The following is a 233,919-nucleotide window of genomic DNA, read 5'->3' on the forward strand; positions in this document are numbered from 1 at the left end:
TTTCTTAGTCACCCTGTGCCAGGATGGCACAGAGGGACTTAGACATAAGGGGCCAGATTCTCGTAGGAGCGCGTATGATTGACGTTATTGACGTTTTTCACGAACGGCGCATGCGCCGTCCGTGGAAATCTCCCAGTGTGCATTGCTCCTAATACACCGCAAGGACGTATTGGTTTTGACGCGAACGTAAATTACGTCCAGCCCCATTCACGGACGAGTTATGCAAACGACGCAAAACATTTTTCAATTTCGTCGCAGGAACGACGGCCATACTTAACATTGGTACGCCGCACTTACACCACCATATAGCAGGGGTAACTATACGCCGGGAAAAGCCTAACGTAAACGGCGTAAATTTACTGCGTCGGCCGCGCGTAAGTTCGGGAATTCGCGTATCTTGCTGATTTACATATTTCGCCACGTAAATCAGCATACACGCCCCTAGCGGTCAGCTTAAAAATGCAGTTACGATCCGACGACGTAAGAGACTTACGCCTGTCGGATCTAACAGATATCTATGCGTAACTGATTCTAAGAATCAGGCGCATAGATACGACCGGCCGGACGCAGAGATACGACGGCGTATCTGGAGATACGCCGTCGTATCTCCTCTAAGAATCTGGGCCAAGAGGTACATGGGGAGCTGAAACAAGAGTTTCCTAACCTTTTCAAGGGATTCTGGGTTCCACGGGCCCTCCCGTCACACTATCCAATTGAATGCTGCCACCCCATGTGACCCTAGAAGCCATGTTGGGTCAGACAGAGCCTCTGTAAGGCCCTGGTTCCAAGGCATTTTGCAAGTGGGTAGAGTAGGAACAGGTACCCCGTCTGGTAAGGACAGAACTAGCGGCAGGAGAAAGGTTCCTGACAAGGAAGGAAAGTACAGGGCTTGCAACGTCTTTGGACATGTTCCTGCTTGGGCACGGGATGGCCAGGCCGCATTCTTCCCCTCCTAATAGGCGCTGTCAGTTCGGCTGAAACCTGCTTTCTGCACACTATTTGACCTATAATTGTTCCTGGCTGGGTTGTCTTCCCACTGGGTTTATTGTGAACGGCCTTTGCATTATTCGAATTCAAGCTATTTCCTCCCACTTGGACTGTGTATGTTTTTGCCGCCCCCCCACCTACTCATAGGAGGAAACCCTAGCAGATGTATGGCGTGTATTGATCCCAATCTGCACTGTACTTGCAGCAGAATTATTTGAATGTATGGTTCCTACAAGCCTTGAAGTCTGACCGATCAATACTATGTACTTCCAGCAATATCCTTCTGATTTATGTGCTGTGTGATCTTCTTCTGCCCCCAGTTCACATTCTCTAACATATTCTAAGACTCTTCTGAGATCGTGTAATTATATTCCCTGACTGTTTACAAGCAAGACCCCAGGTCAGCCTATTACCTGGAACCATCTACTGAAGACATTCGATTCTTCTAATTTATCATAAAAGTATGAAAACAACAATCTTTACTGCTCTCCTTGGGATTGATATGAATTTTTCAGAAAGTGGAAGGCATGTTTATACTGAGAAAATCTTCTAGGCCATTAGAACTTAAAAGGGAAATCCACCAAAAAATTGAACTTCTGCTTAATCCACTTCTTCCCCCCTTACATGCCACATTTGGCATGTAATTTTTTTGAGGGGGGGAGTGGGGGGGTCAGGAGGAGTGGGACTTCCTGTCTCACTTCCTCCTTCCGCGGGGGGCTGGTAAGGCGAATAGCTTAATCGCCTTATTGCAGCCCCTCCCTGTAGGCGAGCGCCTGTCCAATCGGACAGCGCCGCGCCGCTCGCGCATGGGCAGTGGGTGCCTGGCCGTGAAGCTGAAAGCTGTCACTGCCGGGTGCCCACACTAGGAATGAAGACGGCCGGCGCGTCGCTGGAACCGTGGAGCAGGTAAGTGTATGTTCATTAAAAGCCAGCAGCTACACTTTTTGTAGCTGCTGACTTTTAATAAACTTATAAAAAGGCTGGAACACAACTTTAAAGGGGCCGTCCCTTTGTTTGAAGGGTATGTCCAGCAAATCCCTAAATTTAACTCCAAACCTCCATCTCTAGCGCATCTTTTCCAGTATGGAGACACAGCTTTTTATAAGCCCTGTGATGTCATTACCAGGTTCCTTGAATTCTTGTAAGGGGCAAATGCTGGGAGATTAGTTCCTCTTTGCATGCCCCAGAACTACATCTCCCAATAGCTCTCTCCCTACACACAGTGCATTGTCAGGCTTTTAGGAGTCAGCAATTCTTTGTGGAAAATAGATCAATGTAGGCATGTGGTCTAGGATAGAAGGGGGCAGGGACGGGCAGTGCACTGTAGCACAGCAGGCAGGAATAACAACGATGGTTATAATTCAACACAGGCTGAACGTCACTCAGTCTAGGACACATGTGTCAAACTCTAGGTCCTCGGGCCAAATATGGCCCTTGAGGTCATTTCATGTGGCCCTCACATCTCTCCTGTAGTTGCGGCAACCGCAACTCTCCACCCTCATCTCCAGGTCAAAAACTAACCCCCCCCCCCGTCGCATAAGGAGCGTCACGAGTTGCCGAAAGAAGCCGAACGTCGGTGCGCAGGCGCCGTATAGCGCCGACTCGCAGTTCGGCTTATTTCGGCAACTCGTGACGCTCCTTATGCGACGGGGGGTAGTTTTTGTCATCACGTCAATCACTTACCTGCTGCATAGGAATGCCCAGTTCCGCGGGAGCCACTACCCGGAAGCCGGGGGGGGGGGGGGGGGAATAGCTATACGACGGTATGTACAGAAAAAAAATAACGCATACTGTCAATGTTGCAAGTGAGCACAATGTAATGTTAGAAAAATGTTTTAGGGTGAACCTCCGCTTTAAGGTGCACTATTTTATTATATATTTTTTTTTGGATCACTTGGAACTGCGTTTTTATCGCAGCTGCTCAAGCAAATTAATTCATCTATTTTCACTTAATCGCATTGCTATTTACACATACATTTTGGATATCACCAGCATTTTCCTTTACTTTCCGTACTAGGATTTTAAAATTAGGTTTTATTAAAATGCAGCAATTTACCTGTATTTGATTATATGTCACTAGGTTTTTCACAATTAAGTACAGGCGCCTGTAAGGACCGAAGGTGTTTTTCAGATTCGGCTTTTACAAGACTAAAACAGTTTTTTTTGCTAGAAAATTACTTAAAACCCCCAAAAATTATATATATATTTTTTTCTAACACCCTAGAGAATAAAATGGCGGTCATTGCAATACTTTTTGTCACATCGTAATTGCGCAGCGGTCTTACAAGCGCACTTTTTTTGGAAAAAATTCACTTTTTTTAATAAAAAAATAAGACAACAATAAATTTGGCCCAATTTTTTTATATATTGTGAAAGATAATGTTACGCCGAGTAAAATGATACCCAACATGTCACGCTTAAAAATTGTGCCCCCGCTCGTGGCATGGCGTCAAACTTTTACCCATAAAAATCTCGATAGGCGACGTTTAAAAAATTCTATAGGTTGCATTTTTTGAGCTACAGAGTAGGCCTAGGGCTAGAATTATTGCTCTCGCTCTAACGATCGCGGCGATACCTCACTTGTGTGGTTTGAACACCGTTTTCATATGCGGGCGCTACTCAAGTATGTTTTCGCTTCTGCGAGCGAGCTCGTCGGGACGGGGCGCTTTAAAATGTGTTTTTTTTGTTTTCTTATTTATTATTATTGATTTTATAATTTTTTACACTGAAATAATAAAAAAAAAAATGTATCACTTGTATTCCTATTACAAGGAATGTAAACATCCCTTGTAATAGAAAAAAGCATGACAGGTCCTCTTAAATATGAGATCTGGGGTCAAAAATACCTCACACCTCATATTTAGACTTAAATGCAATAAAAAAAAAAAATTGTCATTTAAAAAAATTACAACAAAAAAATGTCTCTTTAAGACGCTGGGAGGGACTGACGTTTTGACGTCACTTCCGCCCAGCAAAGCTATGAGGACGGGTGGGGACCATCTTGCCCTCACTCAAGTCCTCACACACTGGGCAGCAGCATCCGATCTCCTCCGCCGCTACCGACGGCTCCGGTAAGCGGCGGAGGGCGCGGAAGAGCGGCGGGAGCCCTCTCCCGCCACCGATAACGGCGATCTCGCGGCGAATCCGCCGCGGAGACCGCCGTTATCGTTTACACGTCAGCCCACTGTAAAGATGGATACCTCGGTTGTGGCAGAAGCTGCTGCCGTTACCGAGATATCCATCTTTAAAAACAGGACGGATATATACAGTGGGCGGTCGGTAAGTGGTTAACACATCAGCACTGCACTTTAAAAGCTAGCGCCATTCCTACTTCCATCCTCTCTCTGTACCTAAACTCATACCTCTTGAAAGATATTTTATCTAAGTATTCATTTTTTTATATTATTGTATAACAAAGAGCTTCATTATCTCTATTTCTATTAGTGTAATTGACAATCCTGTTAATTGTTTTGTATTTAACCGCTTGAGGACCGACGCACGACGATATATGTCGACAAAATGGCACGTCCCCTTTAAGATCCCAGCCGTGGGTCCCAAGCATGCCACCGGCGGCGTGCTCGCGACACGGTCCTCTTCTCTGTGACCGTCCCTGCGGGAACACCGCCGGTGTCCCGCGATCGGGTCATAGAGAGGAAGAACAGGGAGAGGTAAGTGTAAACAAACCTCTCCCAGTGCTTCCTACTCAGACTGTCACTGATCGTCTGTTTCCTGTCATAGGGACGTCACACGCCAAGCCACGCCCCCCCCCCCACAGTAAGAATCACACATTAGGGCACACTTAACCCCTACAGCACCCCTCCTGGTTAACCCCTTAACTGTCAGTGTCATTTTTACAGTAGCCAGTGCATTTTTATAACACTGATAAAAATGACAATGGTCCCAAAATAGTGTCAAAAGTGTCCGATGTGTCCGCCACAATGTCGCAGTCACGATAAAAAACGCTGATCGACGACATTACTAGAAAAATAAATTATTAATAAAAATTTTATAAATCTATCCCCTATTTGGTAGACGCTATAAATCAATAAAATGCTTATTGCGATTTTTTTTACCAAAAATAGGTAGAAGAATACGTATCGGCCTAAACTGAGGAAAAAAACATTTTTTTATATCTTTTTTGGGGATATTTATTATAGCAAAAAGTAAAAAATATTGCATTTTTTTCAAAATTGTCGCTCTATTTTTGTTTATAGCGCAAAAACTAAAAACCGCAGAGGTGATCAAATACCACCAAAAGAAAGCTCTATTTGTGGGAAAAAAGGACGTCAATTTTTTTTTGGGAGCCACGTCGCACGACAGCGCAATTGTCAGTTAAAGCGACGCAGTGCCAAATTCGCAAAAAGTGGCCCGGTCTTTAAGCTGGTTAATGGTCCGGGGGGGCTTAAGTGGTTGATAAAATCTTTTGACAAGGAAAAATTCTGCCAAACGAACGATAAATTGGTTAATGTGTTAAAAAAAAAATGGAACTGTGTGCACTGCGCTTACAGTATGTGACAAAACATTTATGCCCATTGAGAGATTTATCGATGTAAATTCGGTCATTACACGATGACACAATATCGTTCGCTCTCACGGCCCAGTGTTTGTTATTCGAAAGCGAGTTTGAATGATTTTTCGCACAGTGTGCGGCCAGCATTAGTTTTGAGTGTCAAAGTGAATTTTGGGAATTCATATGGCAATCCAATGACAAAGTATTGGCACAAAATTGTGTATATTTGAACCCTCTGGGGATTTTTTTTCTTTCTTTTTAATGAAAAGGTCAGTCAAACGTCTTCTCAGTGATGATAAGATCAATATCTCTACTTTCCACTCTACTTGTCATTATGTCATGGGGATTATCTTGCCTTGGAGACATCATTCCCAAAACGCCATGCTCATGTATATATATATATATATAGATATATATAGGGGTAGATCCACGTACATCGGCGCATTAATACGCTGGGCGCAGCGTATGTAAGATACACTACGCGGCTGCAATTTTTTTTCTTCGAATCCTGAAAGAATTCGCGCCGCAAGTTACGGCGGCATAGTGTATCTTTGGCGGCGTAATGGCGCCTAATTCAAATGGATGTAATGGGGGCGTGTTTTATGTTAACCACTTCCTTACTGGGCACATATACCCCTTCCTGACCAGGTGAAATTTCAGCTTGTGGCACTGCGTCACTTTAACTGACAATTGCGCGGTCGTGGGACGTGGCTCCCAAACAAAATTGACGTCCTTTTTTCCCCACAAATAGAGCTTTCTTTTGGTGGTATTTGATCGCCTCTGCGGTTTTTATTTTTTGCGCTATAAACAAAAATAGAGCGACAATTTTGAAAAAAAAACAATATTTTTTACTTGTTGCTATAATAAATAGCCCAATTTTTTTTAAAAAACATTTTTTTTCTCAGTCTAGGCTTTACGTATTCTTCTACATATTTTTGGAAACAAAAAAAAAAATCGCAAGAAGCGTCTGGTTTGCGCAAAAGTTATTGCGCTTGCAAAATAGGAGACAGAATTATTATTATTTTTTACTACTAATGGCGGCATTAGTAGTAATCAGCATTTTTTTCGTGACTGCGACATTATGGCGGACACATCGTACACTTTTGACACATTTTTGGCGCCATTCACATTTATACAGCGATCAGTGCTATAAATATGCACTAATTACTGTATAAATGTGACTAGCATTGAAGGGGTTAACACTAGGGGGTGAGGAAGGGGTTAAATGTGTACCCTAAATTGTGTTCTAACTGTGGGGGAAGGGGAGTGACTGGGGGAGGTGACTGATCTGTGTCCCTATGTACAAGGGACACAGATCGGTCTCCTCTCTCCCCCGACAGGACATGGATCTCTGTGTTTACACACAGAGCTCCACGTCTTGTCCCTGTAGCCGCCGATCCCGAGTCCCTGGCGGACATCACGGCCACCAGGCACTCGCATCGGCATCTCAGCGATGCGGCCAGTACGCTCGCGCGCCCGCGCCGCTGGATGCGCGCGCAGGCCGTGTTTTTACGGCCTGTTAGAGATTCAGAACCACCCCGTGACCGTATAAAGTCGTACGGCCGTCGGGTAGTGGTTAATACGTCGTGACCCGACATAAACAACATTTTTTTTTAACTGCGCATGCGTCCCCCGGGGGGGGTATCCCAATGCGCATGCTCAAAATTAACCCGGAACAAGCCAATGCTCACGACGATGACGTCATTCTACGCAAATCCCTATTCCTGAACGACTTACGCAAACAACGTATAAAATTCAAAATTGTACGCAGGAACGACGGCCATACTTAACATTGAGTACGCCTCATAACAGCAGCTTTATTTATACGCCGGAAAAAGCCGAACGCAAACGACGTAAAAAAATGCGCCGGCCGGACGTACGTTCGTGGATCGCCATAACTAGCTAATTTACATACTCGACGCGGAATTCGACGGAAACGCCACCTAGCGTCCGCCGAAAAATTGCAGCTTAGATCCGACGGCGTACTAAGACGTACGCCTGTCGGATCGATCCGAGATGCCGTCGTATCTTGTTTTGAGGAAACAAAACAAAGATACGACGCGCAAAATTTGAAATTACGCCGCGTATCAATAGATACGCCGGCGTAATTCTTTTGTGGATCTGCCCCATAGTCTGGAAAAATATCTGGCTTTTCCATACCTCAAATAGAGAAGACATTAGGCCTTATGCTAATCTTACACAGTTTTTAGCAGGTTATTTATCCCATACTGAGAGGAGCTCTGATATTTAATGAGAACAGGGGCAGCATGCTCGGCATGTCAAATTATTTATGTTACAAAATATTTTATTGGATTTTTAATTTTGTAAGGTAGTACAAAACTGTTCCTGTTTCTTCGTGCTGGAGGCTGCCGTTTTGCTAAAGTGCAGAGCCCCTGAGCAGCAGTAAATCTTTAGGTTGTCATCAGATCGGCCTCTAGTTGCTATGATTTTCAGCACAGTCCCAAAAAATGTAGAGCAACTAAGTATGTGCAGAGCAGGGTGAGACCTTGTATTACTGGATTTTTAAACAGTATGGGTACTTATTTTTAAAGCGGAGTTCTAGCCACTATTTCACTTTTTAAATATAAATACCCCTGTAATACACAAGCTTAATGTATTCTAGTAAAGTTAGTCTGTAAACTAAGGTCTGTTTTGTTAGGTTGTTACAGCATTTAGACACTTTATAAAATAGAAATTGACTGGGGCCATCTTAAGTGTGGGCATCATGAAGCCAGACTGTATGACTTCCTGGATTTCATCCTTGCAGATCTTGCACATGCTCAGTGCTGCATAAGCAGTGTAATAGGTTTCAGATCAGGTTTCAGCACCTGTACTGTCCAAGTCACATGATTCTTCGAGACTGGGGAGTGCACAGACTCCTGGAAAGTTACACCCAGGAGTCTGTGCGGTGTAGGTTAGGAAGCTTAAAGAGTCACTAAAGGAATTTTTTTTTTTAGCTAAATAGCTTCCTTTACCTTACTGCAGTCCTGGTTTCATGTCCTCTTTGTTCGTTTTTGCTTTCATGTTGCTGTAAATCCTCTCTGTTCTGGACACTTCCTGGTTGCCTGTTTCCTGATAACCACAGTACTGGGAGATTTCCCACGGTGGTCACTAATCAAGGAGGTGTGATTACTGTGTGTAAAACGAAACTGGATTGGTGCTGAGGAGTTTTAGACAAAGTATCACTGCTCTCTATTGGCTGACTGCCCTCTAGTGGCTCTCTGTACATCAGAGAACCAGCAAACAACAGCAAAAACGAAACTACACTGCAGGCACATTATATGATTGTTTTTTTATCTATTTTTAATCATTTTTAAAAGGAATCAGTTAACTATTATGTCTCTATGCCCTGTAAACAGTCATTTTAGCTAAAAAAAATTTTTCCTTTAGTGACCCTTTAAGCACCTAGGTGCAGGAAGAGGGAAGATTAACTATTCTGCCTAGCAACAACACTTTGAAGGCATCTAAAAAAAAAAATTCTTACAGGACTAATGACATTTTTTTAAAACTACTGATTTCATGTTATATTTATGGGTGGAACTCCACTTTAATGTTTTACATAGCTATACCTGCAAAAGGGGCCAGCCTGGGGTGATCTAGGACTTTTAGTTACTTAGTTTTCTAATTAAAGTTCAACTTTAACCACTTGCCACCCGCCGGTGGGTTGACGTCATTTGACGGGGGTGCGCAGTGCGATGACACGGCTCTTTGCCCATGTTATGAACTCTTCTGGTTTGAATATGCTATATTTATCTGTATTTAATCATCTGTAATACATCTTTAATCAAAGCTAAGTTAATATATTTTATCATTATACTACTCATCCATAAATCTGAAAGGGTAAAATATATGAACCTGTCAATAAAGGAATACATGTGACACGGAATTTAACCCTTTGTTACGGAGACTTTACCATCGAAAAAGCCTAGCTAAGGGCCAGATTCACAAATGAGATACGAAGGCGTTTCTCCTGATACTCCGTCGTATCTCTGTTTCTATCTATGCGGCTGATTCATAGAACCAGTTACGCATAGATATCCCTAAGATCCGACAGGTGTAATTGTTTTACACTGTCGGATCTTAGGATGCAGTACCGCGGCCGCCGCTGGGGGGAGTTTGCATCGTAAACCAGCGCCGGGTTTTTCGCGTTCGCTACGTCGCCGCTAGTCTAGTTTCCCGTCGCAAAGTTACACTTTTTTTTTGGTGCCCTAACTTTAGTCGGCAAGTGTATTGCTGTCTAAAGTATGGCCGTCGTTCCCGCGTCGAAATTCAAAATTTAACGTCGTTTGCGTAAGCCGTCCGGGAATACGGAAGTACGCTACGCGCGTCGCCGTTCAAAAAAATGACGTCACGGCGCGCAAAGCACGGCGGGAGTAAAGAAACGGAGCATGCGCAGTAGGTCCGGCGCGGGAGCGCGCCTAATTTAAATGGCACACGCCCATTTAAATTGGCCCGCCTTGCGCCGGAGGCGTAGTTTTCATCGCAAGTGCTTGGTGAATCAGGCACTTGCGATGAAAAATTGCGGCGGTGTAACTTATCTAGGATAAGTTACGCCGCCGCAATTCTACGTGAATCTGGCCCTAAAATCCTAGCTAAAAAGAAAATCACTCTGGGCAACGATTTTATCAACACTGCAAACCAGAACCTTTCCCTATATTGCATTTCTAGACCATTTATTTACTCAAAGCTTTTTAAAATGTGCTTATGGCAAACGGTCATATCCTTAGGTTAGCCTCACATTAGCTTTCAATCTGATCAATAACTGAACTGCCCTTTAAGATGTAATCCATTCTTTAGCAGGTTGGCTCATAAAGAAAAGGGGATTTAAAGATATTCTGCAATTTAGGAAGTAACCTGATATACCGTATTTATCGGGGTATAGCGCGCTCCCGCGTATAGTGCGCACCCCTAAAGTTGCCCGAATTCCTGTGGAAAAAAAGTTTTTTTGTACTTACAGTTTTGGTGTCTTGCGCGGCGGCCTCGTCGGGTCCGGCGTCCGTCTGCGGCTTTGGGTGTCCTCTTCGTCGGGTCCGGCGTCCTCCCCGCTCGTTTCCCGCGCCGAATTTGAATACTGCGCCGACATATACCGAGCGCAGTACACTCGTGTATCTTCGGGCAGGCTCGGCAACTCTCGTGCTGACGTCCTGTACGCTCAGGACGTCAGCGCGAGAGGCGCCGAGACTGCCCGAAGATACACAAGTGTACTGCGCTCGGTATATGCCGGCGCAGTATTCAAACTCGGCGCGGGAAAGCGGGTATCGGCGTATACCGTGCACCCACGATTTTGCCCTGATTTTCAGGGAAAAATAGTGCGCGGTATACGCCGATAAATACGGTAAATGTTATCCTTATGTTTGGCAAAAAAGAAGTTTGCTCTTTTATATTTTACTCCCTTATTGACCATTAGTCATGAACGCCTGGATACCTACACCAAAACCGGGCAACGTTTTTTAACCTCCCTGGCGGTATGATTATTTCAGATTTTAGGGGCTGAAAGCGGTACCAGTATTTTGCATGGAAATTTTTGCGTTTTATATTGTAGGCCTGCAATTCTTAGGAATAACTCACTTAAATCTGTCCAAACAAAAGTCTAGTAGACATCCCGGGTATAATACAATCTGAAAAACAAAATCATAAATTATAATATAATAAATACATATAAATAATTATAACAAATAATGTAATAATAATAAAAATTATTACTTTACATTTTTTGATGACGAATTTCCCCACAAATCGCTATCGCTCAATTCTGCAAGTGATTATAGTTTATTATCACTGTTTTATAGCTGCTCTAAAACCACTTTTGACATAAAGGGACACTTTTGGTTGCTATGGACAATCTACAGTTTCCAGGCAGAAAGAACAGTTTTTATTATATAAAAATGCATGTAGGACACTGGGCAGACCACTAGGGACAAGGGGGGTGTGTATTTTTTTCATACAGTTCTATAAGATTACAGTATACTGTATGTATTGTGTTTATTTACTTTTTTAAATTTGGCGCCGATCTCCGCCCCCCGTGCGTCGTAACGTCGCAGGGAACGGAGCTCGGCTGCACTCGGCACTGTGAATCGAGCGAGGAGGACACAGCTCGATCACACAGCGGGGATGCATCGCAGGATCCAGGGACAAGGTAAGTAACTTGTGCCTGTGGATACTGCGAGGCGATCCCGAGTCTGGCTCGGGGATACCGCTTTTGGTTCTGAAATTCCACCCCGAGCCAGACTCGGAATTACCACTCAGGGGGTTAACAAAGTAGAAGTTCAGCCAAAAACGAACTAACTCTAAATGTACTGTAAGCTATATTCTAATGCCGCGTACACACGATCGGATTTTCCGTTCAAGCTTGGCTTGCATACACACGGGCACACAAAAGTTCTCGGAACTTTCGTCCGTCAAGAACGCGGTGACGTACAACACTACGACGCGCCAAGAAAATTAAGTTCAATGCTTCTGAGCATGCGTCAATTTTTTTCCGAGCATGCGTCGGAATTACAACAGACGATTGGAATATCAAATAGGAATTTTTTTTTTCGTGAAAATTTGAGAACAAGCTCTCAATCTTTTCTTGGCGGAAATTCCAACAGCAAAAGTCCGATGGAGCCTACACATGGCCGGAATTTCCAACCAAAAGCTTTTCCGATCGTGTGTACGGGACATAAGACTAATTTGTCTAAGGCTGGACATACATGGTTGAATTTCGAAAAGAACTTTCTTTTGAAAATCAGAAAATGTGGGCATTTTGTGATTCGATGACGCCACCACTGATTTCGAAATTTGACCAACCAAGCCTTTAATTTCACCTCCTGTTGCTACAGAAAATAATTTTAGTTTCTGGGAAGCTTCTTTTCTTTCCAGGATTTTTCTTTTCTTGCACATTCGCATTTCTTTCTTGATTACATTTCTCGCACTATTCTCCCATCATTGATTAGAAAATCGTTTGTTTTTCAAAAAATTTCCAACATGTCCGATTGTTAATAAGATAAGATTTTCGAAAAGGAAATTCTTTCAAAATTCCACCCATGTAAACCCTAACCCTGTAAAGCAAAAATCTCTATACATACCTTTTCTGCAGCTTCTCCGGTCCCACGCTGAGCTGTCAGCGGCAGCTTCTCTGTGCAGAAGAGACAGCCAACAAAGGAAGCCCCATAGTAAGTCTATGGGTGACATCACTTCCCAGGCATTTCACACCCGCTGTCAGCTGTCTCTTCCACACAGAGCATCCACCGCAGAAGACTGGACCGGATTGGCTACAGAAAAGGTATGTATAGACATTTTTGTGGCTGAAAGTAGATTAAGAGTTAGCTTTATGATGAACTTCTACTTTAATTTTAACTCTGAAGACTTTGCCAGTTTAAAGCAGCGTTCCAGCCTAAATCACAACTATAGCTGGAATAATAGAGGACCCCACTCATTTTTGAATATATATATATATATTAGGGATGCACCGATATATCGGTGGCCGATACATATCGGCCGAAACCAGCTGTTTTGGCGACATGCCGAAACAGCTTTAAAATTGCCGATATGGGCATCGGGTGCCCGTAAAATAAATGGTCGCTGGGCTGTCACGGCTCTGTCCTCTGCACAAGCCAACAAGTGTCACTGCCTCCTGACTTGATCGGCTATTCAAATCGGGCTCGGGAAAGCTCGTATCCGCTCGGCCGGGCGGCGCATAAGCAGATCCGTAATGGCGCCACCTGAGTCAGGACTCAGGAGGGACACTTTGGCAGTGACACTCGTTGGCTCATGCAGTGCACTCGCCATAGGACGGAGCAGTGACAGTCCAGCAGAGCCCAGCACAGAGCCCAGCCATGTCCAGCACAGCCCAGCTTTAAGGTAATAAAGAAGCTGGTGGTGGCAGTAGGTGATGGTGGCAGGAGGTGGCGGGGGCATGAGGTGATGGTGGAAGAAGGTAATGGTGGCACCGTGGCAGGAGGTGGGTGAAGTAATGCTGGCAGGAGGTGGTGGGGCAGGAGGTGATGGTGGCAAGAGCCGATTGTGGCAGGAGGTGGGGGTGGTGGGTGCAGGAGGTGGTGGCGAGAGCAGTAGGTGATGGCGGCAAGAGCTGGCAGGAGGTGATGATGGCAGGGGGTGGTGGGGGGCAGGAGGTGATGGTGGAAGGAGGTGGGGGTGGTGTTTTAACATACAATTATATATAAAAAAAAAAAAAAAAGTCATTTTTGGTTTCGGCCTGACATTTTTTTTTATTTCGGTTTCGGTTCTGAAATTTCTATTTCGGTGCACCTCTACTATATATATATATATATATATATTTTTTGTACCTTTTCTGTAGTCTTGAAGCTGTACTTATGTTTTAACTTGCCAGGGCAAGGTACATACTTTTTGTTATTCCATTGGCTCCTGGGATAGCTGTGTCATCCATCAATAGGGATCCCCCGCAGCTAGCATCACATTATTTCAAAACTGGAAATGACACGATGCTAGGCGGAGATAGGCGCCATTTTTTATTAGAGAATTTGGTCTTTTGTCAGTCTATTGTTTGTATTGATGCTGGGAGGATGTGAAATTATCATCAGTGACTGGTATCTGGAGCGGCAGACACAACAGGAGCAGGAGTGCTAATAATTTAGACACATATATCATTTTACATTGTGAAATGTCTTGCGTGAGAGCTTTTTATTTTTTATAATAATAAAATGAATGTGTACCTTTTTTTCAGTTCAAGTGTACCGGGATTCCTCCTGTGCTTGGCCTTGCTTTTATTACTTCTGGATTTATTGATTGATAGAAGAAGTTTCCATAGCAATGGGGCAGGAACTTTCTTCAATGTCGCCATCACTATGGAAATCTGGCCGTCATACAGTGGGGTGCGCTTCATTCCCACTGCACATGCGCAGGATCTGGAGGTGCATGCTGGGTAGCCAAAATCCCTCCTGAGATGTGTGGAGACCTGATCACCAACTACAAGAAACGTCTGACCTCTGTGTTTCCAAACAAGGGTTTCCCCACCAAGTACTGAGCCACATTTTGCTTGGGGATCAAGGCCCAGATTCACAAAAGAGATACGACGGCGTGTCTCCTGATACGCCGTCGTATCTCTGTTTTAGGGTCTTACTAACTATGCGACTGATTCATAGAATCAGTTACGCATAGTTAGCCCTAAGATCCGACAGGTGTAATTGAATTACACTGTCGGATCTTAGGATGCAATACCTCGGCCGCCGCTGGGGGGAGTTCGCGTCGTAAACCAGCGTCGGGTATGCAAATTAGTAGTTACGGCGATCCACGACGGTTTTTCGCGTTCGCTACGTCGCTGCTAGTCTAGTTTTCCGTCACAAAGTTAGTCGTCGTTTTAGCTGCCCTAACTTTACACAGCCCACGTATGTGCTGTATAAAGTATGGCAGTCGTTCCCGCGTCGAAATTTAAATTTTTTTTGTTCTTGCGTAAGACGTCCGGGAATACGAAAATACGCTACGCACGTCGCCGTTCGAAAAAATGACGTCACTTCGCGCAAAGCACAGCGGGAATTTCAAAACGGAGCATGCGCAGTAGGTCCGGCGCGGGAGCGCGTCTAATTTAAATGGCACACGCCCCTTTGAATTACGCGGGCTTACGCCGGCGTAAGTTTTCATGCAAGTGCTTGGTGAATCAGGCACTTGCGATGAAAACTTGCGGCGGTGTAACGTATCTACGATACGTTACGCCGCCGCAGTTCTATGTGAATCTGGGCCCAAATACTTATTTTACTCAGTGGTTGCAACTCAAATTATAACACTTTTTTTGGGGGGTGGGGGGGGGGGATTTTTGGTTGATATTCGGTCTCTAGCATTTAAAATACACCTATGATAAAAAAATTATAGACCCTAAGGGCCCGATCCTCAAAAGGCATACGACGGCGTATCTACTGATACGCCGTCGTATCCCTGTTTCTATCTTTGGAACTGATCCACAGAATCAGTTTTCCATAGTTAGGCAGAAGATCCGACATGTGTAAGGGACTTACACTGCCGGATCTTAGGATGCAGTACCGCATCCGCCGCTGGGGGCATTTCTCGTCGAAATGCCGCTTCGGGTATGCAAATTAGCACTTACGGAGATCCACGAAGCTTTTACGCTTCGTTTTTTCTCCGTAAGTATTAGTTTGCCGTCGCAATATTAGGGCTACTTTTACAAGGTCTAAACTGTTTAGGCCTTGTAAAAGTAGACCCTTCTATCCCGCGTCGCCGTCTTTTTTTTTTTCAAATTTTTTTTTTTTCCGCCGCAACTCGTAATTTTTTTTTTACGCCCGTCGCGATTCTCAAAACCCGGCGCAACGTAAAACCGCGCAAAGCACGTCGGGAAAATGACGTCGCGAGCATCCGCAGTACGGCCGGCGCGGGAGCGCGCCTAATTTAAATGGGACTCGCCCCATTAAATTAGGAACGCCTTGCGCCGGCCGGATTTAAGTTACACAGCCGAAAATTTCTAGGCAAGTGCTTTGTGGATCGGGCACTTAGGTAGAAATTTTCCGGCGGTGTAACTTAAATTGAAAAAGTTACGTTGCGCCGGGTTTTTGTTGATCTGGCTCTTAATTTCTTTGTAAATGGGCAACGTACAAAATTTGCAGGGGATCAAATTATCATTATTTTTCACTGTAATTGGGTTATATGGAATAGAGAGCTCATTGTCATGGGGGGTTAGATGAGTGATTGTGAGGAGCATCACATTCACAATAGTGTAATTAATATTATTCCCGTACCAAGACAATTTTGTATTTGGCAAATTTTGTGCAGAAAATTGATCAATTTCACAGGAACATTAAGTACTGTAATGAAATAACTGAAAGAGCGAAGTCTATTGTGCGCCGGAGAGTATTTCCGATCTCTCTCTGCACTCCGTAGGGACGCGGTGAAGCTAAACACTTTCTAATAACAGAGTATAAGCGTCACACTGCCGAGACATATAATTTACCGTCTACAGATACGGAAACATTTTACTTACAAGAAAAGGAGTCATTCCAAACAAATTAGCACCGAGTTTAACAAATTTGCCTAGGGAAGGTAAAAAAAAAAGCAATAATTGTTAGCAACACATCCTGCAGGGAAGGGAGTTTTTTTTACATAGGGATTCCATTATTTACTTCCAGGGACAATTGTTGGGAGCTAAACTCACCTGTTTCTTGGCTCTGGTGTACATTCTTCATATATTCTTATTGGATGCATTAACCACTTAAGGACCGCCTAACGCTGATATACGTCGGCAGAATGGCACGGCTGGGCACAATCACGTACCTGTACGTGATTGTTAAATGCCCAGCCGTGGGTCACGGGCACGCGCGCGCGACCCGGTCCGAAGCTCCGTGACCGCGGGACTCGCGGACCCATTCGCCGCTGGAGTCCCCCAATTGGTCCCCGGAGCTGAAGAACGGTGAGAGCTGTGTGTAAACACACCTTCCCCGTTCTTCACTGTGGCGCCGTCATCGATCGTCTGTTCCCTTTTATAGGGAAACACAATCGATGACGTCACACCTACAGCCACACCCCCCTACAGTTAGAAACACAAATTAGGTCACACATAACCCCTTCAGCGCCCCCTTGTGGTTAACTCCCAAACTGCAATTGCCATTTTCACAGTAATCTGTGCATTTTAAATGCATTTTTTGCTGTGAAAATGACAATGGTCCCAAAAATGTGTCAAAATTGTCCAAAGTGTCCGCCATAATGTCGCAGTCACGAAAAAAATCGCTGATCACCGCCATTAGTAGTAAAAAAAATAAAAATAAAAATGCAATAAAACTATCCCCTATTTTGTAAACGCTATAAATTTTGCGCAAACCAATCGATAAACGCTTATTGCGATTTTTTTACCAAATATAGGTAGAAGAATACGTATCGGCCTAAACTGAGGAAAAATTTTATTTTTATATATATATTTTTGGGGGATATTTATTATAGCAACAAGTAAAAAATATTGCATTTTTTTCAAAATTGTCGCTGTATTTTTGTTTATAGCGCAAAAAATAAAAACCGCAGAGGTGATCAAATACCACCTAAAGAAAGCTCTATTTGTGGGGAAAAAAGGACGCCAATTTTGTTTGGGAGCCACGTCGCAATTGTCAGTTAAAGCAACGCAGTGCCGAATCGCAAAAAGGGGCCTGGTCCTTTACCTGCATTTTGGTCCGGGTCTTAAGTGGTTAAGGAGAACCGTTACCATGAATATATGTAGAATGCACGCCATAGATGGGAAACCAGAAGCTCAGCTCATATCAATGTCCCGGTGGTCCACGAGACACAAAGTGAGGGAAAAATCTCGCCAACAGGGACAAGAAACTCCCCAACAGAAAACCTGTCCCTTCCCTCACTCGAAATGAAAAAAAAACTATTGGGACAATTGTCATTTTTACAGCAAACAGAGAAGAGGACCAGGTCGCGAGCGCGCCACACGTCTTACGGCTGGGCTCTTAAAGGGGACGTACATGTACGGCCTTGTGCCCAGCCGTGCCATTATCGTCGTGCGGCGATCCTCAAGTGGTTAAGTGTGGAGAGCCACTTCGACATTACCAAATACGTCAGTTAAATTTCAGTTTTTTACTCCAATCCATAAATCAAGCCAAAGTTCAGAAAAGTTCACAACACACATTAACAAGAATTAAAAAAAGAAAAAAACTTTATTTATCTTTTTCAATGAGAGGAGGCACAAACGTTAACATCTGACAGGTCATCGATATAAACACAGGAGCTCCGGGGTCCCTGGTGTTCTTTGTCAAAACACATCACACTTTATGAAATAGTTTTAAGGTGCTGGTATAGAGATACTAGAAAATAATATTACAAAACCAGATCCACACAAGATATACAATAAGGCTGCTAGAACATGAGTGTCAGAGATGAGATGAAATCACCGGGACAGGGAAATTCATATATGTGGGTCATCAATTCATTTAAATGAAACAAAAATATGCAATTTGGGCAGCAAAGCTTAAAGCGGGGGTTCCACCACATTTTGCATTTTTTAAAAGTACATTAATCGTTTTAGCTGTATACATATAGCTAGATTCACGTAGGGCGGCGTATGTTTGAGCCGGCGTAGCGTATCGTATTTAAGCTACGCCGCCGTAAGTTAGAGAGGCAAGTGCTGTATTCACAAAGCACTTGCGTCCTAAGTTACGGCGGCGTATCGTAAATGTGCCGGCCTAAGCGCGCCTAATTCAAATTGTGAAGAGGTGGGCGTGTTTTAATGCGAATGAATCGTGACCCGACGCGATTGATGTTTTTTACGAACGGCGCATGCGCCGTCCGTGGACATATCCCAGTGCGCATGCTCCAAATTACGCCGCAGAGACTTATTGGTTTCGACGTGAACGTAAATTACGCCCAGCCCCATTCACGGACGACTTACGCAAACGACGTAAAAATTTAAAAATTTGACGAGGGACCGACATCCACACTTAACATTGGCTAGGCCAGCTTTTTGTTGGACTAACTTTACGCCTGAAAACGCCTTACGTAAACGGTGTATCTGTACTGCGACGGGCAAGCGTACGTTCGTGAATAGGCGTATCTTGCCGATTTACGCATTCTAGGCGTAAATCAGCGTTCACGCCCCTAGCGGCCGGCCTAAATAGAAAGCGAAGACCTGCGCCGTCGTATCTTGGCTAGATTTAAGTGTATCTCAATTTGAGAATTCACTTAAATATACAACGGCTTAGATTCAGAGTTACGACGGCGTATCTACTGATACGCCGGCTTAACTCTTTCTGAATCTGGCTAATAGTGTCACTTACTATGTCCAAATGTGCCGCCGTTCCGCAGACTTCTTAGCAAAATACACTTTATATTCCGTTGTTCTCATGGATGTCATTTTTCTTGTGGGCATTGTGAAGCCCACAAGCAATTACTTCCTGGATTTCTCTATAGACGAATAGGAAAGCGCCGCCCGTCCCAATCTGCGCAAGGCAGCATCAGCGCCGCGCCGTCAACCACTTGGGTTGCACAGGGGAGGGCGCACGGCATCATTTGACTTCCTTTCCCAGGAGCATTAGCGACGAGAGGAGCCGAGGGAGCGGACGTCAGGATCCTCGGTGAATAGGAAGGCAGATTTCGTGGGACCGCATAGCAACAGGCATTTCGAGGTGAGTAAAAATGGTATTTTCTTTTTCAGGTCTAAGGTACAATATAAAGCAAAGTTATATTTTTGATGGAACCTCCGCTTTAAGGAGGTTTTCTTTTAATATAAATTAAGCTTTTAATTTCAGGTACAACCAAAATCTTGCAAGGCCTGTACCAGATTCTTGTCCTTGGACCTTGTTCCCAGGGGATTCCGCTTGGATGAGAGCAGTGTATACAGCAACATTGTAAAGGTTTTTTGTTTTTTATATAAAGCTTCAGCTCCAGTTTGTTTCATGTCAAGCTGAGATCTTAATAGGATTGCTGGTTGTTATTGAAACTACTTCAGCAAGTCTTGGAAACTGATTAACGCGGACCTTGTTGTGCAATGCAAGGTCCGCTTACACTTCCCGGGCGCAGCCCCCTCGCGTTTATACTTCCCGGCCCCCCCCCCCCGGTGTGAATTGGCCCCAAGACTCTCTTGCAATGTACTGGAGTGTCTTCCTAAAATATTTGGCGTGCTCTGAAATCCACAGGAATCTACCTGGAAGGAGGGCGACTTCAAAACCAGTAATACAGAAGATGGGGGTAAGGGAAGTACGTCTTGAAGCTATATTTGCTAGTGATTTATACAGGGGGAGAAGGCCCCAATGCTTGCAGGGCACTAAAACCGAGTGGTTATCCAGGTTTTGGTATTACTAGCAGTAGTTACATTCATCTGGACTTTCCTAGCTTCTCCAAGACCCTTCCTCAGTCCTGAAAAACATTGACCAATCAACATCTGCCTTGACATCTTCCATGCCGATTGGATTAAGGCGTTTGTGCTACCTGTGTGGATATAAATGCTGGGGGATGTTATAAAACTGAAGAAGTGGTGGACGGACCGGATCGTTCCCCGTCCATCTGGCTGATCAGATGTAAGTAGACAGGCGGGCTGTGTCGGTGTCTGCTCTGCACAAGTGGAGTGGACACAGACCTGTTCCAACATGACTGGTCACCAGAGCACAAAGCAAGGTCTATAAAAGACATGGATGAGCAAGTTTGGGGTGGAGAAACTTGACAGTCCTGACCTCAACCGGATAAAACACCTTTGGGATGAATTAGAGGGGAGGCTGTGAGCCAGGCCTTCTCACCCAACACCAGTGCCTGACCTCACAAATGCTCTTCTGGAAGAATGGTCAAACATTCCCATAGACTCAAGCCCTGTACACACGGGGAAGAATCCTGGCCAAAAAAAAAAAAACAGTTGTTTTTCTCGACGGGATTCTTGTCCAGCTTTCCTTGCATACGCACCGTCAAGCCAAAATCTCGTCGTTCTAAAACGCGGTGACGTACAACACGTACGACGGCAGTACATAATGACCCCGTCACGGAGGACCCTTCATTGGCTAGCCGTAAAGGATCGGGTCACATTCAAGGCCCTCTGCCTCACTCACAAATGTACACAAGGAATCTCCCCCCAATATTTATGCGAGAAAATAAAACGCCACAACCCCAATCGTGTTCTTCGATCTACCAACCAAAATCTACTTCAAATCCCCAAGTCCCGCTATAAGTCTAAAGGAGAACGAAGATTCGCAGTCCAAGGCCCCCGGCTGTGGAACGCTCTACCGAATGGAAGAAAATAATCAGGCCTTCAGGAAAAAAAAAAACTCAAGACCCACCTCTTCTGAAGGATAAGGATGGAAATGGCTACCAAGCACCTTGAGGCGATTCAGTTCGCATTTGTAGCGCTATACAAGTTATTCACTCACACACTCAGTATAAAGGGGAAGTTCGATTCCAATGGCGCCACCCCTTGGGCTGCTTTTGCTAATCTCGTGTTACTGCGCGCTAGTAAAAGTTTGATGAGAGACGATTTGTGCTTTTCAGTCTGTTACAGCGTAACGAATGTGCTATCTCCATTACGAACGCTACTTTTACCAGAAGGAGCGCTCCCGTCTCATACTTGATTCTGAGCATGCACGTTTTTTTTAAGCATACACACGACCTGTTTTCTCATCGTAAAACAGTCTGGCGAGAATATTGAGAATCCCGACGAGAAAATAGAGAGCAGGTTCTCCATTTTTCTCGTCGAGATTTCAGGCAGTTTTCTCGACGAAAATACATACACACAAACGGTTTTCTCAGCAAAAAGCTCTGCCAGCAGTTTTCTTCCCATTTCTGGCCGAGAAAAACGTGCGCGTGTACAAGGCTACACCCCTAAACCTTGTGGACGGCCCTCCCAGAAGAGTTGAAGCTGTTATAGCTGCAAAGGGTGGGCCAACTCAATATTGAACCCTACAGACCAAGATTGGAATGCCAATAAAGTTCATATGCGTGTAAAGGCAATATTAATTACAGAGGTAAGATTGCCCTTCTGGAGTAACCTGTAAAGTACGAAGTGGCTAGTGCTTTTTGTGCCTAGGGAAATGCCAATATAACTTTCGGCTCACCATCCAAAGGGGGGGATAAAGCCCAGTCGAGTGGATGGCAGCGAGTGTGGGAGAGCCAATCCCATGCTCCAATACTCGGGATACCACCAAACAAGAAGCAGCATTAGACCAACTCTCCTAAAAAAAAATACTCATTCGCACCCTTGTTAGGAAAAGAATGGCCACCTCTGGTCAAATACCATACATAAATGAAAAGTTAAAGTGATACTAAAGGTTCAAATTGTATTACTTAAAAATGACAAACATGTTATACTTCCCTCCACAGCTCGTTTTGCACAGAGTGACTCCAAACGCCGTTTTCTGGGGTCCCTCGGCGGCTCTCGGCTCCTCCCCGCAATAGTTAACCCCCTCTGGGAAGCTCTCTCCTGAGGGGGTTACCTTGCGGGAGCGCTCCCACATCATACACTCGGCGTCCATAGTCACCGAGTGTATGACTCAGTCCCGCCGCCCGCATCACTGGATTTGATTGACAGCAGCGTGAGTCAATGGCTGAGCTGCTATCAATCTATCCAATGAAAAGCTGAGAAGCCCGGGCAAAGATCGAGCGTGTTCGCAACGCGGGACTTTCCAGGGCTCAGGCAAGTAAAACAGGGGAGGCTGGGTGGCCAGTAATCATCAGATGTTTTTTCACCTTAAAGTGGAGTTCCATCCAAAAATTGAACTTCCACTTTTTGGAATCCTTCCCCCCCTCCAATGTCACATTTGGCACCTTTCAGGGGGGAGGAGGGAGCAGATACCTTTGTAATACAGGTATTTGCTCCCACTTCCGGGCATAGGTTGCCTTGGCGATTAAGGTGACCTACACCACTTCCGACTACTACTCTGTCCTCCCACGCTGTCTTCTGGGATACATACAGGTCCCAGAAGACAGCAGGGACCAGTGAGGACGTGCAGCATGACTTGCGCATGCGCAGTAGGGAATCAGGAAGTGAACCCGCAAGACTTCACTTCCTGGATTCCCTTACCGAGGATGGCGGCGACAGCCGAGCAACAGATTGGCTTCAGCTGCCGACATCGCAGGCGGCATGGACAGGTAAATGTCCTAATATTACAAGTCAGCAGCTGCAGTATTTGTAGCTGTTGGCTTTTGAATATATATTTTTTTTAGGCGGACCTCCACTTTAATGCATAAAAACATGAACCTTTACAACCCCTTTAATACAGGCTAAGCAAAAAGCAAAACCTACAACATGACATACATCTGCAAATTTTATAGAACAATTACCATTTATTTGCTGAATGTAGTAAAACATCACAGAAGTATCTTGTGCAAGAAGATCTAAGCATATTTGTGAATTAGAAGTACTCTGCCAAAGCAAAAACATTCTTACAGCAAGAACGGAAAGATTGGTAGCTTGCTTATTAAACATTTGGAATAAATAATAATTGGGCATAACAACTTACAGAATTTTTTTCAATCAGAAATTCAAACAAATATGTTATTTGACCCAGAGTGGTCCACAGCAGGTCAAATGATTTACTTCCAATAGCATGTCAACAGCTGGTGTGAAAACAAAGGCACATGGGGGCACGTCAGAGATCAGCCAGCTGAATTGTCCAGCAGGCTTTGTTATTCACTTCACCTTAGATACCTGCTGCATCATCTAGAAGTAGCTATCAGATAGCGAGGTCCTTTAAGACCTTCCAGACTCCAGAATGTACAACTGTCTTCAATGGGTGTAGAAGCCCCCTCCACAATTAAAAGTGGACTGGTACACTGGAAGCTTTACCCAAAAAAAGTAAAAAAAGGTTTCTTTGTCAGAGACTCTACCAAGATAGCGGCCTCAATGAGAAATGACTAACAAGGTTGCGGCAGTTCAACTGCCCTTGGCAATGGAAGTATGTCTCCTGGGCATTATTGAGAACGTTGTTCCGACCTCCGCTAAACGCACATTAATCAGCCTGCTACTTTTCTATGCACGCAAGAACATTGCCATGCATTGGAAAAAATCCACGCCTCCCTCCCTGGTACAGTGGAGACGTCTGGTGAACACCAGCCTTCCTCTGTATAGGGACACGTATATCAATCGGGGATGCCCGCAGAAGTACGATAAAGTTTGGCGCGCCTGGCTAGCGGAGGCTGAGACTGCTGGCTGATTATCCAATATGAATGTTATGTTTGACTTGGGGCCTGTGTTTTACTACTGATCTATGCCGGGCTGATGCGCCGGCACACTGATGGTGTATAGTGCCTGCGGTTAGATGCACCCCCGCCCCCTATTCCTTTACATTTGCCAACGGAAGCACACTGTTGAAGTCTACGGTGCCATTTATTCTGCTATATGGTGTATGCATTTGAGCTGTGTTTTGTTGTGTCTTGTCTCTTGTCTTATTTTTGTACTATCTGAAAAACTTTAATAAAAATAATTAAAAATATTAAAAAAAAAAAAATATATATATATAGCGGCCTCAATGCAAAGACATGATGCAGAACAAAACATTGTAAGTAATGGGAAAATATCTACTACAGGGATATTAGAGGCAATGCTGGTAATTAGTCCATTGCCCTCTACCTGCCTTTTTTTATATATATATATATATATATATATATATATATATATATATATATATATATATATATATATATACACACATATATACACACACACACACACACACGTTTATTTTAGTTTTCCAAAAACCAAAAGAGAAAAAAGGCACATAAGAGATAAAGTAAATAATGTGTGAACAATAGCTACATTCATTGCAGTAACATCAAGTGTACAAGCACAAGGCTAGTATATTAAAAAAAAAAAAAAAAAAAAAGAAGAAGAAGAAAAGAAAAAAAGGGGGGAAAAAAAATAAAAAAAAAAGAAGAAAAAGGAAATTGATTCTTTTTATGCCTTCATGGATCTTCAATAAAGTGCAAGATTTTACTTCGAGATGACTTGGTGCTGGACATTCACTTTTTGCGTTTTCATAGATGCTACGTCCAGCCTATCTCCAGACACAAGCAACCTGAGCCTTATCCTTTCAAAGTGTGAAATAGGGGTAGTAGCATTGCAATGTATCCTTCTTTTTGGATGCGTACCCAACAAAGGCAGGCAGTGGGCAACAGACTAGTCACCAGTATTGCCTCCAATATCTATGCAGTAGATTTTTTATGATTACTTACACTGCCTTGATATGCATTGTGTCTTTGTGTGGAGGCCACCATCTTGGTAAAGGCAGGGCTTTGCTTCCATAGGTCAGAGCCTCCAGCAAGGAGAACAGTGAGAAGCAAAGTAGTGACATCACCAAATGTCACTCCAAATCTTCTCAGACTAGCAGTGCATTAGATCTCACACTGCAGATATACAGCTAGGAGGCTTTAAAGCACAGGAGATGCGCCATTATTTTTCCAGGAGGAATTACAGACTGGAGCAATTTTTTTTAAGGTACTGCGTAGGCACAATTAACATTTCCAAATATTCCCTGTAATATTCCAAATCTTCACTTTTTGAGGTTACTTCCACGCTTCCCTGAAGATAACGCTTTACAAGGCTTCCCTTATTAAAAACCATCAAATACGTAGAAGTGGAGGTTCTCATGAATATAACAACTAGTAAATGACACAATGGACTTCATTTAGTCAAATAAACAGTTACCCAGGTTCTCCCAGTGCAGTTGGGCAGAATAAAAGAGGAATCGGCATTGAAACGGGCAGAACAGACTGTCTGAGACAGTTATAAACCCAGATACCTTAGGTCAGTGTTTAATCAAATACAAGGAAAAAAAATAAATTATATTTGCCTGTTTGGACAGCCCCTAAAAATGTTATTGAAAGAATGTAGATATTGACATGGCTCCAAATCATAACTCAAGATAGCTCACTGCATTGTGGATGCTGAATGGATAAAAAGGGACAATCTTTTACCAGCCCACCCCCTGACCCCTTGTCCTATTTCCTCTGGGAGTTGCACCTTGTGTAGAGAGTTGGTGTCAATGTTTGGGTTTGGCGACTAGCTGCTCAGGCTGGAGCAATGCATCCTGGAAAGAGGTCACACAATTTCTTCAAAAGCATCGGTTATTTACCAGAGGTGCACCAAATAGAAATTTTGCTGCCGAAACTAAAAATTCAGGATGCAGTTGGCCAAAACCAAAAATGACAGTTATCAAAAAAAAGAAAAATGTTTATATATATATATTTTACATATTGTATTATATTTGACTTTTAATATCATGAATTTAAATAAATATGATTTTTCTTAATCGGCCACTATCTGCACCTTTAGTGCAAGAAAAATGCATCCCTTTAAATTCTAATGCGTCTCTGCACACTGGTCCATTGCGCTTCCATTGTAGTGTTAAAAGTCTTGCTTGCTGCATTTTGTCAGTTTAAAAAAAAAAAAAAACACAAACACACCTCCTCGTTAAAATGCATTAAAAAAGCAGCAAGAATGCATAACGCACCCGTGTTACGTTTTGAGTCATGTGACCTATGAAAAACACACCATAAGCACAGTAAAATTGTGGTGAACTAGTACAATTGTGTTTTTTTCCTGCAGCTTTTTCTCCATCGGCAAAATGCAGAAAACACCATTTTCGGCCACCCACATTTCGGTGTATCTCTAGTATTTACAAAGCATATACAGACTGATTTTACTGTTGTGGGTTTAGTAACACTTTAACAATAGCAGAGAAAACTCAGGTCTCCTGACCCATCAGACATGGCTGTGCTGTGTAAATATCAGAGCCAAAAGCCCAGAAATACGAAGCCCTTAACAAGTTTGGACAGCTCCCTTATAAATATTTTATTAGTGTATATAGCAGTTTGCCTGGAGTTTCAGCATCCAAGGAGTCAGTCAGCCCAGTCTAGGAGCCACAAGGCCATTCTGAGAGAACAAAAGAATAAGCTTTAGGATCTGTTCACACCATTGCGAATTGGATGTGAGGATTCCAACATCCAATTCACAATAGCAGGAGATGGTGAATGGCTCTCTATAGAACCGGTTCACATATCTCCGATGCGGCTCCGGTGTGAATCTGCACAGGAGCCCTGTGCGTCTTTTGGCCCGTTTCAAGTCCGAATTCAGGCTGAAATCTGACCTGAAATGGTGAACCAGGACACACCGGACCCCTGCTGTGAGCTGCATCGTTATTGGGTGTGAACCGAGCCTAATACCGCGTCCACGCGGTCGGAATTTCAGACAGGAAAAGTTCGATGTGAGCTTTTGGTCAGAAATTCCAAACGTGTATAGGCTCCATCTGACTTTTTCTGTCGGAATTTCAAAATTTGAGAGCTGGTTCTCAAACTTTCAGACGGGAAAAGTTCTTGTCGGAAATTCCGACGTGCAAAAAAACCCACACGCATGCTCGGAATCACTGAACTTCATTTTTCTTGGCTCGTTGTAGTGTTGTACGTCACCGCGTTCTTGACGGTCGGAATTGTGTGACCGTGTGTATGCAACACAAGTTTGAGACAAAATTCCATCTGATAAAAAAAAACACGTTTTCTTGTCGAAATTTCTGATGGTGGCGTTGGTATTTTTACAAGCATTTTTGTGCAGGCGTTTTGATTCGACAAATGAAAAAAAAGCAAAAACACCTGTAATCTGCCAAAAAAGATGTACTTTTTTTTGGAGCAATGGACATTTTTCTTAAAGGAGTTGTAAAGGAAATTTTTTTTTTTTTTGCTGAAATGACTGGTTACAGGGTATAAAGACATAGGGCCAGATTCAGAGAACAGTTACGCCGGCGTATCAGTAGATACGCCGGCGTAACTTTGAATCTACGCCGTTGTAAATTTAAGCATATTCTGGAAACCAGATACGCTTAAATTAGGCTAAGATACGAGCGGCGTAAGTCTCCTACGCCGTCGTATCTTAGTTGCATATTTACGCTGGCCGCTAAGTGGCGCTGCCGTCGATTTCAGTGTAGAATATGCAAATGAGCTGGATATGCCGATTTAGAAACGTACGTGCGCCCGGCGGATTTTTTTTTACATCGTTTGCATAAGGCTTTTTCCGGCATAACGTTACTCCTGCTATATGAGGCCTAGCCAATGTTAAGTATGGACGTCGTTCCCGCGCCGAATTTTGAAAATTTTACGTTGTTTGCGTAAGTCGTTCGCGAATGGGGCTTTGCGTAAATTACGTTCACGTCGAAAGCATTGACTATTTGCGACGTGATTAGGAGCATGCACACTGGGATACGTTCACGGCCGGCGCATGCGCCGCTCGTGAGAAACGTCATTTACGTGGGGTCATGTTTTATTTACATAAAACACGCCCACCTCTTGACAATTTGAATTCTGCGCGCTTACGCCGGCACATTTACGCTACGCCGCCGCAACTTACGGATCAAGTGCTTTGTGAATACTGCACTTGCCTCTCTAAATTGCGGCGGCGTAGCGTAAATAACATACGCTACGCCCGCACAAACTTACGTCCCCCTACCTGAATCTAGCCCCTAATAGTTAACTTATTCCTTTAAAAAATGATTAAAAATAGATACAAAAATCAATCATATAATGTACCTGCAGTTTGTTTAGTTTTTGCATGCTGTTTCCTGCTTCTGTGATGTACAGAGACAAAGAGCCAATACAGGGCAGTGATGGTTTGTAAAACGAAACTGATTGGTGCTGAGGGGTTTTAGACACACAGTAATCACACCTCCTTGATTAGTGACCACAGAGAGAAAGCTCCCATGACTTTTTTCATCAGGAAACAGACTGTTCAGAAAAGAGAAGGATTACAGCAACATCAGAGCAAAAACGATCAATGAGGACATGAAACCAGGACTGCAGTAAGGTAAAGGAAGCTATTTTTTTTTCCTTTAGTGACCCTTTAAGGCAGTGGTTCTCAACTCCTGTCCTCAGGACTAGGGATGAGCTTTGGCGTTTGGCATACTCCACACCAGGAAGTCGGCACGGCGCTGCGCTAATCACAGGCAGGGAGACATTTCTCTGCAGTTGAGCATCGTGACAATGTTTCCCTGCCTGTGAATAGCGCAGCGCCGACTTCCTGGCGGGCTCTGCACGTGGAGTATGCGAATACGTCAGAGCTCATCCCTACTCAGGACCCACTAACAGGCCAGGTTTGCAAGATAACTGAAATACATCACAGGTGATATCATTTGCTGCTCAGTGATTGCAGCATTCTAGTCTATCTCCCCAAGGCAGGGTTTGACAAATTTGCTTGGAATCTAGGAGCCAGCTAAAAAAGTTAGGAGCCAGAAAACGCACCCCGTCCCGACGAGCTTGCGCGCAGAAGCAACGTGAGCAGCACCCGCATATGTAAACGGTGTTCAAACCACACATGTGAGGTATCGCCGCGATTGGTAGAGCGAGAGCAATAATTCTAGCCCTAGACCTCCTCTGTAACTCAAAACATGCAACCTGTAGATTTTTTTAAACGTCGCCTATGAAGATTTTAAAGGGTAAAAGTTTGTCGGCATTCCACGAGCGGACGCAATTTTGAAGCGTGACATGTTTGGTATGAATTTACTCTGCGTAACATTATCTTTCATAATATTAAAAAAAAAAAAAATGGGGATAACTTTACTGTTGTCTTATTTAATTAAAAAAAGTGTAATTTTTCCCCCAAAAAATGTGCGCTTGTGAGACCGCTGCGCAAATACGGCGTGACAGAAAGTATTGCAACGATCGCCATTTTATTCTCTAGGGTGTTAGGATAAAAAATATATATAATGTTTGGGGGTTCTAATTAGGAGGGAAGAAGATGGCAGTGAAAATAGTGAAAAATTACATTAAAATTGCTGTTTAACTTGTAATGCCAACGGCCACCACCAGATGGCGCCAGCTCTCACAAGGAAGAGCTGGGGACTTCACAAAAAAAACAAAAACAAAAAAACACACAGGATTTGTCGAGCCCTGCCCCAAGGCAATACTTAAAATCTGGCCTGTTTGTGGGTCCTGAGGACAGGAGTTGAGAACCATTGGCTTAAGGCGACAGAACGCTCAGATGTGAACAGGCGACATTGAAATGAATGGGATTGGTCTTGTTGGGCATTTTTAGAGCTGAGGCTTAGAGCAGAAAATGGCCCAGAAATGCTTAGATGTGAACGAAGCCTTGGGGCCCCATTTACTTCTTTGTGGTGCATTTTATGTTGTGCGATAACCTGCATTCCGTTAAGGCAGTCCATTGCAAAGAATAACCAGAAAATTGGACACAACCCTTTTTTTGTAATGCACTGTGCAGGTGCAATAGGGTGCAGGTTCCTTGTGTTACCACGATGGGTTAATGTAAATGGGCCCTCAGAAGAGTTGGGCAACAGCTAGAGCTTCATAGATGTGGCGGTTTTGACCATTACCACTTGTGAAACGGGAATGCGTACTTATTTACGAACGTTTCTAGAGATAATTTTTTTTATTTGAAGGGTTACAATCCTTTCAAAGTGCATAAGTAAAAAATAAATATTAAGAGAAAGCCAGAGACTGCAACATCTAAGCGTTGGAAATATAAAAGGACTCCTTTAAACTAGAAGCAGCTCTGGAAAGCATGTGTGGGACACGTGTGGTTCTCAAAGTGCGTTTATCATGACAGAAAACAAAAAAAGTCACAGAGCTAAACAAACGTGGAAATGAAAAAAGAGGCGATTCTGCGAAGTTCTTCAGCCTTTCACACGTTTCATATACAAGAGAATTAGGCCCTGATTACTATACAGGGGATGTATATATACACATACACAGGATCAGCCTGGAGCTGTCTGTACAATAAAAGGGAGGGGCACAGCTGGCGTTTTACCACTGCTCCCAACTAAAGTCGTCCCCTCTTCCAAAGACGATGAAAAATCCAAGGATTGTGCAAAAGATCACAGCGTTTCCGGCGAGGACCAGGCCACAGGCTCCCCAGAGGATCTGCAAAAAACAAAAAGTTTTTCTTAAAGCTAAACTCAAGACAGATATAAAAACAAAAATAAAAAAACAGTTCTATAATCATTGATCAAATCAATAAAGTGGTTTATAATGCCTGAAGGTTTACATTCTATGCATGAAGGTAAAAAAAAAACCATAGGTGTGCAAGCCGCCCCCCCAATACTTACCTGAACCCAATCCTGCCATGTGCATGAGAGAGGCTGCTCTCCCCGGGTCTCTGCCTCCTCACTGGCTTAGATACAGCAGTGAGAGCCATTAGCTACCGCTGTTGTCAATCAGAACCCGTGAGGAAGGGGCGGGGCCGAGCCCTGTTCTGGGTGTCTTATGGACACAAAGAGCAGGGCTTGGGAGCGAGCCTGCATGAGTGCCCCCCATAGAAAGCAACTTGCTATTGGGGCACTGGGCAAAAGGAAGGAGCCTTAAAGTGCCTGGCGGGAGATTAGATAAGAGGAGGATTTCTGCTGCTGTTTGCCAAACCCCTTGTACATGACCAAGTTTACCAAGTTTATTTTTCCCAATAAAAAAAATAAAATAAAAGAAGGGGACTTTAAAAGGGGTTTTCCACCCATTTTGTAAGTTTATTAAAAGTCAGCAGCTACAAAAAGTGTAGCTGCTGGCTTTTAATAAACCGACACTTACCTGCTCCACGGCTCCAGCGACGCGCCGGACGGGGCTCCGCTCCTCGCCCCCCCCTCGCCGGCCGGCGTCTTCATGCTCAGTGTGGGAACCCGGCCGTGACAGCTTTCGGCTTCACGGCCGGGCACCCACTGCGCATGCGCGAGCGGCGCGGCCCCGTCTGATTGGACAGGCGATCGCCGAGGACCTGTCACGTGTCCTGGCCGATCGCCTACAGCAGCCCCTTCCTGTAGGTGATAAAGCTTAATCGCCTAGGCAATTAGGCTTAATCGTCTACCCAGAAGGAGGAAGTGGGACAGGAAGTCCCACTCCTCCTGAAGCCCCCACTCCCCCCCCAAAAAAATTACATGCCAAATGTGGCATGTAAGGGGGAGAGGAGTGGGTTAAGAGGAAGTTCCAAATTTGGGTGGAACTCCTCTTTAACGTCACTATTAGTGCAAGTACCCGAATATGACCTTGTACTGGCTTCTTGCAGTCCCTGCACAGCAGGGCTGGAGTGATAGAGGAGGAAGCAGTACAAGGAGCCAATCAGTTCATGTGCAGGCATATGCTGGTCTGTGCTGATAATCAGCACAGCCCCATGAGATGTGCCACCACAGTTACCCAAAAGGTCCCCAACATCTGCCAGTCAGTGCCCCCCTTGGGATTGCCTGTCAGTTCCCATTAAAGTGCCAATTGGTGCACACCAGTGCCCATCATTTTGCCAATCAGTGCCCTACAGTAACACCTGTTAGAACCCCATCAGTACCTCATCATCAGCGCCCCATTACAGCCGCCTGTTAGTGTCAACTCATCAGTGCCCGTCAGTAAAGGAGAAAACAACATTTTATAACCAAAACTAAGAAAAACTTTTTTGTTTTAAAAAATGTTGGTCTTTTTTAGTTTGTTTAGCAAAAATATAAAAACCACAGTGGTGATCAAATACCACCAAAAGAAAGCTCTATTTGTGTGAAGAAAATGCTAAAAATTTCATTTGGGTACAATGTTGGATGACCGCGCAATTGTCATTCAAAGCGCGACAGCGCTGAAAGCTGAAAATTGTCCTGGGCAGGAAGGGGCAAAAGTGCCCGGTATTGTAGTGAAAAAAAAAAAAAAGGGGGCAATTTATTCTTAAATATATCTCTATGCAGTGGTAAATATAAAATACCCAATTATACGATTAGGGAGCAAAATCTCAAATCCACTCTGAGAAGGACAGACAGAAGAGATATACTGGGCCAGATCCACAGTGAGAGTACGCCGGCGTATCTACTGATACGCCGGCGTACTTTCAAATTTCCCGCGTCGTATCTTTTAGTTTGAATCCTCAAAACAAGATACGACGGCATCTGGGTTCGATCCGACAGGCGTAGGGCTTTGTATCTTAGATGCAATACTTCGGCGCCCGCTGGGTGGAGTTTGCGTCGTTTTCCGCGTCGGGTATGCAAATTACCGATTTACGACGATCCACGAACGTACGCGCGGCCGTCGCATTTTCTAACGTGGTCTGTAGTCGGCTTTTTCCGGCGTATAGTTAAAGCTGGTATTTTGCGGCGTATAGATAGACTTGCCATGTTAAGTATGGCCGTCGTTCCCGCGACGAAATTTGATTTTTTTTTTTGTTTTTGCGCAAGTCGTCCGTGAATAGGGATGGACGTAACTCACGTCTAAGTTAAAAAAAATGACGTCCTAGCGACGTCATTTAGCGCAATGCACGGCGGGAAATTTCGGGACGACACATGCGCAGTTCATTCGGCGCGGGGACGCGCTTCATTTAAATTAATCACGCCCCCTCATCGCCGTCTTGAATTCCGCCGCCAGAAATATACTACGCCGCCGTAACTTACGGCGCGAAATCGTTGAGGATTCGAAATTCCGCCAGGTACGGCGGCGTAGTGTATCTCTGATACGCTGCGCAAGTGCAATTGTATGTGGATCTGGCCCATACTGTATATAATATTAGAGGCCGAATCTGGTAAATATCAGACTCCTTTTCAATAAATCATTAAAAAGAAAAAAAGACTGTTTTGCAGATTTTCAGACAGAACTGTAATATTTGATGTCAGACTGCCTCGTCATGGGCAGGTTTTGATAAAAGTTGTTTCAGCCCCAGATAGAGAGATGAGATCATCACTGCGCTGCGTCTCCTTTCACTGTCACCGGGGTGGGAAAGGATGGGGGGGGGGGGGGGCCGGGATGAAGTGGGTTGAATGATGCTGGCCATCAAACTGAACACTCAAAAAAAAAAAAAATACTGGGGGAGAAATCTCTGGAATAAAGCTGAATATTGCAGGAAAAGCTGGTTTGTTATAGTCTTTTTTAATGGACTATTCATTAATATCTATTTCTGGCTGGAGAATGACTGAAAACCTGAATGAAGACTTTTCTTGTAGCTCTACGACACAAAACATTTCTGCAAAATAAGAGAACTTTTCAACTGACGCTTCAGCTGCTCCACCTAGAGGCTAAACTTTATACTACACCTAATCACATCGTAGCAGAAAAACAAAAAAACCTGATCACTGCAAAAAAAATTGTACACCCAAAAAATGATTTAATTACCCATGAAAAATAAACCTTCATTCTCGATTTAACCCCCTAAACCTTTATTTTTATTTAAACTCAAACACATTTCACCATAATGCACCTTACCAATTTGAGATGTGGTGGTTGCATTAGTTTTCCTTATTCAGCCCCCCAACCCTTATTTTCCCTGGTGATCCTGCCACTTGCTGTCCTAGGACACAGCATTGTTGGTATGTTGTCTCCACGTCCCCTGCACATTTTTAGGGGTTCTAGGAGTGCACAGGCCAGGAGTTTCCACTACGCATCCATAAGCAGGTCTCCCCCCCCCCCCCCCTCAGGGAATAGGTGCCGGTACTCCCTCCTTCTGGGTAAACTCTGGTCTCTGCCCCCTTACCCACCTCCGAGCACCATTCCGCCCCCTATCCCACTTCCGAGCACCGGTCATTGGTTTCGCCCTCTACCCACCTCCGAGCACCGTTCCTGGGTTCCCACCACCTCCGAGCACTGGTCCTTGGTTTCGCCCCCTACACACCACCGTTCCTGGGTTCCCACCACCGGTCCTTGGTTTCGCCCCCTACCCACCTCCGAGCACCATTCCTGGGTTCCCACCACCTCCGAGCACCAGTCCTTGGTTTCGCCCCCTACACACCACCGTTCCTGGGTTCCCACCACCGGTCCTTGGTTTCGCCCCCTACCCACCTCCGAGCACCATTCCTGGGTTCCCACCACCTCCGAGCACCAGTCCTTGGTTTCACCCCCTACCCACCACCGTTCCTGGGTTCCCACCACTGAGCACCGGTCCTTGGTTTCGCCCCCTACCCACCACTTAGCACCATTCCTGGGTTCCCACCACCTCCGAGCACCGGTCCTCGGTTTCACCCCCTACCTACCACTGAGCACCGGTCCTGGGTTCCCACTATCTCCGAGCACTGGTCCTTGGTTTCACCCCCTACCCACCACCGAGCACCATTCCTGGGTTCCCACCACCTCCGAGCACTGGTCCTTGGTTTCACCCCCTACCCACCACTTAGCACCATTCCTGGGTTCCCACCACCTCCGAGCACCGGTCCTTGGTTTCACCCCCTACCCACCACTTAGCACCATTCCTGGGTTCCCACCACCTCCGAGCACCAGTCCTTGGTTTCACCCCCTACCCACCACCGTTCCTGGGTTCCCACCACTGAGCACCGGTCCTTGGTTTCGCCCCCTACCCACCACTTAGCACCATTCCTGGGTTCCCACCACCTCCGAGCACCAGTCCTTGGTTTCACCCCCTACCCACCACCGTTCCTGGGTTCCCACCACTGAGCACCGGTCCTTGGTTTCGCCCCCTACCCACCACTTGGCACCATTCCTGGGTTCCCACCACCTCCGAGCACCGGTCCTCGGTTTCGCCCCCTACCTACCACCGAGCACCGGTCCTGGGTTCCCACTATCTCCGAGCACCGGTCCTTGGTTTCACCCCCTACCCACCACCGAGCACCATTCCTGGGTTCCCACCACCTCCGAGCACTGGTCCTTGGTTTCACCCCCTACCCACCTCCGAGCACCGGTCCTGGGTTCCCACCACCTCCGAGCACCGGTCCTTGGTTTCACCCCCTACCCACCACTTAGCACCATTCCTGGGTTCCCACCACCTCCGAGCACCGGTCCTCGGTTTCGCCCCCTACCTACCACTGAGCACCGGTCCTGGGTTCCCACTATCTCCGAGCACTGGTCCTTGGTTTCACCCCCTACCCACCACCGAGCACCATTCCTGGGTTCCCACCACCTCCGAGCACTGGTCCTTGGTTTCACCCCCTACCCACCTCCGAGCACCGGTCCTGGGTTCCCACCACCTCCGAGCACCGGTCCTTGGTTTCACCCCCTACCCACCACTTAGCACCATTCCTGGGTTCCCACCACCTCCGAGCACCAGTCCTTGGTTTCACCCCCTAGCCACCTCCGAGCACCGGTCCTGGGTTCCCACCACCTCCGAGCACCGCTCCTTGGTTTTACCCCCTACCCACGAGCACCGGTCCTTGGTTTCACCCCCTACCCACCACCGGGCCTTGGTTTCACCCCCTACCCACCACCGAGCACCGGTCCTTGGTTTCACCCCCTACCCACCACGAGCACCGGTCCTTGGTTTCACCCCCTACCGACCACCGAGCACCGGGCCTTGGTTTCACCCCCTACCCACCTACGAGCATCGATCCACTGCCAAAACTACCATGAGAATCGCCCCTTTTAGAGAATACAGAATCAAGTATCATTTTGTGGTAATGAGCAATTTGTACTGAATTTGCTTATTATAAACAAGAAAAGGCAGGAAAAATAGATCCCCTGCAGCCAGTAACAACTGACCCACCCCTGCAAAAATACACCCCGCAGAGGAATTGTCCGCCAGCAACAATAGACCCACCCTAGCCACAATAGATCCATCCTACCTCTCCCGAGAGGATTGATCTACCCCTGCAACAAAAGTGGATGTAAAGCCCCTCTCATCCTTTCTAAACTACTGCCATAGTGCTGATCTATAAGGATATAGACGCCTCCTGCATGTATCCTCACCTGTCACATGTCTGTTATAAGAACTGAAAAACTGTGTGGAGCTCTGTGGGTGGAGTCGTGACGTCAGACTCCCCGCCCACCACTACACTCCCCTTGTCAACATGCATTTTCCCCTGTGTATTCCTTCCACTAAATTCTGCTATGATCTCCAACACCCAGTCAAAATCCAGAAAAGTAACCACATGACTTCAGAAAAGGGGGTGGGAATTAAAAAATAATGCCCGTCTCCAGCTAGTGCATGAGATATGTAAATAACCTGTCACTCACAGCAAGGGGGAGGATTTGACAAAGTTTTTCTCTGTTTGTCAAGATTTATCTCACTGAACAATAAAAGAGGATTGCTCAGAGCTGGATTAACTGTGTGGCAAGACTGGACACAGATGATGGGAAATCTTATACTCTACATTGTACCAGCAAAACAAAAATTCGGGTTTACATCCACTCTAATGTCTTTGTTATTTTATGTTCTAATTACTAAATAAAAATTGAATGTTTAAAATATATATATATATATATATATATATATATATATATATATATATATATATATATATATATATATATATATATATATATATATATATATATATATATATATATATTACTTGGAACCCCCAAACCATATATTTTTTTAGAAGAGACACTAGCCACTTAAGGACCGCCTAACGCCGATATACGTCGGCAGAATGTCACGGCTGGGCACAATCACGTATCTGTACGTGATTGTATAATGCCCAGCCGTGGGTCGCGGGCGCGCACCCTCGACCCGGTCCGAAGCACAGCGGGACTCGGACCCGATCGCCGCTGGAGTCCCCCGATCGCTCCCCGGAGCTGAAGAACGGGGAGAGCTGTATGTAAACACGGCTTCCCCGTTCTTCACTGTGGCGCTGTCATTGATCGTGTGTTCCCTGATATAGGGAATCACAATCGATCACGTCACACCTACAGCCACACCCCCTTACAGTTAGAAACACAGATGAGGTCACACATAACCCCTTCAGCGCCCCCTTGTGGTTAACTCCCAAACTGCAATTGTCATTTTCACAATAAACAATTCATTTTAAATGCATTTTTTGCTGTGAAAATGACAATGGTCCCAAAAATTTGTCAAAATTGTCCGAAGTGTCCGCCATAATATCGCAGTCACGTAAAAAAAAAAAAAAAAAAAAAAAAAAAAAGCTGATCGCCGCCATTAGTAGTAAAAAAAAATAAAAAAATTATAAAAATACAATAAAACTAGCCCCTATTTTGTAAACGCTATAAATTTTGCGCAAACCAATCGATAAACGCTTATTGCGATTTTTTTTAACAAAAATAGGTAGAAGAATACGTATCGGCCTAAACTGAGGAAAAAATATGTTTTTATATATTTTTACAAGTAAAAAATATTATATTTTTTTCAAAATTGTCGCTCTATTTTTGTTTATAGCGCAAAAAATAAAAACCGCTGAGGTGATCAAATACCACCAAAAGAAAGTTCTATTTGTGGGGGGAAAAGGACGCCAATTTTGTTTGGGAGCCACGTCGCACGACCGCGCAATTGTCAGTTAAAGCGACGCAGTGTCGAATCGCAAAAAGGGGCCTGATCCTTTAGCTGCATTTTGGTCCGGGTCTTAAGTGGCTAGGGAATAAAATGACAATCGTTGCAATATTTTATATTACATTGTATTTGCGCAGCGGTCCTTCAAACACAAATTTTTGGGGGAAATAAAAACACACTTCAATTAATAATAAAAAATAAAAAAAACAGTAAAGTTAGCCCAATTTTTTTTGTATAATGTGAAAGATGTTACGCTGCGAGAATCGTGATGTTTATTCTAAGCCAAAAAAATCGTGATTCTCATTTTAGCCAGAATCGTGCAGCTCTATAACAAATCGCTTTCAGCTGGATATTTAACGGATGAATAGGGAGCAATTATGACAGGTTCTTGGTTTACATACAATTTTAATCTGCAATAATCACTCAATGCCAATTTAAGAAGAACAGTATAAGTAAACATGTACTATGCTAAAATAAAAAATAAAAAACACAGAAGCCAGATAATCTAACAGAAGCGCGGTTTTGTGCCAGAAAGCGGAGTTCAGAAGGAAATGTCTGGGGGGTTTACACTGACAGATGCACCAATAGCCAGAAGTGGGGCATTCTTCCTCGCAGGCGCAAGAGATACGACCCATTTAGATACTTATCTTAATGATTTCAGGGGTTCAGGCTACCATCTAGGGGCCGGATAACACACACTTCTAATTTGCTCATTTATCAACATCTGCACAGCGAAGGTCACCTCCTAGGGAATACAATCTACAATACAATGCAGAGAACTTTTTCTTATTATTGGGAGGAAAATGGACAAACCGCAGCTGCAACTGTTGTTAAATTTCACCGTTATTAATGTCTGGCCTCTCGGGACGGACAGCCATGACTCCATGACCTGAGGGAACAACAGCTGGACTCTCATTCAACATTCTTTACATGTCCAATAACAGCTGGCCAAAGAATAGAATGATATTATATAATAGTCCACAAGACTGCAAGCATGTCTGGAAATCTTGATGAAGGACAATACAGGGATGATTTATTAAAACTGGAGAGTGAAAAAAAAATAAAAATATATATAATAATTATAATAATAATAATAATAATAATAATAATAATAATAATAATAATAATAATCGGGTGCAGCTGTGTATGGTAGCCAATCATTTTTTGTCAAAGCTTAAATTGAGCAAGCTGAAGTTAGAAGCCGATTGGTTACCATTAGGGATCGACCGATATCGGTATCGTATCGGCACGAAAAACGATCTTTCGGCCACCTCTTAGGGCTCTTTCACACGGGAGGCCCATTCAGGTCTGCCTGCCAGTTTTTTAGGCAGACCTGAACGGGCGCTTCGTGTTCCTCTATGGAGCCGCGGATGTCAGCGGTGACATGCCCGCCGACATCCGACCCCCCAAAGTGTGACGGAGGAAAAACCTACTTTTCCATCCGTCTGGCGGATCGGGTGAACACGAACAGACGGTCCGTGTTCATCCGATCCCCCCATAGGGGAGAGCGGAGAAAAGACAGGGCGGTCCCTGCACAGTGTGCGGGGACCGCCCTGTCATCCGCCGGCTCAGCGGGGATCAATGGAGCGATACCCGCTGAGCAAGCGGAGGTTCACGGGGCAGATCATTACTGATCCGCCCCATGTAAAAGGGGCCTTAGGCTGATATTCTGTACATTTAATATTTTTACACTGTCCTTTTACATTTATTTTTTTATCAGTGTCACAAGGAATATAAACATCCCTTGTCACAGTAATAGGCAGTGACAGGTTTATGAAGGGAATCGGGGGTCCATAAGCTAGTAAAAAAAATATATTAATATACAAGTTTTTTTTATTGATATATATATCTAAAATCATAATCATCAATAAAAAAAAAAAAAAAACCTCCATAAAAATATCCCATAATTTTCAGACGTTATAACTTTTGCGCATGGCATGTTTATACTAAAACTATGTAGCAGAATATATATTGGCCTAAATTGATAAAGAAATTTGATTATTTACATTTATTGGATATGCTTTATAGCAGAAAGTCATTTTTTTCCCTAAACTGTCAGACTTTTTTTGTTTATAGCACAAAAAAAAAAAAAACGCAGAGGTGATCAATTACCACCAAAAGGAAGCTCTATTTGTGAAAACAAAAACAAAAAAAAAACACAACGACAACAATTTGATATAGGTACAGCGTCACACAACCACGCAATTTTCAGTTAACCAGGGCCGAGCCCGTTTTTCAGACTCTGTGTTTACAAGTTTAAAATAGTTTTGCTAGAATGTAAACATCCCTTGTGTAACGGAACTATGTATTTCAGAAGATGGGACATTACTGACAGTTCATTGCAGAAGGTACTGGACACATTACAAGTGGTTAATTTTGTCCTGACTAGGTCAATAGGACAATGACCCTTCAATGCTTAGCTCAGGCTATTGAAATGCTAAGTGGAGCCGGCTTGTGAAATACCTTGTTATTGTGTTCTGCAGGTTAATAGCTGTTGTCAGAGACGGGACGTCTCTAGGAGATAATTACCTCCACTAAATGACTTTTAGAATGTGATTGAAGTTCATTATATGTGTGGGGAATTGCAGACGAGATGCCTAGTCACCTCGTCAGGCTAAATGATAGATAATTGGCTCATGTTAATTATTCTGATGGCAAGGGGGTGGGATGTTCCAAATTCTGTATAAAAGTGTGCTGTGTACTTAAAAATAAAGGGCCAAATCCTCAAAAGGGATACGCAGGCGGAACTGCTGTTCAGCCTGCGTATCCCTGTTTCTATCTTTGGAACTGATCCTCAGAAGCAGTTTTCCAAAGTTAGGCAGAAGATCCGACATCTGTAAGAGACTTACACTGTCGGATCTTAGGATGCAGTACCACATCCGCCGCTGGGGGCATTTCGTGTCGAAATGCCGCCTAGCGTATGCAAATGAGGACTTACGGAGATCCACAAAGCTTTTCAGCTTTGTGTTTTCTGCGTAAGTTTACGTTTGCATACGTAAAATTAGTTCTGCTTTTACAAAGTGTAAACTAGTTACACCTTGTAAAAACAGACCTTTTTTTCGATCGCCGCGTTTTTTTTTTAATTTTTAATTTTTTTTTACGGCGCGTAACTTCTTTTTTTACCCGACGCAACTTTATTGTCCCGTCGCAATCCACAAAGCCCGGCGTAACGTAATTTCGCGCGCTGCCCGTCGGGAAAATGACGTCACGAGCATGCGCAGTACGGCCGGCGCGGGAGCGCGCCTCATTTAAATTGTCATCGCCCCCTGGAGAAGAGGACCGCCTTGCGCCGGGAGAATTTAAGGTAAGTCCTGAAATTTCTAGGTAAGTGCTTTGTGGATCGGGCACTTAGGTAGAAATTTTAAGGCAGTGTAACTTAAATGGGAAAAGATAAGTTAGGCAGGATCTTTGAGGATTTGGCCCAAAGAGTCTACTTGACCCTTCAAAACGTAGCCCCGTCTCGTTCTTGAAAGGGCATTCTATGGGACTATTATTCTGCTCTTTTTACAGCTGCCCCTGACTCTCTGTCTCTGGATCTCGTGGATGGGATATACCGGCTTCACTCGCATACAGCAACTTGCCAGGGAAAAGGACGTCTCCAACGGCTGATACCCTCTCACTACTTGGGTAGCCGTTACACCTTGTAATAGAAAAAAGCATGACAGGTCCTCCTAATATGAGATCTGGGGGTCAAAAAGACCTCACATCTCATATTTAGACAAAAAAAAAAAAAAATGTTGTCATAAAAAACAAAAAAATATGTGCCTTTAAGACACATGGGCGGAAGTGACGTTTCGACGCAGCTTTCGCCGGGTGGGGGCCATCTTGCCGTCACTCGTATCCATGGCAAGCAGGAAGAAGGACCCGACCGCCTCCGCCACTACCGATGGCTCTGGTAAGCGACAGAGGGCGTGGGAGCCCTCCCGCCGCCGATAAACGGTGATCTTGCGCCAAATCCACTGCGGAGACCACCATTATCGTTTACAGAACCGGCCACGGAAAAGATGGATATCTCGGTTGTGGCAGCAGCTGCTGCCGTTACCGAGATATTCATCTTTAAATTGCCGATGTATATGTACGTGAGCCGGTCCTTAAGTGGTTAAAGTAACGTAGTGCCGTATAGGGGAAAAATGGCCTGGTCATGAAGGGGGTAAAACCTTCTGGGGCTGAAGTGGTTATAGTGGTGGTGGTCGCCATTTCTGAAGTGGTTATAGAGTTTTTCCCTTTTCTGCAGCCTTCTGCTTATTCCGGTCTGCTGCCTCCCCTCTAAACTGCAGCACGCCGTGCGATACGGCCACTAAACAAATATACAATTATAGCACAAGGCACTCTTATCATGCAACTGCATCACTTACCAGTTTTATTCTGGCCAGTATGATGGGAAGGCCAAATGCCGAAACTACAATTCCAGTGGTGAAAAAGTATGCCAGTTCCCGACAGGCACTGCTGGCTGCGTCGCTGTCATCGCTGAGTCTCGTGGCGATAAAGTGTGGAATGGGACTGATGACGTAGAATATCAAAACAAACAGAGGCCAGTAAACTCTGCAATGAAAGAAGAGAACGGCATTAGCATGGCAGCCTAGGATGCATCTCCTATCAATCACCAAATAATTTGCACTTAATATTTAAAATAAAAAAAACGTATATGGATTATTTCGTATACCTCATCCCAAGCACTAGTGGCCAAAACTAATGTCATGATGAGAAGGAAGAAAGGCCACGGGATCACATTTCTTTTAAAGCCCAAATTTGCCTTTTTTTTAACCACTCACCCCCCTTTTTTTTTTATTATATATACACTTTTTATACTGTTGTGTTCAGGCTGGTTTTGTCATGGGTTCTCTCAAGCAGTAGCCAGCACCTCGGAGATCAGGGTGCTGAGGACAGATTCCCCAGTCCCTTTCTCTGCAGCCTCAGCTGCAAGTGGCTGGGCTTTCTGACTTTACCAACCCCGGCCTCATCCTGCCACTCTAGGCACCCTTATGCTGGTCCTGGCCCTGTGCAGAGAAGCATCCTCTGCCCCCTCCACATAATGACCTCTGCCCCTTCACATCACACCCCCCACAGGAGTGTCCTCTGCCCCCCCCCCCCCCCATAGCATTGTCCTCTGGCCCCTTTAAACCCCCTTCTTCTTTCCCACAAACACAGCCGTGTCATACAGCTTAACCACTTGAGATCCGCGCTATGGTCGAAAGACGTCCACAGCGCGGCTCTCAAGTGCCGGGTGGACGTCCATAGATGACCTGCTGTTGTTCCCTGTGCGCGCCGCTGGGGGCGCGCAGCGGGGAAACAACGTGCCCGGCGCATCGCTCGGGAGCCGATGCGAGTGCCTGGCGGTCGCGATGTCCGCCAGACACTCGCGATCGTCGGTAACACAGCAGGACGTGGAGCTCTGTGTGTAAACACAGAGCTCCACGTGCTGTGAGGGAGAGAGGAGACCGATCTGTGTCCCTTTACATAGGGACACAGCATCGGTCACCTCCCCCAGTCAGTCCCCTCCCCCCACACAGTAAGAACACAAAGAGGGAATACATTTAACCCCTTCCTCACCCCCTAGTGTTAACCCCTTCACTGCCAGTCACATTTATACAGTAATTAGTGCATTTTTATAGCACTGATCGCTGTATAAATGTGAATGGTCCCAAAATTGTGTCAAAAGTGACAAAATAAATAAATAAATAAAAATAAAACACAATATAAATCTATCCCCCATTTCGTAGGCACTATAACTTTTGCGCAAACCAGTCGCTTATTGCGATTTTTTTTTTTTTTTTTTTTTACAAAAATACGTCGAAAAACACGTATCGGCCTTAACTGAGAAAAAAAATAGTTTTTAAAAAAAAAAAAAATTGGGATATTTATTATAGCAACAAGTAAAAAAAAATATACATTTTTTAAAATTGTCACTCTTTTTTTGTTTATAGCACAAAAAATAAAAACCGCAGAGCTGATCAAATACCACCAAAAGAAAGCTCTATTTGTGGGGAAAAAAGGACGCCAATTTTGTTCGGGAGCCACGTCGCACGAAACCGCGCGATTGTCAGTTAAAGCGACGCAGTGCCGGAAGCTGAAATTTCGCCTGGGAACGAAAGGGGGTTTATGTGCCCAGTAAGCAAGTGGTTAAAGGGGTTGTAAAGGCAGAAGGTTTTTTTATCTTAATGCATTCTATGCATTAGAATTTAAAAAAAACTTTCTGTGTGCAGCAGCCCCCCTAATACTTACCTGAGCCCCATCTCTGTCCAGCGATGTCCACAAGTGTCTTGGCCACCCGGGACTTCACTCCTGATTGGCTGAGACACAGCAGCGGAACCATGGGCTCAGTTAGCCAATCAGGAGGGAGAGGGGGTGGGGCCAAACAGCAGATCTGTGCCTGAATTGACACCGGGAGATACAGCTCGGCTTGTGGTTCCCCCACAGCAAGCAGCTTGCTGTGGGGGGCACTTAACAGGAGAGAGGGGCCAGGAGTGCAGAAGAGGCACCTTAGAAGAGAATTAGGGTTGCTCTGTTCAAATCCACTGCAACAGAGGAGGCAAGTATAACATGTTTGATATTTTAATATATAAAAAAACAAGACTTTGGTATCACGTTAATTCTCCTACCTACATAGGTGTACACAGGAGTATGCCCAGCTCTGGACAGAGGGTGTGAGCTGCTGGAGTTGACTTTCCCTAATACTAAGCTGGTGATTGGTTGCTAGGACTGTCCCATGTCCTAGCAACCAATCATCTGCCGGGTTACCCTTCGTTGTCCAACCAGAGCTGTGTAGCCTCATGCTCTCCTCTGAGGAAGGATGAGCGAGGAGGATGGCGCCAAAGTAGTGGAGGATCGGCAAAGCTGTGAAGTGTTTCCAATCTACCCGACACCCATCTGCGGGCGACGGGTTGCTGATCCCCAGGTTAGAAGCGGTCAGGCTCTTATTCTTGTCTGCGTGTGTGTGTGTGTGTGTGTGTGTGTGTGTGTGTGTGTGTGTGTGTGTGTGTGTGTGTGTGTGTGTGTGTGTGTGTGTGTGTGTGTGTGTGTGTGTGTTAGAGCTGCACGATTAATCTTGAAGAATCGAAACTGATCTTTTTCCCTTCCCGATCTTCAAAACAGCATGTCATGGTTCTCTAACAAGTGCAGAGAGTTCTCACAGCTGGATAAACAAAATCCAGGCAGCCTGCCAAGTTTTTTTAATACAACACACACACACACACACACACACACACACACACAATAAGTGGAAACAAAGTATCTTTTCATTCTTTTAACAAAGGAAAGGACTCCTGTAGATGAAGGAAGTTTAACCATTTAAAGAGGGGGATCACCCAAAAAAAATCTTTTTTGCATGACATTCAGCCAAGTTGTCAGAATGACAATCGGCTGTTTTTTTTGTTTCAGTGCCGTACATCCTGTATTTTCACCGCCGCTTCCGGGTATGTAATCCGGGTATGGGCGTTCCTAATTGATTGACATCCTTCCGACCGGCGCATACAGCGCGTCACGAGTTGCCGAAAGAAGCCGGACTGCGAGTCGGCTCTATACGGCGCCTGCGCACCGACGTTCGGCTTCTTTCTGCAACTCGTGACGCGATGTATGCGCCGGTCGGAAGGATGTCAATCAATTAGGAACGCCCAGTCCCGCACATTACATACCCGGAAGCGGCGGTGAAAATACGGTATGTACGGCACTGAAAAAAAAACAAAAAAAACAGCAGATTGTCATTCTGACAACTCGGCTGAATGTCATGTTAAAACATTTTTTTTTTTGGGTGAACCCCCGCTTTAAAGACCAAACCCTTTTTGACATTTGTTGCTTACAAGTAAAAAATAATTTCCAGCTAGAAAATCACTTGGAACACCCAAACATTAAATATATTTTTTTTTAGCAGAGACCCTAGAGAACAAAATGGTGGTTGTTGCAATATTTTATGTCACACAGTATTTGCGCAGCGGTTCTTCAAACGCATTTTTTTTTTTAAATAAATACACTTTAATGAATTAAAAAAAAACTAAACAGCAAAGTTAGCTCAATGTTTTTGTATATTGTGAAAGAAGATGTTACACCACGAGAATCGTGAGAAAATTGTGATCTTTATCCCAAAAAAACGCTATTCTCATTTTAGCCGGAATCCTGCAGCTCTAGTGTGTATGTATTATACACACACACACACACAGTATAATCTCTCCCTCCCTTCCTCATATACATACATACATATACACATATATAGATATATATATATATATATATATATATCTATATATCTATATATCACACACACACAATCTACATGTACATTGCTGATAAGATACACCTACCACAAGTGACTGAATTTCTTACCTATAACTTTCTAAGGCACATCCAAGCATGAGAAATGTCAGACCAACGGCTCCACTGAAAGATAATGCAACGAGTGCTGGAAGAGGAGAAAGAATATGAAATAAAGAAGAATAAAACAACAAAAAAAAAAAAAAAAAAAAAAAAGGAAAAATACATAGTTGTTTCCAGTGGTTACTAACCAGGTTTCATGTTCCATTCTTTGAAGAAAAAAAAAAAAAAAGGGATCTGACTGGTCACAATGGGCCATAACCAAGTTATTCAAACACTTCCGGTTCTTTTGTTTTCATTTTATAAATAGCCGTACTTGTGTCTCATTTGTATTATATCATTTTCTAACACAAGGACAGTGGGGAGGAATAGGATTTTTTTGGGACTCTCTCTAAAATCATTTCTTTTGGAGGACACAACACTGAGCCCTCTGGTGCCGATGTGTATAAATATTTTGTTTCTGATGCCATTTAACCACTTCAGCTCCGGAATATTTACCCCCGTTCATCATGACAATGCCATTTTTTTGTGATAACCGACACTGTACCCAAATAAAATTGATGCCCCACAAATAGAGCTTTCTTTTGGTGGTATTTGATCACCTCTGCTTTATTTTTTTTGCTATAACAAATAAAGAGGGAAAATTTAAAAAATAAAAAAAAAACAAAAAAAAAAAACACAAGAATTTTTTACTTTCTGCTACAAGGACATTCCAAATAATAATAAACAAATATGTTCATAAATTTAGCCCAATATGTATTCTACTACATATTTTTGGTAAAAAAAAAAAAAAATCCCAATAAGAGTATATTGATTGGTTTGCACAAAAGTTATAGCGTCTACAAGTTATGGGATGTTTTTATGGATTTTTTTGCGGCGGCGGAACTGACATTGCGGCAGACAAATCAGACACTGACATTTTTTTTATTTTTTTTGGAACCTGCGACACCAAGTTAGTGATGTCTACGTCGCAGGAGTGAGTGACATCATCGCGGCTCCAGCCAACCACAGCGCCGGAGCCACGATACCCAGAAGTATCCCCCGGGAGAGATGTCGGCCACCCGAGTGGTGTACGAGGACGGCTGCGGGGGCTTTGATCTGAGGCGAGTATTACATAATGAGCTAGTGTGCTATGCATACTAGCTCATTATGCCTTTGTCTTGCAGGTGTTTTTTTTCCCTTTGTAAAAGTGGGTTTACTTCCTCTTTAAAGCGGAGATTCACCTTAAAAAACATCAATGTACCGTTACATGCAGCATACTTGCGTCAGCTACAGTATGCCGGGTTTTTTTTCCGCTGTACTTACCGTTTAATCGTTAATTTTCTTTTCTTCCTCCCGCGGGGAATAGGCGTTCCTATGAAGAGGCGTAGATGATTGACGTGCGGCTAAGGCCCGTCACGCGTTCCGAAAATACCTGGACTAGGACTCGACTCTTCACGCCGCTATACGGTGCCTGCGCACAGACTAGGAGCTGACTGCGCAGGCGCCGTATATAGCCGAGACCTAGTCCGGCTATTTTAGGAACGCGTGACGGGCCTTAGCCGCACGTCAATCATCTACGCCTCTTCATAGGAACGCAGATTCCCCGTGGGAGTATGAAAAGAAAATGAACGATTAAACGGTAAGTACAGCAAAAAACAAAACAAAAAAACAGCATACTGTAGCTGACGCAAGTATGCTGGATGGGATATAATTGTTTTAGGGGGAACCTCCGCTTTAAACTCCAGGACATCACATGACACCCACCTAAGGTGAAGTGGTAAAAGTATATCCCCCCAAAAAACTGTGTTTGAAAAATTGCTGCACAGATACCATGTGACAAAAAAATTGCATGACCAAGATTTAATGTTGTGTGTGATGTTTGGGGGTTCTGAGTAATTTCTAGCAAAAAAAAATATTGGGCCAGATTCACAGAAGAAATACGCCGGAGTATCTACTGATACTCCGGCGTATTTTCAAATTTGCCGCGTCATATCTTAATTTGTGATTCTTAGCCTAGGTTCACACTGCTGCGAATTCAAAATCGCGGTAAAATGCGCGATTTTACCGCGATTTCGCGGGTGCGATTTTACCGCGATTTCGGCCGCAATTTAATGTAAATTGCGGCCCGAAATCGCAAAAAGTAGTACAGGAACTACTTTTTGAAATCGCAGATGCGGCGTCGCACTGATTAGGACAGTGCCATTGCCGACAATTGCCGCCGATTTGAGATGCGATTTGACATGTCAAATCACATCTCAAATCGTACCCAGTGTGAACCAGGGCACAAACAAGATACGACGGCATTTGGCTAAGATCCGACAGGCTTACGGCTTCGTACGCCTTCGGATCTTAGGCTGCAATACTTCGGCCGCCGCTGGGTGGAGTTTGCGTCGTTTTCCAGTGTCGGGTATGCAAATTAGCTTTTACGGCGATCCACGAAGGTACTCGCGTGCGTTACGTCGTCGCAAGTCGTTTTTTCCCGCCGCAAAGTTAAGCCTGCATTTTCATGGCTTAACTTTAGACCAGCCATGTTAAAGTATGGCCGTCGTTCCCGTGTCGAATTTCAATTTTTTTTTTTTTTCCTATGACGTCCGGGAATACGTTACGCACGTCGCCGTTCAAAAAACACGTCGGGGGGCCATAATTTCGCGCAAAGCACGGTGGGAAATTTCCAAACGGAGCATGCGCAAAACGTTCGGCGCGGACGGCTTTACGTTACACTGCCGTAAGTTTACACGCAAGTGCTTGGTGAATCATGCACTTGCGCTGAAAACTTGCGGCGGTGTAACGTAAAGATGACACGTTACGCTGCCGCAAATGTACCTGAATCTGGCCCATTGTTTTTAAGGAGAGAAATGTCAGAGTAGGTCTGACAGGGAAGTTGTTAATCACTTCCTGTAGGACGGAATTATTACCTCTTGTGGGTTTTCCTCTCTTCTGGAGACTGGAATGCAGAAACAGGAAGTGAGAAGAAATCCTCTGAGCTACACACCTGTTTTTTTTTTTTTTTTTTTGAGAACTTTGAACTATCTCAGGTGTTTACCGGGAAACAGGACACCACCTAGGAAATGTGCACCATGCAAATCCATGCAAGATCATTGTCATGGACATAGAGAGAAGCTAAAGTTTATGCTAATTATAATTTGTCTTTCCTTTTTTTTTTTTTTATTTAACCACTTAAGCCCCGGACCTTTATGCAGGTAAAGGAACTGGCCCCTTTTTGCGATTCGGCACTGCGTCGCTTTAACTGACACTTGCGCGGTCGTGAGACGTGGCTCCCAAACAAAATTGACGTCCTTTTTTCCCCACAAATTGAGCTTTCTTTTGGTGGTATTTGACCACCTCTGCTTTTTTTTTTTTTGCTCTATAAACAAAAATAGATCGATAATTTAAAAAAAAAAAAATAATATTTTTTACTTTTTGCTGTAATAAATATCCCCAAAAAATATATATAAAAAAAAAAGATTTTCTTCCTCAGTTTAGGCCGATACGTATTCATCTACATGTTTTTTGTAAAAAAATCGCAATAAGCATTTATTGATTGGTTTGTGCAAAAGTTACAGCGTCTACAAAATGGGGGGATAGTTTTATGGCATTTTTATTAATATTTTTTTTCTCTTTACTAGTTATCGATTTTTATCGCGACTGCGACATTATGGCGGACACATTTGACACTATTTTGGGACCATTGTCATTTTTACAGCGATCAGTGCTATAAAAATGAACCGATTACTGTGAAAATGACACTGGCAGTGAAGGGGTTAACCAGGAGGGGGCGCTGTAAGGGTTAAGTGTTTCCTAGGGAGTGATTACTACTGTGGGGGCGTGTCTTGGTGTGTGATGTCACTGATCGTCGTTCCCTATTGCAGGGAACAGACGATCAGTGGCAGTCACACTAGGAAGAATGGGGGGGGGAAGGTTTGTTTACACTCACCTCTCCCCGTTCTTCAGCTCTGTGAGCCGATCGCGGGATCGGGTCCCGCGGGCACGGTCACAGGACCAGGTTGCGAGCCCACCTCACGACCCGCGGCTGGGCTCTTAAAGGCCACGTACAGGTACGTGGATGTGCCCAGCCGTGCCCTTCTGCCGACGTTTATCGGCGTGAAGGGGTCCTCAAGCGGTTAATAAAACCTTTTCATTACAGAACTTATTTAGTCATGGTCGGGTCTCTTTGGGTCGCTATGCAATGCAGGCAGATCATGGCTGGTGGGAGGGTCCAGCAGGAGGTGTACAAAGCTTCCTGATATCATCACTGCACCCGGCCTCAGTCCTCCTCAAGAGCTCTCAGTCCTGATGCAGGCAGTGGGAGGAGTTATGCAAATGTCAAAGTGTCCTGACAGGTGGATGTCAGTCTGGAGGGGGGGGGGGTGTTCCCAGGCAGGCTGCGTTTGCCCTAAATAACGCCCACATGTGATGCTGAGTGCCATGCTTGAAACTTTTTTTTTTTTTTACATTTTGGATAGCATGGAGATGGATTGGGCCCCCTGCCAGGTTTTTATTGCTGTCTGTGTCCCCTTTAGGGAGATTTCCCCTCTCTAGTTATCCCGTTTACCATTATAATCAAAAATCCTAAATTTTTGGTTGTCACCAGAACAGGAACAGAGAAGAAATCATTCACTGGGGACACCGGTTCTGTTAATCCCTCACTTTCTGTTTTGGCTCTGGGACAGGAAGTGAAAGGAAATCTCCCCCAAATGGAACAAATCTGACAGGGGTTAGAACCCTCCCTTACTATATCCAAAATGGGAATAGAGGAGACATTTTCCAGTAGGGACACCCACATCTGGGGATTCCATCAGTTTGGAGGGATTTTCTCTCACTTCCTGTTTTGGCTATGGGACAGGAAGTAGAGGGAAGTCTCCACAATGGGACACAGATGACGAATAGAATCTGACGGGGGTTATAACTAGAGGTCGGCCGATATATCGGCCGATATTTGGCCGTTTTGGAGAAATCGGCATCAGCCAATTTTTATCCGAATGAGGCAGATATTTTACATGGCCGCTAGCGGTGCCGCGATCACAGCATCAGGAAAGACCGCGGCTTCGGCCTAGCTCCGGAGCCGCGGCCATCTTGGTACACCCAGCACGGCGGCCCTCCTCTCTATTTACGCCCACAGAGGAGAAGGGGCCCCGCGCTCGTGGGACACACACCACTCTCTGGTGTCTGCAGCAGGGGGGGTGTCTATACTGGAGGGAGAGGGGGTCTGTACTAAGGGGGGGGGGGGGGGTGACACCATTTTTTTTGCGCCAGTGCCAATTAGTGCCACTTGCCATCCAGTGCCATCTGCCAGTGGCAATACCAGTGCCACCATCCAGTGCCAATTAGTGCCACCTTCCATCCAGTGCCATCTGCCAATGCCACCTGCCAGTGCCACCTGCCAGTGCGATCCAGTGCCACCTAAAGCCATCAGTGCCACCTGCCCATGCCAAACAGTGCCACCTGCCAGTGCCAATTAGTGCCACCTGCCAGTGTCACCTGTTAGTGCCACCTGCCAGTGCCAACCAGTGACACCTGCTAGTGTCAATTAGTGCCACCTGCCAGTACCATCTTTCAGTGCCATCCAGTGCAACCTGCCAGTGCCAAAAAGTGCCACTTGCTATCCAGTGCCATCTGACAGTGGCAATACCAGTGCCACCATCCAGTGACAATAAGTGCCACCTTCCATCCAGTGCCACCTACCAGTGCCAACAAAGCCATCAGTGCCACCTGCCCATGCCAACCAGTGCCACCTGCCAGTGCCAATTAGTGACACTTGCCAGTGTCACCTGTTAGTGCCACCTGCCAATCAGTGACACCTAAAAAAGAAAAAAAAAGAAAAAGAAAAAAGAAAAAAACAGTGCAGCGCTAGTGAGTGATATTGTGCTCATATAAATTATAAATTAATAATAAACAAAAAAGTCATTCCGGAATAAACTGAAAATTTAGCCAGAATAAGAAAAAAACATAAAAATGTAGATGGATATATGAAGAAAAAGTCTTAAAAAGCCACGAAACAAAGTTCATATGACTCTATCCAGTGATTTTCCTTGTGAAAGAAAAGTGGATTGTGCAGACAATGTGAAAGACTCTTGATTGATGTGAGGTAAGCTGTCACCAATACACCCGTGAGGAAGGATAAGATTGCCTGCTTACCAGATGAAAAGACTGTTTTGCATCAGTCTAATAGGGCCTGTGGGAAGTCTGGTCTCCCAATACCTTAGCCGTCAAGATAACCACGGTATAGCTCAGCATACAATCCGAAGAGTCATAAACCAAAAAAAGAAGAAGGACCTCTCATAGCGTATAACGTATGAAAATAGAAGAGGGTTTAATAAAAATTGCACTTACAATTAGGCAATATAAATACAGCATGGATAGCAAAACGTCTCCGATCTCTTGTTCCGATGCTTCTCGCTACTCGGTCAGGAAAACACAGCCGGCGTTCAGGACGGAACGCGATGACGTCACGGCACCCTACGATCGTTTCGTCGCTAATGGACTTCAACGGGGGAGTACATCCGGCTTACTCCCCTGTTGAAGTCCATTAGCGACGAAACGATCGTAGGGTGCCGTGACGTCATCGCGTTCCGTCCTGAACGCCGGCTGTGTTTTCCTGACCGAGTAGCGAGAAGCATCGGAACAAGAGATCGGAGACGTTTTGCTATCCATGCTGTATTTATATTGCCTAATTGTAAGTGCAATTTTTATTAAACCCTCTTCTATTTTCAAACGTTATACGCTATGAGAGGTCCTTCTTCTCTTTTTTTTGGTTTATGACTCTTCGGATTGTATGCTGAGCTATACCGTGGTTATCTTGACGGCTAAGGTATTGGGAGACCAGACTTCCCACAGGCCCTATTAGACTGATGCAAAACAGTCTTTTCATCTGGTAAGCAGGCAATCTTATCCTTCCTCACGGGTGTATTGGTGACAGCTTACCTCACATCAATCAAGAGTCTTTCACATTGTCTGCACAATCCACTTTTCTTTCACAAGGAAAATCACTGGATAGAGTCATATGAACTTTGTTTCGTGGCTTTTTAAGACTTTTTCTTCATATATCCATCTACATTTTTATGTTTTTTCTTATTCTGGCTAAATTTTCAGTTTATTCCGGAATGACTTTTTTGTTTATTATTAATTTATATGAGCACAATATCACTCACTAGCGCTGCACTGTTTTTTTCTTTTTTATGTTACCAAGTTGTTGTACACAATTTAGTGCTAGCAGCTATTTACATTTATATTTCAATATTTAATTTAGCGCAGCGTCAACCTTTTGGTTTTTCTTTAAATCAGTGACACCTGCCAGTGCCAATTAGCGCCACTTGCCAGTGTCACCTGTTAGTGCCACCTGCCAATCAGTGACACCTGCCAGTACCATCTTTCAGTGCAACCTGCCAGTGCCAATAAGTGCCTTCTGCTAGTGCCATCTTCCAGTGCCATGAGCCAGTGCCACCAAAAAAAATAAAAATAAAAATCGGCCTAAAATATCGGCATCATATATCGGCCGCCCAGATTTCTAAATATCGGCATCGGCCAGAGGAAAACCCATATTGGTCGACCTCTAGTTATAACCCTCCCTTACTCTATCCAAAAAAAATAAGACAGGAAAAGAGGGGACATTTTCCAATAGGGACACTAACATCTGGGGATTCCATCAGTTTGGAGGGATTTCCTCTCACTTGCTGTTGCGGGTTTGGGACAGGAAGTGAAGAGAAATCTCCCAAATAGGAAACAGATGGCAGAAAAAAAAAGGAATAAAAAGGGGAAATCATCCAATGGGGACACTGGTTCTGGTGACAACTAGGAACACCACCACTTTCAAGGGATTTCCTCTCACTTCCTGTTTTGGCTATGGGACAGGAAGTAAAGGAAAATCTACCTCATGGGACACTGATTGCACAAAAAAAAAACTAAAAAACAAATAAAAATAAAAAGGAGGCAAAAATCATACAATGGGGGACATCGGTTGTGGTGACAACCATGGATTTCCTCACTTTGGAGGGACTTCCTGTTTTGGCTATGGGACAGGAAGTGAAGGGAAATCTTTACCTGCTCATGTCCTGCAGGCACGCATATAAGACATGCAATTTGTTTTTCTGCAGATGATTGCTCAGCGGGCCTGTCATCACCTGGACAGTGTGTGATAACAGAGTGCTGTGTGTGAGGAGTCTCTATGCTGTATGAAGGGGGAGAGCACAATCCTATGTGGAATAATGGAGGCGCTTGTCCTATAGGAGAGTTGTCCTGAGTGGAGGGCAGTGCAGTCTTCCCGGGACACATTACCTTTTATCCCCGCCATGTTGCAGCCGCCTCTCTCTGTTTACACTTCCAGCTTCCTGACACCCAGCGCCAGGCGCCGGAAACAGGAAGAGCCGCCGCCGCTTACCTCAACGCAGCCATCTGATTGGACCGCCAAACCTCTTCCCGTCACGCAGATTGGTCAAGTCACCCTGTCACTTAAGTGCAACCGGCAGCTGATTGGGAAGACTGTCGCTCCGCCCTCCCCCTATGTTGTTGCTGCCACGGCCAGGCAGATTATCAGGGTCTGCAAGCCTACTGGCCAAGTGGGGTGGAGCTGTAGGCGTTCTGATTGGACAGGGCGACCGGTGCTCAGCCGCTATTGGTCGCTTCGCTGTCTGTCAGGAAACACAAAGAGCTTGTGGTGTTTTGTGATATGGATTCACCACATGACTTGTGTGTCACCTCACCTGAGGAATGTGATATGACTGAGAGGAGTGTACCTGTGTGAGAGTCAGAAACTAAAGTGAAAAAATAATAATAAATAATAAAAAAAGAAAATGCCTGTAGTATTATTTATTTGGCTGTATTGTGGCAGCAGAATAACCACTTCTATTCCGGGCCAATTCCAGCACTCCTCTCCTACATGTAAAAACCATCATTTTTTTGCAAGAAAATTACTCAGAACTAAGGATGAGCTCCGGCGTGTTCGCATAGAACACGTGCAGAGCCCGCCAGCAAGTCGGCACCTGCGCTGCGCTAATCACAGCCAGGCAGACATTGTCCCGATGCTCGGCTGCAGAGATCGGGAAATGTCTGCCTGGCTGTGATTAGCGCAGCGCAGGTGCTGACTTCCTGGTGGGCTCTGCACGTGTTCTATGCGAACACGCCGGAGCTCATCCTTACTCAGAACCCCCCCAAACATTATATGAAAGAAACTGTGAGGAAAATTGGTGCCAACCCGGACAGTACGGGATTTGAATGGTGGGATGGTGTGGGATCGTTTTTCAGGGGTTGGGCTTGGCCCCCTTAGTTTCAGTGAAGGGAATTCTTAAGGCGTCATCATAACCAGACATTTTGGACAATTTTATGCTCCCAACTTTGTGGGAACAGTTTGGGGACGGCCCCTTCAATTTTTAAAGGTGATATGTTGGGTATTAAAGTGGAGGTTCACCCGAAAAGTACATTTTTAAACCTTAGATTGATGCTCATTTTGTCAAGGGGAATCGGGTAGTTTTTTTAAAATCGAAGCAGTACTTACCGTTTTAGAGAGCGATCTTCTCCGCCGCTTCCGGGTATGGGCTGCGGGACTGGGCGTTCCTATTTGATTGACAGGCTTCCAACGGTCGCATACATCGCGTCACGATTTTCCGAAAGTAGCCGAACGTCGGTGCGCAGGCGCCGTATAGAGCCGCACCGATGTTAGGCTTCTTTCGGCTACTCGTGACGCGATGTATGCGACAGTCGGAAGCGTGTCCATTCCAGACCCTTTGGGGGCTTCCAGATTCTGATAACCCCCCCTACCTGCATGACACAACATCCACCAGCCAGGGTAAGATGGGGACGTGATGCTTTGGGGTGGCGGAGGGGGGGTAGAACCCGTGGGTGCTGGTATGGACTGAGGGGGGGGGGCACTATTTTTTTTTTCGCTTTTTCTTTTTTTCCAATTGCCGGGTGCCAGCAATTGCAACCGTGAGTTAATTTAAATGTGATTTGACTCTTTTTTTCTTTATAAATTTCATTTTTGCTGCAGAATGTTCTATACATGGTACACATGCCCCACTTTACAGGCAGACTAAGGGGACCCCCCAGTCACTATATTTAGAGGAATTGTTCGTTTTTATTGTTGCACTTTAGGCTCCATTCACATCTAGGCAGACAAATTCGCAGCGTTTTGTCCCGCGAATTGCGGCGGCAAATAGCAGCGTTTTGTACCGCGATTTGCTGCAACAAAACGCCGCGATTGTCCGCCTAGATGTGCCCCTCTATGGAGATGGTTCCCGAACGCCGAAAGCCACCTGAAAAAAAGGTCCGGGACCTTTTTTCAGGCGGCAGGCGTTCGGCGTGGAGATGTGAACCATCTCCATAGAGGGCAATGTCTTTTCATCCCTCTGGCGGCAGCGGCGTCGCACTACAGGCGACAAAACGCCTAGATGTGAATGGGGACTTAGGCATCATTAGAATCACTGCTCCTGAAAAACTTTAAAATTGGCAAATTTTTGTGAAGGAGGGGGGTGTCCCTGAATGGCAGTTTGGAACATGTGGTCACCCTACTCCTTCTCCCTCCTCCTTCCCTCTCCCTCCTCCTTCTCCTTCCCTCTCCCTACTGCGATTTTTTTTTTTTTTTTACGAAAAATATATAGAAGAATACGTATCGGCCTAAACTGAGGGAAAAAATGTTTTTTTATATATTTTTGGGGGATATTTATTATAGCAAAAAGTAAAAAATATATTTTTTTTTTCAAAATTGTCGCTCTATTTTTGTTTATAGCGCAAAAAAAATAAAAACCGCAGAGGGGATCAAATACCACCAAAATAAAGCTCTATTTGTGGGGGAAAAAAGGACGGCAATTTTGAAAGTGGAAGGATTTACATATTTCCCGACCAGGCCATTTTTTGCAATTTAACTGACAATTACGCGGTCGTGCAACGCGGTACACAAACAAAATGATATGCATTCTGCTACAGGGTCACAGTCCTGCTAAAAATCAAAATCGCCACCATTACTAGTAAAAAAATAAATAAAAATTATAACAATGCCATAAATCTATGCCCAATCTATATACGCTTATTGCGATTTTCGGTAAAAAAATCGCAATAAGCATATATTGATTGGTTTGCGCAAAAGTTATAGCATCTACAAAATAGGGGATAGTTTTATGGCATTTTTATTAATATTTTTTCTCTTTTTACTAGTTATCGACTTTTATCGTGACTGCGACATTATGGCGGACACATCGGAAACTTTTGACACTATTTTGGGACCATTGTCATTTTTACAGCGAGCAGTGCTATAAAAAAAGCACCGATTACTGTGAAAATGACACTGGCAGTGAAGGGGTTAACCTGTAGGGGGCACTGTACGGATTAAGTGTTTCCTAGGGAGTGATTACTACTGGGGGGGGGGGGGCGTGTCTTGGTGTGTGATGTCCCTGATCGTCGTTCCCTATGACAGGGAACAGACGATCAGTGGCAGTCACACTAGGAAGAATGGGGGAAGGCTTGTTTATACTTACCTCTCCCCCTTCTTCAGCTCTGTGAGCCGGTCGCGGGACACCTTTTGATGTTATTTTTGGACCATTGTCATTTATACAGCGATCAGTGCTATAAAAATGCGCTGATTACTGTGTAAATGTGACTGTCAGGGAAGGGGTTAAGTGTGTCCTAGGGAGTGATTCTAACTGTGTGGGGGGTTGGGCTACCTGTGACATGACAGTGATCACTGCTCGCGATGACAGGAAGCAGTAGATCTCTGTCCTGTCACAAGTCAGAACAGGGAAATGCCTTGTTTACACAGAGGCATCTCCCTGTTCATCAAGTCAGCGGGTCTCACGGTCACGGAGCTTGCGGCGGGCGCACGCACGTGCCCGCACGGCGAGATTTTTAAAGCACTTATATGTGGTTAAAGTAATGCAGTGCCATATCCCCAAATAATTGAACGATCATGAAGGGGGGGGGGGGTAAAACCTTCCAGGGGCTGAAGTAGTAGATTTATATAAAGTTCAGATCCTAATTTGGATAACCTGGTGGGGGGGGGGGGTAAGTCAGCTGAGGCTCTTTACCACATCATCAGCCGTGTCCAATCACGGGTGATCACAATGTAAATAGGAAGAGCCGTTGATCGGCTCTTCCTCACTCGCGTCTGACAGACACGAGTAGACGAGAGCTGATTGTTTATCAGCGCAGTCCCCCCCCTCGGATGCCCACACTGGACCACCAGGGAAGGGGGCAATAATAAAATAAATACAATAAAAAAAATGAGAATAGATGCCAATCAGTGCCCACAAATGGGCACTGACTGGCACAATATGGGATCAACAAGTGATGCCCAGCAATGCCATCAGTGCCACCCCCCAGTGTCCAACAGTGCCACCCCTCAGTGCCCATCCATGCCCAGTGCCCACCTATTAGTGCCCATCTGTGCCACCCATAAGTACCCATCAGTGCCGCCCATGAGTGCCCATCAGTGCCACCTATGAGTGCCCAGTGCCGCCTATGAGTGCCCATCAGTGCCGCCTATGAGTGCCCATCAGTGCCGCATACCAGTGCCGCCTATCAGTGTCCATCAGTGCCGCCTATTAGTGTCCATCAGTGCCACCTCATCGGTGCCCATCAGTGCCGCCAAATCAGTGCCCATAATCAAAGTAGAAAACTTACTTATTTACAAAAAATTAACAGAAAACCATAAAAACTAAATTTTTTTTCAAAATGTTCTGTGTTTTTTTTAATTGTTGCACAAAAAATAAAAATCGCAGAGATGATCAAATACCACCAAAAGAAAGCTCTATTTGTGGGAAAAACATGATAAAAAAATTGTTTAGGTACAGTGTAGCATGACCGCGTAATTGTCATTCAAATTTCGACAGCGCTGAAAATTGGCTTGGGCAGGAAGGTGCGTAAGTGCCTGGTATGGAACAACCAGCTATAAACAGGTTAAAAAAAATGCAAACCGAGGCTAAAATGATGGATGCGGGTCCATTGAATTATATTACATTAGCGGGGGAAAAAAAGGCACAAAAAAGCATTGATCTGAACATGTTCCATAGGAAGCCATGTTAAAAAATAGGGTTGTCCCGATACCACTTTTTTAGGACTGAGTACAAGTACCGATACTTTTTCATGTACTCGCCGATACCGAATACCGATACTTTTTTTTAAATGTGTCCCCAAATGCAGCCATGTCCCCCCACATATGCAGCCATGTCCCCAAACATATGCAGCCATGTCCCCAAACATATCCAGCCATGTCCCCAAACATATCCAGCCATGTCCCCAAACATATTGCAGCCATGTCCCCAAACATATTGCAGCCATGTCCCCAAACATATTGCAGCCATGTCCCCAAACATATTGCAGCCATGTCCCCAAACATATGCAGCCATGTCCCCAAACGTATTGCAGCCATGTCCCCAAACATATTGCAGCCATGTCCCCAAACATATTGCAGCCATGTCCCCAAACATATGCAGCCATGTCCCCAAACATATGCAGCCATGTCCCCAAACATATTGCGGCCATGTCCCCCCACATGCAGCCATGTCCCCCGTACCTAAATGATGCCGCCGCGTTAATCACCGCGTGGGGAACATTACAGTCAGCTTTCGTTTGAATAAGCTGTTTTCCCTGCCGCGCTGTGTATAGAGACACTCCCCCTTGCTCGCGATTGGACAGATCCGTCCAATCCCGAGCAATGGGGAGTGTCTATGCGCGGCGGGGAAAACAGATATTCAAACGAAAGCTGACTCTAATGTTCCCCGCGCGGTGATTAACGCGGCGGCGGCTTTGCGATATACGACGGCGGCGGCAAGTATTCTATTTAGGCATCGGGGGTATGTGCGGGAGTACAAGTACTCCCGCAAATACTCGGTATCGGTCCCAATACCGATACTGGTATCGGGACAACCCTATTAAAAAATGTCCCTGCCTTTCTGCAAAATGCATCAAAAAAGGCATGAGTGCGAATGGAGCCTGACCGGACGTGTGGCATAAAAATGCATAAAGAGGCTTTTGTAAGAAAAGAAAACGCATGTTTAATTGCTTCAAACCACAAACAAGCATGAAAATAATTTTCTCCTTAAAAATATTAAACAGTTACATTGTTACTTTTTTTTTTTTTTTTTTTTTTGCGTTGATGATGAAATCATTTTATTAAGAGTTCAAATTTGGAAACTTTATTACACAAACGCTAAAGCCGCGGAACCACGGCGAAGAGCCGAAGTGGAGAAAAGGATACAACACACGGATCGTTCTTGTTTTATTATATAGGTCCAGAACACACAAGAAATATCTACAAACAGAAAATGAGAAACTTAACAAATCACAGAATAAGTATTCACAGTCCAAGTAAATATGATAAGCAATGTCTTTTTTGTTTTTTTTTTGTTCAATGCTCATTGGTTGAGCTCTTCATTTGCGTTTATCGAGACGCTCGTATGGTTTTTTTATCTCCTATGTTATATTAGTTGGGGGGCGGGGGGGGTTGCATATGAAAAGTAAAAAATACCTGCCACCTCTTTGAAGGTTTTACAGTTACCTAAATATTAAATAGAATATAAACCCAACAAAAGTCATGATAGGGATCTATTTATAAAAAATCGGAGACATTCACACGGCTGTCACACACACAATCCCCATATTTTGTCCTATTATGTTTCGTCAGCGCCATCTAGTGGCCATAATGCAGTATTTTTCTGAAACTATTAATATTATTATTATTATATAGGATTTATACAGCGCCAACAGTTTGCGCAGCGCTTTACAACGTTAGGGCAAACAGTAGAGATACAATACGATTCGATACAGGAGGGATCAGAGGGCCCTGCTCGTTAGAGCTTACAATCTAGAGGTAGTTCAATTAGGAAAATACCGCATTAGGCCACTAGATGGAGCTGACAATCAAAGGAAATTGTCGTACAGGAATTGTTACTGATGTGTGAATTTTTTTATACATAGACCCCCTTTAAGAGGTACTGTACATATAAATAAAATAAAAAAAAAACACAAGGGAAACAGAGAAAAAAAAAACATTTAAAAAAAGTAAACAAAATGATTGTCTTTGGGACTCGAATTTGTGGATATGTCCCGATAAAAAAAAAAAAAAAACTTTTACTTTCCGGATTAGTTGCAATGGGGCTCATTTAAATGTTGTGCAATAACAAAATATTTATGTTAAGAATAATAAGAGTTAATTTTATCTTGCTCTAAATTGATTTATTGGACTTATACTCAAATGTTAAACAGTTCTATAGATAAATAAAGAGTATTAGAAAAGCTAAAATACCCTCGCCTGGAGAAAATGCTTCTCTGGTCACCCTTTTGTTCCTGTAAGGCAGTGTTTCTCAATTCCAGTCCTCAGGCCCCCCCAACAGGTCAGGTTTTCAGGATTTCCATTATTTTGCACAGGTGATTTGATCAGTTTCACTGCCTTAGTAATCACCACAGCCTTTTCATCTGAGGGTAATCCTGAAAACCTGACCTGTTGGGGGGGCCTGAGGACTGGAATTGAGAAACACTGCTGTAAGGTGAGCCAAAGACTAGGCCTTTGGTCACGTGATCTCGACTCCCGTCCAATGGAAGTCATGTGACTACATGCCTAGGCCTTTGGTCACGTGATCTCGACTCCCGTTCAATGGAAGTCATGTGACTACATGCCTAGGCCTTTGGTCACGTGATCTCGACTCCTGTTCAATGGAAGTCATGTGACTACATGCCTAGGCCTTTGGTCACGTGATCTCGACTCCCGTTCAATGGAAGTCATGTGACTACATGCCTAGGCCTTTGGTCACGTGATCTCGACTCCCGTTCAATGGAAGTCATGTGACTACATGCCTAGGCCTTTGGTCATGTGATCTCTACTCCTATTCAAGGGAAGTCATGTGACTACATGCCTAGGCCTTTGGTCACTTGATCTCGACTCCCGTTCAATGGAAGTCATGTGACTACATGCCTAGGCCTTTGGGCACGTGATCTCGACTCCCGTTCAATGGAAGTCATGTGACTACATGCCTAGGCTTTTGGTCACGTGATCTCTACTCCCGTCCAATGGAAGTCATGTGACTGCATGCCTAGGCCTTTGGTCACGTGATCTCTACTCCCGTTCAATGGAAGTCATGTGACTACATGCCTAGGCCTTTGGTCACTTGATCTCTACTCCCGTTCAATGGAAGTCATGTGACTACATGCCTAGGCCTTTGGTCACGTAATCTCGACTCCCGTTCAATGGAAATCATTTGACTACATGCCTAGGCCTTTGGTCACGTGATCTCTACTCCCGTCCAATGGAAGTCATGTGACTACATGCCTAGGCCTTTGGTCACGTGATCTCTACTCCCGTCCAATGGAAGTCATGTGACTGCATGACTAGGCCTTTGGTCACGTGATCTCTACTCCCGTTCAATGGAAGTCATGTGACTACATGCCTAGGCCTTTGGTCACGTGATCTCTACTCCCGTTCAAGGGAAGTCATTTGACTACATGCCTAGGCCTTTGGTCACGTGTCCTCGACTCCCGTTCAAGGGAAGTCATTTGACTACATGCCTAGGCCTTTGGTCACGTGATCTCGACTCCCGTTCAATGGAAGTCATGTGACTACATGCCTAGGCCTTTGGTCACGTGATCTCTACTCCCGTTAAAGGGAAGTCATTTGACTACATGCCTAGGCCTTTGGTCACGTGATCTCTACTCCCGTTCAATGGAAGTCATGTGACTACATGCCTAGGCCTTTGGTCACGTGATCTCTACTCCCGTTCAATGGAAGTCATGTGACTACATGCCTAGGCCTTTGGTCACGTGATCTCTACTCCCGTTCAATGGAAGTCATGTGACTACATGCCTAGGCCTTTGTTTACATGAGAAGTGGAACGGCGTGAGTGAGGCTTTGTTTGTAAACAAAGTACCTTGGGAATGGAAGCATGCACATGCTTAGAGGCAAAGTTAGGATTCTGTCCGGGAGTGTTCCCGAATGTGAAAGTATATCAGAGCCATGGGTCTGAACTCATTATTGTTCATTGAGCTTACACAAAGAAAATTACCTGCTCTCCCCCCCTACGCGTTACGTCCCAGCGATTGAACAAGCAAGCCTGGGCACTCCATCCTGGAAGGAAGGGAAGAGGGTCACATGATCCTCATATACAGAAGTACAGGGTGTTTCCTGTGGCTCAGACAGACAAATGAAGCATCGGGGGGAGGTGGGTGGAATGTGGACATTCTGTCTCTTTGCCAAAAAACTCAAGAAGGAGATCTTGGATTACTGACTAGAAGGCTGCCAGTGGTCGGTCCCCTTGCTACACAGATATACAATATCCTATATTCATTTTCCATTTAAAAAACAGAGCATGGCGTTTCACTATGTGTCAGCTTATGCCAGGGAACTTCAAACTACGGCCCTCCACCTGTTGCGGAACTACATGTCCAATGAGGCATTATAAAACAAGACCAGTCACCCTGCACAAGAAGAGAGAGCAAAGCTGTGGGAAGGACTCAGCAGGCTCCACCCACTACAGGAACTACATGAGGGGGCAGAGACAAGACCAGTCACCCTGCATAAGGAGAGAGAGCAGAGCTGTGGGAGAGGCTCATCAAGCTCCACCCACTACAGGCTGCCTGCAGGAACTACATGAGGGGGTGGAGAATAGACCAGTCACCCTGCACGAGGAGAGAAAGAGCAGAGCTGTGGGAGCGGCTCAGCAGGCTCCACCCACTACAGGCTGCCTGCAGGAACTACATGAGGGGGCAGAGACAAGACCAGTCACCCTGCACAAGGAGAGAGAGCAGAGCTGTGGGAGGGGCTCATCAGGCTCCACCCACTACAGGCTGCCTGCAGGAACTACATGAGGGGGCAGAGACATGACCAGTTACCCTGCACAAGGAGAGGGAACAGAGCTGTGGGAGGAGTTCAGCAGGCTCAACCCACTACAGGCTGCCTGCAGGAACTACACATCCAATGTGGCATTGCAAAACTCTGAGATTCAAAGGCATGACTCGGCATGATGGAAATTGTAGTTCCTAAACAACTGGAGGGCCACAGTTTTGAAGACCCGTGGCTTATGCAACCTGGCCAAAGATAACGAGGAAAAAAAAAAAAGGAGGCACATATAATCGTTTTGAGATTGGGGTCTATTTATAATTATTCCTCAAGCATTCACACAACCGTCACAAAATATCCATGTATTGTATCTAATATGTTTATTTCTCGTGATGGTGAGCTCCATCTAGTGGCCATGTTTCCAAATTTTACTGAAATACCTCAATCAGAAAAATACAGAATTATGGCCACTAGAGGGAGCTGCCAAGCATATTAGACAGATTATGGGGATTATTTATGAATGCTGTGCAAATGCTTGAGCACATTTTTTTTTCTAGACACCATTGTGTTAGGTTGTGTTTAAAGGCCAAGTCCACCCAAAACTGATATTAATTTTTTTTTTTGTAATTACTGGTCAGTCGAGTCATGTGCTGGCCTCTTTTAGGGACTTTAGCGGTAAAATATTCCCACCGCTAACTAGAAATCTAAATCCCGAAAGGACAACATTTAGTTTTATAAAGCATTGTGTATCAAAAACTACTACTATACTTTCTTTTTTAATTACAAAATACTGTTGCCACCTTCTTTATCCCCTCTTGCAGCTCAGCACTGCGGATCTCCCCCCACCCTATTTTTATCCATTTCCTGTCTACGTGCACTTGCTGCGCTGTTGGTTGCACACCATTGTTTTCGAACGGCTCCCTGAGGCTGCATTCACACCTGAGCGTCTCGTTGTTGAGCGTTTTTTTATTACTTTTTTTTTAGAGCGTTTTTGAGCTTTGGTGTTTATTAAATTAGTCAACAGAGAAAAATATCATCGGTTTCATCATTGGTTGCTATGTTTTTCAGCTTTTTCGTCCGCTTTTATTCATTATTTATTTGTTATTATTTATTTATACTTTTTTTTGTAAGGCTTTAAGGTTGGGTTCACAGGTAGTGCGGACGCAGCTCGCGGCTCACAGCTCAAACCCGCATCCAATTTACATAAGCCTCAAGGATTTAGGGGGTTATTTTTTATTTATTTTATTTGAAAGGTTAGGGGTTAAAGTGTTGCTAAACCCCAGGAGCCTGCACTTACTATGTGCCCGATTCACAAAAGAGATACGACGGCGTATCTCCTGATACGCCGTCGTATCTGTTTCTATCTATGCGACTGATTCATAGAATCAGTTACGCATAGATAGCCCTAAGATCCGACAGGTGTAATTGTTTTACACTGTAGGATCTTAGGATGCAGTACCGCGGCCGCCGCGGTAGGGAAAAGTTTGCGTCGTAAACCAGCGTCGGGTATGCAAATTAGGAGTTACGGCGATCCACGACGGATTTTCGCGTTCGCTACGTCGTCGGTAGTCAAGTTTCCCGTCGCAAAGTTAGTCGTTATTTGACCTGCCTTAACTTTACACAGCAATCGTATTGCTGTATAAAGTATGGCCGTCGTTCCCGCGTCGAAATTTAAAAATGAACGTCGTTTGCGTAAGCCGTCCGGGAATACGGAATTACGCTACGCGCGTCGTCGTTCGAAAAAAATTACATCACTGCGCACAAAGCACGACGGGAATTGCGAAACGGAGCATGCGCAGTAGGTCCGGTGCGGGAGCGCGCCTAATTTAAATGGCACACGCCCATTTAAATTACGCGGGCTTACGCCGGAGGCTGCCAGCGTAGGTTTTCATTGCAAGCGCTCTGTGAATCAGGCACTTGCGATGAAAACTTGCGATACGTTACACCGCCGCAATTCTACGTGAATCTGGCCCTTAATCTGGTCTCCCACAGTACACAGAAAACTGCAATTATTCTAATAAATACAAACTGCGAAATACCTCTTCTCATCAGCAGTATATAGCAGTCTTGTGACTTCTATCAGTGTCTGGTTAAAGCTTGTAGAAGGAGATTTAATTGTCCACTTACTGTCCTATGAGGTGGCAGGAACCCCTGACCCTCTGTCCAGGCAGTGCTGATTGGCCCTGTGCTGATCACATGCACCCTCCCAAGAAAATAAAAAACTCTCTAGCAATACACACCAAACTGAGCATGTGCAGAGTGCCTCCAAGGCTCTGTACTCCAGGAGATGGATTGGGGACAGTAAAAGAAGGGGAGGATCAGAGAGGACAGGATCAAACAGCCTTTTTTACACAACCCCTTAGGTTCCACAGTGAGCATAACAAGCATGCTTTACTGCAGATACAGACTGATTTTACCGTTGAGGGTTTAGTAACACTTTAAGGTTAGGGGTTAAGATTAGTGTTAAGGGTAGGGTTTAAAATTAGGGTTAGGGTTTTTTACTTGAACATTTTCGTTTATTAGGATTTATTTTTAATTATGTATTGCATTTGTGCAGAAAAACATTCAAAAACGCACAAAAAAACGCAGTAAAATGTGTGTGAATGGGGCCCTAGAGTGACAACGGTGGGCCTTGGCTGAGCATTGCATTTATAGTGACAAGGTGACAACACAGGTGCAAACTTGGGTGACAGTTGTCACTCATAACAAACAGTATTTGAACAAAGGCCTGCAAGACCCATCACCCTGCACAAAAGAGAGAGAGAGAGAGAGAGCAGAGCGGTGGGAGGGGCCCAGCAGACTCCACCCTCTACAGGCTGCCTGCAGGAACTACAGGAGGGGGCGGAGACTAGACCAGTCACCCTGCACAAAGAGAGAGCAGAGCTGTGGGAGGGGCCAGCAGGTTCCACCCACTACAGGCTGCCTACAGTGGTGTAGCGTGGGTTGTCAGCGCCTGGGGCGAGGCAAGTAATTTGCGCCCCCCCCCCCCAAACTATGGACTTGCCTATTTTCAGCCAGCTCCAGTCTGGTCACATGATCCACTGTGTGAGACAGCGGTGGCTGTAGGGAAGAGGAGAGTGTGCTTGATAATGACCGTTAAAGCCTGGAGTGGTCACATCATGCATATGTTCCTATGTCCCATCTGTTGTTGGTGCTCCCTCCTATCCACACTCGTGACAGCGCCCCTCTAAATTTTGCGCCTGGGGCGGTGTTCCCCCTTGCACCCCCCACGCTACGCCACTGCCTTCACTGCTCCAAAGATGCGGCTAGCAGGATTTTTTTTACCGATCCAGTGTGAAAGCCCCTCTGGTTTTCACACTGGAGCAGCTGCTTGAGGGCGGATCGCAGGCGCGATTTTTAATGCTATCGCGCCTGCAATACACCCTCAGTGTGAAAGAGGTCCAAGCTTATATGACTTTGAGTCAGACTTATGTGGCCATTTCAATCCCTAATGAAGGTGTCACAGCGCCCTCTGGTGGTGGCATCTCTACAATTTAGAACAATCGATAACAGAGGAGACCAGAATGACACCTTTGCTATGGACTTGTGGAAAGGGCAGAGAGAGACAAACTGCTTGCAGATTTTTTTTAAAAATAAAAGTAAAAAAAAGGAAACACGACCTCTGAGTGGAGTTGCCCTTTAAGGTAAACATTTGAGCTCCAGGACTTTAATTTAAAACCTGTGTTATAAATAAATAAATATATAAATAAAAAATACAGGGTGGGGGAGGGGAGGGATATGAGCCAACCATCATTACTGCTATGAGAAGAGTGCAAAATGCAAAGTCACATCTCCCCCCTCCACGGGGAGGAAACTGAATGAAGACCGTACTCAGGTGTCTAGAAAGAGAAAAAAAAAAAAAAAAACCCCAAGGAGGATATCTGAATTGTTCATGGATGGATCTTATACTAAGACGGAAGCTACGGGCGGGGATTTGCAGATCGATGGTTAATATAACGGTTTCTGTCCTTGGTTATCAAATTCTGACCAGGCGTCGTTTAGCTCCATAAAAATCATCTTTGCATATTGTTCATATGGCTGTCCTGTGGCCTGCGATAGAAACAAATCAACGTTATTATTAAATCAGAAACAGATAATACTGCAGAACTTCACTCAAAAGTGGTTAAAACCCTCAGAAAATTACCGTATATACTCGAGCCGACCCGAATATAAGCCGCGGCACCAAATTTTACCACATAAAACTGGGAACACGTATTGACTCGAGTATGAGCCTGGGTGTAACAGGCACTCTCAGCGCCGTAATGCGTTCCACGCTGGAACGCATACGGTGCCCGCGCGATGACGGCATCTCCCAGCGTCACGTGCGTTCCAGCCTATAAAGGCATTCAGGGTACAGTTATACGGCGTTCTATTATTGTCAGCCGTACCGGCCACGCTCAGGGCCGGATTTGCTCTCCTTGCCGCCCCAAGGCCAGGTTCCACAATGCACCCCCTCCCCACCAACCGACCCCCCCCCCCGAATCAACGGAGAATGTGCGGCACGGTTAGATCAAATATGTTTTGTTTGTTTTTTTACTTTTTTATCACTTTTTTTATTTTTATTTATTTGTAGCTTGTCGCTTACTTTTTAAAATTTTTGTATATTTTTCTTATTATTTTTTTTATTCTTTACTTTTTTATTTTATTAATTTAATTATTATTTCTTATTATTTATTTATTTTTATCAATTTTTTTTCACTTAACTTTTTTGCTATTACACAGGAGAAAACATTTTCCTGTGTGATAGCAATTGGAGGTGACATGTTCTCTTTATTGACCCTGTCACCTCCAAAACAGGAGTCCTAGCACTGTGCTAGAACTCCTGTCACAGCTGAGATGGGAAGAGCTCAGCTCTCCCCTCTCACTGTGTACATCGGCAGCAAGGACAGGAGACAGACTCGGTGGCCAGGGGGGGGGACGGAGTCCCGAAGACAGAGCCAGCAGAGAGAGGTATGTGGGGTGGGGGAGAGGGGAGAACGGACGGGAGCACATATTTTACAAGTGATTTCGGTGACATTGCCGCAATCACTTGTTAACGAGCGAGCGGATTCCCCCATAACTTACCGCCCTAACTGTATGTTCCGGGCGTCGGGGGACTCCATGCCACTGCCGCCCTTTGGAGCCCTGCCGCCCCAAGGCCTGGCCTCAGTGGCCTTGTGGGAAATCCGGGCCTGGCCATGCTACAATACAGGCAACATTATGGGCAGCTAGCAAAGACCTTCACTGCGTCCAGGCTGCCATCGCTGCGGACAACCTAAGAGTCCTTTCTTGCTGACACCCTACACGACGGAATCCCTTGCTGCTAAACTCAAGCCCTGCAAACGGATAAGTAGCAATTGTTTCACTTGTAGTGCCTTGGAAAGACCTGCTACGTATATTGCTTCTAAACATTGCTGTAATTAACTCTGGCTTATTGGATACTAAGATACTGCTTGGGACTGACTGTTGTGCCTGTAGGCTGTGGAGTATGTTAAAGGGACATACAATCCCAAATTAGCTGAGCTATAAGTGCCTCTCCTATGCAACTATTGTTATCACAATTCCTATTTACTACGTGCTTGACATAAGTTCTTACTTGTTTATGGGCCCATGTCCTTGTTGTAATATTAATATAGATATGTAGGTATTTTAAAATATTGTGGTATATGTAAGGCACAGTATATATGTGTGACATACAGGAATTCAAGGTTACACATCAAAAGGTGTTTGCTGACCAAAAGGGTTAGTGGTCAAACACAGATCAAAGGAACAGCTGAGGACCCTTTGATGTGTTAATCTTATCTAAGACTAGTTGTGTGAGATGGCCTGATACTTCCTTACATAAAAGTATTTATTGATGGTAATTAGACTTGGGGAAGTTTCCATTCATTCAGAGACCCCCCCCCCTCCAGTGTGAGACCAATATTTGAGGCAGTCACGCTGGCATTCAGCTAGTGTAGTCTTGTCACTCTATGATGCATATTGCACAGGTCTAGGAAAAGATAGGATTCTGAAATACTCTGTTGGATCTTTGTATCGTCTGTGGACTTTGGACTTTGTATGTTATTGGAAGTTAATTAAATTTGCGTTCTCTGGAGAACCTGTGTTGCTGCGAAACAACTTAATTTATGGTCATCATACTAACATCTAAGATATCAATTATCTAACCGGAGTACTGGACACTACAATATACATTATCACTACAGTCCTAAGTTACTGAACATGTTCGCCTAAACTTTTCTATGCTAAGGGTTAGAGCTGCAAGATTAATCGCGGAGAGAATCGAGATCTCGATTCTCCCTGCCCGCGATCTCCCCGCGATTCTAACCAGCGTGGAACGCAAATGGCGCCGATATCGGAACCGACATCAGCAGCCTGCGCCGCTGGATGGATACCTGGGCTTCTCTTGCAGATCTGTACAACTGTAGTGTGTATCCATGCCCCACCCAGTGGTTGCCGGCGGTACTGCTTCTGATGTGTTAATCTTTCTCACAGTTCTGTACAACTGTGTGTATCTATGCGCCACCCAATGGTTGCTGGCGGTACTGCTTCTGATGTATAAAAAAAAAAAAAACAGTGATATGTCTATAATGTTAAAGACCATATAACTCCTATGAAAAAAGCAGAATCAAAGTTTGATTCTGCTTTTTTCATAGGAGTTATATGGTCTTTAACATTATAGACATATCACTGGTCTGTTTTTTATATATTCATATTTTCAGATAAATCACAGGTTTATTTATTTATTTATTTATTTGGGTTGGGTTATTCTCAGTTTTTGAGAATCGTGATCTTTAGTCTAAGCAAAAGAATCGTGATTCTCATTTTGACCAGAATCGTGCAGCTCTACTAAGGGTTGAAGGTATTTCATACCTATTCCCTTAGTGGCCTAATGCATTTCTTTATGTTGAAGTGATATAATGTAGAGAACCCCCAAACTCCTGTTCCCTGATTGGAGTGACGCCTGGGGTCTCGTACTGGAAATCACTTGCATTCAGAAGTGCATCGGAATCTTCACGTGTATTGTATACTTTTAAGCGCTAGGGGTTGGTCGCATGTTGTAATACGTCCACCCCTAGAAGCTCAACGCATTCCTTTATGTGAAAGAGAGATGAAGTAGAGAACCCCCAAACTCCTGTGTTCTGATTGGAGTGACGCCTGGGGCTCAGTACTGAAATCTCACATAAATCCTTGCTATCCGCAGTTGTGGTTCACTCCCGTTCACCAGAGCTGTTACACTAGGGTGGTAAATGCAACAGCTACTGTAAGCGGAAAAGAGGCTCAACAATGCCCATCTGCAGCCTCACTGTGCCCCTTTGCAGCCTCACTGTGCCCATATGTAGCCTCACTGTGCCCATATGTAGCCTCACTGTGCCCATTTGCAGGCTCACTGTGCCCATATGCATGCCTCACTGTGCCCATATGCATGCCTCACTGTGCCCATTTGCAGCCTGATTGTGCCCATTTGCAGCCTGATTGTGCCCATTTGCAGCCTCACTGTTCCCATATGAAGCCTCACTGTGCCCATATGTATTCCTCACTGTGCCCATATGCATGCCTCACTGTGCCCAAATGTATGCCTCATGTACCTGATCGAGCTGTGACATTGTTGGCGGACGTCCAGTGTAACAAAGTCCCGCCTCCTCCTCGTCCGTGATAAACGGAACACTGATTCAGTTTCCCAGCAGTGAGTCAGTGTTCCGCCTATCACGGATGAGGGGGAGGCGGAGATTTGTTAAACTGGACGGCCGGCAACAATGTCACAGCTCGAGATCAGGTACATGAGGCTGCAGATGGCCACAGTGAGGCAGGGAGACTCGAGTATAAGCTGAGGGGCGGAATTTTCAGCACAAGAAAATGTGCTGAAAAACTCGGCTTATACAGTATTTATTTTTTATTAGAGCAAACAAACACAATATAATACCCAAAGTTTTGGTAAAATTTAAAAGAAGGGGTTGAACAGAGTAAATAGATACCAAACATGTCAAGTCCTAAAATGTTGTGCCCTCGCGATATTGCAAGAAACTACGGTAACTAGAATTTTCCGGAGGCGAAGCTTTAAAAGCCTTTATAGCAGTGGTTCTCAACCTGGGGGTTAGGACCCCCTCGGGGGTCAAATGATGATTTGTCAGGGGTCACCAAAACCTGGGCTGTTCCTGAAGCCTGCACCTCTTTTGCAGCCACCCAGCAGGGCTGTCCCTGGAGCCCACAGCCGCCCACTCGGTCTCTTTGCAGCCGCCCATTCAGTTCACAACATAGCTGGGGGTGGCAGAGACTTTAGGTCAGCTGACTGGTGAGGAAGTGGGAGACATAGTGAGTAACACTACCTGTGATTATAGTTCCCATTAAAAGTCCCCACTACAGTTCTCAGATCAGCAAATGACCTTGATCAAGACCACCTAAGTTGGCTGATCAGAACTCTCCCACCAGCACTGCCACTCATCCCAACTCTCCCACCAGCACTGCCACTCATCCCAACTCTCCCACTCATCCCAACTCTCCCACCAGCACTACCATTCATCCCAACTCTCCCACCAGCACTGCCACTAATCCCAACTCTGCCACCAGCACTGCCACTAATCCCAACTCTCCCACCAGCACTGCCACTCATCCCAACTCTCCCACCAGCACTGCCACTAATCCCAACTCTCCCACCAGCACTGCCACTCGTCCCAACTCTCCCACCAGCACTGCCACTCATCCCAACTCTCCCACCAGCACTGCCACTCATCCCAACTCTCCCACTAATCCCAACTCTCCCACCAGCACTGCCACTCATCCCAACTCTCCCACTCATCCCAACTCTCCCACCAGCACTACCATTCATCCCAACTCTCCCACCAGCACTGCCACTAATCCCAACTCTGCCACCAGCACTGCCACTAATCCCAACTCTCCCACCAGCACTGCCACTCATCCCAACTCTCCCACCAGCACTGCCACTAATCCCAACTCTGCCACCAGCACTGCCACTAATCCCAACTCTCCCACCAGCACTGCCACTCATCCCAACTCTCCCACCAGCACTGCCACTCATCCCAACTCTCCCACCAGCACTGCCACTAATCCCAACTCTGCCACCAGCACTGCCACTAATCCCAACTCTCCCACCAGCACTGCCACTCGTCCCAACTCTCCCACCAGCACTGCCACTCATCCCAACTCTCCCACCAGCACTGCCACTCATCCCAACTCTCCCACTAATCCCAACTCTCCCACCAGCACTGCCACTCATCCCAACTCTCCCACTCATCCCAACTCTCCCACCAGCACTACCATTCATCCCAACTCTCCCACCAGCACTGCCACTAATCCCAACTCTGCCACCAGCACTGCCACTAATCCCAACTCTCCCACCAGCACTGCCACTCATCCCAACTCTCCCACCAGCACTGCCACTCATCCCAACTCTCCCACTAATCTCAACTCTCCCACCAGCACTGCCACTCATCCCAAATCTCCCACCAGCACTGCCACTAATCCCAATTCTCCCACCAGCACTGCCACTCATCCCAAATCTCCCACCAGCACTGCCACTCATCCCAACTCTACCACCAGCACTGCCACTCATCCCAAATCTCCCACCAGCACTGCCACTAATCCCAACTCTCCCACTAATCCCAATTCTCCCACCAGCACTGCCACTCATCCCAAATCTCCCACCAGCACTGCCACTCATCCCAACTCTCCCACCAGCACTGCCCCTCATCCCAACTCTCCCACCAGCACTGCCACTAATCCCAACTCTCCCACCAGCACTAGCACTCATCCCAACTCTCCCACTAATCCCAACTCTCCCACCAGCACTGCCACTAATCCCAACTCTCCCACCAGCACTGCCACTAATCCCAACTCTCCCACCAGCACTAGCACTCATCCCAACTCTCCCACCAGCACTGGTACTAATCCCAACTCTCCCACCAGCACTGCCACTCATCCCAACTCTCCCACCCCCAAGGAGTAAGGGAAGGAATAAAAATAGAGAATACGTGGAAAGGAAAAGAGGGGGAACAACAAATAAAAAGGGAGAGAAAGATTGAGAGAGAGCTAGAAAGACGGCTGGATTGAGGGATGGGGGAGAAGAAATTAGGAAAGAGAGATAAAAGGGAAAGAAAGGAGAACAAAGAGTGGTACATACTAAAATGTACCATAAGGGGTTTTAATACTTCACAAATGTATGGGTTAGGGGCGCAAATTACTTGTTTTGCCTTGGGTGTTGACAACCCACGCTACAAAATTTTTTACTGTTAGGGGTCCCCACAACTTAGGAAATTTTATCAAGGGGTCACGGCACTAGAAAGGTTGAGAACCACTGCTTTATAGCTTATCGGTTTACAGTAAACATCTGGGAGTGTCGGGTGGCCATGGTGCTCGTGGCATCTTCCAAAGGCTTTTAGAGGAACTCTGGTTATGAGACTCCTTCCAATACATCACTTACTGGTAACTATGTGCCATGCTTTCGGCCAAATTATTAATGATCACTCATAGAAAGGATTCTGAATTGTTAAATACAATCTCTTTACAGCAAACCATCCCTCTGAAGAAGACCCTGTTTATACGGGTCGAAACGCGTCAGCTGGTATACAAACAGACATTTGTGATATATAATGCTGTGTACAAATCTATGTTTGCATTTGTGTATTGGAGTATATATTCTTTGTCCCAGAAATCACATTTTAACTGTCATCATTACAACATATGTTCATTTTCAATAAAGAATCCACTTTTAATCAGAAGAACATAAAATAAAATTAAGCAACAGAATACAAATAATGATCAAATACACAAAAAAGGAAAAACACTAAATGAAGTAAACAATTCTAAATTCAAAACAATCACCCCTCGCCCCCCTAAAAAAAAAAAAAAAAACGGTTTTCATTTGAAGAAAATTGTAGACTGTTTGGGGCCCTGTGAGTTCTAACAGCAGCCTGCTTAAGGCATTATTTCATCCACTGACTCCAACAATGGGGTATAATTCCTGCCACGTATACCAACAATAGGGCATAATTCCTGTTACTGACACCAACAATGGGGTATAATTCCTGCCACTTATACCAACAATGGGGCATAATTTCTGCCACTGATACCAACAATAGGGCATAATTCCTGTTACTGACACCAACAATGGGGTATAATTCCTGCCACTTATACCAACAATGGGGCATAATTTCTGCCACTGATACCAACAATAGGGCATAATTCCTGTTACTGACACCAACAATGGGGTATAATTCCTGCCACGTATACCAACAATGGGGCATAATTCCTGTTACTGACACCAACAATGGGGTATAATTCCTGCCACGTATACCAACAATGGGGCATAATTTCTGCCACTGATACCAACAATAGGGCATAATTCCTGTTACTGACACCAACAATGGGGTATAATTCCTGCCACTTATACCAACAATGGGGCATAATTCCTGCCACTGACACCAACAATGGGGTATAATTCCTGCCACTTATACCAACAATGGGGTATAATTCCTGCCACTTATACCAACAATGGGGTATAATTCCTGCCACTTATACCAACAATGGGGTATAATTCCTGCCACGTATACCAACAATGGGGCATAATTCCTGCCACTGACACCAACAATGGGGTATAATTCCTGCCACTTATACCAACAATGGGGCATAATTCCTGCCACTGACACCAACAATGGGACATAATTCCTGTCACTGATACCAACAATGGGGCATAATTCCTGCCACTTATACCAACAATGGGGCATAATTCCTGCCACTGACACCAACAATGGGGTATAATTCCTGCCACTTATACCAACAATGGGGCATAATTCCTGCCACTGACACCAACAATGGGGTATAATTCCTGCCACTTATACCAACAATGGGGCATAATTCCTGCCACTGACACCAACAATGGGGTATAATTCCTGCCACTTATACCAACAATGGGGTATAATTCCTGCCACTTATACCAACAATGGGGTATAATTCCTGCCACTTATACCAACAATGGGGCATAATTCCTGCCACTGACACCAACAATGGGGTATAATTCCTGCCACTTATACCAACAATGGGGTATAATTCCTGCCACTTATACCAACAATGGGGCATAATTCCTGCCACTGATACCAACAATGGGGCATAATTCCTGCCACTTATACCAACAATGGGGCATAATTCCTGCCACTGACACCAACAATGGGGTATAATTCCTGCCACTTATACCAACAATGGGGCATAATTCCTGCCACTGATACCAACAATGGGGTATAATTCCTGCCACTTATACCAACAATGGGGCATAATTCCTGCCACTGATACCAACAATGGGGTATAATTCCTGCCACTTATACCAACAATGGGGTATAATTCCTGCCACTTATACCAACAATGGGGCATAATTCCTGCCACTGATACCAACAATGGGGTATAATTCCTGCCACTTATACCAACAATGGGGCATAATTCCTGCCACTGATACCAACAATGGGGTATAATTCCTGCCACTGATACCAACAATGGGGTATAATTCCTGCCACTTATACCAACAATGGGGTATAATTCCTGCCACTTATACCAACAATGGGGTATAATTCCTGCCACTTATACCAACAATGGGGTATAATTCCTGCCACGTATACCAACAATGGGGCATAATTCCTGCCACTGACACCAACAATGGGGTATAATTCCTGCCACTTATACCAACAATGGGGCATAATTCCTGCCACTGACACCAACAATGGGACATAATTCCTGTCACTGATACCAACAATGGGGTATAATTCCTGCCACTTATACCAACAATGGGGTATAATTCCTGCCACTTATACCAACAATGGGGCATAATTCCTGCCACTGACACCAACAATGGGGTATAATTCCTGCCACTTATACCAACAATGGGGTATAATTCCTGCCACTTATACCAACAATGGGGTATAATTCCTGCCACTTATACCAACAATGGGGCATAATTCCTGCCACTGACACCAACAATGGGGTATAATTCCTGCCACTTATACCAACAATGGGGTATAATTCCTGCCACTTATACCAACAATGGGGCATAATTCCTGCCACTGATACCAACAATGGGGCATAATTCCTGCCACTTATACCAACAATGGGGCATAATTCCTGCCACTGACACCAACAATGGGGTATAATTCCTGCCACTTATACCAACAATGGGGCATAATTCCTGCCACTGATACCAACAATGGGGTATAATTCCTGCCACTTATACCAACAATGGGGCATAATTCCTGCCACTGATACCAACAATGGGGTATAATTCCTGCCACTGATACCAACAATGGGGTATAATTCCTGCCACTTATACCAACAATGGGGCATAATTCCTGCCACTGATACCAACAATGGGGTATAATTCCTGCCACTTATACCAACAATGGGGCATAATTCCTGCCACTGATACCAACAATGGGGTATAATTCCTGCCACTGATACCAACAATGGGGTATAATTCCTGCCACTTATACCAACAATGGGGTATAATTCCTGCCACTTATACCAACAATGGGGTATAATTCCTGCCACTTATACCAACAATGGGGCATAATTCCTGCCACTGACACCAACAATGGGGTATAATTCCTGCCACTTATACCAACAATGGGGCATAATTCCTGCCACTGATACCAACAATGGGGCATAATTCCTGCCACTGATACCAACAATGGGGCATAATTCCTGTTACTGACACCAACAATGGGGTATAATTCCTGCCACGTATACCAACAATGGGGCATAATTTCTGCCACTGATACCAACAATAGGGCATAATTCCTGTTACTGACACCAACAATGGGGTATAATTCCTGCCACTTATACCAACAATAGGGCATAATTCCTGCCACTGACACCAACAATGGGGTATAATTCCTGCCACTTATACCAACAATGGGGTATAATTCCTGCCACTTATACCAACAATGGGGTATAATTCCTGCCACTTATACCAACAATGGGGTATAATTCCTGCCACGTATACCAACAATGGGGCATAATTCCTGCCACTGACACCAACAATGGGGTATAATTCCTGCCACTTATACCAACAATGGGGCATAATTCCTGCCACTGACACCAACAATGGGACATAATTCCTGTCACTGATACCAACAATGGGGCATAATTCCTGCCACTTATACCAACAATGGGGCATAATTCCTGCCACTGACACCAACAATGGGGTATAATTCCTGCCACTTATACCAACAATGGGGCATAATTCCTGCCACTGACACCAACAATGGGGTATAATTCCTGCCACTTATACCAACAATGGGGCATAATTCCTGCCACTGACACCAACAATGGGGTATAATTCCTGCCACTTATACCAACAATGGGGTATAATTCCTGCCACTTATACCAACAATGGGGTATAATTCCTGCCACTTATACCAACAATGGGGCATAATTCCTGCCACTGACACCAACAATGGGGTATAATTCCTGCCACTTATACCAACAATGGGGTATAATTCCTGCCACTGATACCAACAATGGGGCATAATTCCTGCCACTGATACCAACAATGGGGCATAATTCCTGCCACTTATACCAACAATGGGGCATAATTCCTGCCACTGACACCAACAATGGGGTATAATTCCTGCCACTTATACCAACAATGGGGCATAATTCCTGCCACTGATACCAACAATGGGGTATAATTCCTGCCACTTATACCAACAATGGGGCATAATTCCTGCCACTGATACCAACAATGGGGTATAATTCCTGCCACTGATACCAACAATGGGGTATAATTCCTGCCACTTATACCAACAATGGGGCATAATTCCTGCCACTGATACCAACAATGGGGTATAATTCCTGCCACTTATACCAACAATGGGGCATAATTCCTGCCACTGATACCAACAATGGGGTATAATTCCTGCCACTGATACCAACAATGGGGTATAATTCCTGCCACTTATACCAACAATGGGGTATAATTCCTGCCACTTATACCAACAATGGGGTATAATTCCTGCCACTTATACCAACAATGGGGCATAATTCCTGCCACTGACACCAACAATGGGGTATAATTCCTGCCACTTATACCAACAATGGGGCATAATTCCTGCCACTGATACCAACAATGGGGCATAATTCCTGCCACTGATACCAACAATGGGGCATAATTCCTGCCACTGACACCAACAATGGGGTATAATTCCTGCCACTTATACCAACAATGGGGTATAATTCCTGCCACTTATACCAACAATGGGGTATAATTCCTGCCACTTATACCAACAATGGGGTATAATTCCTGCCACTTATACCAACAATGGGGCATAATTCCTGCCACTGATACCAACAATGGGGCATAATTCCTGCCACTGATACCAACAATGGGGCATAATTCCTGCCACTGATACCAACAATGGGGCATAATTCCTGCCACTTATACCAACAATGGGGCATAATTCCTGCCACTGACACCAACAATGGGGTATAATTCCTGCCACTTATACCAACAATGGGGCATAATTCCTGCCACTGATACCAACAATGGGGTATAATTCCTGCCACTTATACCAACAATGGGGTATAATTCCTGCCACTTATACCAACAATGGGGTATAATTCCTGCCACTGACACCAACAATGGGGTATAATTCCTGCCACTTATACCAACAATGGGGCATAATTCCTGCCACTGATACCAACAATGGGGCATAATTCCTGCCACTTATACCAACAATGGGGCATAATTCCTGCCACTGACACCAACAATGGGGTATAATTCCTGCCACTTATACCAACAATGGGGCATAATTCCTGCCACTGATACCAACAATGGGGTATAATTCCTGCCACTTATACCAACAATGGGGTATAATTCCTGCCACTTATACCAACAATGGGGTATAATTCCTGCCACTTATACCAACAATGGGGCATAATTCCTGCCACTGACACCAACAATGGGACATAATTCCTGTCACTGATACCAACAATGGGGCATAATTCCTGCCACTTATACCAACAATGGGGCATAATTCCTGCCACTGACACCAACAATGGGGTATAATTCCTGCCACTTATACCAACAATGGGGCATAATTCCTGCCACTGACACCAACAATGGGGTATAATTCCTGCCACTTATACCAACAATGGGGCATAATTCCTGCCACTGACACCAACAATGGGGTATAATTCCTGCCACTTATACCAACAATGGGGTATAATTCCTGCCACTTATACCAACAATGGGGTATAATTCCTGCCACTTATACCAACAATGGGGCATAATTCCTGCCACTGACACCAACAATGGGGTATAATTCCTGCCACTTATACCAACAATGGGGCATAATTCCTGCCACTGATACCAACAATGGGGCATAATTCCTGCCACTTATACCAACAATGGGGCATAATTCCTGCCACTGATACCAACAATGGGGCATAATTCCTGCCACTTATACCAACAATGGGGTATAATTCCTGCCACTTATACCAACAATGGGGTATAATTCCTGCCACTTATACCAACAATGGGGCATAATTCCTGCCACTGACACCAACAATGGGGTATAATTCCTGCCACTTATACCAACAATGGGGCATAATTCCTGCCACTGATACCAACAATGGGGCATAATTCCTGCCACTGACACCAACAATGGGGTATAATTCCTGCCACTTATACCAACAATGGGGCATAATTCCTGCCACTTATACCAACAATGGGGCATAATTCCTGCCACTGACAACAACAATGGGGCATAATTCCTGCCACTGACAACAACAATGGGGCACTATTCCTCCCAAAGACACAAGATTAAGGAAATTGTGTACTCCCACTGGGCACAGTCCAACCCCCCTGAAGTCTGAAGGACAGTAAACGAACCCTTTCTTTAGAAAGTTTGGAGACCCCAAACATTAAACTAGATTACATGCATAGGTGTAAGTTGTGATTTTACCTTGTCAGGGTGAACCACCAGCACAGCTTTCCGGTACACTTTCTTCACTTGTTCCGGTGTCACCAGGTCGGCCATGCTGACCGGCTTCCACTTGGTCTCCCCTTCCCAGAGCACAGTGTGCATTGTGGAGAGCAGGGCTCGGATGTTCCGCTCTTTGCCTTCAATCCAATCCAAAAGCTACAAGGGAGACAAAAAAATGAGATCCATCAAAACGTGAAAGTGCAATCGTCATCGGCACTTTCCTCACACGGATTCCCGCTCCGCATAGAAACCCGCCTTTTAAAGATTTTGGGGTTGACTTACTAAAGGCGAATAGAGGGGTAGATTCAGAGAGCAATTACGCCTGCGTATCCATAGATACGCCGCGTAATTGCTAAGTAGCGCCGGCGTATCTACTTTCTGTATTCAGAAAGCTAGATACGCCGACTTTAGCCTAAGAAACGACTGGCATAAGTCTCTTACGCCGTCGTATCTTAGGGTGCATTCTGACGCTGGCCGCTAGGTGGCGCTCCCATAGATGTCAGCGTAGAGTATGCAAATTACATACTTACGCCGATTCACGAACGCACGTGCGCCCGGCGGTAGTTTTTTACGTCGTTTGCGTACGTCGTTTTCGTCGTAAGGCTGCTCTTGCTATTAGGAGGCGCAGCCAATGTTAAGTATGGACGTCGTTCCCGCGTCGCGTTTTGAAAATTTTACGTCGTTTGTGTAAGTCGTCCGTGAATGTCGCTGGACGCCATTTACGTTCACGTCGATACCAATGACGTCCTTGCGACGTCAATTACCGCAATGCAGGTCGGGAAATTTTAGGGACGGCGCATGCGCAGTACGTTCGGCGCGGGAACGCGCCTAATTTAAATGATCCACGCCCCCTACGGGATCATTTGAATTACGCGCGCTTACGCTGGTACCTTTTACGCTACGCCGCCGCAACTTTATAGGCAAGTGCTTTGTGAATCAAGCACTTGCCCATAAAACTTGCGGCGGCGTAACGTAAATGTCATACGTTACGCCGCCGCAGTTTTGCGCGCCCCTACCTGAATCTACCCCAGACTGTGCACTTTCGTTAGTGTAGTTGCTCTCTGCAAGGGCATTTGCTCCAGAGCTTAGTAAATGAGATGAAGCGTCACTTTGCCAAGAGTATCCAATCACATGCAAGGAAAAAAAACAGCATTTTTGCTTGCACATGATTGGATGATAGAAGTCAGCAGAGCTTCCTCTCATTTACTAAGTTCTGGAGCAACTGCACTTGCAGAGTGCTCCGTCTATTTGCCTTTAGTAAATCAACCCCATTGGTCTTTTTTTTAATCTGATGATGCTGTGAAGCCAAATAGACGGTGCGCTTGCTCCAGCGCTTAGTAAATGAACTTAAGTTTCCCTTTACAAAGAACACCCAATCACATGCAAGGAAAATAAAAAAAAAAAAACGGTATTTTTGCTTGCACGTGATTGTATAATGGTTGTATCATTTATGAAGCTCTAGCGCTGTGGTCTCCAAACTGTGGCACCGGGGGCCGGATGTGGCCCTTTGCTTGCCTTTATCAGGCCCCTGGGACACTATTCTTCCCACTGATACAAGGCACTATCCCTAAAGCTGGGATGCCCTTAAATTCCATGTGCGTGTAAAGGCAGACGTCCCAATACTTTCGACAATCTAGTGTATTTTCTAAAATGGGAAGACAGGGAAAAAAAACGAGCGGGGGTCTCATTTGGTAAACCAAATGTTTGTTTTTATCTTAGGCTCGATTCACATCTATGCATGTTGCTTTTGAGCGTTTCTGCAGTGCTTGTCATGTTTTTGGACACGCGTTTTTATCACGATTTGCGCTTATTTTTTTACACTCTATATAGCTGGTTGCTAAGGAGGGGGCTGGGAAGCCGGCTGCCACGTCCTTAACAACCGATGAGTCATCAGTTGTCAGCTAAATGTAAAAGAAATGTAGAAAAAAAACAGTGTGGGGTGTCCCCCATCCCCCCCCCCCCCCCCCCCAGGTCCACACCAGGCCCTTGGGTCTAGTATGGGTTCGGAGGGGACTCCACACCAAAAATAAAATAAAAAATCCATACCGGACCCTTATCCGAGCATGCAGCCCAGCCTGCATTTCCTCAACATGAGAGGATGGGTGCCCCAAAGCACTCATCCCCCCATGTTGAGGGCATGCGGCCTGGTATGGTTCAGGAGGGGGGCGGGCGCTCGCTCGTCCCCTCCCTTTCCTGACCTGCTGGGATGCATGCTCGGATAAGGGTCTGGTATGGATTTTGGGGGGACCCCACGCCATATTCTTTTTAATTTTGGTGTGGGGGGGGGGTCCCCTCCGAATCCATACTAGACCCAAGGGCCTGGTATGGACCTGGGGGGGACGGGGACCCCCACGCTGTTTCTTTTCTCAAATTTTTTTTTATTCATTCAGCAGGAAGCCCGCTGACAACTGAAGACTCATCAGTTGTTAAGGACGCGACGGCTGGCTTCCCGGCCCCCTCCTTAGCAAAAAATGCATTTGTGTGGATAGAGCCTTAGACACGCTACACCAATGCCATACACAGAAAAAAGCAGTTGGTTGAGCCACGGTACTGCCCCCAACCACCCACCTGAACACAGAAATGTCTAGTATGGGTTCGGAGGGGACCCCCCACACCAAAACAATAAATCCATACCGGACCCTTATCCGAGCATGCAGCCCAGCCCGCATTTCCTCAACATGAGGGGATGGGTGCCCCAAAGCACTCATCCCCCCATGTTGAGGGCATGCGGCCTGGCATGGTTCAGGAGGGGGGGGGCGCTCGCTCGTCCCCTCCCTTTCCTGACCTGCCGGGATGCATGCTCAGATAAGGGTCTGGTATGGATTTTGGGGGGACCCCCACTCTGTTTTTTTTCTCAATTTTTTTTTCTTCATTTAGCAGGAAGCCCGCTGACAACTGAAGACTCATCAGTTGTTAAGGACGCGGCGGCTGGCTTCCCGGCCCCCTCCTTAGCAAAAAATGCATTTGTGTGGATAGAGCCTTAGACACGCTACACAAATGCCATACACAGAAAAAAGCAGTCGGTTGAGCCACGGTACTGCCCCCGCCCCCCAACCACCCACCTGAACACAGAAATGCCACAGCCTTGATGCTTTGCTTTGTAGCTGCAACAAAAATGGCAATACTGCTACAAATGTGATCCATTTAGGTTCATGGGATCGCACCGCTGCAAGAAGCTCCGGAGCTGTCAGCGGGATGCTATCTGTTGAGCTGCTCTCAGAATAGGGGTTCGGGCTTTGCTGACACCATTTAACCTCCTGAGACCCGCGCTATAGTCGAATGACGGCTACAGGGCGGATCTCAAAATCCAACTAGACGTCAATAGACGTCCGCCCCTTTGGGCGTTCCCCGCGCACGCTCCAGAGCGCGCAGCGGGGAAACTCTGTGTTGGCCATGTCCCTTGGACACAGCCAATTACAGATCGCCGCGAACGGCCGATCAGAGTGGCCGTTTGCGATGCGATCTGTGCGGCCAATGAGAGATGATCTCATATGTAAACATATGAGATCATCTCTCATTGCCGTTTTACACAGAGACAGCGTCCTGTCTCTGGAGAGGAGACCGATCTGTGTCCCTTGTACATAGGGACACAGATCGGTCACCCCCCCCCCAGTCACCCCCCTCCACCTACAGTTAGAACACTATATAGGGAACATATTTAACCCCTTCCTCACCCACTAGTGTTAACCCCTTCAATGCCAGTCACATTTATACAGTAATTAGTGCATATTTATAGCACTGATCGCAGTATAAATGTGAATGGCGCCAAAAATGTGTCAAAAGTGTCCGATGTGTCCGCCATAACGTCGCAGTCCCAATAAAAATCGCAGATCGCCGCCATTTCTAGTAAAAAAAAAAAACAATAAAAAATAATAATTATGTCCCCTATTATGTAGGCGCTATAACTTTTGCGCTTATAGCGATTTTTTTTTTTTTTACCAAAAATATGTAGAAGAATACGTATCGGCCTAAACTGAGAAAAAAAAATGTGTTTTTTTTTTTTAAATTGGCATATTTATTATAGCAACAAGTACAAAACATTGTATTTTTTTCAAAATTGTCGCTCTTTTTTGTTTATAGCGCAAAAAATAAAAACCGCACAGGCGATCAAATGCCACCAAAAGAAAGCTCTATTTGTGGGGAAAAAAGGACGTCAATTTTGTTTGGGAGCCACGTCGCACGACCGCGCAATTGTCAGTTAAAGCGACGCAGTGCCGGAAGCTGAAATTTCACCTGGGCAGGAGGGGGGTTTATGTGCCCAGTAAGCAAGTGGTTAAATTCCTCAGCGAAATGCTGAGCATGTCTATTGGCTCACCTTCAGTTTCTCGGGGTCCATCTCTTTGGACATTTCTTCTTTCCTCATTTCTGCAATCGTTCGGGGTCCCTTCCTATCCTTGTGAGTATTAAATCCCTGGCTGGAGAGCAGGTCTTCAAAATTATCCGCTGGCGGCTTTTGTTTGGGGTCTGCAAACGTAAAAAAAAAAATTCATACTAAATGGTCAAAAAAAAAGTATTCATTGTAATAGATCACATTTGTATTTATCTTATCTTTTTAATTATAAAAAAAATAAAAATAAAGTGATGTACCAGCTAAAATCTAACTCCAGACAAATATCTTTTTAGTTTTGGATATAGTGGGAACAATTCAAAAAAATTGATCTCCAGCCTTCCCTTGACTTTTGCACGTTTGTACAGGCTCCTCTACTGTACTAAAATGGCTTTCCCTGCACACTGTGAGCTTCTCACAATGTGCATTAGAAGCTGCAGCAAGTCAGAGGTTGGAGGACATCCAGCTCTTTTCTCCCAGCATGACTGTCCCTGCCCCTTTCATTCATTGGGAATGAGATGAAGCTTCACTTTGCCAAGAGTACCCAATCACGTGCAAAAAAAAACACAGCATTTATGCTTGCACATGATTGGATGATGGAAGTCAGCAGGGCTCAGCATCACACGTGGGTTTTACCTAGGGCGGTCCGCATGCGAATACGGCCTGTCTATGAATGCCCACTCCTCTAGACTGACATCCACCCATCAAGGCATTAAGATATAGAGTTAGGGGTCACAAGAGTCACAAGATTGACCCCGCCCCATGTGCTGGGGGGGGGGGGGGGGTGCCGGTGTGGAGTCCCTGTTACATTCGGTTTTACACCTGGACAGGAGGGTCGGCGGGGGAGGCATAAAAGAAACCAACCCCCTCCATTTTCCTCCTGCAGCCACAAAAAGCCAGCTTCGCCTCTTTTCCCTTCCCCTGGTATGGAGGATGGAGAGTGGGGAAGGGGCCGGTAAATATGTCTTTTACTGGTCCCTTTCCGTTTCGGAATGAACACAGTGAGTGGTTGATACCGATCACTCACTGTGTCCATTTATAAATGAAGCATGGTAAACTGTTTACTATGCTTCAGTTTGTGAAGGGAAGCCACTCGGCACAGAGCACTTCTCATTCATTCACTGTCCAGTGCAGCTGAGGCTGCAGAGAATGGGACTTGGATTTCTCTGTCCTCAGTCCCTTTATCTGTCTCAAAAGTGACACCGTCCACTGCCCTACTGACAGCGTTCACTGCCCTACTGACACCGTCCACTGCCCTACTGACAGCGTTCACTGCCCTACTGACACCGTCCACTGCCCTACTGACACCATCCACTGTCCTACTGACACCGTCCACTGCTCTACTGACAGCGTTCACTGCCCTACTGACACCGTCTACTGACACCGAAATTGAATAAATATAATTTGCTTGATTTTAATTTTAATCTTATAGCTGAGAAAATCTTGTCAGTACCAAAAGTTGCTAATGCAGATACTTTGATAGATGAAAAAACCCTAGCCCATAAACAAATAAATGCTACAATAAAAGGAGGACTTCTTAATGCGCGGTCTGCGGTAAAAAACGCGACAGCCATTTATGACACCTTATTAGAGTATGATTTAGATTACCTGCTAATCACGGAAACCTGGTTCTCTCCTGCTTCCCCGCCCAGACTGGACGAATTGGTCCCGCCTGGGTATAAGCTACTATCTTGTGACCGTAGCTCGGGGAGAGGTGGAGGAACTGCCTGCATATACAAGGCTAAGTTGAAAATTATAAAAACTTGCACGCAGGATTCTTATGCGTCTATGGAGACACTTTTCCTGCAGTGCAACTTGAGCCCTGAAGTAACCATAGGAATGGCAGTGATTTATCATCCTCCTAACGCTAAAGCTAGGTTTGGCGAGGAGATGTGCGAACTCCTAACGACCCAATCCCTGCGATATGCCCAATCTATAGTCTTGGGAGATTTCAATTGCTGGGCTGACGATGTAAATAATTCGGAAGCCCAGCAGTTGATTGCATTTGCAAACTCCATTGGCTACAGCCAAGATGTCATAGGGGCTACTCATAAAGCGGGTCACACCCTGGACTGGCTTTTCCAGTCAGGATGTATAGAGAAAGTATATCCCCCGAAAGAGATTATATGGAGCGATCACAAATTAATATTATTTGATCACAGCCATAAATTTCGCAAAAAGTCACCTCATGTTCCTAATAGAAACAGTATTCCAAAATTTTCGAGAAATCTCACTAAAATATCTGTTAAGGCTTTTAGTAACCACTTCCTGTTGAATATTGATAAGGCATCGTTTGAGTCCACTAAAGTCGCAGCTGAGAAAATTAATTTTTTCAATACGGCTATTACAAAAGCGCTCGACTACTTAGCCCCCCTAAAGAGAAATCATTGCATTAGGCAAGCAAATAATAATCCCCTCTGGTTTACCCAGGTGACCAGAAGTTTAAAATGGAAGTGCAGAGCAGCGGAGAAAGCGTGGAGAAAAAATCCGGCGCCCGCCTCCAAGGAGGTATATACCGCAGCCCTGAGGAACTATAAACTAGGGATACAAACTGCCAAAAAGCAGTTTTTCTCTGAAAAAATTGCTAATGCTAAAAATGCAGCAGCTGAACTCTTTAGAGTTGCGAAAAATCTAGCTAATCCAGCATGTAGACAGCCGGAAGAAGAAGCTTCACCAGAGTTTTGTAATATTTTATCAAATTATTTTAATGAAAAGATAGAAATTATTAGGAACAATATCAAAGTAGTAGATATTGAGGAATATTGTCCCATCTATGAAGGTACAAGATTCTCTAGTTTTGTGGATGTCTCTACTTTAGATATTCTGAATATCCTCAAGTCTCTTAGAGCCTCGTCCTCATCATTTGATCCTTGCATTGCGCAACTAGTGAAGGACGCCGCAGAGACATTGGCCCCCTTTATTGCCGACATTGTAAATACTTCCTTCTCCACTGGAACAGTGCCGGGTATTCTGAAGCGGGCGGTGATTATTCCCCTGCTGAAGAAAGCTAACCTGGCACGCTCCGTGTTGAGCAATAATCGTCCCATTTCAACTCTTCCATTTCTGGCAAAAATCATGGAACGAGCCGCAGTGTGGCAAATTCAGCCCCATCTCGAGTCCAATTCCATTCTCGATGATTTTCAATCTGGATTCCGACCAGGAAGAGGTCCTGAAACCGCCTTGACCAAAGTCCAGGATGATCTACTCTGGGCCCTGGACAGAAATGAGGCTTCGGCCTTGGTATTGCTGTATCTGTCGGCAGCATTCGATACCATCGATCATTCTAGACTGCTTGATCGATTAGGGACTGTGGCAGGCATTGATGGTATAGCATTGGCATGGATGACCTCATTTCTGCTGGACAGGGTTCAGAGAGTAAGGCTGGGACTGCACTGCTCTTCTGATAGTCCCCTGTTCTGTGGAGTCCCTCAAGGGTCGGCGTTATCGCCGCTCCTGTTCAACATCTATCTGAGGCCTCTGCTATATATCATCCGCCGCCACAACCTATCTTTTCATGTCTACGCTGACGACACCCAGTTCTACATTCCTCTGCCCAGGGATGGGGGGGCACAGATAACTCTGGCCACCTGCCTGGAGGAAATTCAAGCCTGGATGGGGGCCAATTATCTTATGCTCAATGGCTCCAAGACTGAGTGCATGGTTTTATGCAATCAGCCATGGTCGGGCGGTTTCCCTACCTGGCCGGACTCGTTTTCATCGGTCCCAGTGCCAGTCACCCAGGTCAGGGATTTGGGAATCATCTTGGACGAGAGATTGACGCTACGACCACAGGTAAACCAGGTGGTGAGTTCTTGTCACTTCCACTTGAAACTCCTGAGGTCGATTTTTCGCTTCATTGAAGAATCGCATAAGATCTCCATGGTCAATGCCATTATTGGAAGTCGATTAGATTATTGTAATGCTTTGTACCTGGGTTTACCTAATAACATCATGCACAAATTACAGCTTATTCAGAATGCCGCTGCGAGGCTACTCACGGGTGTTGGTCGTCGTGACCACATCACGCCATCGCTGAGAGCCCTGCATTGGCTACCCGTGAAGGAACGGGTTCTGTTTAAGACTGGATGCATGGTGCACAGGGCTACCCATGGCAAGGGGCCAGTGTACCTGCAGGAAAAATTCACCAAGTATGTGCCCAACCGTACCTTAAGGTCGGCTAATTTGGAAACTTTGGTGATTCCTAAATTTCGTAAGAAAAAATGCGGAGGGAGGACGAGTGCGGTCCAGGGAGCACAGTTTTGGAACTCCCTGCCTCTAAAATTAAGGCTTGAGAATGATCTTTTTAAGTTCAGGAAGCTTTTAAAAACTGAGCTTTTCAGTCTAGCCTATGGAATTACATAGGTTTTTATAGTTCTTTGATCTGCTACTATTTTAAATTTGATCTGTTCCGCTGCCTGTGTGTGTTTTTTTTGGTTGTTGCTGTATTGTTGTTCTCGGCGCATCGAGGCCTACGGGTAACTGACTGCGTTTTGTACTTTTTTTGTACTTTTAAGAATTTTAATAAATAAATATAAATAAATACCGTCCACTGCCCTACTGACACCGTCTACTGATATGTCCACTGCCCTACTGACACCGTCTACTGACACGTCCACTGCCCTACTGACACCGTCCACTGCCCTACTGACACCGTCTACTGACATGTCCACTGCCCTACTGACACCGTCTACTGACATGTCCACTGCCCTACTGACACCGTCCACTGCCCTACTGACACCGTCTACTGACATGTCCACTGCCCTACTGACACCGTCTACTGACACGTCCACTGCCCTACTGACACCGTCCACTGCCCTACTGACACCGTCTACTGACATGTCCACTGCCCTCTTCTCTACTGACACCAACCTCTGCTCTACTGACACCGCCCTCTGCTCTACTGACACCGTCCTCTTCTCTACTGACACCAACCTCTGTCCTACTGACACCGTCCACTGCCCTACTGACACCGTCCACTGTCCTACTGACACCGTCCACTGCCCTACTGACACCGTCCACTGTCCTACTGACACCGTCCACTGCCCTACTGACACCGTCCACTGTCCTACTGACACCGTCCTCTGCTCTACTAACACCGTCCATTATTAATAGTTTCACAGTGACATTTGTTTTATTAACCTAAGTATATTTTATGGATACAAAAATGCTTTTGATTTATTTAAATAATAAATATTAAAAGCCAGCAGCTACAAATACTGCAGCTGCTGACTTTTAATATATGGACACTTACCTGTCCAGGGCGCCCGCGATGTCGGAAGCCAAGGCCAATCTGTCAGTCTGCTCTCAGCCTTGCGGCTTCACTTCCTGGATCCCTACTGTGCATGCGAGAGTCGCGCTGTGTGGGGGGCGGAATAGGCACCGGACGTGTCTTAGGTCACCGAGGTGATCTATGCCCGGAAGTGGGAGCAAATACCTGTATTACACAGGTATCTGCTCCCTCCTCCCCCCCTGAAAGGTGCCAAATGTGACACCGGAGGAGGGGGGGGGGGGATTCCAAAAAGTGGAAGTTCCATTTTTGGGTGGAACTCCACTTGAAGATTCATAAATCGTGAAAATTACTTTTGAAATTAGTTTGACATGTTGAAGCAAATACGTCTATTTCAATATTTTTCTGATAGGCTGGGAAACTGAAATTCACATTGAACCCTCATTAAATAGACAGCAATATCCATCAATGAACACACACCAGGGGTGGTTGGGTGTTTCCCCTTGTCGTTGTTTGCGCCGCTTGCTGTGGAAAAGCTAATATTGTAATTCGGTCTGTTTTGGGGTGAGGAGTGCGTAGCGTTTTGCTGCGGCTTGGAATGAGCCTGCCAGGCATATCCTGTATTCGGTTGCCAGCCGTGCTGTGGGGACGGCTTCTGTGGAGAACCCACTGGTGGAAATCCACCTCCACATCCTGTTGGCGTTGTGGGTTTACTTGCAAATGCGGAGCCACCTGAAAAGAAGAGGATGGACTAGGCATTACCGTGTTCTGCATTAGGTACAAAGACATTAGCTTAGAACTTCCGCATTTAGGAACACTATTATCATTTAAATGTTACAAAGAATATAACAGAATATGTAAAAAGGAAATCAAGGAGGAAAACATTCAAAAACGAATGAGAGATTGCAAAAGATAGTAGGACAAACCCCCAAAAAGTCTTCAACTACATTAATAGTAAAAAGGTCAAGTCTGAGCATGTAGGCCCCTTACAAAATAATCTAGAGTGGGTGACTGGGGACAAAGAGAAGGCAAATTTATTAAAGGGTTTGTAAAGGAATTTTTTTTTTTTTATCTTAATAGCTTCCTTTACCTTAAAGTGGAGTTCCACCCATTTTTTTATGTTTGTCTGTGCTGCATGCTCTAATCTCATATTGTTCAGAATGGACAATTTTTATTTAATTTGTTGCTTGTAAATACCTTTATTCTGTAGTCCTTCATTACTTCCTCCTCCTTATTAGCCTAGGCTATTTGCAAGGGTTTCTGGGATAGGCATCATGTTTCCCAGTAGTCCTTGCAAACCTGACTGAAACCTATTACATTGCTTGTGCACTGAGCATGTGCAAGATATGCAAAGCTGAAATCCAGGAAGTCATACAGTCTGGCTTCATGATGCCCACACTTAAAATGGCCACGGTCTATTTCTAGATTATAAACTATTTAAATGCTGTAACAACCTAACAAAACGGACCTTAGTTTACAGACTAACTTTACTAGAATACATTAAGCTTGTGTATTATAGGGGTATTTATATTTAAAAAGTGAAATTGTGGGTGGAACTCCCCTTTAATGTAGTGCTGTTTTCATGTCCTCATTGTTCGTTTTTGCTCTCAAGTTGCTGTAATTCTTCTCTGATCTCCACACTTCCTGGTTGTCTGTTTCCTGATAACCACAGTGCTGGGAGCTTTCTCTCTGTGGTCACTAATCAAGGAGGTGTGATTACTGTGTGTCTAAAACCCCACAGCACCAATCAGTTTCGTTTTCCAAACCATCACTGCCCTGTATTGGCTCTGTGGCTCTGTACATCACAGAAGCAGGAAACAACATGCAAAAACGAAACTAGAAACTGCAGGTACATTATATGATTGATTTTTATCTATTTTTAATCATTTTTAAAAGGAATCAGTTAACTATTATGGTCCAGATTCACAAAAAAAATACGGCGGCGTATCACCAGATACGCCATCGTATCTCTGAGTCTGGGCGGTCGTATCTATGCGCCTGATTCTAATGCCCCGTACACACCATCACTTTATGTGATGAAAAATTTAATTGACCGTGTGTGGGGGAAAACGTCGTTTTATGTCTTCTAAAAAACGACCAAAAAAAATTGAAGCATGCTTCAATTTTATGTGTCGTTTTTCAAAACGTCAACTTTTACTTCAGAAATTGACCGTGTGTAGCAAAAACGTCGTTTAAAACGACGTTTTTTCATCCGCGCATGCCCAGAAGCTACTTATGAAGCGAGCTTCAATGGAAAAAAGTGGTGGAACGTAACCTCGCTTTGCTAGAACATTGTGAGAAAAACGATGGTGTGTAGGCAACTTCGTCTTTGAAAATTGAAGTTTCAAAAACGTCATTTTTTACTTCACAGAAAATGTCGTTATTTTTCATCACATAAAGTGATGGTGTGTACGGGGCATTAGAATCAGTTACGTATTGATTTCTATTAGATCCGACCGGCGTAAGTCTCTTACGCCGTCGGATCTTAACTGCATATTTACGCTGGCCGCTAGGGGCGTGTACACTGATTTACGCCTAGAAATATGTAAATCAGCTAGATACACGAATTCACGAATGTACGCCCGGCCAACGCAGTACAGATACGCCGTTTACGTTAGGCTTTTCCCGGCGTAAAGTTACCCCTGCTATATGAGGCGTACATGCGGCGTACCAATGTTAAAGCGGATGTGCCACGGGAAAATAATATTAAAAGCCAGCAGCTGCTGACTTTTAATATTAGGACACTTACCTGTCCTGGAGTCCAGCGCCGATCGCAGCAGAGCACGAGCGATCGCTCGTCTCTCTGCTGCTCCCCCCGCCATCCACGCTGAGGGAACCAGGAAGTGAAGCGCTGCGGCTTCACTGCCCGGTTCCCTACGGCGCATGCGCGAGTCGCGCCGCGCCCGCCGATTGGCTCCCGCTGTGTGCTGGGAGCCGAGTGTTCCCAGCACACAACGGGGGGGCGACGGGAAGTGACGGAATGCCCGTCTTTTGCCCGGGCCAGAAGTGGGTGCAAATACCTGTCTTTAGACAGGTATCTGCACCCCCCTCCCCCCTGAAAGGTGTCAAATGTGACACCGGAGGGGGAGGGAGAACCGCTTTAGGGTGGAGAACCGCTTTAAGTATGGCCGTCGTTTCCCGCGTCAAATTTTGAAAATGTTACGTTGTTTGCGTAAGTTGTCCGTGAATGGGGCTGGACGTCATTTACGCTCACGTCGAAACCAATACGTCCTTGCGGCGTACTTTGGAGCAATGCACACTGGGATATGTACACGGACGGCGCATGCGCCGTTCGTGAAAAACGTCAATCACGTCGGGTCACAAGTTATTTACATAAAACACGCCCCCCTGTTCCACATTCGAATTAGGCGGGCTTACGCCGGCCTATTTACGCTACGCCGCCGCAACTTACGGAGCAAGTGCTTTGAGAGTACAGCACTTGCCCGTCTAAGTTGCGGAGGCGTAACGTAAATAGGATACGCTACGCCGGAACAAAGATACGCCGATCTGCGAGAATCTGGCCCTATGTCTCTATACCCTGTAAACAGTCATTTCAGCAAAATAATTGTTTTCCTTTACAACTCCTTTAAATACTTTCTTCAGCTCTGTGTATACAAAGGAGCATGGGGGAGCTCATGTCCATAATGGGGGTGGGAGTGACACAGCCCCAAATGATCCCCAATGGCCCAAAATGTATATGGTCCAGAAATATTTAGACAGAATAAAGGTGGATAAAGCACTTGGACCAGGTGGCATCCACTCACGGATCCTAAAAGAATTGAGCTCTGTCATTTCAAAGCCAGTGTATCTAATTTTAAGGGACTCATTAACTAGATGCCGACCAGCCGCCGCAGTTCTACGACGGCAGGTCGGCTCTCCTGCGCGAGAGCCCGTACTATAACGTCGGCCACTAGGGGCGCGTGTAAACACACAGCTCCCGGTCCTGTCAGGGGAGAAATGCCTAAAAGTCTGTTCAGACAATGTATGAACAGCGATCAGTCATTTCCCCTAGTGAGGCCACCCCCTCTACAGTTAGAACACACCCAGGGAACATACTTAACCCAGGGAACATACTTCCCCTAGTGAGGCCACCCCCTCTACAGTTAGAACACACCCAGGGAACATACTTCCCCTAGTGAGGCCACCCCCCCTACAGTTAGAACACACCCAGGGAACATACTTAACCCAGGGAACATACTTCCCCTAGTGAGGCCACCCCCTCTACAGTTAGAACACACCCAGGGAACATACTTAACCCCTTCCCCGCCCCCTAGTGTTAACCCCTTCACTGCCAGTGGCATTTTTATAGTAATCAATGCATTTTTATAGCACTGATCGCTATAAAAATGCCAATGGTCCCAAAAATGTGCCAAAAGTGTCCGAAGTGTCCGCCATAATGTCGCAGTACCGAAAAAAAAAACGCTGATCGCCGCGATTACTAGTAAAAAAAAAATATATTAATAAAAATGCCATAAAACTATCCCCTATTTTGTAAACGCTATAACTTTTGCGCAAACCAATCAATAAACGTTTATTACGATTTTTTTTACAAAAAATATGTAGAAGAATACGTATCGGCCTAAACTGAGGGGGAAAAAATGTTTTTTTATATATTTTTGGGGGATATTTATTATGGCAAAAAGTAAAAAATGTTCACCTTTTTCAAAATTGTCGCTCTATTTTTGTTTGTAGCGCAAAAACTAAAAACCGCAGAGGTGATCAAATACCACCAAAAGAAAGCTCTATTTGTGGGGAAAAAAAGGACGCCAATTTTGTTTGGGAGCCACGTCGCACGACCGCGCAATTGTCAGTTAAAGCGACGCAGCGCCGAATCGCAAAAAGTGCTCTGGTCTTTGACCAGCGATATGGTCCGGGGCTGAAGTGGTTAATGACTGGAATGGTACCATTGGATTGGCACAGGGCCAATGTGGTGCCTATATTTAATAAGAGATAAAAGTCTTTACCAAGTAACTATAGACCTGTTAGTTTAACTTCTATAGTTGTACCCAAATAAAATTCCTTTTTTTTTAAATGTCCTTTTTTTCCCACAAATAGAGTTTTCTTTTGTTGGTATTTGATCACCTCTGACACCTTTGACATTTTTTTGGGGAACCAGTGAAGCTAATACAGTGATCAGTGCTAAAAATATGCTACTGTCATTGTACTGACACTGGCTGGGAAGGGGTTACCAGCAGGGGCGTTCAAAGGGTTGCCTAGCCAGTGTGGGAGGTGCTTTAAAATAGGAAAGACATAGATCCTAGTCCCTGCTTTGCAGGAACACAGGGCCAGATTCAGGTACATATGCGGCGGCGTAACGTATCGCATTTACGTTACACCGCCGCAAGTTTTACGGGCAAGTGCCTGATTCACAAAGCACTTGCCTGTAAAGTTGCGGCGGCGTAGCGTAAATCCCTCCGGCGTGAGCCCGCCTTATTCAAATGATCCGGGTAGGGGGCGTGGATCATTTAAATTAGGCACGTTCCCGCGCCGAACGTACTGCGCATGCTCCGTTTTGAAATTTCCCGCCGTGCTTTGCGCGAAATGACGTCGCACCGGCGTAATTTTTTGAACGTAGACGTGAGTTACGTTCTTTCCTATTCACGGACGACTTACGCTAAAAAATTAAAATTTGGCGCGGGAACGACGGCCATACTTTAACATGGCACGTCTACCTATACGCCACATAATAGCAGCTTTAACTATACGCCGGGAAAAGCCTACTAGCGACGACGTAAGAGAATGCGCGTACCTTTGTGGATCGCCGGAAAAAGCTAATTAGCATACCCGACACGGAAAAAGAAGCAAACTCCACCCAGCGGGCGCCGAAGTATTGCACCTACGATCCGAAGGCGTAAGCCGTCGTATCTTGGTTTGAGGATTCAAACTAAAGATACGACGCGGGTAATTTGAGATACGCCGGCGTACTTCTTCTGTGAATCTGGCCCACAGGATCCATGCCTTTCCTTACTGACAGAACGGCAATCGGCCTTGTTTACATAGACAGACCTCCGTTCTGCCTCTGTAACGACTGATAGTTCATATTAGAAAAAAACATTTTACCTGGAAGATTTGCTCCTAGGTTTCCAAGGTCGGCAAATGGATCAAGGCTCTGTGGCTTGGCTTGGTGCAATGGTGTGCCATGGGGGGAGCCTGTAGGAGTTGTGGCACCTGATCTGCTTCCAACGCCTAAACCACCTGCGTAAAGTTAAAGAATTGGACTGATTAGAACATTGTAAATCTTTATCATTGCAGTATCAAAGAGAGTGGCTAAGTCATTTACAGTATGTTACCTGGGGTATGGTGTTACCTGGTGAAGAGACAATGCAGGACTGGCTACTTCTGGACCAGAGGGCAGTCTGAGTGCATTGACGTTTACAGTCATGCCGCGTACACACGACCGTTTTTCATGACGAGAAAAATGCAATTTTTTAAATTGTTCATTAACCTCCCTGGCGGTATGATTCTGTCTGGAATTACGTACCAATAGCGGTACAATTATTTTGCAAGGAAATTTGGCGTTTTATACTGTAGGCCTGTAATTTTTAGAAATAACTCACTTAAATCTGACCAAACAAGCTTCTAATAGGCATCTCGGGTATGATTTTTTTTTTAAAACAAAATTATAAATTATAATATAATAAATAATTATAAATAATTATAACAAATAATAATATAATTATAATAAAAATTATTTAATAATGTTATCAAATCAAAATCACTGAATTTTGCTCAGTTGCAGAATTGTCGCTGTCATTATTATTTTTTTTTTATGACGAATTTCCCCACAAATCGCTGGATCCAGGGACAATGTAAGTAACTTGCCTGTGGATCCAGCGAAAGGTAAGCCGCGCCGCTGCACACTCTGCACGTCCAGCCCGAGCGTGACTCGGGGTTACCGATCCTAGCATAAAAAATCAACCCCGAGTCACGCTCGGGTTTACCGCCAAGGGGGTTAAAAACGGACGTGTGTGGGCTCCAGAGCATTTTTCTCGATGTGAAAAATGGCAATTAAAAATTTAGAACCTGCTCTATTTTTTCTCGTCGTTTTCCACGTCGTGAAAAACGGTCGTGTGTAGGCTTTAATGATGGGAAAAAAACGTGCATGCTCAGAAGCAAGTTATGAGACGGGAGCGCTCGTTCTGGTAAACCTAGCGTTCGTAATGGAGATAGCACATTCGTCACGCTGTAACAGGCAGAAAAGCATGAAGACTGAAACGCGCGAATCGCCTCTCGCCAAACTTCTACTAACACGAAATAAGCAAAAGCAGCCCAAAGGGTGGCGCCACCCGAATGGCACTTCCCCCTTTATAGTGCCAGTGTACGTGTTGTACGTATATTTTCCTTTAGTAAATGAACTCTAATGAGTTAAAGTGGTTGTAAAGCTTTGTTTTGTCATACTTCCCTCCACTGTGCAGCTCGTTTTGCACAGAGTGGCCCCGAACCTCCTCTTCTGGGGTCCCTCGGTGGCTCTCGCGGCTCCTCCCCACATCATATAACCCCCTTGGAAAAGCGCTCTACCTTGCGGGCGTGCTCTCGAGTCATTCATTTGGCGCCCATAGCCGCTGAATGTATGACTCAGCCTGTGTCATTGGATTTGATTGACAGCAGCGGGAGCCAATGGCTGCGCTGCTATCAATCTATCCAATCAAGAGCCGAGAACCCCCGGACAGAGGAAGAGCGCGTCTCTGCCGGCTGAAGTTCCAGGGCTCAGGTAAGTAAAACGGGGGGCTAGGGGGCATGGGTGTCCGCTGAAATTTTTTCAGGGAGGGGCGATTCGGCAGCAGCGATACATAGTCGCATTTAACCCTTTCTTCAAACGCTAGCGGGGGTTAAAAGCGCCCCGCTAGCGACCGATTAGCGCAGCTAAAACGATGGTAAACTGATGCTTTTTAGCGCCGCTTTACCGATTAATACGGCCAGTTGGCAGTGTGAAATAGCTCTTGAGATAATTAAGCTTTACTCCATGCCCATATAAATATAGCCTAGAGAATGTACAGACCCCCCTTCAGCACAGATGGACCCCCTTCAGCACAGACCCCCCATTCTGCACAAACCCCTCCATTCAGCACAGATGGATCCCCCTTCAGCACAGACCCCCCATTCCGCACAGACCCCTCTTCAGCACAGGTGGACCCCCCTTCAGCACAGACCCCTTCATTCAGCACAGATGGACCCCCTTCAGCACAGACCCCCCATTCTGCACAAACCCCTCCATTCAGCACAGACCCCTCTTCAGCACAGATGGACCCCCTTCAGCACAGATGGACCCCCCCTTCAGTACAGACACCTCCTTCAGCACAGATGGACCCCCATTCAGCACAAACCCCCCCCTTAAGCACAGACGGACCCCCTCCCCCATCCCATTCAGTACCTCAGATCAGCAATCAACGCTGCACAGGCACAGCAGGTTCCCTCCCCCTGTGTACACATAAACACTGGCGGGGAGGTGGCTTCACTCTGCTCGCTGTGCCTGTGTGGCATCCAGCCCGGGACAGCTCAGATAGCCCGCGGCCGCAAAACTCTTCAACACCTTCTCGATTTTCCAAGGGGGGTCAATTGCCCCCCCTTTCCTTATGGAGCGGACGCCCATGCTAGGGGGCTGCCTGAAGTTTTTTCACCTTGATGCATTAAAGCGGGGGTTCCGCGGTACATAGTTTTTTTTTTTTTTTTAAAGACCATTCAATAGGGTTCCATATAATAATTTAGTACTCACTCGTCCGGCGATGGAAATCATCCACCGTCCGTTTTCGTATAAAAGAAAAACTTATATTGAGGGACACATTGATTTAAGATACCACGGTCACTGCACCAGATACGCGCTTTTTTTAGCACCTGCCTCCTGGGCCGGGCCTTTTGGCTAGGACCGGAGGAATTTTTTATTCCTGGCCGGAGGGCCTGGTCATTGTTTCACCACAATGGCCACTTCTTTCACTCTCCTCTCCACTATCCCTTCCCCCACTTTATTTTATTTAAGCCTGTGTTTGTCACTTTTTTGTCTTTTTTTGTTGTGCACGTTTTGTGACACTGTGTGATTAGTAGGGTGCCGGTCCTCGGGCCAGCCCTGAACGTCTTGGGAGTGGGTGGACATGGCCTTCTGGCTTAGTTCGCCTGCTCTCATGGGGTCTCCCTTCGGGGGAGCCCCACCTAGTACTGGGAGGGTTCTGTTTCGGCAGTCCCTCCGAGGAAGTTGGGTCCGTGTCGGCTTCGGTTGCTCGGAACACAGTACCTCAGTCCCCGTCTGGAGCCTAACACCCCGGGGGATCAGGGTTTGGGTCCCTCTTCACAGGAGGACCACTTGACGTTGCACCCGTCTGCACGTTTTTGTGAACACTCTTTATGTGTGTGCACATTTTTTCTGCACCGGGTGGAGTTTTTGGGTGTGTTCACACGCCATAGGCTTTTCAAAAAATAAAAATAAAAGTGGCTGGTTGAAAAATAAAAACCAAAGAAAAAAAAATGCAGAGTTTTGAGTTTTACCTTGAGAAGGAGCGCTCCAGTCCCACGCTGAAGACACATCGGGTTGGATAGACACAGAAGGAGGAGCTGAAAAAATATATACAATATGCATCATTTCTGCTTTATTTATTGCAATTTACAGTATTTGTTCCTGGTGCAACTTTATTTACACCAAGCAGTCTTTTTATGTAAAAAAAGTAATGTGCTGCCACAAATAATCCTCATAATGGGTCTAATTTCCTTCTAGCGGTCATAAAGCAGTATTTTCCTGAAATACAGCAATCAGCAAAATATTGCATTATGGCCACTGGATTTGGACAAGAAAGAAGAAGAAACACATTAGGCACATTACCACTTAAGACCCGGACCAAAATGCAGGTATAGGACCCGGACAGTTTTTGCGATTCGGCACTGCGTCGCTTTAACTGACAATTGCGCGGTCGTGCGACATGGCTCCCAAACAAAATTAGAGCCTTTTTTTCCCACACATAGAGCTTTCTTTTGGTGGTATTTGATCACCTCTGCGGTTTTTATTTTTTGCGCTATAAACAAAAATAGAGCGACAATTTTGAAAAAAATTCAATATTTTTTCCTTTTTGCTATAATAAATATCCTCCAAAAACATATAAAAAAAAAAATTTTTTCCTCAGTTTAGGCCTATACGTATTCTTCTACATATTTTTGGTAAAAAAAATCGCAATAACCGTTTATCGATTATAGTGTTTACAAAATAGGGGATAGTTTTATTGCATTTTTATAAAAAATTATTTTTTTACAACTAATGGTGGTGATTAGCGTTTTTTTCGTGACTGCAACATTATGGCGGACACATCGGATTATTTTGACACATTTTTGGGACCATTGTCATTTTCACAGCAAACAATGCTATAAAAATGCATTGTTTATTGTGAAAATGACAATTGCAGTTTGGGAGTTAACCACTAGGGGGTGCTGAAGGGGTTAAGTGTGACCTCATATGTGTTTCTAACTGTACTGGGGCGGAGCTGGACGTGTGACATCATTTAACGTGTTTCCCTATATCAGGGAACACACGATCAATGACAGCGCCACAGTGAAGAACGGGGAAGCTGTGTTTACACTCACCTCTCCCCGTTCTTCAGCTCCTGTGACCGATCGCGGGACTCCAGCGGTGATCGGGTCCACGGGTCCCGCGGTCACGGAGCTTCGGACCGGGTCGCTGGCGAGCCACGGCTGCGCGTTCCCGCGACCCACGGCTGGGCACTTAGGCTCCATTCACACCTAGGCGTTTTTACGCCTGTAGCGCGACGCGCACAAACGCCAGAGGGACGAAAAGTAATGAAAGGCAATGGGGATGGTTCACATCTGAACGCCTAAACGCCTGTAGCCTGTAGCCTGAAGCTCAAAAAAGTTCCGGACCCTTTTTTGTCGCTCCTAGCGCGCTATATGCGCGTATTTGAGCGTTTTTTTTTACATTGAAGTCAATGTAAAACGCCTGATACGCGCGTATTGCGCGTAAACACGCGCTTGTACAAGCGTTTTGACGCCTGTGTTGCTGAAATCCCAGGAAGAGGAATAAAAAATTCCTAGGAGAGCAACAAGTGATGTCAGGGATGATCATTTTTCTTATTGGCTAATATGGAAAAAGACAAAGTACAAAAACGTCGAACGCCACTGTGCGAAAACGCGCGCATACGCGCATATACGCGCGACAAAAACGTCGGTAAAAATCGCCTGTAAAAACGCCTGTACGCCCTACGCCTAGGTGTGAATGGAGCCTTAAAGAGGACGTACAGGTACGTGCTTGTGCCCAGCCGTGCCATTCTGCCGACGTATATGTGCAGGAGGTGGTTAAAGGGGTTGTAAAGGAAAATTCTTTTTTTCATAATAAGCAAAATAATAAAAAAATAAAAGACTACTAAAAGTAACAAAAATATATAAATTCTAAAAAATAATAAAAAATAAGACTACTAAAAATAACAAAAATATATAAATTCTAAAAAATAATAAAAAAAATAAAAAAACTACTAAAAATAACAAAAATATATCAATTCTAAAAAATAATAAAAAAATAAAAGATGACTAACACAAAACTACTGATGTCCAAGCCTCATCAGTGCCACCTATCAGTGCCCATCAGTGCTGCATATTAGTGCCACTGTCACACTGATAGAAATAGTGCTGCCGACTCGCTTAGAATAATAAAAAAAATGGTCCTCCTCCGACGCTGGCTCCCGCCGTAGTGTCAGCTCAAGTGTCTGCCAGTTCTTATATAGCCACGACCCATGACATCACAAGGGGCAGGGTCTCAGAGTGACATCACCGGATGGCCACGCCACAGGGGTGTGTACGCTGATTTACGCCTAGAATGCGTAAATCAGCGAGATACGCCTATTTACGAACGTACGCTTGCCCGTCGCAGTAAAGATACGCCGTTTAAGTAAGACGTTTTCAGGCATAAAGATATCCCGCCAAAAAGATGGCGCAGCCAATGTTAAGTATGGACGTCGGTCCCGCGTCAAATTTTTTACGTCGTTTGCGTAAGTCGTCCGTGAATGGGGCTGGGCGTAATTTACGTTCACGTCGAAACCAATGAGTCTTTGCGGCATAATTTGGAGCATGCGCACTGGGATACGTCCACGGACGGCGCATGCGCCGTTCGTTAAAAACTTAATTTACGTGGGGGTCATGCTTTATTTACATAAAACACGCCCACCTCTTCACAATTTGAATTAGGCGCGCTTACGCCGGCACATTTACGCTACGCCGCCGTAACTTAGGACGCAAGTGCTTTGTGAATACAACACTTGCCTCTCTAACTTACGGCGGCGTAGCGTATATGAGATACGCTACGCCTGCCTAACGTTAGGCAGGTCTACTTGAATCTGGCTAAGTCTCTCTAGCAATACACAGCAAACTGAGCATGTGCAGAGTTCCCCCAAGGCTCTGTTCTATCAGCAGATGGATTGGGGACAGTGGAAGAAGGGGAGGGTCAGAGAAGACAGGATCAATCTGCCTTTTTACACAATGCAGAGGATTAACCCCTTAGGTTCCACAGTAACAAGCATGCTTTACTGCATATACAGACTGATTTTACTGTTGTGGGTTTAGTAACAAGTTAACAGTTAGGTATAAGCCCTGTGTGCTATGTGTGCCCACCCCCATTCCTTTACATTCCATTGCTGAGCAGGTCTGGACTAGGGAAGTAAAGTGCAGATACCGGAGTATAATGAAGCTGGGGGCAGAATAGACACTACAGGTTCTCTTAGGCAGTCAGAGCTGATTAGTCACCTTGTCTATAGTTAGTGATTTCCACAACTTCCTGTTTTAACTGCTTGCCGCCCGCCGCATGTACATGTACGTCCACAGAATGGCACGTACAGGCAGATGGGCGTAAAGGTACGTCCCTGCCTTTCCGCGGGTCGGGGGTCCGATCGGGACCCCCCGCGCTACATGCGGCAGGCGGATACCCGCGGGGAGCGATCCGGGACGACGGCGCGGCTATTCGTTTATAGCCGCTCCGTCGCGATCGCTCCCCGGAGCTGAAAAACGGGGAGAGCCGTATGTAAACACGGCTTCCCCGTTCTTCACTGTGGCGGCTGCATCGATCGAGTGATCCCTTTTATAGGGAGACTCGATCGATGACGTCAGTCCTACAGCCACACCCCCCTACAGTTGTAAACACACACTAGGTGAACCCTAACTCCTACAGCGCCCCCTGTGGTTAACTCCCAAACTGCAACTGTCATTTTCACAATAAACAATGCAATTTAAATGCATTTTTTGCTGTGAAAATGACAATGGTCCCAAAAATGTGTCAAAATTGTCCGAAGTGTCCGCCATAATGTCGCAGTCACGGAAAAAATCGCTGATCGCCGCCATTAGTAGTAAAAAAAATTTTTTTTATAAAAATGCAATAAAACTATCCCCTATTTTGTAAACGCTATACATTTTGCGCAAACCAATCGATAAACGCTTATTGCGATTTTTTTTACCAAAAATAGGTAGAAGAATACGTATCGGCCTAAACTGAGGGAAAAAAATGTATATATGTTTTTGGGGATATTTATTATAGCAAAAAGTAAAAAATATTGCATTTTTTTCAAAATTGTCGCTCTATTTTTGTTTATAGCGCAAAAAATAAAAACCGCAGAGGTGATCAAATACCACCAAAAGAAAGCTCTATTTGTGAGGAAAAAAAGGACGCCAATTTTGTTTGGGAACCACTTCGCACGACCGCGCAATTGTCTGTTAAAGCGACGCAGTGCCGAATCGCAAAACCTGGCCTGGGCATTTAGCAACAAAATGGTCCGGGGCTTAAGTGGTTAAAGCAATATCCCAGTTTCCATTCGTTTAGAAATCCCTCTATAAATACATCACGACATAGGTCACAACGGGTTTACCCATGTTGAATGGATCCACTTGGAGTGTCGGGCTGGGGGAGGGGCTTCTCGCGGTTTGCAGAAAGGGGTCTCCTGCCGTGGCATTTGAAGCACTGAGGAAGGTGCCAAGTAGGTCCTTAGCTGGCTGCTTCGGACTCGATCCAAACGGATCGAACGTGGACGCTGTGGAGGATACAGAAAGTTATCGTGAGCAATGCTGCAAGGCGATGACATCACTAGTCATGTGACAGGAGAAGGGTGCGCAAAGGGAACGCATCTCTGTGATAAGTGTGGGGCCAGGGGGCGGAGGATCAGTACACACCACAAAGTCAGAGATACAGTGAGTAACACTACCTATGATTAGAGTTGCCAGTAAAAGTCCCCACTACAGCAGATGACCTTCATCAAGAGCACCTAAGGGCCCCCCCCCCCCCAGCACTGCCACTGATCCCATTCCCCCCCACCAAGGAGTAAGAGAAGGAATAAAAAGAAAATACATGGAAGGGAGAGGAAAAGAGGGGGAGGAACAAAGAAAAAGGGAAAGAATAAGAGAACAAGAAAGACGGCTAGAGAGATGGAGGGGGGGGGGGGGGGGAGCAAGAAATTAGGATAGAGAGAGATAAAAGGGAAAGAAAGGAGAACAAAGAGTGGTTGATCCTAAAATGTACCCTAAGGCTCCATTCACACCTCCGTGACAACGGCGTACGCGGCGTATTTTGCCGCGAGTGTGAAACTTTTTTTTTCTTTTTTCAAATTCTTCCCATTGCTGTCAATGAGAGAACGCCAATGTCGCCTGAAAAAAGGGTCCGGGACTTTTTTTCAGGCGACAGGCGTTCGGCGTCTATGAGATGTGAACCATCTCCATAGACAGCAATGGGAATTCCCCCCTCTAGCGGCACAAGCGTCCGGCGTCGGGCGTTTTGTCGCATAGATGTGAATGGAGCCTAAGGCCCCGTACACACGAGAGGATCCATCCGCTGAAAAATCTCAGCGGATCGGTTTCAGCGGATAGATCCCCTGGTGTGTACGTTCCAGCGGATATTTATCCGCGGATATTTCCGAATTCCAGCAAATAAAAATTTGTAGACATGTCTACAAATCTATCCGCTGGAATCGGAACCAGCGGATCGATCCGGTGGTCTGTACAGACTCACCGGATCGATCCGTCCGAACCCATCCCTCGCATGCGTCGTAATGATTCGACGCATGCGTGGATATCCTTATATGACAGCGTCGCGCACGTCGCCGCGTCATCATCGCGGAGACAGCACGACACGTCACCGCGGTGTGAATTCGGAGCGGATTTCGATCCGATGGTGAGTACAATCCAGCGGATCGAAATCCTCATAGGATTTATCCGCGGAAACGGTCCGGAGGACCGTATCCGCGGATAAATCCTCTCGTGTGTACCCGGCATAAGGGGTTTTAATACCGTACAAGTGGAAGGGACTCGGGGAGCGCTAAATGTCTGTGGGTTAGGAGTGCAAATTACTTGTCTTGCTTTGGCTGCTGACAACCCACGCTACGAAAATGTTATTGTTAGGGGTCCCCACAACTTGGGAAATTTTATCAAGGGGTCACGGCACTAGAAGGTTGAGAATCACTGACCTAGGTAAAAAAAAATTTAATTAAATAATTTACTATAGATACTTTTATTTTTAAGGGCATCTGGAAGAACATAAACCAGTGAATGCTCCTCTTTACCTTCTCCAATCTTCGGTGACTGGGACGGAGAAGAGGACGCCGCAGACCGCCGTGGCGTTGAATGTGCTGAACCGATTCCACCACTTTGGAAAACGGTCTCCGCAGGCGCCTGAGAAGCTCCAAACAGGTCACACAGGAGGTCTGAGTTGGAAGGTGGTGGCACGGGTTGTGACGCAGGAGCAGCAGCCGCCGCCGCCGAACTAGCATCGAGAAACAACAGGTCAACGTCTTCCGGAGGAGCCTGGGGGGCTGTGCTGGGGAGTTCTGTGCTTTTGTGCTTTGGGGTTCCATGATGTTTTTCTCCACTGGTGTTGCTGTGTTGGCTTGAAAGAGATAGGAGTTCGTCGTCTGATGGCTCGCTCTCATCATGTACTAGCACAGCTCGATCTTCTGATACCGGGTGAGAAGTGGACTTGTCTGACTTCTGGTCTGAGGGATCAAAGCAAATATCAATGTAAAATATGTACAATGAAATAAAGCAAACTAGGGTTGTCCTAATACCACTTTTTTAGGACCGAGTACAAGTACTGATACTTATTATCAAGTACTCGCCGATATCGATTACCGATACTTTTTTAAATCTCATGTGTCAGTGGCACATGTGTCAGTATTTCTTTTTTTTTTTACAATTTTTTTTATTTATTTATTCTTTTACAATGCTTTCTTTTTTTTAAGGGGGGAATGGACAGTGTCAGAGTGTTTTTTATTTAATTTTTAAAATCTTACAATTAATTTTTTTATTATTTATTGCAATTCCTTTTTTTTTATTATCAGCCCTGTTGGGGGGCTTTGGTGAGATATCCAAGGTCTTAACAGACCTCTATTTGAGACAGGGAAAGGGACTAGGGACACAGATTCCCCAGTCCCTTTCTCAGCAGCCTCAGCTGCACTGAAAATGAATGGAGAGAAGACTGCGGCTCCTCTCCATTCAAAAACTGAAACATTGTAAACACAGTCTGTACATTCGGAAAAGGTAGGAGCCATATTTACCGGCTCCTACCTCTGCTCTCCATCCTGACAGATCGAGGGGGTGTAGGAGGAGAACCGAGGGGGACACGGCAGCACGGAGGGGGACACGGCAGCACAGAGGGGGACACGGCAGCATGGAGGGAGACACGAAGCAGCATGGAAGAAGACACGGCAGCACAGAGGGAGATGGCAGCATGGAGGGAGACACGGAGGGAGACAGCAGTATGGACACGGAGGGAAACAGCAGTATGGAGGGGGACACGGAGTGAGATGGCAGTATGGAGGGGGACACGGAGGGAGACGGTAGTATGGATGGGGATACGGCGGGAGACGGCAGTATGGAGGGGGACACGGAGGGAGATGGCAACACGGAGGGGGACACGGAGGGAGACGGCAGCACGGAGGGGGACACAGAGGGGGACAACAGCAGAATGGAGGGGGGCTGGAGGAGGATACGAGGAGAGTCAGCAGTGATCTCCCCCACCGCACTGATCACCCTGACTGTCCAGGTATCGGGTGAAGCATCGGAGCATTTGGCCGAGTACAACTACTCAGGCAAATGCTCGGTATCGGTACCGATACTAGTATCGGTATCGGGACAACCCTAAAGCAAACCTGTTGTGTTGCCATTGAGAAAGCACGGGTTTGCTTTAAACAATATATAAGAAAGAGGGAATATGCAAAGATTCATAGTCCTGCGATTGGCTTAGCATGGTGGAAACTAGGGTTGTCCCGATACCACTTTTTTAGGACTGAGTACAAGTACCGATACTTTTTTTTATGTACTCGCCGATACCGAATACCGATACTTTTTTTTAAATGTGTCCCCAAATGCAGCCATGTCCCCCCACATATGCAGCCATGTCCCCCCACAAATGCAGCCATGTCCCCCCCACAAATGCAGCCATGTCCCCCCCACAAATGCAGCCATGTCCCCAAACATATGCAGCCATGTCCCCAAACATATTGCAGCCATGTCCCCCATATAACCAGCCATGTCCCCCCACATGCAGCCATGTCCCCCCATATAACCAGCATTGTCCCCCGTATATCCAGCATTGTTCCCAGTATATCCAGCATTGTCCCCAGTATATCCAGCAATGTCCCCAGTATATCCAGCAATGTCCCCAGTATATCCTCCAGCAATGTCCCCAGTATATCCTCCAGCAATGTCCCCAGTATATCCTCCAGCAATGTCCCCCGTACCTGTTATGATGTTCTCGCGGGCTGCCACGTTAATCACCACGGCGCGGGGAACATTTCAGACAGCTTTCGTTTGAACAGCTGTTTTCCCCGCCGCGCTGTGTATAGAGACACTCCCCCTTGCTCGCGATTGGACAGATCCGTCCAAGGGGGAGTGTCTATGCGCGGCGGGGAAAACAGCTATTCAAACGAAAGCTGTCTGTAATGTTCCACGCGCCGCGGTGATTAACGTGGCAGCGGCGGTGGTGGCGGCGGTGATGGCGGTGGGGGGGAAGTACTCTATTTTAGTATCGCGGTATTAGCGGGAGTACGAGTACTCCCGCTAATACTCGGTATCGGTCCCGATACCGATACTGGTATCGGTATCGGGACAACCCTAGTGGAAACACCAGAGATAAAGCATGGTTTTCTCATTTGTTCCTTGTTCATTCAGGGGCTGCCTCATAGACTTTAGATTAGAATAGAGGGTTACTCAACCAGGGTTCTCGAGGGGTTCCTTACGCAATAAGCAAATTCTACCTCCCAGATAAGTTCCCGCTGACACCATTGATCTTTATAGCTCTCTGTTAGGGGTGTAATTCTCCATAATGAACACAAGTATAAGGAACATTCTTCCCACTGAACATTGGCTCCCGCTCCTGTCAATCAAAAGCTGTCACATGGAAGCGGGTGGCAGAGCCAAGTCCAGTTGTCTGTGTCAATGCACGCAGCAGTGGGACTCGGGAGCGAGCACGCACAGGTGCCCCCATGGAAACTGGATTTCCAAGGTTGGTACCGGCCAAAGAAGAGGGGTCAGGTGCATCGGTGGAGGGGGACCCCAGAAGAAGGGGATCGGGGCTGCTCTGTACAAAAGGATTGCACAGAGCAGGTAAGTATAGGCATGTTAGTTATTTTCATTGAAAAAAACTAAAAAAAACAAACAAGGGTTTAATCCCGCTTTAGGGTTCTTATATTACTTATTCAAGTGTACAGGTCACCAAGCTGAAAAGGCCACTTTATGGGCCTAATGAATGTCATGTCTCTCTAGAGAGTAACACCATCAGGCAGACACAAGACCTTCAGTACTGTCATAAGTGTCTGCTGAATTAATAGGCTATGTTTTATAAGCAATGGACTAGTCCAGGAGTATCCAAACTTTCTAAACAAAGCACCAGTTTACTGTCCTTCAGTCTGTAGGGGGGCCGGACTGTGGCCAGCAGGAAATTCTGGCATCAATGGGAGTAAACAGTGCCCCATATTTGGTATCAGGGGGAGGAATAGTACCCCATTGTTGGTATCAATGGGAGAAATAGTGCCCTATTGTTGGTGTCAGTGGGAGGAATGGTGCCCCATTGCTGGTGTCAGTGGCAGGAATAATGCCTCATTTTTGGTGTCAAAGGGCAAAATAGTATCTCATATCAGTGTGATGACTAGTGCCCCAAGGGCCAGGCAAACAAAGGGCTGCATCTGGCCCCGGGGCCACATTTAGGAGACCTCTGGACTAGTCCATACATTGCCTACTGTTTATAAACAGATACTCTTCAGACATTTCTAAAAAAGCCTACCTTGCCAGCTCAAGGAGGAGAAAAAGGCCCCCTGCCCGGGCCCAGCGTTCCTAAAGTTGTCAGGATGTTGTTCCACTGGAGCTCTGCCTATTGAGGACAAACACGGGTAGGTAAAGACAAATATACAAAGAACTGGAGATCGGGCAATGCTTAGATCATCAGATCTGCATTATCTTCCTATAAAAAGAAACCCTTCCCTCTCTAAGTCCCAGCACAATACAGAAAAACCTTGGTTTACAAGCATAATTCATTCCAAAAACATGCTTGTAATCCAAAGCACTTGTATATCAAAGCATTTTTTTTACAGGGTATAAAAGAGAAGAGAGGCACCTCTAAGTGTAGCAATATGTTGGTAAATGTTGTACCTTCATTAAATGTAACCATGTTGCTACACTTGGAGGCCCCTCTCTTCTCTTTTATACTCAGTTGTGACATGACGCTACTCTTATATCAAGACACCGCTTGTATATCAAGGCAAAATGTATTAAAACATTTTGCTTGTTATGCAAAACGCTCTCAAACCAAGGTTTTACTGTATTACATTAGCTTTGTGTTGCCATCATGTATAGATTACAATGGGCACCATATTGGTCTGCGGGCTGGAAGGCCCTATAATACAGAGAGGGGCACAAGGAAAAGGTGTATAGATGAGGATTCTATAGGAAACGCAGTCAAAGCCTTGTACCAGGAAACCCTTTTGTGCTCACTGGTCCTCCATTTATCAAGCTTCTGTTACTAGTGAAAAATATGGATTGCGCTACCGTGAAGATTTAATCCTGTGTAATACACACAATTAATTTACACCTATGAGTGTTACCTTGTGTAATTCTACCGCAAATAAGTGACAATCCACTAAAACCAAATGTTTTGTATGTATTCTAAAAAAACGACATACGTGTATATAAAACGCACATCAATACGTGCGTGTGTGTTGATATATCCAAAATCAAACTCACTAAATGACATGCTCTACCCCCTACCAAGTGCTCAAGATGACAAATCTTTAAAACAAAAAACGTAAACGACAAACAGGTGTATATTATAGTATCACCAGACCATAATTGATATGGTGAGAAAGGTATAAATATATGCGTGAAAAAGGGTTCCTACGTGGAACCTCTTCCCTTTATTAAGCACTTGAGAGCCGCGCTTTAGACGAAAGACATCAACAGCGTGGCTCTCAACTGCCGGGTGGACGTCCTTTTATGTGCATTCCCCGCGCGCGCCCCTAGGGGCGCGCAGCGGGGAAACACTGTGCCCGGCGCATCGCTGAGATGCCGATGCGCGTGCCTGGCGGCTGCGATGTCCGCCAGGTACCCGCGATCGGCGGTGACAACAGGGACGTGGAGCTCTGTGTTTGAGAGATGGCCGGAACTTGAGCGCCGGCCACCTGAATAACGGCAGCTGGTTGGCTGTGTGGAAGTGCCTATCAGAGCCAGCGGCTTTCCGAGTACAACCCTCGGCTCCCGGATGTCTTATCCTCGGAACGTACGGGGGGGGGGGGGGTGCGTTCCTTGGATAAGACTGACGGCCGTCTCAGCCAATCAGGTTCCCCGATTCTGGTTATCGGTAACATGATTGGCTGAAGCGTCACCAAGGCGGGAGAAGACATCGAGAGACGTAGAAGGAGTAAGGTAAGTGCATTTTACAGGGCACAGCGGCGACAAAGGGCACAGTGGCATCAATGGGCACAGTGGTGGCAAAGGGCACAGTGGCATCAATAGGCACAGTGGTGACAAAGGGCACAGTGGTGACAATGGGCACAGTGGCAACAATTAAAGGGCACAGTGACATGCACAGTGGCAACAATTGGCACAGTGGCGACAATTAAAGGGCACAGTGGTGACAATTGGCACAGTGGCGACAATTGAGGGGCACAGTGGCGACAATTGAGGGGCACAGTGGCTGCGTTTTATGGCATGGCACAGTGGCTGCGTTTGATGGCATGGCACAGTGACTGCGTTTGATGGCATTGCACAGTGACTGCGTTTGACGGCATGGCACAGTGGTGCGAATTGATGGCATAGTGACTGCATTTGATGGCATGGCACAGTGGTGATAATTGATGGCACAGTGGCTGCGTTTGATGGCATGGCACAGTGGTGACAATTGATGGCACAGTGGCTGCGTTTGATGGCATGGCACAGTGGCTTCGTTTGATGGCATGGCATAGTGGTGACAATTGATGGCACAGTGGCTGCATTTGATGGGCACAGTGAGGCTGCAATTTTTTTCTTTTATTTTTTTTTTCGTTTGCGCCCCCCCCAAAAAAATTGAGCACCAGCCGCCACTGGTGCCTTGTCCTGTGATTTGGGACTGCAAAGTCGCATGACAAGTCGTACCCCCCCATGATTTACCATTCATATCTGTGCAACTTCAAGTCGCAGCGACTTCAAAGTAGTCCCTGCACTACTTTGGTCCCACTTTGATGAGACTTGAGGTCCACAGACCTCAAGAATATACAGGCATTGTGTCAAGTCGCATCAAAATGATGGCAAAAATCGCTGCAAAAAAAATTGCGTGACTTTCAGGTCGCAATAGGGGAAACCTAGGCTTAGAGGAGCTTTCTGAGTGTTTTTGCATTTCCCAGACATTGATCCATCGGACACAAAGCGCCTCCGTCATCCTCAGGGTTGTATGTTGGATACCATTCAGTCTCAGAAACCTGAAAGAGACCGGCACCCCATCGCCATCTCTTACCCCCCACAGCCTGGGCTTCCTGCTGTTCCTGTTGTGAAGAGAAGAGGATGCTGGGGTTAATGTCCTTCGATACAAAATTTTCCCAGGGAGGGGTGAGGTCCGTCTGTCTGTCCGTGGACTCGATCTCAATGTCAAGCGTTATGTGAAACAGCTGAGGATACTTGTCTGGAGAATCGCACGCGTCAAGCTCAGGCCTGAGGATTTAAATAATAAGAGAGTCATGCAAGGTTTTATGCATTTAAAAACGCTGTCGTATCTTAGCTGACTATTTACGCCGGCCGCTAGGGGCGTGTACGCTGATTTACGCCTAGAAGGCGTAAATCAGCGAGATACGCCTATTCACGAACGTACGCTTGCCCGTCGCAGTAAAGATACGCCGTTTACGTAAGGCGTTTTCAGGCGTAAAGTTATTCCAACAAAAAGCTGGCCTAGCCAATGTTAAGTATAGACGTCGGTCCCACGTCGAATTTTGAAAATTTTACGTGGTTTGCGTAAGTCGTCCGTGAATGGGGCTGGACGTAATTTACGTTCACGTCGAAACCAATAAGTCCTTCCGGCGTAATTTGGAGCATGCGCACTGGAATACGTCCACGGACGGCGCATGCGCCGTTCGTTCGGCCCCTCATTTGCATGGGGTCACGGTTCATTTTAATACAACACGCCCACTGCCTTGCTAATTTGAATTAGGCGCGCTTACGCCAGCCCATTTACGCTACGCCGCCGTAACTTAGGACGCAAGTGCTTTGTGAATACAGCACTTGCCTCTCTAACTTACAGCGGCGTATATGTGATACGCTACGCCTGCCTAACGTTACGCCCATCTACGTGAATCCAGCTAAGAGTCTTAAAAACAGGCTCGGTCCTTAAGTGGTTAATTTCTCTGTAAACGGCTCAACTAGAAAACAGAGTAATCTAAACATCTACATTAAAATGCAAAACCTAAAAGTACATTTATACTTACTTTGTAAATTTTAACACTGTTGTTCCGAGTGCTATGAAACCCGTGTGAAACTGTAGCTGTAGTATCTGAGTGTTTGTCATCTAAAATCGGAAAGAGACAATAAAAAAACTGGATAGCAGATAAATAACAAACAACATGGTTTCTCAGCAAGAACTAACGGTGATCATACATGCACAGATCTAATTGGCCAATAAATGATTTCTTTTTGCTTGGGAAAGTGGATAAAGAGTGCTGGAACCCGGAGGGTACTTTCTACGTTTATTTTATATTATCATCCTGTAGTATATAATGAAATAAAGTAGAGGCTCTGGACTTGGCTTTGTTCAGATACAGGTTGTTAGTTGTTTTTCCCTTTTATTTTGCCTCTTAATTTTTCTGGGTAAATTGACCCCTCACAGTAGATGTTCTGCCAGCCGGCAGCACAGCCAGGCACCACGACGCACCCGTACGTCTCGGTGAACTGATTTGGCGCAAAACCTATGCTGTGATTGAACACAGCACAAGTTTCAGCCATAGTATAGTGTGCCCAATAGTATATTGTCCCCAATAGAACAGTGTCCCCAATAGTATTGTGTCCCCAATAGTATAGTGTACCCAATAGTATATTGCCCCCAATAGTATAGTGTCCCCAATAGTATAGTATGCCCAATAGAATAGTGTCCCCAATAGTATAGTGTCTCCAATAGTATAGTGTCCCCAATAGTATAGTGTGCCCAATAGTATAGTGTACCCAATAGAATAGTGTCCCCAATAGTATAGTGTCTCCAATAGTATATTGCCCCCAATAGTATAGTGTCCCCAATAGTATAGTATGCCCAATAGAATAGTGTCCCCAATAGTATAGTGTCTCCAATAGTATAGTGTCCCCAATAGTATAGTGTGCCCAATAGTATAGTGTCCCCAATATATTGCCCCCAATAGTATAGTGTACCCAATAGTATATTGCCCCCAATAGTATAGTGTCCCCAATAGTATATTGCCCCCAATAGTACAGTGTCCCCAATAGTATAGTGTGCCCAATAGTATAGTGTCCCCAATAGTATAGTGTGCCCAATAGTATATTGCCCCCAATAGTATAGTGTCCCCAATAGTATAGTGTACCCAATATATTGCCCCCAATAGTATAGTGTACCCAATAGTATATTGCCCCCAATAGTATAGTGTCCCCAATAGTATATTGCCCCCAATAGTACAGTGTCCCCAATAGTATAGTGTGCCCAATAGTATAGTGTCCCCAATAGTATAGTGTGCCCAATAGTATAGTGTACCCAATAGTATATTGCCCCCAATAGTATAGTGTCCCCAATAGTATAGTGTACCCAATATATTGCCCCCAATAGTATAGTGTACCCAATAGTATATTGCCCCCAATAGTATAGTGTCCCCAATAGTATATTGCCCCCAATAGTACAGTGTCCCCAATAGTATAGTGTGCCCAATAGTATAGTGTCCCCAATAGTATATTGCCCCCAATAGTATAGTGTCCCCAATAGTATATTGCCCCCAATAGTATAGTGTCCCCAATAGTATATTGCCCCCAATAGTATAGTGTACCCAATAGTATATTGCCCCCAATAGTACTGTGTTCCCTATAGTATAGTGTGCCCAATAGTATAGTGTACCCAATAGTATATTGCCCCCAATAGTATATTGCCCCCAATAGTATAGTGTCCCCAATAGTATAGTGTACCCAATAGTATATTGCCCCCAATAGTATAGTATGCCCAATAGAATAGTGTACCCAATAGTATATTGCCCCAATAGTATAGTGTGCCCAATAGTATATTGCCCCCAATAGTATAGTGTCCCCAATAGTATAGTGTACCCAATAGTATATTGCCCCCAATAGTATATTGCCCCCAATAGTATAGTGTCTCCAATAGTATAGTGTCCCCAATAGTATATTGTTCCCAATAGTATACTTTCCCCAATAGAATATTTCCCCCAATAGTATAGTGTCTCCAATAGTATATTGTTCCCAATAGTATAGTGTGCCCAATAGTATAGTGTACCCAATAGTATAGTGTCCCCAATAGTATAGTGTACCCCAATAGTATAGTGTCCCCAATAGTATAGTGTACCCCAATAGTATAGTGTACCCCAATAGTATAGTGTCCCCAATAGTATAGTGTACCCAATAGTATAGTGTCCCCAATATATTGTCCCCAATAGTATAGTGTACCCCAATAGAATAGTGTCCCCAATAGTATAGTGTCCCCAATAGTATAGTGTCCCCAATAGTATATTGCCCCCAATAGTATAGTGTGCCCAATAGTATAGTGTACCCAATAGTATAGTGTCCCCAATATATTGTCCCCAATAGTATAGTGTACCCCAATAGTATAGTGTCCCCAATAGTATAGTGTACCCAATAGTATAGTGTGCCCAATAATATAGTGTCCCCAATAGTATAGTGTCTCCAATAGTATAGTGTCCCCAATAGTATAGTGTCCCCAATAGTATAGTGTCTCCAATAGTATAGTGTCCCCAATAGTATAGTGTCTCCAATAGTATAGTGTCTCCAATAGTATAGTATGCCCAATAGAATAGTGTCCCCAATAGTATAGTGTACCCAATAGTATAGTGTGCCCAATAGTATAGTGTCTCCAATAGTATATTGCCCCCAATAGTATAGTGTCCCCAATAGTATAGTGTCTCCAATAGTATAGTGTCTCCAATAGTATAGTATGCCCAATAGAATAGTGTCCCCAATAGTATAGTGTACCCAATAGTATAGTGTGCCCAATAGTATAGTGTCTCCAATAGTATATTGCCCCCAATAGTATAGTGTCCCCAATAGTATAGTGTCCCCAATAGTATAGTGTGCCCAATAGTATAGTGTACCCAATAGTATATTGCCCCCAATAGTATAGTGTCCCCAATAGTATAGTGTCCCCAATAGTATAGTGTACCCAATATATTGCCCCCAATAGTATAGTGTACCCAATAGTATATTGCCCCCAATAGTATAGTGTCCCCAATAGTATAGAGTGCCCAATAGTATAGTGTCTCCAATAGTATATTGCCCCCAATAGTATAGTGTCCCCAATAGTATATTGCCCCCAATAGTACAGTGTCCCCAATAGTATAGTGTGCCCAATAGTATAGTGTCCCCAATAGTATATTGCCCCCAATAGTATAGTGTCCCCAATAGTATATTGCCCCCAATAGTATAGTGTCCCCAATAGTATATTGCCCCCAATAGTATAGTGTCCCCAATAGTATATTGCCCCCAATAGTACTGTGTTCCCTATAGTATAGTGTGCCCAATAGTATAGTGTACCCAATAGTATATTGCCCCCAATAGTATAGTGTCCCCAATAGTATAGTGTCTCCAATAGTATAGTGTCTCCAATAGTATAGTATGCCCAATAGAATAGTGTCCCCAATAGTATAGTGTACCCAATAGTATAGTGTGCCCAATAGTATAGTGTCTCCAATAGTATATTGCCCCCAATAGTATAGTGTCCCCAATAGTATAGTGTCCCCAATAGTATAGTGTGCCCAATAGTATAGTGTACCCAATAGTATATTGCCCCCAATAGTATAGTGTCCCCAATAGTATAGTGTCCCCAATAGTATAGTGTACCCAATATATTGCCCCCAATAGTATAGTGTACCCAATAGTATATTGCCCCCAATAGTATAGTGTCCCCAATAGTATAGAGTGCCCAATAGTATAGTGTCTCCAATAGTATATTGCCCCCAATAGTATAGTGTCCCCAATAGTATATTGCCCCCAATAGTACAGTGTCCCCAATAGTATAGTGTGCCCAATAGTATAGTGTCCCCAATAGTATATTGCCCCCAATAGTATAGTGTCCCCAATAGTATATTGCCCCCAATAGTATAGTGTCCCCAATAGTATATTGCCCCCAATAGTATAGTGTCCCCAATAGTATATTGCCCCCAATAGTACTGTGTTCCCTATAGTATAGTGTACCCAATAGTATATTGCCCCCAATAGTATAGTGTCCCCAATAGTATATTGCCCCCAATAGTATAGTGTCCCCAATAGTATAGTGTGCCCAATAGTATAGTGTACCCAATAGTATATTGCCCCAATAGTATAGTATGCCCAATAGAATAGTGTCCCCAATAGTATAGTGTGCCCAATAGTATATTGCCCCCAATAGTATAGTGTCCCCAATAGTATAGTGTACCCAATAGTATATTGCCCCCAATAGTATAGTGTCTCCAATAGTATAGTGTCCCCAATAGTATATTGTTCCCAATAGTATACTTTCCCCAATAGTATATTGCCCCCAATAGTATAGTGTCTCCAATAGTATAGTGTCTCCAATAGTATATTGTTCCCAATAGAATAGTGTCCCCAATAGTATAGTGTACCCAATAGTATAGTGTCCCCAATAGAATAGTGTCCCCAATAGTATAGTGTACCCAATAGTATAGTGTCCCCAATATATTGTCCCCAATAGTATATTGCCCCCAATAGTATAGTGTCCCCAATAGTATAGTGTCCCCAATAGTATAGTGTGCCCAATAGTATAGTGTCCCCAATAGTATATTGCCCCCAATAGTATAGTGTCCCCAATAGTATAGTGTGCCCAATAGTATAGTGTCCCCAATAGTATATTGCCCCCAATAGTATAGTGTCCCCAATAGTATAGTGTCCCCAAAAACTCAGTTTGTTTTTTTTACCAGACTTGTAGCAGAATACATTTTGTTCTAAATTTATGAAGAAATGTAATTTAATTGAATATGTTTTATAATAATAATAATAATAATAATAATAATAATAATAATAAAAAAAAAATGGTGTTCAAATACCACCAGGAGAAAGCTCTATTGGTGTGAAGAAAAAAAATTGCTGAAGAGGCAAAAAATGCCCTGGTCATGAAAGGGGGGTAAAACTCTCCAGAGGTCAAATGGTACTATGAATCCTATCCTTATTGCTAACCTTAAAAAAATCCTTCTTCCCTTGGTAGCGTATGGACTCGACTTTTTAATTTTCCAGCTGAGGAACTCAACAGAAAGTGTGTATAGCAGCTTGACAACACACAGTGACGTCACCCATAGCACCCACCTTTGCCTGTAGTCTTCCACCGATTGTGGATCTCATATGATAAACAGAAACGACAACATCACCGTGAACTGTGACACCCAGAGGAAACACCACCTTCCCTTCCTGAACCCGATATTCTCTAAAAGGGAAAACAATTGCATTAATAAACAGGTTGGAGGGGAAAGAACTTACCATTAGTGCGGGAAAACAGTGACTTTCCATGTACTACGTAACACCTCCCTCCCCTCTATCTATACTCGGGTTGTGGGGGTAAAACATGAAAATACTGGAGTTGTGTTGCTAAGGTCCTGGTACCCATCCAGTGGTCCTTTGGCACTTATTGTGCGGCCCCTGGACACATTTTTCGTTATTCGGATGCATCCAAATTTCAATGAAGTTAAAACGAATCTGACATTTTTTTTATTAAATTTGAGTTCAATTTGAAAACTAAATTTGAATTTGAAATCAAATTGAAAAACAAGAAAAGAATAGAAAATAAAGGAAATAGAATAGAGTAAAACAGAATATAATAGAAAATAAAATAATCAAATATAGTAGAAAATAAAGGAATAGAATAGAAAATAAGGGAAGAAAAAAGAAAATAATAGAATAGAGTAAAAACAGAACAAAATAGAATAGAATAGAAAATAAAAGAATAGAATGCTTGGGACAGACAGATCTATACTTAGGCCTAGTACACACGAGAGGATTTATCCGCAAGGATTTGCGAGGATTTTGATCCGATGGAGTGTACTCACCATCTGATCGAAATCCGCTCCGAAATCCCATCGCGATGACGTGTCGCGCCGTCACCACGATGATGACGCAGCGACGTGCGCGACGCTGTCATATAAGGAATTCCACGCATGCGTCGAATCATTACGACGCATGCGGGGGATCCCTTCGGATGGATTGATCCGGTGAGTCTGTACAGACCAGCAGATCAATCCGTTGGGATGGATTCCAGCGGATAGATTTGAAAGCATGTCTTCAAATTTTTATCCGCTTGAAATCCATCCCAGGGGATAAAAATCCGCAGAAACAGATCCGCTGGATTGTACACACCAGGGGATCTATCCGCTGGAGCCGGTCCGCGGATCAATTCCAGCGGATGGATCCTCTCGTGTGTACGGGGCCTTAGACAAAAAGGGGCAGATCCAAAAAAGGATTACGCCAGCGTATCTATTGATACGCCGCGTAATTTTAAAGTTCCCGCGTCGTATCATTGTTTTGTATCTACCGCAGAGGTGATCAATACCACCAAAAGAAAGCTCTATTTGTGGAAAAAAAAAGGACGCCAATTTTGTTTGGGAGCCACGTCGCACGACCGCGCAATTGTCAGTTAAAGCGACACAGTCCCGAATCGCAAAAAGTGCTCTGGTCTTTGACCAGCAATAAGTGGTTAAATAACGAATTAAAACAATTTTTTTTTCCGCGCCTATCTATTGACCATAACTGCCTGAATGGTTAAAGCGTAACTAAATCCCAAGCTTATATTTTTTTCGGTAATGTGGTTAAAAAGGTTTCTAATGTCACCTCTGTCCTGGTACCTGGAGCTCAGCTTTGGTCGAGCACACACCTATCAATACTGATTGACATTCGATCGGTATTTTCCTACACCAATCAAATGAAATTGTATGTGTTGTGAACATGCCCTAAGCCAGGGGTGGGCAACCTTTTCCCTCCAGCTGTGGTGAAACTACAAATCCCATCATGCCTCTGCCTCTAGGAGTCATGCCTGTGATTGTCAGGGTCTTGCAGTGTCTCATGGGACTTGTAGTTTCACCACAGCTGGAGGGCCGAGGTTGCCTACCCCTGTCCTAAGCCTTGGCTATGGACACTCACTTCATCCTCTCGTAGTCCTGCATGGTGCTGAAGAGACGGGTCTCCCCGATCAGGACCTCACAGAACGGCCGACATCCATTCCGCTGTTTATTGAAGCAGGGCACAGGGCTGATGGTGGCACTCCGAATGACAATAGGCTTGCAGTGAGGGTTTACCGGCTTGTCAGAAACCAGGTCACAGATATATCCGATGTACCTAGAAGAGAATAAAATACAAACATCAAAGCTGGATTCCATAACTTAGTGTCATGGATATGCAATAATGTCTGGCAGCTTACCTTCTCCTCATGTGTCCATTAGAGGCCTGACTCCCCTCCCCACTGTCTTTTATCATCTCTCCTTCCTGTGTGGCCCCACCCAGGCCATCCCAGGAAGTCTATATTAACTGTTGCACTGCAGGTCTGCTTTGCTGTTCTACCTTGTTGTTACCTTAAGTTCCCGTCTGCAGTGTGCTACGTTTACCTTCCTGTGTACCGTTTTTGGCTCGTCCCTGACTTCTCCTGTTAGCCTATGACCCTGACCTTTTGCCTGTCCCTCGGTTACCCTTGTCTGCCTGTTGCCCTGACCTCGGTATACCCATCACTATCGCTTGTCCTGGTTGCTGCTTCCCCTCTCTCCCTGCAGAGCGTGACCTAGGGGATCCCAGGGGTCGCGACCTGGATCCAGCTGCAGCGAAGGCCATCCTCACCACTAGAGGCTCTGGTGAACACACAGCTGGTTCTTAGACTCCGCGCCCTGGGCGATCTTGGGTTCACGCTTCCTCTCTGATTGCAGCAGTCGGCTATAGGGTTCACTACCCTGTGGTGCATCCCTGACCCCAACGGGGTGCTTTTGTCACCTGGCTACAGGTGACCTGACACTTAGTAGTAGAAGTTGCCACAGCAGCAATGATTCCAACCCCCAGCTACGTACGGTAGATGATAAGTACAGTGGAACCTCGGATTGCGAGCGTTGTGTCGCAAAACGAGCAGGATTCAAGTCTCTACAGTGTGCAGTACCACATTTGGCCAGAGGTGCGGGGGCGTTGGAGCCGATCGAAAATACTGGGAAATATTCCGTTCCCGAGCCTTTTTGAGGGTGTCCGAATGCAGCCGGGCTGTCCCCGAGTTTTTCCGAATCTCTCCGGCGCCCCCCACCTCTGGCCACATGCGGTATTGCATGCCATAGAAGTCAATGTGTCCCCGCGCCGATTGAACTGCGCATGCTCCGCTTCTAAATTTTCCGTCGTGCTTTGCGCGAAATGACGTCGCAACAACGTCATTTTTGGAACTTAGACGTGACTTACGTCCATCCCTATTCACGGACGACCTACGCAAAAAATAAAAAAAATTCAAATTTCGACGCGGGAACGACGGCCATACTTAACATGGCAAGTCTATCTATACGCCGCAAAATAGCAGATTTAACTATACGCCGGAAAAAGCCGAACTAGAGACGACGTAAGAGAATGCGAAGGCCGCGCGTACGTTCGTGGATCGTCGGAAAAAGCTCATTTGCATACCCGACGCGGAAAACGACGCAAACTCCACCCAGCGGATGCCGAACTATTGCATCTACGATCCGAAGGCGTACGAAGCCGTACGCCTGTCGGATCTTACCCAGATGCCGTCGTATCTTGGTTTGAGGATTCAAACTAAAGATACGACGCGGGAAATTTAAAAGTACGCCGGAGTATCAGTAGATACGCCGGCGTACTCTCTCTGTGGATCTGCCCCAAAATGTTCAATATATGTAATGCTTGAGAGGACTGTCAGAGACTGCAGATAGAGACACCTAATAGAGAAAATGAGGGTCAGAGAGTGAGGACAGGATACATTGTTGGCTGGGGATATGCTACAGAAGACAATATGAACTGGGAAGATGTTAAATGAGACTAGTAGAGATCAATGCTATTACCCCAATCAATGTTCCCACTACAGATTGCTGAGGTCCGAGGGCCGCACCTCATATAACAATGGTCTACATGCGGCCTTCAGGCCACAGGATGGGCACCAGGGAGGATACAGTGAGGGAAAAAAGTATTTGATCCCCTGCTGTTTTGGTACATTTGCCCACTGACAAAAAAATGATCAGTCTATAATTTTATTGGTCGGTTTATTATAACACTGAGAGACAGAATAACAACAAAAATATCCAGAACAATGCATTTTAATGAGTGAAATAAATATTTGACTCCCCTATCAATCAGCAAGATTTCTGGTTCCCAGGTGTCTCCTATACAGGTAGCAAGCTGAGATTAGGAGCACCCTCTTAGGCTGCATTCACACCTAGGCGTTGGCGTTACCAGGCGTTTTTACGCGCGTTTTTTTCGCGCGTTTTGGTGCGCGTTTGTGCGCGTTTGCGCGCGTTTGAGCAGAGCGACGTCCAGCGTTTTTTTTTTTTTTTTTTTTGACCAATAGTAAAATAGATCACCTCTGTCATCATTTGTTGCTATGTGAAAGGTTTTTTTTTCCTCTTCCTGGGTGATAATTCCTCTTCCGGGTCATCCTTGTGCTTCTGACTCAATTGTGAAAATGAGTGATGACGAGATGGCTTTGTTCATGGCAGCAGCCACTGCTAGCCAATATCTTGTAAACGAGAGGCAGAGAAAAAGGAAGAGGCAACGCAGATTTTGGATACACCCCGTCATTGCTGATCGGGAAGAAAGAGGGCAATTTTGGGTGATGTACCAAGACCTCCGTGACCATGAAGACAAATTTCTGGACTACACCAGAATGTCCATAAAAAGGTTAGTAAAAAATGATCTGGAATCATTTATTTTTTACATTGTACCATTTGGGTTGCCACCTTTTCTTCAAGTCAAACATGTACACTTCTGCGGTGCACAACTATTTTTTTTAATACTATGAACTATACATATATTTTGTTAGTATTTTACATTTCTAATCATATGAATATAATAAAAATAGTCCCCTTTCCATTGCAGTGCACAGAGTTCCCCCTTTACATTAGAGTCCACAGAGTTCCCCCTTTACATTAGAGTCCACAAAGTTCCCCCTTTACATTACAGTGCACAGAGTCCCCCTTTACATTACAGTGCACAGAGTCCCCCTTTACATTACAGTGCACAGAATCCCCCTTTACATTACAGTGCACAGAGTCCCCCTTTACATCACAGTCACCCTTTTGCATCTCAACTCCCAGATTTCCCTTTCACTGTATGGGTTAACCAACATAATCTGATTGAAGCGAGACCTCAAGATACTCAGACATAAGGGATGCTCTGTGAACCATGATCTAAGGGGGAAACCGAGATCTCTGATGTACGGAGAGGACTCCAATGTGAGAACTCTGATTTTTCCTAGTGTACTCACCAAGAGGCAGGATAGAGAAAGGGGGTGGGTGCTTCTGTTAGACAGCGATGGAGGGTGAGCTCACTCACCCCTTGGCAGATAGCACATCTCATCCTGGTATATCTGTGGCTGCTGGGTTGTAAGTTTTCATCCCCTGCAGCCATTAACCCTGCCGGAAATCCATATTCTGGTCAGAAAAATCTGTCAGAGTGTCAGGCAGTCTGAAACCCGGACACATGATTCCAAACCCGAACTGTTCTGGTGAATCCCGGAAAGGTGGCAACCCTAGTACCAATCCATTGCCAATTTTAAATTTCATTTTCCTTTACAGCTTTGATGAGTTGCTGGAATTGTTGATCAACAGATTGCAGAGGATGGACACCTACTTCCGCAACTGTATCCCCCCTGTGGAGCGACTTATCATAACACTGAGGTAATTTTTATTTAGCGCTTTGAATGTAATACACTCTATTATATATATATATATATATATATATATATGTGTAATAAAAACCAAACAAAAATTCTGTAGGAACAAAATTATTTTAATATTTTAATCAACCAAAACATTGGGTCTTTTTTTTTTTATTATGAAAATATACACAAAGTGCACAAATACACAAAATATACAAAAATGTTTTATACATAATCCTTATTTACAATTGCTGTAAATTTGGGGAGGAGTCCTCTTCCCCGTGCGGTGACATGGCGACCGACAGTGCGTGGGCAAAAGGGGGCCAAGTGGAGGTGGTGCTGTCTTCCCCTGACCAATTGGAAGGTGGTGTTGCTTGTGGTGGTGGTGGTGTTCGTGTTGGGGCATTCCTGAAAGTCGATTGTCTCGGTCGATGTGGGTAATGTGATGTAGGTGTAGTCGTTGTCGCAGGGTAAGTAGAAGGTGGTGGGTGGTAAGAAGAAAGTGTTGTAGGAGGCAGAGTACTGTATGTGACAGGTGGTGTTGAGAGATGAGGAAAAGGAGAATGAGGGTGGTAAGAAGAAGGTTGTGTATAAGGAAAAGGATTCAGAGAAGTGTGAGTGGAAGGTGTTGGCACAGGAGGTAAATGAGATAGAGTGGTGGTGAAAGGATGGTGCGCAGAAGTCGGTGGTGGTGTTGGTCGAGGAGGTTGGTCGGAAAGCTGTGGTCCTGTCCAAAGGGTAACGGGTGGTGGGGAGAAATGGGTCGTGGGTGGTGTTGGGACATGCTCGGTCCGTTTATTGGCATATGGGCCATAGGGTGGTGGTGGTTCGGATAAATCGTCAGCTTCTGTCGGGGGTATAAATGTCGAGATGTATCTAGCCGTACAGGACAGCACCACCGCTTGCAGATTTGGGGGAACTTTGTCGATTAGTTCCCCCAGACATTTTGCTACATTTTGGCCATACGATCTGTTGCTCATCCGGTCAGACATGTTGGTCATAATGTCCAACATACGATCCAGGGCTGGATCCGGAGCAGGAGCCCTCCTACGCAGAGCACGCGGAGGTCCAATATGCGCAATGTTAACTGGGGGCTGCTCTGCAAGTGGTCTTGTTGCATTAGAAGTTGATGCCTCGGAGTGCTGCGGTTCCGGCTCCAGAGTAGCCATCGCTTGATCCCCCGATGCCACGCTCTCTCTGTCCCCTCTCTCTGCCACGCTCTCTCTGTCCCCTCTCTCTGCCACGCTCTCTCTGTCTACTACAGCTGTGGCAGCCTCGTCCCAGCAGCTTTCAGTACTGAAAAAAGAAATCATGTATTAAAAAATAATTTTAAAACATTTGGTTTACCGAGCAAAGTACAGATAATGGTTTACCTCCCCAAATCCAGCACCGGTCTCAGAAACTCCAATTCCTTTGCGTGAACGTATTCTCTCACCGAACATGCTCCACTCCCACTTCGCCGCTGCTCCCGCTGTGCCTTCAGCTGGCGAGCGTAGGCGTCCCTTATACTCTTCCATCTGAGTTTTAGAATTTTCACTGTAAAAAATAAAATAAAATAATATATATTATTTTCTTTGTAGGTATCTATCAACTGGACAATCGATTGCAAGTCTGCATTACTCGTTTCGTATTGGAAGATCTACTGCCAGTTATATAATTCGGGACACCTGCAGTGCCATTTGGGAAGTCCTGAAACCCATTGTGTTTAAAAAACCGGCAGCAGAGGACTGGGAAAAAATTTCCCAAGTATTCTGGGAACGCTGTAACTTTCCGAATTGTCTAGGAGCGATCGATGGGAAACACATCAGGATTGTTAAGCCCATGGCTAGTGGGAGCCAGTATTTCAATTACAAGAAATACTTTTCATTCGTCTTAATGGCTGTGGCTGATGCCAATTATTGCTTTACCTATATTGACATTGGTTCCTATGGAAGTAGTGCAGACTCTGCGATTTTTGGGAACTCCTCTTTTGGGCAATTACTTCGAACAGATGGTCTGGACCTTCCACAAAATAGTCCACTCCCGGGCACAAACGGCCCTCCCCTACCAAGTGTCTTTGTGGGTGATGAGGCTTTTGCTCTGAACACACACCTACTTCGGCCTTATTCAGGACATAATCTGAACGAAGACAAACGCATATTCAACTACCGGCTTAGCAGAGCACGCCGCGTAGTTGAGTGTGCTTTTGGAATTTTGGCGAACAAGTGGAGGGTTCTCCACACACCGATTGTGCTCAATATGCAAAATGCCATTAGTGCTGTAGAAGCGGCGTGTGCCTTGCACAATTTTGTCAGGCAGCGCGATGGTCTAGATTACGAGGAGCCAGTCCATGAGACTCTGGAAAGAGCTCATTGGACTGGTGTACGTGGGAACACACAGGGGACACATGTCCGTGAACAGTATGCGGCATACTTTGTCTCTCCTGAAGGTCAGGTCCCTTGGCAGCTCAATTCCATTTAATTTATTGAACTTTTCAGCTTTTGACACGCTTATTTTGTGAAAGATAATCTTTACTATGCTGTTTTGTGGAAAAAAAATAAAAAATGATTCATGTTTTAAGAAGTCTCATTCTAATTTTATTTTGATACAGTTTTATCATTGGGTTCAATAGACCTATGATATTGTGTGCCATTTTATATTAGTGACATTCTATCTATTGTAAACTTAGTTTATGTATTTATTCTGTGGTCTAATAAAGGGCCTGTAAGTGACCGCCTAGACGTGGGTTGGGGGTCCGATCAGGACCCCCAGGGTACATCCGGGGGTTAAGTGGCTCTATATGTGTCCCCCTGCGTGTCACTTTCTCCTCCTGTGTAAACACAGGAAGAGGGAAGTGATGACACTGACACCAGTACACGTAGGCACAATCCCCTTTTGGATCTCCAATCCACTCCCCCATCCCCTTGTCACAGTATCAATGAATGCAGTGAACATATATTTACTGATCACTGCAGGCAGAGTGTAGGTCCTGTGTAGCCCCCGTCCCCACCTGCCGCTGTAGTCGCTAGGTCGATTGAATTTTTTTATTTTTTTAGATTAAAGATGTGTAAAATAATATTTTTTTTGGAAAATGTCACTAAATTTTTGGATTATTAAAAATCACAGAGGGGATCAAATATCACCATTAATAAGCTCTATTTGTGGGAAGAAGAGAACGCAATTTATGTTTATAAGCCATGTCGCATGACCGCACAATAGTCATATTTGTAAAGACACATTTTTAAACTTAACAGCATATTGGTACGGTAATAAATGCCTACTGTAACGACAAACAATCATTCCATTATTTCATTAGTGGCATTTTGTATTTCTGTTATGTTTTTTGATAGAGTTTACCTTTGCTATCATGGGACTTATTTATCCGTGCCCAGTTCTCATAGATTTGGCTCCCAATAGAACACCAAGCGTCCCAACGGGTGGTCCTCATTTTGTAGCCCGGTGCCCTGCTGTCATAAAGACAGGGGTGCTCCTTCACCATCCTGATGAAATTTTCAGGCTCCAGCATCGAAAGGGTTCTATCAAATTCGGCCTCCATTGATAAAAATGTGACTTTTCTTTATTGTAAGTAAAGTAAAATGGTGATTTCACAAGTTCCTGTAAAAAAATATGTCATTTCCTGTTTTGTTTTGGAGCTGTATGGGCGTCAAAACGCGCGTAAAAACGCGCATAAAAACGCTTGCTGTCGCGCGATACGCTCAATTCGCGCGTTTCCCATTACTTTCTATGGTAAAAAAAAACGCGCGGAAACGCCTATGTCGCGCGCTTCGCGCGACAAAAAAAGGTCCGGGACTAGTTTGAGCTTCGCGCGACAGGCGTTCAGGCGTTCAGGTGTGAACAGGCACCATAGGAAACAATGTTAAATCTGCCCTCCCGCGTTCGTGAGCAGTGCGTTTCGGGCGTAAAAACGCCTAGGTGTGAATGGGGCCTTAAAGGGAGTGCTCCTAATCTCAGCTTGTTACCTGTATAAAAGATACCTTTCCAGAGAAGCAATCAATCAGATTCCAATCTCTCCACCATGGGGCCAAGACCAACGAGCCGTCCAAGGATGTCGGGGACAAGATTGTAGACCTACACAAGGCTGGAATGGGCTACAAGACCATCGCCAAACAGCTTGGTGAGAGGAGACAACAGTTGGTGTGATTTTTCACAAATGGAAGAAACTAAAAATAACTGTCACTCCCCCTCGGTCTGGGGCTCCATGGAAGATCTCACCTCGTGGAGTTTCAATGATCATGAGAACGGTGAGGAATCCACCCAGAACTACCCGGGAGAATCTTGTCAATGATCTCAGCTGAGACCACAGGGCCAGATTCACGTAGAATCGCGGCGGCGTAACTTATCCTAGATAAGTTACACCGCCGCAATTTTTCATCGCAAGTGCCTGATTCACCAAGCACTTGCGATGAAAACTACGCCCGCGGCCTCCGGCGCAAGGCGGGCCAATTCAAATGGGCGTGTGCCATTTAAATTAGGCGCGCTCCTGCGCCGGACCTACTACGCATGCTCCGTTTCCTAACTCCCGCCGTGCTTTGCGCGCCGTGACGTCATTTTTTTGAACGGCGACGCGCGTAGCGTACTTCCGTATTCCCGGACGGCTTACGCAAACGACGTTAAATTTTGAATTTCGACGCGGGAACGACGGCCATACTTTAGACAGCAATACACTTGCTGACTAAAGTTAAGGCAACAAAAAAAAAGTGTAACTTTGCGACGGGAAACTAGACTAGCGTCGACGTAGCGAACGCGAAAAACCGTTGTGGATCGCCGTAACTCCTAATTTGCATACCCGACGCTGGTTTACGACGCAAACTCCCCCCAGCGGCGGCCGCGGTACTGCATCCTAAGATCCGACAGTGTAAAACAATTACACCTGTCGGATCTTAGGGATATCTATGCGTAACTGATTCTATGAATCAGTCGCATAGATAGAAACAGAGATACGACGGCGTATCCCTTTTGTGAATCTGGCCCACAGTCACCAAGAAAACAATAGGTAACACACTACGCTGTGCCTGATTCACCAAGCACTTGCGTGTAAACTTACGGCGGTGTAACGTAAAGGCGTCCGGCGCAAGCCCGCCTAATTCAAATGGGGCGTGTACCATTTAAATTAGGCGCGCTCCCGCGCCGGACGTACTGCGCATGCTCCGTTTTGAAATTCCCACCGTGCTTTGCGCGAAGTGACGTAATTTTTTTGAATGGCGACGTGCGTAACGTACTTTCGTATTCCCGGACGTCTTACGCAAAAAAAAAATTGAAATTCGACGCGGGAACGACGGCTATACTTTAACATGGCTCGTCTAAATTTAAGCCATGTTAAAGCAGCCGTAACTTTGCGACGGAAAAAACGACTAGCGACGACGTAACGAACGCGAAAACCTTTGTGGATCGCCGTAAAAGCTCATTTGCATACCCGACGCTGGAAAACGCTGCAAACTCCACCCAGCGGCGGCCGAAGTATTGCAGCCTAAGATCCGAAGGCGTACGAAGCCGTAAGACTGTCGGATCTTAGCCAAAAGCCGTCGTATCTTGTTTGTGAATCACAAATTAAGATACGACGCAGCAAATTTGAAAATACGCCGGAGTATCAGTAGATACTCTGGCGTATTTCTTCTGTGAATCTGGCCCATTGTGTAAGAAAAACCTGAATTTATATTTAAATTATCTTGAACAGTGGAAACAAGGTTTAAGAGTAACTTGGTTTGAGAGCAACTTTTTTTTTTTAATTCTGACTCGGTTTTCGAGTGTTGATTCGCAGGACCTCATTTGGCCTGAGGTACGGGGGCGCAGGTGCTGAGAAAACCTGAACATTGACCTGCAGTACCTAATTTGGCCTGAGGTACGGGGGGCACAGGAAACAAGCCGAAGTGTCCTCTGGCCTTCTCGGCCGTTGTCGGCGCTCTCTGGCGCCCCCCACCTCTGGCCGCATTCGGTATTGCATCCCATTGAAGTCAATGCGGAACAAATTATTTTAGTTTCCATTGACTTCGATGGGAAAACTCGCTTTGATATGCGAGTAGCATTCTCCTGGAACGGATTATGCTCGTAATCTGAGGTTCAACGGTACATTTATTTCCCCCTGTAACATGTGACATTACTTACCGCCTATGTGACGGCCACAGGCCTATACCTGGGCGTTTTGCATTGAGCAGTTGGATGGCGGGGATGGGATTGGAGAAAAGGTGACAAACGCAAAACATTGCGCTGACTAAGACTGCGGAGGCGGCCCGTCCATCCTGTACAACAGAGAGCACAAAACACAATTATTGTTACCAAACTGATAGTGACCTTAAACCATACCCTACTCTGTGAATAGAGCGACAATTATGAAAAAAATTCAATATTTTTTACTTTTTGCTATATTAAATATCCCCCAAAAACATATATATAAAAAAAAAAATTCCCTCAGTTTAGGCCGATACGTATTCTTCTACATATTTTTGGTAAAAAAAATCGCAATAAGCTTTTATCGGTTGGTTTGCGCAAAATGTATAGCGTTTACAAAATAGGGGATAGTTTTATTGCATTTTTATTAATTTTTTTTTTTTTTTACTACTAATTGCGGCGATCAGCGATTTCTTTCGTGACTGCGACATTATGGCGGACACTTCGGACAATTTTGACACATTTTTGGGACCATTGTCATTTTCACAGCAAAAAATGCATTTAAAATGCACTGTTTACTGTGAAAATTACAGTTGCGGTTTGGGAGTTAACCACAAGGGGGCGCTGAAGGGGTTATGTATAACCTAACCTAATATGTGTTTCTAACTGTACTGGGGGGTGTGGCTGTAGGCTTGACGTCATCGATTGTGTATCCCTATAAAAGGGAACACACGATCGATGACGGCGCCACATTGAAGAACGGGGAAGCTGTGTTTACACTCACCTCTCCCCGTTCTTCAGCTCCGGGGACCGATCGCGGAACTCCAGCGGCGATCGGGTCCGCGAGTCACGCGCCCGCGACCCACGGCTGGGCACTAGCACTAGCTGCTGGGCACGGCTGGGCACTAGCAGAGGACGCACCTGTACGTGCATGTGCCCAGCCGTGCCATTCTGCCGATGTAAATGTGCAGGAGGCGGTCCTTAAGCGGTTAAGCCATGACTAGGTAGAAAAGAACAGTCAAAAGACCTGCGTAACAAGGTAATGAAACTTTACAAAGATGGAAAAGGATCTAAAAAGATATCCAAAGCCTTGAATATGCCAGTCAGTACAGTTGATCCCTTATTAAGAAGTGGAAAATTCGGGGTCAGGTAGACTACCCTACAGACCCTTCTCCTCTGGCATTCCTGTCCACCTCACTCCTTAAGCCCCTCCCACTGCTCTGAGTTTGGCCACACCCACATTTTGCCACTCTTGCCGCAAATTACTTCCTCCCTCGCAAACCGAGTCAGGATTTAAAAAAAAAAAAATGTGCTTGTGTTGCGAAACGCTCGTAAACCGCGTTACTCGCAAACCGAGGTATTACTGTGAAACATGTTTGTTATTTTAGAAAAAATAAATAAAAACAAAGCTTTAATATCGCTTTAAATAAAGGTTGCAAATTAAGTGTTTTTCATTGTATTTCCTTCTAATGCAGAGCAGTCACTTACCATGCAGTGTATGACGCAGATATTTTTGGGGTTCTGCTGTAACCAGTTGTGCATGTTCTTGCAAACAGCAAATAAATTATGTAAGCTGGGAGCTTGTCTTACAGGCCAACTGCATTCTGAGACCTGCAAGATATAAAAGAAATAAGCAAACATGAAAGCTGCCACTTACACTCAGATAATGGGGGGGGGGGAGGGGAGGGGGGTTCTCCATGACACCCGGAGATCTTCATGTTAAAGCGGAGTTCCGGCCACAATTTCACTTTTTAAATATAAATACCCCTGTAATACACAAGCTTAATGTATTCTAGTAAAGTTTGTCTGTAAACTAAGGTCCGTTTTGTTAGGTTGTTACAGCATTTAGAGACTTTATAAAATAGAAATTGACTGGGGCCATCTTAAGTGTGGGCATCATGAAGCCAGACTGTATGACTTCCTGGATTTCAGCCTTGCAGATCTCGCACATGCTCAGTGCTGCACAAGCAGTGTAAAAGGTTTCAGATCAGGTTTCAGCACCTGTAATGTCCAAGTCACATGATTCTTCGAGACTGGGGAGTGCACAGACTCCTGGAAAGTTACACCCACTACATTCCCAGGAGTCTGTGCGGTGTAGGTTAGGAAGCTTAAGCACCTAGGTGCAGGAAGTGGGAAGATTAACTATTCTGCCTAGCAACAACACTTTGAAGGCATCTAAAAAAAAAAAAAAAAAAAAATTCTTAAAGGACTAATGACATTTTTTTTAAAACTACTGATGTAATGTCATATTTATGGGTGGAACTCCACTTGAATACAGCTACAGGAGGGAAAGGTAGGAAGCAAAGAAGGGGAGAGAGGAACAGGACTAAGGAAAAGAGGAAAGCGGAAAGAAAAATGTGAAAGCAGGAAGAAAAGGAAAAAGTGGAAAGGGGGGGGGGGGGATTTTCAAAAGTGATTTCTCAGCAAAATAAAGATGGATATCGAATGGTAAAGGATTGTTACATATAGAAACAAATACTGCACACATAATAGAAAAGAATAGAATAAAAAAATAAAATAACAGAATAGAAAAGAATAGAATAGAACAATACAAAAAGAATATAAAAAAAATTGAATAATACAATATAACCGTTTTCTGAAATTCAAAGAGAATAACATTTGAATTTCAAATAGAATAGGAAATAATAGAATATAATAATAGAAAATAAAAGAACAAAATAGAAAATAAAAAAAATAGAAAAAAACAATAAGAATGGAATAGAAAAAATATACCCAATCTTCCAAAATTTTAATTTCAAATAGAATTAGGTTGAATAGAATAGAAAAGAACAGAAAATAAAAGAATATAATATAAAAGAATAAAATAGAACAATAAAAAAGAATATAAAAAAAATTGAATAATACGATATAACCGTTTTCTGAAATTCAAAGAGAATAAAATTTGAATTTCAAATTGAATACATTTGAATAGAATAGGAAATAATAGAATATAATAGAAAATAAAAGAACAGAATAGAAATTAAAAAAATAGAAAAAAAACAACAGAATAGAATGGAATAGAAAGAATATAACCAATCTTCCAAAATTTGAATTTCAAATAGAATTAAGTTGAATAGAATAGAAAAGAAAAGAACAGAATAGAAAATAGAACAAATTGAATAGAAAAAAAACAATAGAATAGAAAAAATATAACCAATCTTCCAAAATTTGAATTTCAAATAGAATACATTTTAATAGAATAGAAAATAATAGACTATAATAGAAAAGGACAGAATAGAAAATAAAAAAAATAGAATAGAAAAAAAACAATAGAATAGAAAAAGTATAACCAATCTTCCAAAATTTGAATTTAGAATAGAATACATTTTAATAGAAAAGAACAGAATAGAAAAGAATAGAGAAAAAACAATAGAATAGAATGTAATATAACCATCTTCCAAAATTCAAATCTGAAAATAAATCTGAATAGAAAAAAAATAGAATATAATAGAAAAGAAAAGAATAGAAAATAAAGAAATAGAATAAAAATAGAATAGAATGGAAACAAAAGAATATCACCAATCTTCCAAAATTCGAATTTCGAATAGAATAAATTTGATTACGAAATTTGATTCGAATGGATTAAATTTTTTTTTTATTGATTTGAATTTGAAAAAGCAAAAAAAAAAAACACGAAAACAAATTTGTATAAATAACAAAACTAATTTTTTTGGTTCTGCACACGTCTAGTTACTCTTGTACCAATGATGGTGTGAAGGAATGTGATAATCATGAAAATGCCTATTTTCTATGCATCTTTTCTATACAATAAAGTCTATATTTTACTTTGTATATATATATATAAACTACTTGTATGGACTTCCTTACTCAAAATGGCCGCTAGTAGCACTCCCTCCCATCGAGACAAGAATGTGGCTGAAAGATGGCGTCTACCCCCCGCTGCCCACACACTGGAGGTATGAGGAAATACAGAGGAGGACGCGCTCAACCAAACTTCGGACGTGGGGTTCCTGCATTTTTCTTGTGTTTCAGCCAATTGAGAGAAGTGTTTTTAGACTGATCATTTACATAATACTGACCTTTACTCTATTGTGTATGAGAAGCAGAGCACTTCCTGATAATAAACAGAATTGGGGAGGTGATTGAACTGAGTTGACTCAGGGCCGATCCTAGGCAGGGTGCACGGGGTGCTCCCCACCCAGGCGCCGCAGAGGTGGGGGCACCGAAGCTCCAAAGTGCTCCCCTCCCTCCTCCTTGTCTGTGTACAGAGCTGCTCCCAATCATCCCGTACACTCCCAGAAATGCTCTCCGAGTGCCACCCTCCAAGTAACCAAAGATGCCACATATGCCCCGCCCCCTGTTATGTGCTTCTGCTCCCAGAGCGCCCAAGCTACAAGGATCTATTGGAAAAGTACTGATCTATGGGGACACCTGATGTGGGGGGCTCTGATGGACACACCTGCTGTGGGGTGGCTCTGATGGGGGACACTTGCTGGGGGGCTGTGATGGGGGACACCTGCTGTGGGGGCTCTGATGGGGGACACCTGCTGGGGGGGGCTCTGATGGGGGACACCTGCTGGGGGGCTGTGATGGGGGACACCTGCTGTGGGGGCTCTGATGGGGGACACCTGCTGGGGGGGGCTCTGATGGGGGACACCTGCTGGGGGGGGCTCTGATGGGGGACACCTGCTGTGGGGTGGCTCTGATGGGGGACACCTGCGGGGGGGGGGGGCTCTGATGGGGACACCTGCTGTGGGGTGGCTCTGATGGGGGACACCTGCTGGGGGGGGGCTCTGTTGGGGGACACCTCCTGGGGGGGCTCTGATTGGGGACACCTGCTGGGGTGGCTCTGATGGGGGACACCTGCTGGAGGGGACTCTGATGGGGGACACCTGCTGGGGGGGCTCTGATGGGGGACACCTGCTGTGGGGGGCTCTGATGGGTGACACCTGCTGGGGGGGGGGGGGGACTCTGATGGGGGACACTAATGAAGACTTCTTAGGGGAGCATCTCTGTGTTTGAGTCGTAGCCATAGAAACATTTGTAAAGGGGAGGAGTTAGTAAGATGACCACGCCCATGTGGGGGGCACCAGAAATATTTCTGCACCCAGGCGCCTGTGACCCTAGGATCGGCCCTGAGTTGACTCAGTGGGGTTACTTCTCACATCCACGTACCTTCTCACTTATTAGGAACAGCAGCAGAAATCCATCCTGAGCCACATTGCGGCTCTGAACCATCACAAAGGGACATTCGCAAAGTCAAATTTTTATACATAGACCCCAAACTGTCTCTAGGTCATTCGGGGTGATTTCATTTGCTGTTTTCACAAAGAATGCTCTAATATTAGGGCTGAAACAACAAATCGATTATGAAAATAATTGTCAACTATTTTCATAATCGATTAATCGGCCAATTGATTAGTTGGCCTGCATATAGAATACATTACTCGTTTTCATATCAGGAAATACCTTGCAGCACACATACAGCTCAGTACACCATCCATACATGTCACTAAGTGCCTGAGAATCTGTGAATGTGCAAGTGTGGAGGAGCAATGCCTCATGGGACATGTAGTCCTGGGCAGGAAGTGAGTGGTTCTAAAGGCAGAAGTTTTTTTGTTTTTTTTTAAACCTTGCTATAGCGGGCGCTCTATACTATACTTTACAGCTTGCTATTGAGGCACTCTGAAGGCAGGAGGAGCCAGAAGCATCGGCGAGGGACCCCAGAAGTGGAGGATCTGGGCTGCTCTGTGCAAAACCATTACACAGAGCAGGAAAGTATAACAAGTTTGTTTAAAAGAAAAAAACTTTAAAGGCTCTGTGCAGGGAAGATCAGCATCTGAACCCAGAGAAAGTGGAGGTAATAGAAGGCATTACAATTACTGTAGTTGGTTATTTATATTTACCACTGCACATGGATATTTAAGAATAAATTGCCTTTTTTTTTTATTTACATATTAACTAAATTCTACACCACACTTTTTTTTTTAAGATTATCCGATTAGTTGATTAATCGAAACAATAATCGACCAACGAATCGATTATGAAAATAATCGTTAGTTGCAGCCCTATCTAAGATCCAGCAAAGTTGTCAGGTCACCTGTGGCCAGATGACAAGTGCACCCCGTTGGAGTCAGGAGTGCACCACAAGGTAGATAACCCTATAGCAGACTGCTGCGGATGGACCACAGAGTGGATATGGAGGAGAGGTTTGCTGGGGCACAAACAGGGATCCTACAGGAAGCTTGAGCCCAAGATTCCCCAGGGCGCGAAGTCTAAGACCCAGCTGGTGTTCACCAGAGCCTCTAGTGGTGAGGATGGCCTTCGCTGCAACTGGATCCAGGTCGCGGCCCCCGGAGTCCCCTAGGTCACGCTCCGTAGGGAGAGAGGGGAAGCCGCCACTCAGGACACAAGAGATAGTGAAGGGTAAGCCGAGGTCGGGGCAACAAGCAGACAAGGAAAACCAAAGGGACAGGCCAAGGGTCAGGGTCACAGACAAACAGGAGTAGTCGGAAACAAAACAAAATCGGTACACAGAGATAACGTAACACACGGCAAGCAGGAACACTATACTAACAAACAACGTTGATCAGCAAAGCAGAGCTGCAGTGCAGTGGTTAATATAGAGTTTCTGGGATGGCGCCATACAGGGAGGAGAGATGATAAAGGCAGCCAGATAAGAGAGTCTGGCCTCTAATGAACACATGGAGAGAAAGGTAAGCTGCCAGACATTACGGGCCAGATCCTCAAAGAACTTACGGCGGCGTATCTATTGATACGCCGCGTAAGTTCTACGATGCACAGTCGTATCTTTGTTTTGTATCCACAAAACAAGAAACGCCTGAATCTGGGCTATATCCGACTGACGTATGTCTTAGTACGCCTTCGGATCTAAGGTGCATATTTACGCTGGCCGCTAGGTGGCGTTTCCGCGCCGAGTATGCAAATTAGCTAGATACGCCGATCCTCAAACATACGTCCGCCCGGCGCATTTTTTTACGTTGTTTACGTAAGGCTTTTTTCGGCGTAACATTACCCCTGCCTCTATGAGGTGTACGCAATGTTAAGTATGGATGTCGGGACAGCGTATAATTTTCCGTTGTTTGCGTAAATCGTTTGCGAATAGGGCTTTGCGTAAGACATTGACTATTTGCAACGTGATTTTGCGCATGCGCACTGGCATACCCCACAGACGGCGCATGCGCCACTCATTCAAAACGTCAATCACGTCGGGTCACGATTTATTAGCATAAAACACGCCCACCTATTCACAATTTGAATTACGCGCGCTTACGCCGGCACATTTACGCTACGCCGCCGTAACTTAGGACGCAAGAGCTTTGAGAATACAGCACTTGCCTCTCTAAGTTGCAGCGGCGTATCGTAAATGAGATGCGCTACGCCCGCCTATATATGCGGTACGTGGATCTGGCCCTACATATCCAAGACAAAAGTCTAAACAAAGAACTGTGTAGTAGTGATAATAATATAAACAGCACACAAAAAAAAAATCATGATTATATTACTGTGATGTGAAAAAATTAAGCTTTTGAGACGGCACAGATTTGTGTGACGCAATAGACGCCACTGACGCACCCGGTTGTGGAACTTGGCACTGCGGTAAGACTTGGGTGAGAGGTTGAACACTGTGTAATGGTCCAGATGTCGGGAATCGAGGAATGAGCGGACGTCTTCAATATGGTTCCTGAATCCCAGCTCAACGCCCTCTGCTGGAAACGACATTACTGCGAAGGAAGACAATTCATTTAGTTGAAATGAACAGGAATGTACCGAACTTTTCAGTTAGTAATTTTACCTTCTACAATTAACCAATCATATTCCACCTTTCATTTTATCCCAAGCTGAATAAAACAAAAATATAAAATGGGCAAGTACACTTTTTTCCCCCCATCGGTGACAGATTTGCTGCAAATATCATTTTCTATGCTGTAGTGAATGACGTGATTGCCCATTTTTCTAATGCCTAATGTTGCTGCGTCTTTCAGGCCCCACTCGCACCTTTAGAAATTTTCTGACTGCAATGGGGGTTGGATTTACGAAAAGCAATGTGGCGGCCATTTTTGAGGGCATCAAACCGAGGAGGGTGACTGTGTCAGTTTAACCACTTAAGACCCGGACCTTTAGGCAGCTAAAGGACCCGGCCAGTTTTTGAGAATCGGCACTGCGTCGCTTTAACTGACAATTGCGCGGTCGTGCGATGGGGCTCCCAAACAAAATTGGCGTCTTTTTTTCCCCACAAATAGAGCTTTCTTTTGGTGGTATTTGACCACCTCTGCGTTTTTTATTTTTTGCGCTATAAACAAAAATAGAGCGACAATTTTGAAAAAAATTCTATATTTTTTACTTTTTGCTATAATAAATATCCCCCAAAAATATATATAAAAAAAATGTTTTTCCTCAGTTTAGGCCGATACGTATTCTTCTACCTATTTTTGGTAAAATAAATCACAATAAGCGTTTATCGGTTGGTTTGCGCAAAATTTATAGCGTTTACAAAATAGGGGATAGTTTTATTTTTATTTATTTTTTTACTACTAATGGCGGCGATCAGCGATTTTTTTCGTGACTGCGACATTATGGCGGACACTTCGGACAATTTTGACACATTTTTGGGACCATTGTAATTTTCACAGCAAAAAATGCATTTAAATTGCATTGTTTATTGTGAAAATGACAATTGCAGTTTGGGAGTTAACCACAGGGGGCGCTGAAGGGGTTATATATGACCTCATCTGTGTTTCTAACTGTAGGGGGGTGTGGCCGTAGGTGTGATGTCATTGATTGTGTTTCCCTATATCAGGGAACACACGATCAATGACGGCGCCACAGTGAAGAACGGGGAAGCTGTGTTTACACTCACCTCTCCCCGTTCTTCAGCTCCGAGGACCGATCGCGGGACTCCAGCGGCGATCGGGTCCGGGGTCCCGCGGTCAAGGAGCTTCGGACCCACGGCTGGGCACTTTAAGAGGACGTACCTGTACGTGCTTGTGCCCAGCCGTGCCATTCTGCCGACGTATATGTGCAGGAGGCAGTCCTTAAAGCGGTAGTTCACCCTCCTTTCCATCATTAGACCATTAAATTCGGCATCGTAGCGCGAGCTACGGTATGCCGGTCTTAAATTTTTAATCCCCGTACTCACTGTGGTATCGTTGATTGAAGAATCCGACTCCCGCGGGGAATGGGCGTGCCTATGGAGAGGGAGGATGATTGACGGCCGGCTCTGGCACGTCACGCTCCCCGAAGACAGCCGGAGTAGGTCTCGGCTATTCACGACGCCTGCGCACAGGCTATGCGCAGGCGCCGTGAATAGCCAAGCCTATTTCGGCTATTTCCGGAGAAGCGTGACGTGCCAGGGCCGGCCGTCAATCACCTTCTCTCACCATAGGAACGCCCATTCCCCGGATTCTTCAATCATCGATAGCACGGTGAGTACGGGGATAAAAAATGTAAGACCGGCATACCGTAGCTCGCGCTACGATGCCGAATTTAATGGTCTAATAAAAAAAAACTTTTTTTTTTTTTTTTAACAGGGTGAACCCCCGCTTTAAGCGGTTAATTCCGGGACACTGTATTGTCCTGGAATGAAGGTGCCCGGGACCCGGGACAGACCTGCAAAATGCGTGACTGTCCCGGACAATAGGCAATAGGCTTAGGCAGTATTTTGCCTGAAGCAACCCAACATAAAAACAAGGCAATCTGCCTTATGTCCCGTGGCTTTAGTTCATTTGGTTGCTGTGCACTGGTGTTAGGGTGATCACACGTCCCGGATTGACCGGGACAGTCCCGCATTTTGCAGGTCTGTCCCGGGTCTCAGGCACCTTCATTCCAGGACAATACAGTGTCCTAGAATGAAATTGACACAGCCACCCCCCAGGGGATGCCTCCAAAAAGGCCGCCACATCGCCACTTTACTCACTGGCAGTACTTGTCCTGACCAGGAATATATGGAGAGGCACAATCTCCACCCCCCTGCTTGTGATTGGAGAAATCATGTGTCTAATCGCTGCAGGGCCAGCGTTGGAAGAAGGTAAAACGGGCCTCGTGACGTGAATGTATCCGGATTCAAGTCCTAGAACTTTCTGCACTCTCCTGTCTTACAGGCTTCGATTTCATGTGTTCCACAGACGTGCCCCGTCTAGTGGTTTGAGTTGATATTGCGCTCAAGTGTTTCACAAGGGTGAGCCTTTGCCATCTAGTGGTTTAGGTTGGTACTGCCCTCAAGCGTTCCACAAAGATATGCTTGCGCCATCTAGTGGTTCTAGTTACACTGCTCATTTGAACTGCTCAGGTGCACCTTGTGGACAATTGCCTTAGGGCAGCATTTGTTAAATGGCGGACCATGGTCCAGAACCCGGACTGAATGACGCTCCCATCTGGACTGTCAGGCTAACAGACTGCTCGCGTTCTAGCAACCACTGACATCACTTCTGCGCCCTGCCCTCTTCAGCAAGTTTCTCCACCCCCTGCAGCATGCTCATTCTTCAAGCTCCAGCTCCCGGCCCCCTGCCTGCCTGCCTGGCTACAGTGACTTATCCATCAAGTACACTGTTCTACCAATCTACAGGTGCACTGTTCACAACTGAAATTTAAGGATGGGCATTCTGACACCTGCTCTCTGATGGGGACTTTAATGGATCTATTGGGATACTCTGATGTAAAGGAGCACTCTGATGGGGACACCTGATGTAGCAGGGGAAACTCTGATGGGGACACCTGATGTTGCATGGGAAACTCTGATGGGGAACCTGATCTATGGGATCACTCTGATGGGGACACTGAATATAAAGGGGCGTTCTGATGGGGGAACCTGGTCTATAGGGGCACTCTGATGGGGGAAGTCGGTCTGTAGGGGCACTCTGATGGGGGAAATTGGTCTATAGGGGCACTCTGATGGGGGACACCTGATCTATAGGGGTTCGCTGATGGGGACAACTGACACAAAGGGGCCACTCTGATGGGGACACCTGACATAAAGGGGCACTCTGATGGGAGAACCTGATCTATAGGGGCACTCTAATGGGGACATCTGACATAAAGGGACACTGATGGGAGAACATGATCTATGGGGGCACTCTGATGGGGACAACTGACATAAAGGGTCACTCTGATGGGGACACCTGACATAAGGGGCACTCTGATGGGGACAACGGACATAAAAAAGCATTTTGATAGGGAAACCTGACATGATGGGGACACCTGATCTATAGGGGCACTCTGATGGGGATACCTGAAATAAAGGGGCACTCTGATGGGGAGACCTGACATAAAGGGACACTCTGATGGGGACACCTGACATGATGGGGGAACCTGATCTATGGGGGCACTCTGATGGGGACAACTGACATAAAGGGGCACTCTGATGGGAGAACCTGATCTATAGGGGCACTCTGATGGAGACACCTGACATAAAGGGGCACTCTGATGGGAGAACCTGATCTATAGGGGCACTCTGATGGAGACACCTGACATAAAGGGGCACTCTGATGGGGACACCTGACATAAAGGGGCAATCTGATGGGAGAACCTGATCTATAGGGGCACTCTAATGGGGACATCTGACATAAAGGGACACTCTGATGGGAGAACCTGATCTATAGGGGCACTCTGATGGGGACATCTGACATAAAGGGACACTCTGATGGGAGAACCTGATCTATAGGGGCACTCTGATTGGGACAACTGACATAAAGGGGCACTCTGATGGGGACACCTGACATAAAGGGGCACTCTGATGGTAGAACCTGATCTATAGGGGCACTCTAATGGGGACATCTGACATAAAGGGACACTCTGATGGGAGAACCTGATCTATAGGGTCACTCTGATGGGGACAACTGACATAAAGGGTCACTATGATGGGGACACCGGACATAAAGGGGCACTCTGATGGGGACAACGGACATAAAGGGGCACTCTGATGGGGACAACGGACATAAAGGGGCACTCTGATGGGGAAACCTGACATGATGGGGACACATGATCTATAGGGGCACTCTGATGGGGACACCTGAAATAAAGGGGCACTCTGATGGGGACACCTGTCATGATGGGGGAACCTGATCTATAGGGGCACTCTAATAGGGACCCCTGACATAAAGGGGTACTCTGATGGGGACACCTGTCATGATGGGGGAACCTGATCTATAAGGGCACTCTAATAGGGACCCCTGACATAAAGGGGTACTCTGATGGGGACACCTGACATGATGGGGGAACCTGATCTATGGGGGCACTCTGATTGGACTCCTGGCATGATGGGGGAACCTGATCTATGGGGGCACTCTGATGGGGACACCTGAAATAAAGAAGCACTGTAATGGGGGAACCTGATCTGTAGGGGCACTATAATGGGTAAACTTATCTAAAGGAGCACCCTGATCGGAAACAAATAGTGTTGAAGTTCTATGGAAATTGTATATTTCTCATCTCTTGGTAGATATCCAATGACTCAGATTCAGACTTCGACTTAAAGAAAATTTTACGGACTGGACTTGAATTTGACTTTAATATCCCTGCCCTAGGGGCTCGTTTATAGTGCAATCCATGTTTCTAGGGTTTACAATATCGGCTGGGGGGTGGTAAAACACACACAGTTGAGTCCCAGCTTTACCACCAAAATATATAGGCAAGGTGTGTACTGTACCTTGGCTATATATCACCACATTAAAAGAAAATTGTTGCACAATCCTAGAAGGAATGTAAATGGAAAGAAGAATTATTATGAAAAGATGAGATGTGTTTAATTAAAACACTTTCATTCGCACACATTTATTTTTTTCCCGGGGTAAAAGTCTCCCTTAAAATCCGCAGATATCTGAACTAGATATAAATCTGTAGCACAGCTGTACACAATAAAATAAGATTGCTATGGCTGGAAGGCATTGTAAAGTTTGCTCTGCTGTATTATTGCAGCTCGTCGCTGCAGATCATGGCTGTGGCTTTATAATGGCCTCCAGTGAGAGACATTCTACATTTATTGGTTATGGCCGTGCTACAGGTTTGGCTTCAATTTCAGCCGTCAAATTTAAAGTGAGACTCCTAAATTTCAAACCAGGGAAGAAAGTGACCGGAAAAGTCAGACTGAGGAAGTTGCTACAACGTAACGCGTACGGGGGAAGGAGCCTGAAGTCACTCGCTGCCATCTCTGTGAAAACACACGCTGTGTGTATTTTCTTTCTGCCGTTTACCATTCGGGCTAATGTGAGTAGCCTGTAATGCATTTTTAATAAATTCTAGCCGATTATAAACAGAGAGCACTTAGATCTGTTTTTTCTCTTGTTTATGATCCCAATGCTGCTGAGCTTAAGAAGTTTGCCATTCACACATCGCACCAATCTGTTTATTGATTATTGCTGGTATGACTGCCTGGTAAAACAGGGGTCCATACCCTAAGGCAGTGTTTCTCAATTCCAGTCCTCAAGGCGCACCAACAGGCCATGTTTTCAGGATTTCCCTCAGATGAAACGGTTGTGGTAATTACTAACACAATGAAATCGATCAAATGACCTGTGCAAAATAATGGAAAGCCTGAAAACATGACCTGTTGGTGCGCCTTGAGGACTGGAATTGAGAAACACTACCCTAAGGTGAGAGTAGCCATTCTTAACGGTGGAGGGATCACTGTATTTGAAGTTTAAAGTCACCGGGGAAGATTTTGGAGTGGTTGTCACACTGTTCCTTTGAATTTTTTTCCACTATCTGGACTTTTCTGTATTTATGCATTATCACTTATGATTTGTTATTAATATAATTATTGTGTTATTGCTCTTTTTAATTGTAACATTGCGCTGCACTATTTTCTCATATATTTTACAAGTAAAAATCAGTTTTTCTTTTTTTTTTTTTTTTGCTTGAAAATTACTTAGAACCCCCAAACATTATATATTTTTTAGCAGAGACCCTAGAGAATAAAATGGTGATTGCAATATTTTATGTCACACTGTATTTGTGCAGTGGTCTTTCAAAGGCAATTTTTTGGGGGTAAAAAATTCACTTTAACCTCCCTGGCGGTATGATTATTTCAGATTTTAGGTGCTGAAAGCGGTACCATTATTTTGCATTGAAATTTGGCGTTTTACATTGTAGGCCTGTAATTCTTAGGAATAACTCACTTAAATCTGCCCAAACAAGAGTCTAGTAGACATCCCGGGTATGATAAAGTTTGAAAAACAAAATCATAAATTATAATATAATAAATAACTATAAATAATTATAACAAATAATAATGTTATTATGATAAAAATTATTCAATAATGTAATCAAATCAAAAACACTGAAATGTTCTCAGTTGCAGAATTGTCGCTGTCATTACTTTTATTTTTTTTATGACGAATTTCCACACAAATCGCTATCGCACAATTCTGCAAGTGATTATAATTTATTATCGCTGTTTTCTAGCTGCTCTAAAACCACTTTTGACATAAAGGGACACTTTTGGTTGCTATGGACAATCTACAGTTTGCAGGCAGAAAGAACAGTTTTTATTATATAAAAGTACATGTAGGACACTGGACAGACCACTAGGGACAAGGGGGGGGGTGTATTTTTTACATACAGTACTGTAATCTATAAGATTACAGTATACTGTATGTAATGTGTTTATTTACTTTTTTGAATTTGGCGCCGTTCTCCGCCCCGTGCGTCGTAACGTTGCAGGGAACGAAGATCGGCGGCACAGGAGGACACTGTGTGAATCGAGCGAGGACGCAGCTCGCTCACACAGCGGGGATGCATCACAGGATCCAGGGACAAGGTAAGTAACTTTGTCTGTGGCTGCTGCGAGGCGAGCCCGAGTCGGACTCGGGAATACCGCTTTTGATAAAGAAATCTTACCCCGAGCCAGACTCGGGGATACCGGCCAGGGGGGTTAATGAGTTAAAAAAAAACACTAAAGTAAGCCTATTTCTTTTTGTATTTTGTGAAAGATGATGTTACGAATAAACAGATGTTTAGCGTCATGCTTTAAAATTGCGCATGCGCATGGTGACAAACTACGGTGCTTAAAAATCTCCATATGCAACAATTACATTTTTTTACAGGTTACCAGTTTTGAGTTACAAACGAGGTCTAGAAATATTGCTTTAACGATATATATATATATATATGTATGGGTTCGCATTTTGCACGCAAGCTCGCAGGGATGGGGCGCGTTAAAAAATGTTTTCTTGTTTATTAATTTTTTTAGACTGTCCCTTTACTTTAATTTGATCACTTTTATTCCTAATACACAGAATGTAAACATCCCGTTGAAATACGACCACAGATCTCTCATTTACCTTAAAAGCAAAAATAAAATAATAATAAAATGTAATTTTGACTTTAAAGTAATGCGGAAGTTTGGTCCCCTCCTCCTTCCCTCGCCACCGGGCCATTCACAAAGCGCAGCAGAAAACTACATGAGCATCAGCCGCATCGGATCGTTTTCCAGGCTTACCCACGGCTCTGGTAAGCTCGGAAACAAATCAGCGCGCGCGGGGGGGGTGAATGCACCTCTCCTGCCGCCTATAAAAGTGATCTTGCGGCGAATCCGCCACTAGGACCACTCTTATCTGAAACCTGGCCGCCTAAGGAAAAAAAACAATACCGGGGTTATGGCAGCTACAGTAGGTGCTGCTATAACAATGGTATTTAACATCAAAATCATGATGTACATTCCCAGTTAGGTGGCCGGTGTTCTGTCGATATGTGCCCGCCGTTGAAAAGTGTCAGCGCATGCGCAGAATGGAAGGGCGCTCCAGCTGAGTTGCCGATCAGCTGACATCACATAGCGCATGCGCACATCGTAGGAGGGTAATTTTGACGGGAGATACCATTTCTCGGCCACAATTTAATGATATGGAAACAGCGGAGGGACACCGTATTTGTCATATTGTGCCTCGCTGTTGCGCCACGGATTTACAGTGTACTCAAGGTCCGCTTTTGCCTGTGTTGAACGGCGGGGTTGCAACACAGCCACAACCCGCCCTGCAACAGTGAGGCTCAATCTGACAACTACGGTGTACCTCCGCTTTAAAAAACGGTACTGGGATGATGCCTGCAGCTGCGGACATCATCCCAGTATAAACCCCTAAAGCCAAGGCCGCAAATTGGGCCAACTTTACCGTTTTTTTTTTTTTTATTCATGAAAGTGTCTTTTTCCCAAAAATCTTGCGTTTGAAAGACCGCTGCACAAATACCCTGTGACATAAAATATTGCATTGATCGCCATTTTATTCTCTAGGGTCTCTGTTAAAAAAAGATATATAATGTTTGGGGGTTCTAAGTCATTTTCTAGTGAAAAATACGTATTTTATTTTGTAAGCAACAAATGTTAGAAATAGGCTTAGGCATAAAAGGGTTATTATTATTATTATTATTATTATACAGGATTTATGTAGTGCCAACAGTTTGCGCAGCGCTTTACAACTTGTATTTAAAAGGTATGGTGTGTAGGGCAAGGGCCTGTCTGATTGGATAAAGCCTGAATGAACAGGTGAAGTTAGGTAGGTCCTCATATGCTATTGGCTCGGGGGGCAGGCTCAGGTCAAGACTGCATGAAAATAAAACAGACCCGTCAAAAAGAGAAATAAACATCATGGCCCAGATTCACAAAGCACTTGCGCCGACGTAGAACAAGTTACGCCGACGTAAGTGTAAATGTGCGCCGTCGTATCTGTGCGCCCGACCCACAAACTAAGATACGCCTAAAAACAGGCCTCACCCCGCCGACGTAACTTGCCTACGCCGGCCTAGAGTGGGCGCACATTTACACTGGACGCATGGTGGCGCTCCCATCGATTAGCCATTCAAATATGCAAATGAGGGAAATACGGCGATTCACAAACGTACGTGCGCCCAACGCAGGCTACGAGATGTGCGCGTAAGTTGTACGTCCGGCGTAAAGTTATTCCCCATAAAGGAGGCGCAACCCAGCAGCAGACATGCAAAGGTCTGCACCAGGGAACCCAAGCCGGCGTATTTTACGTTGGACGTGTCTGGCTGGGCGTAGGTTACGTTCACGCCGTACGCAGGGATCCTGTGTAGTTTAGGCAGTTCCGACGTGGTTGTGAGCATGCGCAGGGGGATGCGTCCATGTCAGGGCGCATGCGCCGTTCGTGATACATATCTGTCTCGGGCCATCATTTGCATGGGGTCACGCCTCATTTGCATGGCTCACGCCCAGTTCCACCTACGCCGGCCTGCGCCTTCAAAACCTACGCCACGCTGAAGCAGCGTTGGGAGCAAGAGCTTGCTGAATGCGGTGCTTGCCTCTCTGCGCTGCGTTGGCGTAGCGTACATTGTTTGCGCTACGGCGGCGTAATGTGCGCCCGCTCTCTGTGAATCCGGGCCTATATATGTACAAACAAGTGAAAAAAGTTTCTTACCGATAATCCTTGAGGTAATATATGAGATATCCAGCTCTCCTTTCGTATAGCTAAAAAATAAATATAAAAAGACAATGAGTGCCGAGTACATCTGAGAAAATGCTGAAGCAAGTTTATTTCTGGCATAGAAACTAAGCTGGTCCTGACCGTCCTGTACCACCAGGGAAAGATAAAGGTAACTCAATATGGGATGCTTCCCCCAATGGGGTTTTTAGCAGCAGAATTTAATGATTACCAAAAGTATATTAATTAAAAAAAGTTTCTTTATCGAATGTAGACATATATTATACTCATAACAGTTAACCACTTGCTTGCTGGGCACTTAAACCCCCCTCCTGCCCAGACCAATTTTCAGGTTTCAGCGCTGACGCACTTTGAATGACAATTGCGCGGTCATACAACATTGTACCCAAATGACATTTTTATTATTTTGTTCACACAAATAGAGCTTTCTTTTGGTGGTGTTTATTCACGACTCCGTTTTTTTTTGCGATATAAGCCAAAAATAAAAAAAACAACATTTTCTATTTTAAAAGAAGTCCAATAAAATCGAATTTTGTCATGAGTTTAAGCCAAAATGTATTCTGCTACATTTTTATCATTTTTTTCCCCACAAATAAAGATTTCTTTTGGTGGTATTTGATCACCTCTGCGACGGAGGCTCTTTACCATGTGATCAGCCGTGTCCAATCACGGCTGATCACAATGTAAACAGGAAGAGCCGTTGACGGCTCTTCCTCACTCACGTCCGACAGACGCGAGTAGAGGAGAGCCGATCGGCGGCTCTCCTGACAGGGGGGGTTCGCGCTGATTGTTTATCAGCGCAGCCCCCCCTCGGATGTCCACGCTAGACCACCAGGGAAGCCGCCAGGACCACCAGGGAAGGGCAAACAATAAAATAAGGGGCAATAAAAAAAAAGGCAGTAAAAAAAAAAAAAAAAGGCAGTAATAAAAAAAAGATGCCAATCAGTGCCCACAAATGGGCACTGACTGGCAACATTAATCCATCAGTGCCACCCCTCAGTGTCCATCAGTGCCACCCCACAGTGTTCATCAGTGCCACCCCTTAGTGCCCATCCATGCCCAGTGCCCACCTATGCCACCCATAAGTACCCATCAGTGCCACCCATAAGTGCTGCCCATGAGTGCCCATCTGTGCCGCCTATGAGTGCCCATCTGTGCCGCCTATGAGTGCCCAGTGCCGCCTATGAGTGCCCATCAGTGCCGCCCATGAGTGCCCATCAGTGCCGCCTATGAGTGCCCATCAGTGCCGCATACCAGCGGCCGCCTATCAGTGCCCATCAGTGCCACCTCATCGGTGCCCATCAGTACTACCTCATCGGTGTCCACCAGTGCCACCTCATCAGTGCCCATCAGTGCCGCCATATCAGTGCCCGTAATTGAAAGAGAAAACGTACTTATTTACAAAAAAATTACAGAAAAAAATAAAAAGGTAATTTTTTTGAAAATGTTCAGTGTTTTCTTAGTTGTTGCGCAAAAAAAAAAAATCTCAGAGGTGATCAAATACCACCAAAAGAAAGCTCTATTTGTGGGGAAAAAAGGACGCCAATTTTGTTTGGGTACGGTGTAGCATGACCGCGCAATTGTCATTTAAAGTGCGACTGAAAGCTGAAAATTGGCTTGGGCGGGAAGGTGCGTAAGTGCCTGGTATGGAAGTGGTTAAATATATATATATATATATATATATATATATATATATTATTTATTTTTTTATTTATTTTACTTTTTATTTTAAATTTTTACACTGTCCCTTAAAAAAAAAGTTGGGGATTTTTGCACAAAAGGGTACTGTATGTGGCCGCATAGTAGGGGTGCAACGGATCGTCATTGATCCGTGATCCGAACCGAAAAAGATTGATCCGAACCGCACACACGTGATCCGAGGATTGTTTTCTAAAAAAAAAAAATTAATAATAATTTGCGCATGTTCAGTCCACACACAGCGTGGTCATGGCGAATGGAGGAGCTTGAATGCCCCGCGTCATTTAAACCCCCTGTATGGGAGCATTTTGGCTTCCCTGTCAAATATAATGATGAAGGAAAGAGGTTAGTGGATAAAACCGTGACGGTGTGTAGGCACTGTGGCACAAGAATGCCATATGACAGTGGGAACACATCAAGTATTGTGCCTAGGGGTGCAACTGATCCGTACAGATCAGCACCTTCGGGTCGGGACACACGGCGATCCATGGGCCTCCCGGTCCATAGGAAAGGCCTAGCTATCGAAGCGGCGGCCATCGCGGTCCACCCGGCGCGGGGGATGCAGGCTGCTCCTCGGAAGTTTGTGGGCACTTGAGCTCAATATGTCATTGACTCCTAACAGCCCAGCGATGAGCTCCATGCTGCACCTTGAGGAATCCACACGGGGAGCCGCTGCCGCCGCCGCACTGGGCGTCCTGCTGCTTGCCAGAGAAGAGAGAGGAGGCGATCGGGGGGATCTGTATGGACTGAGCACGTAGGTGGGATTTTCACTAGACACTCAGCCCGCCGATCAATGACACTAAAGGGATCTGATGATTGGGATAGTTCAGGTCACAGTAGGGAACTGGTGACACCACTTTCGTACATGGGGCTGCGACTTCCACTTGGCTGCACATATAAGTATTGCGAGATGCAGTTATTTCAACACAAAACAGAGCTTGTACGCTTAAATACAGTATTTGTAAATCTGACGGACTGTTTAAATGTGAAAATCAGAGGTGTTCTGTCATATTGGCAATAAACAGTCCGTCGGATTTCCAAACACTGTATTTAAGCACATAAGCTCCGTTTTGTGTTGAGAAGAACTGTGAAATCTAAAACTCTGGTGGGTGTAACAAGATTTGTCTTTTTTTTTTTTGCTGATCCGAAAATGATCCGATCTGTGACTCCTGATTCGAGGATCGATCCGATCCGTGAGTTTTTTGATCCGTTGCACCCCTACCGCATAGTATTGAATCCCACCAGCATGCTGCCCAATATACCCGGTCCAGCCATCAGTAAGGGGTTAATATTCATTATAGGACGGATTCACACTCACCTGGCAACTGACTGCATTACTTTAGTAGACGTGTCCTTCAGAGTGTCCTTCAGGTTGTCCTTCAAGTTGCTGAAGAGGCGCCCCGCTCCTCCTTTCACCATGTCCAGGAGGCCCCCTCCATAATTGGCCTCCATGTCCGGGGAAGAGGCACCTGCAAGAAGGCCAGAAAGGGGTTAATTATTCCATTGTATCTAAACCAGAACTTGCCTTCTACATACTTATACCTCAAGTCACCCCAACAAGGGTCTCTACTGTCTATTATATCAGATTAGGGAGCCTCTAGTTGGCCGCACATAATATTTAGTAAAGGTAGAGCTACAGAAAGCTGCAGACATGATACAGGAGATGGTCATATAAAATAGACATGCTACAGGGGATATATAGAGACTGCAGACATAGAACAGGTGATGGTCAGAGACTGCAGAAATTATACAGGTGAAGGTCAGAGACTGCAGACATGCTACAGGTGATGGTCAGAGACCGCAGACATGATACAGGAGATGCTTAGAGACTGCAGATATATGACAGCTGATGGTCAGAGACTGCAGATATGATACAGGAGATTATCAGAGACTGCAGATGTGATACAAGAGATGGTCAGAGACTGCAGACATGATACAAGAGTTGGTCAGAGAGTGCAGAGATATAAGTGGGAAATGGTCAGAGACTGCAGACATGATACAGAAAATGGTCAGAGACTGCAGACATGAAACATGACATGTCAGAGACTGCAGACATGATGCAGGTGATGGTCAGAAACTGCAGACATGATACAGGAGATTGTCAGAGACTGCAGACATGATACAGAAGATGGTCAGAGACTGCAGACATGAAACATGACATGGTCAGAGACTGCAGACATGATAGAAGAGATGGTCAGAGACTGCAGACATGATGCAGGTGATGGTCAGAAACTGCAGACATGATACAGGAGATTGTCAGAGACTGCAGACATGATACAGAAGATGGTCAGAGACTGCAGACATGAAACATGACATGGTCAGAGACTGCAGACATGATAGAAGAGATGGTCAGAGACTGCAAACATATAACAGTAGATGGTCAGAGACTGTAGATATATAATGAGAAATGGTCAGAGACTGTAGACATGCAACAGATAATGGTCAGAGACTACAGATGTGCAACAAGAGACAGTCACAGATGGCAGACATGGAACAGGAGACGGTCAGAATCTACAGATGTGCAAAAGGAGATGGTCAGAGACTGCAGACATGATACAGGAGATGGTCAGAAATTGCAGACATGAAACATGACATGTCAGAGACTGCAGACATGATGCAGGTGATGGTCAGAAACTGCAGACATGATACAGGAGATTGTCAGAGACTGCAGACATGAAACACGACATGGTCAGAGACTGCAAACATGATAGAAGAGATGGTCAGAGACTGCAAACATATAACAGTAGATGGTCAGAGACTGTAGATATATAATGAGAAATGGTCAGAGACTGTAGACATGCAACAGATAATGGTCAGAGACTACAGATGTGCAACAAGAGACAGTCACAGATGGCAGACATGGAACAGGAGACGGTCAGAATCTACAGATGTGCAAAAGGAGATGGTCAGAGACTGCAGACATGATACAGGAGATGGTCAGAGATTGCAGACATGGCTTGTTGCGCAAATGCTGCCTGCATTTGCAATGTGCACGTTTCATTTTTCTCTGCTGGCTTGACCAAGCACAAAAACGCAGAATCATCAGGGCCCCTGAGGGCCACACAGTAAGTGCCAAAGATCTGCACAAACCACCCCATCTCCCCTCCTAGGAATTTTGGGCCAGATTCACGTAGGGGAGCGGCGGCGTAACGCATCTTAAAAACGTTATACCGCTGCAAGTTTTTATCGCAAGTGCCTGATTCACAGAGCACTTGCGATGAAAACTACACCGGCGCAAGGCGGGCCAATTCAAATGGGCGTGTGCCATTTAAATTAGGTGCGCTCCCGCGCCGGACCTACTGCGCATGCTCAGTTGCGCAATTCCCGTCGTGATTTGCGCGCCGTGATGTAATTTTTCCGAACGGCGACGCGCGTAGCGTAATTCCGTATTCCCGGACGGCTTACGCAAACGACGTTCATTTTTAAATTTCGACGCGGGAACGACGGCCATACTTTAGACAGCAATACGTTTGCTGACTAAAGTTAGGGCACCTAAAACGACGACTAACTTTGCGACGGGAAACTAGACTAGCGGCGACGTAGCGAACGCGAAAATCCGTCGTAACTCCTAATTTGCATACCCGACGCTGGTTTACGACGCGAACTCCCCCCAGCGGCGGCCGCGGTACTGCATCCTAAGATCCGACAGTGTAAAACAATTACACCTGTCGGATCTTAGGGCTATCTATGCGGAACTGATTCTATGAATCGGCCGCATAGATAGAAACAGAGATACGCCGTCGTATCCCTTTTGTGAATCTGGCCCTTTATGTTCAATGTAACATTTCACTGGAAGGAGCTGAATTGCAACTAATAGATTGTAGGACTTTTTTTGGTATAAAATAATTTGTATTGTTTGTAGCATTTTTTTTTCTATCAAGTTTGGAAAGGGTTAGAACCTCAGTGGAGTTTGTATTGCTGTCTGTGTCCACTCTGGGGGGAGTACATGGAGATCATATCCCCCCTTATGTATTTATACATGGAGATCATACCCCCCCTTATGTATTTATACATGGAGATCATATCCCCCCCTTATGTATTTATACATGGGCCCATATTCTCTGTAAAAATCCGCGGGCTGCGCTTAAGGCACTTACACTCCGCTGTCCCAACTTACAGGAGCAAGTGTTGTATTCCACAAACACTTGCTCTGTAAGTTGGGACGGCGGAGTGTAAATGCCCCGGCGTAGCCTGGCGGATCTCCAAGGGGGCGGCTTGTATTCAAATTAAGCGCCCCCCCGATTCTAATGAACTGCGCATGCGCCGGGCTTCAAAAAGCCCAGTGCGCATGCTCCAGTTCTCGGCGGAAAACGTCAATGACGCCGACGTGTGCGTCATTGACGTAAAGTCGTATTCAAGAACGACTTATGGAATAAGATAGATAGATAGATAGATAGATAGATAGAGATAGATGGATAGAGAGATAGATAGATAGATACATAGATAGATAGATAGATAGATATAGAGAGATAGATAGATAGATAGATAGAGATAGATGGATAGATAGATAGATAGATAGATACATACATAGAGAGATAGATAGATAGATAGATAGAGATAGATGGATAGATAGATAGATAGATAGATAGATAGATAGATAGATAGATAGATAGATATAGAGAGATAGATAGATAGATAGATAGATAGATAGATAGATAGATAGATAGATAGATAGATAGAGCGATAGATAGATAGATAGATAGATAGATATAGATACTGCCTCATTGTCTATAGACTGCTATGGACCCATCTAAACTATATAGAGAGTATAACAACCCATACATTTTTTATATATATATACTGTATTATATATATATATGTGTTTTTTCTTTTTCCTGGGTTGTTGTTCTCTCTATAGAGTTTTTCTGGGTCCATAGCAGTCTATAGACAATGACTCAGTATATATATATATATATATCTCTCTCTATAGAGTTTTTCTGGGTCCATAGCAGTCTATAGACAATGACTCAGTATATATATATATATATCTCTCTCTCTATAGAGTTTATCTGGGTCCATAGCAGTCTACAGACAATGACGCTACAACAATATCTAAATTGACCCCCAACATGCGTCCGCCATGCCAGACACCCTCAATTACAACAAACTGGACATGGCGGTATCATTACCCTTTCATACGCATCGCGCTGATTCGCCGGCATTTCTAAACCAGACGCAAACCACGACACGCATATTCCAGGCGGACGGAACCACGGGAGCATAGCGTGTAATGTTGTGGATTTATGCGGGAAAAAACATCTCCGAATATATTGGTGGCAATCTGATGAGCAATGCAAATGCAATGGAATGAAATTTCCATAGAAGAGCCGCTGAATGACACGCGCGTCTCCCCGGCCAGCCCGACCCCGGTGTACCGCATCCATCATTGTTTGGAAACAAGAAGACCGAGGAAAACAATCCCACTCCTCTTGTATGAAGGATGCAAATGCTGAACAATACAAAAGACGTTGTTTTGAAAGTCGGCTGGAGGACGTGGTACCACGCCGCGCTCGTCTCGGGAATGCGTGTTTTGGGGATGAGGCTTAAAGCCGTATAAAACCCAAAACAAAAAACGTTTAAACATATCGCAGCTTGTCAATCATTACGAATGGTGGCTGCATTTGTTTTCTTTTTTTTTTTTTTTGTGGCTTTTTCCTCCTCTGTTTTCACCTGGTGATCTGACCAGTAACACTACTCCTCCATGTCAGTGCCTACCACTCTGGATGAAGGAGCACAGGAGGCGCATTCTGACAGCAGCATTGTCTGCCTGGAAGGGGGGGGGGGAGAGTGTTAGATGTACTAACAAATTGAAGCCAAACTCCAGCTCACACTTTATAAGTAGTTACGGCAAACAGTTTATCCTTTTTGGGATAGAGGTTTTAACCACTTCAATACCGGGCACTTTCACCCCTTTCCTTTCCCAGGCCAATTTTTAGCTTTCAGCGCTCTTGCACTTTCAATGACAATTGCGCGGTCATGCTACGCTGTACCCAAATGAAATGTTTATCGTTTTGTTCACACCAATAGAGCTTTCTTCTGGTGGTATTTATTCACGACTCCGTTTTTAATTTTTTGCGGTATAAGCCAAAATAAAGAGCAGAAATTTTGAAAAATAAATAAATATTTTCTTCTTTCTATTGTAAAAGAAATAAAAAAAAAATCGAATTTTGTCATAAATTAAAGCCAAAACGTATTCTGCTACATGTCTTTGGTAAATAAAATCCCTGTTAAGTGTATAATAATTGGTTTGTGTGATCGAGGAACAGATGTGTGCAGGTGATCATTGGGACATGTGTGTGGTGACAGTGTTTTGCGGACACTATTTTGGGGGACACGTGTGTGGGGACAGTGTTTTGGGGACAGTGTTTGGGACATGTGTGTGGGGACATATGTGGGGGACAGGTATTTTTACTGTGTGGGGAGATGTGTGTGGTGACAGTGTTTTGGGGACACTATTTTGGGGGACATTGTGTGGGAACATGTGTGTGTTTACACTGTGTGGGAACATGTGTGGGGACATGTGTGTGTTTACACTGTGTGGGAACATGTGTGTGTTTACACTGTGTGGGAACATGTGTGTGTTTACACTGTGTGGGGACATGTGTGTGTTTACACTGTGTGGGAACATGTGTGTGTTTACACTGTGTGGGGACATGTGTGTGTTTACACTGTGTGGGGACATGTGTGTGTTTACACTGTGTGGGGACATGTGTGTGTGTGTTTACACTGTGTGGGGACATGTGTGTGTTTACACTGTGTGGGGACATGTGTGTGTTTACACTGTGTGGGGACATGTGTGTGTTTACACTGTGTGGGAACATGTGTGTGTTTACACTGTGTGGGGACATGTGTGTGTTTACACTGTGTGGGGACATGTGTGTGTTTACACTGTGTGGGGACATGTGTGTGTTTACACTGTGTGGGGACATGTGTGTGGTGACAGTATTTTGGGGACACTATTTTGAGGGACATGTGTGTGGTGACAGTATTTTGGGGACACTATTTTGAGGGACATGTGTGTGGGGACACTATTTTGAGGGACATGTGTGTGGTGACAGTGTTTTGGGGACACTATTTTGAGGGACATGTGTGTGGGGACACTATTTTGAGGGACATGTGTGTGGGGACAGTGTTTTGGGGACACTATTTTGGGGGACATTGTGTGGGAACATGTGTGTGGGGACGAGTGTGGGGACACTATTTTGGGGACACTATTTTGGGTGACATTGTGTGGGGACACTAGGCTGATGATCAGTGTGTAAAAAGCTGTAAAAAAACGCTCATACTCACTGATCACCGGTCGGCTGCAGCGGTGTCCCCCGATTGGGTCACAGTGCTGGAGAATGGGGAGATGTCAGTATAAACACAACATCTTGCCGTTCTTCCTAGTGACATGTCACTGATCGAATGCTCCCTCTCATTGGGAACAGCGATCACGTGATGTGACATGGCAAACCACGCCCCCTAACAGTTAGAATCACTCCCTAGGTCACACTTAACCCCTTCATCGCCCCCTACAGGTTAACCCCTTCACTGCCAGTGTCATTTTTGCAGTAATCAGTGCATTTATATAGCACCGATCGCTGTATAAATGACAATGGTCCCAAAATGATGTCAAAAATGTCCGCCATAATGTCGCAGCCATGATAAAAATCGCTGATCGCCGCCATTACTAGTAAAAATAAAAAATATTAATAAAAATGCCTTAAAACTATCCCCTATTTTGTAGACGCTATAACTTTTGCGCAAACCAACCACTATACACTTACTGCGATTTTTTTACCAAAAATATGTAGAATAATACATATATCGGCCTAAACTGAGGGAAATATTTTTTATGGATATTTATTACAGCAAAAAGTAAAAAATATTGAATTTTTTTCAAAATTGTCGCTCTATTTTTGTTTATAGCGCAAAAAAATAAAACCGCAGAGGTGATCAAATACCACCAAAAGAAAGCTCTATTTGTGAGAAAAAAGGATTTTGTTTGAGTACAGCGTCGCACGACCGCGCAATTGTCAGTTAAAGCGATGAAGTGCCGAATCGCAAAAAGTGGCCCGGTCTTTGGTCAGCCAAATGGTCCGGGGCTGAAGTGGTTAAAGTTCTGCTTTAAGATACAATCAAAACGGCTGAGTTATTGCTGTGGCATAAATATATATATATATATATATATCATTTTTTTTTTTTTTTTGCTATAGCTCCACTTTAATGCCATATGGTGGGAGCATCAAAAAAAAAAATCTAAATAAAAAAATAAAAAAAAGATTGCCTGCTCAGATTTGTGGCACACGGCCAGCTTGGCCCGCCTCAGGTTGGCTGACCCAAATTCAGGCCTGTGCACAGACCGCCTACACAGCACCCATGCTGCTTAGTAATAATTTCCTGCTCAACAACCTACCCACACAAGTGTGGGCAACATGTTAAAAATAACCCAGAGGCCTGTGCGATTAGCGAGCGAGCGCACAGAGCTTGTAGCTGGGCTGGCCACAGAATCTGAATTTCCAAATATCCAGAAATTCACCAGCCGGGGGGAACAAACCTGAAATATGCCGGAGCGCCATTAATCAAATCATCACTGCAATAAAAACGAAATTATCCACAAAAAAATGTATATTCCTCTCAGTCCAGCTTCCCATCAGATCTGGGGCACACCCTAATCACTCTGCGCAGTGCTGATTTCCCCCTACTGCCCAGGCTCCCCCCCCCCCCCCGCAGTGTCGCTGGCTTCCCTCCTCTCCCCCAGGCTGTTGCGAGGGATGTTTTAAGATGTGTAGCACCCTTTACCATAGGTGGGTGCTAGGTAGGATTTTTCTGTGGCAGGCAAATTTAGGCAGGCCTATGCTTCAGGCTAGGCCTGCTTGTTTTGATCTGGGGGCAGGAGAGTGGTTAGTGTAGCAGTGGGTGTGACCGCCTGCGTTATGCATCACAAACGCACTGGAATGCACCTAAACACAGAAAAAATGCGCTGAAACACACATGTCCTTATTTAAAGCGGAGTTCCACCCACAAATTGAACTTCCACTTTTTCGGATTTCTCCCCCTACCTCCAGTGTCACATTTGGCACCTTTCAAGGGGGAAGGGGGGAGCAGATACCTGTGTAATCCGGGTATTTTATCCCACTTATGGGCGTAGATCACCGCAAGAAAACGCGGTGATCTACGCCATGTCCGGACCCTTCTCCGCCCCCGCTGTCTTCTGGGAGACACACAGGTCCCAGAAGACAGCTGGACCAGTGAGATCCCGCAGCACGAGATAACCATAAAATATCCATCCACAAATGGAAGCCTTCACAAGGGGATTAGAAGCAAAATCCAGCAGGAGCTCCAGAGTATAAAAGAGAAGAGAGGCGCCTCTAAGTGTAGCAATAAGTTGGTAAATGTTGTACCTTCATTAAATGTAACCATATTGCTACACTTGGAGGCCCCTCTCTTCTTTTTTTATACTCAGTTGTGACATGACGCTACTCTTATATCAAGACATCGCTTGTATATCAAGGCAAAATTTATTAAGAAATTCTGCTCGTCTTGTAAAACGCTCTCAAACCAAGTTACTCTCAAACCAAGGTTTACTGTATATAAATCCTGTATAATAATAATAATAATAATAATAATAGGGGAGGTTGCAGTGCTACCACAGTTGTCTTCATCCTGGTAATAAAACATGGGCCCAGATTCACAAAGCACTTACGCCGACGTATAACACGTTACGCCGACATAAGTGCCAATGTGCTCCGTTGTATGTGTGCGGCAGACCCACGAACCAACATGCGCCTAAAAACAAGCTACACCCCGCCGACGTAGCTTGCACACGCCGGCGTAGGGTGGGCGCACATTTAGGCTGGGAGCATGGTGCCGCTCCCATTGATTAGCCATTCAAACATGCAAATGGGGGAAAATCGCCGATTCACGAACGTGCGTGTGCCCGGCGCATGCTACGCGAGATGCGCGTAAGTTGTACAGTACGTCCAGCGTAAAGTTATTCCCCATATATGAGGTGAAACCCGGCAACAGACATGCTCAGGTCTGCACCAGGGAACACAAGCCGGCGTATTGTGCGTTGGACGTGTGTCTGGCTGGGCGTACGTTATGTTCACGGCGTACGCAGTGATCCGGCGTAGCTTGGGTGGTTGTGAGCAGGCGCAGGGGGGTGCTGTGTATGCGTCCACGTCATGTTCGTGATACGTACCTGTCTGGCGCTCAGGCCATCATTTGCATGGGGTCACGCCTCATTTGCATGGGGTTACGCCCACTTCCACCTACGCCGGCGTGCGCCTTTCGAAACCCACGCCACTCTGGCACAGCGTTGGGAGCACTGGCTTGCTGAATGCAATGCTTGCCTCTCCGCGCTACGTTGGCGTGGCGTACGGTGTTTGCTCTACGGCGGCGTAATGTGCGCCTGAGGCCCCGTACACACGGCCGAGGAACTCGACGTGCCAAGCACGTCGAGTTCCTCGTCGAGTTCTGGGATGAAGCCCAGGCCGCCTTCTCCCATAGAACAACGAGAAAATAGAGAACATGTTCTCTATTTTCTCGACGAGCTCCTCGGCGGCTCCATCGAGCCAAAAGTGTACAGACGACAGAGTTTCTCGGCAGAATCCGGGTTTTGACCGAGTTTCTCTGTGAATTCTGCCGAGAAACTCTGTCGTGTGTACGAGGCCTTATGCCGCGTACACACCATCACTTTATGTGATGAAAAAAAATGACGTTTTTAAAAACGTCACTTTAATTGACGTCGTTTTATGTCTTGTAAAAAACGACCAAAAAAAAATTGAAGCATGCTTCAATTTTATGTGTCGTTTTTCAAAAGTGCACTTTTTACTTCACAGAAATTGACCGTGTGTAGCAAAAAAACGTCGTTTTGTAAGACGTTTTTTCATCCACGCATGCCCAGAAGCTACTTATGAAGCAAGCTTCAATGGTAAAACGTGGTGGAACGTAACCTCACTTTGCAAGAACATTGTGAGAAAACGACGGTGTGTAGGCAACTTCGTCTTTGAAAATTGAAGTTTCAAAAACGTCATTTTTTACTTCACAGAAAGTGTCGTTTTTTTTCATCACATAAAGTGATGGTGTGTATGCGGCATAACTCTCTGTGAATCTGGGCCATGGACTTTACATGCACTGTCCATGGTGCTGAAGTATATAACACAATGTTATGGTACACAGACTGGTAACACAGCATGGCATATATCTGTGCTGTCCTTGGTGCTGATATTGTAGTATTCAAACTAATGATATAGAAGGGACTTTGCCATGGTGGAAGCATATTAGATATTATAGGGCCAGATTCACCAAAGAGATACGACGGCGTATCTCCTGATACGCCGTTGTATCTCTGTTTCTATCTATGCGGCCGATTCATAGAACCAGTTACGCATAGATAGCCAGAAGATCCGACAGGTGTAATTGTTTTACATTGTCGGATCTTAGGATGCAGTACCGCGGCCGCCGCTGGGGGGAGTTTGCGTCGTAAACCAGCGTCGGGTATGCAAATTAGGAGTTACGGCGATTCCCAACGGATTTTCGCGTTCGCTACGTCGCCGCTAGTCTAGTTTCCCATCGCAAAGTTAGTCGGTTCTTTTGGTGCCTTAACTTTACACAGCAATCGTATTGCTGTATAAAGTATGGCCGTCGTTCCCGCGTCGAAATTTTAAAAACAACGTCGTTTGCGTAAGCCGTCCGGGAATATGGAATTACGCTACGCGCGTCGCTGTTCGAAAAAATGACGTCACGGCGCGCAAAGCACGGCGGGAGTTCGGAAACGGAGCATGCGCGGTAGGTCCGGCGCGGGAGCGCGCCTAATTTAAATGGCACACGCCCATTTAAATTGGCCCGCCTTGCGCCGGAGGCCACCGGGCGTAGGTTTTCATCGCAAGTGCTTGGTGAATCAGGCACTTGCGATGAAAAGTTGCGGCGGTGTAACGTATCTACGATACGTTACGCCGCCGCTGCCCTACGTGAATCTGGCCCATAGTATTTAATAAGGTGATATGATATCATAACATGATATAGATGATATGATTATATATATACACACACACACAGGGCCGGATTCAGGTAGGAGATACGACGGCGTATCTCCAGATACGCCGTCGTATCTCTGAGTTGCGGCGTCGTATCTATGCGCCTGATTCATAGAATCAGTTACGCATAGATTTCCCTAAGATCCGACTGGCGTAAGTGTCTTACACCGCCGTATCGTAGGCTGCATATTTACGCTGGCCGCTAGGTGGCGCTTCCGTCGATCTTACGCGAGGAATATGCTAATTAGGTAGATATGCCGATTCACAAACGTACGTACGCCCGGCTCTATTTTGTTACGTCGTATACGTTAGGCTTTTTCGGCGTAAGGTTGCTCCTGCTCTAAGTATGGACGTCGTTTCCGCGTTGAATTTTGAAATTTTTACGTTGTTTGCGTAAGTCGTTCGCGAATAGGGCTGTACGTAAGTTACGGTCACGTCTAAAGCATTGACGATTTGCTGGCGGAATTTTCGAAGCATGCGCACTGGGATTCTTTTACGAACGGCGCATGCGGGGTCATGTTAAATTTAAATAAAACACGCCCACAACATCCCCATTTGAATTAGGCGGGCTTACGCCAACCCACATACATTACGCCGCCGTAACTTAGGGCGCAAGTTCTTTCTGAATACGGAACTTGCGCCCAAATTTACTGCGGCGTAACGTATCTGAGATGCGTTACGCCAGCAGAAAGATCCGCTGATCTTTCTGAATCCAGCCCACAGTATATAACAGTACTATATATATTGTGGTAAATTGGTATTACTATGTAACCTATACCTGAGCAGTTCAGCTCAGTTGCTTAATCTAGGTGGAATATGGCGTGTACATATAAAGGGTATGATCCATCATGCAGTATGCATTGACAGGCAGATTAGAGCTGGTAATAAAGCAGAACAGGATAAGCAGATGTTGTGGAAATCCATTTATCATGTGTATTCTCGGTGAGCTTTGTGTGTTTCTTCCAGATCTGTGCAGTAATCCAGTGTGAGACTTCCTGTAATAAAGACCAAACACTGCTGCTCTCTCTCCTTGTGCAGGATGACTGGTCTTGTCTCCGCCCCCTCCTATAGTTTTCTGCAGGCAGCCTGTAGTGGGTGGAGCCTGTTGGGTCCCTCCCATCGCTCACTGCTGCTCTCTCTCCTTGAGCAGGAAGACTGGTCTTGTCTCCGCCCCTTCCTGTCATTTTCTGCAGGCAGCCTACAGTAGGTGGAGCCTGCTGGGTCCCTCCCACTGCTCACTGCTGCCCTCTCAGCTTGTGCAGCACGACTGGTCTTGTCTCCGCCCCTTCCTGTAGTTTTCTGCAGGCAGGCTGTAGTGGGCGGAGCCAGCTGGGTCCCTTCCACCACTCACTGCTGCCCTCTCCCCTTGTACAGAACGACTGGTCTTGTCTCCGCCCCCTCCTGTAGGCAGGCTGTAGTGGGCGGAGCCAGCTGGGTCCCTCCCACCGCTCACTGCTGTTCTCTCTCCTTGTGTAGAACGACTGGTCTTGTCCCTGCCCCTTCCTGTAGTTTTTCTGCAGGCAGCCTATCGTAGGTGGGGCTTGTTGGGCCCCTCCCACAGCTCTGTTCTCTGCACAGGCCAGGTTTTTTTTCCAGCGGGAACGCGGGGGAACGCAGTTCCGGCACCTTCTGAACTGACTGTATGTAATAGCAAGGCATGCTGGGGTGTGCTGCAGGGTATTGATGCTCACTGCTGTGGATCTATTTTTGCAGGGGGGTCTATTGTTGCTGGTGGGGGACCTATTGTTTCTAGGGGGGTCTTATGTTGCTTGGGGGGTCAGTTGTTGCTGAAAGAGATCTACTGTTGAGAGAGGGGTCTATTGTTGATGGCAGCCAGAGAGTCTAATAATGCTGGCTGTATGGAGATCTGTTGATGCTGCCATGAGTCTATTGTTGCTGGTGGGGAAATGTTGTTGTGGGTGGTCCATTGATCTATTGTTGCTGGCTGCAGGGGATCTATTTTACTGCTTTTCTTGATATCATTACCAGATTCCATATAAATTACTTAGGACCACAAAATGATACTTGGTTCTATATTGTCGAAACGAGGGGGTACTGGGATATGGGTAGGGGGCGGAGACAAGGGGTGACTTGGAAAGGGGGAGTTCCTGCACCTATTGTCTGAGAAAAAAAGCCCTGGCACAGGCTATGTACAGCACAGCGAGAAAGTCACTGCTACTTTTACAATGTAAGATCTGGGGTTGAAAAGCCACAAAGTGGATTTATAGTTCTTAAAGCTATTGAGCAATATATTTGAAAAAGAAAGCTTTGGCCGAGACAGCAGCGGAAGCCATTGGGTCCTGCTGCTGTCAATCACAGCCAGTGAGCCAATGAGAAGGAAGGGAGGGGGGGCGAGCTACAGCTCTGTGTGTGAATGGACACGCAGAGCAGTGGCTCGGGAGCACACCTGCTCGGGTGCCCCCATTGCAACTGCTTGCTCTGGGGGGCACTCTGCAGGAGGGAGGGGCCAGGAGCGCCGGCGGGGGGGGCGGTCCCGAGATGAGAGGCAAAACCACTGCACAGAGCAGGTAAGTATAACTGTTTCTGTAATCACCAGAAATCCATTGGGCCTCCAACATACCTGGGCTGTCAATGCTGCTGCATCCTTATAGTACAATATATAATAAATAACATGTAAGATATAGAATATGCATGACCCCCGTGTAGCATGCACTGACACCACCATCTCATATGGTCACACACAGCCCCCCCCCCCACCACCATCATCCATTAGGCCTCAAATTGTACCTGAGCTGTCCATGGTGCTGCAGCCTTATAGGCCCAGATTCACAAAGACTTACGACAGCGTATCTACAGATACGCCGTCGTAAGTTCGAATGGCCGCCGTCGTATCTATGCGCCCGATTCATAGAATCAGTTACGCATAGATTTGGCCAAGACACGAGCGGCGAAAGTCTCCTACGCCGTCGTATCTTGGGGTGCATATTTACGCTGGGCGCTTCTGTTGATTTCCGTGTAGAATATGCAAATGAGCCGATTCACGAACGTGCGTATGCCCGTCGCAATTAGTTACGCCGTTTACGTAAGACATACGCCGGCGTAAAGATAAAGCTGGTCTCTAGGTGGCGCAGCCCATGCAAGGTATGGACGTCGGAACAGGCGCGTCTTTTTACGTCGTTTACGTAAGTCGTACGCGAATAGGGCTGTGCGTAAGTTACGTTCACGTCGTAGGCAGTGTTCGACGTATCTTAGGCATTCTATCCGACGCATGCGCACTGGGATACGTCCAAGGACGGCGCATGCGCCGTTCGTTCAAAACGTCAATCACGTCGGGTCACGGTTCATTAGCATAAAACACGCCCACCTCTTGACAATTTGAATTACGCGCGCTTACGCCGGCAACATTTACGCTACGCCGCCGTAACTTAGGACGCAAGTGCTTTGTGAATACAGCACTTGCCTCTCTAAGTTGCGGCGGCGTAGAGTAAATACGATACGCTACGCCCGCCCACACTTGCGCCGCCCTACGTGAATCTAGGCCATAGTATCATAAAACGGGGTGCAGAAGGTGAGTGATACACTATGCAGCATGGACGGACTTCTTGGTACCCCATAGGATCACACAGGCCTCTGAGCAGTCCATGGTGCTGAATCCATAATATGGGGTGTGTATTGTGTGTGACCCCCCCCATCCTGCATTAGGCCTCACATACCTAAACTGTCCACAGTGCTACAGCCTTATAGTGCCAGACTATGGGGAGAGTAATGTATAGGACAGTGATGGCGAACCTTGGCACCCCAGATGTTTTGGAACTACATTTCCCATGATGCTCCTGCACACTGCAGTGTAGTGGAGCATCATGGGAAATGTAGTTCCAAAACATCTGGGGTGCCAAGGTTCGCCATCACTGGTATAGGATCTCCCCTGCAGCATGCACTGATACCCTGATACTGTATGATGATCACACATCATGAATCCCCCCCCCCCCCTTCATCATACCGGAGTTGTCCATGGTGCTTCATCTTAACAATATAATATATCACAAAAATGTGTATGGTCCCCCATACAGCCTTTACTGATCCCATATGATCACACACCGCGGGCCAGATCCACAAGCGAATTACGCCGGCGTATCTATTGATACGCCGCGTCATTTTAAAGTTCCCGCGTCGTATCTCTGTTTTGTATCCACAAAACAAGACCCGACGGAATGCGGGCTCGATCCGACTGGCGTACGTCTTAGTACGCCGTCGGATCTTAGGTGCATTTTTCCGGCTCGCCGCTAGGTGGCGTTTCCGGCGAATTCCGTGTCGAGTATGCAAATTAGGTAGTTACGGCGAACCAAGAAAGGGCAATTTGCGTTCGGCTTTTTTCGTCGTATGGTTACCCCTGCTATATGAGGCGTACTCAATGTTAAGTATGGCCGTCGTTCCCGCGTCGAATTTTGAAAATTTTACGTTGTTTGCGTAAGTCGTTCGCGAATAGGGATTTGCGTAGAATGACATCATCGTCGTAAACATTGGCTTGTTTTCCGGTTTATTTTCGAGCATGCGCACTGGGATACCCCCACGGACGGCGCATGTGCCGTTCAAAAAAAAAACGTCATTTACGTCGGGTCACGACGTATTTGCATAAAACACGCCCCCATCACATAGATTTGAATTGCGTGCCCTTACGCCGGGAGAATTACGCTACGCCGCCGTAACTTTAGAGGCAAATGCTTTGTGAATACGGCATTTGCCTCTCAAAGTTGCGGCGGCGTGGCGTTACTAGGATACACTACGCCGGAAGAAAAACCTACGACCCGCTACGTGGATCTGGCCCTGTGTGTGTGTGTGGGGGGCAATGACATTATACCTGAGCTGTCCATGGTGCTACAGCCTTATAGTACCAGAATATGGGGTGTGTAACGTGCATGATCCTCCATACAGTATACACCGACACCCTAATACTCTATAGACATAATGCATTAAGCCCCTCTACCCAAGCTGGCCATGGTGCTGCAGCCTTATAGTACAATTTGAATTATATAACGTGTATGATCCCCCATGCAGCATTTACTGACACCCTGATCACATCATGCACCCCCCCCCCTTCAATTATACCTCTCCAAGGTGCTACGTCTTTACAATATAATATATGACAAAAAATGTGTATGATCCCCCATGCAGCCTTTACTGACACCCTGATCCCATATGATCACACACCATGCACATCAACCCCCCCCTACCCAGATATACCGGAGCTGTGCATGGTGCTACAGAACCAGAATATGGGGTGTCTGATCCCCCCCCCCATACAGCGACACCCCAATACCCTATGGTCACATATTATGCATTAGGCCCCTCTACCTGAGCTGTCCATGGTGCTGCAGCCTCATAGTACAATATATGATCCCCCATGCAGCCTTTACTGACACCCTGATCCCATATGATCACACACCATGCATATCAACCCCCCCCCCTCCAGATATGACGGAGCTGTGCATGGTACTACAGCCTTACAGTACCAGAATATGGGGTGTCTGATCCCCCCCCATACAGCATACACTGACACCCCAATACCCTATGGTCACATATTATGCATTAGGCCCCTCTACCTGAGCTGTCCATGGTGCTGCAGCCTCATAGTACAATATATGATCCCCCATGCAGCATGCATCGACCCCCCATGGTGCTGCAGCCTCATAGTACACTATATGATCCCCCATGCAGCATGCATCGACCCCCCATGGTGCTGCAGCCTCATAGTACAATATATGATCCCCCATGCAGCATGCATCGACCCCCCATGGTGCTGCAGCCTCATAGTACAATATATGATCCCCCATGCAGCATGCATCGACCCCCCCCATCATGTCATCATGCATTGGGATCCCTATTATTCTTGGGGTGTCCATGGTGCTGCAGCCTAATAATAGTACCATAATAATGGGTGTAATGTATACAACCCCCTCCATGCAACATGTACTGACACCCCATCCCCTCTAATTACACACAACCTCATTATACATAAGGCCCCCCCAATGTAATCTGTATTACCCCCCCCCCCCCAATATTGCAGCATGCACTGACACCCTGATATTGTATGATCACACATTATACATTAGACCCCCCCATTATAATGAGCCGTTAATGGAGCTTCATATATATATATATATATATATATATATATATATATATATATATATATATATATATATATATATATATATATATATATATGACATGTATGACCCCCCATGCAGCAGGCATCGACACCCCGATCCTCTCATCATACACCCCGATTCTCCTCCATACACCGATCCCCCTCCATACACCGATCCACCTCCATACACCGATCCCCCCTCTCCGTGCACCGATCCCCCTCCATACACCGATCCCTACTCCGTGCACCGATCCCCCCTCCATACACCGATCCCCCTCCATACACCGATCCCCCCTCCGTGCACCGATTCCCATCCATACACCGATCCCCCCTCCGTGCACCGATCCCCCTCCATACACCGATCTCCCCCTCCGTGCACCGATCCCCCTCCATACACCGATCCCCCCTCTCCGTGCACCGATCCCCCCTCCGTGCACCGATCCCCCTCCATACACCGATCCCCCTCCATACACCGATCCCCCCTCCATACACCGATCCCCCTTCCGTGCACTAGGCCCCGGGTGGTACCTGAGCTGTCCATGGTGCTGCAGTCGCTGTGCCGGCCCGGGCTCTTGGCTGCCGCCGCCGCTGTTGCTGCTGGAGAGGCTCCTCCGGATGGCGCCGCCGCCGCGCTCACTCCTTGCCGGCTCCCCGGCCGCTCCCTGCCGCCTCCTCCGCTACTGGCCTCCCCGTTGCTGTCCACCAGCTGTAAAGACTCATAACCGTCATTGTTCGTCTTTTTCCGGTAAGACCCGAGCAGGCTCATGGAGGAGGAATCCTGCTGACCTTCCTCCCTCCCTCTGCCCGGAGCTCAGGGGGATTACACCGAGCCTTCCTCCTCCTCCTCCTCCTCCTCCCCGGTGTCACAACGAGGTGTCTATTGTCCTGGATCAGACCTCCCCCTCCCTGCCGCCTCCCTGCCTACCGGAGACACCCCACCACCCTCTGCCCAAATACCGACTTCCTTCCTTGTATCCGGCAACCCCCCCATACTAATGCTACAATTATATCCGGCATCCCCCCCCCTTCTAATGCTAGAATTATATTCTGCACCCCCTTCTAATGATAGAATAATAGCCTGCACCCCCCCTTCCTAATGCTAGAATTATATCCTGCACCCCCCCCTTCCTAATGCTAGAATTATATTCTGCACCCCCCTAATTCTAGAATTATATCCTGCACCCCCCCCATCCTAATGCTAGAATTATATCCTGCACCCCCCCCCCCATCCTAATGCTAGAATTATATCCTGCACCCCCCCCCCATCCTAATGCTAGAATTATATCCTGCAACCCCCATCCTAATGCTAGAATTATATCCTGCACCCTCCCCCCCCCCCCCATCCTAATGCTAGAATTATATCCTGCACCCCCCTAATTCTAGAATTATATCCTGCACCCCCCCCCTAATTCTAGAATTATATCCTGCAACCCCCCTAATTCTAGAATTATATCCTGCAACCCCCCCCCCCCATTCCAATGCTAGAATTATATCCTGCACCCCCCCATCCTAATTCTAGAATTATTTCCTGCACCCCCCCCCCATCCTAATGCTAGAATTATTTCCTGCACCCCCCCCCCCATCCTAATGCTAGAATTATATCCTGCCCCCCCCCATCCTAATTCTAGAATTATATCCTGCATCCCCCCCCATCCTGATTCTAGAATTATTTCCTGCACCCCCCCCATCATAATTCTAGAATTATATCCTGCATCCCCCCATCCTGATTCTAGAATTATTTCCTCCCCCCCCCCCCCCATCCTAATGCTAGAATTATATCCTGCACCCCCCCCCCATCCTAATGCTAGAATTATATCCTGCCCCCCCCCATCCTAATGCTAGAATTATTTCCTGCACCCCCCCATCCTAATGCTAGAATTATGTCCGTTAACCCCCCCCCATCCTAATGCTAGAATTATATCCTGCACCAGGGCCGATCCTAGACAGGGTGCACAGGGTGCATTGCACCCAGGCGTCTGCAGAGGTGGGGGCGCCGAAGTGCCAGAGTTCTCCCCTCCCTCCTTCTCTCCTTGTTTGTGTCCTTCCAGAACTAGTGTTCTGAGCAGAGGTGTGTGTCCGTCCAGAACTGATGTGTGAGCATAGGACAGCCCGTCCAGCCTGGCAGTGCTCGCGGGAGGGGCCGCGCCTCTTCCTGACACAAGGGTTCTAGTTTTCAGTGACTGCTGAGTGCTGATGTGCAGGAATGAATTCCTCACACTGGGAGTCTTGGATCCCTCACTGTCTCTGCCAACTCCAGTTGGAATGCCTCCCCATCCCATCTCTATCTCAGGCTGCACAAAGAGAGAATTTAGGTGAGTCACAGTGTGCAGTGTGCGGGGGGATGGCATTCACAGCATCCGTTTACACGGGCTCTGGGCTGCCCCTGCTCTAGATGTTTGATGGCATGATAGATTGCATAGGATACACAGCCCCTGCCCATTCCTGCGCCTAGTCCATCTACAGATGTGATGTATAATGAGATGTAGGGGAGGAGTTAGTAAAAGGACAACGCCCATGTGGGGGCGCCAGAAATATTTCTGCACCCAAGCGCCTGTGACCCTAGGATTGGCCCTGTCCTGCACCCCCTCCAATCCTATATATAATGTACAGCAACACCCTACACCCCCTCCTAATCCTAAAATCATATCCTGCACCCCCTCCTAATCCTAGATTTATATCCTGCACCCCCCCTCCAATCCTATATATAATGTATGTACAGCAACACCCCCCCCCCCCCCCCCAATCATATATATAATGTGAAGCAACACCCTACACCCCCCCCCCATCCTAGAATTATATCCTGCACCCCCTCCTAATCCTAAAATCATATCCTGCACCCCCTCCTAATCCTAGATTTATATCCTGCACCCCCCCTCCAATCCTATATATAATGTATGTACAGCAACACCCTACACCCCCCCCCAATCATATATATAATGTGAAGCAACACCCTACACCCCCCCCCCCATCCTAGAATTATATCCTGCACCCCCTCCTAATCCTAAAATCATATCCTGCACCCCCTCCTAATCCTAGATTTATATCCTGCACCCCCCCCTCCAATCCTATATATAATGTATGTACAGCAACACCCTACACCCCCCCCCAATCATATATATAATGTGAAGCAACACCCTACACCCCCCCCCCCCCCATCCTAGAATTATATCCTGCACCCCCTCCTAATCCTGGATTTAAATCTTGCACCCTTCCTAATCCTATATGAAGAAATCATCCCTTCTTCTTCCAAGATATACAGTATATACAGTATATATATATATAGAGCACCACACTCCATCCCTTCCAGTTGTAGGTTTCTATAGAGCCCCATATTACATCTCTTCCAATCCTACATTTCTATAGAGCACCACACGTCACCCCTTCCACTGCCATATTTATATAGACCAGGGGTGTCCAAACTTTTTTCAAAGAGGGCCAGATTTGATGAAGTGAAAATGCGTGAGGGCCGACCATTTTGCCTGACATTCTTTGACCCATTAAGATTTGATCTAAGTGTGTTCATCTGAGCAACTAATACACGGCCCACCAAGAATTCTCTTGCCTTTGTGGCTGTGTGCGGTGAAGAGATGAGCTTGGACGGTTATTTGGATATACTGTATATATTTATTTTGTGGCCCCAACTAATCCCAGAGCGCTGCTCAGGACTAAGGATGAGCTTGGGCGTGTTATTTGGATATACTGGCCCAGATTCAAGTAGAATCGCGCAATATTTGCGTGGGCAAAGAGCAAATTTTTTTCTCTGCGCCCACGCAAATATTGCGCTTTGCCCGCGATTCACGGAGCAGTTGCTCCATAAATTGCGCGGGCAATATGCTAAGCAGCAGGGCGCAAGGCTGCCTAATGTAAATGATCCCGCCGGGGGCGGGAATCATTTAAATTAGGCGCGCTCCCGCGCCGAGCGAACAGCGCATGCTCCGTCGGGAAACTTTCCCGACGTGCATTGCGGCAAATGACGTCGCAAGGACGTCATTTGCTTGTAAGTGAACGTGAATGGCGTCCAGCGCCATTAACGGTTCACTTACGTAAACGACGTTAAATTTGAACGTCGCGAGCGGGAGGCGCAGCTATACTTTAGCATTGGCTGCGCCTGCTATTAGCAGGAGCAACCTTATGCTAAAGGCGCCGTACGGAAACTCCGTACCTTGCGTACGCAGGGCCCGCGCAACTTTTGTGAATCGGTGGTAGTATGCAATTTGCATACTATACACAGATCACAATGGCCGCGCCCCCTAGCGGCCAACGCAAGAATGCAGCCTGGGATGTGAAGGCATAAGGAGGCTTATGTCTGTCATATCCTAGGCTGCATTCGGTGTAACGAGGTTCCTGAATCAGGAGCACTCGTTACACCGGAGCAAGTAAGCACTTGCGCCGCGCAACTATGGTTGCGTGGGCGCAAGTGCTTCTTGAATCTGGGCCACTGTATTTATCGGCGTATAACACGCATGGGCTTACCATTGCCATGAATGCAGCGTCACCATTGCCACGAATGCAGCCTTACAATTGCAACCAATGCAGCCTCACCAATGCAGCCTCAGATGTGCCATAAATGCAGCCTCACATGTGCCATGAATGCAGCCTTACCATTGCAATCAATGCAGCCTTACCATTGCAACCAATGCAGCCTTACCATTGCAACCAATGCAGCATCACATGTGCCATAAATGCAGCCTTACACATGCCATGAATGCAGCCTTACATGTGCCATGAATGCAGCCTTACATGTGCCATGAATGCAGCCTTACCATTGCAATCAATGCAGCCTTACCATTGCAACCAATGCAGCATCACATGTGCCATAAATGCAGCCTTACATGTGCCATGAATGCAGCCTTACATGTGCCATGAATGCAGCCTTACATGTGCCATGAATGCAGCCTTACATGTGCCATGAATGCAGCCTTACATGTGCCATGAATGCAGCCTTACCATTGCAACCAATGCAGCCTTACCATTGCAACCAATGCAGCATCACATGTGCCATAAATGCAGCCTTACACGTGCCATGAATGCAGCCTTACATGTGCCATGAATGCAGCCTTACATGTGCCATGAATGCAGCCTTACATGTGCCATGAATGCAGCCTTACCATTGCAACCAATACTGCCATGAATGCAGCCTTACCATTGCAACCAATGCAGCCTTACCATTGCAACCAATGCAGCATCACATGTGCCATGAATGCAGCCTTACATGTGCCATGAATGCAGCCTTACCGTTACAATCAATGCAGCCTTACCATTGCAACCAATGCAGCATCACATGTGCCATAAATGCAGCCTTACATGTGCCATGAATGCAGCCTTGCATGTGCCATGAATGCAGCCTTACATGTGCCATGAATGCAGCCTTGCATGTGCCATGAATGCAGCCTTACATGTGCCATGAATGCAGCCTTACATGTGCCATGAATGCAGCCTTACATGTGCCATGAATGCAGCCTTACCATTGCAACCAATGCAGCCTTACCATTGCAACCAATACAGCCTCACATGTGCCATCAGTGCAGCCTGAACAATGGCCATCTGCAGCCTCGGAGGGCAGAGGGAGGGGGCGGGACGAGTGCTGACAGATTACAAACAGGAGAATCTCTTGTTTACCCTGTGGCCTCTTTAATACAAAGTCCCGCCTCCTATGATAGACAGAACAGTCGTCCAATGGCATCCCAGGAGACGGGACTTCCAATAGAGACGCTGCTGAGTAAACAGGAGGTTCTCTTTGTGTAATCTGACGGCGCTCATCCTGCCCCCTCCCTGTCTCCTCCAAGGCAGCGCCAATAAATACAGTATATATCTTTTGTGGCCCTGGTGGGGGCCACAAACAATATATATATCCAAATCCCCAGGGGGGCCACATTAAATCAACAGGGGGGCCGCAAATTTCAGTGGCTGTGCGAGAGCCAGAGGGGGCGGCGCTCCAGCGCCCTCTATGGACGAACCGCCATTGCCGTACCCATATGGCAGCTCCTTTAAAAGCCATAGCAGGCACGCCCGCGTGCCTGCTACACGGCGGGATGGACCCAATGCGCGTGGCAAGCGGGCGCGATCACTTCCGGCCACCCGCAATCGTGGGCACAAGAGCCAGAACAGGGGATGTGTGTGTGTGTGTGTAAGCACACAAATCCCTGTTCTGACATGGGAGAAGAGACACATCTGCTGTTTGTAGTAATTACAAACAGCGATATGTCTCCTCCCCCAGTTCCCCCAGTCAGTCCCATCCCCCCCACAGTAACAAAAAACACATGAGGGAACACATTTAACCCCTTGATCGCCCCCTAGTGTTAACCCCTTCCCTGCCAGTGACATTTATACAGTAATCAGTGCATTTTTTTTATAGCACTGATCGCTGTATAAATGTCACTGGTCTCAAAAATGTGTCAAAAGTGTCCGATCTGTCCGCCGCAATGTCGCAGTCCTGATAAAAAAATCGCAGATTTAATATTAATCATTGTAATAATAATAATAATAATAATCGCAGACAAATAATAATAATAAAAATGCCATAAATATATCTCCTATTTTGTAGACCATATAACTTTTGTGCAAACCAATCAATATACGCTTATTGCGATTTTTTTTACCAGAAATATGTAGAAGAATACATATTGGCCTAAACGGATGAAGAAATTAGTAAAAAATATATATATATATATATATATATATATATATATATATATATATATATATTTTTTTTTTTTTTATTAAAGCAATCTTTTTTTTTTCAAAATTGTCGCTCTTTTTTGTTTATAGCCCAAAAAATAAAAACCGCAGAGGTGATCAAATGCCACCAAAATAAAGCTCTATTTGTGGGGGAAAAAAAGGACGTAAATTTTGTTTGGGTACAACGTCGTACGACTGTGCAATTGTCAGTTAAAGCGAGGCAGTGCCGAATCGCAAAATATAGCCTGGTTATTAAGCAGGAAAATCTTCCGGGGCTGAAGTGGTTAAAGCGGAGTTTCACTCAAAAGTGGAATCTCTGCCCCCCCCCTACGTTTGGCACATTTTGGGGGGGTCAGGTCCCTGTTTTTGACAGGTACCTGCTCCCACTTCCGAGTGATCTCGCCGTGGCCCCCCTCCCCCTTTGCCCACCACAAGGCCATTCAGAAACTTTGCGCATTCGCAGTAGGGAACCGGCTTCACTGCCGGATTCCCTTAGAAGCGGCGGCAGCACCCAAGAGCCAATGGAAACATCGTCGGGGGGGGACGGGGGGACATCGCGGGATCCCAGGACAGGTAAGTGTTCCTAATATTAAAAGTCAGCAGCTGCAGTATTTGTAGCTGGTGACTTTGAATTTTTTCCTGAAGGATGCTGGAGCTCCTCTTTAAGCATTCTCACTCTCCTCAATGGCTGAGACACAGCAGCAGCGGCAGGAGGCATTGACTTCCACTGCTGTCAATCACAGGCAGGGAGGAGGGAGCAGGCACACAGAGGTGGCTCAGGAGCGAGCACACACAAGGGGAAGGAGCCAGAAGCGCTGGCAGGGGCCCAGAAGAAGAGAATCGGGGCTGCTCTGTGCAAAACCATTACACAGAGCAGGGAAGCATGACACGTTTGTTATTTTTAAAACAAAAAATCCAAAGCTTTATTGACAATTTAAGGTGCTTGTGATACCGATGTGGATGTCAATACTGGTAGAGGTTCCTGACACTCATTAGAATTGAAGAAGTGACTTGGACAAGCTTCAACATTACAGGACAGGCCACTAAGCTCTTAAGCCCAATGGCCATGTGGCCCTGGACTGCGAACAGTAAGTGACCCGGAGCGAGGGTCACACATCCCAGCAGGATCCCTTTCGGCTTAAATTGTAATTTAATCCAGAAGACACATGTCTGGCTTCTACTAACCTGCAGAAATGTATATTTGTATTCGGATGCTCTGATACAAAGGAAGGTAGGAAGGCTTAAAGCAGGGGTTGACAAATTTGCTTGGAATCTAGGAGCCAGCTAAAAACGTTAGGAGCTAGAAAACGCGCCCCGTCCCAACGAGCTTGCGCGCAGAAGCGAACACATACGTGAGCAGCGCCCGCATATGTAAACGGTGTTCAAACCACACATGTGAGGTATCGCCGCGATTGGTAGAGCGAGAGCAATAATTCTAGCTCTAGACCTCCTCTGTAGCTCAAAACATGCAACCTGTAGAATTTTTTAAACGTCGCCTATGGAGATTTTAAAGGGTAAAAGTTTGTCGCCATTCCACGAGCGGACGCAATTTTGAAGCGTGACATGTTGGGTATGAATTTACTCTGCGTAACATTATCTTTCATAATATAAAAAAAAAATGGGGATAACTTTACTGTTTTATTTTTTAATTAAAAAAAGTGAATTGTAAGACCGCTGCGCAAATACGGCGTGACAGAAAGTATTGCAACGATCGCCATTTTATTCTCTAGGGTGTTAGGATAAAAAATATATATAATGTTTGGGGGTTCTAATTAGAATTTTTTTAATTTTTTAATTTTTTTTGCCCCCCCTTCCAAGCCAAGTCGCTATGACCCTATTTCTAGTCGCCATGGCGACCTGGCGACCGGGATTTGTCGAGCCCTGGCTTAAAGCAGTATTAAACCCAAAAACAAAAACCTGTGAGCCTTACTCTATCCAAAATAAAAACGTTTAAAAGTTTTGCCCTTAGGTTCACATCTGTTGGGGGGGCCACACCATTTTTTTTATTTTGGCGTGGGGCCCGAAGGGCCTGGTATGGATTTGGGAGGGGTGGTCACATGCCCTTTTTTTCCACAATTTTTTTTTTTTTGCAGGCAATTCTTTTTTTACATTCAGCTGTCAGCGGGGAACACCGCTAACAGCTGATGACTCGTCGGTTGTTAAGGATGCGACAGCCGGCTTCCCAGCCCTGCTGTCTCTCCAAGGGCTTTCACACTGGACCAGTGCGCTAGCAGTCCTGCTAGCAGCATCTTTGGAGTGGTGAAGGAATGGTGTGTATAGCCAGGGCCGATCCGCCCTTTAGGCTCACTATGCAAGCCACTTAGGGCCCCGCAAATCTGCGGAGGGCCCCCCAAATTACTAGAGGCCCAGCCTGGTGAGACGTCATTTTCAGCCCCTCACCCCGCTTCTCAACTCGCTGGCTGCATTGGAGAAGAGGTAAGAAGTCAGCACCCCCAGCTTCTCACTTTAATGTAAGATGTCACTTTCGCCCCCCCCCCCCCGGCTTCTCAACTTTAATGTAACATGTAATTTTGATTAGGGCCCCAGGGAGGTCAGGATCGGCACTGGGGTAGATTCAGAGAACAATTACGCCAGTGTATCCATAGATACGCCGCGTAATTGCTAAGCTGCGCCGGCGTATCTACTTTCTGTATTCAGAAAGCTAGATACGCCGACATTAGCCTAAGATACGACTGGCATAAGTCTCTTACGCCGTCGTATCTCAGGGTGCATTCTCACGCTGGCCGCTAGGTGGCGCTCCCGTCGTTTTCAGCGTAGAGTATGCAAATTGTCTACTTACGCCGATTCACAAACGTACGTGCGCCCGGCGTTCGTTTTTTACGGCGTTTGCGTTAAGGCTTTTTCGGCGTAACGTTGTTCCTGCTATTAGGAGGCGCAGCCAATGTTAAGTATGGACGTCGTTCCCGCTTCGAAATTTGAATTTTTTACATCGTTTGCGTAAGTCGTTCGCGAATAGGGCTGGGCGTAATTTACGTTCACGTCGAAACCAATACGTCGTTGCGCCGTACTTGGAAGCAATGCACACTGGGATATGTACACGGACGGCGCAAAACGTCAATCACGTCAGGTCGTCCTAAATTTACATAAAACACGCCCCCCTTCCACATTTGAATTACGCGGGCTTACGCCGGCCCCTTTTACGCTACGCCGTCGCGACTTACGGAGCAAGGGCTTTGTGAATACAGCACTTGCTCCTGTAAGTTACGGCGGCGTAGCGTAAATACGATACGCTGCGCCGCCGTAACTATGCGCGCCCGTACATGAATCTACCCCACTGTGTATAGCGCTCCTGCCCATTGAAATCAATGGACACTGCGGCTATACCGCCGGAAAAGCGCTGTCGCAGCAGCTCTTTTGGGTGTTTTTAACCCTTTTTTGGCTGCTAGTGGGGGTTAAAAGCCCCCGAATACCCCCGCAAATACCAAGGTAAAGTGCTGCTAAAATAGCAGCGCTTTGCCGCCGATGCCGCGAACGACCCAGTGTGAAAGGAGCCTTACACACAAAACGCAATCTGCTGCGGGAAAAAAAAGCCCCTGACCCTTTTTAACCACTTCCGGACCGCCGCATGTATATGTACGTCGGCAGAATGGCACGTACAGGCACATTGGCGTACCTGTACGTCCCTGCCTAGACGTGGGTCGGGGGTCCGATCGGGACCCCCCCGCTACATGCGGTGGACGGAAACCCACGTGGAGCGATCCGGGACGAGGGCGCGGCTATTCGTTTCTAGCCGCCCCCTCGCGATCGCTCCCCGGAGCTGAAGAACGGGGAGAGCCGTATGTAAACACTTCACTTCACTTCACTGTGGCGGCTGCATCGATCGAGTGATCCCTTTTATAGGGAGACTCGATCGATGACGTCAGACCTACAGCCACACCCCCCTACAGTTGTAAACACACACTAGGTGAACCCTAACTCCTACAGCGCCACCTGTGGTTAACTCCCAAACTGAAACTGTAATTTTCACAATAAACAATGCAATTTAAATGCATTTTTTGCTGTGAAAATGACAATGGTCCCAAAAATGTGTCAAAATTGTCCGAAGTGTCCGCCATAATGTCGCAGTCACGAAAAAAATCGCTGATCGCCGCCATTAGTATAAAAAAAAAAAAAAAAAAAAAAACTATCCCCTATTTTGTAAACGCTATAAATTTTGCGCAAACCAATCGATAAACACTTATTGCGATTTTTTTTACCAAAAATAGGTAGAAGAATACGTATCGGCCTAAACTGAGGAAAAAAAAAAATTTATATATGTTTTTGGGGGATATTTATTATAGCAAAAAGTAAAAAATATTGCATTTTTTTCAAAATTGTCGCTCTATTTTTGTTTATAGCGCAAAAAATAAAAACCGCAGAGGTGATCAAATACCACCAAAAGAAAGCTCTATTTGTGGGGAAAAAAGTACGCCAATTTTGTTTGGGAGCCACGTCGCACGACCGCGCAATTGTCTGTTAAAGCGACGCAGTGCCAAATTGTAAAAACCCCTTGGGTCATTTAGCAGCATATTGGTCCGGTCCTTAAGTGGTTAAAAAAAAAACGCAGCACCGCAAAATCCACAGATATGAACTGCATCCATAGGAAAGCATGTTTAATGGACTGTAGTGCGCTTCTGCAAAACGCACAGGTGTGAACGCGGGGTAATTCTGCTCTGAGCTTTTATATAGGAGTATTGATCGATAATACGAATACAGAGAGTACCTAGAGGGCCAAGAACCCCACAGTATGGCGGGGGGGGGGGGGGAGGGGTGCACTGCAAGCCTAGGTGGGGGTCTGGATCAGACTACAGCCCACTTATAGCTTCTCAATTAAATTCCCACTAATTATAAACTCCATTTCCAAGTCTGGCAGAAATCGAGGAGATTCAATTAAATTGCGAACCTTCTAATCACAGCAATTCTATAGCAGCCCTTCCACTCCTGTGCGATCTCCAGAGAGCGCTCCAAGGGGAACCTTTTCTCTTACTTTTTACCCGCATGGCAGAATTTTCCTATTTATTTTTTTTCGATTCCTTCTGATAAGAAACTTTTAAAGTTTTTCCAAAAAAAATACAATTTGATTTATGCAACTCTGGCAATCATATTTGTATAGGAATAATTCCTGTAAATGGTATTAAATTTTACTCATCAAAGACCCGTGACATTTCACTGAAGATTACAAAAAAAAATGTTTTCAACCGCATCGTAACATGATTCCTGAAGTTACAACCCCCTCTAGTGTCCACTACGTGCACTTGCACTTTTTAGATGTTTCCGTCTTGTCTGCACTCTGCACTGATTAGCCAATTTGGGCGCCCTTCTGGTAAAACGTTATTAACCAGTGAAGGTATCAGTAGATACGCCGTCGTAACTCTGAATCTGCGCCGTCGTACATTTAAGTGTATTCTCAAATTGAGATACACTTAAATGTAGCTAAGATACGACAGCCTGCGCCGTCGTATCTTAGCTGACTATTTACGCCGGCCGCTAGGGGCGTGTACGCTGATTTACGCCTAGAATGCATAAATCACCGAGATACGCCGTACGCTTGCCCGTCGCAGTAAAGAAACGCCGCTTACGTAAGGCGTTTTCAGGCGTAAAGTTAGTCCAACAAAAAGCTGACCTAGCCTATGTTAAGTATGGACGTCGGTCCCGCGTCAAATTTTTACATCGTTTGCGTAAGTCGTCCGTGAATGGGGCTGGGCGTCATTTACGTTAACGTCGAAACCAATAAGTCTTTGCGGCGTAATTTGGAGCATGCGCACTGGGATATGTCCACGGACGGAGCATGCGCCGTTCGTAAAAAACGTCAATCACGTCGGGTCAAGATTCATTAGCATAAAACACGCCCACCTCTTCAAAATTTGAATTAGGCGCGCTTAGGCCGGCACATTTACTCTACGCCGCTGTAACTTAGGACGCAAGTGCTTTGTGAACTTATCTAACTTACGGCGGCGTAGTGTATATACGATACGCTACGCCTGCCTAACGTTAGGCTCACATACCTGAATCCGGCTACAAGCCTCTTTCTGAGGTTTGTTGTTTACAAGTTAAAACGTTTTTTGCTAGAAAATTCCTTAGGACTCCGTTTTCATATGCGGGTGCTGCTCATGTATGCGTTCGCTTCTGCGCGCAAGCTCGGCGGGAAGGGGCTTGTTTACTTTTTTATTTTTTTTTTATTTTACCTTTTTTTTTTATTTTTTACACTGTTCTTTCAAAGAAAAAAAAATGGTGTCACTTTTATTCCTATTACAAGGAATGTAAACATCCCTTGTAATAGAAAAAGGCATGACAGGTCCTCTTAAATATGAGATCTGGGGGTCAAAAAGACCTCACATCTCATATTTAGGCTAAAATGCAATTAAAGGGGTTGTAAAGGTAAAAGTTTTTTTACTTTAATGCATCCTATGTGTCCTTGTGTCCTTTTTTCCCACAAAAAGAGCTTTCTATTGGTCGTGTTTGATCACCTCTGCGTTTTTTTTATTTTTTGCGCTATAAATAAAATAAGGCCGTCAATTTTTAAATATATATATTTTTTTTTTACTTTCGGCTATAAAACATATTCAATAAAAACATAAAAAAAATAAATCGAATTTCTTTATAAAATTTAGGCCAATAAGTAATCTGCTACATATTTTTGGTAAAAAAAAAAAAATCCCAATACACTGAAATTGTATAAAATGCATTAAGGTGAAAGAACATTTACCTTTACAATCCCTTTAACCCTTTGATCTACCCTGGTGTTAACTCCTTCTCTGCCAGTGTCATTAGTACAGTAACAGCAGGCCCGTCGCTACAGGACAGGCAAAACAAACAATTGCTTGGGGCCCCTGAGCTGGCCTGGGGCCCCCAACTTCCCCTTCCCAGGCTGTAGCGTGGCCAAGCTCCTTTTCCTTCCTCCTGGAGTCCTGTCAGTCTGGCTGGGTACCGCGTGGTACAGGAGATTCAGTTTCCTGTCCCTGGCTGGACTGACAGGAAGTGCACACTAAGTGCTCACTTCCTTTCAGTCCGGCTGGGAACACAGGAAACTGAATTTCCTGTACCGTGCGGTACTTGGCCCGGGCACTATCTGATAGAGGACTGGGGACCCATAATGATAGAACACCAGACTAAGAGGAGGAAGAGGAGCTCGGCCACGCTACAGCGGCAGCCTACAGGGAAGAAGGGGAGGTGAGAATAGAAAAACATAGGGACTGGGGGGGGGGGGGGGTAAGAACATGGGTGTAAAAAATGAGTTTAGCGCTAACGTAGGCTTTGAGTGCAGAGGGGGTGCTTGGGGGGCCCCCATTTTGCTTGGGGCCCCCAAATTCCTTCAAACGGCCCTGAGTAACAGTAGCATATTTTTAGCACTGATCACTGTAATAAAGTCACTGGTTCCCAAAAAAAGGATCAAAGATGTCAGGTAGGGGTTCGATTTGTCCGCCACAATGTCGCCGTCCCACTTAAAATTGCCGATCGCCGCCATTACTAGTAAAAAAAAAAATTATAAAAATGCCATGAAAATATCCCATAGTTTGTATATCTTCAGCAAACCAATCAATATATGCTTATTGGGAAAAATTTTTACCAAAAACATGGAGCGGAATACATATTGGCCTGAATTGATGAAGAAATTTGATATTTTTTTAGATATTTTACATTTTTTTTATTGGATATGTTTAATAGCAAAAAGTAAAAAATATATAGGGCCAGATCTTCGTAGAGCAGCGCATTCCTACGTCCGGCGTAGCGTATCTCTGATGCACTACGCCGCCGTAACTTACACCGCATTTTCCTTATCCTCAAAGAATTTGCGCCGTAAGTTAAGGCGGCGTAGTGTAACTTTGGCGGCGTAAGGGCACGCAATTCAAGTGTATGTGATGGGGGCGTGTTTTATGCTAATACGTCGTGACCCGACGTAAATGCCGTTTTTTTTTTTTAACGGTGCATGCGCCGTCCGTGGGGGTATCCCAGTGTGCATGCTCGAAAATAAACCGGAACAAGCCAATGTTTACGACGGTGACGTCATTCTACGCAAATCCCTATTCGCGAACGACTTACGCAAACGACGTAAAAAATTCAAAATTCGATGCGGGAATGACGGCCATACTTAACCCCTTAACGCCCGCCGCACGACTATATACGTCCGCAAAATGGCACGGACAGGCAGATGGGCGTATATATACGTCCCTGCCTTCTAGCGGGTGGTGGGTGCGATCGGGACCCCCCCCCCCGCTGCGTGCGGCGGGCGGATTCCCTCGGAAATGCAATAAAACTATCCCCTATTTTGTAAACGCTATAAATTTTGCGCAAACCAATCGATAAACGCTTATTGTGATTTTTTTTACCAAAAATAGGTAGAAGAATACGTATCGGCCTAAACTGAGGAAAAAAAATTAATTTATATATGTTTTTGGGGGATATTTATTATAGCAAAAAGTAAAAAATATTGCATTTTTTTCTAAATTGTCGCTCTATTTTTGTTTATAGCGCAAAAAATAAAAACCGCAGAGGTGATCAAATACCACCAAAAGAAAGCTCTATTTGTGGGGAAAAAAGGACGCCAATTTTGTTTGGGAGCCACGTCGCACGACCGCGCAATTGTCTGTTAAAGCAACGCAGTGCCGAATCGCAAAACCTGGCCTGGGCATTTAGCTGCAAAATGGTCCGGGGCTTAAGTGGTTAACATAGGATACGCCTCATATAGCAGGGGTAACTATACGCCGAGAAAAGCCTTATGGAAACGACGTAAAAAAATGCGCCGGCCGGACATAAGACGAACGCCAGTCGGATCGAGCCCAGATGCAGTCGTATCTTGTTTTGTAGATACAAAACAAAGATACGATGCGGGAACTTTGAAATTATAGATACGCCGGCGTAATTCTTCTGTGGATCTGGCCCATAGTTTTTTTTTTCAAATTTGTTTTTGTTTACAGTGCAAAAAATAAAACGGCAGAGGTGATCAAATAGAAAGCTCTGTTTGTGGGGGAAAAAAAAGAACATCAATTTTATTCGGGTACAGCGTCGCACGACTGCGCAATTTGTGAAGTGGTTAATCTCCAGGTCTAAAATGATGTGTGCAAAAAAACCAAAAAAATAAAAATAAAAACGCGAAAGGGCTCTGGCAGTGAAAGGGTTCATTTTCCATTTTGGGGTGGGTGTACCTTTAATGTGAATTTAATTTAGTTTGATATTTTGGTGCCTTTTTTTATTTTTATATATATATATATATATATATATATATATATATATATATATATAATGCACGCACACATCCTCCACGTGTATGAAATTTACCAACGATCTGTAATTACAGGTTAATTACTATTTACTAGGAAATCATCTGTTCGCGATGACATTCGATTATGGTTGAAATTACATTATGGCCGTCCATTGCTCTAATAATAATATCTGAATATTTCCTGTGAAAAGGCCATTTTCCTCGAAAATTGTATTAAAAAAAGGCCCGTTACAATCCCCCGTACAAAGATGTTATGGATATATTTAGAATATTGCACATTGTGGTTTAATCCTTTTTTTACGCTTAGAATTTTTGTGTTCTAAATTATGTTAACTTGCTGCAGCTGCAGGAAGTAAAGATTTTAAAAGGTATATTTAATTGGCTTTGTGTAATTAATAATTTATAGTCTAATTACAGCTTCTTCTTCTTCTTCAAACAAGGACGCCAGCCAGGAATATGAATAAAAAAAATTACTAGCCCACTAAAAAAAAAAAATATATACATGTATTTGCGTACAATATTTTTGTACCGCGCAATTACGATGTAAAGTAGTGCAGTACTGAATAGCAAAACATGGTCTAGTCATGATGGGGGGGGGGGGGACCTTCCGTGGTCAAGTGGTTAATAGGCAGGGAGAAGTTCTGAGTTTCTGGGCCCCACAGGAACAACATTTTAGGGCCAGGAAGGGGTAAATGCCCCCGAGGTCCTGAGATAGTGGTATGGCCATATAAAGAAAGGTGTTACTTTTATTGGCTCATACCTGGTCAGCTGTGTATTGAGTTACTGCCATGACTATCATAAACACAAATAGGTAGATACACCGTCGCATTACGTCGTTTCCGTAAGCGATAGGCCGCCTAAAGTTATTCCACCTATGAGGTGGAATAACAATGTTAAGTATGGCCGCCGTTCCCGCCGCAAGGTTCGAATTTTTGACGTCGTTTGCGCAAGTCGTCCGCGAATCGGGTTTTACGTCGTTTACGTACACGTCGAAATCAATAGGCCCGTACGGCCTACTTAGCCGCAATGCGCACTGGGAAATGTAGTCGACCGGCGCATGCGCAGTGTCAAAAAACGTCAAAAAACGTGAGGTCAAGCCTCATTTCCATACAGCACGCCCCCCTCCGAATCATTTGAATTAGGCGCCCTTACGCCCGCTCGTTTTAGGCTATACCGCCGTAGATTAGCAGGTAAGTGGTTTGTGAATCACTACTAGCCTAACTAATTTACGGCGGTGTAGCCTAAAAAGGCTAGGCTAGGCCGCCCTAAAGTTAGGCGCCCCTACGTGAATCTACCTAATAGTACTTCAGGTTAAAAATGTACATATCCATCGAGTTCAACCAAGCAGCAAACATTACACTAAAGCCCATAGCTCCCTGATTTCGAGGGACTGTCCCTAAATTTGGAACAAAGTCACTCTGTCCCTCTTTCTCCCTCACGTGTCTCTCATTCTGGTCTGATCTATATAGTTGTAAATAAAATGCACTTTTTATGTTTCAAAAAGTGTTACCCAGTGCTAAACCTTTCATCCATATTTTAAATTGCTGCATTTGCGGTGGGGGCGTGGCTTGGCGCATGGAGAGTTGAAACGTGTCTCTGCACAGCTCCCGGTCCCTGAGACTTCAGCGGGACATTTCCTCCACACAGATTACTTCCAAACCACGCTGATGGGTGCAAGCATAAGGAACCTAAGAAGACTGGCGAGGGCCGCCCGAATGGTAACCTAGGGCATTTCTTCACCAGTTCCTAGGCCGCATCACAAAACAAGCAGGCCTCCAAGATGACACCGCACCATCTTCCCCAGCCCAGTCTGATTCAGCAGTCCACATGCAGATGAGCTCCCGTGGCCGCACTGTGTCACCAGAGGGCCCCGATCACCTCACTAGATGCTTACACAGTCTCTCACAGGCCTCCCTCTGCTCAGGGGATGGCTGGGACATGGAGACCTCAAATGAGGTCCCTGCACACATACATCATATCACTACCCACTAAAACTGATTTTTAACACTGTGTTGACCGCATTAAAAAGACCTATAGACAAGAGATCAATGAGCTTAAAAAGGACCTAGGGGTCCGCATGGAGGACATTGAGAACACCACGAATGGCCTTTGCAATGCTTTACAGTCACGTGAGGAAACGTTAAATTCCCATACAGTGCTAATTCAGCTGCTCATGTATCAGCAAGATGACATAGAAAATAGGAACCAATGTAATAATATACGGATCCGGGGCATTCCTGACAACTATTGAACATAAAGACCTTGCTGCAGCAGTCACCGCCATTTTCAACAAGCTTTTACATCAGCCAAAAGAAGCACCCTTGGAACAGGACAGAGTACACAGGACCTCAGGTCCCAGAAACCCTGATCCCTCTTTCATACGCGACACCTTATGTGGAATGGACGTTTATAAAATTAAGGAGGACATTATGTAAGCTGCTAGTTCACAAGGCACCATCCTTTTCAATTACACCACTGTCATGCTTTTGCCAGATTTATCTCGTCAGACCTTGGCCATGCGTCGAGCCCTGAAACCACTCATGTAGTTACTCTAAGAACGGCATAGCAAATATCAATGGAGGTTCCCCTTTCTACTCAGGGTACACAATGAGGGCAAGACGGCTTTGTTCCGCACACTGGGTGACCTGCCTACTTTCCTTGGAAACCTGGAATTGCCTCAAGTTTCCCAGTCTGATTGGCCTTTTTCCGCTGATGACCCCGGACCTTCCCTTTGCTACCCAATGGCAAAGACAAAGCAAGAAAAAGCATCCTAGATCTTCCTCGCAAAGAACGCCAGATGACTGACACTCAAACATACCGTGGCCTTTTTTTCTCCTGAGGATCTCCCTGCATCCAGGACTTCCCCTACTCTGGAGTTTAGCTATGGCTCTACCCAAGAGACTCGGCAGGGTCTTGGTCATTGTTTTCTTCTTTGTTTCAGTTTTTTTACTAAGCTGCCTCTGTTGACGGTTTCTCCTGCTCATCACACAGGGCTCTGTGGTTCAGATAGCTATCTCTTATATTATACCTATGCTTGTGGCACTGCTGTGATTGATCTGCAGGACTGGTCGCTCGCAAAATGTATCTCTACATTCCATTGTTTGCTGTGCCTATGTCATGACTGATGCCTTTTTTTTTCTCTCTCAGGTTATTGTCACTAACCTTTTTTTTTTTTCTTTTTGAGGTAATCCTTTATATTTGGTTTTAATATTGCTATCCCTTGGAGAGCTGGGTTCAGGGGCTGGTTCATGTGCCTTCCTCGACACCCCCCTTAGGTCCTTCAGTGCAGTAAAAAAGGCACTGGCAGATATTTGTACAGTTAGGCTTCATGTACACTAGGGTTGTCCCGATACAACTTTTTTAGGACTGAGTACAAGTACCGATACTTTTTTTCAAGTACTCGCCGATACCGAATACCGATACTTTTTTTTAAATGTGTGACCAAATGCAGCCATGTCCCCCCACAAATGCAGCCATGTCCCCCCACAGATGCAGCCATGTCCCCCCACAGATGCAGCCATGTCCTCCCACAGATGCAGCCATGTCCCCCCATATATGCAGCCATGTCCCCCCCATATGCAGCCATGTCCCCCCCATATGCAGCCATGTCCCCCCCATATGCAGCCATGTCCCCCCGCCATATCCAGCCATGTCCCCCCCCATATGCAGCCATGTCACCCCCATATCCAGCCATGTCCCCCCCCATATGCAGACATGTCCCCCCCATATCCAGCCATGTCCCCCCCATATATGCAGCCATGTCCCCCCCCCCATATCCAGCCATGTCCCCCCCATATATGCAGCCATGTCCCCCCCATATATGCAGCCATGTCCCCCTTACCTACATGCTGCCGCGCCGCCGCTTGGTTAATACAGGCTATTCATTTGAATAGCTGTAGTGTTTTGCGCCGCGCTGCGTATAGACACTCCCCCTTGCTCGGGATTGGACAGTTCACCCGAGCAAGGGGGAGTGTCTATACGCGGCGCGGCGGGAAACACTACAGCTATTCAAATGAAAGCTGTAATGTTCCCCGCCCGTATTAACTAAGTGGCGGCGGTGACAGCGGGGATGCGGCAGGATGCGACGTAGCGGCAGCGGCGGGGGGGGCGAGTATTCGGCCAGGCATCGGGGACATTTGCGGGAGTACAAGTACTCCCGCAAATACTCGGAATCGGTCCCGATACCGATACTAGTATCGGTATCGGGACAACCCTAATGTACACTGCTGCTGGTAAATGGACATTTACGAGCAGTTGGGCATTTTTTCCAGCTGTCTCTGAACTCTCCTCTATGTTATCTTAGCAGTACGTGTACACAGGGTCATTTATAGTCATTTCTAGGCAGTTGAGTTCAGGAACATTTTTTGGAATGCATTCCGAACGGACGTTCAGAGGGAATTTAAACGCCAAATGCTGGTAACTGGCATTTAGCCACATTTTGTTTACAGGCGTTTTTCATTTTTGGCTATTTGCAAAAAAAAACAAAACAACGCTTCTAAACGCAAAAGCGACATGTAAACGTAAACGTCGGTTACTATCTGTCAAGTTAAATAGTTCAAGAGAGGTTTTAAAACGTCCCGTGTACGTGATTTTTGGTGGTTTGTTTTTTCCATTTAAGTGTTATAATGCCACCTAGTGGCCTGTCATATTTTAGCGTTTGGTGGATTCCCTCCTTCACATGCTCACTGTCTATCTCACCTTATGCTGTGGATGGGAACCCCACCTCTTTACTCTCTGATTTTTCTCCCTCTTTCCTTCTCCTTTCCTACTTTTTCTTCATGGAATTTTTTATTTTCTTGAGCTTCCTTGTGACCCAACATCCTGTGGATACTCTTTTTATACCACCATGATGGTTTATGATCACATCATCTTTTCCTATTTTAATTGTTGGGGCTTTAACAAGTCAGAGAAGAGAAGCCGAACTTTGTATCATTTTCACAAAGCTTGGTCCAAAATTTTGCTCCTAAAGGAGACACAATTTTCGAATCGTTTTTTTTCATACCTGGCATCATAGTACCGAAAAAAAAGGCTAAATCAAATGGAGTATCTATAGGCTTTCATTCATCTGAAAGTTCTAGACTCCCTCATAGACCCCCATTGGATGATTTGTATTCCTTAAACTGAAATATCAATCTTTTATTTTCACAGTGGCAAAGGTTTATAGCCCTAACCAAGAACAGGGTCGTTTCTTGGCTGCAGTCTTTGACAGATTGATCTCCTTTGGGGGTCCCTGCTTCATCTTGGGTGGCGACTTCAACATAGCCCTCCATGGACACATCATCGTCTGAAACTTCTAGTGCTCATTCAGCTTTGACGCATATTAAAGGGGTGGTTCACCCTAAAAACGACTTTTTCTTATTCCACTGCCCCCCCACATTACAATCCGATTAAGGCTCTTATTATTTTTTTCATGCTGTACATACCTTAGTACAGCATATTCACCCGTGCATCCGGGTTGCGAGTCCCGCGGGAGTGGGCGTTCCTCACATGCTGGTGATTGACGTTTTGCCCAAAAACGAGCTCCCCCCCGTCGCGTAAGCCGCGTCGCGGTTGGCGAAAGGAGCCGAACGGCGAGTCGGCGCTATACTGCGCATGCGCATCGCCGTTCGGCTCCTTTCGCCAATCGTGACGCGGCTTACACGACGGGGGGAGCTCGTTTTTGGGCAAAACGTCAATCACACACATGTTAGGAACGCCCACTCCCGCGGGACTCGCAACCCGGATGCATGGGTGAATATGCTGTACTAAGGTATGTACAGCATGAAAAAAATAATAAGAGCCTTAATCGGATTGTAATGTGGGGGGGCAGTGGAATAATAAAAAGTAGTTTTTAGGGTGAACCACCCCTTTAAGTCTCTTCTACAATCTACACAACTAGTAGATGTCTGGCGCACACAACATACCTTGGAGTGGGACTACAGTTATTATTCAGTTGTATATAACTCGTATTGACTACTTTTTTGTGTCCCAATCCGTCCTAGATGTCCCCTTACAATCACCCATTGGGAACCTTGCCAATGGACCATGCTCCTGTGCACCTTGTACTAGACCATATGCCCAAATCACGTAGAGGATTTTTCTGGGGCTTAAATTACAACTTACTCAAGGATTCTCCATGTGTCACTGATATCAAGCTTGCTATTCAGAACTTTGTTCTGGATCATAGGTCTGATGACACCACTACCCCTCTGATACAGTGGGAAGCCTTGAAGTGTGTTATACGTTGTGACAGAACCCACTGTCACTGTGTGTTTTGGAAGGGACTGTGGGCGGGCATGTTACCCACAGATTTTGGCCCAGAATACTGGAGATACTGGAGATTCTGGAGACCTGAAGACAAGCTGGCATTGAGATAAAGTAATGTAATGCTACAGCCCTTCTCCCCCATCCCCCCCCCGTTGCTGTGTCTAATTGTCTTGGTTCATTGCACATAGACAATGGTCTGGACTGGAGACGTCTTTGAGAGGCTAACTGCTTACCATAATCTCATTGGGCCGGATTCAGATACCTGAGCGTATCTGTCCGGCCGGCGTAACGTATCTCCGATACGTTACGCCGCTGTAACTTTGGGCGCTTAGTTCTGTATTCAGAAAGAACTTGCGCCCATATTTACGGCGGCATAATGTATGTGTTGCGGCGTAAGGCCGCGTAATTCAAATGTGGATGTTGGGGGCGTGTAGTATTTAAATTTGTCTTGACCCCGCGTTTTTTTTTACTTTTTTTTAACGGCGCATGCGCCGTCCGTAAAATATCCCAGTGTGCATTGCTCTAAATGACGCAAGGACGTCATTGGTTTCAACGTGAACATAAATTACGTCCAGCCGTATTCGCGAACGACTTACGCAAACGACGTAAAATTTTCAAAATTAGACGCGGGAACGACGCCCATACTTAACATAGGATACGCCGCACATACCCCTCATATAGCAGGGGTAACTTTACGACGGAAAAAGCCGAACGCAAACAACGTAAAAAAAAAGCGCCGGGCGGTCGTTTGTTTCTGAAACGGCGTAAATCCTAATTTGCATATTCCTTGCGTAAAACATACGGAAGCGCCACCTAGCAGCCAGCGTAAATATGCAGCCTAAGATCCGACGGTGTAAGACACTTACACCTGTCGGATCTTAGGGATATCTATGCGTAACTGATTCTATGAATCAGTCGCATAGATACGACCGAGCGCAATCAGAGATACGACGGCGTATCAGGAGATACGCCGTCGTATCTCTTTCTGAATCTGGCCCAAAATGTTTATCTGTAGCCTGTTTCAATGTACAAATGTTCAGTTCCCATTGGTTGTTCCTTGTCCCCCTCCCCTCTTTGACAAGGCTAAGGGGAGTGTCCCTAACTGTGTGTAAAAACTGTATGTCTTGGATTTAATAAACAGTTTATGCTCTGCATGTTTAACCCTCAACACTTGTGTGGATTGTGTCGTGATTGAGGGGTAAAGGGCTGGTTATGGCGAATCTACAGGCTGCGGGTGCGTTTGGAGGACAGGAGACACAGGTCTGGCAAACGTGCCCACCTGGGGTATTCGAGACCTGTCACATACGTGATGTCTTTATTCAACATGGTTCTAGGTTAAAGAGGGCCTGTGCCACCGAGATTGCCCGGCTGCTCTCTACAATCGCTTTACTCGAGAACACTCATAAGCGGAATTTAGGCCCCTTCCGTTTAGGTGATTCTCTCGAATGCTAGACGGGAATTACTACAACTTCTTGACTCTCATTCCCTTATTGCGTGGGATAAAGGCCGCTATTATCTTTATTCCCTCTCCAATAAATGTGTCCAACATCTAGCAAGAGTTCTTCACCCACGTCCTCCCCGCCGCCCTATCCAACTTATACAAGACTCAACCAAAAAGAAGGTGTATAATACCCAGGGCATCTCGAAAGCCATTACCGATATTATTCTCACTTATACAACTTTCCTATGCCACATGGCCCTGGGCCTGCTACATCCCAGTCCTCAGACATGCTATCTTATAAAACGGAAACTGCGTTGCCCACTATTGACCCAGAGGAGGGTCAATAGTGTCAAATCCCTGTCAGATACGGAATTCTTGGGTGCCATCAAAGGTCTGAAAGCGGGCAAGTACCCTGAACCAGATTGCTTTTCTCTTTGGTTTTACAAGCTTTTTGCACCACTACTCACCCCCCCCCCCTGTTAGCTAAGGCCTAAGGGCCAGATTCACGTAGCCCGGGCGCAGCATAACGTAACCGATTTAGGTTACACCGCCGCAAATTTTCTGTATAAGTGCCCGATCCACAAAGCACTTACCTGGAAATTTGCGGCGGTGTATCCTAAATCCGTCCGGCGCAAGGCGGGCCAATTCAAATGGGGCGGGTACCATTTAAATTAGGCGCGCTCCCGCGCCGGACGTACTGCGCATGCTCCCGACGCAAATTTCCCGACGTGCTTTGCGCGAAATTACGACGCGCCAACGTTTTGTGAATCGCGACGTGAAAAAAAGACTTGCGCCGGGAAAAAAAATTATTTTAAAAAAATTCAAAAGCGACGCGGGAAAGACGGGTATACTTTTACATGGTGTACTCATTTTACACTTTGTAAAAGGTGCCCTATCTTTGCGACGGCAAACTAACACTTGCGGCGACGTAACGACGGAAAAAAGTTTCGTGGATCGCCGTAACTGCTAATTTGCATACCCGACGCTGGTTTACGACGCAAACTCCCCCCAGCGGCGGCCGCGGTATTGCATCCTAAGATCCGACAGTGTAAGTCCATTACACCTGTCGGATCTTCTGCCTATCTATGCGTAACTGATTCTATGAATCAGTCGCATAGATAGAAACAGGGATACGACGGCGTATCAGCAGATACGCCGTCGTATCCCTTTTGTGAATCTGGCCCTTAAATTCTATTGACGATTCCAACCCACCTTCCAGAGATCTTCTCTCTGCTAATATATCTATTATCCCCAAACCCAGCAAAGATTCTTCCAAATGTAGCAGCTACTGTATAGGCCCCTATCCCTCCTTAATATAGATGTAAAACATATTGGCTAACCGCCTTTCCCCCGCTTTTATCATCAATTATACATAAGGATCGAGTTGGTTTTGTCCCTGGATCTGAGGCCAGAGACAACACTACAAAAACCATTCACCATATCTCATACATACAGTACAGAAATATGACCTGAAAGCATGCTTACTTTCTTTTGAAGCCAGAAAAGGTTTTGACCGAGTGAATTGGCAATTCTTACGCATGTCCTTGGAACAGCTCGGACTCGGCACTCCTTTCGTAACCAAGGTTAGGCCCCTGTGGGCCAAATCCTCAAATATCCTGCCTAACTTATCTTTTCCCATTTAAGTTACACTGCCTTAAAATTTCTACCTAAGTGCCCGATCCACAAAGCACTTACCTAGAAATTTCAGGCCGTGTAACTTAAATTCTCCCGGCGCAAGGGGGCGATGACAATTTAAATGAGGCGCGCTCCCGCGCCGGCCGTACTGCGCATGCTCGTGACGTCATTTTCCCGACGGGCTGCGCGCGAAATTACGTTACGTCGGGCTTTGTGGATTGCGACGGGACAATAAAGTTGCGTCGGGTAAAAAAAAAGTTACGCGCCGAAGAAAAAAATTCAAAATTTTAAAAAAATCGCGGTGATCGAAAAAAAGATCTGTTTTTACAAGGTGTTACTAGTTTACACTTTGTAAAAGCAGAACTAATTTTACGTATGCAAACGTAAACTTACGCAGAAAACACAAAGCTGAAAAGCTTTGTGGATCTCCGTAAGTCCTCATTTGCATACGCAAAGCGTAATTTCAACGCAAAATGCCCCCAGCGGCGGATGCAGTACGGCATCCTAAGATCTGACAGTGTAAGTGTCTTACAGATGTCGGATCTTCTGCCTATCTTTGGAAAACTGCTTCTGAGGATCAGTTCCAAAGATAGGCACAGGGATACGCAGGCTGAACAGCAGACCCGCCTGCGTATCTCCTTTTAAGGATTTGGCCCCTGTATTCTCAGCCTTCAGAATCCGTGTTAGTTATTGTTTCATCATCTAAACCTCTTAAATATTTCAAATGGCACAAGGCAAGGTTGTCCCCTATCCCTATTACTTTTCGTCATCATGATGGAACACCTAGCTCATGCTATTCGGGAAAACGTTTTGATTGTCGGTATTCTGACCCCATCCTACATCACAAACTCTACCTATATGCTGACAACTTGCTAGTGTATGTACAACAGCCCCACATCTCCCCACCGTCCCTACTACATTAATTTCACCGGTTTGGGGAATTTAGTAATATTAAACTGAATGGCCCGGATTCAGAACGGAGATACGACAACGTATCTCCGGATACGCCGTCGTAACTCAGAGTTGTGTTGTTGTATCTATGCGACTGATTCATAGAATCAGTTACGCATAGATTTCCCTGAGATCCGACCGGCGTAAGTGTCTTACACCGTCGTATCTTAGGCTGCATATTTACGCCGGCCGCTAGGTGGTGCTTCCGTATATTTACGCAATGAATATGCTAATTAGGCAGAAACGTACGTCCGCCCGGCGCATTTTTTTAAGTCGTTTACGTTCGGCTTTTTCCGGCGTCGTTCCCGCATCGAGTTTTGAAAATTTTACGTCGTTTGCGTAAGTCGTTCGCGAATAGGGCTGTACGTAAGTTACGTTCACGTCTAAAGCAATGACGATTTGCGGCGTAATTTTGAGCATGCGCACTGGGATTCTTTCACGAACGGCGCATGCGCCGTTCATAAAAAACGTAAAATATGCGGGGTCACCATTCATTTGAATAAAACACACCCACATCATCCCCATTTGAATTAGGCGGGCTTACGCCGGACCACAGACATTACCCCGCCGTAACTTAGGGCGCAAGTTCTTTCTGAATACGGAACTTGCGCCCTATTTTCCGGCGGCGTAACATATCTGAGATACGTTACGCTCGCAAAAAGATACACCAATGTATCTGAATCCGGGCCAGTATATCCAAAACGGAGGCCCTCAACATATGATTAACAGCTGCCACTATTTCCTAGTTGCATTCTAACTTCTCATTCCAATGGTCCTCTGAAGGTATCTCTTACGTAGGCGTCACTATTCCGTCTAATCTTTCGGACTTATACGAGCTAAATTATCCTCCATTACTTGCTCGTATCCAGAAAGATTTAGATACATGGGGCTCCTCTTCCTTGCCTTGGTTTGAGCGCATTAACACCTTGAAAATGGAAATGCTGAGGATTGAAATGATATCTGGGCGATAACTAAATCTTCCTCTCAAAATATTCTAGCGCTCAAAACTAACTACAAAGTCCTAATGAGATGGTACTTGGTCCCAGCGAGGTTCTCTAAATTTGTACCAGGCTACCCCTCTGTGTGCTTCCAGGCTTGTGGCCAAGAGGGCACACATGCACACATTTGGTGGACATGCCCTGTTGTGCAACAATATCTTCCAAATGGCCTCTACCCTGACCAATACCACCTTGGAACTCGACCCATCTCTGACATTGCCAAACCATAACACTCAGGTTTTTACTAGAGCCCAGTTTCGCCTTATACTCCAGGTCACGACCGCAGCCAAACAAACCATAGCTCGAGGCTGGAAATCCCCCAAACTCTGCACTGTTGAAATCAAAAGTAGACTCACCCAGGCCATGATCCATGGCAAAATTGAGGCCTCTATTCAGAACAGAGGGCCAGATTCACAAAAGGGATACGACGGCGTATCTGCTGATACGCCGTCGTATCTCTGTTTCTATCTATGCGACTGATTCATAGAATCAGTTACGCATAGATAGGCAGAAGATCCGACAGGTGTAATAGTTTTACACTGTCGGATCTTAGGATGCAGTACCGCGGCTGCCGCTGGGGGGAGTTTGCGTCGTAAACCAGCGTCGGGTATGCAAATAAGCAGTTACGGCGATCCACAAAACTTTTTCCCGTCGTTACGTCGCCACAAGTGTTAGTTTGCCGTCGCAAAGATAGGGCACCTTTTACAAAGTGTAAAATTACTACACCATGTAAAAGTATACCCGTCTTTCCCGCGTTGCTTTTGATTTTTTTTTTTATTCTTTTTTTTTTTCCGGCGCAAGTCTTTTTTTCACGTCGCGACTCACAAAACGTTGGCGCGTCGTAATTTCGCGCAAAGCACGTCGGGAAATTTGCGTCGGGAGCATGCGCAGTACGGAGCGCGCCTAATTTAAATGGTACCCGCCCCATTTGAATTGGCCCGCCTTGCACCAGACGGATTTAGGATACACCGCCGCAAATTTCCAGGTAAGTGCTTTGTGGATCGGGCACTTAACCCGAAAATTTGCGGCGGTGTAACCTAAATCGGTTACGTTACGCTGCGCCCGGGCTACGTGAATCTGGCCCAGAGTCCCTAAACACCTAAAAGTCTGGCAACCCTGGGTGGATCATTTCTTATCCCCGAACTTTGATAAATCCTTTCTTGAACCCTGAGTCTTGGGTTCCAGGTCGGCCTGGAGCCATCGGCTTCCAATGTGGTTTTCTCTGCTTTTCTTTACCTTTTTTCCTACCTGTTCTTTCTTCTCTTCTCTCTCTCGCTCTCCTTTCTATCTACCATGCATCACTGGTATACCAGGATAACACTCCAGGTTTGTCTCTAACTCAGCTGTGATCACACTCTCAATTAAAGTTTTGTCATGGTTCTAGCCACCATGTTTTTGTTTGCCTTAGCGTCCACTGCCTCTATCTTCGTAATTTATGTCGCACACTACTGTGCGTACACTGGCCCAGATTCTCGTAGATGGGCGCAAAAATGTGCGGGCGTAACGTATCTCATTTACGTTACGCCGCCGCAAGTTTTTCAGGCAAGTGCTTTATTCACAAAGCACTTGCCTGTAAAGTTGCGGCGGCGTAGCGTAAATCACCCGGCGGAATTCAAATTTGGCGGGTTGGGGGCGTGTTTCATTTAAATGAAGCTCGTCCCCGCGCCGAACGAACTGCGCCGTCCCTAAAATATCCCAGCGTGCATTGCTCTAAATGACGTCGCAAGGACGTCATTGGTTTTGACGTGGATGTAAATTACGTCCAGCACCATTCACGGACGACTTATGCAAACGACGCAATTTTAAAAATTTGCGACGCGGGAAAGACGACCATACTTAACATTGGCTGCGCCTCATATAGCAGGGGCAACTTTACGCCGGGAAAAGCCTAACGTAAAACGTCGTAACTTCACTGCGTCGGCCGCGCGTACGTTCGGGAATTCGCGTATCTAGCTAATTAGCATACTCGACGTGGAAATCGACGGAAGCGCCACCTAGCGGGGAAAAAAAAATTGGTTAAACAGAGTACAAAGGTCTGATGGACCGTTTTCATCGGTCAAACACGATCGTGTGTGGGCCACATAGGTTATTTATCCATAGGTTAAAAAAAGGCAATCTTGTTTTAAATTTAACCGATGGAGAACGGGGAGAGGTGAGTGTAAACACAGCTTCCCCGTTCTTCACAGTGGCAGCTTCATTGATCGTGTGTTCCCTAATATAGGGAAATTGGGGGATATTTATTATAGCAAAAAGTAAAAGATATAGCATTTTTTTCAAAATTGTCGCTCTATTTTTGTTAATAGCGCAAAAAATAAAAACCGCAGAGGTGATCAAATGCCACCAAAAGAAAGCTCTATTTGTTGGAAAAAAAGGACGCCAATTTTGTTTGGGAGCCACAACGCACGACTGCGCAATTGTCAGTTAAAGCGACGCAGTGCCGAATCGCAAAAACTGGCCAGGTCCTTTACCTGCATAAAGGTCCGGGTCTTAAGTGGTTAAAACAAACGCTAAAAAAAGGCTAATGCAGAAAAGCGCTAAAAAACGCTATTGCAAAAACATTAAAAAAACTTTTAAAAACTCACTGCAAAGCTACTGGCGTTTTTATAACGTTATCCTACATACTTTTTCTAATAGGTGTCCCTCGTTCCCATCTCAAAAAGTTGTGAGGTATGTCAAAGCATATCTAAGGGTCACCATACATGTTACAGTCTCTGTACAATCAATTTTAGAAGGCCAGGCCTTTGTCCAACATTTGTTGCTTACAAATCTGTATTTTTTGCTAGAAAATTACGTAGAACCCTCAAACATTTTTTTTTTTGCAGAGACAGTAGAGAATAAAATGCCAGTCATTGCAATATTTTATGACACGTGGTATTTGCGCAGCGATCTTTCAAACGCAAATGAATTTAGAAAAAATACACATTCGTGAATAAAAAAAAAAAATAAAACAGTAAAGTCAGCCCAGTTTTTTTGTATAATGTGAAAGATGATGTTACGCCGAGTAAATAGATACCTAACATGTCACGCTTTAAAAATGTGCACGCTCGTGGAATGGCGACAAACTACAATACTTAAAGCGGAGTTCCACCCAAAAGTGGAATTTCCGCTTAAAGCGGATGTGCCAGTATAAAAAAATATTAAAAGCCAGCAGCTACAAATACTGCAGCTGCTGACTTTTAATATTAGGACACTTACCTGTCCTGGAGTCCAGCGCTGTCAGCAGCAGGGGACGAGCGATCGCTCGTCACTCTGCTGCTCCCCCCGCCATCCTCAGTGAGGGAACCAGGAAGTGAAGCGCTCCGGCTTCACTACCCGGTTCCCTACGGCGCATGCGCGAGTCGCGCTGCGCCCGCCGATTGGCTCACACGCTGTGTGCTGGGAGCCGAGTGTTCCCAGCACACAACGGGCGACAGACGGGAAGTCAGGAAAACCCGTCTTTTTCCCGTAGCGTGTGGCCGGAAGTGGGTGCAAATACCTGTCTTTAGACAGATATCTGCACCCCCCTCCCCCCTGAAAGGTGTCAAATGTGACACCGGAGGGGGGGCGGGTTCCGATCAGCGGGACTCCACTTTAGGGTGGAGAACCGCTTTAATTGCTTTCTCCCCCCTCCGGTGTCATATTCTAAACCTTTCAGGGGGGAGGGGGGGACCTGTTATTGACAGGACCCCTTCTCCACTTCTGGGAAACTGGGCCCCCTCCTCCTTCCTCTGCCACCGGGCCAATCAGAAAGGATTTCCGATGGGAAAACTGTGAGGAGAGCTTTTGGCCGTGAACCCCGGCCGTGTGTATGCTCCTTGCAGTTTTTCCGACGTGAACACTGCCCAGAAACCGCTGATCAAAAAAAGAGAACCGCCGGGAAATCTGGCGGATTTTTGCCCAGCGGTTTGTGGCGGTTTTCCTATGGGAACAACTGCAATGAAGCATACACACGGCCAGGATTCCCGACCAAAGCTCCATTGCAGTTTTCCTGTCAGGAAAACTGGCTGTGTGTAGGGGAAAGACTGACCGAGCAGGTTCTCAGCTTTCCCCTTGGGTCAGAAATCCTGTATGTGTGTACGAGGCATAACAGGTTTTCTTCTAAGATTGTCCTGTATTTGGCTCCACCCATCTTCCCATCAATTCTGACCAGCTTCCCCGTCTCTGCTGCCACTACCATGTTTCACGGTGGGGATGGTGTGTTCAGGCTGATGTGCAGTGTTAGTTTTTTCTGCCACACATAGCGTTTTGCTTATAGGCCAAAAAGTAAAATTTTGGTCTCATCTGACCAGAGCACCTTCTTCCCCGTGTTTGCTGTGTCCCCTCCCCCACATGGCTTCTCACAAACTGCAAACTGGACTTCTTATGACTTTCTTTCCACAATGTCTTTCTTCTTGTCACTCTTCTATAAAGGGGAGATTTGTGGAGAGCACAACTAGTGCCGCGTACACACCATCACTTTATGTGATGAAAAAAAATGACGTTTTTAAAAACGTCACTTTAATTGACTGTGTGTGGGGGAAAACGTCGTTTTATGTCTTGTAAAAAACGACCAAAAAAAATTGAAGCATGCTTCAATTTTATGTGTCGTTTTTCAAAAGTGCACTTTTTACTTCACAGAAATTGACCGTGTGTAGCAAAAAACGTCGTTAAGACGTTTTTTCATCCACGCATGGCCATGCCCAGAAGCTACTTATGAAGCAAGCTTCAATGGAAAAACGTGGTGAACGTAACCTCACTTTGCAAGATCATTGTGAGAAAACGACGGTGTGTAGGCAACTTCGTCTTAGAAAATTGAAGTTTCAAAAACTTCATTTTTTACTTCACAGAAAGTGTCGTTTTTTTTCATCACATAAAGTGATGGTGTGTACGCGGCATAATAGTTGTCCTGTGGACAGATTCTCCCCCCTGAGCTGTGGATCTCTGCAGCTCCTCCAGAGTTACCATGGACCTCTTGGCTGCTTCTCTGATGATTGCTCTCCTTGCCCGGCTGGTCAGTTTAGGTGGACGGCCATGTCTTGGTAGGTTTGCAGTTGTGCCATACTCTTTCCATTTTCGGATGATGGATTGAACAGAAGCTCCGTGAGATGATCAAAGCTTGGCAGATTTTTTAATAACCTAACCCTGCTTTATACTTCTCCACAACTTTTTCCCTGACCTGTCTGGTGTGTTCCTTGGCCTTTATGATGCTGTTTGTTCACTAAGGTTCTCCAACAAACCTCTGAAGGCTTCACAGAACAGTTGCATTTATACTGAGATTGAGCCCTGGTTCACACTGGGTACGATTTGGAACGATTTGAGATGCGATTTGACATGTCAAATCGCATCTCAAATCGGCGGCAATTGTCGGCAATGGCACTGTCCTAATCAGTGCGACGCCGCATCTGCGATTTCAAAAAGTAGTTCCTGTACTACTTTTTGCGATTTCGGGCCGCGATTTACATTAAATTGCGGCCGAAATCGCGGCAAATCGCGGCCGCGAAATCGCGGTAAAATCGCGCATTTTACCGCGATTTTGAATTCGCAGCAGTGTGAACCTAGGCTAAATGACACACACAGGAGGACTCTATTTACTAATTAGGTGACTTCTGAAGCCAATTGGTTCCACTAGATTTTAGTGAGGGGTATCAGAGTAAAGGGGGCTGAATACAAATGCACACCACACTTTTCAGATATTTTGTTAAAAATTTTGATAACCATTTATCATTTTCCTTCCACTTCACAATTATGTGCCACTGTGGGCTAGATCCACAAAAAAATTATGCCGGCGTATCTATTGATACGCCGCGTAATTTCAAAATTCCCGCGTTGTATCTTTGTTTTGAATCCTCAAAACAAGATACGACGGCTTCTGGGTTAGATCCGACAGGTGTAAGTCTTCGTACGCCTTCGGATCTAAGATGCAATACTTTGGCGTCCGCTGGGTGGCGTTTTCCGCGTCGGGTATGCAAATTAGCGATTTACGACGATCCACGAACGTACGCGCGGCCGTCGCATTTTCTAACGTTGTCTGTAGTCGGGTTTTTCCGGCGTATAGTTAAAGCTGGTATTTTGCGGCGTATACATAGAATTGCCATGTTAAGTCTGGCCGTCGTTCCCGCGTCGAAATTTTTTTTTTTTTGCGTAAGTCGTCCGTGAATAGGGATGGACGTAACTCACGTCTAAGTTAAAAAAAGCGACGTCATTTAGCGCAATGCACGTCGGGAAATTTCGGGACAACGCATGCGAAGTTCATTCGGCGCTGGGACGCGCTTCATTTAAATGAAACCCGCCTCCAACCCGCCCAATTTGAAATCCGCTGTCAGAAATACACTACGCCGCCGTAACTTACGGCGCAAACTCGCTGAGGATTCGAAAATGTGCCAGGTAAAGTACGGCGGCGTAGTGTATCTCTGATACGCTGCGCCGATCTACATGTATGTGGATCTGGCCCTTTGTGTTGGCCTATCACATAAAATACATTTATTTTTTTTGGTTGTAACATGACAAAATGTGGAAAGTTCCAAGGGGTATGAATACTTTTTCGAGGCGCTGTAGGTTCTCTTTGCCCTTTTTGTCTTGGGTACTATGGGCCAGATTCACAGTGGAGATACGACGGCGTATCTGCTGATACGCCGTCGTATCTCTGTTTCTATCTATGCGACTGATTCATAGAATCAGTTACGCATAGATAGCCAGAAGATCCGACAGGTGTAATTGTTTTACACTGTCGGATCTTAGGATGCAGTACCGCGGCCACCGCTGGGTGGAGTTTGCGTCGTAAACCAGCGTCGGGTATGCAAATTAGGAGTTACGGCGATTCACGACGGATTTTCGCGTTCGCTATGTCGCCGCTAGTCTAGTTTCCCGTCGCAAAGTTAGTCGTCGTTTTAGGTGCCCTAACTTTAGTCAGCAAGCGCATTGCTGTCTAAAGTATGGCCGTCGTTCCCGCGTCGAAATTTAAAAATCAACGTCGTTTGCTTAAGCCGTCCGGGAATATGTAATTACGCTACACGCGTCACCGTTCGAAAAAATTACGTCACGGCGCGCAATGCACGACGGAGTTCGGAAACGGAGCATGCGCGGTAGGTCTGGCGCAGGAGCGCGCCTAATTTAATCGGCACACGCCCATTTCAATTCGCCCGCCTTGCGCCGTTGGCCGCCGGCGTAGGTTTTCATCGCATGTGCTTGGTGAATCAGGCACTTGCGATGAAAAATTGCGGCGGTGTAACGTATCTACGATACGTTACGCCGCCGCTCTTCTATGTGAATCTGGCCCTATAGGATTTGATCCCGCCACAGCACTATAGCTATCATATGTCTCAGTGACATTGAAAATGCCGCGCAGCACTCTATAAATACCGTCCTACATTGATTTTTTGTATTTATTTATAGTGAGAGCTTGGCTCGGATCTCCTCACCACGGTGCCTATGGAGAGACAAACACGCTCGCATTCCTCCCTAAATAAAGCGGCGGGGGGATCCCAGCCATATTGTGCTCTAGGATTAATCTTTAGCATTGAAGTGCAGCCCAGCGTGTAAACAGCTGAGTTCTGTGTACTCGGCAAATCTAGGAAATCAGCACACGCTTCTCCTGGCCGTACACCGTACGCCGTACACCGCCAAATCCGACGCAGGTACTCAAGGACAACGTACAACCTCCAAACAGTGCAACGCTGTGACGTCAGGAAACCCTCCATTCCAGCTCATTATAGAAAAATGGTACAAGCTTCTTAAGCCCCCTCGGTGTTCGCCTTCTCCCTCTGACAGGCCGCAGAGTCGCCTATCAGCCACAAGAAACATGGAGTCTAATTCCCAGCGACCAAGATGACTGAGGGAGCTCGTTCGTGCCGCCTTAACCGTTTCCTCACCGGGAATCATCCAAGAAAACGCCATTCCAAATCACTGGCACGCCAAATTTAGGGATGACTGCACGTTAAAAAAATAAATAAAAAATTGCTGTATTTAAATTTTATCTTCCTGTATTCCATCCATCGGGGTGACTGCTGGTCTGGGATACTGGAGGACATCTTCCTTCCAGGGGGCTGTGGAATGACAGCCATGAACCCAGAAGGATGCTGAAGTTTGTAGGATTAAAAAGACTGCAATCTACGGGATATCCTTTATTATCCTCACCCACTAAGTATATACAGTATATATAGATAGAGAAAAATAGAGAGTCAAATATTTAACCCATGGCGGCTATCATTTTTTTTTTTAACCAAACAGTCTCTGATAAAAAAAAGTAACAATATATATCTTTTTTTTTGTTTTTTGTTTTTAAATACAACTTTACAAAAAAAAAACACACACACACATTATATATATATGTTATTTTTTGTACAGGAAAAAACAAAAAAATAAAACAAACTATTTTTTGTACAGTAAAATATTTTTTATATATATATATATATTTTTATATATTTTTTGTACAGTAAAATATATTTATATATATATATATATATATATATATATATATATATATATATATTACTGTACAAAAAAATAACATTATATATATAAATATAGATATATATTTGTTTTGTTTTTTTCTGCACAAAAAAACTATATATATATATATATATATATATATATATATATATATATATATTATTTTTATTTATTTTTTACAGTGAAAATGTAAAATTATATATTTTTTTTTCCTGTACAATAAATATTTTATGTATATGGTATTTTTTTTGTATATGGAAAAAAACGGAAAAAAAATGATATATAATTTGTTTCTTTTTTTTTTCCTGTACAAAAAAAAACAATCATAAAATATATATATATATATTTATTTTATTCATTTATTATAATTGTTTTATTTTGTACAGGAAAAAAAAGAAACAAATTATATATCATTTTACATTTTTACTGTAAAAAAAATTTATAAAAAAAAATAATATATATATATATATATATATATATATATATATTTTTTTTTTTGTTTGTTTTTAAATATTTTATGTATATGGTATTTTTTTTGTATAGGGAAAAAAACGGGAAAAAAATGATATATAATTTGTTTCTTTTTTTCTGTACAAAAAAAACAATCTTAATAAATATAAATTATGTTATTTTTTTGCATGGATTAAAAAAAAAATGAAAAAAAAAATATATATATATATATATATATATATATATATATATATATATATATTTTTTTTTTTTTCATTTTTATTTTTTTATCCATAGAAAAAAATAACATGATCTCTCTCTGATATATATATATATGTTATTTTTTTGTACAGTAAATATATATATATATATATATATATATATATATATATATATATATATATATATATATATATATATATATATATATATATGTTTTTTCCTGTACAAAAACATAACATTATATATACATATATGTGTGTGTGTGTGTTAATTAATTATTATATATTTTTTTCTAAATAAACCATAAAATAAAGTAGTTTATATATAATACACTGATATATAACTACACAGTATATATACAATTCATTATGGAAGATGTGAAACCTAATATCTTTCTTTTTTTTACATGGTACCCACGCACAGGATCTTGTTTTGTTTGGTCAGCTCCTCAACAAGCACAGGCACTCCATATTGCATCACCGGATAAACTCTCCATAGAGGATACAACAACAACTTAGCAGATTGACATCCCGACGCTCTGCGTTTAGTCTGTTTCCGTCGATCTTTGCGTGTACAGAAACTGATCCATGCATCATAGTGTAAGGTGTCCAGATTTTTAAAATGAAATGTCCGAATTATTCACACGGTACAATCTGGACTTGTGTATTGGCATGGGTTTAAAAGGTATAGCAAGGTGCGAGGGGTTAATGGATATGAGAGGTCGCTGCCTTTTGACATGTCTATATAATAAATAATATAAATATCTATATATCTATATCTATATCTATATATATATATATATATATATCTATATATATATATATCTCTATCTATCTATATATATCTCTCTCTCTCTCTCTATATATATATATATCTCTATCTATCTATATATATCTCTCTCTCTCTCTCTATATATATATATATCTCTATCTATCTATATATCTCTCTCTCTCTCTCTCTCTATATATATATATATATATATATATTATTTTTTTCTATTAGGATTTGCACACAAACCAGCATAGATGGATGGATCCCAATGGTCCTCCATGGAAGCCAGCCCACTGATCTGCACCCTTCACTTGTATCTGCATCCTACATCTGCCCCCCTTTGCTACATTCCTGATAAACAACAATAAATAGCATAATGCATTTCCTATCCCCAAAGAGAACCCCCCTTACCTTGCTGAGCTGCTTCTTTCATTTTCTGAGCGGAGGTTTGTAGTCCCCTGTCTCCAGCGGATCTGCTGAGTGCTGAGTTTTGATTTGTCATTCACAGGCAGTCAAAGGTCACCATAAGGCTATGGCCATCTAGCTGGGCTACTGAAGGGGGACTATTGCGAGCGGCGGCGAGGACTTGCGCTGTGTGTGATGTGGTTGGACCGGGTAGAGGCGAGGAGAGGCTTAGCAAATTGTCAGCCAAACACCAAGCAAAACCTGGCATGGATTTGCCCGGGCCCTGCTGGATTTCCATGAAAAATGTGCTTCGGGGGGGAAAATCTCCGTTAAGTTGATCCCCCTTTTGTTTCCCAGGACAAAAAGCCACGGGACGCGCTTGTGAAAGCAGATTCAATACGCTGGCCGGCTGAGGAGAGAATGATGATTTGTCGTTTTTAATCTCCGGGAACGCAATGGACATAGTTACGTCGTTTAAGAGGATCTTCATCTCTTCATCATTTTTTTTTCTGAATAGAGTGGGGAAGGGTTATCCTATGCCAGGATTGTATTGCTATCTGGGTCCCTGCTGCAGAGATTTCCTCTCACTTCCTGTCTCTGTGTCACTTAGGGTTTTGCTGTGAGTTATACCGAAGAGGTAAGAAGTCCGTCCAGCGGCTGCCCCCCTAGGGTTGCCACCTGTCCAGGATTCACCCGGACAGTTCGGGTTTGGGATTTTGTGTCCGGGTTTCAGTCTGCCTGAAACCCGGACACATTATTTAGACTGGGCTGTGGCTCCCCAAGTAACCGAGGTAGTCACACAAAAATCTGTTGCCATTCGGGAGATGCGGGCCGCTGTCTGGGGGCAGGTTTGGCATCACTGAGGGGGAGCCACAATGTCAGTAAGAGCAGTTTGGCCACACCCACTGTTTGCCGCAGCGCGCTGCATTACCACTGTCCTTGAGGCACCCAAAGGTGGCCCAGGTCTTTTATTATCCGATTGTGTATACTACGGAAAAAAACGTGCCCTGTGCCGCTAAAGTGTTCGGGTTTGGCTTGAAGAAAAAAAAAAGATTTGACTGGGAGCATCACCTGGATTGCATCCCGATCAGCATGTCAGAGAAGCTCTACTGCTGCTAAGCAACCTGCAGGGAGCTCAACTGTCTACAACCAATAGAGATGGGCTCGGGTGTGTTTGAAATCCCACATGCCCGATCCCGCCAGGAAGCCGACACTCCACAGTGCTAATCACAGGTAGTGAGACATTTCCTGATCTGTGCAGAGCTGCGGACCGGGAAATGTCTCACTGCCTGTGATTAGCGCTGTGCAGTGTCGGCTTCCTGGCAGGCTCTGGCATGTGAAATTTTGAACATGCCCAGCCCATCTCTAACAACAAATTGTGCTGGCCCTCCTATACATCAGCCTAATAAAGTACCGTATTTATTGGGGTATAGCATGCTCCCGCGTATAGCGCGCACCCCTAAAGTTGCCCCAAATTCCTGTGGAAAAAAGATTTTTGTACTTACAGTTTTGGTGTCTTGCGCAGCGTCCATCAGCGGGCTCGTCGGGTCCGGCGTCCGTCTGCGGCTTCGGGTGTCCTCTTTGTCGGGTCCGGCGTCCTTCTGCGGCGTCCTCGCCGCTCGTTTCCCGCACCGAGTTTGAATACTGCGCCGACATATACAGAGCGCAGTACACTCGAGTATAGTCGGGCAGGCTTGGCTACTCTCGCACTGACGTCCTGTACGTCCAGGACGTCAGCGCGAGAGGAGCCGAGACTGCCCGACTATACACGAGTGTACTGCGCTCGGTATATGTCAGCGCAGTATTCAAACTTGGCGCGGGAAAGCGGGTATCGGCGTATATCGCGCACCCAAGATTTTGCCCTGATTTTCAGGGCAAAAAAGTGCGCAGTATACGCCGATAAATACGGTAACCAGCTCTGGGTTCCAATGTGCTGCCGCCGCTGCCATGGAGACAGAGACCAGCTCTGTGAATAGCCGGGACAGGACAGCAACTCTGGTTATTCCAGCACTGGTCCACACTGGGAGGATTCCCCCCATCCAATAATGTGTAGATGGGGGAATTGGATCATTTCTTTTTTTTTCATTCAACCTAATAGTTGAATGAAAAAAAGTGATCAATGTATGGGCTGCCTAAGAGCTAAGACCAGCCATAGACAGTTTAAATCTCAGCTGGTTCAGCAGGAACTGGCTGAGATTTGAACCATTAATGAGCAGATTCTCTTATGATTATCACTAGTGGTTGCTGTATAGCCACTAGTGATAGTCACTGTTTGTTGGGAGAATACAATTGCTGGGCAGGAGGGATATTCCCCTGTCACCACTGTCTGTGTTGATGGGGGGATAATGCAAGTTTCTTTCCTGCAATCTGTGGATGTAGGAAAGAAATGTTCACTGTATATTACCTGCCTAACTGAAAGTGAAAGTAAATTGTGAATGTCTTGAAAGAACAGGAGAGGGGAGGGAGACAGATGGGGGAGAGAAGGGATGGAGATAATGCAGTTCAGTGATTACAGTGTACTGCAGTCTGCAGTGCACACACTTACCCACGGTCCAGGCTAGCATCTCAGGCATCATTCACACACAGCCAGGAATGCTGCTGATTTTCATATTTCCCGCCCACACATCCCCTCTCTTCAGATACAGCACACCGGGATAGTGTGGGCCTGGAAGGAGGAGAAGGAGCTGTATTCCTCCCTGCTCGTATGTGAAAAGAGTGAGGGGGGTGGCCAATGAGGATACAGGAGAAGGAGCAGTTCAGGTGGCTGTGGTTGTGTGAGCGCTCACATTATGCAGTGTCAGCGAGCAGAGGGAAGGGGGGAGTAATGCCCTGCAGAGCTGACTGGGGATGCTCTCTCAGGAGAGACTGTTACTCCAACGGCGGCCCGAGCAAAATACAAAAATGTATTTTTTATTTTTTGGGGGGGGGCACATGGTGGGGCACAGCATAATGTTGGGGGGGTCAGGGCCCCCTCTGGCCTCCCCTAGAGTCGCCATTGCCGCTCAACAGCTTTAATAGGTTGGTAGGCGGATGCAGCTCCCCCACCCCTCCCCAGGGATGGACTGACCATTGGGACCACAGGGAGTTTCCCTGTGAACAGCTATGGCCTGGGAGTTTCTCACTTCTGCCTAATCTTGTCCCATAAGGGGGGCACCGAACTGATTCTTTGCCCCGGGTGAAATAATGTCTAGCTTCCCCAGGACGCCCACTAACACACGGCTCCTTTCTCTATCTGCAACATAGAGAGCGTCCTGACTTGCCTGTAGTCCAAGGGAGGGGGCGAGCACGACACTCAGGCCCGGACTGGCCATAGGGCAAACCGGGCATATGCCCGGTGGGCCGCGGCCGCCGGGCCGCTGTTATTGCTTGCGGGGCCAAGGCAGGCTGCTCTTTAAGCCCGCGCTGGTCCTCCGACCTTTCCACGGCTGCCAGGTTAGCCTCAGGCTCAGCGTTCGGCATCGGCATCAGCAGCAGGAGGAAGTAAACAAGAAGGGGGAGGGACTAGAGGAGACACTGCTCCACGGCCGCCAGTGAAGTTCAGCCGTTGGTGCCGGGGGGCGTGACCAGGAAGGGAGAGGAGCCTGCTACAGCATGTTCTTTCGATGGGATCCATCTCTCAGAAAAACGTAAGTACGACCCCTGTAACCTGAATAGGAGGAGCGGTGGGGTGGCTGCATCTAGAAGAATCATTCTCTCCATCATCCTCCCGCGGTCTCTGAATGCCTGCTTTTGCTCCTCTCCCTCTCGCAGGCATTCAGGTACTGCGGGAAGAAGATGGAGAGAATGATTCTTCTATATGCAGCCAACCCACCGCTCCACCTATCCTGCTCATCTCTGCTGCCCCCACAGTGCTCTCTACCCCCCTCAACAGTGCTCTCTAGCCCCCCAGTGCTCTTCACCTCCCCCATGCTCTCTGCTGCCCCCCGCCTCTCTTCCTGTGCTCTGCACCTCCCCCCTGTGATATCCACCTCTCCCTGTGCCCTCCACTTCTCCCCCAGTGCTATCTAGCCCACCCCCTGGCCCCTGTGCTCTCCTCCTCCCTCCTGTACTCTCCACCTCCCCCCATGCTCTAGGCTGCTCCCCTGTGCCCTCCACCTCTCCCCTTGTGCTTTTTACCGCCCCCTGTGCTCTCCACCTCCCTACATGCTCTACGGTCTCCCCCTGTGCCCTCTGCCTCTCCCCCTGTGCCCTCTGCCTCTCCCCCTGTGCTCTTCACCTCCCCCAGTGCTCTCCAGCCCCCCCAGTGCTCTCTAGCCCCCCAGTGCTCTCCACCTCCCTCCATGCTCTCCACCTCCCTCCTGTGCTCTCCACCTCCTCTATGCTCTACGCTGACCCCTTTGCTCTTTACCAATGCTCTCCAATCCCCCCCAGTGCTCTCCAACCCCCCTTCTCTCCACCTCCCTCCTGTGCTTTCTACCTCCCCCATGCTCTACGCTGCCCCCCTGTGCCCTCTGTCTATCCCCCTGTGCTCTCTACCTCCCCCCATGCTCTACGCTGCCCCCCTGTCTCTCCCCCTGTGCTCTCTACCTCCCCCCATGCTCTACGCTGCCCCCTGTGCCCTCCGCCTCTCCCCCTGTGCCCTCCACCTCCCCCTGTGCCCTCCACCTCCCCCTGTGCTCTTTTCAATTCCCCCTAATTCCCTCCAGCCCCCCCAGTGCTCTCTATCACCCCCAGTGCTCTCCAACCCCCCCAGTGCTCTCCAGCCCCCCTTCTCTCCACCTCCCTCCTGTGTTCTCCACCTCCCTCCATGCTCTACGCTGCCCCCTGTGCCCTCCGCCTCTCCCCCTGTGCTCTCCCCTCCCCCTGTGCTTTTTTCAATTCCCTCTAATTCTCTCCAGCCCCCCCAGGGCTCTCTATCACCCCCAGTACTCTCCAGCCCCCCTTCTCTCCACCTCCCTCCTGTGCTCTCCACTTCCCCCATGCTCTACGCTGCCCCCCTTTGCCCTCCGTCTCTCCCTCTGTGCTCTCTACCTCCCCCATGCTCTACGCTGCCCCCTGTGCCTTCCGCCTCTCCCCCTGTGCTCTCCACCTCCCCGGTGCTCTTTTCAATTCCCCCTAATTCTCTCCAGCCCCCCCAGTGCTCTCTATCATCCCCAGTGCTCTCTATCCCCCCCAGTGCTCTCCACCTCCCCCCATGCTCTACGCTGCCCCCTATGCCCTCCATCTCTTCCCCTGTGCTCTCCACCTCCCCCATGCTCTATGCTGCCCCCCTGTGCCTTCTGCCTCTCCCCCAGTGCTCTCTAGCCTCCCCAGTGCTCTCTAGCCTCCCCAGTGCTCTCCACCTCCCCTTGTGCTCTCCAGCCCCCCAGTGCTCTTTAACACCCCCAGCCCAGTGCTCTCCACCTCCCTACATGCTCTACGCTGCCCCCCTGTGCTCTCCACCTTCCCAATGCTCTACGCCTCCCCCTGTGCTCTCCACCTCCCCCCATGCTCTACGCTGCCCCCTGTGCCCTCTGCCTCTCCCCCTGTGCTCTCCACCCCCCTGTGCTCTTTTCAATTTCCCCTAATTCTCTCCAGCCCCCCAGTGCTCTCTATCCCCCCCAGTGCTCTCCAGCCCCCCTCTTCTCTCCACCTCCCTCCTGTGCTTTCCACCTCCTCCCATGCTCTACGCTGCCCCCTATGCCCTCCATCTCTCCCCCTGTGCTCTCCACCTCCCCTATGCTCTACGCTGCCCCCTGTGCCCTCTGCCTCTCCCCCAGTGCATTCTAGCCCCCCCAGTGTTCTCTAGCCCCCCCAGTGTTCTCTAGCCCCCCTTTGCTCTCCACCTCCCCCATGCTCTACGCTGCCCCCTGTACCCTCTGCTTCTCCCCCAGTGCTCTCTAGCCCCCCAGTGCTCTCCAGCCCCCACTGTACTCTCCACCTCCTCCCATGCTCTACGTTGCCCCCTGTGCCCTACGCCTCTCCCCCAGTACTCTCCAGCCTCCCATTGATCTCCACCTACCCCCTGTGCTCTCCACCTCCTCCCATGCTCTCTGCTGCCCCCCCCTGTGCCCTTCTCCTCCCCCCAGTGATCTCTGCCTCCCCCATGTGCTCTTCACCCCCGTGCTCTCCTGCCCTCCCTATGCTCTCTGCCCCACCCTGTGTTTTTGCTTCCCCTTGTGCTCTCCAACCCCCCCACTCCCTGTGACCTTCAGACCCCCATGCTCTCCGGCCCCCTTGTGCTCTCCTCTTCCTCCCTGTGTTCTATGCCTCTCCCCTGTGCTCTCTGCCACCCCCATGCTCTTCACCTCCCCCGTGCTCTCACCCCACCCCATGTTCTCAAGGTTCTTCCCTGTGCTCTCTGCCCCCCCTGCTCTTTCTCTGTCCCCTTGCCCCCTGCACCTTTGCAGGGTTTCCCCCTCCCCTCTCCCGGGGGATCCTTTAGGATGGAGAGTGGGGATGGGCCGGTTAAGGTGTCATGGGCTGCTCATTCCAAAATGCCCGGGCCTATTTTTTGTCCCAGTCCGGGCCTGACGACACTCCACACCAGGGAGAAAGGCTCACATTACTGTGTGGAGTTACAGACAGAAGAACAGGAAGTGAGGATTTCTCAGAAGAAATAAGGACATTTAAAAGCAAAATGGAAGGATGAGGTAAGTGAAGGAGGACTGCACTAAGGTAAAGGAAGCTATTTAGGGGGGAAAAAATTACCTTTACAACCCCTTTAAACAATTTGCAAGCATGATGGTAGACAGTAAGAAAGACTTCAGAGCCTCCTTCCTGCTGGTGTGCCGGCCATGAAAGAGTTAAACCTCTGCAGGACGCCGGTGCGGAGAATCACATGTTGGGTAAAAATAAAGGTGCGAGAGAAGAGTGAGAGGCTGCAGTTGAACGTGGAGAAAGGCTCTTGGCTCTTGAGTGATGGAGATGGAAGGTCCCTGGTAATGGATATTTTGTTCATCAAAGCCCCAGTAATTATATTTGATGAACTTTGGGACTTGACTGAACATTACAGTAAAACCTTGGTTTGAGAGTAACTTGGTTTGAGAGCGTTTTGCAAGACAAGCAACATTTTTTAACCACTTAAGCCCCGGACCTTTAGGCAGCTAAATGCCTAGGCCAGGTTTTGCGATTCGGCACTGCGTCGCTTTAACAGACAATTGCGCGGTCGTGCGACGTGGCTCCCAAACAAAATTGGCGTCCTTTTTCCCCACAAATAGAGCTTTCTTTTGGTGGTATTTGATCACCTCTGCGGTTTTTATTTTTTGCGCTATAAACAAAAATAGAGCGACAATTTTGAAAAAAATGCAATATTTTTTACTTTTTGCTATAATAAATATCCCCCAAAAACATATATACAATTTTTTTTCCCTCAGTTTAGGCCGATACGTATTCTTCTACCTATTTTTGGTAAAAAAAAAAATCGCAATAAGCGTTTATCGATTGGTTTGCGCAAAATTTATAGCGTTTACAAAATAGGGGATAGTTTTATTATTTATTTTTTTTACTACTAATGGCGGCGATCAGCGATTTTTTTCGTGACTGCGACATTATGGCGGACTCTTCGCACAATTTTGACACATTTTTGGGATCATTGTCATTTTCACAGCAAAAAATGCATTTAAATTGCATTGTTTATTGTAAAAATGACAGTAGCAGTTTGGGAGTTAACCCCAGGGGGCGCTGTAGGAGTTAGGGTTCACCTAGTGTGTGTTTACAACTGTAGGGAGGTGTGGCTGTAGGTCTGACGTCATCGATCGAGTCTCCCTTATAAAAGGGATCACTCGATCGATGCAGCCGCCACAGTGAAGCACGGGGAAGCCGTGTTTACATACGGCTCCCCCCGTTCTTCAGCTCCGGGGAGCGATGGCGAGGGGGCGGCTAGAAACGAATAGCCACGTCCTCATCCCATATCGCTCCTGAAGCCACAGGAACCGCCGCATGTACGGGGGGGGGGGGTCCCGATCGGACCCCCGACCCACGTCTAGCAGAGGACGTACAGGTACGCCAATGTGCCTGTCCGTGCCATTCTGCCGACGTATATGTACATGCGGCGGTCCGGAAGTGGTTAATGAAGGTACAACATTTAGCAACATATTGCTACACTTAGAGGCGCCTCTCTTCTTCTCTTTTATACTCTGTTGTGACATGACGCTACTTGTATATCAAGACATCGCTTGTATATCAAGTCAAAATGTATTAAAACATTTTGCTTGTCTCTTTTGCTGGATTTTGCTTCTAATCCCCTTGTGGAGGCTTCCATTTGTAGACGGACATTTTATGGTTACACAATCTATCACATTGCTATAATCTTTCTATATGGAATATAAACCGAAGGACCTATGAATAAATGGTTGTGGAACGAATTATTTGAGTTTCTATTGTTTCTTATGGGGAAATGTGCTTTGATATACAAGTGCTTTGGATTACAAGCATGTTTCTAGAACTAATTATGCTTGCAATCCAAGTTTTTACTGTACAATAAAATGCAGCTAAAGCTGACCAATGTAAGTGTAGTGGGGTCATCCTATCAGGGACTATTGATAGCCTGAATCCCCATCGGAGCTCCAGCCACGTCTGTGTATAAAAGTTGATATGTCTTTAAAAGTTATGCATTGTGGGATCAGAAGTACCGGGAGACATGGACTCCATTGACACTTAGTAGGAGCAGACTACACTTCCCACAATGCCCAGCATTATCGGAGCACATGACACCTCTTCACAGACTTATGAGGGAGGTTATTTAAAGACAGGGAGGAGCTGACTTCGCTCTCTTGGGACCTGCATCTCTCCCTCTGCGGAGCTGCGGAGAGCACTTCAGCTGAAGAATTAGGCCTGAAGCCTGGGCCTAGACCCATTAAAGTACTGGTTACCCAGAAAGAAAAGGACAAAGTGACTCCAGTTCTTGCTTCCAAGGAACCAGAGAGAACTCACCAGCGGGCGGTCGTGATTACGGAGGGCCGGATGCCGGAGTTCGTGTATCGCGGAGCAGCGATCTACCGTTACGTCTTTAGCGAAGGCCTGAGGGGGACTGAGCCTCGCTCGGGTGAGAGGGCACCTGCCCAAACTTAATTGCTGCCCAGCCTATAAAGTATAGGACTCCCTAGGCCGGAGCCACGTGTTGTTTATTGACTTATCTGGAAGGCCTGAAGCCTGATACGTTACGTTAGAAGAGTTGGCGGGTACGGGCGGGACAATCGGTCCTTTAGTACTTGTATTTCTTCATACCCCATTGACTGAGTTTTACCTTTTACCCATTTGAATTACAAATAAACCTAAGTGCACCAACGTTTCACCATAGACTTCGTCTTTGAGGAACACTTTGAAGCTAATTGAGATAGGCCTGGCCAGGCACTTGCGTTTGACGGAATTACCCACTAGGGATAGCTCGCGAGCTTAGACTTCCTATAGCAATGAATGAATGAATGAATGAAAAACTTATATAGCGCGGCACATGCGAACTGAATCGCCTCTGGGCGCTTGATGTTTCGTGTCTCATGACATCAAAAGAGCAGAGTTTTAATCTGTCTTCTGAAAGTCAGGTGGTTTTCCTCCAACCGAACGCTGGTTGGTAAAGCGTTCCATAGTCTCGGACCTTGAAAAGCAAACCTTCTTTCTCCTTTGGACTTGTATTTGGTTTTTGGCACCTTGACCAGATTTTGGTCGCTGGATCGCAGAACGCGATTAGAATTGTGAGGTTCTATCTTGTCGCAAAGATATTGCGGAGCCTTCCCATGGATGCACTTATGTGTGAGGCAGAGTGCTTTAAATGCAATTCTGTCTTTTACTGGCAACCAGTGAAGGGTTCTCAGCGAAGGTGAGATTGATTCCCATGTCCTTTTCCCAGTCACTAGTCTGGCGGCCGTATTCTGTACGACTTGCAGACGAGCGATTTGGTACTTTGGGAGCCCGAGGTAAAGGGCATTTGCATAGTCCAGTCTGGAATTCACGATTGTTCCCACCACGACTGCTACGTCTTCTTTGGGGATAAATGGAATAAGTCTGCGTAGTAGGCGCAACAAATGGTGCGATCCGCTGACTACTGACCCTATTTGTGCGTCCATTGTCATGAAGGTGTCAAAAATGACTCCTAGACTTTTGACTTTGGAGCTAGGGGTGATGCTTTGGCCCAGAATGGGCGGCGGTGTCCAGGTTGTTGCCAGTTGACTCTTGCGGCTGGCGTGAAACATAAGAAGTTCTGTTTTGGAACTGTTGAGTTTAAGATAACTCTTAGTCATCCAATTTTCTATCGAAGAGAGACATTTCTCTAAACTGAGATGATGATCCTTTTTGTTGCAGATGCGAAAATACAATTGCGTATCGTCTGCATAAGAGTGATAAAGTAGTTCTTGGCTACTGATAATATCAAAGAGAGGGCGAAGATAGATGTTGAACAGTACCGGTGACAGGGGGGATCCTTGGGGGACTCCACATGGCACCGTGCGTTTTTCCGACGTGAAAGATCCCAGTTTCACTGTTTGTGATCGGTTTTCAAGAAAGGAGGAAAACCATGGTAAATCACCTTCTGCGATTCTGGCTACCTCGGCCAGTCGCATCAGTAACATTTTGTGGTCTACTGTGTCAAAGGCTGCGCTTAGGTCCAGCAGAACCAGGAGACAGGATTCTCCCTCGTCTGCGGCCTCGAGGGCATCGTCCCATATTTTGAGTAAGGCCGTTTCTGTCCCGTGTCCGGGACGGAAACCTGATTGAAATGGATCGAGTAGATTGTGGGTATCCAGATGCTGTTGCAGCTGTTGTACCACTATTTTCTCCATTATCTTGGAGAGAATATTTAGGCCTGTTATGGGGCGGCGGTGAGTTGGGTCCTTGGGATCCAAGTTAGGTTTTTTCAGGATGGGCTGGATTGTGCCCTCTTTCAGCAGGGATGGCACTATGCCTTCCTTAAATGACTGATTTATAAGCTGTGTGATGGGAGGCGCCAGAATGTCGGCGCATTCCTTCAGCAGCTTGGTGGGAATGATGTCATTGGGTGCTGTGCTGTTCCGCAACGCACCAATGATATTTTTGGTGGTATCGATGGAGATGGGTTCCAGAGTGAACTTAGTTGATTGTAGAAGGTTTCTGTTGGTGTTTTGTAGTTGATTGAAGAGGGGGCTGAGGGGGGTATTATTTTGCAGAATACTTACCCGGATTCTTTCGATTTTGTCGATGAAGAAATCCTATAGTTCATTACAGAACTCTTGGGTGTCTGAATTGGGGACTTCAAGACATCCCGGATTCATGGTCTGGGTGACCATCTTGAATAGTTCTCGGGGGCGGTTCATGGCGCTGTTAATCGTCATAGAAAAATGATGTTTCTTTGCTTTGAAGATTTCTTTATGATATTGTGTTGTTATTGCCTTGTAGATGATGAGGTGATCTTCTGAAGGGCTTCTTTTCCAGGCGGCTTCCGCCCTTCTGCGCTCTTGCTTCAGTAGGGACAGCTGGTTGTTGAACCAGCCGGACTTTTTTTTCCGGATGCGGACTTTGCGTTTCGGTGCTACTAAGTCGGCTGATTGTAGCAGAGCTGCATTTATGGCATCCAGTGTATCTGAGGCTGTTAACTGAGGATGAATAGTTTCGATTCGGTTTCCCAAGGTAGATTTGAAGAGTTCTGAATGGAGCTTCTTCTGAGATCTAGCCCAGTGTATTGTCACCGGCTTGGGTGCTTTTATAACTGGTGGAATCCCCCCATCGCTTGGCCAAGATGTTCCCAAACGCCAATGCAACTTGTTGGAGGCAGTGTGGAGAGAGGGGTACACTTTTCCACATAATGTGGGAATGCCCGAACATCAGGGCACTGTGGTCACAGGTAGAGGGCGTTCTGGCTGGGGTCTCGGACTCCTTCCCACCACTTCATCCTGCCATGGCTATACTGTCCATGGGCATTGATGCAATCCCTAAATCCCAGACAATGGTAGTTTCACACATTCTATTAGCCACCCGCCTAGTAATTCTTAGACATTGGAAGAATATAAATCCCCCCACAATGGCAGAAATTATAAACACGGTGCACACTTACAGCACCTACGAAATCCTCCATGCTTCGGCTTTGGGAAAGTATGAAAAGATAAACAACTTATGGGCTCCATGGCTCATTAGACACAGCAGCAAATAGGTAGTTGGAATGCACTATAACAATAATATGAAACAAAGGTGGGTCATGGTCAGCTAGGGCGTATAACAATGTTGGTAGTGTCAATGTTAATGGACAACAGCCTTTCTGTCCTGTTTTTGATACACTACTCTGATATTTCATTCTTTACTTTTCTCTTCTCTTTATCTTTTTGTTCTATGCTTACTCTTCCTTTGTTCTTCTCGAATTTATGAATACAAGCATATCTTTTGTCACAGTCATATCACTCAAAAATCTACCACAGCGGGAGAGACTTGGGGGGTGAGAGTGGGGGTACGAACCATACTTCCTATATAAGGAGCTGGCCTCCGCGACCATAGAGAGGGATTGCAAGGGGCTAGCTATGGCTACCTACCCTAGGAAAGCCTCCCGGGGTCTCCACACAACTTTGGGACACATGACACTGCAAAAGAATATGAACATGATACGCCGCAGAATGTGTTAATGTGTACTGATACCTATCGTTCCAATGATTTGTGATACTGTACTCATCTAAATCTTATGTATATGTCTACTTCTTCGTTCTGTAATGCATATACTACTTTCTAATGAAAAATTTAATAAAAATTATTGAAATATATAACTGGTGGAATTTTGGAAATTATGAAACTAATTGCATGGTGGTCTGTCCATGGCAAAGGTTCATTTCCCAAAATGTTTATTTTCAGATTTTGTCTGAAAATTAGGTCGAGTGTGTGACCTGAAGCATGCGTGGGACCGCATATAAGTTGCTGTAGTCCTAATCCTTCCAGGTGATCGATGCAGGCATCCGCAATCTATTCATTTAACCACTTAAGGACCGGACCAATATGCTGCCTAAAGACCCAAGGTGTTTTTACAGTTCGGGACTGCGTCGCTTTAACAGACAATTGCGCGGTCGTGCGACGTGGCTCCCAAACAAAATTGGTGTCCTTTTTTCCCACAAATAGAGCTTTCTTTTGGTGGTATTTGATCATGTAATGGAATGACCCGGGACATCCAGAGACTTTGTGAGGATGGGGGATACTCCTGTGTCAGCGTCACTGATAACTCTTGGGTCTGAGTCCACCCTGTGCCTTTTGGGCATGGGGTGGCAAGGGAATCATAATTCATGTATTACATGAGATAGGACATCAATAATAATTCATATTGCAGGATCTTGAGAGATTGCAAGATGTTGGCCCAACCAGTCAATAGTGACTCATTTCTAGTGACATGCTAATTGCATCAGGGCTTGGAAGACATTCCATTGTCCTTGTGTAAAGGTGTTGTAACGGACAGGTGTTAATCCCAGGTCTGCTCCCAGAACTCTAATTATGCATACTAAATTCATACGTTCATACGGCCATTCATTTACATGGGGTCACGCTTCATTACAATACAACACGCCCACTACCTGCCTACTTTGAATTAGGCGGGCTTACGCCGGCCTATTTACGCTACGCTGGCGTAAATATGGGAGCGAGTGCTTTGTGAATACTCAGCTTGCCTCTCAATGTTACGTCGGCGTAGCGCATATGAGATGCGCTACGCCGGCACAAAGATGCGCCGAGCTACGTGAATCTGGGCCCTGGTTTATATCATACCTGCTTTTTTTTCCCGGTTTATTTCCACTTTAACTCTGATTTATGAGAGGCCTCCTGTGGCCTCCAATAAAGCTCCTCCCGGGCTTCAAATCTCAGTATGTGATCTGCAGCTTAATTTTCCCTCCTTGCTCCACCTGTATAATATATCTTCCCCGGATTCACATTGGAAGCTGAGAATTAATAAGATGTACGGTGATAAGCGGCGGTCTGTATATCAGGATTCCACTGCACCCAATCAATAACCTCTGCCTGCAGCTCGCTGACTTATTTATGAGTCATGAGCCAGTTAACAGTCACATCCAGGACACGATAATTCCCTCCCTTCAACCGCTATGTATTTATTGGGGCCGGGACACAATAGGAAGCGATATCCGAGGACTCGGCGCTTGCAGGTGCCGGCCTTTATGTCACGGACAGGATCATTTGTTCATAATGACTACATCACAGAGACGTCTTCTAGATTGTAAGCTCTAAAGAGCAGGGACCTCCGATTCCTCCTATAATTGTAACTGTTCTGTTTGCCCTAACATTGTAAAGTGCTGCGCAAACTGTTGCCGCTATATAAATCCTTTAATTCCTGGTCCTAGGACGTGTGGCCCACTGTGCAAATTCCGTTTAATCTGCTTATATTTTGCCTTCCCTGCTTCATCCTTTCCCTCGTCATCAACATGCTAATGACATTTTTAAATAAAACCTTTCTATTTTCATTATATTATTATTATTATTATAAAGGATATATATCCCCCGTGACCTGTGTTCCTGCTGATGGACCTTCTGTTGCTGGCCCGGCTTGCTTCTGACCCTGTACTGTGAATTCCAGATCCTGACCTTGGCTTGTCTCTGACCACGCTCTGCCGTCTCCAGCGCTGACCTTGGCATGTCTCTGACCACGCTCTGCCGTCTCCAGTGCTAATTTTGGCTTGTCTCTGACCACGCTCTGCCATCTCGAGTGCTAATCTTGGCTTTTCTCTGACCACGCTCTGCTATCTCCAGTCCTAATCTTGGCTTGGCTCTGACCACGCTCTCTCATCTCGAATGCTAATCTTGCCTTGTCTCTGACCACGCTCTGCCATCTCCAGTGCTAATCATGCCTTGTCTCTGACCACGCTCCGCCATCTCCAGTGCTAATCTTGCCTTGTCTCTGACCCCGCGCTGCCGTCTCCAGTGCTAATCTTGGCTTGTCTCTGACCACGCTCTGCCATCTCCAGTGCTAATCTTGGCTTGTCTCTGACCACGCTCTGCCATCTCCAGTGCTAATCTTGCCTTGTCTCTGACCACGCTTTGCATTCTCCAGTACTAATCTTGGTTTGTCTCTGACCACGCTCTGCCATCTCCAGTGCCAAACTTGGCTTGTCTCTGACCACGCTCTGCCATCTCCAGTGCTAATCTTGGCTTGTCTCTGACCACACTCTGCCATCTCCAGTGCTAATCTTACATTGTCTCTGACCACGCGCTGCTGTCTCCAGTGCTATCTTGGCTCGTCTTTGACCACGCTTTGGTGTCACCAGTGCTAATCTTGGCTTGTCTCTGACCACGCTCTGCCGTCTCCATTGCTAATCTTGGCTTGTCTTTGAACACGCGCTGCCATCTCCAGTGCTAATCTTGCCTTGTCTCTGACCACGCTCTGCCATCTCCAGTGCTAATCTTGGCTCGTCTTTGACCACGCTTTGGCATCACCAGTGCTAATCTTGGCTGGTCTCTGACCACGCTCTGCCGTCTCCAGTGCTAATCTTGGCTTGTCTTTGACCACGTTCTGCTTTCTCCAGTGCCGACCTTGCCTCCTCCATGCATGACCTCAGCCTGGCTACTGACCACCTTCCTGCTATGCTTCTCTGCTGACCTTGGCTTGTCTCCTGACAACATCCTAGATCCTGGCGCTCACCTCACCCTACTTCCAGATGGACTCCTACATATTCTCCACACCAGCCTGCCATGGTTATTCTTCCGGGTGCCATTCTGGAATCTGCAGACTACCACCCACAACCCACTCCTGGTGTGGTTCCATCACTGCTAGCTACAGTACAAGCTCTACTGCTACCTGCTACCCGATTATCGGCTCCTGCGCTACTTTGGGCACTGTGCCTCTGTCTCCATCCTCAGGGGTGCTAGGACCAGAACTGCAAGAGAAGCCCTCTTCCCATTTTGGCCTCCGGACATGAGACAAATGTACAAGGCAAACCCTACTGTCCAATGCATTTTGTCACAGAAGGATGTTGTCAAGGAATGGAGACACTTTCATTTTAATACAGCGTTTTGGATTAGTTGGGGTAAATTAAAGCAGAAGTAAATCCGCGCACAAAAAAAAACCCTGCAAGGCAAAGGCATAATGAGTAGTATGCAGCGCATACTAGCTCATTATGAAATACCTACCTCAGAACAAATCCCTGTATCGTAGTTTAGGCCACACCGAGGGAGCTGACATCTTGCCCTCGGCGTGTCTTCCCGGTTCGCAGCTCCGGCGCTGTGAGTGGCCGGAGCGGCGATTACGTCACTCCTGCGCATGCGCGCAGGAGTTTTCTTCCTGGAAAGGTCCGGCAGAGTCTGAAAGATGTAAAGTGTTAGGGTAAAGAATTTGAACAGAGAGGGGTAGATTCACGTAGAATGGCGTTTCTATGTGCGGGCGTAACGTATCCTATTTACGTTACGCCTCCGCAACTTTTACAGGCAAGTGCCGTATTCTTAAAAGAAAGTTGCGGCGGCGTAGCGTAAATAGGCCGGTGTAAGCCCGCCTAATTCAAATTGTGAAGAGGTGGGAGTGTGTTATGTAAATTAACCCTGACCCGACGTGATTGACGTTTTTCACGAACGGCGCATGCGCCGTCCGTGGAATTTCCCAGTGTGCATTGCTCCAAAGTACGCCGCAAGGACGTCATTGGTTTAGACGTGAACGTAAATGACGTGCAGCCCCATTCACGGACGACTTACGCAAACAGCCTAAAGTTTTCAAATTTCGTCGCGGGAACGACGGCCATACTTAACATTGGTAGGCCGCATATAGGCCTCATATAGCAGGGGTAACTTTACGCCGGGAAAAGCCTAACGTAAACGGCGTAACTGTACTGCGTCGGTCGGGCGTAGGTTCATGAATTTGCGTATCTAGCTGATTTACATATTCTAGGCGTAAATCAGCGTACACGCCCCTAGCGGCCAGCGTAAATATGCAGTTAAGATCCGACGGCGTAAGAGAATTACGCCGGTCGGATCTAATAGAAATCTATGCGTAACTGATTCTATGAATCAGGCGCATAGATACGACCGGTCAGACTCAGAGATACGACGGCGTATCTGGAGATACGCCGTCGTATCTCCTTTGTGAATCTACCCCATAGTTTATTGGGGAATGCTTATTTTATTGTGATCAATGTGTTGAGATATAAAACAAATGCTGAGGCTTTATTACCAATTTTAACATGCATTTATTCCTTGAGTGTGTCTGTATGTGTTTGTATCTGTGTGTGTGTGTCTGTCTATCTGTGTGTGTGTGTGTTTTTGGGTGACTGTCCGTGTGTTTGTGTCTAAAAAGAAAAAAGTGCGCAACCAAACAATATATATAACTTCCTTAATATAAAAGGAAAAAAAGTGATGCTCATATGTGATTACAATACACTTTAAACAACAAAAAAGTCCAAAAACAAGGTGCTCCAGTGGTGAACGATATTGCAGGACACTGAAGAAATCACTAGATGCTTTTTTCCAGAAAGTAAAACAGACAACGCCGCTTACCAGATTCGATGGATCTTCGAATATGGAGATCAAACAGGCTCATCACAGGATCACTCAGATCAGGTTCATCCAATGCAGGGATCCTTGCAAGGCTCCATGTACACGGGACGTTTTTACAACTACTCCTAAATGATTAAACTTGACAGAGAGTAACCCTCATTTAAAAACGTCCGTTTTGCCGCGTTTACATGCTGCGTTTAGCAGCGTTTTGGCGCGTTTGCGTTTAGAAGCGTTGCAAGAAATGTTTTATTTATTTATTTTTTAAATGCCCAAAAACGAAAAATGCCTATAAACGAAACTAAACGCGGAAATGTTCTGTGTCTGAACCCATTTTTTTGCTTTCAAAGAAACGCTGTTAACCGCTTAACGACCGCCGCATGTACATATACGTCCGCAAAATGGCACGGACAGGTAGAACGACGTGCCCGCACGTCGCTGCCTTTCCGCGGGTCGGGGGTCCGATCGGGACCCCCCCCCCAGGACATGCGGTGGTCGGTAAGCCTCAGGGAGCGATCCGGGATGAGGGCGCGGCTATTCGTTTCTAGCCGCCCCCTCGCGATCGCTCCCCGGAGCTGAAGAACGGGGAGAGCCGTATGTAAACACGGCTTCCCCGTGCTTCACTGTGGCGGCGTATCGATCGTGTGATCCCTTTTATAGGGAGACACAATCGATGACGTCGGACCTACAGCCACACCCCCCTACAGTTGTAAACACACACTAGGTGAAACATAACTCCTTCAGCGCCCCCTGTGGTTAACTCCCAAACTGCAACTGTCATTTTCACAATAAACAGTGCAATTTAAATGCATTTTTTGCTGTCCCAAAAATGTGTCAAAATTGTCAAGTGTCCGCCCTAATGTCGCAGTCACGAAAAAAATCGATGATCGCCGCCATTAGTAGTAAAAAAAATAAAAATGCAATAAAACTATCCCCTATTTTGTAAACGCTATACATTTTGCGCAAACCAATCGATAAACGCTTATTGCGATTTTTTTTACCAAAAATAGGTAGAAGAATACGTATCGGGCCAAAACTGAGTTTTTTTTTTTTATATATATGTTTTTGGGGGATATTATAGCAAAATGTAAAAAATATTGAATTTTTTTCAAAATTGTCACTCTATTTTTGTTTATAGCGCAAAAAATAAAAACCGCAGAGGTGATCAAATACCACCAAAAGAAAGCTCTATTTGTGGGAAAAAAAAGGACGTCAATTTTGTTTGGGAACCACGTCGCACGACTGCGCAATTGTCTGTTAAATCGACGCAGTGCCGAATCACAAAACCTGGCCTGGGCATTTAGCTGCCTAAAGGTCCGGGGCTTAAGTGGTTAAAGGCAACTGCCTAAAAACGACAATAAACTAGACAGTGTACATGGTCACATAGGATAACATTGAATGAGTTCAGGGGCAGTTGAAAAAAGCGTCCAATTGAAAAAAGAAAATACTTACAAGTTGAAGCACCAGTGTGTCATATTTTCTTTTTAAGGGTAGCCCAGATTTTTTCCACTATACATATATATTTGAACTGTACACATGTGTGTCTGTCTATCTGTGTGTGTGTGTGTGTGTGTCTGTCTTTGTTTGTGTGTGTGTATGTGTGTCTGTCTCTGTGTGAGTGTGTGTCTGTCTGTGTGTGTGTGTCTGTCTCTGTGTGTGTGAGTGTGTGTGTCTGTCTCTGTGTGCATGTGTGTGTGTGTCTGTCTCTGTGTGTGTCTGTCTGTGTGTATGTCTGTGTGTGTCTGTCTCTGTGTGTGTGTGTCTGTCTCTGTGTGTGTGTGTGTCTGTCTCTGTGTGTGTGTGTGTATGTCTGTGTGTGTCTGTCTCTGTGTGAGTGTGTGTCTGTCTCTGTGTGTGTGTCTGTCTCTGTGTGAGTGTGTGTCTGTCTGTGTGTGTATGTCTGTCTCTGTGTGTGTATGTCTGTGTGTGTGTCTCTGTGTGTGTGTGTGTGTGTGTCTGTCTCTCTGTGTGTCTGTCTCTGTGTGAGTGAGTGTGTGTGTCTGTGTGAGTGTGTGTGTGTGTCTGTCTCTGTGTGTTTATGTCTGTGTGTGTGTCTGTCTCTGTGTGAGTGTGTGTGTGTCTGTCTGTCTCTGTGTGTGTGCCTGTCTGTCTCTGTGTGTGTGTGTCTGTCAGTCAGTCTGTCTGTCTTTGTGTGTCTGTATGTTTGTGTGTCTGTGTGTTTCTATGTGTGTCTGTCTGTCTGTGTCTGTATGTTTGTGTGTCTCTGTGTGTGTGTCTGTCTCTGTCTGTCTGTCTGTCTGTGTGTGTGTCAGTCTGTCTGTCTTTGTGTGTGTGTGTCTGTCTGTGTGTCAGTCAGTCTGTCTGTCTTTGTGTGTCTGTATGTTTGTGTGTCAGTCTGTCTGTCTTTGTGTGTGTGTGTCTGTCTGTGTGTCAGTCAGTCTGTCTGTCTTTGTGTGTCTGTATGTTTGTGTGTGTGTGTGTGTGTTTTTTTTTTCATTTCTGGTGCAAGTATTGAGCATCTTGTAAATGATTTCCTATTCCCTTGATAATTTTTTTTGTGTTTTAGTTATTAGTGTGCACATTAACAATCCAGAATAAAATAACATTTTGTTGTTTCCCATGTAAATCACAATCAGGCGGTTTGTAGATGACCCCCTCCCCCCACCTTTAACGCTGTGCAAAATTCACACACAAGAGTTACGAAAAACGTGAAATCAAACAGAAATGTAGAAACAGGATGAGACAGCAGAGAGGAATGTCACACCATAACAACATCACTCACGAGCCATTCGGATGAATCATTTGTCTTGAAGAAGCGAACCCCGGAGCCAATTCCCACAGTGCACACAGCTTTATATTCTGCTGAAACAGGTAAAGGATCTCTTACATGCCGAGAGGCTGAATTTACTAAATAAAATAAAAAATAAACAAAAACATTTCCCCTTTCTCCTTGGCATATTTGATTTTCCACAAAGAAAATATTTCATATACGACAAAGGTTTCCCAGAGCACTATGGGTTTACTAAAGATAAGCAGAAGCAGCCTGCCTTGAGTCACGATGGGGGAGATTTACTAAAAATGGAGAGTGCAAAATCTGGAGTAGCTGTGCATAGCAACCAATCAGCTTCCAGGTTTTATTATCAAAGCTTACCGTATTTATCTTCATATAGCGCGCCCCGGCGTATAGCGCGCACCCCCAACCTGGAAGGGGAATTTCAGGAAAAAAGAAAATACTTACAGTTTGAATGCCCCTCGTCGGTGTCTTGCCCGTCATCCATCGGCGGCCCTGTCCGGTCCGGCGTCCATCTGCGGCCTTGGTGGTGTCCTCCCTGCTTCTCCCACGCTGTTTCTGAGTCGATCCCCGCTTCTCGCGCTGTTTGAACGCCGCCGCCGACATATACCGAGCGCAGTAGACTCGGCCACGCTCGGCTCCTCTCGTATAAAGGCTAGGAGGCGGCACAGGGCGTGACCGCGAGGTGAGCCGAGCCAGGCCGAGTGTACTGCGCTCAGTATATGTCGGCGGCGGCGTTCAAACACAGCGCGGGAAGCGGGGATCGGCGTATATCGCGCACCCACGATTTTCCCCTGATTTTAAGGGGAAAAAAGTGCGCGGTTTACGCCGATAAATACAGTAATTGAACAAGCTGAAGTTAGAAGCTGATTGTTTATCATGCACAGCTGCACCAGATTTTGAGTGCTCCAGTTTTAGTAAATCTCCCTCGATATCTCGAATTGAAGCCTCTTACAGGGCTGTCCAACATGGGAAGAGTTACTGCTCCGCCCCATTCATTTAAAAGAGAAGTATGGGTAATAACTTTTGGCTATACTTCTCTTGTGAGTCACAGAAGTGCACTTACTTCTGCTCTACTGTGACCAAGAATCAGCTGACAGCGGGCTAAATTCCACTGCCAGCTGATGTCACAGAGCCGCTCCAAGAAAGATCCAGACAATGTCAGGATCTACAAAGATGCCTGATTGACGACTGGTTCAGCCTCTCAGTGCGCCGCTAAGAGCGTGAGTCAACTGCTCCCGCCCCCTCCACAGCCTAGAACTCCAATAAACACTGGAGGCAGTGGCGGCCCGTCCATTAGGGGCACCGCCCCCTCTATCCACGGCAGCCACCTTCATGCTCTATCCACGGCCACTATTTCGACAGGACACCATCACCCCCTATTCATGCGTCTGGTCCCTTTCAGGACGCCGGGCGCGTGAATTACAGTGGCGGGAGTGTTTTTTTTTAAACACCTGATTAGAGCCAGGGTGGGCTCATGGCACAGAGCATTGCTTACTACAGTGATGTCCAGCGTCCACTAAGGAACACCACAGGTAGTGTACACACAGACATACATTGGTCCAAGCTGGACCAATGTAACTATATAAAAACTGCCCAAAAGACTAAGGGCCAGATTCAGAGAGAACTTACGCTGACGTATCTGTTGATACGCTGCATAAGTTCTAGGATGCGCCGTCGTATCTCTGCGCCTTATTCACAGTACAAGATACGCCTGAATTTTGGATTCCTACGACCGACGCAAGTCTCCTACGCCGTCGTATCTTGGGTGCATATTTACGCTGGCCGCTAGGGGCGCTTCCGTTGATTTACACGTCGAATATGTAAATGAGCAAGATACGCCGATTCACGTACGTGCTTACGCCGTCGCCGGAATCTACGCCCTTTACGTAAGCCGTACGTCCGGCGTAAGTTTACCCCTCATAAAGCAGGGGTAATTCATGTTAAGGTATGGACGTCGGAACACCTGTCGTATTTTACGTCGTTTACGTAAGTCGTACGTGAATGGGGCTGGGCGTAAGTTACGTTCACGTCGTACGCATTGAGCCGTCGTATCTTAGGGAGTATATGCGACGTGATTCTGCGCATGCGCCGTTCGTACGGCCATGCATTTACATGGAGTCACGATTCATTTTAATACAACACGCCCACTGCCTGCCTACTTTGAATTAGGCGGGCTTACGCCGGCCTATTTACGTTACGCTGGCGTAAATATGGGAGCAAGTGCTTTGTGAATACTCAGCTTGCCTCTCAATGTTACGTCGGCGTAGCGCATATGAGATGCGCTACGCCGGCACAAAGATACGACAATGTACCTGAATCTGGCCCTAAAAGTGTAGCACATATATAGATAGATAGATAGATAGATAGATAGATAGATAGATAGAAATTAAATAACCCAGAAATGTAACCTGTTCATGATTTAAAAATTTAAAACCATTAAAAGGGGTTGGAAACCTACGTGTTTTTTCACCTTAAAGGAACACTAAAGGTTCGTTTTTTATTAGATCAATTGATTGCTGTTAGCTAGAGCATTTAAATATCACTTACCTCGTTTTTCCTTTTGACCTCCAAAATACAGTAATCCAGGTTTGAAAATGCCATTTCCTGTATCTCCTCTTCTTGCTTTCCACCAGCATCTGAGCTGTTTTGCATGGTGGAAAGCAGAATGTGCTCACCCCCACCCTATGACTACAGCCCTGCGTGAAGATGCTCTCTTATCCCTCACAGGTATGGAGGCTAAGCCTAATGGGAACTGTAGTTCCCATTAGGCCATGATGTAGCAAGAATGAATGCGCACCGCAAACCAGGAAGTCAGTGAGAATAAGGATTCAGGAGTGACGGAGGTGAATAAAACAGCTCGATTTCAACAGGTATCAAACTAGTTATAATGCAAAACATTACTTTTTACTTTATCAGCTACTGTCAGACTTTAATTCAAGAAGAAAATATATTTGTCTTTACTCCTTTAAGGTGAAAAAACACCTTGGAGTGTCCAGCCCCCCGTTTTACTTACCTGAGCGCGATCCCGCATCGATCTCTCCACGGGTTCTCGGCTCTTCATTGGATAGATTGATAGCAGTGCAGCCATTGGCTCCCAATGCTGTCAATCAAATCCAATGGTGCAGGCGCCGGGGGGTGGGGCCGAGTCATGCACTCGGCGTCTATGGATGCCGAGTGTATGACACAGGAGCGTGCCCGCAAGGTAACCCCCTCGGGAGAGAGCTTCCCAGGGGGGGTTCATCTAATGCGGGGGAGGAGCCGCCTTGGGACCCCAGAACAGCAGGATCGGGGCCACTCTGTGCAAAACAAACTGCACAGTGGAGGTAAATTTGGCATGTTTGTTATTTAAAACAAAAAAAGGGAACCTTTAATATCACTTTAATCATTTTCCTTTGACTTCACAATTATGTGCCACTTTGTGTTGGTCTATCACATAAAATACATTTACATTTACAAGGCACTGTATGTCTTATAGAGCTGCATAAAAAGTCCCTATTAGGGGATATAATATCATCATGGGGTGCTTATCAAAATTGCACTTATCCCAGATCCAATGTGCAACCAACGCGTTTCGAGTTAATTTTATTGGTACATTTGACTCTACATATACTCTTTTTACTGCCTTCAAAGTATACATGAGATCCCCAAACGTCCGATAAACATTGTAGCGCTATGATCTACAAATTTATTACATTTGTATAAATCTACAAAATATTCATCATACATTTTAATATATTTTATTCTAAATTTACAAAAATATAGTTCTAAAGCTGCTGCAAAAATCTTTACCAAAATATATTTTTTTAAATATAAAATGTTATATATATATATATATATATATATATACACACACACACATATACACACACACACACATTATATATATATATATAGCTTTTTTCCAGCAGGAACGCAGTTCCGGCACCTCCAGCTCTGAATGTATGTAATGGCAAGAGGTGCTGGGGTGTACTGGACTGTCTATTGTTGCTGGAGGGGGTCTGTTTTTACAGGGAGATGGTCTATTGTTGCTGGGGAGGTCACTGGTAGGGGATCTATTGTTGCTGGGGGGAGGCTCTTATGCTACTGGGAGACAATTTGTTGCTGGTAGACATCAACTGTTGATGGAGGGGTATATTGTTGCTGGGGGGAGCTCCATTGTTGCTGGCTACAGGGGATCTATTTTACTTCCTATCATATACAAATTACTTAGCACCACAAATTGATACTTGGTTCTGTATCCATTACTGAAAGGTGGGTAGGGGGGTGGAACCAAGGAATGGTGCTCAGAGGCGGGTAGGGGGTGGAACCAAGGAATGGTGCTCAGAGGCGGGTAGGGGGTGGAACCAAGGAATGGTGCTAGGAGGTGGGTAGGGAGTGGAACCAAGGAATGGTGCTCGGAGGTGGGTAGGGGGTTGAGCCAAGGAATGGTGCTCAGAGGTGGGTAGGGAGTGGAACCAAAGAATGGTGCTTGGAGGTGGGTAGTGGGTGGACACAACAGGGGACTCAGAAGTAGAAAGTTCCTGCACCTATTCTCTGAGAAAAAAAGCCCTGTAATTATTTTTATATATATATATATATATATATATATATATATATATATATATATATATACACACATATACATATACACACACACACACATGTATATTATATTATGTATATTATATTATGTATATTATATATAATATACATAATTATATTATATATATATATATAAACACATATATAATATACATAATTACATATATATAATATATATATAATATATATTTACATAATATATATTTACGTAATATATAATTACACACACATATATATATATATATATATATATATATATATATATATATATATATAATTACAGGGATTTTTTGAGTAAGGTCCTGCATAGAGCAAAGAAAACATGCAAAGCACAGCAGCCTTTAAAGCTGAACTCCGGGCAGACAGATAAATACACAGGTTTTAACTATCAAAGGATTTGTATTTCGGTCCATCCAGTCCTGAGATATACACCGCTGTGCCTCACAGTAGAGCCCTGTCAACCTGAGCAGAAGACCACATTTTTGTTCCTGCTGTTAGTAGCCTCTTCCCGCTGCTGTAACACGTATATGCAGCAGGATGAATGTAAACAGTGTATAAGCCCGGTGATAGTGGAGAATGGCCTCGGCCATGGCTCCTCCCAAGCCATAACTGACGCGTTTCGTCCTGCCTCTGGGCTTAGTCATAGAGGTGGAACCACCCACTTTAGGATGAGCACTTGACGCCAGCACCCATACTAGTTGAATCACTGGAACAGGGACCTTGATGCCCCAGAGCAGCGCTCCAACCTATTACATATAGGTAGAAGGGTGGGTGGGGGACATGGGGCGCACATATGCATTCATGGGTTTCAAGGTTGTGTGCGGACAGCAAGCTGCCAGTTCACTAACTGAGCTGTCAATGACATTTTGGGATTGGCAGCCAACAGGATCATGTGACTGCGGTTTGAATCACAGCAGGGTTTGACAAACTTGCTTGGAATCTAGGAGCCAGCTGAAAAAGTTAGGAGCCAAAAACCGCACCCCGTCCCGCCAAGCTTGCGCACAGAAGCGAACACATACGTGAGTAGCGCCCGCATATGTAAACGGTATTTAAACCACACATGTGAGTTATCGCCGTGATTGGTAGAGCGAGAGCAATAATTCTAGCTCTAGACCTCCTCTGTAACTCAAAACATGCAACCTGTCGAATTTTTTAAACGTCGCCTATGGAGATTTTAAAGGGTAAAAGTTTATCGCCATTCCACGAGCGGACGTAAATTTTGAAGCGTGACATGTTGGGTATCAATTTACTCGGCGTAACATTATCTTTTAAAATATATATATAAAAAAAAATTGGGCTAACTTTACTGTTTAAAATGCTTGTAAAATCCTATAATCCACTCTATTACAGTAGGATAAAATATACAATGTGTGTGTTTTTCCGTAATATAATTGAAGGGAAGAGAGCTCCGGCGGTTCACGGAAGTGCCAAGCGGCGCTATAACGAAGGTATTTGGCACAATTATATTACAGAAACACACACATTGTACATTACAGGGGAACCTCACATTATAATCTGTTCCAGGAGAACGATCTTCATCCAAAAGCGAGTTTCCCCATTGAAGTCAATGGAAACAAAAACAATTCAATGGTATGCAATACCGCATGCGGCCAGAGGCGGGGGGCGCCAGAGAGCCTCGGAAATGGCCGAAAAGGCCCGACGACACGTCAGCTGACCTCAGCAAACCTCAGAAAGACTGTGGCCCAGATTCTCAAAGGAGACACGACGGCGTATCTCCAGATACGCCGTCATATCTCCGAGTCTGAGCCGTCGTATCTATGCGCCTGATTCTTAGAATCAGTTACGCATAGATTTGTATTAGATCCGACCGGCGTAAGTCTCTTACGCCGTCGTATCCAAGTTGCATATTTACGCTGGCCGCTAGGTGGCGCTTCCGTCAATTTACGCGTTGAATATTGTAATGAGCTAGATACGCCGATTCTCAAACGTACGTGTGGCCGGAGCATTTTTTTACGTCATTTGCGTAAGGCTTTTTTCAGCATATAGTTACCCCTGCTCTATGAGGCGTAGATGAGGCGTACCAATGTTAGGTATGGACGTCGGAACAGCGTCAAATTTTTCACGTTTTACGTCGTTTGTGTAGGTCGTCCGTGAATGGGGCTGGATGTAAGTTACGTTCACATCGACTAGGCATTGAGCGGGCGCAATTTAATTTGGGCGCCGTTCGGTAAAAACGTCAATCACGTCGGGTCATGATACATTAACATAAAACACGCCCACACTAGCCTAGTTTGAATTACGCGGGCTTACACCGTATCAGATACACTACGCCGCCGTAACTTAGAGCGGAAAATGTTTCAGAATACGGGACCTGCCGCTCAAAGTTACGGCGGCGTAGTGTATCTGAGATACGCTAAAGATAGGCGTTTTTTAATGAATCTGGGCCTTAGTTACCGAGATTTTCCGAGGTCAGCTGTGCTGTCCTCGGGTCTTTCCGTGCACTCCCGAACGGCGCCGTTCGGCTCTAGCGCCCCCCCATCTCAGGCCAAAAGCGGTACTGCACACCGCTTTAGCCTGAATCATGCTCGTTTTGCGAGACAACACCGAGTTACGATTTAAAAAAAAAAATACAGTGCTCGTATTGCGAAACGCTCGTTAACCGCGTTACTTGCAATCCGAGGTTCCACTGTATATACTACTGTAATAGAGCGGATTATAGAATTTTACAAGCATTTTAACTCAGTTCACACTGGGGGGGATTCCTGACAGGCAGGGAGGGAGAGGGGGAGAGAAGACAGCACATTACATGGTAAGACCCACCCCGAAAATAAGCCCTACTGTGTCTTTCGTTGCCAAAATGAATATAAGACCCGGGCTTATTTTCGGGGAAACGCGGTAATACATGGTCTCATTCAAGCACTTATAAAAATACTTTTAATGACTACAGATCTGCGATAACATGTGCCTTTTAAAAAGACCTGGGCCCGGATTCAAAGAGCAATTGCGCCTGCGTAACCATAGTTACGCAGCGCAATTGCTTACTTGCGCCGGCGTAACGAATGCTCCTGATTCAGGAACCTTGTTACGCCGACTGCAGCCTAAGATATGCGTGGCATAAGGCTCTTATGCCCGCATATCTTAGGCTGCATTCTTGCGATGGCCGCTAGGTGGCGTTCCCGTTGTGCTCAGCGTATAGTATGCAAATTGCATACCAACACCGATTCACAACGTTACGCGAGCCCTGCGTACGCAATTTACGTTGTTTGCGTACGGCGGTTTTCGCGTAAGGCTGCCCCTGCTATTATACCCGTCGTTCCCGCGTCACGAAATTTGAACTCTACGTAGTTTGTGTAAGTGAATCGTGAATGGCGCTGGACGCCATTCACTTTCACTTTGAAGCAAATGACGTCCTTGCGACGTCATTTGCCGCAATGCACGTCGGGAAAGTTTCCCGACGGAGCATGCGCTCTACGATCGGCACGGGAACGCGCCTAATTTAAAGGATTCCCGCCCCCTACGGGATCATTTAAATTGCGCGCGCTTACGCCGGGCATTTTGCCGGAGCGCCCACGCAATTTACGGAGCTACTGAATCGCGGGTAGCGCAGAAAATTTGCGGGGGCGCAGGGCAAAAACGTTGCCCTGCGCCTCCGTAAAAAATGCGCAAAAGGTACCTGAATCTAGCCCCTGGAGTTCAGTTTTAACCAATCAATCAAGAGTTTGCTGAATCAGATTAGTGAACGATGCATTCTGATTGGTGGCTGTGGGTTACTGGGCCCAACACACTGACTGTTGTCCTAGGCCAGTGGCAGTGGATCACATATATTATTATACACTGGTAGGTATGTATCTGCAATCATATGTGATCGATCATATACACACACATGCCCATCATGCCTGTATATGTGCCGTATGATTTTATGGTAATTTTGCATTCTCATGTATGTTGCGCCCATGTGAATGCACACTGATGAACAAACAAGAAAAAAAAATAATAAAAAATAAAAAAACACGAGTTAAAAATCTGTATTTTAATCACATTTGATGATATGATAATAATGACAGAACAATGAGCGGTCTCTTTATATAATGGGGCTGTGCATCTCTCTATAATGTAGATCACATGGCCCAGCCAATACTCTGATTAAACTCTCAGCATCTTTGGACTTCCGTAATATATCTTTTTTTTTTATATATACCGTGTTCAAAAATAAAAAATACACTTTTAATAATACAACTTTTTTTCCATCACTAGAATAAAAGAAAAAATATTTAAAACGAAAGCTCACTAATAACAAACAAGTCATACAGAAATTGTCAAAGAGTACCTGTCACCCCCTACAGAGTGCCGGCAGCCATTAGGTAAGCGGATCCGAAACCCGCTAGGGTGGTAGGAGGTACATCATGCCTCGTGCCGCAGGGCAGTCACTTGTTTCCCGAGGGTGCCGAGTCGCTACGTTCTGATTAAGGTTTCTTTTTGCTTTCAAATTGGCTG

At 45.6% G+C, this 233,919-nt stretch overlaps 3 protein-coding genes across 4 annotated transcripts; all 3 read right to left on the bottom strand.

Annotated features, from left to right (window-relative positions):
• Window positions 1-30,274: 30,274 nt before the first annotated feature.
• On the bottom strand, window positions 30,275-54,708 carry LEPROT. Its single transcript, XM_040360761.1, has 4 exons — window positions 54,594-54,708; window positions 46,353-46,428; window positions 42,392-42,578; window positions 30,275-30,784 (listed from the first exon to the last, which is right to left on the bottom strand). The coding sequence occupies exons 1-4, from the start codon at window positions 54,607-54,609 to the stop codon at window positions 30,668-30,670; spliced, it is 396 nt and encodes a 131-aa protein (XP_040216695.1). The 5' UTR covers window positions 54,610-54,708; the 3' UTR covers window positions 30,275-30,667.
• Window positions 54,709-67,694: 12,986 nt separating this feature from the next.
• DNAJC6 (DnaJ heat shock protein family (Hsp40) member C6) lies at window positions 67,695-205,265 on the bottom strand. Of its 2 annotated transcripts, none has more exons than XM_040360763.1 (19): window positions 204,795-205,265; window positions 150,552-150,702; window positions 147,512-147,561; window positions 137,724-137,872; window positions 131,655-131,777; window positions 130,164-130,297; window positions 120,356-120,550; window positions 118,532-118,649; window positions 113,485-113,564; window positions 112,524-112,717; window positions 109,824-109,910; window positions 106,108-106,536; window positions 104,425-104,586; window positions 100,064-100,129; window positions 96,647-96,781; window positions 91,067-91,318; window positions 85,348-85,496; window positions 81,012-81,188; window positions 67,695-68,121 (listed from the first exon to the last, which is right to left on the bottom strand). In XM_040360763.1, exons 1-19 carry the CDS (start codon window positions 204,883-204,885, stop codon window positions 68,020-68,022), a joined length of 2,844 nt encoding a protein of 947 aa, XP_040216697.1. In that variant the 5' UTR covers window positions 204,886-205,265; the 3' UTR covers window positions 67,695-68,019. The 2 variants fall into 2 exon arrangements, with proteins under 2 accessions (XP_040216697.1, XP_040216696.1); XM_040360762.1 differs by lacking the exon at window positions 204,795-205,265 and adding an exon at window positions 167,894-168,227.
• LOC120946059 (extensin-like) lies at window positions 124,286-125,642 on the bottom strand. The gene is made up of 2 exons (XM_040360764.1): window positions 125,435-125,642; window positions 124,286-125,357 (listed from the first exon to the last, which is right to left on the bottom strand). Exon 2 carries the CDS (start codon window positions 125,228-125,230, stop codon window positions 124,304-124,306), a length of 927 nt encoding a protein of 308 aa, XP_040216698.1. The 5' UTR covers window positions 125,231-125,357; window positions 125,435-125,642; the 3' UTR covers window positions 124,286-124,303.
• Window positions 205,266-233,919: the final 28,654 nt, after the last annotated feature.

The sequence above is a fragment of the Rana temporaria genome, chromosome 7 (genome assembly GCF_905171775.1).
Source record: "Rana temporaria chromosome 7, aRanTem1.1, whole genome shotgun sequence".
Lineage (NCBI taxonomy): Eukaryota > Metazoa > Chordata > Amphibia > Anura > Ranidae > Rana > Rana temporaria.

What these genes read in the sequence shown, in the direction of transcription:
- LEPROT (XM_040360761.1), bottom strand. An exon ending in TGTGCCTTAGAAAGTTATAG is followed by an intron (nt 42,579 to 46,352) that starts GTAAGAAATTCA and finishes CTTTCATTGCAG; the next exon opens with AGTTTACTGGCCTCTGTTTG. An exon ending in TACTGGCCAGAATAAAACTG is followed by an intron (nt 30,785 to 42,391) that starts GTAAGTGATGCA and finishes TGTTTTTTGCAG; the next exon opens with ATCCTCTGGGGAGCCTGTGG.
- LOC120946059 (XM_040360764.1), bottom strand. Translation starts at nt 125,230, where the DNA reads ATGGCTACTCTGGAGCCGGAACCGCAGCACTCCGAGGCATCAACTTCT.
- DNAJC6 (XM_040360762.1), bottom strand. Translation starts at nt 168,131, where the DNA reads ATGAGCCTGCTCGGGTCTTACCGGAAAAAGACGAACAATGACGGTTAT. An exon ending in CAGCACCATGGACAGCTCAG is followed by an intron (nt 150,703 to 167,893) that starts GTACCACCCGGG and finishes GCCTTCTTGCAG; the next exon opens with GTGCCTCTTCCCCGGACATG. An exon ending in CTCCTCCTTGAGCTGGCAAG is followed by an intron (nt 106,537 to 109,823) that starts GTAGGCTTTTTT and finishes TTGATCCCTCAG; the next exon opens with ACCAGAAGTCAGACAAGTCC.